The sequence below is a fragment of the Pyrus communis genome, chromosome 16 (genome assembly GCF_041283825.1).
Source record: "Pyrus communis isolate YQ-2024b chromosome 16, ASM4128382v1, whole genome shotgun sequence".
Lineage (NCBI taxonomy): Eukaryota > Viridiplantae > Streptophyta > Magnoliopsida > Rosales > Rosaceae > Pyrus > Pyrus communis.
Window position 1 is genome coordinate 10,914,945 of NC_142580.1, and position 262,176 is coordinate 11,177,120.

A 262,176-nucleotide genomic window follows, 5' to 3' on the forward strand; every position below is an offset into this window, starting at 1 on the left:
GCATTCGGCCGCACGCAATATTTCTTCGGAGAAGTGGTCTTCACCTGCAAACAAATTTTGCCAAATAGCAAACCAAAACATTAAGCACACCCAATTCATCTCCTTAATCCCAAATCAAACCCAAATTTTTCTCAATTTCGGCCACATTTTCATCAAAAGTGACTAAATCATATATGTTTCCATGCACACAACACACGATCTACAAAAAACAATAAGCAATTCAGAAAATTAAAAAAAATAAATAAATAAAAAAATAAAAAAACTGTGAAAGTTTGAAGCAACTACATTACCTTGAAAGCAACATAGTGATCGGACTTGTTGCCGAGTTGAATCGAGCACGTACTCTGCTTCTTAACCTCAACTGCAAAGGGGAAACAAAACAAGACACGATTAATAATAATAATTACACAAGAAAGTGCGATCGGTTGTTTCTTAGGTGTGATGAAATAATACTAATCAAAGTTAGGAACCAAAAAAAAAAAGTGGGAAATTAGCAAATTACATGTGAATGTGAGCTCGGGGGGATGAACATCCAGAAGCTCTGGCGCCGTCGTCATCGGCAGTTCTTGAGGGAATGCAGGCGGATGAGAAGAACCCAGACGAAGAAACTAGAGAGAGAGAGAGTGGGATTCTAGAGAGAGAAAGTGTGGGAATGGAGGAATGGGTGGTGGTGGTGCTCAGTTGCTGAAACAAAACCACTGACAGTGGCAATGGGTCTCTCTCAATTGTTGCACCGTACCCTCTTTCCCACTTTTATTTTCTTTCTTAGCAAGCACCCCATGCAAACCAAATTGACCCAATTGCCCCCAACATGGTGAGGTAAATAATTGTAGTTCTGGGTATGTGTTTGTTGTCTGTCTCTGTCAAAATCCAACTTCCAACTCAAATTATGTCTAATTTCACCCATATATTATACGTTTGAGAGAGGAGATATTTTAGCAAATGCATAGTTTAAGTAGCATCACCCATTCATTAAATATTTATTAGTTGTTTGAAAATTACTTCAATTACTCAATAGATGTTTTTTATGCAGCGCCACTTGTTACGTAAGAGTATTTTATATAAGCAAATATAACTTATGCGCTCGAGTGAGGATTTTTTCTATTCTCTCAATTTAGATTAGTTCAAAGTAGAATATCACTTAAATAAAAATAAATAAAAACTTGTTGGATCTTAAATTTAGACTTGAATCGACATTTTACACTTGAAAGTGAAGAATTGGATACCATTTGAATGGAAAGTTCGACACAGACTGGGACGAACAAAAAAATTAGGTCAGTGCTATCTACGCACCTATTTTCACTTCTTACACACTTCTCTTAATTTTCGATAATCAAATCAAATGAATTGAAAAAAAAAAATCAATAGATAAAAATTAACAAGAATGTGTGATAAGAAAAATAAATGTATAAATAAACGCTCCTCAAAATTTACCACACACGTTATTAAGAAAATTTTCACCACAAATGTTAACGTTGACATTCCATCCACGGTAATTTTGTGCAACTTAAGGCATGGAAGGGCAAAGGGAAAGTAGCAAGTAGCACAGCAAAGCCACCAAACGAGACAAGAACTGGCCACTGCGTTCCACATGGACATGGACGTGGACGTGCACACTTTCCTTTTTACTTTACCGAAAGTTAAAAGCTTAAAAAGGAGAAGCCAAAAAAAAAATAACAATGATTTTCTTCTTCTTTTTTCTGCCCTTTTTCGGTTTTTCCTCTTCTTTTTCAAAAGGAAATGGTGGGAAGTCAAAAATGAATCTAAAGAAATAATTGATTAATGTTATTTTTGAATGTGATGTTGTGTCACACGTGATTGCTATAATTATATGAAATGAAAATGTGAAGTTAGACTTTTAGGTTTGATTTTTCTTGTCAATATTGCACCCCGTGCTTAATTTAACTTTAGGCTTTTTTCTATATTTGGATTGTGTTTGTTGTGAAGAAATGTACAAGGATGAGACACATCTCACTTTAAAAGGTTTGTTCATGCATATGCATTTCACGTATACATTCATGCTTCATTCTGACTAGCTTAATTGTCTAGTCAGGCTTGCGTGCAAATTTTCAGCAAGCTGGGCACTCAAATTAAGACTTACCCACATGGGCTTCCTGACAACTTTCTGCCGATAGTTAGATCTTAGCCCTTAATCTTCTCTGATAAGTTTGTAAAACGACATGTGTTCTTGGTAGGTGAAAAACAAATTGAAGCTTTTGGAGTTACGATTCCTAGCTAGGGTTTCTTTCTTTTTGGGGTATTTCAGATTATATTTCTAGTGAGAAGTTAGCGTGAGAAAGGCATTAAGACTTTACCTGCCTCTTTGTTCTTCATTTATGAAAACCCTAGTTGCAAAACCTTCTTTCATGCATTGAACACCCAATCATTGAAGAATATGGTTGCATTGTCTTTGGTTTTGCATTAAATTAGTGGTCAAATGTTTCTAGTTTCAAATCTTTAAAATTAACCCACTTTAGGATTCTCGTCAGTTTCTTCCTTTAACTGTTTGACTGGAGAAACTGACTAGACATCTGAATCCAGATCTGCATATCATTGTCACATCATCATATGCATAGTTCGTGAGCTGGTCTCGGTGCCACAAGTTGAAGAGCTCAGGATGAGATGCCACTTCGTGAAGATCAAAGAAATCCATCTTGTGTAAGGCAATGTTGTACAAAGGTAAAACTACTCCATAGATAGGGATCTAGGAATTGAGCTTGTATGGTCTTTGTATGAACTTTTGTTTACACTAGTGGATTGGACTCAGTGGGGAGTCCTCGGTTTTTTAACCCAAAGGTGGGTTGTTCCGGCAAAAAATATCTTGTGTTCAAGTTCTATTTATTGTGTCACACATCCCACATACACATACATGGTACATATATTTGTTGAATATTTAAATGATATGTACTCACTATCATGCTCACTTGACACATTAATAACTTGCAACAATCTACAGCCTTGCTGACTAGGATAGTTTTTGGGAACTGAAATTGGTATTTGAATCTCATATTGATCGACTAACAAATCTATCTTACTTGACTAGTGAGCTTGACTAGTCAATCCAGCGGATTATAATTTTTATATATAGGATATTCCACTTGGTACCAATTTCAGTTTTTTTTTTAGGCAAAATGATTTGATAATGCAATAACCGTCAAATTACATTGTAACATGATATTACCCAAGAAAAATATATAATTTGCTTCCTTTTTCATTTTTCTTGTTGTCGTAAAATTTGCGATATTGAGTGAGAGAGGATTGCTTGAATACAAAAACCTTAGATGCAAAGATATAAGCTCTTGATTACTTGAGTTGCAAGTCTTTTGTTGTTTTGGAATGGGATGAAGTGGTGGTGGTACTCATTTGTGTAATCATCTGGCAATTTTGAAAGAGGTAAAAGGGATACCAAACTCGTGTTTTTGGACTTGTTTAAAAATGTTTTTTAAATGATTAAAAAACTCTTTTGATGAAAATATTTTTGAAGCCAATTCTTATTAAAAATCAAAGTGGATTTTAGAAAACACTTTAAGTGATTCTTGCAAGAATAACATATCTGGTGTTTTGTTAAAAAAATAACTTAAAATGTTTTTGAAATCCAAAATGAATTTCACCAAAAATGATTTAGGCATTTAGTACACTTCCAATCGAGCCCTTCATCTCTTTTGAAATCAAAACAAAAAGGGAAGCTGGATTTTTTCTCTGTCGACTTTTAGATTGCAAATCCAATGATTTTTCTGTGTAGTTCAACCACTTATACGTCAATAAATCAAATTAAAATTTGCAGAATAATATTTAAATTTGCCAAACAAAAGCTCAAATTATAAAGTTAATTAAGTAATGCTTTTACTAATAGACACTTAACACTTTAAGTGGACAAAAGAAGCAAATCGTTTTGGATCCCTTGCAATGATAAAGTATGCAAAAGACAGCAAATGTAGCAAGATCGCTAATTTTTTATTACCAGGCCCTTTATTTAAAAGGAATACTCATTTTCTTTATATGGAAATTGTGACTGATTACGAGGCTCACTTCTCAACAAACTTCAACGATCAAATCATGCACTTCATAGAATATTATTGCAAAATATTAGTCAAATAAAAAATGTTTGAGGTATCTAATTGAGTTTAAAGTAATTGAAAAATACTATGTTCTAAGAAATATTGAAATTTCATTAAGACAATTAAATGGGTATATGCGGATTGAATTGGCTTTTTGAAAGGGTGATCTATGAATGAAGACTCGAAAACTAAACGATTTAGATCGTTGCAATTCTATGTAAAGTGGCCCCACAACTAGTTCTTATTTTTATTTTTAAAAAAATAGCCTTTGGATAAAGACTTTGTTTTTATTACATCCTTTCATTTAACTAAATATTTTGCAAATAATAAAATTTACACATGCAAGATCAACCCACTTGCTGACACTTTTTAATCGAACTCGCAAACAAAAAGCATACCCCTTTGTATGAACACTAAAATTATATGACAAAGATTATAATTATAATTATATTAAAGAAATGCTAAGGAGACTAAAGTGGGACTTGCCATATACTCTCTGTCACCTCATAGTTTAATGTTAATTCTTATGCCAATATTATAAAACATTGTGCCAAAAGCATGGGGTGACAAAGAATCTATAGAGAGTCTCCTTAGCATTTCTCATTATATTATTCAGAACACAAAGCTTTATCAAAAGAATTGCATGTCTCTTAAGTTTAAAAGATGATTTTCACATGCTAATTTTGGCTTCTCACATAATTTTCTTTATTTATAACCATTAAATTGAATAAATCAAATAAAAGTAACGATCGTAACTAAATAAGGGTTTGTAAAAAGTTAAAAAAATGTGCGCGTTTATCATTTTCCTTAAGTTTTATATCTATTATCCTATGAGCTTGTCAGTTCATGCTTTCATCGAATTAAATTATGGATTTATGATTGATTATGTTTAGCAAATGGAAAATTAAGTTGGTTGGAAATTTGATGAAGCAACCAAAAAGCCAAGGTTAGCACTCCATATAATTCTTGTTTACCTAACTGGTTTTAATGGATGCCAGTTCTTCAAAAAAAAGAACTGCATTGTGCTCTAAAACAACAAATTACATGCAAGAATAAATGAACCCACAATTTGAATTAGAGAGTTTTAACGAAACACTCCTGGTACTGTTTACTTTTAATGAAAAATCACATTTTTACATTTTCTTGGTACTATTCACTACACTTTTATTTGTCATTTTTCATTAAAATTAAAGTTCTTTTGAACTTTTCGTTAGTTTTCATTTTGAATTAAGCAAACAAAATTATGTACGTTTATTGAAGATGTTTCAACAATTTATGTTCCTATTATGAATAGAGTATTGCTAGGGTTAGTAGAGCAGGTTTGCGTGGGATGATTTTGATCACTGAAGCATGTGGAGCTCATGATAAATAAGGGTCAAAATTAAATTACGTACGTGATATATGGGCTATTGCAAATGACGTGGGGATTGCTTCGTTCGAGTTAACTTGTAGGGAAGGTACACGAGCGGCGCATGTCGTGGCTTCATTTGTTCAAACCATGGTGGTTCGTTTAGCTGGTAGTGTATTGGTACAGAGTTTCTTTTTAATATTCTAGCTAATGATGTAAATCTTTCAACTCGTATTTAATAAAGATCTATCTTTCGACAAAAAGAAAAAAAAAATTATGTATGCACAAGCGATTGACCGTGACATCTTTAAATGTGAAAACCTAACGCACTGTCTCTCGTAACATTCCTAGTAGGGCTCAAGGCATTCAAATAAGTTGGTAGACTTTGGGAATCGGATCCCCTCCAGACCTAAAGGAACTGAGCCCACTCATTAAATGATTCAGACTATTGAAATTTGATTTAACGGCTACAAACAGGAACCCTCTAAAAGTTATAATAATTGTAGCAGTTAGATCAAGTTTCAATACTCCCAGATCATTTGATCATTGAGCTCAGTTCCTTTGGGTCTGATTATTTAATCTTTTAGTTGAGTTGACCTGCCCATAATTTTTTTTAATTGAACCTCAGAAAATTGGACCTAGACAATCTGCCATCCCCATCACATACTATTCTCATCCCCTCATATATTATGTGATCATGGTTAAACTACGTCAATATTTTATATTGATTTTTTTTATAGAAATAATAAGACAAAAGGCAATGGGAATATAGAATGTTGAAGTGACTTAATAGTGATCACATAAATGAGAAATGATGGAAAAGGTAAAAGATGAGAAGGGCAGAAAATCCAAGTCTGAGAAAATTATTCCTTTAAACTTCCGAAGTTGTTTGTATTTATTTAAATAAATGTAATTATTGAGAAATAAGAATTAAAGAAAAATAAAATCCCTCTCCTTCCCCTTTTCCTGGACTCCTTACTTTCTCTGTCAGCATTGGCATTTCAACGGTCACCATCGCTACATAGCCAGCCGACTTTAAATATATTTAAAGAAAATACGCATAAATAAAATCAATTACAAATTATTAGTCATAAATAGAACTCGATAGATATGGAAGTGTTTTTGGATCTTAAAAGTGCTTTTAATTTAGCTTCTTGTATAAAGTATTTAAAATATTTTTTCAATATTCATTTGCATTTTTAGTAAGGATTAGTTCTAAAAGCACTTTCATCAAAAAGCTATTTCAATTATTTTAAAAGCATTTTCAAATGAGTCGTAAAGCTAGGCTTTTGTGTTTGGTGGTCCCACTTGTTTCGCCTTTTATGTAATAATTTTATAAATTATGTATGCTTCTTTTGATGATTGTGTGTAATTCTCTCTACATCATGTCTGTTTTGCGCTTGAATTTTGTTGGAATATTAGGTTCAGTCATATTCTATGACATTTGCTATTTTGCGTTCTCTTCCGATTGAGTTTCTATTTCAATAATATTAAGTCACTTCTTCAAATTTCATCAAACTTCAAGTTCTAAACTAAAAGTTGCGCTCCCAATAGCACTATTTGCACTCTAACATTGGTATAGAAGACGGGAGTGTTGATAATGTTATTCATGGTTGAGATGAACTTGCCATTTAGTATAGATAATATCGTTTGTTCATAAAAAATAAAAAATAAAATAAAAAATCTAAACTTAGTCATAAATTGCAAGTGGTTGATTTCCCTAGACAATCTAAGTAGATAGATATTTTTTTGTACCTAGACTATAAATCTAAACTTGTTAAATTATAAATCGCGGTTGATTTTCCTAGTGACAGCCTTAATTCACTGCGTCCTGATTTTAAACATTTTCTCTTCTCTTGGTTTAGAATATCTCTTGTAATAAAAATTCAGATGTCAACTTGATCAAAGGTACAGATTAGTAGTGCAAGGAAGGAGCCAAACAGAAGATTTGATATCAACACAACCCTACTTGAATCCTGAGCCAGGAGCCAAACAGCAAGAAGGAAAACAGAAGGCCGAGGGCCAAACAGCCCCATATTTCGATGGAAACAATGCGAGTAAAATGCCCAACAAATCCCAACAAACACCAAGAAACAACCAATCCACGGCACTTATAAAACCCTTGTTTGAAGACTCTTTTCCTCCCATATCACACTCTCTCTCTCTACACACTCTTCGTGCTCTCCGCCGCCCTCTCTCTCCTCCATTTCTCACTTCTTTCGATACCAGATCTCTCCTCTGTCGACGCCAATGGCTTCCCTCGCCCAAGCTTCTGCTGCCCTTTCCACCTCCTTCAAGCCCGCTTTGGTAATTGGATAAAGTTTCCATCTTTCTTCTCTATGCTTGTTTGTTCTGTTTTTTCGGATTTGGGTTTCTGGGTGTAGATTTGGATCCTCATATTGTGTAGTTTGTGAATCTGGTTGGATTTTGAGCTGGGTATTGATTGTTTTGGTCAACTGTAAATCTAGAAGCTTTTGCTTCCATTTCTGATTGATTGAAAATTTACTTTTGATGATCATAAAGTATGAGCTTTGAATGATCTGAGAGTAGCTTGAGTATGACATATTTGATTGAATTGAGTTTTTAGAATAATTTGATCTGCTACTTTGAAGTTTGGAAATGGAAATTGATTGCATGCTACCAGTTGGGTTAGACATTTGATGAACCCATTGGGTGATTTGAAGCTATTTGGTCAGTTTTTTTATTTCATGGGGTGGCTTTTGAACCTCATGATTTTGTCTTAGTTCTAGCTTTTGGACACAACAGTAAATAACTCGGTTTCGATAGTCATTTATTGAATTGTGCTGGTTGCTTTGCTTTAGTTCTAGCTTTTGGACACAACAATAAATAGCTTGGTTTCAAAAATCGTGTATTGAATTGTGCTGGTTGCTGCACGTATTGAACTTAGATTAACCAAAACATCAAAAGAAAATTATGGTACAAGTACAACTGAAGGATGTGTTTTGTTTCTCGTGTTTTATGACTTTAAATAGTTCTAAAAAATCACTTGTACGGATTGTACTTGGAGAATCTTATGGTTCAAGTACAACTGAAGGGATACGATGAGAGTTCGGAGAGACAGGGAAGGTGGTAGTGAGTAGTGGATACATTGTTTTAGATCTTAGGAGATCCGAGGTCGTCTTCCCCTCCATCAGTTCTCTCCCTCTAGAAATTTGTTTTTAGTTAGTTTTCTGTTTCATATTTACAACATTTTTGTCGCTGCTTAAGAACAATTTATGAACTTTCAGTTTGACTTTCCTTTGATTCCCTTCGTATAATTTAAAGAGTGTTGGGTATTTGCCATGTGGGAGATTGGCTATTTTAGAAGGTTTATGATGAAGGGTGTTTATTCCATGATCTCTTTTTAGATAAGTGAACAATATTGGCTTGAAAATTTTCAATTCCTTAGATTCTGCTTTTTCTTCATGTTCATTTGATATATTTTCATTCATGACATTCAGTTTTTATGGTTGAATGTTGAAGCAGGCACCTGGCAGCAGGAGCTCTGGTTTCAAATCAGTTTCCTTTTCCGTCACTGGAAAGCGCTTTCCATCTCTCAGATCCCAACCTGGGCGCCTCCAAATTTCTTGTGCGGTAAGCTTGATTGATCATAATACTACCGTAATCTTTTCTTATATTGTCATCTGTCCCATACATAAATTTCTGCATTCTGAATATATCTTCACTTCTGGTGATGTGGCATTGGATTAATTTATTGTGTACATGTTCTTTTTGAATTGATAAAATATGATTACTGGTTGGACATGTTGGAAAATCCATTGTTCCCTTAACGTCTCACTCGACTTTTTAAAAGTTTCCTGTAATGAAAGAAATTATACTTTGAGGTCCTCTTAAGACACAGAGTGCTGTTTCCTCTAATACAGACCTCAGATTGTCTTCCTTATTTTGCTAAAAGAGGGCCTGATAACGAATAATGGTATCTCAGAAAGCCAGTGCTTTGTACCAATCTGCTCTTGGCTCGCTATGATACCTACACTCTTCCATAGTTTTCTTTAATCTATGAGACAACTTTTCCTTTGAGGACCTCTTAAGACACTGAGTGCTGTTTCCTCTAACGCAGACCTCAGTTTGTCTTCTTTATTTTGCTAAAAGAGGGCCTGATAACAAATAATGGTATCTCAGAAAGCCAGTGCTTTGTACCAACCTGCTCTTGGCTCGCTATGATGCTTACACTCTTCCATAGTTTTGTTTAATCTACGAAACAACTTTTCCTTTGTGGTCCTCTTAAGACACGGAGTGCTGTTTCCTTTAACACAGACCTCAGGTGTCTTCTTTGTTTGGCTAAAAGAGGGCCTGATAAAAAATTATGGCATCTCAGAAAGCCAGTGCTTTGTACCAATCTGCTCTTGGCTCGCTATGATGCCTACACTCTTCCATAGTTTTCTTTAAACTACGAAACAGCTTTTCCTTTGAGATCCTCTTAAGACACGCAGTGCTGTTTCCTTTAACACAGACCTCAGATGTCTTCTTTGTTTGGCTAAGAGGGCCTGATAAAAAAACTATAGGTCTCAGAAAGCCAGTTCTTTGTACCCATCTGCTCTTGGCTCACTATGATGCCTACACTCTTCCCTAGTTTTCTTTAATCTATGAAACAACTTTTCCTTTGAGGTCCTCTTAAGACACAGAGTGCTGTTTCCTTTAACACGAACCTCAGATGTCTTCTCTGTTTCGCCAAAAGAGGGCCTGATAAAAAATTATGGCTTCTCAGAAAGCCAGTGCTTTGTACCCATCTGCTCATGGCTCGCTATGATTCCTATACTCTTCCACAGTTTTCTTTAATCTACAAAACAAATTATCCTTTGAATATCATAACCATGTCATAGGATGCTTAGCCTTGTGTTGTCTAAGAAAGCATTTTTGTTCGTTGAAGGTACTAAAACTCTGTCGAATGTAAGTTAGGAAACAGTGATTATAGTAATATGGTATATATACTTTTTGCAGGCCAAACCGGAGACTATCACCAAGGTGTGTAGCATAGTGAAGAAGCAGCTGGCTTTAGCTGAAGACGTGGATGTGTCTGCTGGCTCAAAGTTTTCAGAACTTGGTGCCGATTCTCTTGACACAGTAATTACCAATTATCTTTTGTTGTTCCTATTTTCTACCTTGCCGATTAATCATTACCTTTCTATTATTTTTCCTTTCCTATAACACAAGTAGAATTTTAGAATGATAGGGGTTGCAACTTGGTATAGATGTTTGTTTTTCCGTGTTTAGTTGGTTATCGTGATTGATATATTCGCACCCATTGATACAGGTTGAGATTGTGATGGGGCTTGAGGAGGCATTTGGCATCACCGTGGAGGAAGAAAATGCCCAGACCATCGCCACTGTTCAAGATGCAGCTGATCTGATTGAGGATCTCGTTGCGAAGAGTGCTTAATGAAGTTTGAAGAAAACCAACACAAACATGAGGACCCTTTTTTCTCCCTTTTCTTTCTTTGTATGAGGTTTATATTTTATGATTTTGGGACTTTAATTATCTCTGGTTATGGATGTTTTAGCGCGCTTAATTGAAGATCGATCGTTAGTGGTGTTTCTAATGTTATGTATTTGTTTGCTTTTATCTCAAGAAAAATAATGAAAAGTTGTTTGCTAATGTGCGGAATTTTATTCTTATCATACTTGCATAGGCTGCAAATATCATGGACGACAATTCTCGAAAGAGAAGACAATCAATGTGACAAGCACTAGTAAGTGTTGCTTAATTACAAACACTACCAATAACCTTCAACCTTTGTAAGATGGGTGGCAAATGGCAATTCAGAACCCCTCTCACCAATTCAAATTCTTACTTGATTAGTTGTGGGGAAGGGGATTTGGGAGATTCGGAATTAGTCAAGAAGAGTTTGGGGAATTCAGACTTGGGGGGTGCAGAATGGCGGTCAATTGCCCTGGTAGTCGAGAAGAGTTGTGGAATTCAGACTTGAGTGCAGCGTGGCTGACGAACTGTCATGTTAGTCAGGAAGGGATTTGGGGAATTCAGACTCGAGTGCAGAATGACGGACAATCACCCTGCTAGTCACGAAGAGAATTTGGGAATTCAAACTCGGGTGCACAGTGCCATGTTGAGTAATTGGCCGTATAGTGTGGAAATGTAAAATGACGGATGATTATCATGTTGACTAACTGACTTAACTCACGTATCTACTTCACATCTTACACAAGAAAACTTGATCATTGGATGATTCAGGGCCCCATTACCCACCTCCAAGTTGGACATTTTCTTTGCTCAAATTCGTGCCCCCACCCACCCACTTGGTTGGCGTCTGACAAGCAAATTCACTAGAGACATTAAAATCCAGCTATCACTTTTTAGATCAACAAATCTTATACGAGACTTGGTGTTCAATGATCACGACAGCAGAAACAGACAGATTAGATTACCTAAAACGCCAAATTTATTCGTTCGGGTACATCTTAGGATGTCACATGCACTTACAAATAAATTTACTTTCAATTATTCGATTTCGATCCGGTTTAAACAATGTGCGATTTTACTTGGTATTGTAATTTTCGGTATTTTACCTATATCAATATTAAGTGATGAGTGTTGCAGACTCATAGTCTCTAGTGAGAGTAGCAAGACACCAAGCATTTCTTTCCTATACAAACGATGTCGAAAAAGAGGATAACTGAATGCAGCATCTCAAATGTAAAAATAAATGCTCTTCAACTATTCGAGCTACAAACTCTGAATATTACTCGAAATCAATTAAAAGTTCTCTAACCTATACAAAAAGTAATACTACACATATATATTGGACAAATTTTGACTACAATCAATGAGAATTGAATCTGTATCCCGCAAAAAGATGACTTACACCCTAAGAAACTGCATGAAGCAATACACATGCAGCTGAAATTGCAAAAGCAGCCAACTTCAAAGTCCAAAATAAGTCCGCAGATGCTGCTGAAGAAGTTGGCAGTGACCCAAATGGTGAAAGTGCAGAGTAAGGCAGTTCGTCGGGATTCGGAGGGCTCGGGTTGGAGGGAATGGTGGGTATGGAGGAATCAGTTGGAGTGGTAGGCACCTCCGGACCTGGAGATGGCAAAAGTGGAGCTATTTCTGGAGGCAGTCCTTGCAGATTAGAAGATGGAGGGGAGTTGGTGAAGAATGCTGGTGAAGCTGAGTTGCTTGAGGCTTTTGACTTGAAGGAAAGAAGAGGTGAGACAATGAGAGCCGTAATGAGGGCTATATTTAACCAAAAAGAGGCCATTTCTAATGATGAAGATATCAATTCCCACAAAATTTAGTGGAGTGTGGTTTATATATTTGTGTAGTGGAAGTGCTTTTGGAGCTTAACCAAGGGAAAAAATGCTTTTGATGGAAGTTATGATTGGGCTTTTTGAATTTCGTAGACGACTAATTTACCCTCTCACGTCTTATGTAAATATATTGTTTATATACATAGCGGAAAGGATGATTAAGTTTTTAATTTTTATATTGTTATACAAACAATATCTGTGAGAGGAATAATTGGACATAGAACTTCTTACGCAGGTAAATGCTTTTAATAACTTAGTAACTAGTACCAAGTAGATGATTAGAAGTTTTAGGTTGAGAGATTTTTTAATGTGTCGGGAATATAGTTCGGTACACTAAATGTAATAAGATAAATTGGTTAGAAATTATTTTTCAAAATTCTAACCAATTGTATTATTATTTTTTATATACCGAAACATGTTTTCGTCATACTGAAAAATTTCTTTTTAGATAGGACCGATGTGCCACATGGGTAGAGTGAAGTTTCGATGGATTTGAGCGAATACAGGTTGGCGTGTGCAGGGAAGAGACAAAGATCAATGATTGGAGATGACTTGACCATATTTTTTAATTGGAATATTGTTTTTTTGTTTTTGCTTTTGATCTGAGACCTTGCTGTCCCCTTGATTTACTGATAATCCGGAACCCTAAATCCTATTCTACTTGATTACTTAATGTTATAAACCCATCAATCAGCCTAATAAGGAGTAGGATTCTCTCTCCTCTTTTTTTCTCTCTCCTTCTCTGCCCTCCTATTTGAACGGTCACGGTTAAGTCATGTCAACATTTTATATTAATTTTTTATAACAAGAGAAAGACAAAATAAGAGAATGTGAGAGGAGGGGATGGAAAGAGGAGGGAAGAGAATCCTAATCCATACTCAGGGCCGACCCTGGTCAGGGGCGAAGAGTGCGACCGTCTAGGGTCACCGATTTGAAGTGTATCCAAAAATAAATTATCTTACCTGTTAAACATGTGTTAAAACATTATTGGACAAAATAAAAAAATGACTACTCACTAGTGAATATCACTAATAAGTACTCACATTAACCCAATAACTAAACTCCAATCAAGCAAATTAATTAATTAAGTTTGACTTTACCCAATTTGTATTTTCGGATGCTTAAAGTCCCAAAAAGAGCTCTAATATGCATTAACAAACAATTACTAACTACTACTACAACTTACTGTTATTGTTCTTCATTTGTAAGTGAGAGACCTCAAGTTCGACTCAAATGGATAATGAAGATATTATATTTATGTTGAGTTCTAACGCCATCAATTAAAAGAAATATTCAAATGATATGTTTTGGTGTGGCCTTTTTTTAACAAATGACAACATAATTTATACTAAATTCGTCTACACTATGAATAAGGAAGAATTTTTGAACCCAAGAAGCGGCGAGATTGAAGAATCGGAACAATCCACCACTTTGATGCAACCTAATTGCAAACTCAAATTAAAATAAAATATAAAAAATAAATATAAAATCATGAAAGAGTTGATTGATGTCATAATCTGTGAACCAATAATGCTCATGTCGAAAAATTTAACAGTAAATCTTTCATATAAAGATTTAATGAACCTTTCAACGCGTAGATCTTGCATAAAATTTTTAAAATGAGCAGAACGTAGTATAAAACAACTTATTAGTAGTCTCCAGTCATCATCCACATCCAAGTCAAAATTCAAGAATTCCAAATATTTGTCACACTAGGGTCAGTAAACAACTATTGTTACTTTAATATAAAGAAAATTTTAATGTGAAAGAAGAACAAACACCATGCTGCATCGGACATTATTGGCTCATAAAAAGGGCAAGAAGTAAAGGACAATTATATACACCCACTAATGATTAGTCCTACCTTTTAGGGTGCGAGATACCTCAAACTTCCGGAAAAAATGAAAGGAACAACTATATACCAACCCCCAACCCCTCCCTCCCTCCCTCCCCAAAAATCACGGGTCCAGCAAGAGCAGGTCAACAACTAGATTGATGATTGAATTGAACCATTCACCGACGAAGGATGTTCCAATCAAAGGAATTTCACAGGATCAAATCGAAACTTTGTAATGCTACACTAAAATTTTACTGGGGTCGGTAAACAACTACTGTTATTTTAACATAAAGAAAAATTTAATGTGAAAAAAGGAACAAAAACCATGCTACATCGGACATTATTGGCTCATAATGCAGAGATCTGAGATCAATGATGGATTAGAAAAGGGCAACAAGTCAAGGACAATTGTTCATACCAACTACGGATTGGTCCTATCTTTTAGGGTACGAGTTACCTCAAACTTCCGGAAAAAGAAGAAAGAAACAATTGTAATTTATATACCAACCCCCAACCCCCAACCCCTCCCCTCCCTCCCTCCCTCCCCCACCCAAAAATCACGGGTCCAGCATCAGCAGGTCAACAACTGGATTGAATCGAACCATTCACCGACGTAGGATGTTCCAATCGAAGGAATTTCGCAGGATCAAATCGAAACTTTGTAATGCTGTTAACTATTGCAGCATGCATGAACGTTGAATCCAAAAAATAAATAAATAAATAAAAATCCTTAATTTTAATTGGAAAATGATCAATTTTTTAGCAGGTCGTCGATATCTAATTATTAGGTTTTGATATTTTATTGTAATATTGTCACTATATTTTTGGCATTTGATTTTAGTTGGTTAGCAATTAAGATTTTCTTTTTTTTTTTTGGGTTCGTAGATGAAATCAAAGTTTGGTTTGTATTTGATTATTTCTTGAGAAATGTAACAGTCAGTTAGACACGCTTATAAACAGTAATTAACTGTTGATGCATGTGAGCCTATTATGCGTGCATCAAATATTTGCGTGAAATACAATAACCAGTGTCTAAGTGAAATATAATATTTACTATCTAATGGTATTCCTCTTCACTTGTTAGTGAAAGGTCTTAAGTTCGATTCTCGTCAAATGCAAATTTGAACCACATTATTCTGGCTAGCTTAAGGCTCGTTTGGATGTAATTTTAAAATGACTGAAAATGCTTTTAGAGAAAATGTTTTTAGATTCCAAAAGCATTTGAAATGCTTTCTACAAGAAGCACATCCAAACAAGCTCCTAGTGTAAGGTTTAACCCACTCCCCCACCCCCTTAGCGTAGATAATATCATTTGTTAAAAAAATAAAAAAAATGGGGTTGGGGCAGGATTCAGAACAAGCCTTGCCACAAAGGCCAGGAATTCACAACCTTTGTGTACCAATGTGGATTCGTTCATCCTTAATCGAACAGCTAAACAATTTCGCACCACAAATAATCAGCATTTTGGGATGATTAACATATGAAGTTTTGATCGAATTGCAGTGAAGCAAATTCCAGAAAATGATATATATCGAAAGAAATTGAAATCCAATGGAGATATAAGTCTGCAAAGATTATACAAGAAGCCAACCAGAGCTGGATTGGCCCTAACATAATGCAGAACAAATACTCACCTTCATGAGTTGTCGATTCTTTGTCAAGAACTCAGGAGAAGCCGATTGATTTGCATGCCAAAAGAGGAAATCGTTACACTCGAGAGATTATAATTGTGATGATACAAAAGAGGGAAAAGAAACGAGCGTCTTGCCTCCACGGTTTACAGGCAGCGAGGCAGCCGTTGCAACTCCACAGCCACATGGAAAGCAGCAGTGGCTAAAACAGGTACACCTGAACCTTTAAGCTCAGAAACAATGCCTTCAATTCTTGAGATCTCGGGTATAGATATCGACAGTATCATTGCGTGTAACAAATATTGCCTACAAGAATAACCGAGGGCATGCAGCACCCGCTGCACCAATAGGTGAGATGTGCCTCTACGCCAAGACTCGAGGACTGCAGTAATTTTTGGAAGATTAGTTAGCAGACCAGCAGTGGCCTCCCTTGGAGCTGCCTTGAGCAACAAGACAACGCATTCTGAAGCTAGATCTGCCACATTTACTCCGTGGGATCTACTCAACTCTAGTAAGACGCCAACATTGCTGCCGAAGTCCATGATATCTCTAATGCCTTGTTGCTGATCAGCACCGCTTGCCTCGGAAGATGCATCACCTAGAAGAGCAGGTTCTTTTGAATAGATGAAGCCTTTTCAACCATTCACTGACCGTAGAAGGAAAGCCCTGCATAAGCCAAGGGTTGGTTCCAGAAAATCTTCCATATCTTTTGCACACACAAACTCTAGAAGGTTTCCTGTTTTCCGAACTACCTTCAGTTGAGAAAGCAACTTGGTTTCCATTTCAGGTGCTGATGTCAGAGCCAGACATAGCATGACATTATTCACATTTGCACTTGAGAGATCGCCGAGCAAAAACTCAAAGCATTGCGAGACTATCTTAAGATCTAGAATGTCTGCAATTTTGATGTAATTAAGTTCAATAAGCATCACAAGAAGCTTTTGTGCGTACAAGGGAATCGGATCTTCATCTTCAATTAAGGACGGGTAAAGAGGAAGAAAATTCTTATTGGAAATGGATTCCAGTTCATTGGACCTTTGCTGATTTTCAGATTGTTCATTCAGAAAAATTACCATCACGTCAAACAAAATTTTCAAGCACAGACACCTGGCATCACCATCCTTGTTACCCTTATAAAGAACAGCCAAACTGGGGAGAACTTCATGAATAAAAACGTCAGGGCTTTCAAGAATTACATGTGACTCCTCTGAGACAGACTCAAGAATTCGAAGAAGGGTAATCTGGAAGTCGTCCCTGCCCTGGAAATCAATAGTAAATTATTTATCAGTATCAATGTCACCATATTACGTTTTCTTTCTGTTGATGTACAAAAGTGGACCAACTTAGATCTGACCGTTAAACCACACAAACACACAAGAAAACGTTAATCTGTTACCACTTCTCATCATAAGTTGGGACTATAACTGCCTTTCACTCCACATAGTATAAATCTACCAGAAGTCCAAGCTAATGCACTTTTATGCCTTAGCCCTCCGCATGTCAACTTAAAAGCTAAGGAGTCTATTACTAGTGATTTATTTAGAAAATAAATGGCATGTTGTGTAGCGGAAGTGATCAGGTTGTCACTTGCTCAAGCATTTTAACAACCTATAACAACCTGGGATCACTTGCCAAGACACAGTACCTAAGCACCGGGCAAGTTACATAACATCCCAAGTTCCAATAACTAACAGTTAGCTCATCTAATCACACAGAACCATTTAGTATTACTAATTTATCATATCATAATTATAAGCATCGTGATAGCAACGAGAAGACTAGCAATGACTATAAATAACACAGAATGGTTAGGCTGCCACCCACCTGAAATGGTGTCTCCACGAGTTTCATTAGATTTGCCAACTGCTGCAGGACCTGTTCACCCACCACCTTGCGCTTAAAAGACAAGCTCCGAAGAAGATGGAGAACTACAGGAAACATATAAACATTGGTCTTTGGTGCAGCTCTACCGTTAAGGGGAGATTGATACCCATGGCGCCTGCCTCCCATCGTTTTCTGAATATCTCCAGTAATCGTATCCAGTAAACTGGGTATAGTTGACGCCATAACAGACAAAGATGTCTCTAAACACTGCTGCACATAATGGTCCTTCTCTTTCACCAGCCTGTCCACCACAGAAAGCAACTTGGCATGGCAAAAAAAATGTGGCAGCCACCTCCTACTGCTCTTACAAAGAAGAGCAACGAAAACAAGTGTCTTTCCCTTCAAAACCTCACTTCCCTGATCAATAAGAGACACTAAACTTGGGACAAGATTCTTATCCTCCATCAGTGGGAGGAGATACCTACCAACATTAGTTAACATATGACTTCCAAGCATGGCCATGTTTAAGAGGTTTAAGCTTATTTGCTGCTCACGCAGACTGCCCTTCACAAGTGCTGATGCTATTTCCTTTAAAGAGAGCTTCTCTATTACTGGTTGAATGCTAGGTGGATTAAAACGAACCAGACGGACCAAGCATGATCCTGCTGTGAGCCTCATGCTCTCCTGTTTTCCAGCAGCCCTGTATAAATAGCATAGGTTATTAATCATGTCCTGGCTAGTCAAACGAGCTGCCCAGGGCCCTGCTTGACTGCAAATATTTTCTATCGTCCTCAATGCATATAATTGAGTTAGATCGTCCTCTCCTTTTCGTAAAATTGATGAAACCAATGAAAGCAATGCATTTGACACCTGCCCCAAGGAGAATAACTTATCAGTGACAAAAAGAAAGGGTAAGTACTCAAGGACATCCAGTAGTAACAGTTCTCTTGGTAGAACATATTTTTAAGTTCCAATTGATGAGGAAACAAAAAATGATAGTTTTACAAGAGCATATACATATATAATATACCACTAAACCTTTTACTCGGTTAAGAGTAAAAGTACAGACTATTAGAGTATAACAGTCAATCTTTCTATGAACAGGAGCATATGCAACAAGTTGCAATATTTATGACACTAACCTGCCACCCAGATGTGGACCGGCTTTCCTTTGATGGACATTCTACTGGATTGTTGTCTGCATGATCAATTTGGGTGGATATATAGAATAGTAACTCACCCAAAGCAGCAATAGAAAACCTCCTCACCTTTTCCTGCTTGTCTCTAAGGCCATCAGCAAGTGAACCCAAAATTCCCGAATCTGCCAAATCATCTTGAATAAAAGTAGAATGTCGAATCAACAAACCAACCAGTGAAGCAAGTTGGACACGTAAAGCCAAAGCCTTGGACAGCCGGAGCATTTTAACCAGCAGAAGCATGATAGGTCCATTGGTCAAGATATTTGCAGCATCGGCATTAATGCTTAACATCTCAAGGTATCTAATTACATTTTGCTTCTCACCAATGCTACTGTTCCCATTAAAAATGGCTATAATCTTATAACTGAGTGCATCCAACTGCTCTTTAGAGATCTTCACAAAGTCAGAGGCTTGCAGTGCCTCAAAGGGAAGAGAAGGAATTACCTCCGAGTTTTTATCAGATTTTCTGGTGGGCATCACGGGTCTGACTGAGAGATCTGATGGATGCCAAAGAACTTGTGAAAGGTTATTCGGAGATTTTGAAGAATCATAGTCAACTGCCGATCCTGAACCTTCCTTAAATCTCTGATTTTTAATTTGAGGACTGGCACTGGGTGGAATTGCAGCCATTTCAATATTCTGGGGAGATGGTTCCTGATTATGAACTTTGGATTCATCTGAGGCAGGTGTACTAACAACAGGCAGGGCATCCGAATGGTTCAAGTTGTTTTCCATCTCTTCCATATTATCCTGGTGCTGACTTGAAAATTTGTTATCAGGTGTACAACCTTGGATATCGGACCCATCAGATTCATCCTGTGTGTCTTCTTCTGCGTTCTCATTAAAGTCAAGTTCCATATCCGTGTTCTCAATTTTGACTTCAGAACTATTAGTAGACACCGGCCTGCGGTAGTTTTCCTTCTCATTTTCCCTCTGCAGGTTCTGTTTTGCGATTCTTGAGAGCCTCAAAAGATTCACACCCCTAGTGGCACAAGAAGGACCCTTTTGGTTTTCATCAACCCCTCTGCCAGAAACCTTTGCTTGAGTTCTGCGGCCTCCAGATGTCCCCTTTACTGGAGTCTCACGACCTTTTGCTCCTAAAACAGAATTCTCATCCTGCTTAAAAGTTCCTTTAACATCATTTTGGCGATATTTAGGAGTTCTGATTTGGGAAGATTTATCCCCATTGCGCTCTGACAGACATGGCTTAGCATATTGTTCTAGCATATTATCAAAAGCAGGCTGAGGAGGCAGAGGCACAACAGTTAACTTAGTCCTCCAGAAAGCATGACAACAAAGTTCAAGCCACTGTATTCTTTCTGCCGGATCCTTTATGAGTAAAGAATTTATGAGATTGACAAAAGGACGGCTAGGAGTGCCAGGTAGAGGCGGTGTTGGATCTGAGATAATGGATTTTACCAGCTGAGTAAACTCCCTACCAACAAAAGGAGGCCTCCCAGCATAGCACTCATACAGTACACAACCAAGGGCCCAGAAGTCAGATGCATACGAATGAACACCCCCTTCTTCAAACAGCTCAGGAGCCATATAACAAGGTGTTCCACGTTTTGCTTGCGGCAACTAAACATGTACAACAAGGGAAAGCTACATTAGTATTCTCATATTTTCTAATTACATTCAGATTACTTTATCCAAAAGATTTTCACATGTTAGGATAAGATAACCTACAGAAGAAGAAGGGATTTGTGATATGTCGCTCAATTTTCTCGCCAATCCAAAATCACATAGCTGCATTGTGCAAACATACAAGTTCAGATGAAGAGAAAAAACATAAAACAATCGAGAAAAATATGCAAGGAAAATATCCTTCCTTATACCTTTGTACGGCCATTCTCATCCAACAGGATATTTGATGGTTTCAAGTCACAGTATATGATTCCCTTTGAGTGTAAAAACCTAACACAAAGTGAACATTCCGAAAACATGAATTAAATGAAGTAAAGAAATAGAGACTTGTAAGAAGAACAAAAAAAATGAAGCAATTCAAGATTCTTACAGCAAAGCTCTAACAAGGTCACACCCAAGGTCATGAATCGACTCTTCAGGTAGCTGTTTATCCTACATTTCCATACATTATCAGTATTAGAGTTCTGAATCATCTTCAATAAAACATTAGCAGTTTAGCACCATTCTAAGACCAACCAAATTCGCAATAATTCCGTCTTACACAAAAAAGAAAAATCCCCAAGCTCTACACATTACTTTGATGTGAAGCGCAGACTAAGTGATCAATTACCTGGCTTAATAGTGTCATCAAATTACCCCCAACGCAATACTCCAAAACCAACCACAAGTGAGCAGAAGTTTCATACCTGCATTTAATAGCGGCACACAAAAAAGGAAATTCACAAATACACAACTCAATTGTTAGCTCAAATTAAATAAAAACAAGTATGGAAATTACACAAGCAAATATCGGACGAAAGAATTCTTACCACCAGTAAAACTTGAGGATATTTTGATGATCTAGAGTGTGAAGAATCTTCACCTGCACCAAATGCAGAACTCTATAACCTAAATCGTCTTCGAATTTGAATTAACCAAACCAAATTTAAACCCTACAATGCTAAATCCGAATTTTGTTTCTTAGTTTGCTTACTGAACTTAGTTACTTACTTCTTGCAGAAGCTTGCTCTTCTGCGATTTCTCGACGCTCTTAATCGCGAAGTACTCGATGGTCTTCTTCTTCCTCCCCTTGTACACAGTCTGCAAATCCAACAGCAATCCGATTAATTAAGCAACTAATTGAACTTAAAATCGTCGCATCGGAGAGTTCGGAGATGAAGACGCGAACGAGCTTGTGAATCAATCTTACCGAGCATTTTCCGCGGCCAATGGCTTCGTAGACGTGGTACTGGTTCATCTCTGAGCTTTGCTTCCTAGGGTTTGCAGATTTGAAATTTTAGAGAGAGAGAGAGAGAGAGAGAGAGAGGGATTAGGCTTTTGGATTGGGGACGAAAGGTCAAATGTTTGGTACAAGGGAATGAGCGGGAATGTGGATTTACATTGAAAATAAACGAGGATATTGTAGAGAGGCGAGAGAGTGCGCTCTCCGGGTTTAAGGTTTGAGTTGTATCCAAACAGTGTCTTTCCACCCTTTTCATTTTTAAATTTTGATGGGATGCAGTATGACTGCCACGTGTCCATCTTGACCGTTGGTAGTCATCCAAGGGCTAAAACTTGGCCACCTGTTTAATAGGTTAATTTGAACTATTTTTGGGTCGTGTAAATTTTTAGGAGTAATGTTATTCATATCATGTTTTTATATCATATTTCTATACCGCCTTAGGTGGCATCTACTGTGGACAGACACATCATTTGAAAAATTTGTAGACCCCAAGGAAAGGAAGGAGAAAGATTCTTCGTATACCACAATCATCATTTAATTAACTAGTTTTTCTTAATTATTAATTTATTAAATAATGAACTAAATTTAAAAATCTGATTAATTCAAATGATGTGGTTGTCTACATCAAATGCCACCTAAGGTGATGAAAATGTAGTACAAAAACATGGTATGAATAACATTACTCATTTTTTAGATTGTTGGTTCGTGTAATTTTATTTTATTTTTTCTCTTCACGCCCCACTCTCTTTCACAATGTATGGATATATTGTAGTATCCCACATCGGCGGGGTGAGGGTTGGTCCCTGGTCTTATATGTACATGTCCATCTCTTCCTAGCATGATGCGTTTTAGGTAGTGAGGTTCTCTTGCCCAAAAACAAATCCGTGAGACTGTGAAGCAAACAATATCACGTTAAGGCAGAGGCTGGGATGTGACATATATTGTAGTTTAATTTTATTTTTCGGTAACAATATTGTAGTTTACTTTTAATTTTTAAACTCTCATATTAGTTTCTTTAGTAACACCGCACTCTCTTTTAAAATCATGTGATTTGTTAATTGTTTAAGTCCAGCCACAGTTCGATCTTCTACCAAATTTGAAATTGCATTGCATTTTACAAGTTGCTAAAGTACTGGTTTGATACTAAGGTACTTTTATAAAAAGTGGGTATAAAAAAACGTTGAGCTCAAAAATGTGTATGGTAAACACTTAAAAACAACTTATTTTCACAGTTTTGGATGAAAAAAGTTGAAAACGTGAAGCAGCAAAAATGAGTTTTGAAAAATCAGCTTCTTTTCGCGAAAACACAGATGAATAGTGTTCATTAAATGAAACTTCCAAATTCCGAATGTCACGCCCCGATCCCGACAAACGTCGAAAATCGACATGTGGCCAAGGAAAAAAAATAACATTCGTTGAATAATATACCCCATACAGAATAAAATATTTTAACTGCAACCCAAAATAAAACGAAGGTGGCTACATTCTTCAGAATCTATTTACAAATATACATATCCCAAAAAGAAGCATAATCTTTGCTTTACTAAGAACAAGTTTGAGGTGCTCAAAAGAAGGTCCCAAAATAAGGTACAAGATAAGATATAGAGGTAACCTAGCACTCCAAATCTCTAATAACTATACTGCTACCCCACTTACGAGCCTCTCAAAGTCTACTCAGACTTGTTACCCGTAAGATCAGTGCCTACACCATCGGAATGGTGCACCGGCAAACAACAACCCGGATAAGTTACAAAACTTGTGTGAGCGACAAATAATACAAAGTATATGATACAATGATAATACCAGCTATCATTCACAATTTATAAACCTTGAATATAATTCATTCATAAGAAATCGCTACCAAACCTTACAAACTCCGAAGGAGTCACACATACATCCAAAGACTTTTCTAAATCAACACTCAAAAGTTCTCAAAGCCACAATGACGGTTACATTCAAACTAGAGTTAGAGAGACGTCGTTCGGCCGAAGCCTACGCAAGTAACCAAGTAGATAGTGACCCCCCAAAGCGGATTAACCAAGCAGAGTCACCCTTGAGAAAGTAACCAAGTAGGTAATGACCCCCTAAAGCAGATTAACCAAGCAGAGTCACCCTTTCAACTATTGAGAAGTGATCACCCAATGCAAATTAACCAAGCATGATCACCTCTAAATGTGTATGGCCATACCTAGGATATAAGGATCGCCCAACGCGGATTAACCAAGCGCGATCAATAAATAGTATGGACCCCTTACATGGATTAACCAAGCAGGACCATCCATGTACCATTACTACATGGTGCAGACTTAGTGTCGCCTAACCCCATGACACTAGGGTAACAGTCATTTACAATCCCTCATTGTTATCAAACCATCAAATATATAATCCAAAACACAATCCATCACGGTTCAAATATCCAATTCACATAATGTTTCATAAGTAGATCGATGGCAACTTAATAACAACAATTATTTAGCATAAGACCTATTTTAAGAATCCATGGTTTAATCACAAAGCTTATTAGTCCGAAAGATTTCAAAGTATTAATCATATCACATAGATTAAAATAACTCACATGAGATCTACACTAACGCACTCAAGCATGGAATTCAAGGCATCAAGCTCTGTCACCGCCTAAAACAAAGCACAAATCCACATTTAGGTTTCTCTCGATAAATTCACATACCCAAAACTCTCATAAGTCTCCCACAACGACATTTAATGAGGAATCGAACTGTTGTATTTTGGCGTTTCTCAGCTGTTCCTAGCTAATCAAGAGAAGTTTCATGCTGAGGTAGACAAGAAGTACTGGAAGGCAATTGTGGACCTCATCCCCAATGAGGTGCCATCAATAGAGAAGAGAGGGAAGAAAGATATGGAAAAGAAGCCATCCATTCTTGTTGTCCAAGGTCTAAAGCTTGGAAAGCCAATCGAGCTTTCGAGGATGAGGCATATACTTTTAAAATTGAAGCATAATGCACCTCCCCACCTTAAGCTTTCACCTCTAGCCCCATCTCCCACCAAGGATGCAAAATCGAGTACTTCTACTCCCCCGAAGGCTGCAGTTGTGGCGGCTATCCCCAAGGCTGTAATAGCTGCTTCGTAATTTGCTTGGCGTTCTTTGTTAGGCTTATTTTGTAGAAACCATGTACTTCCATTACAACATTGTGGAGTTTTTCTTCTTTAGTTGAACATTTCCTGATGGGTATATTCCGTTAGATTTTGTGTTTCATATGTACAAATGCGAGTCAGAAAATGCATAATAAACTCTATATTTTACGTTAATTTTTCATCTAATGGTTGAACTAATCATTTGAATCGGATTAAATTAATGTCACATCTAGTATTATACAATTTTGGTCATTTCAGACAGTCACATCTGTTTTACATAAAAGTTTACCAAACACTATAATACTGTTTTTTTTCTTTCTAAAAGCACTTTTACAAAAAAAAAGTTTACCAAACACTCTGCTGCTTTATTTCACGCAGCTGCTTATTCTCACAACACAACAGAAGCAGTTTTTTTTCAAAGCACAACAATACCAAACCAGCCCAAAAGTCCAACCATTTTCATTTTGTGTTTTTATAGTTCAAATTTCATTTTGATTTAAGTTTTAGATATTAATTCATAAGCTTTCATTTGTATTTAAGCTTCTTCTATTTTTTTTTCCTAAATTTTTAAATCAAAGTTCCTAAAATACTCTGGATTTAACAGCAACAACAACAAAAAAAAAAAAAAACAAAAAACAACAACGTTAGTGAAAAGGAGCAATGGTGTAACACATTGTTAAGTTCAATGACTAAATAAAATAATATGAGAGTTTAGGAACTAAAGTTAAACTATGACTAAAATTCAAAGACCATTACTATAATTAAGCATAGAAATTTAGGGAAAACTAATGAAAAGGGTTTGAAAACTTTGAGTTTTAACGAAAATGACAAAATAAAGGGTAAAGTGAATAGTATCAGGATTGACTTTTTAGTGTAAAAATGTGGTTTTTCGTTAAAGTGAACAATACAAAGAGTTTTTCATTAAAGTTCCCTATAATTTATATACTTGTTATTTTGTCTTTTTGTAAATTAGAGTTATTTATTTCATAAACTAGTACGTGTTTTGTTATAAGAATTGTTATTATTGCAGGATACGAAGATAACTGTAGATGGTAGGTTAGGTGTGCTTGTGGACAGGTTTTCCAATGTGCTGGGAATAAGGGCACATGCATCATATGTCATTATCCAAGTGAAGGGACACGTGAAATAAAAAACTTCCCTCCATTTTTATGATAACATATAGCGTACCGCCCCCTATTCCAAGCACGTTGAAAAATCTCTAGTGATTGTGGTTTTAACTTCTAACCAAAGAAGTGAAATTGTTCCGCTTTTGAGTAAAGAAAAAATAGTTGGTAGAGCTAACCTCATCAAGGAATTACCCAGTGTGGCCAAATGTTGCACTTTCAGTGGGATGTCGCCCTACATTTTCCCCTAATCTTTTGTACATGTATCCCCATTGTACACTAGTTTGAAACATGTTGAAAGGTTTTTATCTTGTCATCATGTAGCTGAGCCAAGCCCATTAACATTGAAAACAACCCGAAATAGTAATTTTATAGTCACAAATGAATGAAATGGAAAGGAATTCTGAGTGCCTCTTATGCGAAGTTTGACTGCTTATACACTTGAAAATGAATTTTATATGGAACTGATTTGCTGCGCAAGAAATGAAATGGAGAATTCAAAATTGTGATGGTGTCAAGATACGGAAAGACCTTAGGTGTTGAATGCTCATTTAATTAATTATATTGATGCTAATAACTTTTCCAATGAGGACTTTCCAATCTCTTCTTTCTTTCGTGATGGTTAGTCGGATGTCAATAAGCTAAGAACTGTTATTACAGAAAACTTGGTAAAAAAAATAATCAATTAGCATGCTGGGACTATTGGTGCTGGAGAGGACAAACTTATATGGGAATGCAATTCAAATGGAACTTTCAACGTAAAGACAACTTATAATGTGTTATATGATTGTGAAAGAAGGCTTGTTTTTTATTGGATTGGAATTTGGATTCTCAAAATTCCCCCAAAACTTAAGTTCTTTCTTTAGCTCATTGGTTAAGGCAAGTTACTTACCAATGAGCAAAGAACCAAAAGAAACCTAACTGTGGATTCCTCTCGCAATCTTTGTTCTTAGCCTTTGGAAACTATCTGCATATTCTAAAGGAATATAGCATAGCTCAATGCATTTGGGATATTTTGCGGGTTCCATGTCAGTTGCGCAATACTTTTAATTTGGACTTGAAAGCCTGGATGATGGCTAATGTGACGTCCAATGCAATGTAGTTTGACAAGATAGCATGGAATTGTTTGTTGTCTTTGCTTGTTGGTATATCTGGAAATGGAGGAATCATTAGATTTTTGATGTTGAAAAATCCCTCCCTAGTGATCCTAAAAAGATTATTCTTGGAGCTGCTTCTGAATCGTTGGATTCACTTTTAAAAATTAGAAAACCACTTTCTTGGATGCATGTTATGTTGAAGTGGGAGCCTTCTATTATTGGACGGCACAAGTTGAATGTGGATGGCTATAGAAAAATTGTTTTGAGCAAGATCAGTGCTAGAAGAATTCTCGTTGACCACAATGGTGATTGAATGGGAGGTTTCTCTATTAATCTAGGGCAATGGCAGATTATAGAAGCTGAAGTTTGGGGATTGTATTTCGGGCTCTAGCTTGTTATTGAAAAGCATATCTAAGTTAATCGTTGAGATGGACTCTTCCTCTGCTGTATTATTGTTGAACCAATTTGTGGAAGATAATTTTCACCCCTTGCTACCCCTTTGAAGAATTGTAGGGATTTGATGAGATGAATTGCGCACTGTGAGCTAAAACATATTTTTAGGGAATTGAACAATGTTACAGATCAGCTAGCCAAATGGAGTTATAATTTGGACCTTGGTTTGTATTCTTTTCAGCTTCCTCCCTAATGGCTTATGCAACATTTAACAGATGATCTTGTAGGTGTCCCTATGGGCCACTCAATTGTTATTAATATTATGTCTTAGTTTCGTCTGGGATGTCTTCACCCCCTTTATTCACAAAAAAATAGCCACAAAACAACTACAAGAAGTAGCAGACGCAGCCACAAAGCTTAGCATTACCACGATTATCACCAAAACAATTACCAAAACACAAGTCCAAAAATAGACCTATAGAGACCATGCGAAGATGGGGGCGAACCAGCACATACTTTATTGGTCAAACGATAAATCCAAAATAATCATCAACTCTGAATACCTTGCATCAGATATCCATCTATCATTGAAAATGTGATGGGGGGCGGGCAAAGGAAAAGAGGAAACAATGGTGAACTTAGTGGTTGAGGAGTAATATAGTAAACTTCTTTTTTTTTTTTTAGAATTATTTTTTTCTTTTTCTATTTTCGGTTTTGGTGAGTGAGTGTGCAACAGATGGAGAGAGAGAGAGAGAGAGAGAGAGAGAGAGTAAAAAAATAAAAGAAATTTGATATTAAATTTTTGCCTAAGAAAAATGTTTTAGTCTACGACATAATCTAACACTGCACCAAATATTTTGTTATTCTTAGAGTATCTCTAGTGGAGTTTCTAAACAGAGTCCTTACCACATTATACCACCATATGTCTTTAAATTTAGGAACTTTGTGTCTTCTAGTGGGGTGGAGCTCCAGTCCCTATAGTATAGGAATTGGCCGGAGTACTCGAAATTTCCTCACATTTAAGGACTATATAGAGGGACAACTTTGAGTGGGGATGGAGGCCCACCCAGGTGAAAGGTTGCATGCTTCTTCCAAATATTGGGTTTGAATGATATTGCAGCTCATCCACTTGCTCCAGCAGTGCGGGTGGATGCTAGTCGCCAGACAATTGTTGATGCATTTGCAGGCTGTATCCCACATATTTCTTTTCTTCTATTATAAATAAACGGTCCATTTTAACTTAGAGTTTTTAATTATATAGTCTTTAAATTTAGAGTTTATATTATCGAGACTTTTTCATTGGAGATAATATTCTTTTAAGGACTCAAAGATTCTCTTTGGTACCTAAATAAGTCTTCAAAGGTGGTGGTGAGAGTTCCTAAATAGGGACTTCCATTGTAGATGCTTTTATCCTGCTTAATCCAAACCAAGCTAGTCCAACTTAAATTTTGAATCTAGTTGAAAATAGTCCGGTACAATAAAAGCATTAAGTGGATGGAAAGGACTACATTCGTAATGGAGGTTTACAAAATGTACCGAATCAGCCAAATAATCGATAAGCACTAAGCACAAAGGGCTCTCCGTTAATTTAGACGGAGTTAAAGTCTCTCACACAATAACGGACGGAGAGCAGTCAAATTACATCTCTGAGGGCGAGGGCTTTCACAATTGCGTCTTCTCGCTCTCGCTCTGGTTCTTATTGATGAAGCTGTCCAGCTTGCAGCAGCGTCTCCGTCGAATTCCGGGTCGGATCTCCGATTAGGTAAACCTTTTTGCCTTTCAAGCTGCCGCTTCTTAGTATTTTATATTGCCGTCCACAATTTTTTACTGTTTCCGAACTCAGTCACCGAAAGTTGATGAATCGAATTCCAATACGGGTCAGTGTCAGTTTTTATTTTCGAGACCGAAATTTTACTTCTTAAATATCATTTTCTTGGGTTTTGGGACAGGAGTTGCCTGTGTTTTACTAATTTTCAGCTCAACTTTCCTGCAAAAGGACCAAGGTAGGGTTTTTTGTAAAAAATTAGGGGTTTTTTTGGTTCTAGTATATGAAAATTGACTTGGGTTTTTGTTTAAAGTGAATTTTGAATAGTGGGTTTAAATTGACAGTATCATTGCTTTAGCCAGTTTTGGAAATTAGTTAGAAAGGTATATGGGAAGTAGAAGTAGCAATCTAATTGATCCATTTCTCAAATAGAAAGTTTATATCGGCACCATTTGATGTTTTAATGAATTGTTTACTTTACCTAAATAAAATGCACTTATTTCGTCTGCAATCAATGCTTCTCTCTTTCCCTCTCAGTAGTTGAGGGGGAGAGTAGTTGTGTTTTTGTCTTGTAACACTTCTAGTCATGGGTGTTTATGAGATGTCGACAAGCGGCTGTAATTGCTAGGCGGTCTTTGTGGTATTTTCCCCCATTCGATGCTGAAAGCTATTGGTCACTACTGTACATCAAAACTGTAATTCTCAACCATAAATATGCATTGAGCATCTGATTCCAAAAGTTGAACCAGAAAATTGATTGATTGACTATGCTCTGATAGTTATACTGTCCTTTGATTTCACTAATTGCATGGCAGTTCGAATGAGATGGCATCTTCACATAATGTCGAGTTGGAAGCAGCCAAGTTTCTCCACAAACTCATTCAAGATTCTAAAGATGAGCCTGCCAAACTTGCTACGAAGCTTTATGTGGTTTGTGCAGTTTTCTCTTGACAATTGGTCTTTTTATCTCACCCCGCCCTCTGTTCGCTCCTATTTATTGACGCGCATGTACAAGTATTTATTTGCTTTGTGTTTGGGAAATGCAGATACTACAACACATGAAGTCAAGTGGCAAGGAACATTCCATGCCATATCAAGTGATATCAAGGTAAAGGTTAATCATTGGTCACCTTATTTGATGGTATTTTGTTAATTCCGGACTTATATTTAGGACACTCAGAAATTTTAAGATTGCATTAGTTATCTAGACATGTGAAAGAGTTTCAAAACTGTGCTAGCATTGTTATCATTTTACATGGTGAATCCTAAAGATAATTTACTTAATTATCTGGTACCATCGAGCTTGCAGTGTCCAAGAAAATAAGTTTTCTATACCTTATTAATCTGGAGGATGAATCTGCCTTTTCTTTTATTCGGGTATTTACCCCACATAGTGGGGGTAGTTGTACTATATCCAATAATATTGGTTAGGTAGTTAAATAGTTTACATAGTTTTGGCAAAAAATAAGCTTAGTTCAAGACTAAATTGCTTTAGTATGGAGATCATTTTACATTAAGCTATGTTTCTGTTTTTTTTGCGTTTAGCTTTTCTTATCACTACCTATTGTTTTAATTTTTTTTTCAACACTCCTATTTTTCATGGGTTTTCTTTCTGTTTTGGTATTTCAATTTTTTCTGCGTATATGTCGACTCATAACCTGAAAATTTTGATTTCTCATAGTCATAGCTGATTTGTGAATTGGGTCTTCCTTCATCATCTTCATTTATTTGGGGACTGGGAGAGAGAAAGGGGGAGAAGGGGGGGGGGGTCTTATACTTTTCTCTAACTTATCTTCCTTGATCCACTTAGGGCCATGGAGACTGTTATTAATCAGCATGGTCTTGATATTGAAGCTTTGAAGTCGTCACGCCTTTCTATGTCTGGTGGAACTCAAACAGGTAATTTTTCAGTCACATTGTGAGGTCAATCAGTCAATGTCGTTTTATTTCAATCAAATTGGCTCATTATACTATCTTGGCCAGCGTGAGGTAATTGGCAGCCATTTTTCTGCAGGTTCTTCTCATGCTGTTGGTGTTGCAAAAGATTCCAAAGCAGGCTTGACCGAAAACGAGATGTCTAATATGGACACATTTTCTTCAAGCAGACCACCTGTTGGTCCTAGCAGTACAGGGAATGATTATTATCAAGGATCTGCAACTCATCGGAGTAGTCAGTCTTTTGATCATGAAAGTCCATCTAGTTTAGACTCTAGGTCTACCAATTCACAGTCACAAGAAAGGCGTGACGCAAACAAACAGGTGAATCGAAAGGATGGTAAAAAACCCACCACTAAGAGGAAGAGGGAAGATACATCCATGCCTATGGAACCGCATCCTGAAAACCCTCAACATCTTGATACTGGAAACGCTGCAGTTACTACAAGGAAGGGAAAGATAAACAAGGTCGAACCACTGGCTGGTTTCTCAAGTAAAGGTGGTGAAAATGCTAATTTTAATATTGGTCTGAGTGGTGGTCAAATGGAACATTTTACATCGTTCTCTGGAAGCATGAGACCACTGCTCAGAGCCAAGCAAGAAGGTCAACCTTCAGAAAAGCAGTTGGATGTGACAAATACTAGCAACTCGGTGTCTCGGGCTCTGAGTTCAAATCACCCTGAAGAAATGGAAGTTTCCTCTACTCATAATGCGTTTGCACAGCAGCAAGCCACTTCTCTAACTCCTACACATGACACTAGGGGCATATGGAATCAAAGTAAAGCTGGGTTTCCATTTGAAAAATCTCAAGTTCCCAGATTTTCTTCTAATGTTGCCGTCCCAGGTAATATTTCAGCAGAGATTCCAATGCAGCCGTCAACATCTCCATCACCTGGATCAAGTAAGAACTTGGAAAGAAGTTGATATTATTGTGGAATTAACGCGTTGGAAATCAATGCATCTGAAATTTCAGCTTGCAAAATTGAAGAGTTTCCAAATATAACTGGTAAAAAATGGTATTAAAAAAACATGGACCCCTTGGACTGTGTCCTTAAACAGTATCCTCTCCGTGGGATTATTTGATTTGATATCAACTTCGGTTGAATTATTTTGAAACATGACTTATCTATATTTTGGAATGATATCTTCTCTGCTTTCTTTTGTATTGAATTAATATACGAACAAATAAATGATTCTTAAATGAGGTTAATCTTATTAAGGCTGAAACTCTTCTACTATATCCTGGGTTTTTGAGTAATTAAGGCTCACATGGTATTCTTGGAAATTCAGGCTCTTTTGGCAAGATTCAAGGAGGCGTGCCAGTTGCATCTGGTTCATTTCAAGTAGCAGAACCGGGATTCTCAAGTCCAATCCATTACAGCAGCACATTGGCCTCAACTGGAAAGGTCTCTGAGCATGATGGAGGAAATACTGATATACTAGCTGATGCAAATAAGACATCTCAGGTACTTAATCTATATCCATTCTGTTCTCCACTTATTGGAAAAACAAGGGTGTTGTACGTAGTCTTGTCCTTCATGCTGAATTAAGTTGTTTCTAGCATTCTTACTTGATATATGTGGAAAAGACATACTAAAAGAAAACATAGCTTGTACAATATACTTTCTATTTGTGTGTCTTTTAGATCTTATGGAAACATTTAGTTTTAAGAAGGGTTTTTATCGCAAATGGTCCCTGACATTGATCCAACTCCTCATTTTGGTCCTTGAGTTTCAAAATCGGTAAATTTGGTCCTTGACTTTCACAACTGCACATCAATTTAGTCCTTCTGTTAAAATTTTGTCAAATTTTCTATTAGTGTGCTGATGTGGCACATGATGGGTCCCATTAATCCAATCATATGGCGACGCGTGGATTAACTGTAAGCAACTATTTTTTTAAGATTTACAACCTAAAGTAAAATAAGAAACTAAAAACCAAAACTAAAAAAAGACATCATCGTCTTCAACTGGGTATGCTAAAAAAGAAAAAGGAAGGCACCATGACACCACTAAAGCACTTGGCCTCCCTAAACTCACTCCACATTGTCTCCAGTTTTTTATAATCCTATCAAATTTGAATTGAAGTTAGATTTGATTTTATCTAATTTAGATTGAATTTTTTCCCAATTGGGGTTGTGGGATGCTAGAGAAATGCCAGCACGGAATACTCATCATTTGGTTCCAACCAAATTGGACGTTCAGTCTTCAGCCGAGATGTAATCAGTTGGATTCAATGGAGAGCCACAACCAAGTAGTGGGTGGTGGTTGATTGGACCTCGATTCCTTCCAAACCCATGTCTTCAATTGCTTCGTCCACGGCCCACCTCTCTTCTTCCTCCAGGAACCTCCTCTCCCTCCAATGGCTCCAAGAACTCGTTGATTTATTCCTCTGCATTCACCGAGAGTTCGAAACCCTCCTCTTCTTCCTCCACCAAAACCCACATCTCCAAACCAATTGTATTCATCTGGGCTGTACCTTCCTTTTTTATTAGTGTTTATTTTGTTTTATTAATTTTAGTTTTAAATCTTATACAAAAATGGTTTTTATTGAATAATCCCCATGGCACAATATGATTGGATTAGTGGGACTCATTGTGTGCCACACCAGCACACAAACAAAAAATTTGCGGAATTCTAACGGAAGGACCAAATTGATGTGCGCTGGTGAAAGTCAGGGACGAAATTTATCGATTTTGAAATTGAGGGACCAAAATGAGGAGTTGGATCAATGCCAAGGACCATTTGTGATAAAAACCCATTTACGAATGTGTATATGGCATGTGGTTTGTCTGAGTTAGATCTTTTTTTTTTTTTTTTCATTTTAGCAGTCTGCTTAAATGGCATTGCTCATGTTTAGTTAATACCGTTATATTATCTGGAAATCTGTTCCGCACATGAAATTATTTGCTCCTTTGCTGTTTGAAAGCTTGTGCATGTGCTGTAATTTGCGTTTGACACATTTGTTCATAGGCTGGCAGGCAAAATAGTGCAGTAGAAATGAGTGTGCTGAGAAGTGCAGCTATGAGAGATACTGGTAAATCTCCAGTTCACTTGGCTTCTGGATCTCCTGGCACACCTTTCCAGGAACAGCAGTTGAAACAGCTCAGAGCGCAGTGCCTTGTCTTTTTAGCCTTCAGGTAGATAGTTATATTTTGGATCTGATGTTCTCCTATTTGGTCAAGATGCTATCCAGTTCAAATCTTTGTCTTAGTTGGGTTAAATTCTGGTGTTTTGCGTGCAGAAATGGTTTGATGCCAAAGAAGCTACATCTTGAAATTGCACTCGGTAACATTTTCCCTAAAGAAGGTAACTATTTTCATTTTTTTCTAAATCCTCAATTTTTACTGACTTGCTACCCCAGAGTTGAATAACTTTGTATTATCGGCCTTGATGTATTAATGTAAAAAATTTCAGGTGGCAATACAGATGGGCCTCATAAAGAGTTCATCGACCACAAAGGAAAAACACAGTTTTCAAATGAGCCAAATATCATTTCTGATGCTACTACACCATATGGAAGGCTTAACAATGAGAGGGACACTGATAAAATGCTGCCCAGTGCCTTGTCCACTGGAAAATTCCCTGAGACTAACTCTTTGTCCAAAGAAACCGAAAACCCAAAAATGGAAGAAAAGAATGGCCCACCTCCAGATCACTTTGTACTTGCAGAAGAAAGAAACCATCTTCTTGGTTTACAGAAACCAGAATCTGAGATACAGACCCAGGAGACCACAATCTCGCCGGCATGTTTAACTATTGCATCACAGCATCCCGAATCTTCAGGTGCAAGGAGTGGTTCAACTGTCATTAATCCTTTGAACAATGTGGAAAATGGACATTTGCAAGTTGCAAGGGCTAGCCAAACCTCTTCTTTTTCACTCAGAGATCCTTGGAAACCAATTTCTGGAATTGGAAATGACCAACACACAGCAGTTGCATCAAAGGATGCTCAGATCATGCCGAAACATATGTCTCAGGGTGAGAACAATATATTTAAATCAATCTGTCCTTTTTCTTTCGTGTGATCTTGCTACTTCTGGTAATTATGGTGTAGATGGTTCATAGGTATTTGTATTTCAAAAGAAATGCTTTTTGAGAGTAAGAAATCATTTATGAATCTCTGAAAAAGACCTTTTTCAACTGCAGGACAAGTAAAGAACGACAACCATACTGACTTGCCACCTTCACCAAATTACACTATGTCAGAGAAGTGGATTATGGATAAGCAGAAAAAGCAGCTTTTGGATGAACAAACTTGGATTCTAAAACAGCAAAAAGCGAAGCAAAAAATTGCGACATGTTTCCACAAGTTAAAGGTCTGTTATAAAAGCATTATGTGTCTTCAAATATTGGTTGTTCTTTTATTACCCCAAAACATAATTTTCTTAATTCTTGCCTGGTAATTGTTATGGTCTTAATTTGTAGTTACTGAGGTTTTTTTTTTTTTTTTTTTTTTTTTTTCTCGTGGGGAAAAGAAAGAGGGGTGGGCCGGGGGGGGGGTTGTTGGGGTTTGAGGGGTTGCTGTAAAGCTGAAATTCAGCGATACCTTAGTTCCTTAACTGGACTTTTGTGAAATACAAAAGGGATCATCTTCACACATTTCAAGTAGAATTATGCTGATGCAGATGTTGGTTAGGCCATTTGGCTCTCAAGTTTGAGCCCCTCTCTACCAAATTAGAGTAGTTTATACTATTTAGAAAAAGTATTATGCTGATGTGTACTTTAAAACTGATCCATCTGTGTTTGAAGTTTCATGGGGAATGATTGATTTTTGACTTAAAAGAATAATATATCTAACTTAAGTGGTTAATATGGAACAATGTCCAGAATGCCATGTGCCATGTATGTCTTCTATGAAAACAATGGAGCCATCCAGAAAAGTTAACCATGTATAGATTTTGTGGTTTTTTTCTTTGTTAGAGTAGCATTAAGAAGGTTTTGGGGGGTCGGGCTTAAAGGCTATAGCTCTAAAATTACTTGATCATGTTGTGAATCTTGCGCTTAAGAATGGGAAAAACAAAACAAACTCGGGAAATCAAAAACAAAATAACCAAGATAAGTAACACAAAGAATTAATGTGGTTCGGCTAGATGTGCCTATGTCCAAGGGACAACAACAACAATCTTTCACCATATCAATAATGAGTACAACCAATAATCTTGCCAAGTCTCTAGAATTAAGAACTTGACAATAAACCCGAGAGAACAAGAACAAGAAATACACTCTTTATCTCTTTTCTTTTCTCTCGCACACACTTTGCCCTTACAATATTCTCTCACTCTAATCCCTTGAGTGGTATACAACTTATTGTTTTGCTCCCATTCAAAACCAGTACAATAGCCCCTTTATATAGACATAATAAAGGTCTTCTTCAATAAGGATTACTATTCTTAATTTGAATCTAGTTATGAATCTTTCTCCAATTGAGAAACTAACTCCAATTGGATAAACAACTCCAATTGGGAAAGCCACTAAATCTTCTAAGTCTATAATTCCTAATAGACTTAGGACAACGCATCATGGGCTGGAAAAACCCAACAGATCATAGGTGCATCTCTCTGCTGGAAGAATAGAAGAATCAAATTATTTGGGCCAGTTTACTTATTCAGTAAGTTGGCACGTCATAGCTTGTATGAAGCACAGATCACGTAGTAAGAGATGCATAAAAGAGAACATAACCAACCATGCACTGCCGTGCTTGTTTTGTTATGAATTGCATCACAACTGTGTTTACATGGTGCTGTACAGAGTTCCACAAGAAACGGTTTGGGCACATCGTAATGTTCACATCGCTGAAGGGATAATTATTTTATTGTTATTTTTCATGTGCTTTCATTATTCCTATAACTCACCCTTCAAACAATACATCCGTTATGGAAAGGAGTTTACTCAACTACTTATCTTGTTTGCTCTGTATTCTTGAAGTTGTTAAATGATCTCCGTGTCATGTTTTGACCAAATGCTTATCCTATATTTACTCAATTCTCATCTATATGTGAAATTCATGAATATATCTTTGCAAAAAGATAAATTCAACTAGATGGCTGGTGTGATAGGTTCATTTATCCTATTTTTAATACTGTTTTTGCCTCATGTAGTGCGTTTTACTACTTGTAGGAAAATGTGAGCTCTTCTGAAGATATATCTGCAAAAACAAAAAGCGTCATAGAACTGAAAAAACTACAACTCTTGGGGCTCCAACGCCGTCTCCGGAGGTTATTGATTATCCTATACAGGCTTCCAAGTGAAGACCAATTACTCCTCTGTCCCTTTAAAAAATTATCTGTGCTGCAGAAACATAAAGTTTAAGTACCGCTTTAATGCTTTCTTACCAAACTATTTGGAAATGTTTTAATGCTTTTCTATAAAAATTTAAGTAACCATTTAATGCTTTCCTACTTCTCAGGTGTTTGCTTTCAATTGTTTATCTTATTTTTAAATCGAAAATTATGAAGTATTTCGTATCAAATTCATTTAAAGAGATGACAGTTTGTGGAAAAAGTGGAAAGAAATTATTCAAAATTTTCAGTGTGGGTAAAATTCTTTTGGATTCCTGAAAAGGAAGCGTGGACCATTAATTTGGGACAGAGGGAGTATATATTTATCTTTTCAGTCTAATTAGTGCAATTTTTTTTTTCTGTATAATTTGTTTTATTTCTCAGACACTTAAAAACCATGTTTTGACTCGTTTCGGCAGTGAATTTTTGGGTGATTTCTTCAAACCAATCAGTACTGAAATGGATCACTTGAGAAGTTGTAAGAAATATAGACATGGTAGGAGGATTAAACAACTTGAAAAGTTTGAGCAAAAGATGAAGGAAGAGCGACAAAAGAGAATTCGGGAGAGGCAAAAGGAGTTCTTTGGTGATATCGAGGTTCACAAGTACGTGTTTTATCTTTGTCCTGTGCGTGTCAACATTTTTAGCATTCTATGCTTTTGAGGAGCTGTAGTAGTCATTTATTCTATTTCTCATAGTCAATTCAGTTTCCAAAGTGTGCTGCGCAGTTTTCTCACTTGCTTTCTAATCTGGACTTCAGGGAAAGACTGGATGATGTGTTTAAACTTAAGAGAGAGCGCTGGAAGGTTTTCAATAAATATGTGAAGGAGTTCCATAAAAGGAAGGAACGTATCCATCGTGAGAAGATCGATAGGATCCAACGTGAGAAGATAAATTTATTGAAGATCAATGACGTGGAGGGATATCTGCGAATGGTGCAGGTATGTTCTAAAGTTTTATTGACTTCGGCATTGCATCTTAAGTTTACTCTTTTTTTTACATAACATTTTTGGAACTCATGCTAGGATGCCAAATCTGACCGTGTTAAGCAACTTCTCAAAGAGACTGAGAAATATCTTCAAAAGCTCGGTTCCAAACTACGAGATGCAAAGGCTTTGGCAAGCCGGTTTGAGCATGATATGGATGATAGTGGAACTGCAAGTGTTGTGGAGAAGAGTGAGCCTACTTTTGAAAATGAAGATGAAAGTGACCAGGCTAAGGCAAGTTTATTCTCTGTGCACTTCACTTCCTAGTTAAGTCCCCGCTAATTTTGTTATTGTTTTGCAGCATTACATGGAGAGCAATGAGAAGTACTATTTGATGGCTCATAGGTACTGATATGGCTTCTTTATCTTGGGTTTATTGTTTATTAAACTTTATTTGCTGCTTTGGAATAGCTATCCCTCACTACCTAACATTTATTTAGTGGTGGTTGAACTGAGCTAAGCTCTGGTTCCTTTTACTAATCCCTCTTTAAAAAATTTCCTTTCTGACCATAGCTCTTGGAACATTAATTCTTTATAGAAATAAAGTCTTGCTTTCTTGAGGCTGTCATGTGTACTGCTTTCTCCTTTACACGGTCTGCCAAAGTATCTTACAATCAACATTGACTTTTGCAGTATAAAAGAGACTGTCGCTGAGCAGCCATCTATTCTTAACGGTGGAAAATTGAGAGAGTGAGTAGAATGTGCTTTGTCATATTAATATATTTGTAAATATAATATATTTTTGGTGGTTGGGGATGGATAAACGTTTGAATTTTATTTTCCTCAACTTTAAAATGGTCTAATTTAAGAACAATTTTAGAATTGTCGTATCCATTGGAAAAAATTGAGGAAGTGTTTTGATCAATAACAGTATTTTTGATCTTCAGGTATCAAATGAATGGCTTAAGGTGGTTGGTGTCACTATACAACAATCATTTGAATGGTATTCTGGCTGATGAAATGGGACTAGGTAAAACTGTTCAGGTAGGGATTGATACTCGATCTACCTAGACTTATGGCATTTTGTTTCCTGTTTACACATGTAAACTCTGTAACATGTTTGTTTGTAGGTAATATCTTTAATTTGTTACCTGATGGAAACAAAAAATGACCGAGGACCTTTTCTAGTGGTTGTGCCATCTTCAGTTTTACCTGGATGGGAGACAGAAATTAACTTTTGGGCCCCTAGTATTCTTAGAATTGTCTATGCTGGCACCCCTGAGGAGAGACGTAGGCTATTCAAGTAATCACATAAAACCAAACAGCTACTTCATTTTGTGTTATACTTTTGGTATACAGTGGCTCAGGAGTTACTTTACATTGCAGGGAAAGAATAGTTCAACAGAAATTTAATGTTCTCCTTACGACATACGAGTATCTGATGAATAAGCATGACAGACCTAAACTAAGCAAAATACATTGGCATTATATAATAATCGATGAAGGTCACCGGATAAAGAATGCTTCCTGCAAGCTAAATGCTGAGTTGAAGCATTATCAGAGCTCTCACAGATTGCTGTTAACTGGAACCCCATTACAGGTTTCAGGCTTTTATTATCTTGTGCCCTTCTTTTGTTGTTGTTTGCACTCATTTTCCGTTATGGTGTAGTAAATGTGTATTGTCTTACCTCGGTTGGCGTACTAATGTGGTATCCTGATTACCTTGTATTTCTGTTTGATTAGAATAATCTCGAGGAGTTGTGGGCGCTATTAAACTTCTTGTTGCCAAATATTTTTAATTCATCAGATGATTTTTCTCAGTGGTTCAACAAACCATTTGAAAGTAGTGGTGATAACTCAGCTGAGCAAGTAAGCTTTGGAAGATTGTATGAGTCATTGACATTATCTTATGACTCCTGTTACATTAAAATCTAATAGTTACATGTTGTTGGCTTATGTTGACAAGGCCTTGCTGTCTGAGGAAGAGAATTTATTGATCATAAACCGTCTTCACCAAGTACTTCGACCATTTGTCCTCCGTAGGCTGAAGCATAAGGTACCGAAAATGTGTTTTTGGCTTATCAATAGCATTTGCCATTTGGAAAGTGCTTTTTTGGTACATATTGCCATATTGGATTCTTATGTCTTGTGTGGATTTAGTATCCCTATTATGATGTGTAGACATACAGGCATGCATCCGTGTTTGGGGTTCTACCATGCTTGTGGTTCTCTGGAGTTCCTTGTGTATCCATTTATGTTGGTTCTCCGGGCAGGGAAACTTTTGTGTCATCATAACTTTTGTAAATGACTTGGAATGCTAACATTGTGCCTTTTCAATGAGAATGTCATACATCCCAGTCATTTTAGAAACTAAGGGGCTCCTTAGTGGGCAGGACTAGACTGGACTGAACTATTATTTTGGGCTGGTCTGACCTTAATTGGACCCAATCTAGTATTTTCTTATGTTTGTTCAGTGTTGAACTAAGAAATTAGATAAATTTCTATATATTGTTATCTTGTATTTAGCATATGAACTGTACTGCTGTAGTTCTTTAAGACTTAAATGACCATATATATATATATATATCAACTATGATAATTTTCCAAATATATTGAAACATCTGAGGTAACAAAAATTAATTAATATGAATGAAATGTCTTAAGTAAACTGAACATCGATAAATAGTATAGATTTTGTTTCTTCAATGAACTCAGTTTTTATTTTTATTTTTTATTTTTATTTTTTTGAGGGAACAATGAACTCAGTTAAATAAGTTCGTTTATTTTATTCCAAGCCAACTTTTATCACCTGCATCCGGTTTTTATCCAGAAATTAATAATTCATAGCCCCAAGCCATACATTTCAACTGCAGCCAGCTTTGTTCTTTGGCTTCCTTCATTTGATAATAAAACTTACATAACGTAGTCTGAGTTTGATAAAAGCTGATAAAATGTATCCTGGCTTAACCCTACCAAAATAAGCAGACAGAATAAGCGGGTGGAACCCCCGCGTCTTCTCTTAAGTGGACCTGCCCATTGTAGTCTATGTAACTACCAAACATGTGACTAATTCTTAAATAAGCCAGTCCAGCCTCTTATCCAGGCTACGTGTGCTCGTAAAGGATTTAGCTAGTTCTATACTAGGAATGCCGAGATGGCTGCTGAACAACAAAATCCTTGTTAATTTCATTACTTTTGTGTAGAAGGCACGTCTAGACTTGGCTGCTTAAGTAGGATATGCAAATGTAAGTTGATCATATGATTGATGAGGGCCTCATCATGAGGCCCAATATGACTTGACTCCTGAATATTTTATTTGGGTTCTTAGTGCCTTTACTGGTTGTATTTGATTTGTTATGGTGTTTGTTACATCGAGAAATTTTGGTATAAAATATATTGCTTCTGGGGCCTTGCTGACGTTTTATCGAAGTTTCTGTTTTATCATTAACAAACCATTTATTTTCTTAAACTTGAGCATGGCAAGTCACTATGTTTAATGTTGTGGAATTTTATATTCTTTTTGGCAGGTTGAGAATCAACTACCTGAAAAGATTGAGAGACTTGTAAGATGTGAGGCTTCTGCTTATCAGAAGCTTCTAATGAAGAGGGTAGAAGACAATTTGGGTACAATTGGAAATTCCAAGGTATTTTAATTCCACTTTCATTAAGACAGGTGAATTACAATGCATCTGTTATTATAATATCTGCATATTGGTTGCAGGCGCGGTCAGTGCACAACTCTGTTATGGAGCTTCGAAATATATGTAATCATCCATATCTCAGCCAGCTTCATGCAGAGGAGGTATGTTCTTTACCTGTTCATTTTAAGTTCTTATTTGCTCTCCTAAAGATACTGAAAGGGAGGAGAAGCGTTGTTATCTTGTGCTCTCAAGGCTTTCCGTTGTTTTTCCTGAGTTCCCAATTAATATAAACTTCTTTATCTTATTGCTTCTTGTAGGTTGATAACTTCATACCAAAGCATTATCTACCCCCAGTTATAAGGCTTTGTGGGAAGCTTGAGATGCTAGATCGATTGCTTCCCAAGCTAAAAGAGACAGATCATAGGGTATGGAAGACTTTTTTTCCTGTCTCTAGCCACATGAATATTTTGTTTAACTATCCTCTCATTCTTTAATATGTATTCATGTCTCTTTCAAATATTTGAGTTTTTTGGTTTGACATTGGACTACAACTTAATGAAACTTGTCACTGTGTAGGTTCTTTTCTTTTCCACAATGACTAGGCTACTTGATGTTATGGAGGATTATCTTAACTATAAACAATATCGGTACCTTAGGCTGGATGGACATACATCTGGGGGTGATCGCGGTGCCCTCATTGATATGTTCAACAACCCGGATTCTCCCTTTTTTATATTTCTTCTCAGGTGATTCTTCATGTTTTGTATAAATATTTTTGTATGCTTTGACTAGGTGGTTCAATAGTTACTGGAACCTCGGGTTCTTGGAGGTTATAAGATAACCATCCCCCCTCCCCCTTTTTTCCACTTTTATATTTTTACCTGAGAAGTCAATAAGGGGTGAGATTTAGATTTACATATGAAGTGGAAGCAAAAAAGGGCGTGTTTGGTGGTGTCAAAACGACTTTCAGATAAGGGTGCCTTTTATTTCATTTGTCTGAAATAGACATAGGTTTTTGGGGTTGAGAGGAGCACTTTATTACTTTCTTAGGAAGCACCGCTAGGTGCAGATGGAGGATGCATTTCATTTTTTATGAAAGTTCTTATGTGCCTCTTAACAGATGCACCTTATACAGAAACACTCCCATATAGGGTCTAAAAATCCAGCATTAATTTTTTAATGTCACTGAGTTGTGCTACTGTCATGTTCTAGGCTGCTTTGTGCTTGATTCCACTTTTAGGGGTTGGCTAGAAATTAGAAAATGGAAACTATAAAAGCTTTGATGTGCTGTTCATATATCTTGATGTGTGTCTGCATTTGCTCTTGCCTGTTAATGGTACTGACATTCGTATGATTTTGATAGCATTCGGGCTGGTGGTGTAGGAGTAAATCTTCAAGCTGCAGATACAGTAATAATATTCGACACTGATTGGAATCCACAGGCAATTTACGAAATTACTGTTCATTAACTTAAATTTTGAGTTTATAACATACAATTCCAAGTCTAAAGTTTTTAGTTTTTTGGTTGGTAAATCTTCAGGTTGATTTGCAAGCACAGGCAAGGGCTCACAGAATTGGCCAGAAGAAGGATGTACTTGTGCTTCGATTTGAAACGGTAGGCACTTCCCCATTATTACTTCCCCTTTGTTTATTAGACAAAAGTACATCTATAAGCTATAACCACTCTTTCTCTTCTATTTACGTCTTGAAATTAAATTGTCCCTAATTTGGAGTCTTATATCTAACTGCTTGAGTTTTTATTTCTTTTGCACAAGGTTCAAACCGTTGAGGAACAAGTCAGAGCTGCAGCTGAGCACAAGCTGGGAGTTGCGAATCAGAGCATTACTGCTGGTTTCTTTGACAACAATACAAGGTTAGTTGCCTATATACTTGCTCTCTTGCATACTTCTAAAGCTGTTTCTAAGTTTTCTTGAAATTCTTTTTACCACAGTGCTGAAGATCGAAGAGAATATTTGGAGACCCTTTTGCGTGAGTGTAAGAAAGAGGAAGCTGCACCTGTATTAGATGATGATGCCTTAAATGATCTTTTAGCTCGCAGGTAGATAGTTTTATGCGACTGTTCATCTAAATAAGGTGGACTAGTTAGATGCATCATTCCTGTTCCAGCTTAAGCATGTCCATCATAATAAAGAAAAAAAAATCCATGCATGGGTTTCTTGAAAAGATGGAGCCACTGTAGACTATGGTACCTAATTGTTTTCTTTGATTTTGTTGATATTTAATGTTTGTCATAAGCAATGATGAGTTTACTGCCCTATTTTTTATATATTTATCCTCCGGGTAGAATTATCTACAAAATGAGGTCTGGAAATTTCACAATCAAAAGTCATTAGCGTGTTGGAATTTGTTGCTGATTAAATTGCAAAACCATTGGTCTCCTGCCTGATTTTGTTTGTCACCGGTTTAAATGTCATTATTACTTTCACTTGTTTGAAAAGCTACCCCCTTTCAAATGAAGCAAAATTTATTTACTTATTTATCTGCTTGTTTGTATTTTTTTTTTAATTTTTTTTTCCGCTTGATTTTTTATTTGGAGTAGAATATCAATGGTTGCCTCTTTTCTTGCAGTGAGCCAGAAATTGATGTCTTTGAATCAGTTGACAGAAGAAGGCGAGAACAAGAGATGGTATCTACTTAATCATTTGCAGTCAATGCTGTCTGTATCTTTGGTTTTACATTGTACAAGTAACCTTGTATATTATCGAAAGCTATTTACTTCTCTTAAGTGGCAGCTTTTTAAAAAATTTAATTTTGCAGGAAACATGGAGAAAGTTTGTATGTGTACAAGGCATGGATAGTTCTGAGACTCTGCCTCCCTTGCCTTCTCGCCTTGTTACAGATGATGACTTGAAGGAGTTCTGTGAAGCAATGAAGATATATGAGGTTCCAAAAACCGGTGAAAAGTCTAATGATGGGGTGAAGCGGAAGGGTGGGTCTATTGGGGGCCTTGATACTCAACGTTATGGCCGGGGAAAACGGGCAAGAGAGGTTTGTTTGTCATATTGGATTCTAGTAGCATAAATGTTTCCTCTCTATCCTTGTGTTTCTTATACCACAAACCTGCTAATTGATTATGAAACCTTTTCTTTGAATGCTTTTTAGGTGCGTTCATATGAAGAGCAATGGACAGAAGAGGAATTTGAAAAGTTATGTCAGGCTGAATCTCCGGATTCCCCCACAAAAACAAAAGAAGAAGTTAGAGAGTCAAACATGCCAAAAGGTGACAATGGGTCTGTGGTGGCTGTTTGTGAAACAGAACTTCCTGCTCCACTCCCACAACACATATCGTCACCCTCTGTGGACCTTTCCCAGATGCAACAAAGTAAAGAGGTTACCCCACCAGCTAAGCGAGGCCGTGGAAGGCCAAAAAGAGCAACATTAGTTCAATCACCAACTGCGATGGCTCTTACAGCACCTTCTGGAACCATTAAAGTGGATACTGGGTTGCAAAGAGGGATGACATCTAGCCCTGCCACAAACTTGGTCCCTGGTTCATCAACTAGTTCTGCTAACGCACAGAGTATTGGAGGAATTGTACAACATACTAGTATTGTGGCCTCACCTAGTTCTCAGCCAATTGGTCCTAAACCTTCTGTTACTCCTGATTCTCAGACGACCACTGTTGGCCCTTTTCCATCAGCACAATCAAGAGGAAGAGGTCGGAAGACTCAAAGTGGACCAGAAGCACCCAGGCGTAGGGGAAGGAAACAGGCTCCAATTTCACCTGGTGTTGGTGGAGTATCTGGTCCTGATCCAAAACAAAATGAAGCATCACAGAACACATCTGTGAATCCACTAGAAAATCAAGCCATTGGCATGAGTGGAACTGTTTCTAGTACTTCCGCAGTCCAACACCCTGATTCTTTTTCTGGTTCTGCTCCTTTACAAGTTGTGAGTGGGGCTGATCACCAAGTTGGTGATGCTGTAGCTTTGAGTTCGCAGCCAGCCCTTTCTTCTCCATCTGTTGCTCCTTTGTCTCAATCTTCTCCTTCCCCTTCTGTACCCCTGCAAACAAAAGGGCAAAACCGGAAGGCGCAAGGTGACGTAGGAGTACCGCGGCGTAGGGGAAGGAAACAGGCGCCAATATCACCTGCTGTTAGTGATGTGTTAGTTGGTCAAGATTTGAAACCCAATCTGCAACCACAGGATAAACCTGGGGATTCATCTGGAAGGAAAGACATTGCCATGCAAAGTAAGCAAGAGGCTGATGATTTAGCTGGTCAGGATCTGAACTTAACCGAAGAGTCAGTAAATTTTGCCCGAGCCAAGCAAATAACAAGCTCAACAATGATGCATGATACATCCGTCAGATCCCTTGGTAAATACTGTGCATTTATGCACGACTGAATTTTTATTTGTTTACAACTGAATTCATCATTATATTTTCCTCACATGAATTAATTTAACATTTGACAGGTCCTGCATTGGGAGAAAGTCAAAAGGTTGTCACATGCAATTCTACTGTTACAGTGAATAAAGGTGCTGCAGCACCTGCTATTCCAATTCCCGTAAATGCACCTCCAGCAGTGGAAAACACCAGTGAGGCAAACTATGATGTTGCTAAGACTGCTCCTAGCTCTCAGTCAATGCCTACCAACCCTTCTGCTCCTCTAGCTTCTCAATCTCTCACTCCTTGCCCTTCTGAAACAGTACAAGTCAAAAGACAAGGTCGAAAGACTTCAAACAGAGCCGAAGCACCCCGTCGTAGGGGAAGGAAGCAGGCTCCGGTGTTACCTTCTGTTTCTGATGGTCCAGCAGGTCAGGATCCAAACTTAAGGTTTGAATCACAGAATGCATCTGTTGATTCATTCGGGAGTAAGTCTGCTGCACTGAGAAGTAAGCAGGGTACTGATGGACAGGAGTTGACAAATGGTTCTCAGGCCCAAGCAAGTCAAGCACATTTAGCTAGCAGTTTAGTGAGTCATGATTCAAAGAGGAAAGAGGAGCCAGTCTTTTCAACCCACAGTAAGCAGCCTTCAAATTCTTCGTCAACACTTGACATTCCTCCAGGATTCTCTGATAAGAGTTCTGCTTTGGGCCGTATCCAGACTGCTGATGTAAGTGATGTTGCTCGTGTGATGAAGGAGGTCTTTTCTGGAACACGTTTGTCAAAAGCTAAAATTCCTGAGTCATCTGGGAGAGAAGGTAGGGTTGTCCCTTGTGTACCTGTATCAAGTAAGGCTCCTGTGGAATTAGCCAAAAACCAATGTTTGGAGGATAAAGCATCTCCAATTGTGTCAACTTTGGAAACAGCAGCCCATGTACTTGACCTTCCAGCGAATTACGAGAAGCAATCCGGGACTGGTGTTAGTGCAGAAGGGGAGAGGGACAAGCCACCTGCTTTGAATGAAACCCATGTTCCCATCACAAATATGGACCAACACGAGGGCAAGGCAGCTGTAGGCTCCACTAAAGAATTGGAAGACTCAAAACAACTCTGTGTTGATAGTTCGACTATGGTGAGTAAAACAGATACTGTTGTTCGGACATTGGCTCGAGATGTTGATGTGCCTGCTTCTAGTATAGGCTCCTCTGGTGGGGAGATGAATTCATCGTTAGTATTGGAAAGTAACATTGAGCATCCTGAGGTGATTGGGAGAGATTCTGGACAGAAAATTGAATCTTTTTCAGTAGAGTCTCATAAATCCTCTTCTGTTGAGCACCATTTAATTTCCAAGGATACTGATAATGCCAGTCTTCATCTTGGTGTTACGCCTCCTGTTCCTAGGGTCCCAATCGAGTCAAGCGAGGTGGGCCGTCCTGCCATGGTTGATTCTGAAAACAAAAAAGGGAGTTTTGCTAAAGAGAATCCAACATCCCCTTGTATTACTGAGGATGCTGGCTATCATTCTGAAGACCCTGCACCTATTACTTCAAGTCCAGATCATTCAGTTGCTGCTCCTGGTGTTACTGAAATGACCGAAATAAATTCAGCAGACAAATCAGAGCATTCTTCAAAAGAGTCCCGAGAATCTTCCCCTCATGATAGAAAAACCATTGTGCTCACGTCATCTGAAAATGTTTGTACTGGAGAAAGTGCACCCTCGTCTGTGGGTTTAGGGGATGTAGTGCCTCCTGTTATGGCTGAGAATAACCCTGGAAGAAAGAATGAACCTGCTTCAGAAGGTTGTACACAATATTCTCCTCTGAGCCATGAGAATTCCACAATTATTCCCTCAATGCTAAATATTGATTCTGGACGGGGTTCTCTTGACAAAGTTGACATGCCCTTTACAGAATCTGAAGTTGTTAATGATATTTGTTTAAATTCAGAAATTTCATCCAAGATTGTTGATTCTGAAACTTCTCATGAATCAGTTGGTGGTGCTTCAGGACGTAATACCACTGTGCATGTTATTCCTTCTGAAAAGGGCATCTTGGAACTTGGAACTGAATTGATTGGGGATGGTAGTATTGATGCTTGCAATAAGGAAGTGGTCCCTGCTGAGGGTGATCAAATGGATATTTCTCATGCTGTTAGTTGTTCACATGAAGAAGTATTGGAAACGGTTTTACCCGCATCTTCTTTGATAGTGGCAGGAAAAATTCATGAATCATCTGACAGAGCTCAAGTTTCCCAGGATGGTAAATTTGTATCAGAAGATAAATCAGAAGTCTTGCTGTCATCTACTGTAGGGGGAGAGGAAACAGTGGAGGACTCATCCATGAAATGCCAGAGTAGCAGCTCACAATCTCCAGTTGATCAGGATCACTGTGTCACTGAAATGGATGTTAAATCGCCACAACATATCTCTGAAAAAATTGATCTTCCTTCATCTTTAAATATGCAGGAAGAAAAGATTGAGGGTTCATCTGAGAAGAGGCCAAGTTGCAGCTCAGTACTACTGGAAGACGTCAAAGGTTCTGGAGCTGTAACAGTTCAAATGGATTTATCTCAGGTTCATGGACCTGTGCAAGAAAATATTTTATCAGAAGGTATGACTGAGGAGGGGATGACTAAGGATATATCCAAGACTTTTCAAGTTTGCAGCTCATTACCTGTGGAGGAACCAGAAGTTTCTAGAGCCGAAGGAGATGCTCTAATTAATTCATCTCAGATTGATGAGAATCTACCAGAAGGAGATAGTGACATATCTGGAAAGTGTCTACTCGGCAGTCCAGTACCAGTGGAAGAAGACAAGATTGATGGAACATCTATGGAACATTTAGGTGGGAGATCAGAGTTACTGGGAGAATCGAAAGGATCTGATACTGAAATGGATGTTTCTCTGGTTAGTGAGCTCCGACCCGAAAATATATCAGAAAATGTTATTGTGCCATCATCTACTGTTGCAGTTAAGGAAGGAAAGATTGAATGCTTATCTGAGAGCAGTCCAGCCAGATCAATAATGTTGGGGGACGCATCTGAAGCTTTAGTTTCTGATAAAATTGTTGTCTCTGAGGTTGACACGTTTGTGCCCGAAAGGATGTTAGAAAATCTGCCTTTATCTTCCTTGACAAAAGAGCAGGAAAATACTGAGGGCTCTTCTGAGAAGGGTCAAGATGGCAGCTCAGTACAACTTGAGGAATCAACTGGGAAGGAAGATGAGATGGGTCATCTAATGGAAACACCCAGATCTTCTGGGGATTTGCTTGTAAAAGAAAGTGTTGATTCAGAAGAGGAGGTTCAGCAGTTATCCAAGAAGCATCCTATAAGCAGTTCAGCGCCGCTGTTGGAATCATTGATTTCTGAACCTGAGACGAGTGATCATTCCGATGCATCCAAGGTTCGTTGCACTCATTAGGAACTAAGATAAACACTTTTTTGTCAATTGTATTTTTTTTCAAATAAATAGGTGTGTACCTTAATGCTGGAAGCTAGGCTTGTGTTTCAAAATTACAAGAGTGAACCTCACCACCACCACACCCACTCCTCTTTTCACCCAGCGAAACAAAACCTGTCTTATCTCAGAGCTTCCTACTAAACAGAATTATAAATTGTAATATCTCAAAGCATATAACAATTACTTGTGAAATTCAAATGCATACAAATGTCCACAGACAATCACAAAGTTGGTTTATTGCTCTTAATTTCATTAGTAATGTATATATCATGTGTACGACTCAGGTTGGCATGGTGCTGCTAGAAGATAGAATGGCGGAGGACGTTGACCTGCCTGCATCCTCCTTGGAGACAGAAGGAAGAGGTATAGATCATCCATCTGAGGTTCTAGATGGCAGCTCAGTGACGGAGGGTCCAAGAACAACTGTAGCTGACAAGGATACTCAGATGAATGCCCCTGATGCTTGTGAGAGGGAGCCAGAAGTTGTGTGTGAATCTGTGGATATGCCTCTGGTTACCTCGACCATGGTGGATGATGGTGTCAAGGGCTCGTCTGAAGCAGAGTTGGAATCTGAAGCTAAAACATTTGATGCTTCTCACGTTTGTGTGGAATTGCCAGAGAATGTGTCTGAAAGCATGGATCAAACTCCGGTTATCTTGATCAATCAGGGTGATGGTGTTGAAGGCTTATCTGAGGCAAGGCCTGTAGGCAGCACCGAATCACCAGAGTCATCAAGATCCGAAGCTAAAGTTGCTGATGCTTCTCAGGTTTCCGGGACAATCCCAGAAGTTGCATCTGAAAATGTGGATCAGCCTCCAGTTAACATGGCTGTGGAGGGTGACAACATCGAAGGCTTGTCGGAGGCAGGGCCTATGGGCAGCTTGGAAACACTAGAGGAGTCCAAATCTGAAGCTAAAGTGTGCGATACTTGTCAGGTTTCTGGGACAACGCCAGAAAATGCATCCGAAGACATGGATATTCAGCCATCATTAATGGCGGAGGAGGGTGAAAAGGTGGGGTTACCAGCTGAGGGATCTGTTGGTGGTAGCCCAATGGAACAGCCTTGAAGTTAATTAAGTGCCTGACAGGAGAGTTTTTGTACAGCTTCTTAGAGCATAAAAACACCTAAACCAACTATTCAGTAAATTATAGTTTGTCCCTTCAAAAGGGAATCAGGTTCCTAATTTGTATGTAGATAAAGTATTTTTTGGAAGTGTCTTCCATTAATTTAATCTGTCATGCCCTCCTTCTGGGTTTGCTGCCTTTTAGTTGGGTTTCGTACGCGCTCTTGTTGCTCGTTGAGAGTCTGTTCGGTAACGTTTTACAAAACGATTTTATTACAAAAGTGAGATGGACTGGGTTAGACTGGACTGGACTGGATCAATAAATTTAGAGCTTTAATAGAAATGTTGAGGTCACTTAGCATTACGGTTTTACTAAGTAAGTAGTCAACTCTTAGTATAGATAATATCGTTTGTTTAAGAAAAAAAATATGGGGTTTAAATAACCAACTTCCAGCATCACATGTGCATGTGTAGAAATTGCAAGGCAGCAAGTGTGGGTTTCTGGTTTTCACTCCATCCACCCTGGCGGCTCCACCTATAGCCGCCGTGGTTCATCGCCTTCCGTATTTCCTCCGTCGCCCTTACCATGCCAAGGGTGAGTCATCTTAATCCTATCGCTCCGCTACGAATAAGTGCATCCACCACCTCATACAACCTCATCCCCACCCCCTTTTTCACTGCCCGCTTTTCCTGATGAGAAAATTTGCAGTGTACCAGAAACATAGCCCGGTACACGTGTCATAATACAATTTGGTAGATTTTTTTTTCTTTTTTTTAGTTTCCAAACAATTATATTATGACACTTAGTGTATCGGGCAGTGTTCTCGGCAACATTGAAAAATCTCTTTTCCCCGACATTTCGGAATCACATCTCATTTGGTTTGTAATTTTGACTCTTTGATTTAGAGCATTACCATTGTTTTAATAATATCTTAAATAAAATATGAATTTATTGGTCCACAATTCTTAATTTCTTATGATTTCCTAAATTTGCGAGTATGGTTGAAATTTAGGGAGCTCTTAAAATGAATATTTTTAGCTAAATTTTGACTTAAAAATAGAGAGCTTGATTGAAAATGCTCTTAGTTTGTAACTTTTAACTTGTATCATGAATTTTGACGAATTGCTGCTTGGTATACCAAATGTGCGAATGATAAATGTTTATGGTAGGTAATAGGTATAGTAGATTACTAGAAGAAGTTTAGTTTTGCAAAACGTGTGTGAATGATGCCTTTGGAGTGGTCGTTCTCTCCCTCTGAGAGCTTTCTCTCCCCCAATGAGTCTTTCTCACCTACGTGTGAGTAGTTTTCGTTTTCATCGATTTGCGTTGACGCCAGCCCTAGCTTTGGCTAAAGATCGGGTGTTCGCATCACCACCCTTTTTGGCCCTTGTTAGTCCTTCCCGTTGTTTGCCCTTGTCGGCGATGTTACTCATGAGTTCTTTCTACCAGCGTGCTTCCTTGGTCTCGTGGCGACGATCCTTGTACTAGTCCTTGGAGGATGATGCGGCCTCTTTCTTCACCCAACTATTGGGTTCTTGCTTGCGTGATTCTAGATGTTTGTGGAGGGAGCCAGATCGAGATGATCGTCGTGTGGTTTTCTAGCATCGGCGACAACGTTTGCAACTTCAAGAAGCTTAGAGCCTATTTGGTATTTTACTTGAATCCAACTTTTTACACTCAAAAACAATTTTCAAGTTTTAGGCCTTAAAAACTTGTTTGGTAGGACTATTTTAAACTGAACTCAAGATTAACTCAAAAATATAGTCTATTCTCTAAAATCATAAGAAGTGAGTTTTTAGAGTTTTTAAACTTAAACTTACTCATTTCTTTGCTCTCACTCTTCCCCTCTCACTCCAAATCTATCTCTTCCTCTTTTCTTCTTTCTCTCTCATCTTTTTTTTATTTTATACCTTTTTCATCTCTCCTCCAATCCGTAGTCTTCATTCTCTAGGTTCTTTCTCTCACTCTTCTTCCTCTCTATCTCGTCCAATCCTCTCTCTTCTTTCTCTTTCCTTAAATCATTTCTTAGTTTATTTCCTCCTCCTTCCTCTTTCTCCCTCTCCTATGACCCCATCTTTTTAAGATCTCTTCGTCTAGTTTCAGCCATAAGATTTAAAATTTTTAAATCACAAACCAATCAAGTTTTTGAGTCTTAAAGAAAATTGTTTTCAAAAAATGTTCTTAAGAAATGTTTTAAGAAATGATTAAAATTTTCAAATAGAATACCAAACATGCCCTTAGCTTTCTAGCTTTTTTCATGTGGTTTGTTTGTGTGTGCTGGGTTTCAAGGTTGGCTTTGGAGCTTTGTTATCTGTGTGTTTGTGGTTCATCTTTTGGGCTGATGTTGTATTTTTTCTTGTTGGTAATGAATCTACCCTTCATTAAAATAAAAGTTAAAAAAAAAAGAAACCTTGATGCCTTTTTGGTTTGGTCCAAAAGTTGGATTCCTTTTTGGTGTCTTGTACGACTACGTCAAAGTTTAAAGATGGTGTTAACATCTTAATATGTGTACTATCATGTTTTATTACACTTTTTAAGGCCTTCACCAAAAAAAAAAAAAGTGTTTTCGGCTAGAAGAAAATAGTTATGAATCTTAAAACAAAAAATAAATTTTGGGTCCAAATGAAACAATCAAATACTAAATTAATTGACAGGACCAATATCAAACCTTACCAACCAACTCATTCGACAAACCAACTTTGCCGCACAACAATGGTAATATTAGCATATGGAAGGTTTGGTACGGTAATCAATATCCTATTATTGGTTTGGTAATCGTACCAAACTCAGTTATATTATTATGTATCTTATTTAAGCTATTTTTATTAGAAATTGTTTAACTTTAAAGTTAAACAGTAAAAAAATGTTTGATAAAAATAAAATATTCTAATTATTTCAAAAGTAATGGCCTCCAGACAATAACTTTTAAAAGTAGCTTGTAAGTTGCTTTCAAAAGCTGCTTTAATAAAAAACGGAGTTGAACCTTTAATAAACATTTTAAATTCATGTTATATACTCATTAATTTTTAAAGATGACATTATTTATTCTTCTATACACATGTTATCCTTAGAGAACAAAGTGACGACCACCATCTATCACTACAAACCCAATCCTCTTATACCACCATTTCCATTACTACCACCATTGTTACCACCACCACCACACCCCAATCGCACCACAACCACCACCACAACCATACCCGCCGCCACTACCACCATAACTACTACTACTACCATCGTTGCCGCCACTGCCACCACCGCCACCATAACCACAACTGTCACCATCACCGTTGTTGCTGCCTTTACCATCATTGTTACCTTTGCAGTCCAACCACCACACCCCTTTATTGGAATCACCACCACCACCATCACCATCACAACCATTGCCCTCGCCACCGTTGTCATCATCATTGTCCACACTATCATGTCTATTTTTGTCACTGCCTTGCATTAAAATTTACCAACGCTTTTATACTACTTTTTATACTCACAACACTTTTAAAAATACATTTTAACAAACGGTCAATCGCTTTATTTTGTAGCTGATTATATTTAATGCACAACAAAAGTAGTTAAAAAAAAAAAACACATCAATCCCAAACTTGCCCTTTATAATTTGCAAGAGAGTTGTAGCCTATAAGGTTAAAAGCATTCACCATTACACGCAAAGTAATGAATTCAAATTCCGTCTCTCCATATAAGCATATTTTCAGTATATGGGCTCACTTTGATTCATGTCAACGAATTTCAGGTAAGACCCGAAATATCTCTATTTCCAAAATGGTCCAACCCAAGTCGGGCTCGAGCCCAACTTTAAGAGTTGGGCCCGGCCCGCGCCATTGATAATTCCTATGCCCTAATTGATGAATGTCCTTTTTGGTAATTTCAGTGAGGGTGGAATTGTAATTTCAGTTCATTGTCAACGAAATCACAACGTTGCTCTTTCTCAGAACGAAGTACAGTTCTTTACTAAAGGGGCTGAACAAGGGACTAATCGAAAATTCACCAAACAAAAATGCCCCTGAATTTGAAATAAATTACAACTCTAATTACCAATAAACCCAAATGACAATATGAGTGGCATTAGAGAAATAAGCCGAAGTATCATAGGTCTTCTTCTTCCCCACTTCTGAAAACCCCAGGTCCCTCCAGAATCCTGTGTCTCCCAAATCGGGCTCTGTGATTTCTCAGCCAAAACAAACGAGTAAGTGCTTCTTTTCCAAAACCCTTTTGTTTTTTGTTTCTAAATTCGTTGCGACATTTTTATCACTTTTTGGCGTTTTCCCAAAGTTGTTCAAGCTTCCACCTTTAGCTTGAAGAACGATGTTTGACTCTGGTTGTTCGATGTATTAAATTACGCATGCTTTTGGGGGTCTGTTTTTGCGATTCAAATATGTCAACAAATTACAGTAGTTTTTCAAAATTTTCGAACTTTTCGAAATTATTTATTGAGTTTTGGGTAAAATTAGGGTTCTGCATCCCCATATTACTAATTTTTACAAGGGTTTTGCTTCCCGTTTTGGACTGTGATGTGATGGGTTCTTTTGGGTTTGGATTGCATGTGGGTTAAAGGCTTCGTTGTGGGAGCAATTGGTATAATGTTTTTGGTTTATAAAGTGAACTGTCATACTTTCCGGGACTAAATGGCAAAAAAAAAAAAAAAAACAAAATAATAAAAGTTTGGATTATTTGCAAATGAATTCATTTGTGAATGAAATTTAAATGTTTAGGACAGAGTTCAATGTTTATTATTGTCAAAATTAAACTTACAAGTCGTAATTGCTGCAGGTTAGTTTGGTAGTTTAGCATAGGACCAACCCTTGTAGTTGGACCAAATTTTCTGTATTGTTCGGGTTGAGGTAATTTACAATTGTCTCAGTTTGAGATGGTCTTTGAAAATTCTCACTATTCAAGAATTTGAGAATGGACTTTACACAGATTTAGCTTTTGAAGTATGAGGATAAATATTTGGAATTGAAATTCTATAAATTCAAGGATTTCATTTGGGTTCCAAAGAGACTGTTGAGTAGGGGACTGTGAGATAAGCGGTTATGTCTAGCTCCGGGAAATGGGATATATTTTGTTGTGTAGTTCGCGTTCTTATATCTTCCTTTGTTTTAATTCGTAATGTTTTATTATTCTATGGTTTTCCTGAGAAAGCAATTCATTGTATTGTGGGTTTTCTATATTTATTTTTCAGTTTTAGCTATGGTTTCCTGTTTTTCATTAATTATTTTGAATGTTGTTCTGGGTGGCTTACGGAGTTCGTTGAGTTGCTTTCTAATATGTGATGAAAATATTTGCGTGGTTTATTTGGTTATTACTCAGGATTTTGTTTTGTTTTTCATCTCCCACCTTTTTCAAGTTTCACTTCGTAAGTAGGTGCTTAGTGATTTACTATTAAACTGCAAAAAATGCATTTTACATTGCCTTTCTTTAATTTGAATATCAACTTAATAAGTAATACTGGGGGGGGTGAAACGTTGCACGCATGTAATTGCTTACACCTTGTTTATTTTTCTTTATGTTGATTAAAGGCTTTTAATTGGTCCTAACTCTTAAGTTGATGCAGAATTGGCAGGGTTCAACTGGATGTGACTTGTGATATTGAACGGAAATCAAACTTGGCTTTTTTTCAATAAAGAAGCATGCTTTTGGGGTTATAGTGTTTCCTGTTGCTTTATGCACTATTAAATCAGCTTAAGTGAACTCAGGTTCTCCAGATTAGTGATGGATTGCAATAAGGAGGAGGCCATTAGGGCCAAGTCGATTGCTGAGAAGAAGATGCAGAGCAAGGATTTCGTGGGGGCTCGTAAGATTGCTATAAAGGCGCAACAACTCTATTCTGATCTGGAGAATATATCTCAGATGCTTATGGTTTGTGATGTGCATTGCTCTGCTGAGAAATCATTTGGGACTGAGATGGACTGGTATGGCATTCTTCAGATTGATCAAACAGCGGATGAGATAACAATTAAGAAGCAGTACAGGAAGTTTGCTCTCCAACTTCATCCTGATAAAAATAAGTTTTCCGGTGCAGAAGCTGCTTTTAAGCTGATAGGTGAAGCTCAAAGAGTACTTTTGGACCGTGACAAACGGAGCATGCATGACCTGAAACGCAAGACTTCTGTGAGTAAAACAGGTGTACCACATTGGCCCCCGCAGAGGGCAAGTTGGAACTCAAATCCTGGAGTTCAAAACAACTCCAGAGGCAACTTTTCAGGCGTTAATCTCCAGAGCCAACAGCAACAGCAACCTTTTCCACCAGGGTATTCAGATGCCCGATCCACTTTTTGGACTGCCTGCCCATTTTGTTCAGTCAAGTACCAGTATTATAGAGAAGTTCTTCTTAGATCTCTTCGTTGTCAAGGCTGCAGTAAGCCCTTCATTGCCTATGACACAAATGTGCCAGGTGGAGCACCACCAGCACCACCACCAACTAACTTAAGTCAGCAGGCATTCCCCCCCAAAAAAGTGAATGTTAACATGTCTGAAGTGAGATTTCAGAGGAATGTTGGAGCTGAAAACTCCAAAGCTAAACCTTTCCAAAAGACAGAGAAAAAGGCAAGTAGCTCTTCAGGTGTTCGCTCCGAAAAGGTAAAGCGTAAGAGAGAAAGGAAACATGTAGTAGAATCCAGCGAAAGCAGTGTCTCTGAAAGCAGCAGTGATTCTGAAGAAGATATGGTCATCAATGATGCTGTTCTTCAGGCTGGTTTGAAATCCGGAATTTATGGAGAGCAGCAACCACGAAGGTCTTCACGGCATAAGCAGAACGTTTCTTATAAGGAACATCTAAGCGATGGTGAAGACACTCCTTTATCAAAAAGGGAGAAGAGGAGTGGTTCATCCTGTGCCACTGAAGAGGAAGATGAAGACACATTAAAAGAGGGGGAATCTAACATGAATAATAAATATGATCGTGCTGCTGACGCTACAGGAGATGAGGAAAAGGTGAAACAGAAAGAAAGTGCTTATTTTGAAGAGTGTTTGCCAAAGGGACTTGGTGAAAAGAAGTTTGGGGCTAAAGAAAGGGTTAAAGTTTTTGACTCGAAGAAAAGAAGTCTTGAGAATACTCCATTAGATAAAAACTCCAATGAGAAACAAGAACCAGAGCCCTTGTATTCTTTCCCTGATAGTGATTTCAACGACTTTGAGAGGTACCGGAAAGAAGAACTCTTTGAAGCTGGGCAGGTGTGGGCTATTTATGATACTCGAAATGGGATGCCAAGATTCTATGCTAGAATCAAGAAAGTTCACTCACCTGAGTTCAAGTTGCAGATAACCTGGCTAGAGCCGGACCCCGATGATGATAATGAAATGAAATGGGCCAAAGCTGACTTGCCATTTTCTTGTGGTAAATTCAGACAAGGTCACTCTGAAACCACGAAAGATCTTCCCATGTTCTCTCATTTGATGATTTGGGGGAAGATTAGAAGTGCTTACATGATATATCCAAGAAAGGGAGAGACTTGGGCCATTTTCAAGAACTGGGATATAAAGTGGTTCTCTGATCCGGACTCCAATCAGAAGCACTTTGAATATGAATTTGTTGATATTTTGTCAGACTATTCTGAGGATGTTGGAATACGTGTTGCACTCTTGGAGAAGGTGAAAAGCTTTGTGAGTGTTTTTCGAAAGGTTAAGGATGGGAAAGGCACATTTCAAGTTCCACCCGGAGAATTATTGAGGTTTTCCCACAGAGTTCCATCTTATACATTGACTGGTGACGAAGGAGTAGGAGTTCCATTAGGATCTGTTGAGCTTGATCCTGCCGCTTTGCCTTTTAATATTGAAGAAGTTCCTGTTTCTAGAGAACGGAAAATAGAGGCTAGTACTCGTACTAATGGTTTTTCTGCATCGCCGGATACAAGGAATGAAGATGGTAATGTTCCCAAAGGATCATCCCCAGAAGGTATCGATATTCCGGAATCTGAGTTCTACAACTTTGATGCTGATAAATCTTTGGAAAAGTTTGAGATTGGTCAGATCTGGGCATTGTATAGTGATGAGGATGGCTTGCCAAAATACTATGGCCAGATAACGAGCCTTGATAGTCACCGATCCAAATTGCATATTGCATGGCTTGCCAACTTACTACCGGACAGGGTGATCCGATGGCATGATGCGGAAATGCCCGTCAGCTGCGGGAGATTTAGGGTTAGAAGGGGTCCACTCCAGGACTATGATTCTACTCTCTCCTTTTCACACCGGTTAAATGCAGTTTCTATTGGTAAGAATGATTTTGAAATATATCCACACAGAGGTGAGGTTTGGGCTTTATATAAGAACTGGACAGCTGGTCTCTCGTGTTCCGACTTGGATACCTGCGAGTATGACATAGTGGTAGTGCAGACTGAAAATGATTTGCAGAGAGAGGTCTTGATTTTAGAGCGTGTGGATGGTTTCAACTCGGTTTTCAAGACTCGGGTGAAAGGAGGATCAGCTGAAACCATGACCGTCCGTGGGGTTGAACTACTGAGGTTTTCTCACATGATTCCTTCTTTCCGGCTAACAGACGAAAAAGGCGGCAGCCTCAGAGGATGCTGGGAACTTGACCCTGCTGCTTTGCCGCTTCGTTTCTTCAATCAGACTTGAGTTGGTAATCAGACTAGCCTTTTGCTTCATAGGCCTTTTCCCAGAATGCCGGTGTGGGAAATGAAGCCGTCTATTGATTGGAATTACGAGGCAGGCACATTTTGCAGCCGGCTTTTGGTTTTTGGTGAAGAAGGAGGCGGCTCTGCTGTTTTTGTGGTGCATATTCTGAATTTCTTGTTTATATACCCTTGAATTTTCACTGAACCCTGGGCTACCTATGCTGAAATGTTGGCCGACAGTGAAAGAAACTGATTTTTTTTTTCTTGCAACTGGAACCTCGTATTTGAATTCTCTGATGAACAAGAACAACCTCGTCTTCCTATATAAATGCTTCTGTTAGTTTTTTACTTTGGTGTTAAGTATTAGCTTTTCTACAAGTGGTTTTTACTTTGGTGTTAAGTATTAGCTTTTCTACAAGTGGCTCTCTGTCACAGTGGTTTGAAGGAGTGTTGTTCTTGCATCATGACGTGACTTCAAACCCTGTCGACTCCTAATATATCATCTAATCTTCAAATCTATGGTTTGTCAAAAAAAAAAAAAAAAAAAAAAAAAACACGAAGTATTAGCTTTTCCTTTGCTCTACCAGGCTATGTTTTGTAGTCGTTCTTCCGACTAGTTTGTTTGGGACAGCCTTATTGCTTCGTAGAATTTTGCAAGTCATTGGACAGTGAAGTTTTGGAGTGTGTACTTATTATGTTTGTTGTACTTGGGATTATATAGTCCCACAGTAGTATTGTGTATAAACGGTCGAAACTGGCTCTGATCAGAATATGTTCTGCATGCAAGTTTAGGCGTCATATTGATTTTTGGTTTTGGTTGCATGCAAGTTTATCTTTTTACTAAGACTTGTCAAATTACGCAAGACTTTTTTGACTTCATTTGTTGTTACGTTGGAGGAATCAAGCTCTAGACGATCTATTTTAATTCTAACTTATTTCCCTACTATCCTCTTGTGGCGTTGCCACTTGTGTTAGACTTAAAAGTTTTGAACTTCAAAAACTTGAACTTTTGCTTCTTCGATTGACAGTTTCTTCAGGATTTGAATATGAACGATAAGTAAAGATGAAAAGAAGTGATTGTTACCAATTTCTTGGTTGATTTCTAGAACCAACAACTTCCAATTAATCCCACACATCAGATCAATCTTCTTCCCCTTATAAAGATTAAAATTAAATGAAAAGAGAAAAAAAGAAACAAAAATAAAAAAGGGGGCCGTTCCGAGAATCGAACTCGGGACCTCTTGCACCCAAAGCAAGAATCATACCACTAGACCAAACGGCCGGTGATGGTATTCCATCATCATTTACTATACTCTACATTAGGAATTTAAGCTGATGATTTTCAGCCGTTGGATTTTGATTTGATCGTTTCCTGGTAAGTGGTGAAAGTTTCCGTGGTATTTTTATTTACAGTCGGAAAAGTAAAAGAGAAGAGAGAAACGTAGGTGAAGGAGAAGGAGAAGTTACCAACTTCGGTTCCGATTATAACAGACACTCACACGGTGTTCCACTCCTTCATTTTCCCTCCAAAATTTCCCACGACGCCCCCCACTATTTTCCCTCCACCTACAAAAACCCTAATCTTTCACTCTCTCGCTCCCTCTCTTTCCCCAATTGATCGTCCTTCGCTTCTCACTTCCGCATACTTCCTACCCCACTTTCGATCGTCGCCGTCAAATTTTTTTTAATTTTTTTTTCGTATTTTTTCCTTCTGAAATTTCGATGCTTTTTTCTAGGGTTCCGGTGGATTCTGATCTGGTTTCCGATAAGAGTTGAAATGGGTTCCCTCTGGGACGGCGACGATGAAATCAAGCCGATGGAGAAAAACTCACTCGTCGACTACGCCGATACCGAGCCCATTTATACTCAGATTTCAAGCCCTCCATTGTCCGGTAACTATTTTTTAGTTAAAGTTTTGTCCTTTATGGTAATTTTAATGTGAATATATAGACAAGGGTTCAAATTTGTTAAATTCATGTTCGTATGGTAAAATTTTCGATTCAACGATTTCTGTTGCGGTTTTTCTCTGATTTTTTCATGGAGAAGTAAGATTTTTATATGTTTGCGCATATGTTCTTTTGAAATTGTGCATATCACTGTGAGAATTTTTATTTGGCTGTGTTTTAGTATGATTTTCTCCCATTTTGGGATGTGAATGATGTTGTCTTTTGGTTTAGGATTACAATTGTTATTGAGATTTCTTTTCTTCATTTTGTTTTATTGAAAATTAGATGAGAAGGGCAAATCGAAGGATGCGGATGAGTTAGTGCGAGACATTGTGCCATGTGATGGTACTGTTCCAGTTGAAGATGCATTTGAAACCCAAATGGTAGATTTTAGTGATGAAACCCAATTAATGGATTTCGCAACTGAAACCCAAGTAATGGATTTCGGTGGTGAAACACAAGCGATGGATTTCGGTGGCGAAACACAAGCGATGGATTTCGGTGGTGAGACACAAGCAGTGGATTTCAGTGGTGAAACACAACTATTGGATGATATCAATTGCTTTGCAAACATGGAGGATACTCAGTTATTAGAGTTTGATGATGTAGTTGTCAGTGACAGTGAAGAGTCGGATGCAACTGAAGTTTTGGATGATAGTAAGGATCTAACTGACAATGAATCGGTACGGAGAGGTTCTGATCAATTAATGAATGGGGAGAATATTTGCCGCACTCCTTGCGAAAATAGTGAAAATGGGTTAACAGAGCAAGCCAATCATTTGGTCGACAAGCAACACAATGCAGGTTTGACCTCTTTAATCTAGACAAGAATGCTAGTCCTTACCTTATTTTATTTTTTGTAAAGAGACAATTTTGTTAAGAAAAAAGAAGTAAACAGAGAGGGTGGTCTAGCAGACCAGCCCAAACACCGCTACCACAACAAGGACCACAAAACCAATCAAACAAAAACAAATAACAGCCTAAAACAAAAACACAACCAGACTAACAAATAGCTGATTTCCAATCTAAATAAAGAAAGGAAAGCGATATTCCAGTGAACTCATTAGAAACCGAAGCCTGTAATCTTTAGCTTCATTTGCGGTCTAAAGCTTTACTATGCATAACTGCATAATTCTTTGCTTTATCTACTATTTCAATGATGAGCTTCTGGGAGAGTCTGAATTACATAATGGGCTCATGGATTGCAAATTAGAACATTTTCCTACTTATTGAATGAAATATCATTCCTTGGTTTTGGAATGTTTTATTTAATCTTCAATTCACATGAAGTTTCTTTTAATAAATTGTGCTTGTAAATTTATGTGCTAATTCATAAAAGTAAGTTGTGGTTTTATCTTTCAGGGCTCCATGTTTCTGCTGCAACACCTGTGGATGACGGCTCCCCGGAACTGGGACCAGGTATGAGCTATCCTGCTTCTTCATGGTTAGACAGTGCATTTTTGTTAATAAAAAATTTGGTAAAATTGTATGGAATATGGATGCTGGGATCTTGTGTATTAACTCCTTCAAATTGCATGGAATCCATATCAATTATATATTTCGCTAAACAGGTTTTGGTTTATGGTGCTGCCAGTTTGTTTGAGCATACAATTGATTTCTTATTTCAAAGCGCAAATATCTATCTGGGCCTAGTTTGTATTACGATTATGATTTTCTACAAAATAAAATAAATATGAAGGAAACATCGTCTGAATTTATTTTCCAGCTACTTACATCTGGAAGTCAGAGTTCATGATTGCTCAATCGAATAGTACAATACACTCCTAATATGAACTATTATGTCAATCTACCCATTTTGCTCAGGTTCTGTGCATATGCAATTTACCTCAGTCCGTGCAGCATCCTTACAGGCCTCTGGTCTAGCAGCTTGCAGTACAGCTTTGAATGGTACCAACAGTGAGTCTCGTTCTGTTCCAAGTAATAACCAATCTTTGAATCAACTTTCCGGGAAAGATAATGCAGTATCTCTTTTAGGGGGTTCGACCATAGATGGGGAAGAAGTCAATGAGGAGCATGATTCAAGGAATGAGAACAAATGGAGGACTGGTAGTTCAACAGCAAGAAAACTTTTTACTGAGGATTCAGATGCTGAAAACACGGAAATTTCTCATAACAGCGCTAGTGATGAAGAAGCTGAAGATTTGCTTCAGTTTCCTAGCAATTTTGCAGGGTTGAGCTATATTGACTCTCAAGAACCAGGTGAATTATCACAGGCTAATGCACTTGATTTTGTGGATAAATTCCTCCAAAATAATCTGGATGAGTCTAATAAAGAAGTTGGCCGTGGAAAGAGTGCAAGGGACATTTCAAAATTTGTCTCAAGTGCAAAAGGGCCACAAACTTTGGCCAAGAAAGCCAATGACAAAAGCATAGATAAAGGGATTTTCGATTGGGATGATAACCGTGAGGATGAAGAAGGAGGTGAATTTTTCCGCCGAAGAAAAGCAGACTTCTTCGACGGAGGTGAACTTTTCCACCGAAGAAAAGCAGACTTCTTCGACGGCGGAAGCCATGGGTGGAGATCTCTTCCCCAACCCCAGAAGTCCAAAGAGAAAAGACAGGATGTGGAGAAGGATTGCAAAAAACAATTACAAGGAAAAAACAAGAGAATAGGTGTAGTTCATTCTGATTCAAAACTATTGTTGCATAATTCAAAAGTCGACAAGAAGACAGCACATGAAGATGAAATGAAACATATAAAGAATCTCGTCAGTGAGTTTGACGAACAGTTTAACAATGACTCCCCTAGAGAGCAGTTGGATGCCAATATAAATAAGAACGATGCACCTGAAATGATGAATGTAGGCTTTGATACTCAAATGGCAGCTGAAGCTATGGAAGCCTTGTGTTATGGTGAAGGGATTTCCAATTGTGATGCTAGTGATGACCATCAAGATGCTCAAGGAAATCAGAGTTGTCCTGAAGGTTCGATGGGAGAAAAATCAAAGAATAGAACTTGTTCAACGAAACTGTCTTCTCGAAAAAGAGGGCGTTTAACTGATGCAGGGGTTTCCCGAGAAACTCGACAAGCAAAGAAATCGAGGGTTGGTAGGAAGGAGTGTGAAACAAAGGTGGTGATAGCAAAATCAAAGAAGGGGAAGTCCAATGCTAAAAAGCATCTTAACATCATTGGGAACAGAAACATGGAGAAAATGCCTTCTGTTGCTATTGGCCTAAGAGCAGAAGGATCTATAAAAAAGCATTTACAACAGGATGTTGGTACGTTTACGCTGATCGCACGTCGAACTAGACGGTCTATGGTGGTAAATCAGTTAAAGAAAGCTGACGATGCATCCAGTGATTGTGGAGAAGAGTCGAGCTCTCAAACAGAGGATGTTGCAACTAGAGAAAAAATAATTAGTTTCACAGGTGTTCAGGTGTCTAATGTGTTGAATGCAAAATCTTCAAAATCAGGTCCCAATCGATCCGGAGAAGTTGGAAATCATAAACCAAGCCAACATCATGGTTCAGATCTCAAGTTTGAAGCTATTTGCAATGGCATCAAATTGGATGATTTAAGCTTCCCCAAAGGAAAAAGATCTAGGAGAAAGTTATCTGATCAGGTTTATGGGCCTGATAACTTAAATGATCCACCGACCCCATCTGTTCACCCAGACAAAGTTGGACAACATGTCACTAGGCACACAAGATTGCAGGGTGCTGCTCAAAGCATTTATGTTGATGTAAAGTCAACAAGAAGAACCCGATCAGCTACACGTGGTGACAAGAATTGTGCTAGAAAACTTGCACATCAAAGTTTAAAAACTGATCCTTGGAAAGCTCCTCTTCGTTGTAATTCTTCTCATAAGGATGGGATAATGATATCAGAGATTACAACTGGTGGAGAGGCAGTTGGAATTCTTGACAGGATGAGGGATGAATCCCCGCTAGGGAAATGCAAACCACTGGATTCAGCTTGTGCTACTCCAGTTAACAGTAAGGTGCCTGTCAATGATGCATCTCCAGTTTGTATGGGTAATGAATATTTCAAACAGTCATGCAAGAAGACCCCTTCAAGGCCAAGTCTTTTGAAAGAAATCCGTGACTTAAGTGCAAATGGCCATATACCAACTTCAGCATCAAAGGATTTAAGGAAGAGGAGAGATATGACTGATGTTCGAGTATTGTATAGCCACCACTTGGATGACTATGTAATTAAGCATCAGAAAAAGGTATTTTGTAAGTGAGTTGAATCTTTTTTTAAACATGCAAGTTCTAAACTAATCTTATCTGCAAATCTTTTTTTGCAGATTTTGGCCCGACTAGGAGTTTCTGTAGCATCCTCTATGACAGATGCCACACACTTCATAGCAGATCAATTTGTGCGTACGAGGAATATGTTAGAAGCTATTGCTGCTGGAAAACCAGTGGTGACGCATTTATGGCTCGATAGCTGTGGACAAGCTAGTTGTTTCATTGATGAGAAAAACTATGTACTAAGGGATACCAAGAAGGAGAAGGAGTTTGGCTTTAACATGCCGACTTCGTTGGTACGTGCATGCCAGCATCCACTTCTGGAGGTAAATATTGTGTTTATCACATCATTTTGCAGATAGATTAGACTTATATTGCATTCCCATTAACACATGATTTTGCAGGGTCGTAAAGTCTTCATCACCCCAAATACGAAGCCTGGTAAAGAAATAATTTCTAGTCTGGTAAAAGCAGTCCATGGCCAGGTATGGTTTTCTTTCTCTCTTCATGCACGTATAAAGTTCATCCTGTTTTTATCTGAACTTTTGATTGCCATTAATTCCCGAAATGATTTTGATTTTGTTCGAAATGCTCATTAGGCAATAGAAAGAATTGGTAGATCTGTTTTGGAGGCTGATAAAATTCCAGATGATCTGTTGGTTCTATCTTGTGAAGAAGATTATGAAATTTGTGTGCCTTTACTCGAAAAAGGTTAGCAGACATTGCTTTTATTTACCAAGTATCTATAAGAAGTGGGGTTCTATTCACTCACCTATTTTTACTTCTCTCACATCCCTTGTTAATTTCTGTCCGTTGATCTTCTTCAATTCATCCGATCCGACGGTCGAAAATTAGAAGGGTGTGTGAGAAGTAAAAAGGGGTGTGTTAATATCACACCCCTATAAGAATACGAGGTTTTTTTTTTTTTTGACACTGCTTTATACTTTCAGGAGCTACAGTTTACAGCTCAGAGTTGCTTTTGAATGGGATTGTTACTCAGAAGCTGGAGTTTGAAAGGTTAGTTTTACTTCCAGGATTTCATCCTTATTGTTCGAAAGTAATCTCTCTTTCTTGTATATTCATCATTGTATTCAATTGGTTTTGTTCTCTTCAAAATAACGGAAGAAACTAAAGATTATGTGTATCGAGGATTCGTATCTTGGTTTTCCTAACACGCTTGCGCAAATGATGTGGCAGGCATCGCCTCTTCACAGATCAAGTTAAGAAAACCCGTTCGACCATATGGCTAAGGAAAGATGGCAGTAAGTTCCTCCCTGTGACAAAAAATAAATAAGGTCAATTATATCTGTTCATCTTTTTTTTTTTCAAATATCTTTCTTCCTTTATACGGTTAGGCATTTTCGTTGCGATAATGTGCATTACTAATTGAGTTTTCTTTTGTATATTTTCCCTGTAAATATCTCCATGTTGTATATAACCGTACTACTTGCAAATATGTGAGAAGGTTTCTTTGTTCTCCCTTTTTTACTGGTTGATGTAGCTAGTTACTGTTTACTGCATGTAAAGATTTGCTTACTGGAACGTAAATTATTTTTTTTACCATAAGAATATTCTTGATTACTCGGGAGGGACGATGATGCTATTAGATAGATCAACTTATGATTTTCGACGTTATAAATCTTGTACTTTTAGGCCTAGTTTGGTGCGTATTGGATTGGATTGGATTGGATTGGATTATGTTGAAGGAAGAAATGGATATCCACTTCCAATCGTATCCAAGTTTAAAGTAGAAGATGGACTAGTGAAGGAAACGTCGCACTTCCAATCCTACCAAGGAGGACGCAATAAGTTTTCTTCACGTCTAATTTATCTTCTACCTTTAGCTTGAACAAGGTTTCAAAGTCGACATCCATTTCTGGCATCAGTATACCTAGAATGCGGTGGCTTATCCAATCCAATCCAATCCAATAAAAGCAAACCGATAGTGCTTGCTTTAACTTGTACATGTTACGTCCTTTAACCAAACCAAGGTGGTTCAAGAGCATCTACCCTTGTACTCGAGGTCGTCTTCCTCCATTCCCCCGCCCTAATGGCGCAACATTGTTAACAAAACTTTAAGTAAAAAAATTATGAATATAAAGACAAAGGATGCCACATTTAGCAGTCGACTCTTTCGCTACAAGTCATATGGTGCAACTGTTAAATCCAGGAATCAGTCATACAGGGCTAGAGCTTTGAGATTGTGCAACTTGAACTCTCCAGGTGAAATATTTCATGTACAATGAGTTGAGGCTAATCGCTATTCCGAAACCCAACACCGCAGCAAGCAATATCGCGTAAATGGCCATCAGATGAAGCTGAAAGAAAGAACAAAAAAGATTTAGTTAATAAGGCAAATTGTGAAATAATCAAGCACACGTAGTCTGGCATTAGGCAGTTTGGTGCACCGTAGAAAAAACCGCAGTAAGCAACAGCAAAACACACGCAGATCATGGAGCATATTATGACAGGGTTTGGATAAAATCACGAATCGAAAGCATCACTCACTATGCTGTAGAACAGGTGGACGATGAGGGCGACAAGCGCAAACTCCAGAGCTGCATATGTCCATATGTACTCCCTGATTGCTGCAATTAAACAAGCAAATGGTTAGACGGTTATAAACTTACAGTGACAGAAGAGAACCAGAAATCTCAGATGCTCTGCTATACCAAGGATGATGGCGAATGTGGATGCCAAGAGACCCAATGTAAATGCAAACGGTGCTGTAATTACAATCGCTCTAGTTTTCAAGTCACGAATCTACACATTGGAAAAGAGGTAGAATTAGCATTGTTACGCCAACTATCAGTCACAACTTGAACCAGTTCTGTCCTTTCTTTCAATGCGTTCTTTTTGGGACCCTGTATGTGCTCAGATAGTTTGTAGACCATACAAATGAACAGATAATATTTCATGGCACCTGGAGCCGCATAATTTAGGCGTTCTTACACAATGTCTTGCATAGTGCTAGGTATGGTCTAATTACACACAATTAGATTGGATTATTTTGAATTTTATTGGAGGATATCGAACTCATCAGGAGACACAAACAAGTTCTAGTTTAGCGGAAATCAAATTCTTAGTTCTAAAAGTTTTTTTCACCAGAAGAATGACATACCAGTAGCTGCTCAAGGAAGAAGAAATAGCATATTGTGCTAATCAAGACCAGTACCACAAAGTCCTGCCAGGCACTGCATTAAATACGACTTCATTAGCTATAAAAGAGTAAAAAAGGAAGCATGATATCTATCATAAGTTGAATTCTACAAATAATGCACAGGTGTGACTTGATCAGAAAGAGAACCCTACAGTAGCACTGTCGCCTGCCAATGATGTGGCTATGATGGCTGAAATTTGTCTCTACAAGATAAGAAAATATGATTTGGATCCAATCGATATGACTTAGATCCTCTTCTGGCATTTAATGTTAGAGAATTCTAATTGGACATTCATGACTGAACCGAAATGGATGTTTCATGAAAAGGTTTCTACCTGTTTTTTCTTTCCCTTTACTAGTCATGATATCATGAGTCTCCAAATAATACCCTCTATCAAAGTCATAAATGGAAAGGATCTCAATACCGCATTATCTCACCTTATCGTTTCTGGATGCAAACCGTGTTGGTTGTGCTGCTGTCCACTACCCCTTTGAGCAGTGCTCTGCACCCGAAGCAATGTTACAGGTAAATTCTGAACTTCTTGACCACATACATCACATTTCTTGTTTCCTTTTGTGCTGAACCACTTAATGGCGCACTCTTCATGTAGAAGTCTAAGAGCACCTTTGCAAAAACATTCCATTTTGAGCGTATTTTGTTCATCACATGCATCAAGACATATCCTGCACACTGCTTCTTCTTCAGGAATTTCTTCATCATTGGCCTCCACTGGAACTGGAGTTATTTGATCTAATTTGCCGAAAATAAAGTTAGAGGGGAGAGAGAGAGAGAGAGGAATACATAAGCCAAAAGTAGTTGAAATGTAGTGAGTAAATTCATTCATTGTTACAAATATGTGAGTTGTATTTGCAGCATGAACAAAAAACCAGAATAATAGATTCACTACTTACCATCACTAGGATCTGCTTGAGTCTGCTCATTTCGAGTTGCAAAAGATACGGATCTTACAATGACTTTATTACATCCAGGCATAGAAAGGGACCTCAAAACTGTTGTAATTTCTTTCTGCACACAATTAATCACAACCATCTCTTTCAGTTGGATGACTTCCTGATTAACAAGCCATTTTTAGGAAGCATTAATGAGGAAAAAATTAGAAGCACAAAGATTCAGATTTAATTTTCTTTTTCATGGTACATACATAGTAGTTTAATGGAAAAATTGACCCGAATTATCATATAACACGGTTAAGAGGTAACTTGAGTGTCTAAACTGAAAACGTAAATCAGATTCCATTTTCGGGACAATGAATGCTCAGACATCATTCTTGGAAACAGCATTTAGGGGATAAAAAAACAATCTACAATGTCTCTAGGTAAATCATCAATCATAATTTTTGTTTGGAAGATTATGATCTTTTGTTGCATTACCAGTTTTATACCTCCAAATGCAAAGAAGTTCATGTGAAATCTCAAAAACTAGGGAAACTGTAGAATGCATGACCACTTACACGTGGCTTGTGCACTTCATTATACATCCTCGCAGAGCTGGGTGTAGCAACAGAGGCGGACAAATTTGATATCGGTGTAACAGGAAGAGAGGTACATCTTTCAGGATCTCTACTGGGGTCTGAATTAAGGAGGGAGCTTCTCTCACCATCCGGTTGATTGCCTTTTCTCTTGAAGCTTAAAGCCCGGAAAAGGCCCCCTGATAGCGAGCTGCCCTTAAAGGAACCTTGAGACTGCAGTAAACCCTTTCCGCTACAGCTACTGCCAAAACCCACAGGCCTTCGGGGTATCTGAAGTGATATGTCTGGGCGCCTCCCAGTAGGTTCCAGGTCGGTAGCTTCTTCATTTACTGTCTTCAGATTTTGGAAACCAGCCTTCACAAAACAAAATATCTAATGCTACATCTCATTTGGTCTATAAGCTTTCAGAAGATTTCTTATATCAATTAACAAAATGAAAAGACACAAACTTTTCATACAAAAACAACCCAAATGGCTATAAAGATTTGGGATTTTCTAGTATACTCCGGGTTTTTTAACCGTTACTAAAAAACAGATCATATCTGCAATAATCAGAAAAAAAAAGTAACAGAAAAGCAGTTTGCAGTACACAATCAAGATCTACAAAATACTAATAAAGGAGGGCAAAAGAGAATGTAACAGTTTGGGAGTAGTTTTAACTAGTAATGAAAAATAGCATTAAACCAGTGAAACCAGAAACTGGGCAAGGGGCACCCCTAAAGTTTCATGCTTAACTTTATCAGGTAACATTAGTTCTCGTCTGAAATCCAACCACCAGAGACAAAAATAACCAAAAATCCAGCTTCAATTAGGAGTTTAAAGATTATAAAAGAGTTTACAAATTCTTGTGTATTCAATCAAGAATTTAAATGAATCCATGAAAGTCCATAGATATTCAGTCAGGATTTTAAAAGAGCTTGTAGAACTCCACAGAATCTGAGTCTAATTTTGGATTTTAAAGCAGTTCATAAAACTCCATACGCATTCAATTAAGATTTGATTTTAAAGTATTTTAAAAGATGAAGATTTTAATGGATTTGGAGGGATTTTTATAGTGTTTCTAGGCTTTATAAAATCAGACCTCTCCCTTAAGACTCCACTCAAAATTCACATAAAGTCTATGGAGTCCATAGACTTACAACTCTTTTAATCTCAATTAAATACACCCCCTAATAAAGCAAGCAACACAGCAAATAAATCGACCCAGCAAAAAACTTCGTTTTACCCAGTTGATTTCTTGAGGTAAAAAATGATAAATCAAGTTCAAATCCTCCACTTTATCCACACAAAAAAGTTCAAACCTTGCGAGAGCAAAGCATAGGTTGCATCCAAAAAGTTGCAGAAACAGTAAATGCAAACATGGAAAACATACAAAAACAGGTGAGAGACGGGGAAGTTGAGATATAAACCTGAGGAGAAGGAGGAGGTTCTGCAGCTCCATTGGGGACTGATTCAGCAGCTAGCATTGTTATTACTGAGGACCCCAAGAATTTCTTTTGGGAAGGAAAAACAATAACCCAGCAAATATAAGAGTGAGAGAGTGAGAGACTGAAAGATTATTAAGGAATTGGAGAATTGTAGTGGTTTTAATTTAAATTAATTTATTAGAATAATGGAAAATGCTATTTAATTGGTGAGAAAATACATGGAATTATCTGGGAGGACGATCGTCTGGTCAGGTCGCGGAGGAAGATGACAAGAAGTTTTGTAACTTTTGTCTGAAGTTGAGCAGAGGTTTTCGTCTCGTTGCGCGTTCACTTACCCATTTGTTTCCCGAGAGGATTGAATGAGGATGCTCTCGGATTCTTTCGGGAATTTCAATCACTTCCGTTTATCGTATATATTGTCATCAGAAATTATTGTCGATTTTTTTATCTAAAATTGAATATAAACAGTATCTGACGAAAACTAACTCGCACAATATACGATGAACAGACGTGATTGAAGGATTATCTGAAAAGTAAATTTTATTGAAAATTGAATACAATACCTCCATCAACATCATTTTTTTTTTTTAACAAACGATATTATCTATACTAAGGGATGAGATAGTGAACTAAACTTCACATGGAATTAGTTATTTATATATAAAGTCAATGGAAAAGTGAATATTGATTTTGGTGTCACCAAGATTCAACAAAAATATTTGGACAAAAATACCCCTAAGACAAAACACTTTAAGGAAAATTTTATTTGAACTCATATAACCCTTCTTTACACCAACTTACTCTATTCACCAATATTGTTTTTTATTAAAGAAATAATCTCTCTTTAAACCTAAATTTATTACCTAAAATATCATCTCAAACCCAATTCAAAATATTAATTTATCTTTACACCCATTCCTTTATAAAATAACATCTGTAATTGAATTAAAAAAAAAAAAAAAAAAAAAAGAGGCATCCTTGCCCCCACCCTCTCTTCCCCACTAGTATTTCCGTGGCTACTTTTTTTATTTTTTTTTCTTTCTGCTACCAAACCTAGACATTTGTCTTTTTTCTTTCTACTGATGTGCATAAGCAACAAATCAAATAATTCATCCCCTTATATTTATCAACAAGCAAGGAAGTTTATAATTTAAGAACATTGGTAAGAAGTTTTTCCTTAGAATTTTCCAATTGCAAAAAGTTTTACAAACCATTCAGGATTGATGAAAAAAATTGAAACTCAAATACTCATCTTCTAAACTTTAAAAAAATTGAAATCAAACAAACAAAATATTCATAAATTGAGTCATACCATAGTTGGAGGATTCAAAACTTCAAAATCACCATCCATCAATAAAAAAAACTTGTTTTTTTTCTACAAGACCTATTAGGGTTTTAGTCAGAATGAATGTCTGATAAACAAGAAGTAATGGTAGGGTTTAATAGGTTAAATTTGAGTTTTATTATTAATTTCATTTTGTACTTAATAGTAATTATGCAATAGGGTAAAATAAATAATTAACAATTTAAATTTAAGTTGGGTGTTAGAGGTTACGTGGGTTCAAATAAAATTTCCCAAACTTCAAAGGCATCCCAAAATAATGCATCAAATAAGGCAGATGTATTTTTGTCATTTTAACAGTATTTTTTTAATAATTAATTTTTTTGTGCTATTTTTTTAATTAGTGCCTCACAATAGGCTAGTAATAATGTGATTCAATTTCTCTACTTTTAAACATATTCAAAACATCTTAAGAGTCGTGTGATACTAGTTATAAAAAAAGGGCTTTCGCGGATAATAATGTGATTAAATTAGTTATCAAATGATTTTTTTTTTTAACAAACAATATTATCTACACTAAGGGGGGGAGGAGGGTGGGCTTAGCCTCACAATGGGCTAGCAATAATGTGATTCAATAAGTTGTTTATTAAATATTATTTTCTCTATTTTTAAACACGCTCAAAACATCTTAAATGGTGTGTAATGCCGGTTATAAAAAAGGTATTTCGCATGCGGATAATAATGTGATTAAATAAGTTGTTAAATGATTGTTTTTTTTTATTTTAACAAACGATATTATTTACACTAAGAGGGAATGACGGTGGGCTTAGCCTCACAATGGGCTAGTAATAACGTGATTCAATCAATTGTTTATTAAATATTATTTTCTCTATTCTTAATTGAAATTCTATAGAGACCGATTTTATTATGTGAATTCAGTTGCTTTAATTGGTTTATGAGGGCTTTCTTTTAGCATGATCTAAGATTATTCATTTACTTCAAATATTTGATTTTCCTTTTGTCAATTTACGCTAAATACATTTAAAACATGTAAGTCACACGTAGCATGCTGTAATTCAAAAAATGCTTTATGTACGTGCGTGAGCACGTGCATGAAGGCTAGTAATAATGTAATTTAAATACGTATTATTAAGCTCAAGTTAATCACTAATAAGAAAGTAGACACACTAATATAGGACTAATGAAATTTACTTTTCAGACTAAGAAAAAGAATAGAGGGTTTGGTTAGGATTACTCCACGTATTGATCTGCTAGGGTTTCAACACAAATAAAATAACCCTAGAGTAGAAACCTAGAAGGAAGAGAGCCAATGGACAAGAAGCTTGGTTTGACCGAGACAAAGCATGCTACCATTCGTTCGTAAAATTTAACAATTTAACTCGCTAACGTTATTATTTATAATAAAAATAAAAAGTAAATTCCGTAAAAATCCTACACTAATTATATAATTAACAAATTACATTGTAATAATACATGTGATAACTAAACAGATGAGTACAAATTAAATTCTTTATCTGAAAAAAAAAGATATCAGTGTAATTACACAATTCTAGTAAGGGAAGTGTTATTGACACTCCAAAAATCTCATTCTACACTCCTCACAAGTATATTTTTCTTTCCTAATATAAAAAGTTTGGAGTGTATAGTAATTCTCAATAGAACATTTAAGCTCAAATTGGGAAAAGCAATTTGCAAGTAATTTTGTGTTGCACACCCGTTTTTGTTTCACCAAGCGGATTTTGTATGGTACTCAAAGGAAGGAAAAGGATTCTTTCCACCAAGTCCATCAAGGCACACAATCCGAGCTTTTGAAATTTGATTCAACAACTAAAGTTATTATAATTTTTAAAGTGATCCCCTGTTTGTAGCCGTTTGATTAAATTTTCAAAAACTCAGATTGTGTGTCTTGATGGATTTGATGAAAAGGATACACCAAATAATAGTTGAAAAAAAAAACTTATTATTGTGAAAGAATATATCACAAGTGTTCAAGCAAATAATACAAATTATGCGGTTCGGTTGTGTTTAGGTGGTTTCAAGGTCAATTCAAAGAAACTACGATTTGGTTAGTGTTAGTTTTACTGCAAACGATATCACTACTCTAATTTATATAAAAGAGGGAGAGAGTTTGAATGCTAAACGCAGTGAATTGAATAAGAATACTCTCTATCTACCAAGGTAATCTAGAATCTAGGATTAGGAGGAATGTTATAAAGCTGTCATGAAAACTTTATTCTTCTTTAATCTACTACGACACTCACAAGTAAGATTTTGATTTTCTGCTTATTTTATTTCTTTTAAGAAAGTTGTACAATTTTTAGGAGGTTTCAACTTTCAACACTAAATTGGAATTTTGAAGGCCAAAATAAGCCAAAATAGAATGCCCCCTCTCCTGTTGAAAGTGTATTTCTAAGGGGGAGTTTGGTGACCATTTCGCTTTTAGTTTTCATTTTTTTAGTTTGTGGTTTTCAGTTTTTAATGAAAATGAAAATTAAAAACTATAAAATTGAAAACCCAAGGCCATGTTTGAAAACTCAAAGAAGTAGTTTTCAATTTTCAAAAATAGTTACCAAACAAATTTGAATTTTCAATTTAAAAAAAAAAAGTAAAAATTGAATTGCAAATTAAAAACGAAATGTTTACCACATGGGCCTAAATTTTTCACAAAAGAAAATATCGGTGGGGATTTAGCTAGACATAAAAACCTGGAGCCCAAAACGCAGGCCCATCTCCGAAGTTATCCAGTCCAAACTCGAAAAAACGGAGAAACTCGTTACTCTCGCAGTCAGAGAATCTCAACCTCCCAGAGCTTCGCGTACTGTTCAGACATATAAATCTCGAGCTCTCGTTCTTACCTTGTAATTCTTTAAGTGAAAGCATGCCCTGATCATAATATACACTAAGGGATGAGATAATGAGCTAAGCTTCACATTGAGTTAGATATAATAATGTGGTTCAAATACGCCTAACGATCAAATTTTTATTAAGCTCAAGTTAATCACTAATAAGACAGTAGACACTAATATAGGACTAATGAAATTTACATTTCAGACCGAGAAAAAAAAAATAGACGGTTTGGCTAGGATTACTCCACGTATTGATCTGCTAGGGTTTCAACACAAGTAAAATAATTCTAGACTGGAAACCTAGAGGGATGATAGCTAATGGACAAGAAGCTTGGTTTGACCGAGACAAAGCATGCTAGTGTTTGTTTATAAAATTTAATAATTTAACTCGTTAACATTATTATTTATAATAATAAAAAAACTAAATTCAGTAAAAATCCTACATTAATTATAACTGAAAAATTACATTATTATAATACATGCTATAACTAAACAGATGATTACAAATCAAATTCTTTATCTAACATGTACTTTAAGATATCAGTGTAATTACACAATTCTAGTAATTCTCAATAGAACATTAAGCTCAAATTGGGAAAAGCAATTTGGAAATAATTTTGTGTTGCACATCCCTTTTTGTTTCACCAAGTGGATTTTGTATGGTACACGAGGAAAGCATGGAGCAATGCAATCTATCTGTATTTCATGAGATGGGACAATGAAAAGTGACCCACTTGAAGTTTTGTCGGGCCCATTTCATTTAATATTTGTGAGACTGGCTGTTTAGATTGAATTTTTGTAAATTACATAGTAGTTGTTGATAATTAAATTATTAATTAAATATTAATTAACTTGCTAATTTTTTATAAATAACACATCATATAATTTATATATGTAGTCTAAAAAATTAATGTACCTAGCATTACACTTGAATATTAAGCATTGTCATCATCTAAACGTTGGTCCACCAAAGACAAACCAAAAGAGAAGCACAAACGTCCGTCTACCGTCGGTTATTATGGCTGGTATCAGATTCTTTTTCGTTTCACAAAGGTATATGATAAGGTCATGCATAATTAAGTTCATGAGCCACGTGTCATGAAATAAATAAGTCAAACCACACATTTGGTTTGATCAGTTTGGGGTTGTTGTGTTGTGGAAAAAAAAAAAAAAAAAGCTGTTTTCAAAAGTAAGGATAGAGCTGTTTATGCTATCTGCTGTTTTGGACTCATGATTTTTGACAAAAGCATTATTTTTTTTCATTTACTAAACACAATTTAACCCCAATTAAAAAAAAAACTTTTAAAATAATTTCAGCAATGCCAAATTAGTCTTTCATTTCATCATAGTTTCATATCAAACTTCATATGCGTACACCAAATAGTAGTTGGAAAAAACTTATTATTGTCGAAGAATATATCACAAGTGTTCAAGCAAATAATACAAATTATGCGGTTCGGTTGAGTTTAGGTGGTTTCAAGGTCAATTCAAGGAAAAAGTATGATTTGGTTAGTGTAAGTTTTACTGCAAACGATATTACTACTCTAATTAATATAAAAGAGGGAGAGAGTTTGAATGCTAAACGCAGTGAATTGAATAAGAATACTCTCTATCTACCAAGGTAATGTAGAATTTAGGATTAGGAGCAATGTTATAAAGCTGACACAAAAACTTTAGAGTATTACTCTTTAATCTACCACGACACTCACAAGTAAGACTTTGATTTTCTGCTTATTTTATTTCTTTTAAGAAAGTTGTGCAATTTTTAGGAGGTTTCAACTTTCAACACTAAATTGGAATTTTGAAGGCCAAAATAAGCCAAAATAGAATGTCCCCTCTCCTATTGAAAGTGTATTTCTAAGGGGTAGTTGGATAACTATTTCGCTTTTAGTTTTCATTTTTTTAGTTTGTGGTTTTCAGTTTTTATGAAAATGAAAATTAAAAACTAAAACAAATGAAAACCTAAGGCCAAGTTTTAAAACTCAAGAGAGTAGTTTTCAATTTACAAAAATAGTTACCAAACAAATTTAAAATTTCAGTTAAAAAAAAAAAGTCAAAATTAAATTGAAAATTAAAAACCCACACAAGCCTAAATTTTTCACAAAAGAAAATATTGGTGGGGATTTCGTTAGACATAAAAACCTGGAGCCCAAAACGCAGGCCCATCTCCGAAGTTATCCAGTCCAAACTCGAAAAGACGGAGAAACTCGTCACTCTCGCGGTCGGAGAGTCTCAGCCTCCCAGAGCTCCGTCTACTGTTCAGACTTCAGCCATATAAATCTCGAGCTCTCGTTCTTACCTTGTAATTCTTTAAGCGAAAGCATGTCCTGATCATAATACACACACACACACACACACACACACACACACACATATACAGTTGCTGAAATTGAAGTTTTGATTTTTCTTTATGTGTAGTGGAAAATGAAGTTTCTGGATTGGTATTTGAAGATCGCATTCGGGTCGGCTCTGATTGGAGCCTCCATGGAGTTTTTCATGATCAAGACCGGCTTCTGTGTGAGAACTCTCCATTTCATCATTACCCTTTTCTTTCTTTTGATTATGTACCTGTTGTTTCATTTTATGACATAATTAATGGAGCAATATTGCAATAATTGTTCATAAATTGTTCCTGTAATTTTTGTTTTTTGTAAATTAAATTGTAGTTTGTGAAACCAAATATCAGAGTTGCAGTAGGGAAATTGTGAAAAGGGATTAGACAGAAATATCATTTGTTTTGGTTGAACTCAACTTAGATGAGGTTTCACATTCATATGGATTTTATTGAATTTAGAACCATTTCAATTGGAATTTGTGTGCAATGTAACCAATTACCAGTTGTGCTGGTTAATCCCAAATGGTTTCTGGGATTGAAAGATTTGGAGTTTGATCAACTAAATATTTCTTTTGATTTGTCTTGCTCCGCATTTGAGCCGTCATTGGGGTGCCCTTTGAGTTTGACTATGGTTGGGCCATCTAAGTTTTTCCTTTGCTCCCATCGCCCTCTAACCTCGGCTCTCCACTACTCTTAGCATTTTTTTGTTTTCTGCAAAAAGCCTCCACTCTGTATCGTCCCCTCTTTACAAGAGACTAGTTGCCTTCGCATGTTAATATTGTTTCTAAAACTGCTCTTTTGCTTGATTGTAAATCTGCAATTAGTTAGCTTAATGGAGTTTCTCTTCTCATAACTGTTTCAATTTTAGGGGATTTAGTTTGCTGATTTGCTGTGTGCTTTCTGTTTTTACTTGTGGTCTTCTTGTCCACTTTTTGTAATTTTATTGTCATTTCCGATAACATTTGGTTTCGTTGTTCTACAAAATAGATTCCTTTTTCTGTTTGGTATAATCGAGTTGAATTGTTCTGTACCACATTATCTGAAAGGGCGCCTGTTGCGTTCTCTCTTATGACTATATTTTGTTCTTGCATAATGTAATTCTTAACTGTCCTCTTTTCATACATGCAGATGACAAAGTAACTGTTCTGGAGTCAGAGAAAAGGGCTTATGAAAATTCACCGGAGGCCCAAGCTATCAGGGAAGCTCTCAATCCTTGGAGAAATCGTGATGCAGAAGCAAGCAAGGAATCCTAAGTTGGATGGCTGCATGTTCACAAGGTTTGTTTGACCACATCATAGTTGGGATCTAGAGATCGGCACATTACTATCCAATTGCTTGGTAGAATTTACGACTTCAAGAACTGATATTTTTTTAGCCCTTATACAATTCGACATTCACAGTTGCTAGCAGACTCTAATTCACTATCTTGTTTTCTTTATTTCCTATTCCCTCGCAACTTCTGGCTGGGGGTCACGATTCTAAGCCATTTTTATCGGGGGTGTTATCTGCCTTGTTTTGTTTCAAATATCCATTAGAGTTACATAACACAGATATTATTTATGAACTCGGCCATTTCTTTCCGTGATCGATTGATTTTGACTAACATATGTGTTTACAAAATTTTAATGATAGCTGATAGTATTAGATTCTGTTTATTGACTCAGCTTGAACTAAGCGTCGAAAGTATCATGTAACTGAATATATTCATTATCATGGTAAAACATCTGATTTACGAGAATGTTAACTCTCAAAACTGCACCTACGGTTTACTTGCTAGTTAGACGTTGTAACTGCTGAAGATTTTCTTTGTAAACAAGTTCGGTTTATTAAACACTAAACAGTTTTTTGTGTGGCTCTGCAGGAAGAAGATAACAATATTAGCAGGAGATCAATCTGAGAAATATTGTAAAAGATGACATCGTTTCTTCTAGTTGAACAACGTGAGAGGTGACCTTGATTATCCCGAAAATTATTTCATTCCTCTTATTTATGTAACGTATCGTTCTTGTCCTGGGGAACATGATCAACAGTTTTTGAATGTATGTAGCCATTTTGGTTGGTTCTTCCAGTACGCATCTATAGTTTGCGAAAAATTTATGTTACTCTTGCCTCAGTCTCTTCGCTCTTTATGCACCATGGCTACAAACTAAAACCTTGCTGCCTATGCATCAAGCATCCCATTACAGAAATCGGGGACTATATTATTACTACATCTTTGAATTGCAAATAGAAAATTCAGGGTGTTCTAGTGCACCAAAACTTGTCCCTTTTGTTCCGGTTGTATCATACCAGTCTGTCTCTCTCCTCGCGTGATTTAATTCTGAAGCATTGAATTAGAAAGGCAAGTGGCTAAAACTGTCTAACATTCCCTTTGGGGGTCAAGGGATTTGAATCCACACATGATCTCTTGGGGATGCAAGCAACAACACATCCTCAGCTAAAAAAAATAATTTCAACAATCACAAATTTGAAACACTGGATACTTGTCGGTAAAACCCCCATTAAAGGTTGGTGAAAGGGGTGAGTTCAAGATTTCAAGTATCCTTGCTTTGCTTGTGCGCTTTCAATAATTACAGTATTGCTTTTGTGCTAATGAAGATTAGCATTTGAGGAGTCGGTTCTAATCACAAAATGAACCATCGAACTTTGGGATTATCAAAACCCACTTTAGAATGATAATCAAGTACACGAGTGCTTCATTCCCTTCCTCTATTAGTGCTTTTACTCGTGTTGGTTAACCAATTTAGAGACTTTATACTGGTGTTACCCTAGCAGTGGATCGTACTTGCACCTGCAAGACAGATCAACTCATTACTAATCAACATCGATATTTTTCTTGACTTGCATATTACCACATATTACCACAACGTGCGTGAGGTTCTAGCACAAAAGCCATCAATATAATTAGTTATTGAAGATGTTATAGCTTATCAAACTTTTAATGTGAAATTCTTCCATTCCTCCTCGATATAATTAATCGTGAAGCCATTCATTACATTGTAACGCGTATAAGGCATATCTTCCCGACATGAAATTCGCACTGTCTAGCATTCTTGTGTGGAAGATGAATAGCAAGATACTTTGAAAGATGGAGTGGATGGATGACATAAAACCCACCACCAAATTGGAATGTCAAGCAAGAATTAACCTACCACATTTTGACCAAACAGGAGTGAAGAGTGCGCTTTGTCACTATTGCATCAACAAAAAGGAAGGTTTTAAACCACAGCCCTAGCTATAAAAAACAATGTTATAAACGAACTGTCAAGATCAAAACCCACCTAATTAAAACCATCACAAAGCTTATTAACTCGATGAAATAGTAGTGGTGAAGATTATGGCTTGCAAGGAGGGTAATTTTGTTGATGTTTCTTGTTTCTTTTTATTTGAAGGCACTGCAGATTCAGAGGCAGCAGACCATCACACTACTAAAGCAGCACTAGTACTACTTGAAGATGAGGACGCAGAATCATGTAGCTCTCATACATTTGGTGCTTGTGATCATAATTACTCTAAGGATCGTGTAGAAGATCAGCGTCGGGCGCGGAGTTGGTGTCATAGCAAGGTGTGGCTGCAGTACTCAGAAGGAGCAGCCTCTGGATATGAGGAAGAAGAAGTGGAATCAAAGCTGGTTGGTGTACTTAGCAACATGGATGAAATGGAGGATAGCCTCTTTTGGGAGAATTGCATTGCAGCAGGGTACCCATGAATTAATTATGAATTTTAAAGTCCTTTTGAAATCTTCATCTCGTCTACTTTCCTTCTTATTAGGATTTATTATAAACCTAATTTAAGTGTTGTTTTATAGATAGAGAAAATGTCATCGTACGTGTATATATACCACTTATTTTGATGCATGCCATAGCTAGAGTTGTGTTAATGTTTGTCGGTAGTAATACGGTGTAATGGTATTTTTCTTCATTTGTACATAAGAGGTTCAGATTCAACTCTCATAAGTGGCGAGTTCGATACCTCATTATAACTATAGCTCATTGTGTGACTTGGCTCAAATTACCCCACTAATATTGTTTTATCAGAAAGGGGAGAAAAGAGACAAAGATCGATGTGTATATTATGTGGTGGTTAGAGTGAGAGTCTTGATTCTTGCTGTCCTATCGCCCAAATAAGGTATGTGCGAGAAAGATTAATACTGGAAATGATAAAATTTTGCATTTGATTAAGTAGTATTGATATTAAAAGTTACATGCATATACAAATTGTTTTCAGGTTTAGGTGTCACGCCCCAGATTTGCGGTCAGGTCTGGAGCAAGAATAAAAGTAAAAATAAAAATAAAAACAAACTTCTCTAATATAAATAATCCGAAAACCTTTACAGTTGTACACAAATAATAAGGTTTAGTAACTAATATAACAGATGGGATGGCGAAAAGGCTTTAGGTCAAAAATGGACTGAAATAGTAACATGTAAACAAATTCCAAAAATACCTCACATTAGGCCTTCGAGCGCTTTTAGAGCGATTTATGGCTAGAGGTTACACATGACACTCAGGGCTCTATTTTTGTTGCTAGGTAATGCATTTGTGATAATATATGCTTCTTAGTTCAAGCAGAGTTATGTTACGGTTAATCGCTTAAGCATGTGTGGTTACATACTAATTAACATCCATTTACACTTTGTGTAACGACTAACCATAGCAAAATCTTGTCACAAAGTAATATTTATGTGTATTCATCTTCACTTCAGTGGCTTAGCTTTCTCTTCAAGGTGTTTCAGCATGACTTTAATGATGGTTTCTTGAGATATAAACTAAAAAGTTGATTAACATTATCATTAACATTAATTTAAATGTTATGAATATTATCGGATTATGGGACTCCAGTTCTACAAGAGCATAAAGATCGACGTGGCGAGATTAATATGTGGTTAATCAAGAATATCCAAAACGAATCTTTGATTTGAAGCTATCACCAAATCGAACAGCACATATATGATATATTATGCTTTGAATGAAAGAGATTTTAACTAGCATTTGTGATCAAAGTCCACCAACAGACGTACGTACATGGCTAGAAAACGAGCTGTTCTGACTTTTTTTTAATGGTCATGTGTGCTTTATGCCCGTAAAGCTTCACACACACACACACACACACACATACATTGCCAGATTGAAACTCTATATATTGCCAGCCATTACATATTTGTCATGTTTCTTAAGGAAAAAACAACAGCAGACAACTTAGATAATTGATCCTGGGACGTGCAAAATGATGCATTATATTAACAGAAAGTATATACCTTAGCTACCATCAAACATTGAATTTCTATCAGCTTCCAGACATTTGCTCGCATTGTATGTACCAAAATGTATGTACCGAAATATAGTATATTGAATTAATGTACCTATAAATCAATACTCAAATGTGTGTACCAAAATATACATACCGAAATGCATTATATTGAATTAATGTACCTATATGTTTGTATCGATGAATATACTGAAATATTCAAATGTGTTAAAGTACCTAAATGAAGCATACAAAATTATTATTGGAATATATATTATAAAAAAAAAATTAGTTGCCTAAATGTAGACATTAAAATATATTATGATAAATGAAATAAAAATTAAATTTAAATGTAATTAATACATTAAAATAAAAATAAAAAGATAAATAAAACATCAAAATATAACTAATAAATGAGATGATTAAATGTACTAGGGACTAAAATTGGATTTTAATCTTACACAAGGTTATAGTCTAACACTCATCTTTTTAAGAATTAAAATGAACTTTTCTATTTTATTTATTAATATGTAATTTAGATTATTATTAATTGGACAACCGTCATATGACTGAACGGGTTTAGATTTGGTTGATTTTTAGCAAGACTTGATCTTTGAAGGACGACTTAGAAAATAAATTGTTTGAATCATTCAGTTACATTGCAAATTGAAAAAAAAAAAAAAAGAATGAGAAAGTTAGAACGAAAAAAAAAAAAAAAAAAAAAAAAAAAAAGAGGAAGATTGCTAGCACTCTAGCCCTAAATCCTAGTATGTAAAGTAACGTCTACGTTCTTTCCCCAAGCTATTGTTCTTCTTTTTGTTTTTCATTTGGTCAATAGCGGCCATTATTCAACGAATAACGAGCGATGATTAGCTAGCAGCTACATGTACGTTGCAATTAAACAAGTAGTTGACCAAACGAATCATATACTTCAATTACATAGCAAAATGTATCATGAAGAACATCGAATGTTATACAATTGATAATCGAGATCACTTAAAAAGTATTTAATTGATTAATTTATAGCTCAAGGAAACCAGAATAGCTACTTCGAAACTAGGTTTTCCAAGGCTATATATACTCCTAGAGTCCTGGTGCATTTCATATTACGTGTTCAGAAAACAAACTCATACTCAAAAGTTGGGTTTTTGGATAAATATCTTTGATCATGAGGCCTAGCATAAATGTGGTGTTAATTTCTCTTATTGTGCTCGTTGACGTTGTTAGCGTTTGTAATGGCGGCCGCGGTCGTGGTCGCGGTGGGCTGAGTCCGGTGTTCTATCACAAGAGTTGCCCTGAAATGGGAAGAATAGTGAAGAATATCACATGGAGCAAGGTTGCAGAAAATCCTACCATGGCAGCAAAGCTTCTAAGGATGCACTACCATGACTGTTTTGTTAGGGTACGTATGAGCACCAATTCCTTCCCATTTCAGTTTATCACCACATGCATGGATCATGTAGCAAAACCTTTAAGATACACCTTAATTACCTTATTATATGTATGTGCACACATACACGATCACACGTTATGCATCGTTAAGAGTATGTTTCCTAATATCCTAAAATTGATTTTGGGTTGAATACTCAGAGCGTCTACCGGCCTTTTTTCTTGTTATCAAAGCCTCATCACCTGTACAACGTTTATATATTCTAATGTGTGTGTGTGTGTCTTGCTGTAGGGATGTGATGCATCACTATTGCTAGATTCAACCAGCGACAACACGGCGGAGAAGGAAGCAATACAAAACAGGAATATTAGAGGTTATGAGGTTATTGATGAAATTAAAGCCAGATTAGAGGAAGAGTGTCCCGGCATCGTCTCATGTGCTGATATTGTTGCCTTGGCAGCCCGAGATGCTGTCTCTTATCAAGTACGTGCCATATATATATACACTCAAATCATTCCTATATATATTATTATTATATCAAATAAAATCATTGATATATATATTAAATTTGTTTGTGATATTTAATTATTATCGATCATTGGACAGTTTGGAAGGCCGATGTGGCAGGTTTTAACCGGGAGAAAAGATGGAAAAGTCTCCCTTTCGTCAGAGGCTTCAGCAAACTTACCCTCCGCAGGTGCAAACTTCACCACACTCTACCAGCACTTTATTGGTTTGGGGCTGAACGTCATAGATCTTGTGGCATTATCAGGTATGTATCAAGTTTTCTCTTCCCGGTCGATAATTAAACGATCATGTCATATTACGTCTTTAGACTATCAATTTGAATTACACGTTCAAATAATCACTTTATCTAATCAATGGTTTACTTCAATTGATTAAATTATTGACCGTCTAATAAAAGAACATTTTTCAATGTGTAGGGGCACATACAATTGGAGTGGCACATTGCTCTGTATTTCAAAGGAGACTGAACGTAACCGGAAAAGGTGACATAGACCCTACACTTGATCCAGAATACGCAGAGTTTTTGAGAACACAATGCACCACTCCGGCCGTCGCGGTGGCGCTGGACGCCAACAGCTCAGTTTCCTTTGACAGTCATTACTTTGCGGGGTTGAGGCAAAACAAGGGCCTCTTGACATCAGATGCTGCCCTACTCACTGACCGGCGTTCGGCTTGGATTGTTAGACGTTTGGAGAGGTTCCATGTTTTCATGACCTACTTTGGGAATTCAATGAAGAAAATGGGTGCCATTGGAATCAAAACACGAGAGCAGGACGGTGGAGAGATTAGAAAGAATTGCAGGGTTGTTAATGCTAATTAAGTATTAAATTCCAGTTTCTGTAATGTCATAGTTGCTGTAATTTTTTTATATATTTTCCAATGGAATCAATAAATAAGCAGGGCTTTGGTTGCAACATCCAAACGCTGTACTGCGAATCTTTTATGAAATGACTGATTTTTTGTTTTTGTCAATAGGATAATTTATATTAAATTCTTTTAAATTATGAGCAAAAGAAGATTTGAATTCAGAATGTAATGGGTTGAAGATGAATGAATTATTCACTAAAACAATTCATCACTTACAACTCTCTTTTATTTTTATTTTTTAAATTGTTATGATCTCGATGGGCCATATATTCATTATCAACTAACTCTTAATTTAGTAGCATCTAGTCTCAACTTTGTTATCATTGAGTCAAAATCTCATGTACGACAGTTGTTGAAACAAAAAAAGTTTGGTAAATAGTATGTTAACTTACATTCTTAAAGTCAAGTGCTTAAAGCCAACGAGAGGTTGACCCAGTTGGTAATTAAGGTTCCTGTCTTATGTATCGTCCCACTAAGGTTCGAGTCTCACTGCTAGTGATCCTAAATATTGGTGTGAGATTTGTAAATTCCTGCGTAAATCCATACTGGTAAAAGCTGTCAATTAAGCGTTACGCATAAGTCCTTCTGAATCGATGTTATGAGTATAATCTGAAAAAGTTGAGATTCCACCATAAAACCAATTAGTAATATGGGGAGTAGCTCAACCTCTTATAAGTCCATGCAAGGTCCCTTCTCCCATAAATGTGGGACTCATTCTCAACACGCCCCCTCACATGTGACAAATTTTCAAACCTAACAGGTGGACAACACAACGGGGTGACGTGGAGCACATATAGCCGTTTGGCTTCACACGTGGGACAACCTACTCTAATACCATGAAGAAAGTTGAGGTTTCATCATAAAACCAATTGGCAATATAGGGAGTAGCCACCCTCATGTAAGCTCATGCAAGGTCCCTCCTCCCTTCATTAATGTAGGACTCATTATCAACATAGTCTAATGTTGGTGATAAGAGTAACCCTAAACATTTTGTTCACCAAAAAAAAAGTCAATTGCATAAACTAAGTTGGGTAAGATTGATGTGTTGAAGTGGCAAAAGAGAAACTCAGCAGTTGGAAACGTTGGAACATCTTTCAGAAAATCGCGGGGAAAAAAAAAGGGGACAAAAAAAAAAAAAAAAAAAAAACTGACAAACTGTTAATTCGTTTTCCGACCAAGGAAAGGGGCATGTCCGTAATTTGACTACTCGATTTAATAACCGCTCTTACCAAACACATGCAAATATTTACCGAACCGCCTTTTTGTCTCTTCAACTTCCATCCCTGCATGGTTAATTTGCATGTTTTGCCTTCTCGTCGTCAACACTCAACAGTGTCAATGGGAAAGAGTAAGAAGAAAAATGACCAGGAACTCAAAGTAAGATTCCACGTTTTAATCCACATTTACCTTTTATCATAAAAAATGACGGACTCAAAATTACATAACTAAATTTCATTTTCGTTCATCCATAGGTTGTATCAATACAATTCAAGATCTCAATGCACTGTAATGCATGCGAAAGAACCGTCGTCAAAACCCTTCGCAAACTCAAAGGTTAACTTCTTTCACAGTTTTATCTTAATTTAGTTTTAATTCTAATTTAGTTTTTGGGTTAATTTAATTATTAGGGGTGGAGAAATTTACGATAGAAATGAGGAAACACAAAGTTGTGGTGACTGGGAAAATCGACCCGCAAAAGGTGTTGAAGAAACTGAGGAAAAAGACGGGCAAAAAAGTGGAGATTGTGGTTGACAAGGAAGAAAATACAAAAGATGCGTCCGGTGAGGGAAATCTGACAAAACCAAATGTTTATCCACCATTTTTTGATTGCTGTAAAGAGAGTGAAATTCTTTTCATGTTCAGTGATGAGAATCCAAATGCTTGTTGCATAATGTAGTAGGGACGAGGGAGTAACAAAGTTTGTGTTTAAAGAGAGTGAAATTCTTTCACGTAAATGGTTACGGGTTTCACAACTACAATTTTTTTTTTTTTTTTTGGGTATTTAGTACACAAATCAATTTATTTGTTTCATATTAATTATAGGTGAATTTAATGCAATATTGTTCATCTTGGTGTATTTTGGGTTCTTCCCAAATAATCAATTCGAGACTCAATTTTACAGTTAAAAACACTTAAAAAACGATTTTGAAGAAGAAAAAGAATCTTTTAATTCAACTGTTATTTCATCGACTGTCATTTCATAATTGGTGAGGAATTTTCTTTTTCTTTCTATAGCTTGATTCTTTAAGTAATTGGGGAACTAATTAAGTATATATTTGTTTTGTATATTTTATTTCATGATCAATAGGGCAAAGTGGCCTAACTTTTCAATTTAAGGGAAGGTTTTGGAGATTTGACATTCATGAGATATGATTGGAGGATTGAGAGATGTGGGTTTATCACTTGGGAATATTTTTATGTGCACCATCCAATTGTTGTTGGTTGTTTTTCTTTAGGAAGAGATGACATGACATTTCATGACATATACTTTGTATAATGTGATTTCGAATCAATCACCACTAACTAATTTCCTGCCTACACATATATGGAATGTTCTCTTGGCCAAATCCTCCCAGAAACGCCACAACCCCAATTGCTCTCTCTGCTAAAACATGTCAACAAGCCCTTAACAATGCATTATTAAAATTCTTTCTACAACTATGCATTATTGAATCAGAACGCTATTGTGACGTTGAAACCAAACTTGGATGGGATGGGTTAAGCAACTAAGTTAAAAACCCAAAAGACACCATGCAAAAGACTTGAAAAGAGTTTTCTTCTTGTCACAAATCAGTTGCATTTGTAGGCCATGTTACAATCTCAGGTGCCTCAACTAGTTGGAGCTCCTAATTGATGAACTGGATTGTTTAGGTTTCCTTCAGCTACCTAATGCAACACCTTGCTCAAATATGGGACTTTTTTATACAGATGGAAATAGAGAGCGTCACAGTTTCGGTTTTGTATACAGCGAAAAAATGGCGCTGCTTTGTAAATTTCTGTCTTCATGACATTATCTCCAGGGCCTCTCTTGTTTGTCCAAGCATATTGAATACGGTTGCTGCAATGTGAGAAGGGGTGAGTCCGGCCTCAGCCAATTGATCAGCAGGGGAACCGTGGTCAATGTACCGGTCAGGAAGAACAATCGGTCTCCACTACAAGATATTGAGCATCAATGTGAGTTTTTAAGGAATTTGAGGAGTATAATGTTTATGCAAGAGTCATCGAAACATCATACGTAGAATATCGTAACAAAAATCAAATGCGTACCTTGAGTTTTCCATCAAGAAGGCCATCAAGGGCCAGGAAATGAGCAACGTGAGAACCAAACCCTCCGATGGATCCTTCTTCCACAGTTATCAGAAACTCATGTGACTTCGCAAGGCTGCGAATGAGAGCTCGGTCCAGTGGTTTGCAAAATCGTGCATCAGCAACTGTAAGGCGAAAACCATGGGATTCCACCAAAGAGGAGGCAGCCAAACAGCTCTGTACTGCTGCTCCATAACCCAAAAGTGCAACTCTTTCCCCTTCGATCAATATTCTTCCTTTTCCTACCTGTAGGCAAATTGCCAACGTTCAATCATCTTGTAATTATTGAAATTTATGGTTACTATAGATAGATATACAGTAGTAGATACTGCTGAAAGTCACCTCGAGAGGAGTGCCTTTATTCCCTAGTGGCAGCTCAACACCAACCCCATTTCCTCTTGGGTATCGGAAACAACTTGGTCGGTCATCTATGGCAGCAGCAGTGGCTACCATATCGAAAAGCTCTGCCTCATCAGAAGGGGCCATCACCACCATGTTAGGAAGGCATGCCATGAAAGTGACATCAAAAGACCCGGAATGCGTAGGACCATCAGCTCCGACCAGCCCAGCTCTGTCCATAGCAAATCTAACCGGAAGCTTTTGCAAATCTACGTCATGTACTACCTGAGGCTCAAACATGGAAGCCAATATTTGAGTTTATATACTCTTTCAGTAATATTCTGACCATCTAAGAGTAGCACCATATCAGTTTTTGAAAGAAGATAACAATGATGGATGAAGTTAAAGATGAAAGAAGCTATTAGCTTGCCTGGTCATAAGCTCTCTGCAAGAAAGATGAATAAATTGCACAGAAAGGTTTTAGGCCTTCACAGGCCAAACCAGCAGCAAAAGTAACCGCATGCTGTTCTGCTATTCCAACATCAAAGCATCTTGTTGGAAACCGGCGGAGGAAGAGATTCATCCCTGTTCCACCTCCCATTGCAGCATGGATAGCAACAATATCTTTGTCCGCTTCAGCTTCTGCAATCAAAGCCTCTGCAAAGTATGTTGTGTAAGATTGTGTACTAGCACTTGCTTTGAATTGCTTTCCAGTTGCCGGATCAAATTTGGCCACTCCTGCAGTAGCAAACGAAAAACTACTTTATTCGCATTTCATTGACTATATCTAGATTACGCACATGCAGACCACATGAATGAGATCTTTTAACGGCATTAAAGACGTTCAGTTTTCCTTTTAAAGAATCATCAGCGAATAAATTGTTTACGTACAATAATGGATTTAATTTCAGAACCAATTCAATAAATAATAATGCACTTGTTGCTTATTTGTCTCTTCGGAAAGAAATGTATATACCATGGTACTTGTCTGCCGCTTTTTCTGCATACGGATATCCCCTGCCTTTCTCAGTGATAAGGTGGATCAGGACAGGACCCGTTGTTTTGGTAATTTTAACCTCTTTGAGAATGGAAATAAGATCATCTAGGTTGTGACCATCAACCGGACCTATATAATATAGTCCAAGCTCTTCAAATAGTGATGAACCAGTACCACTGATCATTCCTCGAGCATACTCGTCAACTTTCGCTGCCAGATTATGCACAGGGCCACCAATTTGTTTAGTAACTCCCTGCAACAATCGCAAATCAAAGTTGAACCATAATCAGAATCTCCACATTTTTGGAAATGCAAGTGTTTTCTGTATGCTGAATTATGTTCGGACTTAATTATTACTTACTTTGGCGACCTCTCTTAATTCTCTGAGCGGCCTGTTTGATTGCAACCTACTGAGAGCACTACTCAAAGCTCCTACCGGCGGGATGGGTCCGTCAAGACTAGCGGTAGGTAAAGAAACCTGTTTATTGTCATTAAGAATAATAATCATGTCAGAATCGAGGTACCCCGCATTGTTCATGGCTTCATACGCTTGCCCTGCTGTCATGGCACCATCACCTATTACAGCAACTACATGATTGTTTCCTCCCTTTAGATCCCTGCCTACTGCCATCCCTGCATTTTCATTAACATCCTAGATTATAAACCAAAATGAGGATTTGACCTTTAAAATCGAAAAATGTAATTGGGATTGAAATTGTAGAAACTAAATAGAAGAAAAAAAACTGGCGTGAGGATAAATATAACATTTTTCCGTAACATTAGATGCATGATGCAAGTATATCAAATCGTAACTAGTTACACGAGAGTTTAGTAAAAGGAATCAGATTTTCTTCACTTAGAATTATAGAAATATTGTTAAAAAATAGGTTTTTAATCTACAATACGATAAACTATCTTATAATTACAATTGTGTGCAACTTCCTAAGGGACGTTCATGTTTTGATCCCGACTGTTAAACGGAAACCTTTTACCTCGGATCATCAGTTAATATTCTAATCTTAAATTCAATTCCTAACCACAAAGGAACACTTATAAGTTCAATACACTTGAGTTCTCAACATTTATCAGAAGAGGAAATTACCCAAGCCTGCAGAGATAGTGGTAGAACTGTGACCAGTGCCAAAGCAATCGTATTCGCTCTCAGAGCGCTTAGTGAAGCCGGCTAATCCATTTGTCTGTCTCATGGTGTGCATCTTTTCTCTCCTCCCAGTCAAGATTTTGTGTGGGTAAGACTACACAAAACAAAACTCACAATTTGCAATCAAAACACGGAAAAATTTGAAGTTATTGAATCACTGCTTTTTCGATATCAGAAAAGGAGAGCAACCAAAGAAAGAAGGTGAGAAACCTGATGGCCAACATCCCACAAGATTCTGTCCTGAGGAGCATTGAAGACATAGTGAAGAGCCACAGTGAGCTCCACAACACCAAGGCTTGAACCGAGGTGGCCTCCAGTTTTTGAAACATTGAAGATCACATCAGACCTCAGCTCATCTGCTAGTTGTTGAAGCTCCTGAATTAACAATTAATTAGCACAAGCAAGATCAATTAAAACCAATGCAAATATATCAAAAATTTAAAATTTAAAAAAAAAAAAATTATATACCTTGACAGAAAGATTTTTCATGTGAATTGGATAGTTGATGGTGTCCAAGAGAGGAGTGGGAGGTCTCTGTGAGTGATACTCCCCTCTCTCTGACAGTGATGCACAAATCCCACTTGGCCGTTTTCTCATCACCTGCTCCGAATGACAACAAAAAACAACTAAATTTTTGTTCTGAATTATAAAATTGACATTTCGAACAAAACCCATTTCTCCAAAACTCAAATCATCCATGCAGTGGGTGCCCTTTGTGAAATTCACAAGAAAGATGCAAACTTTTCTGACCTTATTGAGCTTCTGCTGAGATGGGCATGGAAGAGGTGTTCCCACAGAGAAGTGGGATTTCTGAGCATCTGCAGATGCTACTGGTTTGCTGATATGTGCAGGAAATGAGAATGCGCAGAGAGCCATTGCATATACAAGAAGAAGAAGAAGAAGAAATGGATCTCAAGAGCTTCAAATTTGCAATCAGAGTTGAAATGGAGAGGAACCCAGAGAAGGGTATCAAGAAACTAAGGTCTCTGGGAGGCTCAGAGTTTTCCCCACTGAAATGGTGATAGTGTCGGTGGGAGTTACTGAATAAAATAAGGGAGGGATGGAGAGAGAGAGAGAGAGAGAATGAGTGGATGAGCAGTGTATTGGAAATTAAGAGCCTTTTTTGAAAGACCAAAAATGGTGACTTTGTATATGTGATTACTCCCATTCCATAGCTGTGTTTTTAGCAGCAGTGTGTTTCTGGGTGATTGTTTTGCATGTGCATTCATTGGGCCACGTCATCAGAAATCACAAGAGGATAGAGTGGATGATAGCTATGAATCCAACAAGCAAATACACCAAAACATTTTTCAAATTGTGTGGAGTGACTGACGTGTCTAGACCAGGATTTGCCACATCAGCAATTTTAATTAGTTAACAAGTCTGGCATTGTATTGTGTCGGAGATCCACTATCCACCAATGCAAAAATGCATGTACTGAAAATGAAGTGAAACGAAATGATGTTGATGCTGTATTTGTCAATGCCAAAATAGTTGAAGGCAATTATTATATTAGCATTATTTACACAATTTATCTTTCTTACGCGGTTAAAACTAAACGACAGAATCACTTTTTTTTTTTTTTTGGGTTTTCGCAATTAAAATCAATCAAATGACGACACAATTGCGTATTCTTTTCATCGTGGTTAAAACCAAGGGGATTACACTAAAGCCGTATTTTCCTTAAGTTGTTCTGTTAAAAACTAATAGGATCACGACAGAGTCGTCTTTTCATTGACTTTTATGGTTAAAACCAAATGATCACAACAAAGCTGTCTTTTTCTTGATTTATACGGTTAAAACTAAACTAATTGGATCACGATAGAGTCGTCATTTCCTTTAAAACTAAATGGATCATGACAGAGCCGTCTTTTCCTTAATTTATGCGGTTAAAACTAAACAGATCATGAAAGAGCCATCTTTTCCTTGATTATACAGTTAAAACTAAACGGATCACGACAGAGCCGTCTTTTCCTTGATTTAAGCAGTTGAAACTAAACGGGTCATGACAGAGCTGCCTTTTTCTTGATTTATGTGGTTAAAACTAAACGGGTTACTACAGAACCGCATTTTCCTTGATTTATGCTGTTAAAACTAAATGGATCACAATAAAGCCGCCTTTTCCTTGTTTATGCGGTTAAAACTTAAAACCAAACGAATTAGGACAAACCTACCCTTTTCTTTTAACTACAAACGAATAACGAAATAGACACATTTTCTTTTTCTTTGCAATTAACGACAGAGCCGCCTTCTTTTTTTTTTTTCTTTTTTTTTGGAATTAAAACCAACATAATCACAACAGAACCGTTGTCACCCGTTTTCTTACCTTACTCTAATGTTTATTTCTTAGCATTTTGGTCTCATGGATGTCGGAAGATGTCTAATTCGGACCTACGGCATCCCCCAACAAGATGTCAAATTTGAACTCAGTGCTAATAGAGTTGTTTCATGCATTTCTGCAATGAGTTCTTACCTTGATTAGTTAATAGACAAGAATCTTTGTCGGTTGCTTAATTCTCAAGCAAATTAGGATTTGGTTTTGATAATTAGTTAATTGTCTAATAACTTTACTGAAAAAGTTGGGATTTATTGTGTTATTATTTTGAAAATTGGAACAAAAGGGAAATAATAATAAAAATAAATAAATAGCTATTATTTTCTGAAGAGATTGGATTTCAAGGTAGGAACGTCTCTGTTGAATGCATTGGAGGGGTTTGCAACTTTGCATACATGCCCTTTTACATGCAATGGATTTGGATGGGGATAATAAGGTAAGGTTTTTTGAATTCAGAAATGCTGCTTTGGCTGCTTCTTCAACATGCATTAAAATATGAATGAATGGATAAGATGTGTTGCAATCTTTGTTCCATGCTCATGAAAACCTTAAGAGTTAAGAAACTTATGACAAAATACTTGAAGAAACCATAAATTATAATACATGGAACTTTAGATACGGTTTCTAACTACCAATGTTTTTCGATTGAAACCTTTGAAGTTTTCAGTTTTTTTATCGAAGCCCCCCTGATATTAATGCAATAATGTATTTCTATATATGTTACTATATTTTTAAATTAAAAATAAAATTTGTAGTTATTTATATTAATGAGATTTTAAATAAAATCCGTAATTTATGGGATTAAAAATATTAAAGATAAGTTATACTCTCCAATATATTGTATATGTGTGTGTGTGTGTATATATACATGGTATGTTCATCAAAACTAACCAAAAAATTATTGTACCAAAACATAGGTACATTTTTCAAAAACACAAAAAAAGAAAGATATTAGGCTTAATAACATTACCAAATTTCTTCTATTAAATTTGACATGAATACATTATCAAATCAATGAAATAGATTGTACCATATAAGTTTAAAAAATGGATTAGAAAAAAGATTGAATGAATTTTATATAAAAAAATGGGTACATTTTACTTACTTTTTATATTAAAAAAGAGTACATTTTACATATAACAAATTGGTATATTTAAGATTGTGTACATTTAAGATTAGAAAAAATTGAAAAATTATATGAATGGGGTACATATATAAATTAATGGGTACAAATTTATTCTAATTTTATTTTTCTTGTTTTGGAAATGTTTTGAATTGAAAATGAATTAGGAGTAATATGGGCGTGAGTATTAAAACCCTAAATCAATTACTAATTTTTATTTTAAAAAATTATGCAACTGACATGTAATCCACTAATACATGAATGCTAGAGACTTTGAACAAAATCTAAAAACTGATAAGGTCTCAGTCAATGCACATTTTGATAGAATTTGCACGAAACTATGCCATCATTTTTGCTTGAGAAACGTACAAGAAAATGGTAAAATTTGTTGGTTGAAAAGCAATCCCCTGCTTGTTCTCGTCTTTGAATTGACACACCCTAACCAGAGTCAAGGCATGCTAGCCGACACCTGAAAGTGACGTAACCAAAAAGGAAAGTGAAGCATAAAAAATATGGATAAATTTAAACCAAAGCTAACATTTATTTAATCTAAAGTAGAGTGCACAGTAGTGGGAAGAACCCATAAAACACAAGTGTTCAAAGCATGGATGACAATACGACATAAATAGAGCAGTTGAATCTAGTTAAGGTACTTATTACACCACCGGAAATAAACTCCTACATTTATTTGTGGAAATGTCAGAACCGCCAGAGATCGCTCGTACGCCACAGAGAATTCAGCTAAAGGCGAAAAACAGAAGGGTGAGTGGGCAAAAACAAAGGTTTATAAAACACATTTATTTTTCTCAACATACTAACCCCTCGCCGTAAAACATGTATAGTTTCCAGAAAATCATACTACATATAAGTATGAAATCAAATGTAAATCAACAATAAATCCAGAAATGTGCCATTCATAATATCTCAAGCTTAGTATAAGAAAATCAAGTTCTCATCAACCTATGCTAACGCACAAGCTCATGCAAATAAGTTCTACCATGAACAGGACTGGGTGTAATTATATTATACGTTCCAGTACTACAATCATGTGAAGACTGGCGCTAGGTGCATCACATACGAGTTCTAGTTGCCTATTGCAACCTAGGACAGGATTGGCACCTTCAATGGATCCAAGGTGAGCGTGCAATGTGAACATACACGTGAAGCCTGGCCCTGGCCCAGGCGAGTACTACACCGGTGCAAGCATGCATGATGAGCAAGTATAATATATATGTAGGGCTGGAAAAAATTCCCGAAAATCCCAAACCAAACCGAAAAAATCCCAAACCCAAACCGAAAAATCCCAAACCGAAACTATCCCAAATTTTGGTAATCCCATACCGAAATATTCGGTATGGAATTGGTTCCCAGATTTCTTTTCTTCGGTATTCCCGAAGTCCCGAAATCTTTTCTTGTTTTTGGTTCCTACTTTCCAAACAATGAAAAAATAAAACAAAAAGCAGAGCCTTTCGGTTCCACTAGCAAAGGAACAAAAATAAAATAATATGAACAAGGCATGTGATGGTGATGCCTTGTCGGTTTGGGATAAAATAGCTATCTGTCTTCTTCACCTTTTTCTTTTTTTATTTCTTGATAGTATCATTGTCTGCCATCTTCCCACTCCCACTGACAGCCATCCTCTACCTCTTCTCTCCCTCCACCGACTCCCTCAAATGAACAGAAGGAAGAAAGCCCAAGGCACTCTGTAGCTTCTCTTTTTTCTTTTTCTTTTTTCTTGTTTCAGATCTAGAAAGCTTCACGAATTCAGGATTTGGAAACAACCATACATTGATGTCATGGCATCAGAATTCTACGAAGCAGTGCCATCGCTGCAAAGCAGAGTAGCCCTCCGATGGCGATTTCGTTCGGCAAAACATGGAAAAGCTCACACATCGACGAGGATGGGTACCTAATTATGTTCGGTGCACGTCACAAAGCTCTCCGACTCCCGAAGGCAGCAAAGACAAACCCAGGAATGAGAGGGATGGAGATAGGGGTGGGTAGGTCGACAAATCTGGGACGAGGTGTGGCCGTGTGGGCTGGTAGGGGAGTGGGAGGTCCATGAATCTTTGATTTTAAATTGGGGTTTTAAATTTTGATGCAGGTTCGGTTCGGTTTCGGAAAATCCCGAAATACCGAAAATATTTCGGGAATCCCGAACTTCGGGAATACTGAAATTTTGGTTTGGGATCGGTCCTTAGATTTTCATCCCGAAAATAAACGGTTTGGGACTGGATGTGCCGTTTTCAGTTCGGTATCCCATACCGAACCAGCCCTATATATATGAACATGCCATGACAATATATAAATCTCAACAATATAATGGAATTTTTAAAATTAAATAAAACATGGCATGATAGGCATAAAATCAATCCAAAAGCATTTGTGGAAACTATAAAACTTTATATATAATATATAAAAACAAATGCCCACTCACTGATACATAGTCGGATCGTAGCCTCCTGGCCTTAGTTGCCCTCGTACCTCCTCGGGGTAATTATCTCCTATATGTGAAACAATTATACGAAAACATTCTACACGACGTCACAGACTCGTACACGACAACCGTTCGCCACCATGAGGCTGGACCTGCCCTCAGCGCCGCCAGCTCACGGCCACACGTGCACCCAAGTGCAGGCCACGCGCCTGCATGAGCTAGGAGATTCCTAGGGAATATTTCATCAGATTTGACGGAATATTCCGTTAAGTCTAACAGCGTTACTTAACGACGTCAGAATATTCTGTTAACTTTAACAAAATATTCCCATTCTTCTTTGGATTTTTGGAAAATTTTTAAAGCTTTATTCTTCAAGTGTTGATAATAGCCAATAAGACCAAGAAAACTCCGTACTTCAGTGATAGTTTGAGGTTGCTCCCAATTTTCCACTGCTGCTACTTTCTGAGGATCCACGAGAACACCCTGAATTGATATCACATGTCCCAAGAATGATACTTGATCTAGCCAGAGCTGGCATTTACTAAATTTAGCGTATAATTGATTCTCCCTTAGTTTCTTCAAAACCAGACGTAAATGTCTAGCATGGTTAGCCTTGTTCTTAGAATACACCAGAATGTCAGCAATGAAGACAATTACGAACTTGTCAAGCTATGGACGGAATACCCGATTCATCAAGTCTATAAAAGCTATTGGAGCATTAGCTAACTCGAATGACATCACAAGAAACTTATAATGACCATATCAAGTTTAGATGGCTGTTTTCGAAACATCAGCACTTCTAGTCTTCAACTGGTAATAACTGGACCTTATATCGATTTTCGAGAAATACAAGCACCACGAAGTTGATAAAAAAGATCATCGATACGAGGCAACGGATAACGGTTTTTAATTGTCACCCGATTCAACTATCTGTAATCGATACATAGCCTTAACGTTTCGTCTTTATTTCTCACAAACAAGAATGAAGCTCTCCAATGGGAAATGCTCAGCTGAATAAACCCATTATCAACAAGTTCTTGCAATTGGGTTTTTAATTCCCTCAACTCCGTAGGAGCCATACGATAAAGAGTTAAAGAAATAGGGTTGGTACCTGGAATTAGGTCGATGGTGAACTTCACTTCATGATCTGGTGGTAGGTTAGGTAAATCATCAGGAAAAACATCAAGAAAGTGTCTAACTACCCAAATGTCTTCCACACACATATGAGTGTCTTCAGTCATCACTACATGAGCTAAGTAGCCTTTACAACCCTTTCTCAACATTCGTTTCACCCTTATGGCAGAGATAACTTCGTGTTTTAGACCACTACGTTTGCTGACAAAAATCACAATAGGCATACCTGGTCATTGAAAAGCAACAATTTTCTAGCAACAATTCAACATGGCATAATTGTAATCTAACCAATCCATGCCCAAGATAACATCGAAGTCAACGATGTCTAAGGGAACAAGATTAACTGACATTACCACATCCTTGATAAGAACGGGACATCCTCGATATTCCCAACTCACATAACAAATTTCACCCCTAAGCATCGAGAACTCTAAATCATAACCGAGTGGAGTGGGGTGAGGTTGGGAAATAACCAAATAAGTAGCACCCGAGTCAATTAAAATTCTAGCAAAGTGGCCTGGAACATTCAACGTACCCATAATCAAGTTGGGATTACTTTGAGCATCCTGCATGGTGATGTTGTTGACGCAACCTTGCACTTGTTGTCTGTTTCCATGACCTCTGTTCACCTGATTCTGATTGTCACGTCCTTGATTACCTCGACCCTGATTGGTTTGATTAGTCTGCATGCCCGAACCGCCACTGTTAGAAGCTACATTAAGATTCTGGTGTTGTTCTCCAGCATACCACTGTGCTTCACCACCCTGATATGGTGTATAACATCCCTGGTACTGCTGATAGCCGCCTTGGTAATATGGAACGTCAGGTGGGTACTGATACGCTTATTCTGGATAATAGGGTATGTTGCCTTGGTAGTGGAAAACAACATCATAACTTGTCTGCTGTAGGTACCAGGTCCTGGAATCTGCTGTAGAGGAACTGTAGGTGGTAGTGTAAGAGGCTGATTTTTCTGATTTAGAAGACATTGATTAGATATATGCCCCATCTGACCACATGTTTAGCATCCACTACTTCCCCTCTTACATTCACTATAGTGACGATTATTGCACCTATGGCAAAACTGAGCACCATAATTGTTGGGGTTCCTTTGATTTTGAAAACGGAAACTGCCAGTGGATTTGCCGTCCCTTTAAGGTATATTGGAACTTGAACCACATCTAGACAATCCAGAACTGTTACCGTTTTTCTTGAAATTTTGAGTCTTTCAAGGACCAACAGATGACTGCCCTCTGTTATTATTTTTTTGAGTATTACTATTATCCTCATCATCATCATCATCATCATCATGGCCATTCTCAAAATCTTCAACACGAAGCAGAATCTCAAAGAATTCTTGGTAGGTGGAGCATAAAGTAGAAGCCGCCAAAGAATGCAGTCCCTTACAAGTCCCATTCTTGTACTGACGAAGCATCTTTCTGGGATTCTCAGCAATAACTGGACAATATCGAGATAAATCAAAGAACCTTCGGTGATACTCTGTGGCTGACATTTTACCTTGCTTCAATTATGTGAACTCCCTTGCTTCAATTATGTGAACTCGTCTCTCTTTCGATCTTGGTATTCAGGAGGTGTGAATCTAGCCTCAAATAAGCACCTGAAAACAACCCAGTTCATGACATCCTGAGCGGACAATGGGCATGACTCTTGAGCCCACCATGACTCAACTCCCAGACGAAAGAACCATGTCGTTGTTTCGACCCATCGTTCCGCTGGAAGATTCCCTTGTCGCTGCATAACGCGAAAAGTCTTTTCAACATAGTCGATCCAAGCTTCAGATTTCTTGGGTCCCTCGTTGCCAAAGAAATTATTTATCTGAAGATGAGATATAGTCTCTAAGGTAGTCCGTGAGAGAGGACGAAGTGTTGACTGAATAAAGCTGGCAATAGCCTCACTGAGTTGCCCAAAATCATGAAAGTTTGTTTCAAAAGGGATAGGTGGCGCTTTACGAGGTGGCATGATTCTGACATAAGAGATCAAGAATTATTAGGACTTATAGCACATATGAGGAATGCAGGACTGCCAAACCTATGTTATGATACCAAACTGACACACCCCAACTGAAGTCGAGGCATGCTGGCCAATACCCAAAAGTGACGCAACCAAAAAGGAAAGTGAAGCATAAAAAATATGGATAAATTTAAACCAAAGCTAACATTTATTTAATCTAAAGTAGAGAATGCACAGTAGTGGGAAAACCCCATAAAACACAAGTGTGCAGAGCATGGATGACAGTACGACATAAATAGAGCAGTAGAATCTAGTTAAATACTTATTACACCACCGGAAATAAACTCCTACATTTATTTATGGAAATGTCAGAACCGCCAGAGATCCCTCGTACGCCACAGAGAATTCAACTAAAGGCGAAAAACAGAAGGGTGAGTGGGCAAAAACAAAGGTTTATAAAACACATTTATTTTTCTCAACATACTAACCCCTCGCCGTAAAACATGTATAGTTTCCAGAAAATCATACTATATATAAGTATGAAATCAAATGTAAATCAACAATAAATCCAGAAATACGCCAATCATAATATCTCAACCATATCATAAGAAAATCATATGCTCATCAACCTATACTAACACACGAGCTTATGCAGATAAGTTCTGCCATGAACAGGACTGGGTGTAATTATATTGTACGTTCTAGTACTACAATCACGTGAAGACTGGCGCTAGGTGCATCACATACGAGTCCTAGCTACCTATTGTAACCTAGGACAGGATTGGCAACTTCAATGGATCCAAGGTGAGCGTGCAATGTGAACATACACGTGAAGTCTAGCCCTGGCCCAGGGGAGTACTACACCTGTGCAAGCATGCATGATGAGCAAGTATAATATATATGAACATGCCATGACAATATATAAATCTCAACAATATAATGGCATTTTTTAAATTAAATAAAACATGGCATGATAGACATAAAATCAATCCAAAAGTATTTACGGAAACTATAAAACTTTATATATAATATATAAACTATAAAACTTTATATATAATATATAAAAACAAATGCCCGCTCACTAATACGTAGTCGGATCATAGCCTCCTAGCCTTACTTTTCCTCGTACCTCCTCGGGGTAATTCTCTCCCATATGTGAAACAACTATACTAATTAATTATATAAAAACAAATGCCCGCTCACTAATACGTAGTCGGATCATAGCCTCCTAGCCTTGCTTTTCCTTGTACCTCCTCGGGGTAATTCTCTCCCATATGTGAAACAACTATACTAATTAATTAATTAATTAATTACGACATACACTAAAAGGTTAGGAAAATCCCCCATAGTTTGCTTAAACGGAGGGTTTAAATATACGAAAACATTCTACACGACGTCACAGACTCGTACGCAACAACCACTCACCGCCACAAGGTCGGACGCACTGCTAGCTCGCAACCACACGCGCGCCTATGCGAAGGCCATGTGCCTGCATACGCTGGCAGATTCCTAAGGAATATTTCGTCAGATTTGACGAAATATTCTGTTAAGTCTAACGACGCTACCTAACAGCGTCAAAATATTCCGTTAACTTTAACGAAATATTATCGTTCTTCTCCGGTTGTCCTCCGCCGTTTGCCGCCGTTGTCTGGTTAGCTGGATCGCCGGATTTCTAGAAAATTTTTAAAACTTTATATCTTCTTCATTTCTTAACCATTTTTTATGTACTTTATATGGAAATGAAGCTTATGAAAAGTAGAACAGGTCTATACCTTTTGGAAGTCCAAAAAGTGGATGGAAATGGACTTAAATTAGCTCGAAGCTCTCGGACCTATTTTCAACTCCTTGAAACTATGTGTTTTGACGTTACCTTAGCTTCAAGCTTGAACTAGAGACCTCGAAGATTTGTGTGGATGCTTCCAAATCTTCCAAAATCTTGTAACACAAACGGGAAGTCGTCGGAGAACTCACACCCGAATCAAAGCTTCAAGTTACTTTGAGTTGGAAGCTTAAAACTCAACCATTTTAGAATCAGTTCGTACAGATGGACTCGTGGGGGTGAGATGAGTACGATGGTGGTGGCTTGAAGTTTGATTTGTGAGGTTTGATGATGGTGTATGGTTGTTGCATATAGAAGAGATAAGGCGTGAAGGAGAGAAAGAGAAGAGAGAGAGAGAGGGAGAGAGAGAGAGAAGATAGTTTCTGATTGGTCAAAAAGAGAAGGTGTCTGATTTGGGGAGAAAACATGAGAAGTAAAATTCTACCCGTTGTTAATGCACTTTAACTAAACGTAATTTCTTCGTTACAAATCCGACTCGGGTCTAACTCACACTCACGCGTTTGTAACAACGAGTACTATTTAATTACGATAATGGGAAAAATAAATTAAAATCCAAATAATTGCGTCCAGTCAGGTTCCACCTTGCCAAAAAGGGCATAAACGTCATTTTACACACTCGGGAAGGAAATTACATGGAAAATCAGGGACGGGTTGTCACATTTATATTTAAGAATGGGTACATTTAAGATTAGAAAAAATTGAAAAATTATATGAACCCCATATAAATTAATGGGTACAAATTTATTCTAATTTTATTTTTCTTGTTTTGCAAAATGTTTTGAATTGAAAATGAATTCGGAGTAAAATAAGGGTGTGAGTATTAAAACCCTAAATCAATTACTAATTTTTATTTTAAAAAATTATGCAACTGACATGTAATCCACTAATACATAATGCTAGGGACTTTAATCAAAATCTAAAAACTAATAAGATCTCGGTTAATGCATATTTTGATAGACTTCGCACGAAACTATGCCATCAGTTTTGCCTGAGAAATGTACAAGAAAATGGTAAAATTTGTTGGTCGAAAAGCAATCCCTTGCTTGTTCTCGTCTCTTGATTCAACGTTGATTTATTCAATCATGTGGCTACAACAGAGAGAGAAAAAGGCAAGGCGATAAAGAGAGTGGATACCATTTTCCTTGTCCAACTATTGAATTCAAGGGGAATAGCTTCAACGAACAAAATCTAGAGGAATCTAGAGGAACGGGATATAAACATGGAGTGCATGTTTAAATGCTCATAACACTTAGGCTACATGCCTGTTGTGAATATCGCGTTCAAGAATGAGATAAATAGAACAAACTTGAAATCGGAACAAAATAACCAAGATAAATAACACCAAGAACTAACCTGGTTCGGCTATATGTGCCTATGTCCACAGGGCAGCAACAACAATCTTTCACTATATCAATAATGAGTACAATGAATAATCTTGCCAAGCCTCTAGGATTAAGACTTGACTAAAAACCTGAAAGAACAAGAAATACACTCTTTATCTCTTTTCTTTTCTCTCGCACACACTTTGCCCTTACAATATTCTCTCACTCCGACTTCTTGAGTGGTATACAATTTTTTGTTCTGCTCCAATTCAAAACTAGCACAATAGCCCCTTTATATAGACATGATAAAGATCTTCTTCAATAAGGAGTACTAACCCTAATTGGAATCTAGTTATAAAGCCTTCCCCAATTGAGCAACTAACTCCAATTGGGTAAACAATTTAAATTGGGTAAACAATTTAAATTGGATAAACAACTTCAATTGGTAAACAACTTCGATTGGGAAAAAAACTTCAATTGAGAAAACAACTCCAATTGGGTAAACAATTTAATCATCTAATGTTAGGACAACTCATCATGGGATGGAAAGAACCTAACAAAGCCCTTGTGAATCTGTGATAACAAGTGACTTTACTGTTGCACTTTCAAATATTCTATCTAATTACGTACCAAACATCAGAGACCTTACTCCAACTCATTCTTCCTAATTTATTTGATCAATCTTAAAGGAAATCACAACATATCATATAGGTAAGCAGCTTTCATTCATGGTGAAATGACTGGCTCCAGTAACTGTACTTTTTGCCTTATTAGACGGGGCATAAAAACCTAATCAAACTTTGGTGGATGAAACTCCAAATCCCAACTCTGGTGATTCGGGTGGATTCTTGGGTACAACCGGGGTTGTATCCCCAGTTAATATCTCTCACATCACGTGTACATCCTAGATTTTCTGAGTGACTAGACCCAGTAAACAACTAAGCGAACAGCTAGGAACTTAAGACTGAGAAAAGCAAAACATCACATGGCCAAGACACAGAGCCAAAGAAGACATAGCAACGCTATGATAGCATGATGGTCTTCCAAAAAAGAAACCACAACACATTAACTCTTAATAAAGCTCTTCGATATTTCAATCACCCATGTTTTAGAACATCATGAGAGTGGTAGATTAGCAATCGAAATTTGAGTTTATTATACTTCAGCTAGAGATAGTGTGTGAACTTTCATCAAGATACAACAGAAAACACCAATAATTAACCCAAGTTCTTAAGAGTTAGGTCTACCTTTAAACAGAGTGCAAGGATTAAAAACGAAGGTGGACAATAATGGAAACATCCACAGTGCAGTGGAAACTTGCTCATTTCATCTTTGCCTCAGTAAATAGAACATGACGATTTACCCGAGGGTCAAATTTCCGAAACTCAAGCTTCTCTTGCACCCTACTCGGCTTCTTCTTGACATAGAAAAATCCAGTCCCAGCTGCTGAGATAAGTCGGATGAACAAGGTAGCCTTCTTCTTCTTTTCACCCATTCCTTAAACAACAGAAGAGAAAGCCAATCAAAAGTGACAGAAAACGCACGTTTCACAACACAAACAAGGGAACATGTGCACAACTAAAGTTGTGCATCAGCAGTAAAAAACGAAATTCCTACATAGCCTTAAACATCACCCCCCCCCCCCCCCCCCCAACAACAAGGAGAATTTAATCAAGAGGAACAACAACTATCTGTAATTCAAATCAATTAAACTAGTTCTCAGAACAGAAAAACAAGTTTACAGTACCACCTCCTCCTTTCAGATTTCTGCAACCCAACTAAAATTACCCAAATTTTATAGGAACCCCAGTTGAATTCTAAGTCACATTGGGAAAAATATTAACTGGGTTTGGAGAATCCAAGTGGGTTTTGAACTGCGTCGGATTGGTTTGGTTCTGGGTCTGATTCTATCTTCCACCAAATCACATAAATACAACAATGGTTTAATCCCTCTCCCTCTATCTTCCATAACTACTACAACCATTCCCATTGCAGAAAAAACAAAATCAGTAAGAAAAACAAAAAAAAAAAATCAGAAGAAAAAGAAAAGCAGAAAGATGGAGTATTTGTAGCCAGAAATGATGAGAAGAATTTCGGACTTACTGTTCAACTTTTGTAAGCTGCAATCGCCTGAGAAGTGAGAGGTGCAAAGCCGAAATGGAGTCTGAAGTTGGAGAGTGAAAACCCGCAGCCGCAGTGTCTTCAAGGACAAGGCCCAAGGGTTTAGGATGGAAAGACCAAACTGCCCTTTCAATCTCGAACTACAAAGTCGCCTTGTGCGTGTGGACTTTTAACCATTTCCGAGCTTTGTTTTTCAATTGGATTTCTCCGAATTAAAATTTTATTTTTTTTGCTTCAAAGTTTGGATCTTTTTTTTTTTATCGGAATCGATCGGAGGAGGAGCCGGATATGGCGAGCGCGGTGGACCCAGCGGGAGAACCAATCCCAACGTCGGCGGTGCTAACGGCGGCGGCGAAGCACATTCAGTTCAACTGCCAGGCCGAGAACGTGGCGTTTCTGAAGTGCAAGAAGAAGGACCCGAACCCCGAGAAGTGTCTCGACAAAGGTCGGCAGGTCACCCGATGCGTGCTCACCCTGTAAGCCAATCTCAAATCCGCTTCCTATTTTTCGTTTCACTTTTCTGAGTTTCTTATGAATTGTTACTCGTTTCTATGTGGACCCTTTTGAATCGAAACGTTTCGATGCTGTCATTTTTTTGTGAATTGTGGCTTCGTTTGGTTAAATGAGCTCAATGTGGTTCAAGGGGTATGCAATTGTTCAAAGTTTGTGGGAAATATGCAGAAATAGAACCGATTAATCGAAAAAATACAACTGAGGGACGCTAAACAAACAATAAGTCGTATATAAACCACGGTTTGATGTAGAATTCGGAGATGGAATACCAAAATTTGTTAGGTCTAGCTGATACACTTTGTATTTGAGCACTTTTCGGTGCCAAGTGAGTGTTGATCCTCGTTGTTAGAGTCGGTTTAATCCCAATGCTTATTTGACAGGTCAGTTTTAGAACTTGTGTTAAATGCCATGAATTTTGAAATCATTAGTCTTGCTGCTATGGAGAATTATCAGGATTAATCTTTTCTTTTTCATATATATCAACTTAATAAGTTTTGTGGGGAGCAGATTTCAGGAACTTTGTTTCAAACCTTGTTGATTGTAGCAAGCAATGTGACCTTTTGTCCGTGTTTCCCTTGAGTTAAAGAAGAGCTTGTTTGGTAACTTTTTTCGTTTTTAGGTTTCATATTTCATTTTCCTTGTATGAACAAGGGAGGAAGAATGGTGGTGGGAAGGAGTTGGAAGAAATGTGTACCGAACGGCACATAATATGGGAACCAGAAATGATTTTGAGCTGTTTTTTCCCGTACGCTCTCTTTCATTTCCCCTTCCTCGCTCCACCCTTCTTCATCCATACTATCTATACGCTCCCTGATTTTCTTTTTATCTCTATAAAAAAACTAAAAAAAAGACATCTGAACCGAAAAATGAAAGGGTTATGAAACGGACCTGAAGATACAAAACCCCTACACTGATGATGAAGGATAAATACTGTATATTTTCCTCTGTTGTAACTTGTATCTATTACAAAGTATTCAGCTCAAATAGTATATTGAACTTGGGTTTTATGACAGTATAGTGTTCCTTTGTTCAATTGCTTTCCTGTTTTTCTTTTATATTCTGAACTGTGTCTTGATTTTTTTGTTTCCCGCTTAACATATCTTCGTTGTTCAGTGATGTTTGTAGCCATCGGTCATCATTCGCCTACATATGAACGATTTGCATGACTTATCCAATGGCCTAGAACGCCTAGAGAGTATATCCCTAAACAGGAAAAATGAAAAACCCTACTTGTCTTGTACTTGTATGCGACGCTCTAGGATTTGATTAGGATAAAAGATGTTCTGTAGACACTCCCTAACAGCCTTTGAATTGGATCAGTTCACAAGTATCATCATTCCCTTTACGTTCTCTTCTCGCAAGTTGTTAAAATCTGCATCACATTTTCATATGTTCACTACTTCATATTTGGAATTTGTTGTGATTTGGTCATCCAGTTAGTTTCGTGATGTCTATGCCAACGCACGCGCCATCACATGCCTACACTGCCCGAAAGAGGTCTGCATTGCGAGTTAAGAGTGGTACGTCTTGTTACACTTCTAAACACAAAGGCACTTGTTCGTGCAGGCTGAAAGATCTTCATCGGAGGTGCACAACGGAGATGGATGGTTACGTTGGATGCATGTATTACAATACAAACGAGTTTGATTTATGTCGCAAAGAGCAGGAGGAATTCGAGAAGAAGTGCCCGTTGGCATGAGAGCTTCACCCTTATCCCGCCATCATCCCAATAATACGGGCAGTGTCAAATGAGCAAATATTGTCGCCTACATTTTCTACACCTTGTTTGTGGAGCTGAACTAATTTTTGCATACAGGAAAATTTGCACCGTTTTAGAGCATGATTGATTCTCTTACCTGTGTTGCAGTTGCAGGTGCACTTGAGGAATAATTGGTTGTCATGAAAAAAAGACTCGTTGTTCGGTCTCCTTTAAATTTTAGTATTACGAAAAAATGAGACCTGCAACTCAAGACAATATTCTATCCTTTTGTTGTCTTGTCGCGGGACTTAATAAATCAAAGAAAAATCAATTAACAAAAGCAAGGAGAGTGCGGAAGGAGAAACTAAAGTGCGAATTACCCGCCCTTTGCATAACAAACTACGCACGCATGGAAAAGCAAAATTGATTTTCCAACAATTGTTCAAGTCGCATTAAGCTCCATAGAGCTTACGTCCATTTGATTCGACTAACATACGAATAGTTTTAAATCCACAGGACAAACTGATATGGTCCCAGACTCATATTTACCAAACATTCATGATCTTGGAGAATACCAAAGCATATCATCTAGTGAACCACGCTCAGAGTACACTTTGAAGCAGCAACCAACGTACCCGACAGGCATCAGCGAGGACTGCACAGCAATAAATTATAGAGATTACCACCACAGCACTTAATCGACAAGCTAGTGTAATGAAACAGATAGGATGTGAAGATGACCGTACAGCAATAGTTGTAGAAATTATCACCACTATTACCTATTTGGTTAGACAATTTAAGTAAATAGGGTCATATCCCCACATAACTTCAGGGGACCTTTATCACCAACTACACTGAGACCAGGCTATTACCATCCGTCCTAGTAGGGACTTGGAACGTAAACTGTTTTTCATTGGTCTAACATTCAGAATTTTGGTTAGGACATTCAGCATTAAAAGAAAGGTAAACAGGCAAAACTTTCATCCTCGCCTAATCACTAGAACCAAGCCCAAAATAATTAACAGCAGCACTCAAATTATACAACTAAATCCAACCGAAAAATAAAAGAAAACGATTTGGAAGTAGATATTGTTTTCAAAATGAAGTTCACAAAAATAATTAAGCTCCACGTCCATAAGGGTATCTCTCATGTAATATGAAACTATATTCCGCAAAATTAAGACCATACCACACTCCACTTCCATAAGGGTACCTCTCAAACATAATATGAAATTATATTATGCAAAATTAAGACCATACTAAACTCCTTCCATAAGGGTACCTCTCACATATAATATGAAACTATACTCAGCAAATTTAAGACCATATTCTGTGGCCTCAACAAAGCTTATTATGATTACACTAGAAATTATTTACATGAGTACAAAGTGGAAGAGGCATCTACCTGTAGGATCGTGAACAAGACCTTGGCGGACTGCAACTGTTACCCCTAGGACTCCTTGATCTGCTGGCTGCATACTCCCTCACATCACGAATACTCCGACCATTCTCCCTGGGACTTGGGGACTTCCTGTAGTCTCTACCATCACGAGGACTTCGACCATTCTCTCTAGGACTTGGGGACCTCCTGTAGTCTCTTCCATTCCGTGGTGAGGGAGATCGTGAAATTGATCTAGATCGCACTGGCGAGCGATAATCATCCCTAGCACGACGGTCCCTTCCAATGGAAAAAACACCTAATTATGTATTGAAAAAAAATGGAGATGCAGCAAGAGAATCAAATAGAAATATTCCAAATGAATAAGAGATGCACTAAACCCATCTCCATTTTTCACAAGAACAAAACTTCCCCGATTAATAATCTAATACATGTGCACAAGCAAAAGTAAGTTGGGCACAGATCAACAATTCAGAACCAATTATCTGTTTCAAGATAACAGAACAACTACTTACATCCTCTTCAAATCTAATTGATCAAGATATAACCTTTACCTGAACCTTTACAGGGTTCTGAACAAAAAATATGACACTTGGTCCAAACACTCAAGAGTTAGGCTAGTACTGGTTTGATCAGCATCTGACAACTTCATAGCTCACTTTGCCCCAACTTTCTAAAACCAGATAATATCTTTTCCTTCAACATGTCACCATACTCTACCGGTAAAAACTTTGAATGGCTTCGTTTCTTTGTAGATGAATTCTTTCTTTGGCCAACTATAAGCTTTATATTCTTTCTTTACTGGATGGTATATGCAAAACAAGATATCAAACTTAACAAATTTCTCGTTAAAAACTTACTTAGCTAATATAAGAAGGAAAAATAAATAAATATTAGTAAAAATTCCGATATCTCTAACACCCAGTTAGCTTGTCAGTTCAGTCAATCGTAGAAAGTCTCACAAACCGAAGTCATAACAATAGGAACCCAATGCCATTTGTGGATGAAAGTTGATGGTGGATACAGATAGTACTTATGGAGACCATTGGTGGAAGGTAAAGAAGTTGCCCGTCACTTTTATGATCTCTTTTCTCATTAAACTTTACTAATCCAAAAGTCTTTAAATTATATCTGCATAAACAAGGCCACCAGAAAATATTATACAATTCATTCTCTCTACCTATAAGAGTTCTCATTCTGTAATTTCACCAGAAACACAGGTATGTGAACATAAAAGGTGGATTTAGATATATTTCAATGAAAATATGATCACTCTAATGTACTCATCCATGAAAACAAGCATTGAAAAACTATACCCATTGATCAATTTTGGAAAATATTATATCACCACGTGAATGTACCACTGATGAATCTACCACACCTTTGAAAGGGGTAACCACCCTACCATGCAGATTACAACAGTATTATAGAAATGAAACAGTGTTAATGAATAAAAGAAGCATCTAGAGATAATATACAGACCTTGAGTAACGCCTAACAGGTGATGGTGACGGCGAGTAAGCTGTGACCAAAAACATTTGATGATGACTTAGAAGAAGGTAGGAGCAAATCATTTCACAAAGGACTTCAGAAAAAATAAAAATAAAATCTTGCATGTCATTCAGAAGAAGCCAAGTGAAAGTTAAAACCGACAATGATATTGCCGTCTTGGGGACCTCAGTGGAGTTCTCCTTCTGGAGCTTCCTCCATGTCGACTACTGCAGATAAATAGAAAATAAAATAAAAATCACATTTATAAAATGAATATCTAATTATATTTAAGAAGGCATGCCAAACACAACATACCTTACGCGAGTAGTTGTGCGCATTTCTTGAGGAGTTTTTCTATTCTCCTCAGCAAACACAATTCTTATCTCACGCCCACCAATAACTGTATGATTCAACTGTTGCTTTGCTTCCGCTGCATCCTCACCAAAACGGTACTTCACAAACCCAAAACCCCGTGGCTCCCTACGAATTGAAAGTAAAAACAGTGAGTCAAAATAACTTAAAATTTTGTTATCCAGAAAATTCACAAATATGTCCACTTTCACAGACGTATCTATTCCAGAGTGCAAGTTTTACACCATTGAACCACAGCAGAAAAGAAGAATCACATTACAAATTTAGCATAATTAACACTATAACAATCAAGAATCGCATACCCCGTGTAGTAATTCTTTGGAAGATACACATCCTTTACCGGGCCAAATCGCTCAAATGGGATCCTAAGATCTTCTGGCCTGCATAAAACAGATAAACAATGAATAAGCCTAGATGTTCAGTAATGGAAATTATCATGAATCCGTGCTTTGGGGTTAAAAGACTTGTCGTAATCAACTCAATTAGCCGAAGGATTAAGTCTATAACCATGGAAAATCAAGTTATTCTTCGATAATATACTTGTATTAACCAGAGATTAACACAAAATTGTAGATTTAGAAAAGTAAAGCACAAAAAAAACAAAAAAGAAAATCATTACCACCCAATTTGAGTCACGCATTTGAAGAATAACCACAAACAACATGATTAAAAATCTTGACTGACAAAAACCAAAATATACATATAAATACAAACATATAATACATGCAGACAGAGAGATAGATACCTAGCGTCGAGAGGGAGATTGCGAACGAGCAAGCCAGAAGGGGCGGGTGAGCTACGGTCTCTGTGAGACCTACTGTCACGGTGTCGATCACGCGGCTCGTCGTCGTATCGCTTGCGTCCACGCGGCGGAGTCCGGCTGCGCCGACGAGGGCTGTAGCTTCTGCTTCGGCTTCTGTACCTGGCCATTGTTGCAGCTAGGGTTTGAACCCTGGGCGCGAAAAACCCTAACCCTAAGTCCCTAGTATGACAGTGGAGAAGAATAGAGTGCGGGTGCAGATATCGATTTAGGGAGTGTACTGAATTAGATTTTAATAGATTTAATTGTTATATTAACACTTCACTAATTGTTGAATACATTTCACATATTTACTACACCTCATATTTGTTTTTTCAATTAAAATTTATCATAATACACTTCATCATACTTTCTCATAATACCCTCACATCTTACACTATCAATATACACTTTGTATTTTCTTCACCCAATATTTTCTATATACGCTTCGCACTCTTCGCACCTAGGTGCAAGTGAAAGATCATGGAAGTATCCTTCTTGTTTCAAGATCATGATGTGTGCAGAGAGACCTATGGAGAGAACCATAAGGTATGTCTAGCTCTTGGGTGCCTCCATTGCTTTAATAAACAACTCACAAGAGACCAATGGAGCAGAACTTATTCGGTATTGTACAAGGTGGCTTCGCTGCTAAGAGTGCTCATTTGTCACATAATTCAATGGTCCTCCCTGGAAACATTTGAGTTAAACGGAATTTATGTTTGCCTTCTACTCAAGTAGCTGAGAGGTGTTTCTTGAAAGATGAAACTTCAAACAAACAGGGTAATCAAACTGATCAAAGGACATTGAAGGTTCGAATCAAAATGAACCATGATAACACAGCTCGAAAGAATGTAGCAATATATAGTGGTCTTGGACTTGGCTCTCCATCTTCATATATGGAGCCCTGATGAAAGTAAGGAGATGATACCTCCATCTCAAGTGATTGTGGAAGCCTCTCCCACTAACATTAAAGTAAGAGAGTATATTTTAGTGCAATTTCTATTGCTGCAAATGAACCTAAAATGATCTGTTGCATTGATGGGCGTTGTTTATGTTTTGTAACAAGTTATGACTTCCTTCCATAGTCCTGGAGATGCATTGATATCACCACTTCATGAAAGTTTTATTTGGTTAATAAGAGAGTGAAAGTTTTATCAACAAAAAACAGTGCCTTCATCTAAGGGTCATCAAGAACATTCATCTTTTTCTGAGAGTAGAAGAAGATAAATAATCTTGGGAGATATAAGTTAAAACGATTTCGGGTGTACTTAGAAATTTTTATTTTTTAAGGTTGAAAATTGGTGTTGCAAATCAATGTGTCATTCCGTTACAATTTTGTCAAAATTCTGTTATGTGTTGATGTGAGTTTAACAATTAATTAAAGAAGTTGTAAAAAAAACTTCTATGCACAATGAGATTATTTCAAGGCAAATCTCGCCATTCTTTGCATCACCAAGATCACCAAGGGAGCGCCTAACAAGCTCTCCAAGGTTAAGGTTGTAAAGTTTTCAAGCGTCCAAATATTGACAGTAGAGTCACAAAAATCGTCACCAATCCAAGCTGTCACCAAAGGTGGTCTCGATCCTGGTCAAATTCGATGAATGGTATGAAAATGAGTGTCTTAAGATTTTTTTTTTCTAGAGAAAAGGGACGAATGCTACCATAGATGGAGGTAGACGAGTATAGGTTGGGATAAGAGGTGATTGTGGGATTGAGTTTATGGGTTGATAACTTTTTTAATTAATTATTAGACATATTTCTAATTTATTTTTTATTTAGTTAGACTTGTGGGCCCATTTATGTTATACATCAACACATAACAAAAATTTTATTTTGGTACGTTTGATTTTGGGAAAAATATTTTAAACTATTTTGGAAAGAAAATATCTTAAATCATATCGTAGATAATTATTGCTAAATTGTAGCATTATTGTGAAAATAAATTGAATCTAACCATTTTTATTTTTTTTACAATTATCTCTAACGGAGGAGAATGTAATCAAAATGCTAGATTGTAGGAAATTTGTTACAATATAATGTGCATATAGCGCCAAAATTATGACAAAAAAAGTTTAATCAAATCACTAAAAGACATAGATGTTTGATTTAGAAAATTCAAAATTGAGATGCCTATATCAAAAGATTCCTTTTATTTATTTATTTATTTATAAATATCTAACCATGTTTTTTTACCTTACACCACATTTCAATATTTTTAAATACTTTCAACAGATATTTTATTATCATATGAAATTAAAAGTAAAATGATCTTTTATTATTTTATAAAAAAAATTAATAATATTTTAATACAAATTACTTGAACTATTCGGTTTAATAGTGAAGATTGAGTAATTGATTGAATTGCTTAGTGTTTGGATGGGCTTTTTAAGTGTGGAAATGCTGTTAAAGGGGATATTTAGTAATAAATTGCCCCATGATGCAAGCTTTTGGACTACCGACGACCCGGAACTATGATGACGTTGACATCAGTTGTAATAAAAACACACAAAGTTGCGGTATCAAGTTTATATTTAAGAATGATTGAAAATAAAATTTGATAATTATTCACTCTCTAAGAAAACAAAGCAGTAAAAATGAATTACTGTGGTCTTACCCTTTTTCTGCGCCGGTGGATGGGGAATCTTGACGTCTAAGGTAGGAAGGTAGGAGACGTTAGGTGAGCTGCCTCTGCCAATTTTCGGTAATTTTGACCACAAAAGCGCTGCAAAGCCCGCCCCCTTTCTTTCCAACGCAACCGCAACTGCAACGGCAGCGTTTAGACGAACCGCGTAGGGTTTCACCGATGGAAATTCAACCGCCGCCGCCCTTCGACGACACCTCCACCGTCTGGGAATGGGGAGATCTCTTCGACTTCACCGTCGACGACGACTTGTCGATCTCGTGGGGCTCCGCCGAGAAACCGGACCACGAGGTCGGCCCGGCCCCGGAGGACCTGCTGGACGATCCGAATTCCAATTTGAGTCGGATAAGGAAGCGGGACCCGAGGCTGGCTTGCCCCAACTTCTTGGCGGGTCATATCCCCTGTGCGTGCCCCGAGATCGACGCGAAGATGATGGAGCTGGAGGAGGAGGAAGCCGGGCACGGGAAGAAGCGGGTCAAGACGGGTCGGGCCCCGAACGGGACGGCCCGGTGTCAGGTCCCATCTTGCGGCGTCGATATCAAGGAGCTGAAGGGGTATCATCGGAGGCACAGAGTGTGCCTGGCCTGTGCAAATGCTAGCACTGTCGATATCGACTGTGAGACCAAGCGCTATTGTCAGCAATGTGGCAAGTAAGCTGAAGTTTTTTTTTTTTGGTTAATTTCCGAAATTAGTGTTCTTGATTGTATTGTTTCAGTTATGGCAGTTTCGTTTTTAGTAGTTTGGAAGTGTTTTACTGAGTGATGTTTTCGGATAAATTGGTTTTCGAGCTTCTCAATTTGGGAGCTGTGATTGTAATCTTACTTAATCTCTAAGTGCTAATGACGAGGACAGCTTGCAAAAGTCGTTTTGGCTTCGAATTGATTATCAATTTGAAGGCTTTACCTTGGGGAAGAGGGGTTTCTTTGGACTTGTTAGCTCCGAAAAATGCGGAGTAGTGACTGTTTAAAAGCAATGGCAACAGTTTCAGCCCTGCCACTGTTAGAATGGCATGAAGTCTCTTTGTGTTCCCGAGCGAACACAGTAGAGGAATTTAGTTACTAAAGGCTTAGATTGAGATATATTAGTACTAATATGCCAATTCAGTTGTGTAAAAGCACATGATTTTTCTTATCTGAGATATCATTTGAATTTGTCTTTGGATCTGTTTCCATGGTTGACTTCTTGTTCTTAGGTGAAGGGAATCAGAGAAATTTTCTTAGGAACAAGACAAGCATCACTTTATAAAAAAAAAAGATATGCCTTCTAATATTGTAGAACTGTCACTATTCTGTTTTATTGAGGAACTGCATGTATTATTTTAAAATTGTTGTAATGTGCTAGTTTTATGTTAATATTGTTTTTGTAATTTCGTTTCTGCATGTGTGCCCATTCTTTGGCAGGTTCCATGTCTTATCAGACTTTGATGAAGGTAAGCGGAGCTGTCGAAGAAAATTAGAGCGTCATAATAATAGACGGCGAAGGAAACCTAGTGATTCTAAAGGAGTGAGTGGAAAGGAATCACAAAAGGAAAATCAAACGGAAGAGACCAATTTTGATGGTGGAGCAACAGAAGGTATTTGATGTTTGTTTTGATGCAAACAGCTTGTAAAAGAGTACTAAAGCTGCAACACTGCTTTGGAAAAAGAACCTATGTCTAATTGTATGTACAATGTACAGATTGTTTACAGTTAAGCAGTCAGTTAAATGAGAAGGAAGAATTGCTGGAGTCTCAAGGTGGGCAAACTCCTATCCTCTGTTCAGTGCCTGAATCCCAGAATATCCATAGTGACAGCGGTGTATCATTTATGGCTTCTGGTGAAACCCAAATGGATGCAAGAAAACATGATTCTAACAACTCTCTTTCTCCGTCAAATTGTGACAACAAAAGCTACTCTTCTATGGTAGGTCATTGCTGAATGTCATTGCTTTTGCATGGCTAACATTGATTGTAATACGAGGAGCTCTATTTGAGGCGTACTGATTGGATACATTCTTGTAGTGTCCGACAGGTCGTATATCATTCAAGCTCTATGATTGGAATCCAGCAGAATTTCCTAGAAGACTTCGGCACCAAGTACTATTAAAAGATTGTCATTACAGTTTAGTATACATAGGGAGAACTGTTTTTTAATGGAAAATATCAGGGAGCAATAAACAAGTGGGCTTATGTGTTTTCAGATATTCGAATGGTTGGCCCGTATGCCGGTTGAGTTGGAGGGATATATCCGCCCCGGATGTACCATCTTGACTATTTTTATTGCAATGCCTAAGTTTATGTGGATGAAGGTAATGGTGTTGCCAATCTTATTTGTAAGATTGAGTTTGTCACAGCTTTTCTCTTACCTTCACCCTATATTTTTTTGTTCTACCACTTTGGTTTTGATCTTTTATTTTTTTTCCAGTTGCTTGAAGATCCTGTATCATATCTACATGAATTTCTTATTGTACCTGAGAAAATGCTATCCGGGAGAGGCAATATTCTGATTTATCTAAACGACATGATTTTCCGTTTTGTAAAAGGTAATCTGATGCTTCATATCGGTGTTATGTTTCTAGTAGATTATTGTGTTTTAGGGTGGGAAAGTATTTGGTCCTTACTAGTAGTTTGAACTACTAACTTACGTCTTTTTATTTTGATATGCACAGATGGGACTTCTGTAATAAAAACGAAAGTGGAGGTGCGGGCCCCAAGGCTTCATTACGTTCATCCTACATTTTTTGAGGCTGGCAAGCCCATGGAGTTTGTTGCCTGTGGAAGTAATTTATTACAGCCCAAATTTCGGTAGGGCTTTCAATCAGGGTTTTCCACATGTTTTTAGTAGTTTATTGTGCTTTACTTTTGATTCACTCCTTTTGGCTGTGTCGTGTAGCTTGTTATGCACACACTGTTCCCTATAAACTGTAATTTGTTTGAATAGTTAATAAACTTGATGGAGAGAGGGGAATCTACTTGATGGACACTCTATATAGACTTGTCACTATTTGATAGTAAGTAATGTAATTGCTAGTCTTCTCTGTTGCTTCTAAACTTCAACACTCATAGTGATCTTTAGATGTGTATCAAATATGGAAAATATTTCTAGTTGTCTGATGGCATCGACTGATTAGTCTTCTACTTTTGAAGCTTAATACCAAACAAAATAATTCTCATTTGTTTGAAGCTTTGCATTTTGGTATGTAATATTCTGTTAGCTGTTTCATGCATGCAGAGAGCAAAACTGCTGTCACGTAAGCTTCCTAATAAAGATCATTATGGTTACAGGTTTCTAGTATCCTTCTCTGGGAAGTATCTGGAACATGATTATTCTCCTCCATCTTCCCATAGTCAGATTGATGGGGACACTACTAGTAATTTAGACCATCAATTCTTCCAGATACAGGTCCCTCCGACTGAATCAGATTGTTTTGGTCCTGCATTTATTGAGGTAAACATTCTGATTTATTTTCTCTTCTTACATTTCCTTTTACACCACGTTCAACTATCAGTAGGGACATTCTGTCTATCTATATGGTTGTTGGTCATATGTAAATATTTCTGGTACATATTTAGCCTCGTTGTGTATCTTGTCTATTCATATTTCCAGACTCCAGTGATCATAAGAGTGTTATGACCAGGGATTTTTAGTGGTTAGTTTATTTCGCTGGTTGTGCATTGATGAGAGTGCTCGCTCTTCAAACTGTCTCGTATGGTATCTGGCACAATTGCGTAGGTTTGCTGAAAACATTAGCGACAAGATTTAACTCTGGACCAGAATCTGCTGTATCTGTACTGTACCAGATTCATGTAGATAAAATTAGAACTTTAACACTCATGTAGATATAAACATACTTTACAATAGCATCTTAAAGCATGATACTTGTTTTGGACTTACCAGGATTTTCTTTTGTTACATGATTTAATATTGATGGAAGGAATCTGTGTTGCAGATTGAGAATGAATCTGGCTTGTCCAACTTTATACCGGTACTCATTGGGGACAAAGAGGTTTGTGCAGAAATGATAACTCTTCAGAAGAGATTTGATGAATCTCTCTCTTTGCAAGGATTACACTTTTCTTCGAGGGTTTCCCTTTCAAACTCTTGTGAAGCATCTTCAATGAGGCACACAGCATTTTCTGACGTTATTTTAGATATAGCATGGTTACTAAAAAAACCCTTGTTGGAAAACTTCCAACAGATCATGACTGCTTCACAGATTCAAAGATTCAACTATCTATTGAACTTTTTGATATCTATCAAGTCAACAACCATATTGGATAAAGTTTTACAAAATCTGAAGAGTCTAATGGCTAACAAGGAGTTAAACAGTGCAAATAATGACAGCATTGACGCAGATATGAGGCTATTACAGAATTACATGAAATATGCCCGTGATCTTCTTTGTAAAAAATTCGAAAGCTCTGGGGTTTCAGTCAGAGAGTCTGGAAGGTTGGTGAAAAAAGAGGATCTTGTTTCTCAAAGTCAAACCTGCTTTCAGAATGATGGAAAATCGGTTGCTCCATTCCACTATCAGGTGAGTGCTTCAGTTTTCATATTTTGTATCCTCTGATAAGTCAGCTTTTCACTTTACACTTGACTCATTATCAATTAGCACTTGTTCTGATCTGGTGCTACAAGCCCCTTGCACTAGTCAAGGAAATATTGATTATACAGTTTGGCTAGGTTATGGTTGGGCTTACAATCCTGGGTTTTTTCCTCCCTTTTAATTTTGAGATTACAGCTTTACTTTGGCCGTCTATGATCTTATAATAGCTATTTTGAGTAGTTCACCATTAAATTTATCTGTAAAATGTTTTCGAACTTCTAGCCTGTAAGAGGTCTTCATTGGGAGTATGGTTGTTTTGTTGAGCACTATCAATGACTATATGTATAAAATTTCTGTGCTTGATATTTTTCTCTTGTCGTAGTTAGCTTATTTATTTTGTAAACTGATACGTGTTTTGTTCCATAAATTGTTACGTAAAGCAGGATACGGAGATAACTGTAGATGGTAGGCTGGGTGTAACTGTGGGTTCAACTTCTAACGAGAGAAGTGAAACTGTTCCGCTGTTGAGTAAAAAAGCAGTTGGTAAAGCTAACTTCATCAAGGAATTGCCTAGTGTGGCGAAGTGTTGCACTTCCAGGGAGATCTTAAGGTTTCGCTCTAGTGGGATGTTCTTGAGATTTCGCCCTGCACTTTTTGTAATTTCTGTTACAGCTATCTGTGCAGGGTTATGTGCAGTCCTCATCCATCCTCACAAGGTTGGCGAGTTTGCAGTATCAATACGCAGATGTTTATTCGACAAAGTTTAGATGTTAAGGCTCTTTTTTTCCTTCTCCCTCCAATGTATTTCGCAACCCCTTAATCTTCTGTTCATATGTCTCCGTTGTACACAACTTTCTAACACTAGGTTAAGACAAGCGGCTAAAACGCTTTATCTTGTCACCGTGTAGTTCTTCCGGGTGTGCCTCTGGGCGATGTTTGCCCACGGCGTTTAAGGTAGGAAGATTTTTTTTTCTAAATTTTTGTTGTAATGTCTATGGACAGGTTGCCTGTTGTGCTTAGTTAATAAGAAGCCATGGTTTTCCAATGGGATTGCTTCCAAATTGTAAAATTGTAATGATCTGAAATAAAGGGTCTCCTGCTTTTTAAAATTTAGTTTTCAAATTTTTTATTATTATTATTTTATTTATTTAATATAATTATTATTTGACGGTCAAGTATAACTCATGTCAATATATGTATGTAATACAATCATTATCTGACCGTTGAGATGATAATTAAATTAAATACATATAAATATTGTAACTAAATTTCTTGAAAGACTAGCTACAATAGTATTGTAGCTAAACTTCGAATTACTCGTAAGAACACAAATGATTGGAAAAACTATTGTATGGTATTGGAACACTGGACCCAAAAAATTTGAGCTTAAGGATCAAATAATCCGAACTGTTGAAATTTGATCAAACGGTTTTAAATAGGGGATCCTCTAAAAGTCAGAATAATTGTAACCATTGAGTTAAATTTCAAAGGTCCGGATCATTTGATCCTTAAACTAAGATTTCTTGGGTCCGGAAAGAATCTGGATTCTTGGAGCACCATCACATGTTCATATTTAAAGTATAGTTAATATAATCATTTCATGTATTATATTAGGAGTGGAGGTGAGTGTGATTGTGTTTAGATTGTTTGATTGATGACGATGCTTGACGATGGACTGATCGATCAATTTCAATCCACTTTGGTTCAAATGGAACCCCACATCGAAAATTAATTTCACCCTCAAACAATAACTGATCAGTAGTTAATCGGTTTTTATATGATCGAAATTTGAAATTGGAGGAATCAGACATCTCTAACAAGTAAGCAAGGAAACTATTTTTTCATAATTAATTAAGTACAGTAATCTTGATAAATAATTAACAACAATCAAATAAGAAATGAAAACTTCTTGAAGATGCGAGTGAGATTTGGCGGTTATAATATTGTTTATATATTTTGGCTCAACTTTGAATCTTCGGATCACAAATTATAAGAAGTTTTAGAAGTGTTATTTTTATCATTTATTTACATTTTTTTTAAATAAAGATGAGGCTCATAATGGGTCCTACTTCTATTAAAAATATAATACAAATTGTAGAAACCAATAATATGCTCGTTGATGATTTAATTTTTAATTAAATATTATTCACTATATGGGAGCGTTTGTTTGCCCTCACTAAGTTGGACTGAACTGGACTGGACTAGCTATTAGTCCAATACTGTGTTTGTTCCATGCTGGAACTAACATTAATGAGATTAAAGGGGACTAGCATGGACAAAACCCTTCACTAAGAGGTCTTAGCGAGACCCCCCAATAACCATGGGACTAGCTAAGACTATCCTCTCTTTCTCGTCCTCGTCATGCTCAACGACCACTCCCGACATATTCCTCGTCATCTCCGGTCACCTAGATCAATCATTAATTTTCCGACTCTCTTTCAGATCCATTTCACAACCAACTTTCATATAAAATATATCAAATTGAAGCTGGGAGTGACAAGATTACCATTTTACCTGAATCGAGGCTAAAATGTGGTTGAATGTGGCCGGAAAATGGCCTAGAAGTCTCGGCCTGTATGGGCTTTTTCAAATCCATGACAGATTCGAGCATTCAAAGCTAAGATCTCGGTCCAGGGATGGTGATGAATTTTTTGGCAGTGCTAACTTCATCCAATTTAACGAGGGTTGGCCGGAAAACACATCGGGAAACCTGCAACTCGTTGGGAAAATTGAAGCTGTGAGGTTCCGTTCGAACAACGCATAGCTAGAGAGGGAGGGAGGACAGAGAAATAAAGACTGGAATCAATAAGGAGTTTGACCAGGAATGAGAAAGAGACATGAATTGAGAGGTCTAAGAGGAAAAAAAAAGGGGAAAGGGTGGGACGATGAGAGAAGAGGAAAAGAGTGGGACGGAAATGGTAGGAAAAGATGGAGAAAAAGATAAGATCATAATAAAATATTAATAATTTATATATTAAATAATATAATATTAGAATTTGTTATTATCCAGCTTCTTAGTTCAATACTGCACCAAACGCTTCACTAAGTTAGTCCAGTTTAGTCTAGTCTAAGCCAGTCTAGCTTAGTCCTTGAAACTAATCCAGTCCGAGATAATCCGGCGCAACAAACGTCCCCTATAATTTAATTTGCAAATTTAAGGTGGGCTTAAAATATCTTTTTTATTTTGTTTGTATGTTGGGTGAGAAATCCGATGGTCAGCAAATCAGCCGGCAAGGGTCCCACTCTTTTGAGTCTGGGACCTTCTAGACTCATCATCGTTTGTTTCAGCATGACGACGCCCTGCATTCAAACACGTATGCAAATGAGCCGGCAAGTTCCACGTGAACGATCTCTCCTTCCATCCAACTTCCATTCACGGCGGCGATTGCTCGACTCTCCGGCCCTGTCCAAATTCACGTCCCAATTCGTAGGGATCGAAGCTCGGTTCGTGCAGGTAAGTAACTGTAGCTCTGGTTATCCTTCAACGGTTAAATTTGTAATCTTTTGCCTGCAAATGTTGAATGGGAACTCAAAGTTCGAATCTTTTGTTTGAAATTGTATGGGTTTGGTTAAATTTTCGGATTAATCTGAGCTCTGTTTTTACTCTGTGTGAAGTGTGAAGTGTGAACTGTGAGGAAGATGATTCAGGTTTAAACTTTGAAGTTGGGGACTTTTTAGTTCTGAGCTCTGAATTATACACTTTTACTGTGCAGGTTTTACCCTAATCAGAACTAAATTCCATTGATAACTTGATATGAAGGTCCATTGAGTAGTGGGTATTGAGTAAAATTTAGAAAAAATGAGTTACATAGCGACGTTTGGTAAAGATAATAGCGCCTGTGATGGCGGAAATTCTGCTGAAGGTTCGGGTTCAAGTAAAGGACCTGATGAAGTATCCAATGATTTTGATCATGAAATTGTTCAACTTACTAAGCATAAATCAAGACCCCATCAACTTTTGAGCGGGGATATGCCTGGGAAGTTGAGGTTACCGGTTTCAACGATGAAAATGCTGGTCGGTCGCGAAATTCAGGGCGGGGGAGGTTCTCATCGGCAGATTGTTGCCATGTTTTGAGCCAGTATCTGCCCGTAAATGGTCCTTGGGGGGTGGACCAGTCCAGAAGCCCTGCTTATGTTTCTCAATTTTCCAATGATGGTTTGTTTTTTGTTGCTGGATTTCAGGTATTGTAATTTATTAGCTTAATGTTATAATTCATTTTTATTGTTGTGATTTTGAATTGTTGTACTTAAAATTCAATTTCCTATTATGCATGAACACAAGTGCAGTTTTGAAGTCCTAATTTTCTTCTTCTTTTAACAAAACAGGGAGGCCATATTAGAATATATAACGTCTCTATCACCGGACCAACGCTATCTTGTGAGTTTCTGATGTTTTGTTGAATAAGAAGAAGCTTGTCTATATAACTACGACTTTACAATCTGAACTTATTCTTCCTTGATGTTATACACATAAATGTAAATACTGCATGGTCCGGATAGTTCCGAACCCATATTTATCTTAATGCGTGTTTTGACTGCCAATGGAGCTTCATTTATAATTGTCATCTTTTGTAGTGATTTTACTTTTTCTGAGTTTCTTAATTTAATCAGTCACACTTCTAATTTGATAAAAATACAGGTTTATGCTAGCATGACACCTGTTGTCAATATTGTGAATGTGGAATCTTCTAAGACAGAGTCACTTGCAAACGTTACGGTATGTGAAACTAATGGTCCTTTTAGTGCTACTAGCTTTGAGTATCATATGAAATAGCTCGTAGATACGAGTTTAATTGGTTCATCTACAGCTTTGGTAATCAACAATGTTCCTGGGGATTCTTTTTTAATTAACCTATATTGTTTTTCAGCATAATCTTGTATGAATCCTTGTTATCATCTTTTAAAGTAGATATCTATATCAATGTTACAAGATCTGGAAGATGTTTATCCGAAATTAGCTAGGGATAATTGTCTTGGATGATCTGTTAAGGGTGATGGTATCTGAATTGTAGTATATGCTACCATCTGTCGAATCTCAAGGTGGAGATCTTCTGGTAAAGGAAAAAGGAAGTATCCAATTTGATGATGTTTTTGTTTCTAAATTATTGTTTTTTCTGGATAATCTATTGTGGCATATTGATGGCTTCAGAAGATGTTACAGCTCACCCTATAATGCTCATTATAACTTGAATTCGTACTTTTTGGAGTTTACATTTTTACTAATCAAGTGATTATTCACTTCTAAGTCGGTTGCTTTTCTATTATGATTGCTACAAAGAGTCACTTTCAAGTTCGTACTGTTTTTTTACATAAAAAATTGCCTTTTATTCAGGAAATTCATGAAGGTCTAGATTTTTCTATTGAAGACGATGAGGATGAGTTTGGAAATTTCTCAGTTAAATTTTCAACGGATGGGCGAGAGCTTGTAGCTGCAAGTAGTGATGCTTCAATATATGTTTATGATCTACAATAAAATAAAGTTAGCCTCCGAATACCAGCACACCAGGTAAAGGATCTAACAAAAGAATATACTCAAATTACTTCTTGATGGTGGTTTTGAAGAAGATTTTCATTTATGTATAATTTTGAAGACACAGATTCTCCCGTACTGGTTCCTTCCTCTGGAGACTCTGGATGGCACTTAAAAGCATCATTTGGTTATTTTATTTATCCGCTGTTGCAGTCTGATGTAAACACTGTATGCTTTGCTGATGAGAGTGGTCATCTCATATATTCTGGCAGTGACGACAACCTCCGTAAGGTAAGGTTCATCTCTGGTCTTTATATGGTGTAAGATGGAGAAACCATGATTGCTTCATTGTTTGGTACTCTTTTTTTCATTTTTTAAACTCTGGTTATGAACGATTTGTTATTGTAGTCGCTGAAATGTCACTATTAAAAACTGTGACGTTATGAACGATTTGTTCTTTGCTAGAGTTGCTCAAATCTTAAGATTCAGTACAGCCTCAAATCCTAGTAATGGGATGCTTTTCTTTTTTATGTTGTCATATCTCTCTCGTGGGTTGGGGTTAAGTGCCTCATAAGTTCTTTACTATTGAGCTATGAAGTCCCCATGAAGTTTAGGCCTATCTATTTCTTGCACAGGTGTGGGATAGACGCTGCTTAATGACGAAAGGAAAAGCAGCTGGGGTCCTGATGGGACATCTTGAAGGTGTTACATTTATTGATAGTCGGGGAGATGGGCATTACTTGATATCAAACGGGAAGGACCAGACTACCAAACTCTGGGATATAAGAAAGATGTCCTCTAGAGCCGTTTAGTACGTCTGCGTTACTTGTTTCCCTTTTCTGCTCATGTTAACTTATTGGCTTTCCGTTTTGCTGTAGAAATATGAAATTTACTGCTGTCAGCATGTGACAAGTTGACTTAATTTTACTTATTGTCCTCCCATTATTTTGACTCTATACTATTTTCTAGTGTGGAAAATAGTTTTGTGGTATTTGGGTTTAGAATAGTGTGGTTAAATTGATGTTTCATGCTTCAAGTTTATATGGTCTAAAATACCGGGGAACAGAGGACTATTTGGGTTTAATCTCAACGTCAATTATAGTAACCATTTATCATATTAAAGCAGCTTTGTGACATCAAGCGAGTACAGCAGCTTCTATTATTAGGGCATGCTGGGATATCTCTTATTTTTGTTGAACCATTCTATTTGTACCATATTAAAGCATGCAGTTCATGGATCTTAATTTGAATTTTGAACCCATTTGCTCGAGCTTGTCTGTGTTCACATTCTTGTCGAATGACTTTTGTTATTTAGGTACTGGCTCAGAGCCTAAAGTCTAGACCTTTTCTTGGTTCAACGTAATATTTTTTTGGCCACTGATTTTCAACTTTCCAACCAGCAGCCCAAGGCGTACATATCGTGACTGGGATTACAGGTGGATGGAGTACCCAGCTCATGCAACAACTTTGAAACATCCCAATGATCAATCCTTGTCTACATATAGAGGCCATGCAGTCCTGCACACTTTAATTCGCTGTTACTTTTCTCCAGGATATAGGTAATTTTTATTTCTTTCTTCTAATCTTGTATTTAGGAGCTAACGGAAGACTTGATGCAAAACTGACCGCAGTGGTATTCTAGGATTCATACAGCCAACCCCACTTAGTGGGATAAGGCTCTGTTGTTGTTGTTGTATTCTAATCCTGTATTTAGAATTTGTCTTTAAAACATTGTGCGAATTCAAAGATGCTGGAGTACATGTTTGTTTCAATTCCTGCTTTCACAGTTATGTTCTGGTCTTGGTTCTTCATTATGTTTGATTCCAGAGTTCTGCCAAGTCCATATATTAGATTATGTTAGCCCTAGGGAAGTTGGTCGAGTAAAACAGCTGGAATGGATTCAACCCGCAATCTTGTTAGCTATTGTTTTGGTTTTAAGGCTTCTGGTTTTTCTGATAATATCATATAATCAGTAGGCTGTGTTGACCGTTGTTTAGGTGTATTGTATATGTTTCTAATTTCTATCCTGCTTATTGCAGTACCGGACAGAAGTACATCTACACTGGCTCAAGTGATCATTCTGTCTATATATATGATCTGGTACGTAACTGACCTTTTATGTTTCTCGTCATCAAGACCATGTTTTTCTCATGTCATTCTGTTAAGGAAAACGTAATGGGATGATTCCGCCATCTTGTTTCATATTCATTTCTACCAACCGTAAAAAGGACGTTGATACATAATTGGTTCGTCTTTCCGATTAGTTAGGAAAAAAATAAAGATGCTTTGAAAAGTAAATGATGGTACGAGGTTTCTTGTAGGAAAGCAAGAATCGTGGTTGGCAGTCCTTAATGAAATTAACACTCTCGTTAAAAAGTTTCGTAACTTTGGCCTGTAGGCTTGTTATTACTACGAAGGCCAGTAAAACTGGCCATCATGCTCGCTTCAAAATGCTATATCTTGAGAATGTGGTATTCGACCTCTAGTAATTTGTTTGTTTTGTTCTATAAAGGTGATTGGTGCTCAAGTTGCGAAACTAGACCATCATGAAGGACCTGTAAGGGACTCTAGTTGGCATCCTCTATATCCCATTTTGGTCAGCTCTTCTTGGGATGGGACCGTTGCCCGATGGGAATTTCCTGGTGATGACCAAGTTCCCACCCTGATGAGGCCAAAATTACGCCGGAGGAGAGTCTTCTACTGAGGAAGGCTCATTGTTTTGCGCTTCACAAGATGATTAAGTATTCAAACTGGTTTTTCATACATTCTGTAACGTTATACTGCATTTTTTAAAGAAAGTTTGCAGTAAGTAGAGAGAAATTATAGGTTCTTGGCAGCTTTTAACGCATGTAAATTATGTAATCTTATGTATTCAGAATCGAAACATTGTATAAAGTTTCACTCATATGGAAACGTTATCTGAAAACGTAATCTTTTTACATTTTTACAACTTAACGCAATTGGTTAACGATATTCGGTACTATGACATGCATGAATTTCGGTTTCACTACAAGTTATTCTGCCAAACAGAATGTTCATGACGCAGCTAACCCCTTCTCCAGTTCGTCCTTTCAGAACCTCACCCACAGCCTCCTCGTCCGGCACAAATCCCTTGGTTTTCATTACCTGTAAAAACTCATTCCCGTCCTCTACCGCCCTGTCCCCTTGCCTCGCGAAGCCCTCAAAAACTGTGGTGTAGGTAGCAGCATTGGGATGCATCCCCTTCTCCATCATCTCCAGCAAATACTTCTTGGCATCCCCAAAGAAGTTGGGGTCAGTAGCAAGTGCCTTGATGAAGACACTATAAGTGTAGCAGTTCGGCATAACCCCAACCGCCGACATGCGTTGATAAGCCTCAAGAGCACCCTTAATCTTGCCGGCAGTGGCATAGGCTTCAATGACAGCGGTGTGGGTGACAATGGCGGGTAGTACGCCTGTGTCAAAGAACGGCTCAAAGAGCTCCTTGACCTCATCCTTAAAGCCGTCATCTACCATACCTTCGACCATATCCATTATATGTTTCCTGAAGAAGGTTTTTCGCATCTCCTCATCAGTTGTTTTGGTGGCATAGTCGGACATCCTATATGCATCGAATGCCTCTTCAAGGTGTTTGTGGTATTCAAAGTACTTTTGATTTTCAAGATCAAACCCCTCATGTTTAATTTGCTTCACAAACTCCCTGCCCTCCGCCACCACCTTCTCCTTATCGTCCATCTGGCAGGCAATGGCCTCCATCACGAAGGTGTAGGCAGGGGGATCAGGCTCCATTCCTTTGTCAAGCATTTGCAGAAAGTACTTCTTGGCACACTTAATGGCAACGGGGTCTGGTTTCTGGAAAGCGAGTCTCTTGATGACCATATTGTATGTTTCAGCCTTAACGGGTATCCCACATTCTAATCTGTGCAAGATTTCTTGTATGTCTTCCGGGTCTTCTTCTTCTTTGCCTGATAATGTAATGGAAGGAGAAAAAAAAAACTTCAGTGCTTCAACTATATTCTCTCGAAGTATCAAAATCGATTGCTAACTACCGAGCATGGCAATGAATCAATATTGCAAGAAAACTAAACAAACATTTGGTGTACTTACCAGTATTCTTGTAGCAGATTTGTGACCCCCTAGCGCTCACAGCCTTAGCAAACTCCATGTACTCATTGTCCTCTGAATCAGCTCCCTTGGTCACGGCTTTGAGAGTATCGTCATTGGGCCATGTTCCGTTATCCATCATCACAAGAAAGTATTTCCTGGCATCCTGAATGAAATCCGGTTCAGCAGCCAGTGCCTGGATGAGAATGCTGTAAGAATATAAATTGGGTTTGATCCCATTGGCCAACATGTGCTTGTAAGCCTTGAGAGCACCCTCAGCCTTCCCGGCATTGGTGTAGGCCTCAATCACGACAGTGTGGATGGCCACGTCGGGCAATATGCCCTTCTCCCTGGTTTGTTTGAAGATCTGATTGGCTTAATCAACCTGGCCGTCCTTTACCAGACCATGGTACATCCTCAATGCATCTTTCCTAATCGAAGTGGAGTGCATCTTTTTGAACATTTGTTGCATTTCCTTGTCACTGGTGTTCTTGGTTGCATCTTCAAGCACCTTCCTTTGACGAAAATCAGCTTCGGTTGGCATGAACCCCTTAGCTTTAACCAGCTCCACAAACTCCTCCCTGTCTCTGCCCTCATCAATTCTCTCAACCAAGGCAAAGTAGGTCCCGGGAGTGGGCCGTAATCCCTTGTCCAACATCTCCACGAAGTACTTCTTCGCAAACTCAACGAAAAAGGAGAAATTGAGGTTGCTTGGGGAGCAAGCAGCAAGTGCCTTGATGGTTACAGTATACGTGTATTCATTAGGGTTCACCCCGGTTTCTAACATGTACAAGAACACTTTGAAAGCATCATTGGTTCTTCCGGCATTGGCGTAGTGCTCTATGACTGCGGTGAGCGGGATGACATAGGGAAAACTGCCAGTATCTTGGTCCTGGGCCTTGATTTCAGCCACCATGTTACCGGATATGGCCACTTCGGAAGCCATCTTCACTGAATTCTCCAACATGGTTTTGTGCACCAACATCTTCTGGTAGGTTTGGTCGAAATCCGCCCGTTGGTGTTGCATATCGTCCAAATGAGAAGGCGCTGACATTGTCGGGCACAAAGGAGAAGGCGGAGGAGGAGCTCCACCTCCTATGGAATTGATGACAACATTGATGATGTCTGTTAAAGTCTCGGTTGGCCGCCGCAGCAGAAGCTATAGGGGCTCTGAAAACACGCTACTTACTTGTAACGAGTCGAAAAGCCCGAGATAGCATCGCCATTGTTGATAAAGGTGAGAGCTTTGAGCAAGAAACAAAGAAAAAGGAGAGAACTTGTCAGCAAAAACAAAGAAAAACGAGAGAAATTGTGGCCAAAAACGAGGAAAAAGAAACACACCTGATGGTTTACGAATGGATTTTCTTCTGCTGCTGCTCAGAGAAGAGAAGGCTGAGAGTTAAGAAAGAAAGAGAACTGGATACGAAATTATGGTTTTGATTAATTCTGGGTTCAAACATTTGTAAGCCGGCCATAATCCCATAATTTTGATATTTGCCTCTTTAGACATTAAATATAATATGTCAAAATTAAAATATATAAACTTGATTTTAGTGGGCCCCATAGTTACATTAACTATCGAAAATAATTGTACTTGATTTTAGTTTTGGATGGAGATCATCTCCGGGTCCCTACTTTCGGGGTCCTCTAATTCTGAGCGTTCAAGTTCAACGCACCATGAACGGTCACGATTCAAGTATGTGGCTGAAGAAGAAGCGGATTGTCGGTGCTGGTGCAGTAGGTGCAGAGCTTCTATCTGGGAGGGGGTTCGAGAAGGTGTAATGGGTTGTTGATATCGACGGACGGTGAATGCAGGCGAATTTGGTGTTGCGGCGATGTGGGGGCAACATATGGACGCAACAGGTCAGATTAGTAGGTGGATGTTGCGACGATGTGAGGCAGCAGGTGGATGCAGGCGAGTCTGTTGCTGCAGCGACGTGGGTTTCCGACAAGTCAACGGCCAAGTCCAAGCATGATGGCGGTCGTGGGATTACGGGCTGCGCGCAAAATAACGATTTTTTTTTTCTTTCAAATCTTGACCATTCATCGTATATTGAACGCTTAGGATTAGCGGATCTTGAGGATCCTTAAGGAAAGGATCCGGATATGATCTCCGTCATTTACTTTTTATCCTATTATTAATGGCATCGGTGTATTAAAATTTAATATATTTGACTTCATCTTTGTTTGCTGTACAAAAAACAGTTTGAAAGCAATGAGTCAAATAGCTACAGCGTCATATATGACATCTCTATTGAGAACACCTGATGTCTTTTAATTCTATTTTGTGTATTTGACATCTCCTTTAGGGATGGTTTTAAGGTTAATGTTTTGAGTTAGCTTTTATGAGGAATAATATTTAGGTTTCTTGCTCCTTCTCATTCTAGGGTTGCTTGTTCAATTAGAATTAATTTATTTCATGTGCCACTTAGTATTACGGTCTAATGGTATTCCTCTTCACTTGTAAATGAGAGGTCTTAAGTTCGATTAGCTCATTCTTCCACTTACAAATAACATATTTTCATAGTTGAAATTTATAATTGGAGCCGTTTAATTTATTAATCATCATTCAAAGATCATCCTCACAAAAATAGTTCAAACTCAAAATCGTATGGTCATCAAAATGGATCAAATAAATATTCAATGTACATATCAAATAATATATTAATGATGAACTGTCTATTTATTTGATGCATTTGGTTGAGTAAGCGATCTTCGATTTGAAAGATTTTTTTTATAGTGATGATCTTTAAATGATGATTAAAACTTTGAATGGTTCTGATTATAAAATTTTTGCAGTGAAAATACGTTATTTGTTAGTGGGGTGTGGGACTATGAATTTTACTAGGCTAGAATAAGGCGGATCGAAATACAAGTGTCTTAGAAGTTCGGTCACGGACTTAACGGCTCTGAATCGAACTAAGCCACCTAAATAGACTAACGATGCCATCACACCCAGTTGAGCTCCAAAATGATAGGCAAAGCCCGTAAGCCTTGCTGATATCGACCATGCTTGTTCTGCAAAGCCTGATTCGACAAGAGATCATATTGGTTTTCTATATTCTTGGACAATCCTACAAACTAGGAATTGGCATGTGCAACAAGTAATCACAATATAAAACAAAGAAGCAATATCTTATGTTAAATATCTTTTGAAATTCTTCCTGTTTAACTGGATTTTATATCTTAAAAGGGTTATCCCTCCACTAGTATAAATGACCCCATCTAGGGCTCATCTATTGTAATCCCTTCATAACTCATAATTTGCTGTAGCCCACTTCTTGAATTAGAAGTTTAGAACTTTACAAACATAATTAAATTTTTCTGATAATCGCTCACAAAAGCATCAGCAACGGGCTTCGAACTTAAGACCTTCAATTTTTATTTTTAAAAAACCTCGTAATCCGTCATTTACCACTGGATCACCAACTTGTGTTATAGCTGATCATCTCTAGTTATATACCAAAAGAACCATTTTTGATAGCAATCCAATTGCGGAATAACGTAACCTTGCCTACACGGACTTGACTATACTTGGAAACCCCCACCCTCCTCACACACCAAAACAACAAAATCTACTTTCCCCTCCAACGCCAAAGCCAACGCCCTACTGACATAACAAAACACCCAAGCAACGGAGGGCTTGAAAAGCAGACGAAAATGGCGTCGTCGGCAGCAAGGATCACCTTCCGCATAGTAATCATAGCTCTGGTTGTTCTCGTCCTTTTCTACATCGGCCGCCCTCTCTACTGGAAAATCTCCGCCACCATCCACGAGATCCGCCAAAACAGACAGACCGTTAAACAAGGTACCATTTTTTTCACTTCTTTTTTTTTTTTTTTTTTAATTGCGATTTTTTTCTTCTAATTTTGTGTTTTGGGGGGCCGAATTCTGTTCAGGTATATCGCAGATTGTTCTGGAAGCTCAGAAATCGGTCGGTTGGTACCACGACGAGTCGGACTCGGGTGCCCGCGACTATCGGGCCGCGAAGAATGTTGGGTTGGCCACGAACCGGAGGCTGCTGCTCCGCCAGGTTTCGTGAAAACGCTTGATTTTTCCAAAATTTACTGCTTTGTAATAGTGAGGTTACGGTGGGTCTGTTCAGATCTGGTCACATTTCGAATGAATCGGTTAAATTCTGTTGAATTAATGTGTTTGGGGGGATGAAATGCTTCTTCCTGAAACTACTAAATGTTAGAAAAGTTTGTACAACTGCAATGCTGAATTATGTATCGTTCTCGGAAAATATATAGAGTTCTACCCAGTTTAATTATATAGCTATATTGTTTTGATTAAGTTTGGTGTTGCCTTTGTGTTTTGAATTTCGGTATGCTTTCGAATCTGAAGGTAAAGGCGATGAATTTGATTATTCGTATGCCCTGGATTGACTGTTTGTGCATATCATTCATGAATGTTTCTCTGCAAGTTGTTATGTTAGTTATTTTTCATCGTAGTCTTCAATGCCCAATAACTTTTGGTTTATGATCCAACAGATGATAATTATTCGAAACATAAAGACAATAGTTCGCTTTTGAGTATTAGTTGTTGCATTTTGATCCAATAGCGTGAATAAGAATGAGTTTTGTGTTCCTTGATCAGTTAGAGTATTTAGGATTCTATGAATACGTCATTTCCCTAGTTGGTTTGGGTGCGAAGACTAATTTTCTAAAACAAGTACCCTTTTGGTCCAGAGGGCGAGCCTTAATGCAACGGAAACGTTGCTCCTTTGTGACTGTGGAAATAGCCTTTTTGCAAAACAAGCCCACCCCCCCCTCCCCCCCTTTTTTTTCCCGGTGCAACCCTAAGCGGGAGCCTTGTTGGCTTGGGGTTGCCCCTTAAGTACATTTGTGGTCCTTAAGGGACCTCAACAAGCACTAGGTGTTAATATAACTACTATCATCAAAGTTTAGCAAGAAGGTCTATATCTTTCTTCAGGTTATTATGAGTCATGGACCATGCTTAATGATGTAAAGCATCTCTAAAGGTTAAGCATACCTCAAAACTCCCTTGGTTTGGACTAGGCACCTTTTTGTTAACGGTTGCATTCAACCATTTTGTTTGCTAAACCGCGATTAGAAGCCTTCACTTCCAGCAGTAGACAAGTCCTAGTGTTGTTTCCTTCATGTGGGTTGCATGTGTAAACCAGGGAGGGAAAATGAGAATCGCATAGCAACGTTGATATCGGATGTTAGAACTTGTAAGAAATTTTTTTGCAAGAATTCTTGTACATAGATGTAGATTTGTTGTGTAGAAACTGAGGAAGCCAGCAAGAACTTCCTAGTGTAGGTTGATTTTGATTAGGTAGCTGTTCTACCTGTATGGGCCACTACAGTATGCTGCATTACAATATCTGTAGATTGTGGCCCAACCAAAGCTCTGGTTCTTCCAACTTCCTTTCAAATTCAACAACCAAGGTGGCGTGTTCTTGCAAAGAATGGAACTGATTACTTCTTGGGGTTGGGGGGCTTGTTGGGGGGCATGCTGCCAGTAGTCTTAGAACTTGGCTAAGGTCAGCCGTCCAAGCGCGGTTTGATCATCGATCAAGCGCGGTTTGATCATCGATCAAATTGGGTTCCACAGCTCAATGGGTAATGATTATAGGATAATAGAGTTACGATGTCAGCGTGAGAGCGGGAGCCATGAGATGATCCAAGACTAATAAAATGGGCCAGACAGAGAAAGAGAGATTGGGAGTAATGGGACCTTGATTTTTTTCAACACATGGCTTGGCTTTTTCTCATCATTTGAACATTTATGATTAATTTGACTGCCAAAGTTCATTAGGTCCCGATTGGGATTGCTTTCGTAAGAAATACTTTTGCTAATAAGTACCTATGACAAATTACTTGCATTACAAACTCTGTTGATATTGTTTATAAATTAAGTGTTTTCCCAAAAAATCACTTAGAAGAGCTTCTTGAAGCATTTGAAATGTACTTTCTGAAAAGCTTTTATATGACCTATGACTTGTATGGAACTGTTTCTTTAAAAAGAACTTCTGTTCGGAAGTACTCCAGTAAAAGCACCCATTAGAAGCACATTGAACTGTTTTAATAAAGATGCAAATGCTTCCTGAAAGCACTTAAGTCTTTCCTAAAAAAACATGAAGTGCTTTTTATTAATGCTTTTTAGCTAAAATAGTCCATGAGATTTGTATAATTCCTCACTTTGGTCCTTGAGATTCAAAATCAATAGAAGTGGTCCTTGAGATTGTTCACCATCAATCATTTTGGTCATTCGGTGAAAAATTATGTTAAATAAAAAACAAAATGACAAAATTACCCTCAAGTTAATAAACAATAGGCCAAAATAATGATTGATTGTGGACAAACTCAGAGGCCAATTCTATCGATTTCAAATCTCAGGGACCAAAGTGAGAATTTATTCAAATCTTAGGAATCATTTTGGCTAAAAAGCCTTTTATTAAAGCACTTGAGGTGCTTCCTAAGAAACACACAACATGTGTGCTTCTTCCAAAAAGAAAATGTTTTTTTAACCCAAAAATACTTCTACCAAGCATGGTGAGAAAAGCTTCAAGTAATTTTAAAAAGTACTTCCAAATTAACACGCCTTTATAAGTATTTTAAATTTTCTGTCAAACATAGTTGAAAGTGTTTTAGTTGTTATAAAGCGCTATTAGCCTTTCCATAAGCAACCCCAAAACATGCCTAATAATCTTCGACTTCAACTACCTGCATCACAACCCTTAAGCTTTAACCCTTTATTATTTTTTTGATACAAATGATGTAACTACTTTAATTTACACTATAGGGAGAAGGGACGGTTTTTAAACGCAGTTTGTTGAAAAGAAGCTGATATACATCCTATTGTGAATATTAAGACACATTAATGTGAGCATCACACTCTTACAAATCAGACGATTTTCTTGAGTGAAATTGAATCATCTTCCTTAGATTAAGCTTGTTTTTTCCAATGGTCTAGTTGTGAGAATTTAATGCTCACGTTACTTTCTATTGGTATGTATTTAATAACTCAAGGTTACCTACACACACATCGGTGGGCCGACCAATCTTATTAAAATTCATTCCTTTTGAACAATTCGTATCCATTGATTTTTTAATTTTTTTAATTTATTTTTTTTCAAATTTGTTTATTTTTTTTAATAAAACGAAACTGACATGCATGTTTTGGAGAGAGGATCCGGCGACCTTGGTGAGGATCCCTGAGATCCTTTAATCACATTCATTTATTGTATATCGTACGTTTAGTTTTTGTCAGGTATTGTTTATGTTCAATTTTAAATAAAAAAATTACAATGATTTTTTATCATACGATATAGGATGAACGGATATGATTAAAAGAAACTTATGATCCTCACAAAAAGGATTTGACGAGGATCCTCTTGCCATGTTTTAGATAGATTATACATGCCCCTGTTATCACGATTACATTTTCCCCTAGCTTGTTGACTATTCTGCACAGATCTTATGTATCTTCAAGGTCATAGCCTTCCATTTCGCGTTCATACACACATGCCTGCACCATATTTGTCCCCTTCTTTACATAAAAAGAAATGAAAACAAAATTGAATGGTCATGGAGAAACCCATAATCCATGCATTGACTTTGAGTTTTCTTAGTTTTATATTAAATTCCAACCATCGAGGGTTTAAGTGTACACGTGATCCAACTATTTTAAATCATTTCTTTAATATCAACGATCTAACGATAAAATATTGTCAAAAACAACAATTAAATATTGGCAATATAACAATCATATAGGATGATATACTAAAAACTAATCATCTTAGCAAATGATATTGAAAATTAATCATTTTAGTCAATTGTCCGAATCAAATTTCCATGTGCAGATGAAACCATCATTGCTCACCACTTTCTTTGATGAGCAGTATTTAATTTGATTTTCTACATCAATGGAATGGATTAATTTGCGATCAATCTAGAAGAGTTGAAGTGGATTGGTTAAGTGTTATAATGTTTTAGGGTTATCTATTAGTAGAAATTGCAGTGAACACCTCGAGGTTATGGAGCATGAGCTATATGAACACTAGCATGTGTTCTTGCTTTTACATGTGTGGGTTTGACTTTGTATTCTCACCTTAATTAAACTACCCATTGAAAAATTCATTTGAATATATATATATCCTTAATTGATCTATCCTTGAATCCTACAACTTGGCCTCTAAAATTTTCCAGATTAAATTTGAGATGTTGGGAAATAAGATCTTTAGAGGATCCTCAACCTTTATCTTCCAATAGCATTCACTAACTTGACAATTCAGTTGACTTGTGTATAGTGGCGAAGCCACTTGAGGACTAGGAGAGATCCGGGCCTATCCCGAAGTTTCTTCATTTTTAGTTTTTGTTTGTGTGTTTTTGGTTGGATACTTTGTATTTTTTGATTTATGTACTTTTCCTCCCAGCTAACTTTATTATATTTCTCTAGTTGACCAAAAAAATGTGTTTTACAATAGTATTGTTATGAAACCAAATCCTTATATCAACTAGCCTTCTTTAGTTAGTCACCCTTTTGCATGATTTGTTGAACAGTGAAACCACGCATATATGGCATAGAGGAAGAAATTTTTATCAGTTCGGTGTAGTAATTTTTCTTCAATTTCAATGTAGGAACTTATAAAGAAGTTCGGTGCTTATGATATAATTATCTCAATCTTATCTTTTTTTCACGACTCCATTCCTCTCTTTTGATTAAAATTTTCCATTCCACTACAAAAATGAACTTTTCTCGCATTCGTTATATTATTTTTTGTCCAATTTCTTTCCTATGGCTTAGAGGCCCCTACTAGCTTCGATTTCTAGCTTCGCCACAGCTTGTGTATAAAACCTTAGATGATTGTTATTTAGACTTTCTCAAAAACAAGTTTAAGTGAAATTTGTTATAGGAAAACTTTGATTCTGGTCCCTGATTGACGAAAATCATACATTGAAATTTTATCAATTTAAATACTTTTTTAAGAGAAATTTAAATACTTTATTTAAGGACAAAAATGTTAAATTTCAGTATTAATTAAGAAATCTAATAAAAAAAAATTACTAATCCTTCCTAAAATCATGCAAAGATTAATACCAAAAAGGTTTTTTTTTTCTTCTTAAATTTGAATTGTGTGAAATTTGATCAGATTTTTTATTTTTTCAAAATTAAAATGTTTTATTTGTTTTTCAATATTGGTACTTTTTAAATTAAAAACGTACATTTGATTATAAAATATAGGTACATTATAAATAGAAGGCCTAATTGGATAAATGGTCCCTGTGATGATAAGGTAATCGGAAGATAGCCCTCGTGGTAAAATAATTAGGATTTAAACCCTTATGGTATAGTTTGTTAGCAAATTTAGTCCAAAAGTTAGATTTTCAGTTTAATGCAGGGATAAAAATGTATTTTAACTCATTCTTTCTTTCTATTCACATTTTCTCTTCAAGTGTGGCGAGTTTGGACACATGGCGAGGAACTGCTATCAAGAGGTGGAAGCTATGGTGGCGGAGGCGGCTATGGAGGTGGTGGTCGTAGCGGTGGTGGAGGCGGTGGTGCTTCTGGAGGCTTCTACCAGTGCGCTGAGTCCGACCATTTCGCGAGGGAGTGCCTTAACAAGGGTTAAACCAGTCATTTCCACTTCACTGTCTCTCTGCATATGCTGCTGGTCTGTTTGGTTTTTGCTTAATTAAGTCTTGGTTTCTATGCATCAAAAACTTATTTTGAGTGTTTCGAGTAGTCGTAGTTGTCGGTTTTGTGATCATCTCTCATGATTTCAATCTATGGAAATCATGAAGTAAATGATTCATTTTGGTATAGTAATTTTTCTTTCTTTTTTTTTTGTTAAAGTTTTTAAGTGAGGATTTAGTGTTATTCTGGCAGAAAATGTGGATCTATGTTTAGTGGTTGGATTTTGATTCATACACATTAATATTAATGATAAAAAGAAAAACAATTTGTTTCTACGAGTTCGATTTCAATTTCGAACTTCCAGAGCAACCTTTGAGTTCTTTGTGCACATCAAAGTAATTGGAAAGCAAGCAAGCGGAAGCATCAAAGCCATTAAATCCATCATAAATCCCTACGAAAACCCAGTCATGTTCCTTCGAAACAACCACATGAACTCAATCCTTGCCGGCTTCTCCTTGAGCTGATTCAAGATTTTGGCTTCCCATCGAGTAATGTCCACTCCCACCATTCTCATTCTCATTCTCATCGCTCAAACTCACATGGCTGCTCAAACACAAATTACAGAGATAGCAGAGAGATAAGAAAAAAGAAGGCACACGTCAAAGTACATTTTTATCCTTGCATTTAACTGACATTTAACGGAAAATTCACTTTTGGATTAATTTGGATAACAGATTACACCACGAGGGTTTAAATCCTAATTTTTTTTACCACGAGGGTTATCTTTCGATTACCTTATCACCACAGGGACCATTTATCCGATTAGGCCTAAATAGAAAAAGTGAATAGATTTTACATAAAAAAATTGGTACATTTTCAATGAAAAATGGGTATCATTATAAATAAATTATGGGTACAAAATTTAAACTACCAAAAAATTACAGACAATAATGTAATTTCATACAACCAAATTTTGCTATTTTTTATTTAAGCCTCACCTACATGTGATTTTAGCATATATCTAATATTAAAAATTAAAAAATTAAATACAAAAACCTCTCTCTCCACTCCCAGTCCCACTCCCTCTCTCTCCCTCTCCTTCCCAATTTAAAAACAAAAATAAAAAAGTTTACACACAAAGTGTGTAGGCATATATGCTCGTAAAAGATTAAAAAAAATTATGGGTCCAAATAAAAGTTTTAAAATATGGTCATAAAAAAATTTTATGTGGTACATGTCACATCCTGGCCCGGGGCGGATCACTTTCCGGCCCTACTCCACCACCGTAGCACGATATTGTCCGTTTTGGGCTTACCATTCCCTCACGGTTTTGTTTTTGGGAACTCACGAGCAACTTCCCAGTGGGTCACCCATCATGGGATTGCTCTAACCCCCTTCTCGCTTAACTTCAGAGTTCCAACGGAACCTGAAGCCAATGAGCTCCCAAAAGGCCTCGTGCTAGGTAGAGATGGAAATATACATATAAGGATCACTCCCCTGGGCGATGTGGGATGTCACAATCCACCCCCCTTAGGGGCCCGACGTCCTCATCGGCACACGACGATCAGGGTTAGGCTCTGATATCAAATTGTCACATCCTGACCCGGGCGAGACCACTTCCCGGGCCCGCTCCACCACCGTAACACGATATTGTCCGCTTTGGGCTCCCATCACACCCTCACGGTTTTGTTTCTGGGAACTCATATGAGAACTTCCTAGTGGGTCATCCATCCTGGGAATGCTCTCGCGCGCTACTCGCTTAACTTCGGAGTTCCCATGGAACCCGAAGCCAGTGAGCTCCCAAAAGGTCTCGCGCTAGGTAGAGATGAGAATATACATATAAGGATCACTCCCCTGAGTGATGTGGGACATTGCCCAGGGGAGTGATCCTTAAATGTATATTCTCATCTCTACCTAGCACGAGGCCTTCCCACATCACCCAGGGGAGTGATCCTTATATGTATATTCCCATCTCTACCTAGCGCAGGCCTTTTGGGAGCCTATTGGCTTTGGGTTCTATCAGAACTCCGAAGTTAAGCGAGAAGCGGGCTAGAGCAATCCCATGATGGGTGACCCACTGGGAAGTTGCTCGTGAGTTTTCAAAACAAAACCGTGAGGGAATGGTAAGCCCAAAGCGGATAAAATCGTGTTACGGTGGTGGAGTGGGCCCGGGAAGTGATCCAGCCCAGGCCAGGATGTGACAGTACAAATTAAAAAAAAAAAAAAAACTGGTTGCAAATTAAAAATGGGCACAAATAATAAAAAAAAGAAATTTATGATACAAAATTCAGCCATAAATGTAAATGTATCAAATGTACGTAAAATGGTTAAATAATTTTTAGTTATAAAATGACATGTAAATATTTTATTTATTGAAATAATAATATGGATAAAAATCAAGGGACCTTAATAAAAAAAAAAAATTCAATCAATGAAATAAAAAAATCGGAAATGGGAATCTAAATTCTCCAATGTATCACCTACATTCCTTATCTTAAAACTTGTGTTCTAGTTTGAACCCATTATAACACAGTAAAAACGAACTATTTGTAGATGTCGATAATTCTCACTTGAACTTGCTTTTCAAAGAGCCTAAATAGAATTCATCAAAGAAATTGATAAATGATCTTAACACTTAAGCTACAACTATTGTACTTGATATTTGATCCCAATGTTTTTTCTTATCCGGTGTAGAATACATCAATCAATCTACAATTTCTAACAATATTCACGTGAAAAAAATTATGACATACCCTATTATTTAAGGCTTTGGATCACATGGATAATAAGGTGGGAGTCAACTCCATCATGGGTTACATAGTCTTTCTTCCCCACATATGATGTAAACTGACTTTAAACTTTGCAATCATAACCATCCCATCATTCATCATATATATATGTAATAAATTGTGTCAAAACATGTGTCCTTGAATCCTAACCCCTCTCTCTCTCTCTCTCTCTCTCTCTCTCTCTCTCTCTCTCTCTCTCTCTCTCTCTCTCTCTCTCTCTCTATATATATATATATATATATATATATATATCACTCACTTATTAAGAGTCAGAAGAGGATCGACAGACGTCCATCTTAAAACGTTATTATAGTCAACTTAACGATTTTGGCAGAAATCAATGACGGCAGCTAGATTCATGCTTCCTATACCACCTTCAAATTCAATTAGGGTTGGTCGAGGAGTATGATGACATACAATTTGTCCAAAATCGCTCAAACGCCGTGCACCCTACCACCCCGCAACTGCCATGAATTTTAAAAGTTAAAAACCCCTCCTCTATTGTTAAGGGCCATCCTCTCAATTGAGATAGAATAAAAGGATCACTTTAGAATAATATATATCAAATATATGTGTGTATATAGGATATGCTAAGACTAATGAGACCCCTTTAAAGCATACATAAACCAGTTGTATTGCGCATGCTCAAAAGAATCTGTTTTCACTATATATTGTCTATAGTTTCAACGATAACGTCGGTCGATTCATCTTAGCACTACTTTTCTTCACTAGATGTGAGATCTTTCACTATTACTTAGAGAATAATTAATCACTTGAGTATATGATTTGTATATGATTTTATATTAATTATAAAATGATAAGAAACTTATAAGGTGAGATGATATAAATACTAATATTATCAATTAATTACTATATATTAGAGTAAATTACATTCTCTCTTTAGCATATATATGCAATGATTGTTAATATTGCACGGGACCAACGACCAACTAATTCCCATATAATATATAAACTTTGATTTGTAGTGCGATATTGGGACGTCCAACGACTAGCCCTCACACCTCATAATCATATTATCCTTATGATGACAACTAGAGGTAGCTTAATTAGGCAGCAAATTAAGTAAATTGCTAACTCTAATTTAATTACGTGTGTAACATGAGTAGTTTGTCTAGGCTCTAGAATTTGAAATTTTCTTATTGTTTTGTTCCTTGGTTCACAAACAATCATAGGTGGCACAACCTGATTAAATCCACGAATGGTACAAAATAAATCTTGTTAAATCCACGAATGGTTGAGAAGGACTTACCTGGCATTGTTGAATTCGACTTTATGTTATGATATGAATGGACAAATATTTGAAATATACAAATTACACAGTGGAATTATAGGATAAAGGATCACAAGCGGTCACCCTAGAAATCCTAGGAATCCAAATAGGAAAGGAATCAAACAAGTAACAAATATAAAAAAGATCTTACAATATTAAAACCCGAATTAAACACATTAAACGACATAATTCACCCAAAATCCAACTGGGCTTGTTGCAAGTCTTGTAAATATCTCATCGATCGGTTTCTTCGAATCCATATATTAAGGGTCCAAATTTTACATGTACAACAAAAGTAACGTTAATCCGAACAGCCTAAAAAATCCAAAACATCCACTTTCGATATATTTGCAAATGATTTGTTAACTCATGAACTATTCTCCAATCACTTTTCTCACTTCCTTCTTTTAACTTTCCCACGTCTAATATAATACCAATTCCGTCCTCTTTAAAAGAAATAGGAAACTAAATCAAGGTGATTTTATTTTCGTGTCCAAACACCACATTGATTAATTCATTTGACCAAAACAAATGATATATTTGTCCTAGTCGTAGAAAGTAAAGCACCATTAGTTTCCTCTTCTTTTTTGATAGAGATGTGTATATATGAAGAATCATCATGTACAAAGATATCTACAATATATTAGAGAACTTATTTTGTGGGTGTAATATTGATCATATTGTGAAAAAGCATCTTACACCCCGATAGTGAATTTGATGTATTATTTGTAAAATTGTCTTGCACCCCGATAGTGAATTTGATGTATTATTTTTGTAAACTTGTCTTGCACCCCAAACTGTTTAAATTTCATCGTAATTTTAGATTTCTTGTGTATTAAGTAGAGTATGAAATGTCTTGTACAAATGTTTTATTATTGATCAATGAAAAATTGGCTTGGAACTGGTGTAGAAGCCAGACTTGTGATCAGGGAGAGGCTAAAATGCATATGTGAGTCTTTCCAGCCCTCAGAAAGAGTAGATAATCGTAGCTTGTCACCAGTTGCCCCCCTTTTTAAAAGAAAAAAAAATTGACTCGAAAATTCATCTCATTCTATATCTCCTTCTCATTATTCTTTCACACTTTTTTTCTCATCATTCCTTCACTTTATTGCCCATTAACTAATATGAATATTGGCCCAAATGGGGTATCTTTAATTTCATCCCAAATATTCTTTATCTTAATTAAGCTGAAACTTAATGTGGAGCCAAAAATATTCATTAGGCGACACGTGGATTTTTGGACAAAAGATGACAAAAATATCCTTGAGGCATAACGGGATTCCTACGCGCAAGGAGCGGGCAATCATCCCTCAACAAAGTCGAAAGTGCCCAAAATAGGTAACAATTCAAAACCTATTTCATCAAATCCCATCTACAAGGTAATTCCCAAAACCTATCTCATTCCATATATTTTCTACTTCATTATTTAGCTAATCAATTAGTTAAATAATTTATTCACTCCATAATTCCTAAAACATTCCTTCTAAAAACATAATAATTGACTAATTAATGGGTTAATTGCCTAATTAATCCCTTAATTGTCAATTAGGTCATCCATTTTACCCAAAAAGCACAATAAGGCCGGTTATCCTCCACCCCAAAGAAATCAACCATGCTTTCTTCCTTTTCTATCACATCTTTCCTTTTTATGATAATAATTAGCTAAGTTAATTAGGGAATTATTTTGATTAATTAGCTAATTATTTCATAACTCCCTATTTGAAACAAATAAAAAACCTAGCCCACAAAAGGAGCTAGGTGGCCGGTCCTCTCTCACCCAAAGAGGCTGGCCATTCACCTATAAAAAGTTCTCCATTCTCTCCCAAAGGGGACTTCCAATTCTCTTGCTAAAAGTCTCTAAAATTCTCAAACACTTTCTCTCTAAATTCTAACTTTGGCATCAGAGGATCTTCGGCCAAAGCCCGCCCCCCAATTCATCGTGGGCGCGTGAGGCTCTTGGCCTTAACCAAATGTGTTAATTGTTTTGTACGTGCAATTTTGTCCAAGATCAAGGAGGAAAAAATTTGTATCCACACTTAACCTTTCATTCTTAGCACGTAGAAATATCAATAAATTATTGGAAATTGATATGACCATGGAGTATGGACACCTAATTAATTAGTACTGTTGACTGTAGTCCTCCATCTTCAAGTGCACAAGAACAAGATAGCTTTTAGCCTTTTAGATATTGCTTCTAAAATCTTCTAATCACTTCTTTGCTATGCGCCTAATTATGCTTAATAGTCAATATATTCAGTTTAGCAACTAATCCAATATATAATAAGTTGAAATATCTTTTACTGGATTGCCATCATTGTCAAAAAATCAATAAATAATGGCAATGCGTGCAAGATATATAATATATAAGTGTGTGTGTATATATATATTATTATATATCCTTCAACCATAAAGTTCATGCTCATTCAATGGCTGCAAAATAGGGATCTTTACGTGGTGGGGCTTTCCTCAGCATATAGGAGTGCATGTATTGTCTTGGAGAACAATCAATCATACAAAATTTAGGGTTCATAAATGATTTGAAGATGAATACGTGATATATCTTCAACTTATAATGTGAACATTCGATCCAAAACCAAAAGTTAATGAGTGGAGAAGTTCAACATCTTTTTGAGCATTTTATACAAGACTTTATAAATATTAATAGTCTCCGACTTTTCTAATGTAAGATATTCTCAGCAACACATACGTTTAGTGATGTATCATCTTATATAGATATTACTATTGATTTTGGAGAAGTGCTTGATCAATATTAAACGTAATTAGCACTTATATTAAAAACATCTTAGTATTATTTTGTATTGATAATGACCCTTAATTTGGATCTTAGTATAGAGTAGGGATAGGGATGCTACTTAATTTGCAACCCTAGTTGTCAAATTTTCAGTAATTGTAATTAATTTATGGGTCTGATTTCCAGATTGTTCATTTGGTGAGTTCTTTCCTCGTTCCTAAGGGTAATGCTAGAGAGATTAAATTTGTAAACTAAATTATGTGTCCCTAATAAGAATTAGCATGTTTATCAACGCATAAGTAATAATCCAATCATCAACTTCCATATCAAATTTTTGTCTACAATTTTAGTTTCTCTAGCATTACCCCGTTCCTAATTAGTGGATATTAAGATTGATTATATATTAATGGAAAGTTTAAATAATGGATTATAGAATAAAAAGCAAAGTGAAAGAATCAAATGTATTCCAACCGCCAGAACTGAAAATGGATGCTAGAATTTGGAACCAAAAATGTGTCGTGGGAAGCTGGGAATCCCCATAACGACGATAATAGAAAGTTAGAATGGTGACTTGTGAGGTGTATATAGAGTCCCACAAATGAGAAAGCAATCGGTTCAAATCAAAATAGAATTGCTTGTAACACGTTGGCAGATGCCATTGGACAGTTTGGAAAGTTGGAGTTTTCTCTTGGAGGCGATATAGGATGAAGTATTATGTTGAATTGTACGACATGCACATATAAATCAAGATTCAATGTTCGGTCAATAATTTAATGATCAACAGTCAACAAAACATAATTACGGTGGAAGGAGAAACCCAAAATTATTTAAACAACTAAGCCAAAACTTTCTTTATGAAAAGACCTAATAGAATAGTAGTGATGATGAGAAAAATAGAAATTGAACATTGAAAACAGAAAATATTACCAAGCTCTCAACAATGGAAGAGAATCCTCTCCTGATTAATTCTATCCAGATCCAAGGGATCAACAAATCCTGATCGTTAGAAATAGATCTTACGGTCAAAAATTCCCTTTACTATTTCCCCCACAACACTTCTTTCACATCTCTCTCCTTCTCGCATGCACTAGATTCCAGAAAGAGGATAGCCACCATCATCCCAACATGTAATCGCCAATACTTGTTGCAGCAATTTTTTAGTGACAGATTAGTATGGATGGTGTTTGTAGTTTTCGTACATGTGGTAGCTGTTTAGAGTTTTATTACAGTTGTCTGTTTAAGGAAATTCACTCTAGATCATTGTCTTGATCACTGGAGTTATGTACTTAATTGGGACAAATGTATTTGTTTCGATTGATCAATGAAATATCAACCATCATTTCTTGTAAAAAATTTATGTTATTCTCTATTAATTTTATTTCTACTCTATTTTATCTGTTACTTGAGCGTTTAGAATTTGTAAACTCTTGATTGGTTCTTCCTATTGAGTTTAATAATTCTTTCAGCTAGTATAGACAACAAGGTTATCATGCAATATAATTATGAATAAGGTGAACATATAAAAATATCGATACATATGTTGTTTTGGATTTTGGATTAATGTGGATAGATATATTATCATATTTTGGTTAATAATTTTATAAATTGTTGGTGTGGAATCCAGACTTGTGGTCAGGGAGAGGCTGCAATGCCTTTGTGAGTCTTTCCGGCCCCCGAAAGAGACAGAAAACCGTAACTTGCCACCAGTTGTCTCATTTTTCAAAGAAAAAATAATAATTTTATAAATAATTATCCGATTTTCTTTCACATTTGTGAGAAGTACGACTCCACACAATTCTGCCATTGAATATTATAAAATAAATAAATACCCCCAAACTCATACTATCCGCTTTACTCGGTAACAAAATTCTCTTCGACAAAACAAAAGTGAAAACTGAAAACAGATAATATATCTTAAGAAACTCATATTTCAAAGTAAAAATTATTTGTGTGCTATTTTTGGATCACTGATATCTCTGTAGGTCCCATTATTTCCCTTCCCTTTGTTTGTTATGGTCTCTTAATAATTATTATGTGTTCCTTGTTGAGGCTTGTCCTCCTCTTTGGTTGATATATTATATATTTAAAATTAAAAAAAAAAAACCTTCAGCTGGGGATATTGTTTAAATTTTAACACTAATTGACATACAACTGATTAAATGAGATAGAGTTTATAAAGGTTTTTCAGTATGTTCGAAACATAGGGTAATACACAAATAATGAGATACTTGTGTTAAAAAATTAATTACTTAAAAAATAAAACTTTCTACCACTTATCCAATAATACATGGTACACAACCCGTGTTTCGAACATTGAGAAAATTTCCTACTCTACATTAGCCACACTTCTTAGTGTTTCTGGAGTATTTTGCTCGCATTTACCGGAAAAAAAAATATATATATAACATCCCACATTGTCCAGAGAAGTGGATCCTGTAAGCCTTATATATATTCCCATCTCTACCTAGCACAAGGCATTTTGGGAGCTCACTAGCTTCGGGTTCCGTAGGAACTCCAAAGTTAAGCGAGTTCACATGAGAGCAATCTCAGGATGGGTGACCCACTAGAAAGTTCTCGTGTGAGTTCCCAGAAACAAAACCGTGAGGGTGTGGTTGGGGCCCGAAGTAGACAATATCATGCTACGGTGGAGTCGAGCTCGGGATGTGGTGAGGGCCCAGGCCGGGATGTGACAATTTGGTATCAGAGCCAATCCCTGGCCGGAAGTGTGCCGATTAAAACGTCGGGCCCCTAAAGGGGGTGGATTGTAACATTCCACATCGCTCAGGGGAGTGGATCTTGTAAGCCTTATATGTATATTCTCATCTCTACCTAGCACGAGGCCTTTTGGGAGCTCACTGGCTTCTGGTTCCGTAAGAACTCCGAAGTTAAGTGAGTTCACACGAGAGCAAATCCCAGGATGCATGGGTGACCCACTAGGAAGTTCTCGTGTGAGTTCCCAGAAACAAAATTGTGAGGGTGTGGTCGGGGCTCAAAGCGGACAATATCGTGCTACGATGGAGTCGAGCCTGAAATGTGGTAGGAACCCAGGCCGGACGTGACAATATATGTATATATATACACACACACACAGTATCAAACATGTGTAATATGTATACACACACACATACACAGTATCGGATATGTGTAATGCAATCTTACAAAAAGAAGTATAGTTCTATACAATGCCATGGATTGTCAAGTAAAAAGTTTACTTCTTTCAAAGAAAAGATCTCTGAGTTATGTTATGATGATTGATGGACCTTTCTATTGTGATATTTCTTTTGACAAATATGCAATTGACATGGAAGTATTTTTATTCTTTATAAACACGTATAAGATCTCCTTTTTTTGGGACGTGAGATTTATAGTCTCAACACATGCTTTTATGTGTGATGAATTTTCAAGTTTAACACGTGAGAACATAAATCATGTGAAGTGAAGTATGTGTAGAGGTTGCGCTTCACAAATAGGCAAACATGCTCTATATCATGAAGGAAGTCGATGTGTCACTATAAAATCAATTGGCAATATAAGTAGTAACTCAATTCCTTATAGAGAATGTTTTATAAGGAATTAGGTTGGGGTTTTGGTGCCGAAATTAGGTTGGGGTTTTTTTCCTTGTTGAGGGTTGAAAAGTTTTATGCAGTGCTACCTTCGTCGAAATCAAGGTGGTGTTGGTTTTCTTAGGGCAGCTTCTCTTGTGACTGTCGGCGAAGTGATTGTTGTGGTGGTGGCATTTTGCCGGATAGGGATTTGGGTTAAGATTTTTCTTTTCAATTTTTGTTCTTGTTGAATGGACTTTTTGGCTATCCTTTGTCGAATTCAATGTGTGTTGGTTTTCTTAGGGTGGCTGCTCTTGTGACTATCAGCGAAGTGGTTACGGTGGTGGTGGCATTTTGCTGGATAGGGATTTGGGTTATGATTTTTCTTTTCAATTTTTGTTCTTGTTGAATGGACATTTTGGCTATCCTCAATTTGCATTGGATTGTTTGATGTAACTTGTATTGGGTCTTTTCCCATTTAATGAATTTCTATTTCCTTGAAAAATAAAAAGAATTATATAGTTTATAAAGAGAGGTAATTTATCAATGTCAAGGGTCCCTTGTAAAAGAGTAAAGTGAAATGTAAAAAAAATAAAAAAATAAAAAAAATAAAAAAAAATAAAAAAAACTGGAGGAGGGATTTGTTGGCAACTCGAATTTCGAACTCATCGGTTGGACATCCATTGTCTACACTCTTTATGTCTCTCTATAATTGACCAAGAAAAACAAAAATGAATGCAATATTATAGTGTATAAAGAGGGAGTATATTCATTTTAATTGACTTGGTTACACTTGTATGAGTTATGTTTACCGCTTCAATTTTATTTATTTTAACATGACTAAATAAGATACTAACAAGTCACTGTATTTGAGCATTAAAATCCTTCTCTTGCCCCAACTCGTCAGAAAAGTGGGAAACATATTGAGTAAGCAAATTTGGGACGAACAATGTTGATGAAATAAAATTGTTCTTGAGTAAGCAAATAATTCTCTTATGTGCATATATTTTTGTTATTTACTAAACTCGCGTTATTTGGTTAACAAATTTGATGGTTCTACCTTTGTTGATGAAGTTATAACCTTCTCACCAATCTAAAACTATGGTTTCTATAGAGTCCAATTAGACAATTATATATATCCTTAATAATTCCCTCAACTAAAAATCGTGGACAGGGAGAAAATGAACCCAAACCCATGTTGAATTTGAAAGGGTAGAAATGTGAAGTAGGACTATAGTGGTTGGAGGTGGCTTTGAAAAAGGAACTAAAAACTTAAGTAATAAAATTCGATTGGTGCGATTCATGCGCCTTCTCGTTCGTCACGTGCCTCCGGCGTGAGTGACGTGTGTTCCTTCCCATACATACCTTCATCATAAATATTTCTAAAACTCTCTCGACCAATATCTCTCTAATTCTATAAATCTCTTCCCATGGTTAAGTTGCAGGCTTAGCTCCAACCAGTATTAAAGCATCATATCTTTGTAGTCTGGAGGGAAAAGATTTCTGGGTTTTGGTTGAAATTAAGAAATAGAAATGTTGTGGCAGAAGAAGCAGCGTTTTAATTGGGTAGTGCAGATGCTAGTTGCTGTGGGATTAGTACTAGTTGTGATTGGAGCTGGTAATTTGCAGACTGTGGAAGGAAGGCCTCACAGGATTCTTGTCGATACAGATGTCGATACCGATGATTTCTTTGCTCTCTTGTACCTCTTGAAGCTTAACAGATCAGAGTTTGAGTTGGAGGTGAGTTCATCATCCATCATCATCAATTGTTTGTGTTCATCCAGAAAGTAAAGGCTATAAGTTGGGTTTGTCAAAGCTAAGCTTTCCAAATCTGCAAATGCTTAGAGCTCTCAAAATTTACATGTCTATTCGATGTACATCTTTCCAACAATCGTATATGTATGCATATATATATATATGCATGCATGCATGTATATATACACACGCATATATGTAAATATATATTATATTCATTTCTTGCGTTAGGAATCTAAGCAAGTGATAATCACCAGAAAAACTCATCGAATTAGTTTTGGTTGATTTAAATTTTAATTGATATTTGGCTTTGAAGGTGCAGAACCCTTTTTTTTTTTTTTTTTTTTAATGCCTTGAGGACCGAGTCAAATGATTCATACAGTTGAATGGATTCTATATTTGGGAAAAGGTGTAATTTAATAAAATATCAAGACAGTGTTCTTGGAGTTTTAATATTTTCTCAAGCTAAACCTTGTTTAACTAATTAAAAATTAATCTTTTTGGTCAAACGACATGTAAAAAGTAAAACAACTTTTATTTCCTTTATGCAAAAGTGAATCATTGTTTTTACCTTAAACATGTTTTCTTGCAAAGTAGAAAAATAAATTCCAACTATAGTTTTCTTCCGTTGTACCCAAATTCTTGTCTCCTTCTACAGTTTTCATCTCTTGCAAAGTAGAAAAATATATTTCGACTACAATTTTCATCTCTTGCATCCAAGTTCGTGTTTTCTTCTACGACAATTGGAAAAGCGTTTTATTTTAAAAAAGTAAAAATAAATAAATCATTATTGTTTCCTTAAACCTTGGTAATTATAGAACTGTAAATTTGTTTTACCACAGGCAGTGACTGTGAATGCAAATGCTTGGACCAATTCTGGGCATGCTGTGCATCAAATCTATGACATTTTGTACATGATGGGGCGTGATGACGTGAGAGTTGGAGTGGGTGGTGAAGGTGGGATCAAAGAAGATGGTACAATTTTGCCAAATGTTGGAGGATATCTTCCAATTATCGAACAGGCATGAACGGATTATATATCTCAACTCATGAATCATAATTATGCTTACTTAATCATGTTAAATTCATATTTACGGACACTAATTTATATTACTTTAAAAAACAATTAACTTCAGAGGACTACAACAGCAGGAGGATGCAGATATAGACAAGCCATTCCTGTAGGTGCTGGAGGTCGATTGGATATTGATTCTAATTTTGGCCTCAGAAAATCATTTCTCCCCCAGGTAAAAATAATGTACACACAGTAATTTTAAGCTGTATTTCTTATATACTCTCTGGTTATTTTTTTCTTCACTTTGAGTCTGCCAAAGTTTTGCATACATTTTTTCTCCTTCTGCATATAACTATTATAAAATGTATCTTATTAAAGAACGATGTGAATGAGAAGAAAAAGGGCGTGTAGAAATCTTTTTTCAAAATTAAATCTTTGACTTGAAATATGGTGAACCAAATGGCTCTACGTTGAAAGCTGATAGGAAGAAATTATAATTAGCACTATTACTGTAGTAAATCGACATCATTGACTAAGGTTCTAAAAAACGATAAGCGCTAGTCAGGCGGCGAGCAGGGATCTAATGCTTAGGCAAATTAGGCAGAATTAATTAAATTTAGTATATAAAATATAAATAAGTGCCTACTTACACTCTAAAAATTAATAATATAGTTGTATTGAGAATTTAGAAAACTTAAAACTTAAAACTTAAGCCATATTGTCACCATAACTGACAAATGCAACCAAAAAAAAAAAAAACCAAAAACCAAAATTGAAAATTCACTAATTAAGTAGGTTATTTAGAAAAACCTTTAACTTAATTAAAAAAAATTAAGAACAATGAAACCGCCTAGCCCCCCTAACTCGCCTAACCAGCCTAGCCCACCTAACCCGTCTAGCCATTGCCTAGCATGCCTCGCCCTTACTTGATTTTTTTCCATGTTTCGACCTAAATCGCATCGGTCCTCCACCATCTAACTACCTAGACTGATTTTTAGAACACAGATATCGACCCATACTAGTACTTAATTTATGTTATATAACGACTCTTTAAAGCTATTAATTAAGTTATAACCATACCAATATATATCAACAACATATAAAAACGATATCAATATAATAAGACAATATCGACAACATATAAAGATGATATATGTTGCAGGCATAATTTACTGAACAACTATGGAGGCCATAAAGAGAAAGAAATGTGCGGCAATAGCAGAGAAAGAGAGATATGTGTAATTGTGGGTGTGTGTTATTCCACCTCATTGTGCCTTTATTTATAGTAGTAGGGAATGTTAATTCCTTACCCTTTAGGATTAAAACATTTAACAGGTAATCTATTCCTAATAGGAATATAAGATACATTCTCATATCTACTAGGATTTACACAATCACATTCCTATTCCAATAGGATTGCAACACTCCCCCTTGAGTGTGTAAATACTCAAGTAAATGACACATCAAGTCTTCAGTGATGAAGCAAGTACATTTGATGAAGTCGTTGGCACAATGAGCGAATGCGAGTCTTAAATCAACGGAAGAATGCATAAAAAGTAAAACTCACAGAACCTTTGCTATGGTAAGACCCAAGGTGGGAGAAAAACCCATAGACTAAGGAGAAAAGTGAGAAGTTTCATTAAGTCAAAATTATATGTCTTTTGGACACAAGTAGAAGAGCTTTCAAGGGTATGATCAGCCCAGGATGGGTGCCTCATTAAAACCTAGTTAGGTAGCAACAACCTAGTGGGAAAAATGCTCCTAATTGTAGGGAAAAAGAGTACATTAAGATTAACTGAGTATACTTCTCCTGAGTTTGACATAACTTCCAAATGAGAACTACAAGCATTGCATATGACAGTTAGGCATACCAATTCCTAGGACAAGCTTCTGGAAGGTTGACTTCGGCAGTGATATCGTGTAGAGGTCAGTAAGCTTGTCTGGGATCGGCTTGCATGACTTTAATCTCCCGATGCTCTGCTGATGTAGATGTAGACGTAATATGTCTTGGCGTTGACTTTGTTGATGTATCATGTCATGGTCGGGTGGATACATGCGGTATAGTCTTCATAGATCGTCGTTGGGACTCAATGATAGATGAAAACACAACAAATACTTCAAATATGCTCAACAAGAACTCCTAACCTTGTCTCACTTGTGGCGTAGTGAAGTGAGGTGAGTCTTGGAACGATTCGAAGATTTCGTAACTAAGGTCATATCGTGGACCTCCAAGATATTGCGATATCCCTAACGGTAAAGACATAACCATTTAGGGATTTTACCTTGTGCCGGTTTAATAAGTAACCTGTGTTAGCATAACAAGAAGGCAATCATCATTTCGAGGATCAGGGGGTTGGATCCGCTTGAGATGCGTTGGGATTTGCCCTCGTAGTACCTTCAGGGTATGTCTTTAATACAAATTCAGTGGTTGCGTGTAGATGTAATGCTGTATCTTTACCAAGATCAACAGCGAAGAAGATGTCCTGTCTAAATACAATGAGCTAAGTACAACGAAGCGTAAAGTTGAACTTTAGATATGGAATTTCGGATTCCATAACCTCTTCAAGGGTTTTATTTGCATATAATGTATGGACGATCAAAGGTATACTCAAAAGTGACACATTCAGAGTGTAGTTTGACTGGTAGACCAAGGTACCGTCAGAACAATGCTTGAACTTCAGGTCAAGGCATAAACAAGTTTTGCTATGATCCTTCATCTCAAATTTCATCTTCAGGTGCGAGGCAGTTTTCTCAAGCTCTTCCGGAGTCTTAGTGAGATTTGTGTTACCGACATAAACTGTAACTCTAGCAATTCGGAATAAGACTTCATAGTTTAACATGCAAAGGCATAATTTATATCCCTAACTGATCAAATAATCACTTAGACGAGTATACCACATCCGTCGAATTGTAAGTGAACGCCTTAAAACGAGTTAACAGGGTGTTCCGTGGTTTTGGAACTATTTGAACTAATCCATGTAATTCTTCAGGAACTTACATGTAAATCTCCATATCTATATCCCCATGGAGAAAACACTAACCACATTTCATAATGCTGCTATCAATCACATGACATTTTGAGAGATACCTTACGCCATAAGGCATGCATCATATCGCACTATTTCATTCATCTCATAACGCTTCCTTTCCCACTTGTAACACAACAGGGTTACCTTGGGCAGTGTAGGAACAGCAGGTCCAATACACACTTTGGTAAGAAATTTGACCTGGATTGTAATTTCAGTTGTCCAATTAGTTTTATGTTGCCACTTAATCAACGAAACACGGTTCGATATCGTCGCTTTTCATTTATGTCGGTAGCTACCATATAAGTGAAAATATCATCGATGATAATCTCATTTCAAGTCTCGGGAGTAATCCGGATTAATCTCATGAGATGGAAATGATTTGAGACAACGATCGAGTTTAGATTCATTGTTGTGCTGTGTTTTCCTCTTTTAGGGAAGTGAATCCTACGAACCGAATGATCTGTCGTGCTCCAGGCCAAGATAGATTGATTGGCTATCCGCTAGTGTACCAGACCGTCCAACAGGGGGCGTTTAAACAGTCCAACAGAGGCGGCATATCCTCCAGAGATGTTGACTCGACGCCCGTTAAGTAAGTCTATCCTTGCAGGTATGTCTGCAGCTGGTATATGATCTCGTCACTTTAGTTAGATTAGAGAAATGCGTCTGGAGCAACATTCTGAAAACTAGAATTCATCGCACTTGCTTATTACATTTGTGCGGTATGAGGATTGAGATGAGATATAATGGGCAACGTCCATGCAAATTCATGTTGTTCTTCAAGAACGTTAACGTTCTTATCTCCCCCTAATGACGGGAAGGCTATCTCATTAAAGTGACAACCCGCAAATAAGCGGTAAAGAGACCGCGTGCAAGGGCTATAAGAGAGCTAGTGTGAAGGAGAATCATGATCGACAAAAGATACACATCCTTCTTTAAGGACCCATGTTGGTATATTGCGGCAACACAACTTGACACATGGAATGCACACCCAAATGCATAAATACAAAAATCATTAGGTTCGTACCCAGTAACTAACTGTAACGTCATATAGGTTAGGTGGTAATGGGCCTCAAGGCGGACCAACATAACTATGTACAAGGATTGCATAACCCTAGGTAGAAACCCAAAACTTGGTACTTTTACCAAAATTCAGGCGATCATTTAAATTTGCACTTTATGATCGCTGGGCGAGGCTATTTGGGGTGAACATGGGAATTCAATGTTCAATTATAAACCCAAAATACATGCAATACATTATCGAAAACCATCGATATAAACTCTCTGGCATTATCCAGTCTCCCGGACCTTAAGGGATAAGTAGGGTGGTGAACCCTTAATCAGCCAGTAGATTTAGCAGTAATGTGTGTGGACAAACATGTGACCAGTTTGTTAACTCATCAACCAAAACCATAAGTATTTATATGGTCCGCATTTTGGTTGGATTAGTCCACATTTATTCCCTTGAATCCACTGTGAAAAGAGAGTCGTGTTGTATCTTTGCGAGGAATGATATAGAAAATCAATTTCCTTAATGAGCATGCTTGGCAAAGTGTGCTTGTAGGCACAATATCCTTACTTCAGATAAGGAGACGCGTTGTAGCATCATTGTTCGACCTAAGTGTCCCAAAAGGTCGTGCCAAAGCAAGTAAACTGCTCAATCACCAGGCTCCAGGCCGGCCATATATGGTGTATTCCCAGTTGGAAGACAACCCATTGGCCCCAAATCAAAGCTTCAGGCTCATTTTTGGAGGTGGTGCAAAGATATTTACTCTATTTTCTTCAATGGTTTCATTTATGATCATTGTCATCTCGAATATCCTTAAAAACTCAACGTCAGGGAGAATTTAAGGTCCCTTAAATGGTGATGCAATACCATTCATACAACAAGGAGCGTGCCAATGTTCTTAATTAGGTTGGATAGACCTGAAGTCGTTGTTAGAGATATGATTTATGTGTAAAGTTAGTGTGCGTAGTACGCATTCATCGAGACAACTAACTTTCCCACATTCCTACCTAATCACGTGTTTAATTGAATTGGTCACATGTATTAAGAAACATGATTCAATTAACTCATATTCGAGGACAATATCAATAAGATTATCCATAAGTAAAACACACACCAAACTTGAATCCAAGAACATGGAAAAATGTTCACAAAGTAAACCAAAGTTACTAGGGTGGATTCGGCCAACAAGGCCATCCATGTCAAAATTCTGCTCTTCCAACGATGTTTGGTGGAGCAAAATTAGTCTTACATATTGACTACTAGAATGGTACTCCTTAACAACACTGGTAGGGGCACGAACATGTGCATAACCAATGATCTATTTCATCAAGACGGAAGTAGATTTTGCAAGGTTAAGGTTTGGGAATACTATCCCTTATTCTTGAAGTTTTAGGTCTTAGGTGTCAAGGATCACGCTTCGGGCATGATGCCACATCTTGGCAGGCCTTGATTTTACCATATGTTTTTAAAAAAAAAACTCCAAATTGGATTTTGAGAGAGTATGTCATTCGGTGTATCCCTGCCAAAGCAATGCATCACCATTCGGTTAGGCTTTGACCGAACTGGGTTGAGCCATTCGGTAGACTCCGGCCGAACTGGGTCTATACCTTTCTCTCACATTTGTCTGAGAATTTGGTAAACTTCCTCTTTCTACATTGCTGCTTCAGAGGCGAGTTAGAAACATGAAGGACGAGAAAAGTATTCTTTAGTTAAAATTTGATCGGATTTATAAACTTCAGAATTGTACTTATTATAGACGTAATCATGGTGTGCTTCAGGCAATGTCTTTCATGATTAAACGGTCCATGGAAGCCAGCCAAAGAGCCATGGAATCCTCGTTCATGAGGTATTTCCATTTGTAATGCTTCAGATACAAGTCTTCAAATGAAGATCATAGCGGAGATTTGAGGTTCCTGCAAGTGTGAGAGGATTTGAGGATTTGAGGTTCCTGCAAGAAACAAAGAATGCAATATACAACTAAGTGTAGGGGATTTGAGGTTCTTCGGGAACTCAAGTGTGAGAGCTTCGTTACTACGAAAGTATGTCAACGGTTCAAAGTATAAAAATAAATTATTGAATCGTTAATGTCAAAAAGTGATCTTCAAGTCAATAATTTTGGAGTCATTATCAGATTAATGAACTGCAAGTCACTTTTAATTAATTCAATAGATCGGAGCCAAACAGGGTCTCGATTGTAGAAGCTAAATAATATTAACATACGGGTTAATACTATTTAGAATGCTAAAATAATAGCATGTGGGTCGAAAAAATTGCCCCAAAAGATAATTGGGCTTGGGTTGGGTACCTTGAGTAAAAGGCATGGCCCCAAAAAAGGGCAACGGGTGTGAACTTTCAGGTCACACGGTGAGGGAGAAACCTCAGCCGCAGCTGGGTTTCAAGGTTGGGCCTCGGGGATGGCACAGGACAAAGCCCAGCAGATTTGTTGGCATGTTAATGCACGGCAGCCCAGCGACAGTGGGCTGGCGTCATGCAAGGACCAAACCCATGTATATAGGTTGATACCGGAGCAGGCTATAAGCCTTAGTGTGCGTGGGACAGTAGCCCAGCAAGCATGACAGCTTGCTGGCATGGGCCGAGAGTAGAGGGAGGTTTAAAAAGGAAAGCTACAGGCTTCCTTGATGAATGGGGACTACGGGCCCGAGACAACCCAACCAGGCCAAAGGCCTAGGGTGTGTATAAGCTCGCATCAAAGCTGCAGTCAAGGTCCATGTGGGTGCAGCAAAGCCTAGAGGGCTGCTGCCCAGTTTGTGCCACAAGGGGTGGTGCCATACCATTCCCAAAAAAAATTTCGACATATGTAGGGTTTAAGAAACCCTAGAATTGCTTCTAATTTAATTTGATACTTTGACTCACATATTCCACATAACAATTTAATTGTGCGATGCAGGAAACAAATATATGAACATATACAATATATTTATCGGAAGGAAAATATAAACATAGGGGGTATCATGGGGAATGTTTTCATGCTTCATGGTTGTTTCAAATATCTTACTTTATTTTAAGTGTACCTGATTAGCAAAAAACAACAATAGCCTTTGAATTTGTAGAAGATCCTTCTCGGAAAGCTGGAATTGCGTCTCCAATGCGTTGTATCACGTTCAACAAAGAAAAAATAAATTGAATCAATAGCATGTCGATCAATTCAAAATAATAAATTAATCATAAAAAGAATGATTAAAACGTAATACTCTCCTGATTGAAGAATAAACTCTCTTTAGCGTAGCGTCAAGAGCGTGCTGATAACGTATTGTAGGTATAATTTACTGAACAATTATGGAGGCCATAGAGAGAGAGAAAGGTGCGGCAATAGTAGAGAGAAAGAGAGAGATGTGTAATTGAGGTGTGTGTTATTCCACCCCATTGTACCTTTATTTATAGTAGTAGGGAAGGTTAATTCCTTACCCTTTAGGATTACAACATTTAATAGGTAATCTATTCCTAATAGGAATATAAGATACATTCGCCTATCTATTAGGATTTACACAATCACATTTCTATTCCAATAAGACTGCAACAATATCGATATAATACGACTATTTGATAACAATTATAGTGTTATGGAAGAACACTGCTATAGTGATAATGTTATATGATTATGATAGCCTGTCTGATAAATTCATACATGAACTAGTGAAGAACTGTTTTCTTTATTCATTTTTTGGTGTTACATTAATTCTATATCTTGCTCAGGAATTTTTCTTTTCTTTTCTTAAATGAAATTAGGGCAGCAGGAGATATACTCCCCTTCGACAACCTACTGCTCAGCAAGTGATGATTGACAAAATATCTGGAGGTCCCATTACTGTATTTCTGATAGGAGCACACACAAACTTTGCCCTTTTCCTTATGAGCAATCCACACCTAAAGAAGAATGTTGAGCACATTTATGTCATGGGTGGTGGTGTGAGATCGAAAAACCCTACTGGTTGTTGCGCGGAAAATTCCACGTCGTGTGTTCCTCGGCAGTGTGGTGATCCTGGCAATGTCTTCACAGACTACACTAGTAATCCTTACGCAGAGTTCAATTTCCTTGGTGATCCCTTTGCTGCGTACCAGGTAGTACTACAGTTCAATATATATTTTTCGGCCGTGAATCATTGCTAGACGGTGAATTTTGACATCACATTTTGACAATAGCCGTCAACTGAATCAATGGTTCAAATTTACAGTTTGACGACATAAACATCTTATGTTGCCAAGCAGTGACAACAGAACATTATATAGTTTTATGGAAAACGAATTATTATGTCATCAAATTCATACATTCGGGCAAGAATCAACTTGGTTAATGGTTCATATTCACAGTAGGTCTAGTCTAGCAAATACGTCGTCCAATAGTTTGAGAAGAGAAAATTTTCCGGTTTTATAAATGGTCGCGTTGGTGATAATGAAATTGATATATTTCAGGTTATACATTCTGGGATTCCAGTCACCCTTGTTCCTCTGGATGCAACAAATACCATTCCCATTAGTCAAAACTTCTTTGATGCCTTTGAGAAGAGCCAGAACACATATGAGGCACAATATATCTTCCAGTCCTTGAAAATGGCTCGTGATACTTGGTTTGATGATCAATTCTACACGGTACATCCACGATTATTCGATTTTTCTGTGTTTATTAGACTTTGCATACCTTTCTTAAGGATCAAATAATCTGATATGATACAATGTGACTATTTTCAGAGCTATTTCATGTGGGACTCATTCACAGTTGGTGTGGCGGTATCAATCATGCGAAACAACTCGAATAATCCTAATGGAGAAAATGAGTTTGCGGAAATGGAGTATATGAATATAACTGTGATTACTTCAAATGAACCTTATGGGGTAACTGATGGCTCTAATCCTTTCTTTGATGGCCTCAAAGTTCCAAAGTTCAACCTAGACAAAAATGGTGTGCATAGTGGTCATGTTCAAAAGGGACTTAGAGATCCATTTTGCGTTGGGGAGAATGGCAAAGGGAAATGCAAGGTAACTAACTTGCTTTCTAGTTTACAACTTCCAAAATATAATCTCGTAAGCCTCGTTTGGAGTCTGGTATTGAATTGGAAGGGATAACTCACTAGATTTAATGTTTGTTGAAAAAAGAAATGGATGTTAAATTCTAAATTTTTGTCCAAGGTAGAAGATGGATTAGCCATGAAGGAAACTTATCCTTCCAAGTCCTATCATTTTGTGGGGATTGGAAGAAATGTGTTTTCTTTATGACTAATCCATCTTCTACTTTTGACTTGGACAAGATTCGAAATTTGTCATCGGTTTCTTCATCCAATCCCAATTATAGAAACCAAAAGAGGATTTAGTGGTTGTAAGCTTAACTTACACGAATTCTCATTTAAGGCAAAGTGCAATCAAGTTTATCGATAACATATGCACATTCTGAAAAAGTGCGGATAACTACACTACACAAAACTTTGCTTGCTTATGTTATAATCTTTGTAAACTCGATTTTGTTTTAAAATCTTAGAAGTGCTTAAAATAAGGGTAAGCTTGATTTAATGAACAAGAATGCTAATGTTTAAACATGATCTTCAAATGTTGAAGAATTTCCTATTTTGATACAGGATGGTTATACAGAAGAAGTAAGAGGATCAGAGGCAGTGTCTGTGCTTGTTGCTACAAAAGCCAAACCAAATCAGGACCCTCAAAGCCCACTTGACAGAGAATTCTTCATAAGTTTCTTGGATGTATGTAATTAAGCTCACTTAAATCTTTTTTCCATTTAAGTTTTGCAGGTTTGAATAAATTTTTTTACTCTTTTCCAATTTTTTTTTCTTGCAGGTTCTGAACAACTCTCAACAAAAAGGGAGATTCAATTTAACAACCCAATTTCCATTTTACAAGGAAGTTACATACAAACCAGAATTTGGAAACAGAAAACTTGGAAAACCTGTTGTCTTTGACATGGATATGAGTGCTGGAGACTTTGCAGCTCTCTTCTACCTCCTCAAAGTACCTATTGAAGTGATTAATCTCAAGGTAGAATTTTTGTTGCTTCTTTTTTCTAACTTAACTTGGTTAGTCCCCCGAAAACTGATAATGTTAGCGAGAAACTCTTAAACAATCAAATTATATGTATAGAAAATCACTCACCAATAGCACAATAACAGTTGGGTTCAGGGTCTTTTCTTCGAAATGGAGCTTTAAACCCTGAAGATGCTTATTTGCGAAGAATTCCTATTTTTCAAGAAAATAGATTGGCGAAAAAACTTAAGAGAGTAGCTTAATTTGTCATTGATTTCCATATATGAGAAAAATCTGTTTGTGTTGGTTTCAGGCAATCATAGTAAGCCCAACCGGGTGGGCAGATGCTGCAACAATAGATGTGATTTATGACTTGCTGCATATGATGGGCCGTGATGACATCCCAGTAGGTCTTGGAGATGTATTTGCTACAAACCAGTCTGATTCAATCTTCTCTGCTGTTGGAGACTGCAAATACCTGCAGGCCATCCCTCATGGCAATGGTGGATTGCTGGACTCGGACACTCTCTACGGCCTTGCTCGCGATTTGCCACGAAGTCCACGAAGGTATTACTTTTCCGTCACTCACCAAATGATGTGTCAGATACATGTCAGTATCTAATGAGGTTAACGGCGAACCAGATTTGAATAAACGAAACACTACCATATTATTTAGTGAACTTAGTAAACGAATTTGGTGAGCTTAGCGATACTCTATGCAAAATCGTATGTTCCTTTAGATGGACCGAGAGTGAATTCTTAAGTCCTTTTTACCAGGTATACAGCAGAAAATTCTTTAGAATTTGGAGCCATTCGGGATACAGATCACCCTGAACTGAGGCAACCACTGGCATTGGAGGTTTGGAAAGCTGTGGTGAAAACACTGGATCCAGGATCCAAGATTACCATACTGACCAATGGACCCTTGACTAATTTAGCAAAGATCATTTCGTCGGAAAAGAATACCACCTCTCTAATACAGGTGAGTTCATTGAGCTTAATTCGTATATTCTCACATCAAGTATTTGCAGCAATGATGCCAATGTTGCTCATTGCAGGATGTATATATTGTTGGAGGGCATCTCAGGAGCAATGACAGGGACAAAGGAAATGTGTTTACAATTCCTTCCAATGACTATGCAGAGTTCAATATATTTCTTGACCCTTTGGCTGCAAAAACAGTCTTTGAGTCCTCACTTAACATCACACTCATTCCCCTCGGCATCCAGCGCGAAGTTAGTTCGTTCTCGAAAATCTTAGAAAGGATGCGCTGGAAGAAGAAGACACCTGAGGCCAATTTCACCCGGCGTTTGCTGTCAAGGCTCTACCGTTTGCAGCAATTGCACCATAGATATCATCACATGGTAAAATAGCTTCTTATCTAAGAATATATGCATGAAACACTCTTAATCCATGGTAGGGAGTCTATTCCAACACTACTTCACATATCTGACCGGTTTATTGTCAGACTCACACAATCGGGCAACCATCCACGTGATTAATGGTCTAGATTTACGGTCTAACATCTTACGTTCTCACTTCTCATATGTTATATTATGCTGCAGCAAACTTTTTTGGGGGAAATTCTTGGAGCAGTTCTCATAGCTGGTGATTCCCATCTGAATGAAACCTTCCAAGTGAAGCCCATCAAAGTTTATGCTGAAGGTGTTGAATCCAGTGATGGACAGCTTATGATCGACGAAAATCAATGGAAACTGGTCAGATTATTGGACAGTGTAGATCCTGAGGCCTATTACGATCTTTTTGCAGACCGGCTTGGCGATTCAAACCAGTCTGCTGTATTAGCTAGTTTCGAAGAGCAAGTAAACTTCTGGCGGAAGCCTCCAAATCAGTCCGGCACTGCTCCGTAACATGTAGAAATTTGAATGAACAAAGTAGAGATTCTGCTTCAAATATAGCACAAATGGCAAAAACAAAGAAAGGAATACGAAACGGAAAATGCCATTGGAATTGTTCGTTGGCTTATTTGTTTAACAAGGTAAATTGTTCTTTGATGATTCACTGTACTTGCACAGAGGGGAACCTGCTACATCATATTTTTATAATGCACAAGTTGCCACTAATAAAAGTAGTTATAACAATAATTGATCTCATCTCAACAGATTAAGCTTTCGGGAACATGATCATAACCATGTCATTGTCACTAATCATTATTATAATCTCACCACCCCAAGCCTGCCAACTTTCCATGCTTTATCCCTTGTTGCACCATTGTTCGATTTAGCCACCCGTTGCAGGGAGTGACAGACAGCTCTCTGCAACAAAGGTATATCGCTTTTCTTTGCTTCTCACACATCATGCGACGTGTGAAAATGTAAAAAAAAGGTGTATATCGATGTGTGAGAAAGAAAATGAAGCGGTATAACCCCGGGTAAGTTATAATGCATAACAAAAAACCTTTAACATGGATCATTTTCCTTTTTCTATTTTATTCTGAGTAAACAAAGAAAGATAATATTGTTAAAAGGAACAAAATGTTATTGTCCGGTTGTGGTGATCATTGACCCTTCTCATTGATTCTCCTTTCCTAAAAGAAAAAATTTGACGAGAAAAACACGTTTGAGCAGCAAACAAATGGCCAGCAAAGCAGATCAAGATTGATAATTAGCTTCAAAGAATCAAATCTTTCACATCTATTTTATAATATGGATTTATTAAACAAGACTTCATGAGTCATTTGTTTAATCTCTGCTGGCACCGATGACAACTAAGGATTGATACGAATGGTAAGCATGTAGTTCTACTAATAATACATGGGAAATGATTTTCGCACTCTTTTTTCCTCCCGCACTTACCTGGTTGTTTCTGTCCTTGATTCACCGTTTGATTTATACAATCCTGTGGCCAGAAATAAGAGGGGGAGTGCAAGAGGATAAAGAGCGAGTGTGAAATCATTTCCCTAACACAACAATACCAACAACGAGGAACAGCCAACACAAAACTTGAGCCATGTCAAAGTTTCCACAAAAGCAGAAACTGCGGGCTGGAGATTTCTCACGATCAAAACCCTAGTTGAATACAAAAACTTGGGATCGGTTTGCGCAGCCGCAGTTTCAATCACAACGACCCAAAGACATGAATAGGTAAAGTAATTAAGCAATAAAGCATATCACCAGCTAGTATTGGAAGGGAAACTCCTTTTCATAATAACAAGGTTAAAGGTTCATCAAGAAGTGGCACCAGATGGAAAAACTACTACTCATAACATTCATACAAGCACAAATTCAACAGTGAAGAGGAATTTCAATCAATTAAGAGAGGTGTTATACAATACTCGTGTGATGAGATCTCTCCAACCACCCTAACCTTCTTGTTTCTTTTCACAATTGTCGGCTTAGAAATTCAATTCCAACATAGGAATCGACCCGCCAGCTGCCATAATTTGTTGCTCCATCTGAAACCAACAATATTTAAATTTGGAAAAAAAGAATAAGTAAATGGAACAATAATAAGTTAAACATAATAAGCAACATCAAGCGTCTATACAATTCTACTCACCGCGAAGAGAGTTTCAAGCTTGCTCTTGACGAGGTAGTACTCATGCTTTACTTGTTGAACACATCTAACACACCTGCTAACGAAAAGTCTTTCAGTTTTCATGGTTCAAGACCTCAAAACTTCGAGAGCTGATTAAGAAAGAATTAAATGCAAAAGAAAAACACTATATAGGAATGCTTAGAGTAAAGTAAAATCACCCTTCAGTGTTCTGTTCCTCGCAGAAGTTGCGGAAAGCAATGCAGGCATTTTTAACTCTTTGCGCACCAATACTGTTGAGCACAAAAACTCTCATCAAACACATTCAATTAAACATGAACAGAAATTTGCTCTCAAACCTATGTCCCTATATCTGAACTAGATTAAGTTTAGGGTAATGAATAATTATCACACTCCCATTTTCTCCTTCTGTACTCGTTGATTCTCTTTGAACTATTCAATCCAAAGACTAGAGAAGAGGGAGTGCAGAGGGAGAAAGGGGCGTGTGAAAATCATTTCCCGAAGTTTAATCTATCCAAGCATGTACTGTCAGGTTGAACAAAATGCAAAACTGTCCAACAGACTATACAACTAGGAGTTCGAAACGGTAAAACGAGCAGTTCCAACTATAAAATCAACTAAGAAATTCAAAAAAGGACCAACTTTTGCTACTTCATTTCATGTTTCTTTTTCATAGGCAAAAGAATAAGAAAAATTGAAGTGTACCTGGAGCTACTACCCTTGAACTGGTGAACATGGGCATCAACCCTTTTGAAGTCTACGGTTGGTTGTTCTCTGTGCAAACAAAAAACACAAAAAAAAAAAAGGGAAAATCATGCACTCCTCAAAGTATCCAAAGCAAACTATGAGCACCGCACAAATCAACCCAGTCCTATCTAATCCTAGAGAAGAAACGATAGTGAAAAGGTAAGATCTTGGATTCTTACAGAGCTCTGGTGAGATCATTGAGAAGCTTCTCGGAATCTTCAAAGAAAAGGGACACCACTTCGACAACAAAATCTGGGTTGCTCTCATCCTGCAGCTGTTGGAGCTGCAAAAACTGACCATCCAGAAAGCCCTTCTCTCACCCAAACCAAAAAAAACCCAAAAAAACAAAAAATCAGGAACAGAACAAGCAAATACAACGAAAACAAAACAAACCCATCTGTGATTTTTCATAAATTTCACACTTCTCTGTTGCGTTTACCTCCAGGAACAGGGATTTTGTGTAGTCAACCCACTGTCTCTGCATTTGCCCCACCTCCATGTCTTTGCTTTTGTTCCTTACCGCACAGACAGAGTAAGCGAAAGAGAGCCAGCCAGCTGAGAAAAGCTTGTGCCTTGAATTGCAGATCTTGAGGAATTATTGCACAAATCAGAGAGCATAAAAGTATAAAAACCTAGAAAAAGGGTTTGGTGAATTCAACGTGAAAAAACAAAATCCAAAAGCTGCTTGCTTTAGGGTATTTGTCTACTGTCTAGTACAGGTAGAGTCTGACCTCCCCTTCTACTTCTTTATGCGGATGTGCTCTGGTTTTTACTTTTTTTCCCACAGAATCACAGACCCCACCACTTGCCCTCCTTTATATATAATAATTAGTAATAATTATTTATTATTACCATTTAACCTCCTGCACAATACACTCTCTCTCTACCTTTGTTTTTCTTGTAATTTTGTACATTTTTCAAGTCTTTGGGCTTTTTCTCAAGGAATAAACCCTAGGGTTGGAGAAGGACACGTAGACTAGAATGTTACGGTGGTGGTAAAGTGGGTCTATGTGTTGCTATCATTTGGGAATTGGAAGGTTCTGCTCAATTCATACACGAATCAAAGTTTTTACACAGTTCATTAGCTTATTTTATGAATATAAATTACCAAGAAAAACAAGATCAACCCAGTTCTAACCATGTTCTAGTTTGGTTCGATTGGGTGCCAGTTCTATTTGGTTTCGGCCTTAACCCATTTCATTTGAAGGGCTTTAAAGATCCCTAAGCCCTAATTAAAAAAATTGGTTGCAAATTTTTAATTAAAATAAGACGTCGGGTGAAACTTAAATGAGTTGGAAGGTGAACTTAGGCTTCACAATCTGGACTCAAGCTTGAGTTTGGGATCATTTGGCATCGTTAGGGCTTGAGTTCACTCGGGTTGTAGGCTCATATTGCTCAACTTTATATTCAACACAGCTCGTTCTGGGTTGATTATTGGCGCTGGTGAATTACACGATAGTGGCCAAGGAAGATTGAAATGTCTCTGTAGGTCTTTCTAACCATCAAAATGATGATAATCTGTCGTGACTTCACTACCAGCTGTTCCCTTTTTTAAAGAAAAAAAAAAAACTATCTTTTCACTATCAACTGTTTATTTCGTACCGCCCAATGCTAAGAATTATTAAAGAGAATTGTATCACCCAAGAAAATAAAATCCGATTAAAATCTTAGCTAACTTTCTACAACTTATTTGCAAAAAAAAAAAAAAAAAAGTCGTGGTCTATGCTCCACATATAGAGGGACCAGGACTTGTGATTTACAAGCTGTTAGCGGTTTTGCTGGTTGGAACTAAACCCCAGCCAGCTTGTTAGGGATTTTAGGGTTACTAAAATTAAAGATAATTATTAGAATAATCCCCAACTAATCAAATGCCACCCCATCCCAATATCCCATGTGGCAGAATTATCATTCGCCAAAATCGCGAATTAAGCAAGTTTGGTAAGACGTGTTGAGATCTCTCCTGATTGGAGCTCAATGACTAAGAATCTGCACCATTCAAATTAATCATATGGTCCTTATTAACACATTTTATTAGCCCTTCTCACACCAAATAAGGGTTCGGATTTCTCTTGAACAATCCAAATTTTTTAATCCTTGAGCTTTGAACAATGGGATCTGAAAAGGATGTACCTTCCAATCTTCATGCCATATTTGGTGAATGTTTGTTTTATTTATCGAGACTTATAATTCAAGTAATTCAAAGCATTCACATATTCGATACCTATCCTAGAATGCCGCTCTTGAATCTAAATAAAAAATTGTTTGTTTATTTCTTGGTCGAACAAGCAATCCCCAAATATAAGAGAATCTTGAAATCTCTCTTACAGCTGTTGCTGTAGTAATCAACTGTCGATTGTGTTTTGCCAACCAAAAACACAAAGGGCCAGTTGTGTTTGTCGAAGCCCTCCTCCTTAACCTAAATCTTTTTCAATTCAGGAAATTTGCTCCGTTGGGTGAGCTTTGGACGGTTCGGAAATGTCAAAACTGTTGAGAGAGAATCCTCCTCTATATTTTCTCTTTGTTTTTTTCTCAAAAGACAAAGTAAGGTGTCTTGTTATATTCTAATTTTTTTTTTTTTTTTCATAAATTGTGATGAAAATTGTAGGATTTGGGTGGAAACATATTCTTATATTCCTATAGATAAATGGAACATATTCTTATTTAGTTGTTTAATGCTTCAAAGGTTGTAGCTATTTGTGCTCCATTCATATAGTTGGATATTGCCAAACTCAAAATGTTAGTTGTCCACGTGTGAATGGATGGCTTTTAGCCGTTGATGCATTGTTCGACATACATCAGCATCTAGAAACTTGACCATCCCAAGTAAAATTCAAGTTACAGACTCATGGTTGATAAAACACGATAAGGAATCATTGGCGTCACCTTAATTCTACAAGTAGCAATTTAGCATCTTCCTTCCTTTCTTCATATTCAAATATCCTGTTAGTGGTGCCCAAAATCTATTACTAATACTTCTACTATGCCCCAATGTACATACCAATTAGATTAATGTAGCGTTGAATGTGTAGCTAATGATTCAACAGTGAATGATCCAATGACTACAGACGTCAGTGTATAATACACACGGTACATACTAGAAAATCTCTTTGTTTACAACCTCAATTCTCGCATAAGGGAGCACTAGAGGGGGTTGACCCAGCTTGAACACAGTATTGACGTGTGTCCCATGCTGTTTCTACGAGTTACCAAATCATAGCATGCATCGGATGTGCCAAATGACCTAATGGTAGGACAGACATGCAAGGGAATAAGGACCACTACTCCTACTTGGGGGAGGAGCCTCCCTCCCTTCTAATCATGGTGGTGGGAATCTAAGAGCTGGTTTGGTATTACTGTATTTTGAAAAAAAAAACTACTTTTGTTGTGTTGTGAGAATAAGCAGCAGAATGTTTGGTAAACATTTTTGTAAAAGTGCTTTTGAAAAAAAAAAACAGTATTATAGTGTTTGGTAAACTTTTATGTAAAACAGATATGAAAAAAGCCGGTTTTTCAAAGCTGGGTTTTGCAGCTTCTTGTTTTTAGCTTTTTTTTCATCCAAAACTGTGAAAAAAAACTGAAGCTGAATGTTTACCAAACACAAAAACAGCTCCCAGTTTTTTTTTTATACTAATTTTTTTCAGAATCACCTTAGTACCAAACCTGCAGATATTACGGCATGGCACGACTATTTCAACCCCCAATCAAACAGATATAAGAAAGTACATACTTTAATTTATGTGGCTAACAAAATTATAAGAAAATCTATGTGTGACACCACTAAAAATCGAGACAAATTGAACTTTGCAAATATTCTACTATGATCCGGTGTATAAGCATATCAAAAACTTGCATCTCTCTTTCTCATGATGCGCAATAACACACGTAAATGGCAGTGCGCACGTGCAAACGTCTCAGCTCTCAAACTTCAAGCATGTGAAATGCGAGTTGCAACATGGATAATATTACAACTCCTCCTTCTAATGGAGAACAAAATGGTCGAATAGTGTGAAATTATAAACATACACATAGCGTAATACTCCAAGCAATCAGCTAGATCTTTAAACGTAGTGTAAAACTTCAAGTCGTTATTTCAGGTCTCAAGTATATACATGGACACGTTTCTTTTGGTGGTTTCTATCGCTGAATTTCGTTTCAAAATGTAACAGTACAGTTATAACCGATACAATTAACAAAGATAAAGGGTCTATTCAGCTATATACGTCTGTAAAAGTGCTTGTAATGAAAAATAAAATTACAATCCACCAAAAAATTAGTGAATGACCGCAACAGGAACAGGAAGCCTCCAACTGATGCTCCGCGTGGAAATCACGAAGTGAATTCTAACATACCTTACAACTCCTCCTACAGTAGCCAGGAAGGTCGGGAGTTCCAACCATATACTCTCGGTTCTTGGTGCATTCCCCAAGGGCAGCCCATCTCTCACAACTCTCATTCAGATCTCCACAGTTCCCGCCAGCATCCAAGTTCTTGTCAAATGAGTCAACATGAATCCACTTCGTTGCTGACCATTTCTCACCTTCAATCACTGGGCAACCCGCATGGAGACTGTTCGGGTCTGGAACAGCATGTGGGGTGAGACTGAAGAAAAGAAGGGCATCTCCTCGTCGTGGTTTCACTGAATATTTCCAAGGTGAAGAGAGAAGCAACAGAATACATCAACTTTTCTGCAACAATTTCTATATTTTGATAAAAGCTGTATTAATTTATAATTTTATATAGAGCTTACCTGCAATTCCTTTCTTTGCACACTCAGAGAGACTGTGATCTATTTCTGCAGCCTTACGGCGTGAAGGTATCTGCAGCCAGAGTGGTTTACAAAAATAATTATTAACAACATTAACTAAAGCATACAATCAAGCTGGTAAAAACTTCTTTATTCTCTACCACCCAACCCCGTCTCAAGACTCCCAACCAATTAACAGAACTAGTAATTTTTTTTATCTTACTTTCTATGCCTCCGTATCCTTTTAGTTTTTCATAATTTTTATAATAGACAATTGTTGAAAGAACTATAACCATTACCAACATTTTTGCTAATTCAAATGCAAAATAGAACAACGTAATGCAGATTCACGAGCACGTCAGTCATGCTAATATTACCAATCCAAGAGCAGCCAGGGGTGGCTTATGAAAATAAATCTTCCAGGATACAGATTAGATGATCCCTATGTTGTTAGGCAACTATCACGTAGAAATTCTGGTAACACTAATCTGTTCAATGGTGCTCGAGTTAGCTCAATAAAAATTACAGAATCCAGGAGGTGAATAATGCAGCTAACCTCTGCTTCAGGGAACACAGTTTCACCACCTTTGGCCACATCAGTGAGATACATCAGTACAGTTGCTACGCGGTGTCCACCCCTAGCAATATTGACCTTGTCGACAAAGTAATCATAGTGTGGTGCATATTTCTGCCCAGGTTCATATCTCAATACTTGTATGTCTTCACCATTTTCTGAAAGTCAAGAAACAGATATCACATGTAAGATTGCCCCAGCAATGAACATGAAAACGTTTTTTAAATTTTCATCACATCATTCTTTCTTTCTCAATCCAATATTTGCAATGCTCGGTTTTTTATGTCGGAAGAATAGATAACCTCTGAAATCTTACAAACATGGCTCTCCAAACATTCAATCTAGTATCTGTTTTTCCCATGTTCACCCAATTCAGTAGCAGTAACAATATTACCAAAAATTATGCTTGTCGTATTTTGATTATATTCCCTTATTTATACTCGGTTTTCACTTCAATCTTCTTCATCAAAACATCTAAACACCAATTATAAGCAAAGAAGGAAAAGAAACATGTCGTATTGCTAAAATCTAAATACATGGCCCTGTCAATGCAACATACGAGGACCTCAATAAAAGGATAACAATTTTGATCCATGATTCGACAAGGTATGGCTGCGAATATTAATTGTATTATTCAAAGTTAACTACCTGTTAAAGGTTATAAGAAAAGAACAATACAAACAGTATTCTTCGGCAAATGGTTTACCTTTTGGAAGAAATGTCCATGTTGCAAGCTTGGCCTCAATACCAGCAACAATAGGATCCTACATAACAAATTTAAATTGTTAAAAAACACATTTGATATACATCCATACGTTGGTAACTTGCAATCCAATTCATGACCGATGATCATCCCGTCAACAATCAAACATCCACGGCGTGTCTATACATACACATTTATAATGTAATCAATGCACTTCGGGCTAAAAACGTAAAATTGAATGGCAATTGGCAATTAGCAAAGCCTAACAAAAGTAGTATATATAGTTAAGGAACACATAATTATGATATAAAAATGATGAGAAATGGAAAAGGGAAGGAGAAAAGAAGCAGAGACCTTGGCCTTGGGAATGAACATTCCGGAGCTGGTCCGGACCTCGCTGAGCTTGCTCTGACCGGACAAGTTATCGGCGACGGCGGATCTCTTCAGCTCCGATTTCGCCTATTCACAATGAAATCAAACACATTGATAAAAGCGTGAGAGAAAAAAAAAATCAGAATTGAATAAATTAAAAGATTGTAATGCGAGTAAACTCACGATGGAGATCAAGTGATCGCACTCGGCGTCCGTCAGCAGACCTTCGTAGACGAAAGCTCTGCAAATTGATCATCCAATCCAATCACATCAATCCAATTCCAATCGAAAAATTAAAAACAAAACACTGTTAGTTAAGAGAGAGACCTAGGGTTCCATGAGATCTGTTTGACTTTGGACGGATTGACGGTGAAGGTGGAAGCAGAAGAGGGGGTGGAGCAGATTGAGAGCAGGAAGAAGAAGAGGAGGAGGAGGTGAAGGCAAACCCTAGTCATCAGTGCTCGGTCGGATTCTCAATCTCTGAGATGGAGAGAGACAGACTGTGTCAATGTCATTTGAATTTCTAATCCCGATCCTAAATTCCTAACCCATATCTCAGTGCAGTGCTGCTGTGAACCACCTGTGGCTGCCGCCATGTATTTTTCATCTTAGTTTTAAGTTCACTGTTTTTCACATCTATTTTTATTTTTCACACGCTATCTTGTTAATTTTCTTATCATAATTTTTTTAATTTATTCGATTCGACTGTCACGTGATTTTCCATTTTAAAATCGTTATCCACTAGGGCAATATTTATTTACTTACAATTGTTCTGCTTTTTCTTACGTTAACTAAACACATACAAAATAAAAAAAATGTGTAATTTCGTATTACAAGAAGTCAAAAATTAGTTTCGTTAAGAGAGTAGTTAATCATATTCTCACTTCTATACATGACATTTTTTTCTCCATCTACATAAGCATGTTATAACGAGCGATGTCATTAATTACACGTTTACCTATTTAAAATGCAGAACTCATGAAATCGAAGTGAATATGATCGACTATTTTCCTTGGTCAATCTAATTCTTATGATCAACCATTTTCCTTAGTCAATCTAATTCCTCGTTTTTCGAATATCAAATAAGGATTTGTGTTATTAAATACACAAGAAACCAAGAATCATACATCAATTCTCATTTCAAGTAAATAAATATTTCATAAGTTCAATTACAACGAAAATTCTAACTTGAGATTTCTTAAAGAACTTGAATCATTTTCTTTTATGGCTAATGTTTCATGTTTGTTAAACTTTTGTGTTGGTTAGATAAATCATATTTTTGCGATCTCATTTTATGATAGGTGATAAATTTATGAACAATTGAAGATAATGATTAAGCTTGAAACTAAATTGATTCGCCAAATGAGTGTTTCATTAATTCAAATATAGATTTGTTGTGTGACATAGCAAAGCATAGTGCATAACCACTTCAAAGTTATATAACTCGTCACTTTAGTATCTGAAATTTAAAATCAATGGAAACTGTTTCAGAGATTGTCCATTGTCAATTATTTTGGTCTTCTATGAAAAATCTCTGTAAAATTAAAGAAACCACCAGTTCAAGTGAAGATGTTGATTTGACAAAAATACCCTCAAATTAATGTAGATTTTTTCACAGAATGATTAAAATGATCGATGATATAAAAGATCACTTATATTTGTTTTAAATCTCAAGACCAAAGTTAGGAATTATATCAATTTCAAAAACTATTTTGACTTAAAAAAACCCAATAGAAAACATTGTTCGTTTAATTGTGTTTTGACGGTTTTACCCTATTTTTAATGCTCTTTCCTCTTTAATCTTTTTCCTCGAGGGTTTTTTGATTCGAATGAGAGATTCTTCAACGTGATCGGCACACGAGGTGGTACATCACGTGTTATTGTACAAATAATAATGTGTGTTAAAAAGTTAATAACTTAAAAAATAAAATTTTTCACCACTTACATAAAAACGCGTGATGTACCACCTGTGTTTCTATTGCAATAAAAAAATTTCTCGATTCGAAGACGTTCCCCTTCACGAGAAATCACCTACTCACTTGTTCCAGCAGCTGTACATACATGCTCACTAAAACCACTCACCCTCTCCCTTCAAGCTTTTCTCTCATTCAGTCGTCGTTTCGATTACATTCATTGTACAGACGATGAGTAATTAACAAAGCACATATAACATTAACATCTCCAACAAACGTCCTTTGCTCTTCTCTTCCTTCTCTTGCATGCTCATCGTTTTCTGCTTCTGAAACTGTCTAGCGTTTTTGGTCCGTGGACGGATTTCAGCGCAATGTGAATCTGGCCTTAAGAAACAAATTCAACTACCCCAACACCCCATACATAGAAAGTTTAGGCCTCATTAGAAGTGCCCAAGATAAACTCCAGTTGTTTCTCTCTATCACTTAAACACTTGGTTGAGTTGTAGTCATCTGCATCCAAGAGCTCCTCCGAATACGTCCTTTGAAGTTTAGACTTTTGACGTTTTGTAGCGTACTCCAAACTGCCTTCATCGCCTTCTAAAATTTCGACGATCTGCAGCGGATTTAAAACAAAATTAAAACAAAACGCAACACAAACTTCTTAGTTAAGTTATGACCAAAAAAAAAACTTGTTAGTTAGGTCATCACATATATTGGCACTGTAAAATCAAACTTGTGAGCAGTCGTTGCTAGAAATAATTACATGCCTGGCTCATTTGCGGTCGATTCACTGAAGACTGGTGTACACAAAACGAAGCAGTTAACGCAAGACGTTTCATTTCTTTCAAATCATAGGCATCGCCAAGGCATGGATCAACTAGCTCATTCATATTATTCATAGAGAGCAAAGGTTTGGCCTGGAAAGTAATGTTTCAGTGAGATCGAATTTGTCAACAAGTATTCCAGTATAATTCTTACCTACCTACAAAAATTAAACAAGAAACCGAGTTACACAGAAGCGAACGTACCCACATGACAAGGCTTTTATGTGAACTATCCAAAGCTTGCCTGCCTGTGATGAGCTCTAATATTAGCACCCCGTAAGCATAGACATCGGTTTTTTCATCTACTATGCCGTGCATGAAAAACTCGGGAGGAAGATATCTGTCATGATTGGGGAACGGAATGATGTCAACTGATCTAGAAAACAAAACTAGCTTAGTACAAAAGCAAAAATCTAAAGATTTTGGATTAACAAACCCAAATGTGCCTTCGAATTTCGATACAACATGGTGAGTCCATGAATCTGGTAGCCATTTTGCAAGCCCAAAATCAGATATCTGGATTCAAATTGGAGTAACAGAGAATTATTAGCGCAATGCAGCTTTTTGACAATCCTTTATAGCAATTGATCAAAGAGGGTGTACCAGAGGCTCAAAATCCTCTGCCAGCAAAATATTAGAAGCCTTAATATCTTTGTGAATAATTCTCCTCTGGCACCCCTCATGAAGATACAGAAGGCCCTTAGCTGTCCCTAAAGCGACTTTATATCTGATGCCCCAATCCAGATTCTCTCTAGGTCCTAGAAAACACGCGACGAAGAAACAAAACCAACGAGTCACTTGTTTGTGAAATTGGAAGAAATTCTGCTGTGCAAAAGATGAATTCACAATGATAAACAAACCGTAAAGTATAGACGATAGGCTTCCATGGGGAGACAAATGTAGAACAAGATGCATCCCTCCATCAACCCCATAGCCAATCAATTTCGCAATATTGGGATGGTCAACATGAACTATGACACCAAGCTCAGATAAGAAGTCTGCAGTCATTTCTTCTTGAGTACCGCGAGTCAGGCATTTGATCGCGACAATCTGCCCATCTTCCAATGTTCCCTTGTAGACGTCAGCATAGCCTCCCTCCCCGATCAAGTTCTCTTCAAGAAGACAAATCTAAAAGTTCTATGAGCATAAAGTGACAACCTTTCTAGAAGATCATGATTCTAGCGATATACGACTAATGCAATGTAATTGCTCCAAAGAAATGTGAGTACAAACCGTGGCTGAAGTTGTTGGTTGCGGCTTGGAGCTCTAAGAGTGAGTAATTCTTCCAGGAAGATTTGAAGCAGCAAAAGTCAGCATCGAAAGACCTAGGAGCAGGAGAGTTGGGCTGTGGAATGAATTCCTCTCTTATTCTTTTGGTTTTCTTTCTGGTGAGTTTTGGTTTTTGAGCACCTTTAGGAGGGAAGGTTGGGAAGGGATTCTGGGGTCCTTTTTTCAACATGCCAAAAAAACTGCGCCCGTGTTGGTTGGCTCTTGGATCCGAGTCGGAAGTATTACTGCTGCCTCTTCCATCCGAGTCTGAAGTGCTGGCCTTGGGAGAAGATGTTTCGGATCCTAAGCTTCTCGGGCAGTATTCATCCTCGGAAACTCCTCTTGAAGAGGGCTCATCTATTGAGACATCCTCATCCAAATTTAATGATCTCAAGTCTATCATGACAAATCCCAAAAGAATTAGTACCACATTGCTATATATCTGCAATATTAGTAAAAGAATACGAAACAAATTTGTTACCTTGACTTGAAAAAGAGTCGGAGAATCCAGCTCGCGCTCTTCTTGATCCTCCGAGAGCAGAAGGCTTTGTTGTAGCCTGAGCTTCTTCATTGTACTTGGCCGTTTCGCGGGAACCATTGCTGCCCATACGAAGCAATATGTCAGCAAAGAACAGAAAATATGCCAAAATCTAACAGATTAAGTAACCTAAAGAGCAAATTCAGCCAAACCATGGTAGTATTACTAGTACCGACCATCCAAGTGGGGAGGGGAATAGAAAGAGAAGGGCCACAGAATATGACACATGCATAAATAAATATCTCTAGATATATAGAATCAAATAAATGATTTGTGTATGGATTATAGAAGAACCGTTGAAACATCATCTCTTGAGGAACAGGGAAATTATTCAAGCAAAAAAAAAACAAAAAACAAAAAACCCGAAAACAAAAACAAAAAATTCGAAAGTGACATTTTTAACCAACAAAACCATGTGCAAATGAATAACGTAACAACAAAACCATAATGCTTAGCTCCTCGCATATAAGAAACAAACCATAGTCAGACATTATACAAAGATATAAACCACAAAATAAACAATCAGACGTAGGCGTAGTCACATTGGCTAGAATGGATGTGCTATCTTACGCAATTTAAGTTGGCTTAAAGCAAAATGTCACTTGTATAAAAAAAAGGTCAAGAAATTTTTCCACACGCAAGTGGCATTTTGATTTGTTTGCAAGGAGGAATGACTCATATTTTTACCCTAATGAACGCAATATGACAAGTAAATGCGACCTCCTAGGCTAGACATTCATATTACTAAGAGGAAACGAAAATTTTACCATTGCAGGATGAGAGTTTGAAAAGCTTACTACTTAGAGACAAAAGCCGCCAAACCCGAAGCTATGATCTGAAAAGCAGGCACGGAGGCGATTACCATGAAGAAGTTTCTGGTTCAGGTTCTGGGGCATCTTCCATGAATTCTCAGAGGCTGCCACCAACCAAAGAGAACCGCTGAAGGTTTCAGAAGCCAAAGGAAACGACACACCACACACACAGAAACCTAGAGAGAGAAAATCAAGAGAGAGAAAGCAAGAGAGAAAGCAAGAGAGAGAGAGAGAAATGGAAAATAGTGCCTGCCATGATTTTTCCGTTTTTTCCCTCTAAATATTCCTGCATTTTTGGACAATCAGCGACTATTAAAGCCCAAAATCGGCTTTTAATTGTTATTGGCACAGCGTTAATTAGCTTCTTAATCCAGTCGATGTGATCTGTCTTAAACTCTTAAATAAATAGAAATAACAACGTGTAATTTTTGCATGTTTGTGAAAAGGTTTTGCAAGCAAGCAAGCACGTATAGTTATGGAGATTCCCAAACTCCTACAGTTTACACGTCTTCTGGGTCTTTGACACGTGGCAATAATTAACAATCAACGGTCTGAAACGAGGGAGGGGGTATTCAGTAGAATGTGTTGTGCGCGGGGGAAAAAGACTTGTATGACACGGGTATATCGTCACAATAGTGTTCCGTTCTAATAATATAAGGACATATGTTAGTTTATTTTTACGTATCATTATTTTATTGAACGTCAACGGTATACTCGTGTCATACAAATTGCTCTCATGCGTAGAACGGACAAGTCATGTGGTCTAGAACTTGGATGCATGTAGCAAAGTTTTTCTCTCCATGTATCTTATTGGCCTAAAAGCTTATTAAGACTTGTCTTAATTTGACATAAGCATGAGATGATAATGTATCTCTCGTCTACTAAATTTATCCCTCGTATTGTTTAGTATTGACAAAGAAATCACCTCTTAATAATGCCCTATCCTATCAATTCGTCACGTTGTTAATTTTATATGAATAAACCATAGTACACTCAAAAGGATGCACTACGTTAATTGCCGAAAGTACAATTTCAAAAGCATTTCTTGACGTGAACTTGTGAAAAGCCAATCTTCAGGGAAACAACACCACTTACCTCATGGATGGACTCGAACGTAAGTCATATCAGGTCGTTTAACGTACCACTGAGTGATACGAGATACGCAAGATTTAACCAATAGTACTACTCAATAGTACGTAATTTCGCAAAGTTGCTAGTCATACAGTTAAGTAGCAGGAGTTCAAAGAATGGTTTCAGACTTCCGGTACACGTTGAATTTGCATTTAATTACAGCCAAAAAACAGATTAAAGTGGTAAAACTGGCTTTTACAAGATTCAAATTGTCAATTTAATGGACATTGCGGCTGATTAATCCTTCAAAAATAGCATATAGGTCCTTGTTATCTGGCCCAAATATCTCATCCGCCTTCTGTAGCGTCTCCTGAAATTTTGCACAACAGTCACTCAAGTGGTAATGGAAAACTTAAAAATGAACATACGCTGAGCAGAGGGAGAGAGCGAGGATGGAAGGAAGGACATACCTCTTTTGTTTGCTTGTTTCCCGTTTAGTACCTTAACATTTGCCAGTAATGCACCAAACTGCTCGCAAGACAGACAACTCCTTGGGGGAAAAGAAATAAAAGATCAACGGTGAGAATAAACTTCCTCAACAATAATAGTTTGAATAGCAAAGTAAAAATAGTTTGTAAACTGGATGCAGGCCAAGCCCGAAATTTTGGATTGTGGTACTGGTAGTGAATTTTCGGTATTTGAGACTCAAGAACCGATTCCATACTTTATGACCGTATCAATTAGTAACTAAGAAAATTGAGATGGCAACCCATCAGGCTTATTCCTTGCGCAGCTCATAAGCATTCATGGCCAGTTACTTGGAAGTTACTTAGAACGACTTGAAATATTCGTAGTAAGCTGCTAATTTTGGCAGTGAATGAATTGTAAACCTGGTTCAATTGAATTAAACCTCGTAAAACAACCTAAGCGATGTGGGGTTGTTCTGCGTTATTACTTACGAAGTGCATGCAACTGGAGATACCTAGTCAGAATTAAATTTTTGACTATGTCAATATTCTTCAGACAAATTTCTGTAACTTATTCTTTCCCACCAGATTCAAATTCAAGATTTAATCAGCGACTTTACCTGACTTGACAGAAAAACTCTTTCCCATCCACCCTAGTTCTTGCTGAAACAGATTAAGAGAGAATCAAATAACCATACGTACATTAACTATGACCAAATTATTTAACATTGTTGCAGGGTGACACCGCATGCATCCTACCTAAAAAATTATTTGAACCGTGATTAAACATTTTCTACAGAAGTTTCTCGAGCTAACCGCGTTCCGAGCTGTGATGGCTTGAGGGCGCAGACGATCTGTTATCAAACATGCCTCTTGAAGTGGCAAAGGACATGGAGTGTCGCTTTGGAGACACAGGTTTCGATGTTCTTGTTGGTGATGCGGATGCAGAATAGATAGGAGGAGAACCAGGGGGAGTGAGCCGAGGTGTGCTAGTTTGGGATGCTAACATGACACTGTGTGCTATGCGAGCTCTTGAGGCTGCCATTGCAACAAGAAAACGCAAGAAAATTAAATTTGACATGTTAAAAAGTTCTTCACTATAAGCATAACTGAAAGCAATTTTTTCGTGACCAAGATCTTAATTCAAACCGTACCATCTGTGTCGCGATCCTCATGAAACGTACTTCCTGCTTCAGAAAACGTGCTTTGGACTGAAAATGTGACATCACCTTCTGAAATTACTGTCAAGTTAGGGTTTTGTTGTACATTGCCATTTAAGCAGAGAACCAAAAGATAGAGCAAATGAAGTTGGCCCAAAAAAAATAAAAAAGATATAATAAGTAACAAACAAAAAATGTAGTCACATTCTAATGGTTAATTTTTTTCCATAATTTACGGTCTAACAACATAATATATAACTGTTTTATGACAATGAATTGCATGTACGGTTCATTTTTTTTCCTATGATTTACAATCAAACAGCATAACATAACTATTTTACGACAATGAATTGCACATACGATTAAAACAAAAACTAGGACGAAAATTTTTAAATTGAGATTTTGGGATAACAAACCTCCATGTCCAACATGTGGTTTAGAAGACAAGTTCTCTTCGGCTTGTACAGTATTAGAAGGCTTGGCAACAACCTCTGAAGCTCCACTCTGTGTCACAAAATCCAATCCAACATGTCAAATTAATTAAAATAATTAAAAACAGAAACGTAATTAAATAAAATTGAAAAATAAAATTTGCCACAGGATTTTCTTCATCCTCTGCAAGTGATCGCATAAGCGCCTTTCTGAACACCTGCAGCTGCGCACATTAGCAAACTAAGCTCAGTCTAAGCAGAAAACGGCGCCGTTTCAACCTCGGCAAAAATTCAGTTACCTTCGATACATCTTTGTTCAGCTTCCTCACTGTGTTTGAGAGTACGGCCCTCTCCTTCACCAATCCCTCCTGCAATTTCGGAACCGAAGTCAAATTTAGTCAACGCATTCACTGAAACTGAAGCGGTTTAAGATTCGTGGGTCGGGTTGGGGCGGGTAGGACCTTCTCCTGGTCGCGAGGGCGAGTTTGTCGGCGGTCTCGGGGAGAGAGGCGTCGAGGGACTGCACCTGGGATTGGAGGTCGGCTATGATCTGGTCCTTCTCGGCGAGCTTCTTGAGCAGAGCGGACGACTCTGATTCCAGGGCCGAGACACGTGTCGAGATAGCGAGGGACTTGATTTTGCGGGCCACATCGAGCTGTTTTAAAGGATCCGACGGCAGTAATTCCAACACTTCCACGGGAAGGTCGAATTCCGAACTGCCCGATTCCTTCGCAAGCATCTCGCCTTTTCCTTTGTTTTTTTGTTTTTTTGTTTTTTCGATTTTTTTTCAACTTTTTTGTTTTTTAATTAGATATTGGTTGATTTGATTGGAGGGAAACGTGTGGTTTGGTGATTGGATAGGGTTTTGAGAACAAGAGACAAACGTGTACACTTGTACAGTTTAAGGAAATAGGATTCTCGGATCTTCTTTGTCTTTGTGAGGATTTCGAAAATCCTCTAATTACATCCGTTCATCGTATATCGTACGGTCATTTTTTGTCAGATACTCTTTATATTCAATTTTAAATAAAACAATTTGCAATAATTTATTATCACACGATGTACGATGAACATATGTGATTGAAAGATCCCAGAATCCTCTTGGCAGTTTGAGAACGCATGTAAATCAACTTTAAGTTCAATTTGCTATCCCTGCTAACAGAATATTTTCAATGTGTCGAGAACATATATCGTTACACCAAATATTATAAATTATAATACAAGTTGTTGAATATTTGAAAAAAAAAAATTGTCAACCACTTGCATTGATAACACTTAAGGTACCAAGCTGTGTTACTGCCACACTGAAAAATTTCTCCTAAAAATATATTTTAAGTTAAATTTACATATAAGTTTTAGTGCTAATACATTTTAAACATGTTTTTTTTTTCTTGGTAAAAACCCATTTTAAACATGTTAATGAATTTTTATCACTAACACAATGATCTAATGGTATTCTGCGCTAATTGTAAATGGGAGGTTTCAGTTTCGACTTTCATAATAATGAGTTAGATAACTAATTACTCATCCAAAAATTGCCCCTTCCACTCCCCAATATTATTGCATCACAAAACAAACAAACAAAAAGGATCGGACAATTAAAGATTGGGAATGTCACTAGCATTGTGAGTACAACCACCGAGATAGGCATTTTTAGGAATAGTTATATCCCACAAATTTGTCACAAAAAGGAATATTTCTTTAATACTACATAACATTTAATGATATGAGAAATAAATAATTGAGATTGAAAATAATTTTTAACTAATTGTGAAAATAAAATCTAATGACTAAAACATCCATAATAAAGCAGCAACAAAACTGAACTAAAAGATTTTTCAAGATGTGGAGCGTCCGTACACAATGCAATCAATCACTAACTTCGTGATACAAAAATACAATAACGCATACACACTTGTCTCATTAAGGCAGGCTCACGAGGGTACGCAGCTGGGATCGGGAATAACTTGCCATCCTCCAGCTGCTGCTAGGTCGTTTTGTGTGGTTGGAATTGCAATTTGTTACGTTGAATACAGGCCAACCAAATTCATCCTTACTAGGGAGGTTGATGACATTCGGAGTTCCACGTATGGCTAAAGCTAGAAGAATAGACTGTTGTGATTGATTTATGGACTCCTTTTTGTGATGACCCATCCCTATTTCTCACTGTAATTTCTTTTCCATTGGTGTAATCTGAAGATTATAACCTTCTTTGGACAAAAGTGGAATTTGACATGGACGTAGTTTTTCAACTGTTGTTTCTTTTTCTAGGTTTTGTACTTATAAAGTACTTGTCGTTACGAATGCGTGAGCGCGCATTAGACTCGAATCGGATCTGGAACGAAAAAGTTATGCATAGTTAAAGTACATTAATCACGGATCGCGAGTACAAATTTACAATGTCGGAAACACTGTCAAAGAGGCAAATTTAGTACATTAAAAATTGTGTAAAATCCATCCCTTCCCTAATTGGTGGATCCAGTCCCCCTATCTTCAACAACCAATCAAATTATTCAATTTGATTTTTCCACCAATCCCTCGCAACCATTCCTTTTTCCCTAATTTTCTTCTTCACCAATCAATTGTTTTCCCTCTCTCACTCACGTTCAATCAGAAAACAAGTTCCATTTCTGTTCCACCAATCAGAAATTGAGCAAACCTCTCTTTCTCCCCCGAAGACCCTTACACACCCTCACTCTGCAACTCACTTAAACAGACACCAAAACACACAAACGTGTCTTGAGAACCACACCCTTGAACTCATCTCACCACCATGAACACAACCGTGCCCTTCGATTGTGGTTTGACCGAGTTTTGGACGTCGAACTCGGAAAGTCCGACTCGGCTCAACCGTTCCTCAATGAGTTGCGATTGAGTTACAGGTTTTCAAGAAGTCTAAAGGCCTCCACTCAATTCCCCAAGGTCTTTAGTGAAGGTTTGAGGAAGAGTTGACGTGAAACTACCTAGTTTTGAGAAATCGAGTTTTTGGCCTAACTTTTCGATGCTTTTTCAGGCCATGTTCCATCCATTTTTGAACTCCCAAGAGGTACAATCTTGTTCTCCTCTTCTCTAGCTTCATTTCTATATAAATTTCATCAAAAATGGTTGAGAAATGAGCAAGTTATGAAGCTTTGAAATTCTACCCAGAAACCAACGAAGATTTCCAGATTTCCGGCGAGTTCAGACAGCGGTAAACGACAGAAGACGACGGAGACTGGCAAGGACTACCGGAGAAGACAACGGAATATTCCATCAACTCTGACAGAATATCCTAATGGCGTCAGGTAACTTCGTTACCATTTAACGAAATATTCTTAATGGCCGTTAGGCCTCTGTCAGTCTCTGCCCATGCGTGGTGGCGAGTAAGGCTGTGCCCTAGGCAGCGCGTCTGGCCTCCGATTAGCTTTCTGTCAATTTGTGTAGGTCCATGACGTCGAGTATATCGTTTCATATATTTAAACCCTATGTTTGAACAAACTATGAGGGTTTTATTTAAGTTTCCGTATATGTGTTGTTAAACTAATTAAATTAGTAATTTCATGTATAGGGGAAACGTATCCCGAGGACGTATTACGTATCTGTGAGTGGGCACTTTGTTTTCGCGAGCGTGTGTGTGTGTGTATAGACACACACACGCACACACATACCTTATAGTTTCCACAAATGCCTTTAAATCGATTTATGCATTTTATGCCATGATTTATTTAATTTTCGAAAATGTTGTTATGTGGTTGAGATTTACATATTGTCGTGGCATATTCATATGCATTTTACTTGCTCGTAAATGTTGCACTATTATGAGATGCTAAAACAATCCAACAGGATACACATGTAAGTTCAAGTAAGTTATTATATTGTTGCAATCATAGAATCATTATGGCCTGCATATATTCATGTAGTGCTCATCATTGTTGCACCCGATGTTAGTGTTTCCGCCTCGAGCCAGAGCCAATCTTTCACGTGATGTTCACCTCTGCACCGCATGCTTGCATTGGATCCAAGTAGGTGTTAGCCCTGTCGTACAAGTCGCATTAGGTGACTTCGACTCATAGGTGACCGCGCATAGCGCTACCCTTCACGTGATCATAGCACTAGAGCATATATTATTACACCTAACCTTGTCGGGCAATACAGTATGTAGCACTAGAGCATATATACCAAACAAACACTGAAGAAACTGGACTTCTTGCTTGAGTAGAAAGAGAAAGCAGAATCAAAAGGACATGACCAGCCACTTTTGACTAAAACTCGTTCCTACCTTTACTAAACTCTTATTAATACATAGCCACCAAATAATTAAATAATCACGGTTATGATGAAATATTTATTTTATAAATTTCAAGTCATTAAGTGGAGAAGCACTTTCGTTGCACGAATACATTATTACTCTGACATTTTAGGTTAATAATGTAATATTATTATATGTAAATTTCATTCTATCTAACGTTATAACGCTAGCACAAAATGTCATGTCCGGATAGTCATCAATCACCGAAAGTGACCATAAAAAAAAAAAAAAAAAAAAAAAAAAAAAAAAAGACCCCAAGGTGACATAGTTTGCTCAACAAGAAGTTAGGTCAACTGTTCAACTCCCATGGAGGAAAGGCACCAGACCAAGTGGTAGGTATCAGTTCCATCCTTCAGGTGTGACCAAAACATCTCCACAAGCATTAGAAAATGAAGACAATATAAATCTTCCATGATTCTTCAGGTAACTTTAACTTTAGTTGAGCTAAAGAAACAAAAGAAGAAAAATTAAACAAAGCTTTAGCTTTAGTTGTATAAATTATTTGCATTTTGGGAGGATGGTTCCTCCACAACTTCCCAAGAAAATGTATGAATATAGGAAACATCAGACAATATAGTATGATTGCTTCCTTGCAGTTCACTTCTTTATGAAAAGGGTGTTCAACCCCGAAGCTAAAAGCTTCCCTTCTTTTCTTTCATTGGTCTCGTTTTTAAAATTTGAAGAATTATTATTAGACCAGAAAAAAATTGGGTTAGTACACTTGTTGGAAATAGATTGCTTACATATCACTCAAACAATTATGTTGAGTCAATTCAGTGTTTAGAATATCCACGAAATTAGCAATATTTTTATTGAAGTATCCGAAAAATCAAGAATCGATATGGAAACAGGGGTGAAATGTAAACTTTACCATATACCGGCTTGATATAGGAAAATCAATGAATATTGATAATATTTACCAATTCATTGCAGAAAATTTGTCGGTTTTTTTGAGAAATTTTTAAACATTGGTTCAATCATCCATTCACAAATGGGTGATTGTAATATGTTAGTGCATATGAATCTCACATACATACATACATACATACATACATACATACATACATATATATATATAAACAACTTGCAAGCACTCATGACAACTCAAATAAATCAAGCATGCAAATTAGCCTTGCATTTTCATCATTTAAATTGCATTTTGTACGTAATTATTTCGAGCATTCTTAAAAATAAACAAATTAGTGAGCTCCTGCTTTTTGATGCCGCATACTTGAGTTTACTGATTGGAAGGGGAAAAAGGGAAAGGCATAAAACCAAAAGTAGATAAAGTCATGGGAAAAAAGCTTGATGGGATGGTAAAGTTTCATGAATCCAGTAATGGAATTAGATATTGCAGGCAGAGATAAAGGGATAGATAAAGAGTGCTTTATTTTTGTTTGACCAAAAAAAAAGAGATAATGTTGTATTTTGTTGGCAGGCACTGAAACTAAGAATCTAAAATTAAGAAACACCATTCAAATCTAACCTCAAGATTTCCTAATTATTATATGTATTATTTTTCAATATAATTTAGTAGTAAATAAACACAAACTGATTACATGCCTCATTTGGAGTAGCAAGACAGGGATGTGTTACACAAACTCATATATATATTTAAAGGGAGCGGATTCCACAATTTTATACATACATTCTTCTAGGGCTATCTACAAAAAAACCCTAAACTCTTAATCCAATGATCATATGATTTCATATTTGAGTATCTTTGACAGACATGATATTTGAAAGAAGATCTAAAAGATAAACCAATCCCATCATTAAAATATATTACTAAATAGGCTCCATCAAAACATGTGGCAAAAATTATGTAACAAAAGCGGTGTTACGGATTATTTCTCATACATAAAATAAGAGAAAGAAGTCTATAATAATTTATAACATTTTTTTAAGATCATGCAGAGTCATCTCTAATGATTTATCACTTTAAAAAGAAATGATACCTTTATTTAAATTACTGATTAAAATAGCTTTATGCACGTTAGTGGGTTTTTTAATAATCATGTAGTGGCAAGGAAGTTCATTTATTTATTGATTAGGGTGGCGATGAAATTGTTGTTTACGATGTTCTAGAGGAATTAAAAAGAAAATATTTATCATAATACGAGAACAATGACATGGCATTCTAATTATTGTCCATTGTAGAGTACAAACTTATAAGGGCATCTTCAAACGAGTTAGCAAAAATTGAAACCATAGTAATTCCACAAAATGTTGTTTTCCGAATATAGATTAAAGTAATAACAAAGCAAGAGATTATGATGTGAATATGGATTAGAGTAACAAAGCAAAATATTATGATGTTTCCTTCAAAGATTATCCACGTACTATATATTTATATTTTTTACAAGACGATATATATTTTAAGTTACTCTAATAGTCTAACTTATGAGAAGAGAGATTCAAACTTTAGTTGCGAAGATATAACACACTTTGTCTTGATTCTGCCCGATTTACGTAATCAACACGTGCCAATTTAACAAGAAATTATGGTAAGGGGTTCTAAGGCATTCGTCTAAACCTACAAACTTAGCAAGGTTTCCTTTTACATTTTAAATTTTTGCCAATACATGTTTATTTTCTTCTTATAAAAAGAGTAAAACATTCGAGGCATTTGTTTAATTTTTTTTCCTTTGGGGGCTAATTTTACTTACTATTTATAAAATTTTTAAATAGTGGGTATTCTGGCAATATTTTACATGTTATAATAAAATACAAGTGAAGAAAATATATTTTTTTTATGTTCTTTTATTTTTTTATGATACGTGAAATATCTGCTTAAATACTAAACACTTTAAATAAAAATTCCACCGCATATGAAGATTCGACAGCTTGGAGACTTCGCTTGTTGACCAAAAGAAAAAAATGCTTGGAGACTTTGCTGACTCACGTTTCATTGTCATCGTATGAACAAAAGGTTTAAATTCATATTCTTTTCTTATGGAAAGAGATCCGGAAATGATCTCTTCTACTAAAATTACCTGATCAAGTGATCCAGACCTTCCAAATTTCATTCAACGGCCCACTTATTTTGATTCCTTAAAAACTATGATAATTTTTTTTTATTGTTGGATGAAATTTGGAAGACCCAAATTACTTGATCCGGTGACCTTAGTGTAAGAGATCATGATCTCTTTCCTTTTCTTATTTTCCTTTCCTTCCATTCAAATTTAAGCAACATGTTAAAATAATTTGGTCCACAAATATCTTTTGTTCTTGAATTAAAAAAACTGAGTAATTTTATAGATAATAAATTAAAGGGTACAAACATGCGTGGAATTGATATAATTTGGTCAACGATGGCAAACATGCTTCTTGAATCTTCAAATTCATTACCTTCCCAGCTCTTTCCTGTCAAACAAGGATGCTAATCAAAACTCTTTGAATGATTACTTCTTTTTAAATGTCCCAAATTAACGCAAAACTCAAATAAAATTAGTCAGTTGCAACACACTTACCTGCGTTGTAATTGGCTTTTTATTGTCTTATAGTTTTTTTTTAATTTTGCTTATTTTTAAAAATAAATAAAATATATTTTGAAAAATAATAAATGTAACCACCCACAGTTCATCAAGTGAATTCTTTTTCTTTTTTTTTTTTGGATTAATATCAATTTATTACCCTTAAGTTTCTTGATTTTCAACATTTAGTACATCAAGTTTTTTTCATCCTAGAGTGATACCTTAAGTCAAAATTTTGGAACAGTTTCATACATCCGTTAAGGTTGTTGTTAAGTCAGCCGTTAACTGATGACGTGGCGTCTGCGTGGACAATGACTGGGCGGTTGAGGCAAGCCATTCAAATCTGAGGCTAGGATTTCGATAGGAGGAGGGGATTGAAATCGTAGGAGGGTAGGGTTTCGGAAGGAGGGGGATGAGGATCTAGGATTCGATTAGAGGAGGAGGGTTAGGGTTTGATGGAAGAGCAGCCTTTATGGATTTGAGATTGGGAGAAGCTTCGAGTGCCAGAGGTCCAGGGAGAGATATGTGTTTGCTCCCTTAGACGAAAATTTTTGGGGAGGAAGGGAAGGTCCAATAATTTTTTTTTTTTTTTTTTTTGAAAAAAAAAAATTCTACGTGGCGCTCAGTCATTGTTCACATAGGCGTCACATCATCAGTTAACGAGAGACTTAACAGCTAGACTAACAGATGTATGAGACTGTCCCAAAATTAACATTTTAGGTATGACTCTGGGATAAAAAAAAACTTTATGTACAAAATGTTGAAAACCACGAAACTTGAAGGTAGTAAACTGAGATTTACCCTTCTTTTTTTCTTTTTGTTTTTTTTTTGTTTTTGAAATCCTAGTGAGAGAAGAATAGTACTATGAAAGCTTCACACTTTTTGCAAAAGCTTCTCCCATGTAAATAGAAACATAACTAATTATAAACCTAAACAACACTATAAAATCTGATAATAAGAAAAATATTTGAGATAATTCTGCACGTAGTGCGATCTATTGTGTGCGTAAACTGATTCTACCTATACATATTCACAAATAATTTCGCATATAATTCTCTCTTATATGTAAAATTATTTACGAATATGAATAGTTAGAATTAGGTGACGCGCACGCGCCTGATAAATCACACTACTAATAATTTATAAACACAACATGCCAATATCCCCAGAGTCCAAAACAAGACATTTTTTGTCTTCCACTCCACACAATATTATTTTTTATTTGTTATTTTGTTGCATATGGTAATAAAGTAGTAACATTTCTCTTGTATGACATTCACCAGGCAACCGCAACACCAACTTGGCCCGTCTACTTGACGCCGTTACAGATGACCGATACCAATGGCCAAGGGCCAGGAGTCAAGACCCCAACGACTCCGTTAAAACGGACTTCAAGTAGAGCCGACTGGTGCGAAAGACCCAGTCAGGTTCGGCCGGATTGTCTTTGAAAATAAAAAACCTGGCGGGCCCCTCACGCGTCAAGCAGCGAAGGTGGGTAGAAACGTCATTCTCCTGATTCCTTATCTATAAATCCCTCATTTTCTCCTCCATCACACAAAACGGATTTGCAGGGAAAGATCCAACAGAGCGAAAAAATCCTCCTTCTTCCCCTTCATGTGAGGAAGAAGAAGAGGCCACAAAAAAAATCAAAAACAAAAAAATCTAGAATTTTTTTAATTTCTTCTGGTTTTTTTTCCATTTTTTGGTATTTTTAGGTGTTTTGTTTTGGATTTTAGGGTTTGATATCATGGGGACTGAGATCTTACGGCCTCGGGATTGTCTGATCGAAAGGATCAGAGTCCCTCCGGCGTCGTTTTCGCGCCGGAAGAGCAGCTACTATGGGAACCCCGTTGTTAACCAGAATTACGTTTCTAACCCTAGATCTAGGAAGCCGGCGGTGCGATATGAACAAAGGAGAATCGAGGCGCAGCCGCCGCCCGGGGTGGTCGCGAAGAGATCCAGCTCCGACGATGAACGTCAGGGCTTCAAGATGGAGAAAGTCACAATCTTGAGGCGCGGAGAGTCGCTGGACTCGAAGATGAATGAAAAGGGCGGTTTGGCTGGTACTGGGACCGAGAGGCCGCGGCCCGGCCCGGAAACGGTACAGAAGCAGGTGCGGATAGTGGATCTGAGGTCTCCGGTAGGTGGTAAGACCAACGTGTACGCCGGATCGTCGTTCGTGGTGTCGCCGGAGCCGATCGCCCTCCCGTTGCCGTCGTTTTCGAGGAAGAAGCAGGTGTCAAAGGTCGTTGACGACGACTCGGCGACCCGAGACCTGAGGCGGTTGCTCCGGCTCGGTTGAAAATGGAAGATCCGGATCCGAGGACCCGAGAAGGACCGTGAATGGATCCGGACCCGATACGGTTCTGTCCTTCGTCGTCTGCTCGGTTTTTCGGGTCGAATCTGTCCGTGATTTTTTTAAACGGAGGTTGATCTGGAATTCCGGGAAAGACGGGGGCGAATTAGTAATTACCTACTGTTTGGGTACTTGGTAGCTAAATCTTATCACGTTGTTGTGGGAGAAGGGAAATATTTTGGTGTTTGTTGATGAATTTGGGGTTTATGGGTAAATTAAAAGTTAGGATGGGGTGAAAATGGGAGGTAGAAGAGGAGAAAAATGTGGGAAGTGTTGGGGTTGATTCGTAATATGTGGAAAATTAATTAGTGAGAGTAATTATGTGGTTTGTGGGTGGGCTGTGGAATTGTGTTTATGCTCTGTTGGGAAATTGTAGTTTGTATCCATAATAATGGATTATTGTAAAAAGAAAGATGAAATTTATATTTTATTTTAAATTAATTCTGTCTTGTTTTATGTTGCGGGTTTGATTTTCACTTATTTTTCTTTCCCTTAACGATGACAACTAACATTTATTAAAAATAAGATTTTGTGTAACTAAAAAATGTCCCATGAAAGCTATAAAAAGTAGGGAGAGTCGAGCGTTTGGAAAAAACAACTTATGTGTGACATTATATTATAATACGCGTGACATCATATCATTGACTCATGGATGCTACAATGAATTGGTACCTCTGTTTTTTATTTTATTTATTGAAGTGCACTAGTAACATGAAAGTTGCTCGACTCAATAGGGCTGTATGTGTATTTATTTGTTCAGGGGAGAAGAAACCGCATTGGTGGTCAATCCGTTACAAAGAAGGCTTTCTGATACAAGGAGCTCTGGGTACGTATCAAATGTAAATCCAATTCTCCTCAATTTCATTTCATGTTCCTCTCGTATTTAAGTAATCAAGTATCTTTCTCATTCATATCTTTTACCACACCAAGTAAGACAACATGCCCTAGATGAAGGCCTGATGATTCTTATAGGTCAGAACGATCCGGCCCGAAAAGTCGAAGCCTTGAGCTTTGAACACCTTGCGGTATGCATTGTGCTATAACAATTCGTAGAAAAGATACAATCTTGTTAAACAAGGAAATAGTAAAAACATACTAAGAAATGATTTCCGCACTCTACTTTTCTTCCGCCGCACTCCTCCCCTTTTTCCCGAGTCCGTAGAATCAACAAGAGGAGTGCGGGAGATGAAAATCACTACCCATACACATTTACACCTCCATAAATCAACGGTATCAGGATTCAAGAATGGGCAATATTAGAGGTAGAAAATCTTTACATCAAGTAGCAATGCTGGAAACAAATCGAATTTCGCTGAAAAAACATCGACCCGAAATTCGAGAATTTCATAGAGAACAATGACCAAAAAGTAAACAGCGCAACCTTCAGCTGCCTGTTGAATGTAACATAAATATCTTTAGAATCAGTATAAAGTTCTCAGAGTTCAAATAAAACAATTGCTGGGATCCAAGGAAAAGGAAACACAAATGGAATGTCAAGAAGGTGGCAAGGCTACACAGCCAGTCAGATTAGATTAGATTAGATTAACATACAAGAAGAATTTTCAGCCGAATGAGAAAAACACGATGAGAAAAAAGAATAAAAATGTCTTCTATAACCGAACGAAGAAGGTAAGTCGGGTCTGTTTTCGCTATTTTTTTTCTCAATTTGAAATGGAGGGGATGGCCGAGCAACATTTCCGAGAATCAGAATCTGAAGTCAGGCTCCACTCGCATTGCCCAAGAAAACTTTGCGAGGAGCGACTTGTTGAATATCTGTATCATTGGCAAATGGTCAAGCATATAGCAGCTTAGACAAAGAACTAGCCAACATTTTATCGAAATGAAAAGTATCTATTGATCGGCTGAACTACTGTCGATAGTAATATTTATTTCAAAAATAAACTCACGAGAAGACGTTACCTTCTCAATGGGAACTTCATGTCGCTTGCACCAAGCAACGGTGATCCTAGGGTCAAGATAGTTGATTTTCGACGTTCCCAATGCCACTGTTTTCAGATCCTCTTTAATTCTCATATCCAGTTCCATTTTTTCTATCTTTGCATTTGTTTGAGCTATCTTCCTCTCCAAACTGTGTCAATCCAAAAGTTACTTCGCAAGGCAATATCCGGACGTGATGGAAACTTGGTCCAAATAAGCAAAAAAGTAAACTTACGCTTCCGGGGTCAAATTTTTCTTTTGTTTTCCATCAGCATCTTTCAGTGGGGGCTTTCCTTTTTTGGCCCTGTCCAAATCTACTTTCAGCTCTTTCAGGTTGCCCTACCGCCAAAAAAAAAAGAATTAGTTCCACAGCAAGAAATAAACATGCATTTCAAATTAATTTTCAATGACGTAAGTCTATTAAACCCACTCAGACAAAGAGGTTTCTGTTCTCGAACTTTATTCTCGTACTTTTTAGCTACGTGATAGAGAAAGGGTGGTTGGTCTAACACTCTAACTTCCAGATCATCAACCAAGACTTTTTCCCAAAGCGCAAGTTACACCATCACCCTACTTTTTACTGACTTTCAGTTTACAAACGCAGCCACCTAAAATTTCAGTTAAGTCCCAGATAAGGTCATTACCTGAAGTTCAGCAATCTTCTCAGTTAACTTAGACATTTGTGCACTGTGAGACTTTGAGACGGTACGCTGATGATTACAAATAATGGCAACCTGCAATGAAATGCCAAAAATTGTAGATGCTGCTGAGTAAAAGTAACAGTGCTATTAGCTCAGTACAAATTCTCAAGGGATTGACTGCCACACCTCTTTGTTTGCATGCTGATAAACAACGAGTTTCTCTGAAAGATCTCCGTCTTTGGTTTCCTTGTTCAACTGCCACCAGGCCAAGGCAAGGAAGAAAAACAAGAAGAATCGTCATAACAGGAAACTAAATTAGAGAGGGGAAGGAGAACAAAAAAGGGGAACCGCACAAAACTAGAAATTTGGTAGAAATCAAGAGCAAGCTAAGAAATCCCTTAGTATCCTTGTTAATGCTGTATATCATACAAATGAGTCCCATAATCTAAGCAACGAGGATTCAGGATTTGACAAAGGAGGAGCCTCTCATCTCAACCATACTGAATATTTGACAATAACAGTGTCATCAAATATATACAAAAACTATTTAGTCAACAAAGCATTTACAAATCATCAAAAAATTTACGAGACGAAACTAAATTTAGGGAGCTTCCCTCAATTTCTACCAAATGACACTGTATAATGCACCCCATTTTGGTTATCGCTCCGTTTCAATAATGCTTGCATGTAGATCAACTTTAATTTGCTTTGACAACAAATAAAAGAAAATTTTCTAAAATTTTCCCAAACCAAATGTCATTAAGTATAACTGCACCGGGTTTGTATATGTAAGAACCGTAATTTTTCTAATCTGCACAAAAGCTCCTCATGATTCATGATTAGGATTTTCTCCCATCCTGAGGTGAGACTCAGAATTTTCTTCTGAATCATTAACTCTTATTCTTATATTATATTATAGAGGATATAAAACATATAAGAGCAGTACAAGGTTCAAAGACAGTGAAAGCCGGTATCAGCTTACTATGTTATCCAATGTGATAGATGCATTGTAGGTACGAAACACTTTCGCTGTAAGGCCATCCATTTTTTCCTTTAGATGAGCATTCAATCTACTGGTATCCAACAAGTCAAAGAGATCATCACTGCCACTTTTCCCTGGAGCAAATAGAAAAAGAAAGTTGAGCACATTCATGGGCTTCAATTACCACAAATAAAAAAAAATAAAAATAAAAAAAAATAAAAATAAAAAAAATAAAAGGAAATATCAAAATTAGAAAGCCACCTACTCACCAGACTGGAACTGCATAATTGCCTTGTAAACAGGAATCTCAACTTCAACAGTATTTTCATATCTGATTGAATCTTTACCAAGGAAGTTGAACTGAAATTATAAAAACAAAAGTTGACTGGTTATTTAATGGTGATAATACGGCGGAAAACTACCTACAATGATTTTAAATTTAAGCAGTAGCATCACCTCCAACGAGTTAGGGGGGATTGCTTTTACATTCTCTACTTTTAAAGTGCAGCAACCAACAGTATCGGCTTCATCATCATCCTGCAAGAGAACCAGTAAATTGAGGCATAAAAAAATTCTGTCCACTTCTTTGTGGACAAATGGTTTGAAACTATGATTCTTAAGCTTGCTCTAGCTAAGAGATCATATTACTGTAATCATAGCACTCTGTCAATACCGGAGAGCTTTTCCATGGCCTCACTAATGTTTATATCACTTGTTTGCCTAAATTACCTCATTCAATTAAAATGGCATAAACAAATAACGGCCAATTGCTTCTATGTACAGCTGAAGTAAGGTTCACAAACTATACCTTCTCATTGCCCGCCCTGAGGGCAAGTTTATCAATGAGATAGGTAGCAACCGCAATCTGCCGCTTAGACACATCTTTACTAGTAAAATCCTTGGTGTATGAAGCCCTGATTTTTCCTATGCAGTCCTGCACTCAAAATAGCAGGGTTTCGTCAATATGAAGACAAGCATCTTCTCTGTTATCCAAAGAAACTACTAAAAGCTCATGGGCATATCTCCATCTACGCACTGTCAATCTCCTTGCTTTATCATATTTCAGCTCGTCACTTTTCCCCTTCAAGGAACTACTAGGTGCCAGAAATACGTATTTGAATTCCTTTTGATTAATTGGATCATTCCAGAAAGCTAACCATGTAACTGTATTGTCATGTCTTACTTCTTTCCAGCTGTAGCACATGTTAATTTAAATCAAAATTAATTAATATGGAAAGCACACAAAAATAAATATAGTACAAAAGCATCATCCTTTGAATATCTGAAAGTAAATGAGTTGTTTTGCTTTCTAATTGGAGATCATGAAGAACAAAACCTTTCACCAGGGATGGGACATTCTGGAATTGGGGCATCCTTTCCTATATTAATTGTAACATCACTTGGACGAATCCGTCTTTTCAGCTTTCCCGACTGATACCATACATAGAAAGCATTAACAACGACATATACAATTGACCAGATAGCCACCACATATCAAACTATCTTCTCATGGACAACTCTGAAATATGTATCACAGAGAAAATAATATCAAACCTTTGGATGCTCTCCACGGCCTCGAAATAACCCAGGTGGTTCAACTCTGAAGTTTCCAACCTATATTAATATTGCAATCACACAAATCACTAATGTAAACTTTTCATGTAATGATAAAAGGCAAAGAAAAGAGGTATGCTACTATCTTCTTATTATAACAAGGAAACCTAATTCATATAATCAAATAGGAAGGAATGACAGAAAAGCACCATAAATTTTGTAGATATATTACGGATGGGATAATCAGATTGAAACTTAGGCTACAGGAGAAAAGCAAGTAAGAGATAACCTTCTCCTTATCACCATCAACCTCGGCCCACATATACTTCTCCTCTTGTTTCAGTTTCTCCTCCTTCAAGGCCTTCTTCTCCTGAATCAACAGAAATGCCTTAACAATTTAAGGAGGCATAAGGAAAATCTTCCGCAGACCACATGACAGAAGATTACCTATAAATTTTGACTTAAATATATAAAACAACTAGCATAGCATATGAAGCCCTGGAGGACAATCAATGTATAATATATACAATAGTCAAGTGATACTTAAAGAATCTTTCATATGTAAATGATCGAGTATCAGGAAAGGAAAGCACTGGTAATTCTTGTTATTCCATCTTGACTTAACAACATATTGTGGCTTTTTATGACAAGTGACAACTGATGTTGATTGCAAGCATGCTTGGGAAAGATGCAATTGGACAAAGACTTTCAATCCTATCTTGTGATTTAAATTAATGTTTTGAATTGTAATCAAACTCAAAATGTTAGCTTTATTTGATTTGATTATGGATATATGTTAGAGCCACCAACTTACTTCCGTGCTCATTTGTTTCTTCTTTTCCTTTTCATTCTGATACCAGTCATATATTGGCGTAAAATCACAAGCATCCAATTTCTGAATTACATGGTTCTTCCCAAGAAACTTATGCCAATCAGCCCAGAAATTGTTTCTGAATGTTTCTTTTTGTACATAATCAGTATCTTTCATCACTGCATACATTGTTGCAACCTGCACTTAAAAAATTTCAAGCGTAAGTATAGTAACTTGCACAAACTACGAGGAAAGTAATCTAAATTAAAGAGAACTGAATTCATTAAGGTACTAGAATATACAAAGCAGAAATAAAGGTGAGTGAGACAGACACCTCCTCTTGTTCAGGAGTCAAGGTGACTGGCTTCCCATTATAGAGCATCTTTACCCCATGAGGGTTGTATGGAGGCGGGAAAATGACACCATTGTGTTTTAAAGTAGTCCATTTTATCTGCCCATCGTTAGAGCCCGGTGGCTTTGTTGTCGACTTAGAATACTTTGAAATTTTTGAAGCTTTTTGGCCCTTCTTGATCGTTTTCTTGATTGAGGATGAACCAACTTTGGTTACCTTTAGCTTTGTCAGAGATGGTTTACTATCCGATGCAACTTTCTTACTCCTCTGGGAAATTGGAATGAAGTCATCATCATCATCATCATCTTCTTCCTTTGGTTCTTGTTTGGCTGATACCTGCTTATTCTTTGCAGATGTAGAAGAATCTGAAACTTTTGGCCTTTTAGCTGAACAGTTCTCAGAAGAATTGACCTTATCTAGAGGCCTCTTACTAGAGACCACAGATGAAGCTTTGCCTTTATCCATTGTGCTGGAACCATTCTTCTGAACTTTTGAAACAATGGGCTTCCTTTCATTAGAATCATAAGGCCGACTGCCTGATGTTCCCAACTTGGACCTCGGTGCAATCCTTGATGATAAAGGTTTATCATCATCCGAATCTTCAGAAGGTTTCACTTTCCCCAGTCTGGCACCTATCGGTTTTTCATCTTCAGAATCACTATTTCCTTGAGCAAGATGTTCAATAGAATTAATTTCCTCCTTAATTGTGGTAGACTTATTCTGTTCTGACAACCGCTTTGACTGACCATTTAATGTAGTCAACGGTGGTGATTTGGATACTGGTGATGCCCTAGATGAAGTTGAAGCTTTTGAATTTGATACTGGTGATGCCCCAGCAGATGAAGCTGAAGCTTTTGGGCTTGCTAGCGGAGATTTTACTGGTGGTGATTTGGTTGATGGAACCATCTTACCCTTTTGAACACTCGAGTTTAGACCATTGGAAGAACGTTGCTCAGATACCTCCTTCCCTGGTTGTCCAACTTGCCTCTCAGCTGATAATTTCTTTGCTTCAGCGTTTAATTGATTCGGTTTAGATTTTGTGCTGTACCGTTTGAATACTAAAGGTTCATCATCCTCGTCTTCACATAAATTCAGTTTAGTAGAAGTCTGAACAGCCATTATCCAACTATATACTCAGGTGGCATGTAAATCACCTAAATTTGTTCAAAACACAACTTATCTTTCAAGATGGATACAATACCCCAACAACAATTATATCGAAACCCCAAATCTGAGGCTAAATCATTAACTATCGACAACGAAAGAAATATTCTCATCGTGATAATCAAATACATCCAATTATATGATGACACCAGAACATAAACTCTTGCACAGACTGTACAAAATTCGAAACATGATGATATTTTCAGATTCTCTGCTACTTGAATTTGTTTCCCTATTGATATTCCAATTCAAACTTTAGCATTTAATCAATTACCCAGTTATTTAAAGTGATCAAAACTACAAAATCAATACAAATTGCACAGCCAAGTAACTGAAAAAACTTAGCTGACCTAATTCCTAAACTTCTAGGGCAGCCTAAACAATGGACATAAGGGGTAAAAGAAAGCCCTAAAAAATTAAGAGTTTGCCTACAAAATGAATTAAGGACTGGAAATATTGGCTGGGAATCTAATAGAACAAACCCTAAATTTGAAATCACCGTGATCGCAATCAGAGAGGATATCGTATGCACATGATGACATGCAGAGAAAACAAACCCTAATGGGGCAAAAATCAAAAGAAAGAGATTAAGGCGTACTTGTTCGTCAAAGAATAAATTGAGTTTGCAGCTTCTGATCTCTTAAATTAGGGCAAATTCGAAAGTCTTATTGAACTGATTGAATTGATATTTGGGAAAAGATGGCCACCACAGTTACCGTTCTAAGTGAGAGAGAGAGAGAGAGGGCGAGCTTCGGTTTTGTGATATCGGATTTGTGGAATGTAGGTGAATGAAAATTGGTTTCGGCCTTAGGCCTCAGGGAAAGGCTTTTACAGAGGTAACAATGACAAACCAGATAATGTGCAGCGTTTACAATATCAGTATTGTTACAAAATTGTATTTAAGTGTGATTGTGTAAATTTTAACAGAACTGTTATTAGCACTTCAAAAATTTCATTCTACACTCCTCGTTTATTTTTTTTTCTAATTATAGAAATTTTGGGATGTCAAATGAGACTTTTTTAGTGCTAATAACAATTCCCAATTTTAAATTAAATTTGATACTAGTTATTCTTATTTATTAGAACTTGTATTCTTTGGAGTAGAAAGATTCTTTCCTTCCTTATTACCATAAATAAAGGTAAGGAAATAACACATCATCTACACAACCCTACAAACACATCTCTCTCTCATGCTCCCTTTCTCCCCTATAAAATAAGCCACAACACGCTCATACCGTTGCGCTTAGGAATCTAACGTGGAAGTTTTCTACATCAAACAAGTTCATCAATATCATCACACAATCAAGTTCTTTCAAAACAACGGTTTTTATCTTGATATTTTGGCAGTCCTAATAGCATGAACATTCATCATAATGCATGACCCAACATTACATTTTTTTGAATTTTAGATTCTACATAAATTGTTTATGTGAATTGATATTGCCATGAATTGCATCATGTATATGTCAATGCATTGAATTATATGATGGATATGCATGAAATTGAATTAATTTACAGTCTAGAAATTGAAAAATTAAAAATAAAATAAAATTCTAGGGTTAACTGAAAACCCAACCCACGAGCAAGCCGAGACCACGGAGCCTTTTGGGCTTTAAACCCAGAACCAAAAACAATGGCACGCCATTCTTGGTGACTTACAGTCACCACCAACGTGGCCTTGGCCGAGATTCTTCAAAATGTCACTAGAATTTGAAGCCCCGTTTTTTCGAATTCATGGATTCTTGGTTCGCAGGACGTTGAGACTAGTTTCTCCATCACAATCGAGGTTCCCTGTTAAAATCCGATTAGCATCGACGTTGTTCCGACCCAAAACATGGCCGCCAACAACAGCGTCGCTGGGCTCACCTTCAGTGACATCGCCTAACAACGCTAGGATATTCTTTGGTCCTTACCCAAGCCCATCTGAGCTTGGCTAAACCTCGGTTCAAACACCAGCCCTTTGGGCTCTGGTGTTTCTCTAGGCCCACTGGAGAGATTTGTTTCTCTGTGCGCACATATTGCAGCCCTTAAGTAGTTGCTCAACCCAAGCGTGACACCAGCCCGAGGGCTATGGTGTTTTCCCTGCCCGCGTCACCTTGAATCCCAACTTTTGGTTGGTGCATCCGTATACCTATACACGCATGATCCCAGCTCGCTATTGGAGAGTTGGTGCACCACATCGTGTCACACTCGAACCACACCCATTTGGGCCTCTGGTATATTCGGCCTGCAGCCCACACTTTAATTTTGGTTTGAAGTCCAAATAATTAATCCTATTATTATAATAGACCTTGAAGATCTATTTGCATATTTCTGTATATATATTTGTGTTTGTCTGCAGGAACATATGAACCTGAAGTTCATAATTCTTTCGAAACCTGAAGTCGTGCCGTGTGTTGAAAACATGAAGTTTTCATTAAAAACATCACCCATGAAAACCCGAAACTTTTTCATGTAACTTTAAACCAATCATTGCCTATTAGAACTTGAATGTTCTACTCCTATGTGAATGGATTGATTTTTTTTTTCTCCATTACACTAACCACATTCTTGTCCATTTATTTTGCGATAAGGACATGTCGAATTTGAACAAACTCGACCTCACCGCTTTAGAGGTCTCTAAAAGAAACTACCTCAAGCGGGTCTAAGATGTGAAGCTCTACCTCATCGCAAAGAATGTGCATGCCGCCATTGAAGATGAGATGGATAACCCGATTAGCAAAGCTGAAAAAGCTACTGCCATGATCTTCATTTGAAGACACATTCATGATGCACTATACACTGAGTACCTTGCAAGATCCACGAGCACTTTGGGTCGCTTTGGGTGATCGTTTTGATCACCAAAAGGACATCTTCTTGCCTAATGCAAGACATGACTGGCAACATCTATGCTTACAAGACTTTAAATCTGTGAATGAATATAATGTTGAAGTTTGTCGAATCCAATCACTTCTCAAGTTCTGTAACGAGAACTTGAATGAAGATGATCTCCTGGAGAAGATCTATTTGACCTTTTTTGCTGCCAATATTATCCTACAACAAAAATATAGGGCTCAGAAGTTCACTAAGTTTTCGGATTTGATCTCTGTTTTACTTTTTGCTGAAAAAACAGAATCAGTTGTTGATGAAAAATCATCAAGCTCGACCTCCTTGGGCAATTGTTGTGCTTGAAGCACACTATAGCACACACCAACGCCCAAAACGCCAACATAGGCGTGGTAGGGACGGCCAAAAGCCATCCGGTCAAGGTCAACAGAGACAATGCTCATGTAAGAGAGGAAATGTAATATCCCGTATTTAAGAAGAAAAAAAAGTATATATATGTACATGTGTATGTATACGTGATTAGTATTTCTATGTTACCAAATTTTTTGTAATATTTTTTTTAATGAAAATCTATTCTTATGTACTTGTGTTTCTCTATTTTGGTTTAAAATCACTTTACATAAATACCTAACTACTGATAGAATGGGAGGTGTTGTCAAAGCTTGGAAACATGTCTTTGTGCCTACTAGTGTACTTGTACGTAGTTTTTAGTGAAGTTTTATGAGAGAAATTGGAGCTTTTACCAAACTCCATTTGCATGCCTATTGATTGTAGACTTACCCATGTATTTTGATCTAGGAATAAAACTTAAGCCGAAGCTCAAAGTGGCCTTAGATGCTTGTATCCACCTTGCATGATATTGATTAACTTAACACATTTTCTGTCTAATGATTGGCACCACACTTGGTTTCTTTCCAACGGAAGGGACATGGAGAAAATAAAGAGGAAGAAGAAGAAAAAAGAAAGAAAAAGAACAACTCCAACAAAAAGCCATTCTCCCTTTCATATTACCTCTTATTTTTCATTTACATATTGTTGAGGCTTTAAGCCATCTTTCATTGTATTTGTAAGTCTTTCATATATAGTGAAATACAATGAAAGCAAACCCTAGTGGATGTAGTTGATTTGGCGAACCACTTAAATCTTGTGTTGTTTATGCATTTATATTTTGGCGATCATTGCCATAAGAAGCACTCCCACCACACCATCGAAAATATCCATTTAATTCCCTTGAGAATGCTGTAAAATAAGAGAGACAAATCCCAGAAAATGCATGAGAGCTTACCCAACATAATTGCTCTATGGAACTCAAATGGGTTTATGCATCAATATCACCTAGAGAGAGATGGAGTAAAATGGTAAAGTAATATTTCTCAATTAGATTGTTGTATCCATACTATATATTATTGATAAGATAATATGATTTTGTCTACAAACAATTTGATTGGTGTTGCAGATATAATACAATTTTGGCTACTAACAATTTGATTAGTGTTGTAGATGTTATAGAGCATGTGGTTATTGATATCCTTGTTACATGGCATATATATAAGCATTCTTGTAAAGTAAGAAAAGAGTTAAGTTGTGTTTGAGTTGTGAGGATATTCAAGGGCTGAAGTTTACCTTGAATATAAAAATAATGAACCTTGTATATGTCAGGCGTCGGGTGCAAGACTTGAGTATACAAATTGGTTGATTATAAAAATAATGAAATCTTGTATATGTCAGGAATCGGGGGAAGAGCTTAAATATACAATTGGGCATCGGGGGAAGTGCCTGTATAATAAAGTGGAATCTGAGAATTTAATTATAAAAATTGGGTTTAAGGGATGAATAGGAGTTAACTCATATTCTAAGGTATTCGGAGCCAAGTGGTATAAGTATGGTATGGGACGTGCAGGCTTTGATGCCTTAGGTATGTGTTAGCGGGATGAGAAGGGAGTGAGTACATTTATGCATCTCATTTGAGTATATTTTATGTATTTACAAGAATTGTCACATTTTAATTATTATTTTGCTAGTAGTTTCGGTTATAAAGTAATTTGTACACTATTTTATTCCGATGCGTATTCAATAAACTTTATGTATGTAAAATTTTATTTTTATTTTCCACCATATCTTGGTTGTAGAATTTATTTCTATAGCTAAGATATGACTCACACCCTAACTCGTGAATAGTCTTTATTCACGGGTTAGGTGTGACAGCGTTTTGGACCGGCTTCTGGGTCTGTCTGAAATGGGCTGGCCTGCTGCCTGGCATGGGCTGGCCTGCTGCCTGGCATGGGCTGGGTGCCAGGCTATTTCACGGGCTGGAGTTTTTGGACAAGGTGCCTGGCTGTTAATTGGACAGGGTGTTGGGCAAAAAAACCTCCGGGGGATTTGCTCTTAGGATTACAATTTTTTTCCTAATTCCTGACTTCATTTTTACGTAAGTGACCATGTCACAAGGTAGACGAAAAGATCAAACTCATGACTAGGCTCCATTAGGTTAAGGTTCGAGGGAACCCTTATTTTTTTTAGCAATACTTGATGTTAAATAAAAATGTATCCAATTACAAAGCTAATGGTATTTTTTCATACAATATAAGTATTAAGGGTTAAACTAATTTATACAGTGAACAAAGCCCTCCTGTAATCATCTCTTTTAACACACCAAAACAATTAATTTTTGGCAGGGCCATGAAGTAATCTCGACATTCACATGCCTCTTAATCTACGTTATAGTGAGATTCTTTATTAGTAAGTGAGAGGTTTAGGTTCAAATTTCATGAATAACGAGTTTAAAACCAATTTATTCCTTCAATTCTTATAAATATATTGTTGTTCAAAAAAAAAAAAAAAAAAAAAAAACTCAACATTCACGAGTGTCTCAGGTACGTGTAGGAATGTTATAGTTGTGGCCACATAATTAACCACGCCTAATTAGAGCTTGTCGTGTGAATTATGAATTCAATATGACAAAATATCTTTGAAGGCATGGGCAGACCATTGTCTCAATCCTATTGGACTAAGTAGAAGAACTCATTGAAAATTTGTGAAAGCCCAAAAACTATCATGTCCCAAGGCCCAAATCTTGCCGAGCACTCAGGTAGATAGCTTGGCCCACATGCAGACATTGTGTCCTACTTCGTAAGACATGGTCGTCGACCTCTCGCTAAATTCGACCTTTCGGGCAGTTGAGAATTAGCAAGGGAAGGTTATACTAAACCTATATTAAGATGCCCTCTGCCAAGGCATCTCCCAAAGGAATACTCCCTCTACCCGATCAGGGAGACTAATCCATCAATCGGTCTGCCAAGCACTGCCCTATTGATAGACAATTAAAGAACTTTATACTCTATAAATAGCTAAGTCGCACAAAAAACTGATAATAGCAAACTAAACATAGAACTATCTACTTCTATTCAATTCTCTCAAACTTAAGACTTAGGCATCGGAGGTCATTTGACAAACATTCTCCATAATTTTTCAATTGATCTTACGCGATAATTGTTTTATAGGTTTTCTAGTTAATTCTTACTTGACTGAAATTGCACCCACAATAGTCATTTTGTGTCCCATCTCACGTGATGTGGAACTTGTACGTGGCCAATTATCGCGTTCCAAATCCAACAGATCTACTGTGTAAATCTTCAACTTGCGTCAGTACATTAAACTCTTACTTCGATTTTCTATTATAATTGAGAATTCAACGCAAAATCAATTTATCAACTGGAAGGGATGTATTACTGCACAAATGCTAAATAGACCTTAGCAGCAAGTGTCCATCTGATTAGTGAAAAAAGGTCAAAAAAGTTGTCATTGATACCAGTGGCGGTGCCAGGATTTCGGGTTAGGAAGGACCCCTCACAAATATTTAAAAAAAAAAAAAATTTTAAATTAATAGTAGTTACAAAACTGTTAACCAAAACATCATAGTATATATATGAAAAGTAACCAAAATTCAAAATAACATAGCATTGATAATATTACATATCCTCAATAATTAAAATAATTGTCCTCGATGAGTTTTATTTGGAAACCATTGCATAGTATATATATGTTAATTTTACAAACTCAAACAAATTAGGCAAAAGTTAAGAGAAATTGCAAGACATCAATTTAATCATAATTTATAAACAAAAAATTGTAAGAGAAATTGAGAGTAAATTACATACTTTGGGTTGTTAACCAATTAACCAAACTTCTATGTCTTTTCTTTGATGGAATGATGGAATAATGGAAATCTTTAATCTGCAAAACAAATATTATTTGTTAAATTAATTTACAATGGTAGATGACAACATATATGAATTAGCAAATTGCCAAAAAATTGAAAATGACAACTTTGGAGATTCGAAGTTCATACCCTTGAGGATCATGGAAATTGAAGACTGATCAAAAAGCAATACACATATATTAACCCTAACCCAGACTGGTAGACTGCTGTCGGCTAGATACTTGGAGAATAATAAAATACTAATTTTTAGTATTGGGAAAATGAATAGAAGTGTTGGAAGTTGGAATAGGTATGTTTTAGGGTTAGACTAGATTACATAAATATCCTTAAAATATTTAAAGAGAGCCGGATCTTTTGTCTAGGAAATTGGAATGGTTTAAGTGAAAAAGTTGTGGAAAAATGATAAAAAAAATAAGTAGTACGAATTTTTTTTTTTTATAAACAAAAGCAGGGTGGGCCTAAGACTACTTTGGTCCTATGATCCATCCGTAAGAAATCTTAGATTTGATTTTCATATATGACGAGTTCAATACTAAATTATTTTGATTATCTAATTGTGTAACTAAGCCTAAATCTCACTAACACTTAATATAGAATATCGTTGTGTTTCAAAAAAGTTTCCTAACTACATTTAACAGCAGGTAGATTGTTGCCAACTCTCTTCTCTGTCTTAAGCTATTGTCAGCTATTTTCGAAGGGTACTGGAAAGCTAGCACAAAACAAAACTTCTGTAACCTGCAACCCTAAAGCCGAGGGTCTTTCTTCTTTTACGAGGGTTTTGGGGGTGGAGTAGGGCAAAGTAAAACTGGACCGCAACAAGTACGTGTTCTGACGAAAGAATGCCATCAATGATTGATATCATCTATACTCTTTCCTTTCGGAAAATATTAAGGAGATTACATTTTATACATATTTATGTATTATCTGATATGATAAGTAATGTGTACATGTCACGTCAATTAATTAAGTTATCTCGTTGAATGTTGTTAGATCACTTACCACATAAAATGATATACCAATGTAGTATATATAAATATGTGGTTTTTTAGCATTACTCTTTGGTTTATGAGAAAACAGTGCCTTCCAAGTCTCTGTGTCTGTGCATATATATATACACGTACACACACACACACACATATACACAATTGTACATGCTTTCAATTTCAGCACGAACACAAAAACAATACTAATTCTTGTTTCTGATAACGTGCAAAACTTAGAAACAGTGCTCATGCGCCCTAGTATAATGAGTAATTTTATAGAGTTCGTTCGTTGCAATTCACTTATGTACTTATGTTATAATGCATGTTTTACATATTTTTATTTTTCCATGTTATAACATATATATGGACTAGTTATAGTAAGTGGGGATAATATAGTACATGCGCAATTTAAGTTCACAGCGTGCAAGCAAGTTGGTACTCGTTTTTCTTGTACAAGCGATAGTGTTATTAGGAATAAAACAGTGGGGGAAGAATTGTGAACCTAAGTTTTCGGGTACATGAGTAAATGCTCTTAACTAACACTTAAGTTATAAGCTCCTATTGTAACCGTTTTTTCATTTGCTTCTTGCTTACTCCAAAATATATGCAAGGAGTTTGCAAGTCGAACGAGCAAAAACCTGGGTCGATCGAGCATTACATGCACTGTCAACAAAAGGATAACAAATTATAAAAAATAACAACTGAATTGACCATACACGTAAGCCTAGAAATTCCTGAAATCATGAGTATATAAGTTCATACAAGTCTCTAGCGACATCGTGTACGGCATTGACCCCAAAAAAGAGAAGAGCCTCCATAGCACGTCAAGACATTGCAATTCCCAAACATGTATGCATGCATGTGTAATTGCTCCTTGCCCAAACAAACGAAACCTAATTTTCCTTGCAATATCAGACTGTTTAAGACTAGTAGATATATTTTGTCATGGTTGTTCAACTTTTTTTCATTGGTTGTAGATATATGATAGAAATATGTACATCACTTCACCTGAGTTGGCAAATCGCTAAGAAAAGTTGTCCAAGTGCGTGCTCATGCATGAGTGATTATCAGTTGTAGATTCATATGATTTCATACTGAATTAACAGCTACCAGTCGCTCACGAGTACCCCCATACAAACAACTAACAATTTGCACATATCTGAGGAATGGATGTAGTATAGTTAAACCTACTAGTCAATTAACACTACCAAAGAGTTTGAATTGTTCTTCATTTCTACAGTTGATTAGTGAGCTGATGAAGATCATTTGTATGACCTAACTAGTCAAAAACTGCACTTGGCACGGATGCTCTTAATATTAATTATATTGGTTTATATCTTTGACACGCACGCTCCATTCTGCATTCAACATACTTTAAATTTAATTAAGTCATTTAAAACAAACATTTGTATTATCGTCAATAACACATGCATTAGAATCCAAATTTTGATTGTTTTATTTTAATCCTCAATATTGCACCTCGGTCAGGATCGATCAAATCACTTAACAAGGTTCATGCACGTTTTATATTGTAAGAGTTCCTTAAAAAGTATATGTCATTGGGTAGAATACGATTAGTAGGATTGAAACAGGTTTTCGTATGCGGCAAAATGAAAGCAGATAAGAGTCGCACCAAACAAAACCAGTGGAAATGCCATGATTTGCAAGAGTATTAACGACTCGATTACTATATATATATATATATATATATATATATGAAAGACGCAAAATGCATTAGAGTTTATCATAACTGTATTGGAGGGCTTCTATCTATTTATATACTTAGTGCTTCACATTAATATATAGGAAATTAAATGGTTTACACTTACTCTTAAGAAAAATCATGTCATTGCAGATCAAGGGTCGAGGTTGCAGGGCTAATTTTGGTTATTCAGAGAATAGCATGTAATTTTATATGCTAGAGTTGTCTAATTCAATAGTACAAGCCTATTTTTCTTTGGTAAAATTAGTCTGCCTCAAACAAAAATATAAAAAAATAGCGTACCCCTACAAGCGTATAAAATATACTCATATCACACGTGTTTGTTGCATATCCAATGATAATAATCATGATACTCATATTTCACACGCTTTAAACATATTTACATACAAACATACAAGTAATTTTTTACTTACATAATATTGTCGCGTATATTTTATTTATATTGACCAAAGAAAGATGTTCTTGTGGTGGAGCTTTGGATTCTTCTCTTTTTGTGCAGAAAGGTTTGAGTCAAACACAATTTAGTTGGGTTGTTGTATTCTGGAGAGGACAGGTCAAGATATATAATGCTGCACCGATTCATGAACTTTTGTAAAATAACAGTGGGCTTGAATCTCCTTAAAGAGAGCGAGATACTAGCGCCTTAGCCTAATTGTCTATGTTTTTAGAAGAATATTACAACTTTTATTGTAATTTTCCCAACACTAACTTATCCTGTTTTTGATTTATTCAATCTTCTTTTATGCATCCTTATCTTGGGGGCACAGAAAATTCAAAAATATTAATTCTTAAACTTGGATTAGAAATGAAGCCCGCCCTTCCTAAAAGTAAAAACTACCTTTCCATCTCAACACGACAACGCCAAACGTGGAAGCAATTGCACTTCCATTCCATCAATGAAACAAACCAATGCCCATCTCCAAAGAGTCAGCAAAATTAAATTTGCTACCTAATTGTTACCTCCCTGGGAAATGTCTAATATTTCTCTATAAATACGCACCAAATCTTTGTCACAAAAACCACAATTTAGAACACACACACAAAGTCACAAACAACACTTCTAACTCCCTCGAAGAATACGTTAGTTCGAAAAAATGGGGGGTTCTTCCTCTAAATCCAAGACAACCACCACCACAAACAAAAGCGCCAAAGACAGAACATTCACAGGCGCAGGCAACCTCATCAAGCTCCTCCCGACCGGCACGGTCTTCTTGTTCCAGTTCCTGAACCCTGTCTTAACCAACAACGGCAACTGCACGGCCCTCAACAAATACCTAAGCGCCATTTTCATCTTCCTTTGCGGCTTCTCTTGCTGCTTTGCTTCCTTCACAGACAGTTACACTGGGAGTGATGGAAAAACACACTATGGGGTGGCAACATGCAAGGGTCTTTGGCCATCAACAAACTCCAATTCTGTAGACTTGTCTGCTTATAAGCTTAGGATTGGGGACTTTGTGCATGCCTTCTTTTCCGTGATTGTGTTTGCAGTTCTATCACTTTTGGATACCAACACTGTGAGGTGCTATTATCCAGGGTTTGAGTCCACTGAGAAGACTTTGCTGCTGGTGTTGCCTCCGATTATTGGTACAATTGCCGGTACTGTTTTCGTTGTGTTCCCTAACAACCGCCATGGAATCGGGTACCCCGCGTCAAGTTCTGATTCATCACAAGACTCAGAGTCGGCGGCTTCCTAAGCCTCTTGAATTATCGCTTGATTCACAAGACTCGAGTGCTAAATATAGCATAAGTGTTTGCTCATGCAAGTTTGTGCTTTTCATTGTTTGTTTAGTAGTCGTTTGCCTAAGTCTGATTAATTCTTTTTCCTTCTCTATCCCTTTGGAGTGAATGTAACAAACTATTATACCATTGGATAAAATTTGGATGCTAAAATTAATGACAAAGGCCACTTAGTATTACGTCTAGTGGTATTTTTTTTCATTTGTGAGTAAAAGTTGAGAGGTCTTAGTTCGATTTTCGTTAAAGACAAATTTAAACCACATTATTTTTAGCTCATATAAAGCTTAGTTCATTCATCAATCTTCTTAATGTAACTAATATCGTTTGTTAAAAAAAAAAAATTAATGACAAAGACTTAGTGCACATAACTAATTGAAACACACTCTCACAGTACACATTCCTCCAAACTCTGATGGCCTGATTACGAAAACGGAATGAAATGGGAAGAAACGGCATTGCACTTCTCCCAAAGCATTCCAGCGTTTACCAAGCCTGCGGGGAATCAGAAAATAGGTGGGGTCCACCTAATATCAGTAATCAAATTGGATTACCTAGATGGGAGGGACATCACCACTCTTCTTTTGCTGGGTTTTGTTCTCTCAGCCAAAAATAAATAAAAATTAAAACATTTCTTACAAAGTTAAAAATTTATTAAAATAACTTGCTGCAATACTTACATATATTTAATAAAATTAACTATCTAACAGTTATATATAATTCATGTGAATATATGTATTTAATATAATTATCATTTGACCATCAAGATAATGATTGTATTAAATACATGTAAGTATTGTAGCCAAATCCTAAAGTTTTATCCAAAAAAATAAATGAATTAAAAAGAATTAGCATATAAAATAGATTACTAGAATATGAGCAGTTTAGAAATCAAATTGATTTTCTTTCCGATTCATGTGAATTAGTAAATAGCTTATATGGTTTAGTATCTTTCTTGCTCTGATTCCAAAAATTTTAATAAACAGTTTCAACATGAATCTAATATTGACTCCATCTCATTCCAACTCCTCAATTCAATTCCTCCTTCGTTCAATTCCTCTCATTCCGAGTACGAATTAATAAACAACCCATAATAGTAACTTTGAACAAAACCCATGGCACTAACATTATAAACTACGAAACTAGATCTTCTGCACATTGCAGATGATACATAAAACTCATAAACTGTTCCTTTTGTTAATCGGTCACAACAGTTGAGGAATGTGTACTAACAATCTAAACGATTTTCACCATATATGATACCTAAGATATTATATTCTTACATCAGCAAACAATCCATCTAGAAGGTTAGAAGATGAATTTTCATTTCCACTCTCATCAAAGAAACCATTAGCAGCAAATTCTTTTCTGCATTTTCGCTCTTTAATGACGGAATCTGCTGTTTCTGCACAAAAACTTCGTCTTGTCTGCTTTTCAGGTTTCTCTGCCACAATAAACTTGCTCCCTTCACGAGTTCTCTCAGGGAAGCCAGCCCAAACTGAAGAGAACCGTGGGTGGGAAATTTCATAAGTTGTGCACAAGAAGAATCATTAGTAGTGTAAAATTATACCTACATGCTATTGGCATGGTTCAAAAGAAAAGATTTTCTTATTCTGATCTGTGTTGGTTTCAAACGTAAACTCACTTTCAATTCAACAGTGAAACAATCAAGTCAGAAAGAAAGGAATCGTTAGCGTGGGCACTACAAACTAAGATTGGTACAGTGGTACCAGTCAAAGTTCAAACAATTTTGGTCATTGAGAAAAGTAATCTTATCGACAGATCTTGTTCTATTTAGTCTGCTTAGTTAGGTCTAAAAACTAAATGCCTACCTAACACCCCCCTCCAAGAATTCGACTAGTGGATGCCAAGTGACAGAATAAGACTCCAAGAATTTATATTGGGTGATGTAGAAAATTCGCCATCATAAGTTCAATAATGGTAGGAAGGACCGGCGAGACAAGGGACGACCAGCATATTATATTTAAGATGAATTCTGGAGGAGGATAGATGAGGTTTAGTGATTGAACATAATGATATGGGAACGTAGAAAATGATATTAGGGCACTGATTGGATTCTAGGAAGATAATCTAAACAATACATTATCCCAGTGACGGTAAATTTTTTGCTTATGCAGTGAACCATCACATAAAAGTGCATAAACCACAAGGCCGTAAAAGAAGAGAAGAAAAACAAAAGGGATGAATACAGGCCATGTTTTTATAGTTACCTCCAAAGTGATGCAGCACGATAGAAGTTGCTACGGTCACATTCAAGGAAGCAGTACCACCTCCATACTGCGGAATATACACAAAGAAGTCGCATATTTCCAATTCTTTAGCAGAAAGGCCCGTTCCCTACAAACAACACAAAGAAAAATATAAAGGGATTATCACCTAATCCTAATGCACAGTGAAGTTTAACTCAAACACCATCAGATTGTTAAATTGCAGTGGAAAAACCTTCTCAAACTATCGAATCATATCGAACGAAATCCCAACCAACATTTACCCAAAACCGATGATCAAAAGTATATTACTTGACAAGCCAAAATGCCAACAACAAAGTTACTGATCAAAACTCCCAACCGAGCCAATAGTTACAGAGCAAACAACCCACATGGGTAATTGTAAAAAATGATAATTACCTCATTGCCAAGAAGAAAAGCAGTGCTCTTGGTGAAAGGATGATGATTTACGGGCAGAGCATTATCAGTTATCTCAACGCCGCATATATCACAATCTCTCTCCTAAAACCCACATACACAAAATCGAATACTCATTATTCAGTGAGATTTATACCCAAAATCAAAGAAATCAATGAGAGAGAGAGAGAGAAAGGACCTTGAGATAGAGTTGGGCGTCTTGAAGGGAGTGGAAGTGGCGAAAGCGAAGGTGTGTGGTGGAGCCATGGCTACCGAAGGCGTTGAATTCTCGGCGGCCGACCAGAATCAGCTCAGAGACGCCGAAGGCGGTGGCGCTCCGGGCGAGCGTGCCCACGTTGTGCCTCTTCGCTATGTTGTGCACCACCACATAGCACTCTACCTCCATTTTTCCCTCTCGCTGATTTCAGTTCAGGCTCAGTCGCCGCCAAGTCCTACCGTAAGAAAGTTACAAAACCAACCCAACAAACTACCGACGCCGTTTAGTTATTTTTACTTTTTATTTCGAGTAAAATTCAGAATTAGTCCTCAACTCCCACATAACATAATTTTAGAATTTGTCCAATTCATAGCTCTATTTTCTTTTTTATGCAGTACTACGTTTATTATTTATTTGTATCATCTATTTAATAATGTAGAATTCATCGATACATACACGTAGTTCTATTTCTATTAGAAGGTAAAAATGATAATATAACAGATAGTGAAGATAACATTTTACTTTGTTGGTTTTTTTTTTTTTTTTTTTTGGGTTTGAGAAAATAGATGTTAGTAGTATTGTTGTGGCAGAGTTGAAGGAATTACGTCACCATTTCAGGACTAGGTGTAGCTATTGGCTGTCGAGCACAATTCTCATCAAAGAACCATTAGGGGGTTGAAAGTTCCAACAAAGTTTTGAACTGAGACCCACTTTGTTGTATCCCTATATGATCGATCTTTCATATCTATGAATATTGTACCTTTCTTATATAAAAAAAAAAGGGTTTTGAATGAGCAACTCTTAGCTTGTCCACCCTTCCACGTCAATTTGCTAAGTCGAGGGTCCTTATAAATAAAGATTTTTCAGTGTATTCAGAATATAGCCGAAACACCACATTTTATTATACAATTAGAGAAAAATTTATTTTGTTCAATTGTTCTTCCAATTGGAGTAATGACATGTGGTGTTTCGCTTAATGTTCCGAGCACACTGAAAAATTTCTCCTCTATAGCAAAAGTCGGCTCTCTTGAGTTGCACTTGGAACCAAAAATCACAAAGAAAAAGACTTTTTGGAAACTGTTGAAACAACAATAAGCTACCAAAATTCCTCACCTGCGTGGCACGTGGTCTTCTTGCATTAACAGAAATTCAGTTCAAGGACGAATTCTAAACTTGAGTACGAGTTTAGGGACCAATTCTAAATTTTACTCTTTTTATTTCTAAAAGTGCTAAGAAAGAGGCTAGTGTTTTGTTTATTCAAAATTTATTGTGTTTTCACCATACACCCTTTTTTTTTTTTTCAAGTAAATTCTGGTTTTAAATTTTTTTTTTAAATCATAATTTGTTGTAGGCATAATTTACTGAACAATTATAGAGGTCATAAAGAGAGAAGGGGTAGGACACATGGAGAGAAGAGAGCGATGTGCAATTGTGAGGTGTGTTCTATTCCACCCCATTGTGCCTTTATTTATAGTAGTAAGGAAGGTTAATTCCTTACCCTTTTAGTATTACAACTCTAATAGGATAATATCTAGTCTAATGGATATGGTAGAATCCCATAAGGATATCCTAAATATGTTAGGATTTACACAATCACATTCCTAATCTAATAGAACTGCAACACTCCCCCTTGAGTGTGTAAATACTTAAACAAATGGCGCATCAGGTATTCAACGATGAAGCAAGTACAGTTTATGAAGTCGTTGGCACAAGAAGTGAATGCGAGATCAACTGAAGAATGCATAAAAGGTAAAACTCACAAAACATTGTTATGGTAAAACCCAAGGTGGGAGAAAAACTCATAGACTAAGGAGAAAAGTGAGAAGTTGCATTAAGTCAAAACCATACATCTTCTGGATGGAAATAGAAGAGCTCACAAGGGTATGACCATCCCAGGATGGGTGCCTCGTCGAAACCTAGTTAGGTAGAAAAAAACCCAGTGTGAAAAATGCTCCTAATCGTAGGAAAAAAAATACATTAAGACAAATTCCTCCAACAAGCTTTTGGAAGGTTAACTTCAGTAGTGACGTCGTGTAGAGGTCGGCAAGGTTGTCTGGGATCAGCTTGATGTAGACGCAATATTGTGGAGGCAAAAATAATCAAGAGATGACACGTGAGTTTTCAAGTGAAGAGGACAAAATTACGCTCGAGACACACCGGGTTTCCTACGCGCAAGCAGTGGAGAATCATCCATCAACCGAGTCAAGAGTGCCCAAAATAGGTAACAAGTTCAAATTTATCTCATCCATCTTTACTTTATATCCTCTACAAGGAAATCATTCCATAACCTTCAAAACCTTCCTTATAAATTAAATTAATTAGGCTAATTAATGGATTAATTCGTAATTAATCCATTAATCACCCAATTAATCACCAAATTAATCACCATGACACCACCCAATTAAACATCTAAGGGCCGACCACTCTCTCTTCCAAAGAGGGCAAGCCATGCTCTATAAATAGGACTCCATTTTCTTTGAAAGACTAGTTCCACACTCTTGCAAAACTCCCAAAAACTCTCAAACACTTTTCTCTCTAAATTCTAACTTTGGCATCGGAGGTTCTTCGGCCAAAGCCCCCCCATTCATCGTGGGCGCTGAGGCTCTTGGCCTTGACCTAAGGTGTTATTTGTTTTGTAGGTGCAATTTTGTCCAAGATCAAGGAGGAAGAAATTTACATCCACAAATTGGTGCTTTCATTAAGAGTTGAAATTTACACTCGTAGAAGACTCTCGCATAAAAAAGGTTTTTTTCTCTATTTTCTAGTCCACTTATATTTTTCGTACATTCTTATTATTAGAATTTTTTATTTGCAAAGATTCTTTGATAAAACGAAAAAGAGAAATACAATGGCTAGAAATTTAGAAAACTCCATGAGTGAAAATTCCAATATTCAGAAAAAAAATGGGACTGCGACAATCCACGAGACTAAATGTGATCATAGGGGGATCGGCACCACCACCACAAGGTTCCATCATGGGAACCATCGCGATGGCCACCTGCGGCGAGGTCCATGACATTATTACCATGGCCCAGAGCCGTGCCATCCAAGGCTCATGGCACCATGGCCATGACCCAAGCTATGTCACTCCAAGCCCACTACAAGCCCAACGCGTTGCCAAGCTGAGCCCTAGCTTCGCACCCACGTGTGCCACATGCCGAGTAGCCCACTCTCGTGGCCCAGCCTACTCTCGCTGAGCAGTCTGCTCTCGTGGCCTAGCCTGCTCCCGTGGTTCAACCTACTCCCACCGAGCAACCTGCTCCCGTGGATCAGCCTGCTCCCGCAGCCCAGTTTGCTCCTGTGGCCTTCCAAGCAGCCCAAATCAGTCTAAGACTAGTTCAACTGTCTCGTCTCCAAATTTCTGGACCGATGATCAAACCGAGAGCATTTTCACCATATTTTTCTGTGGATTTGACATTTCCCATCTCAAATCTCGCTCCCGGAGTCTACCACACTTCCACTGCTCAAGGAGAAACATTCCTTCCAAGCTCTTCCAATCCAAATGGCGAACAACACTTATCTTGACAAGTTATAGAGTTGACGAATGCCTTAGCACAGCAGACGACCTTGGTGAACTAGCTTTTGCAGCGCACCAAGATGCAACGTGTTCCAAACGAGGTGTCCCGAAGAAGGACAAGGGCAGACGAAAAACCTCTCTAGTAGCGTCCCGACAAGCAGCCACTCGACCAACCATGAACCGAGCGTTTAGGCAGTGTACACTCCCGATTAGGCCCCCGAGATAACGTATACTCCTGTCTTAGCATGCGGAGAAGCATGCACTCTCGGCTAGGCCCACAGAAGATCATACATTCACGGTTGGGGTCACACTCCGATAGTCAACATGAGCAACCTTTCAAGCGAATTGTTCATTCACGGCTAAGCCCGCAAATAGCATCATCTACTTCACATTGGAGTAGGCAGTATGATGGACGGAGAGAAACAGTCACTCAAGTTCAACCGGCAGCCTGCGAAGAACTTGCTTGCCTGCTAGGAACGCAACACAAACATCGCATCCGCAGCATAGATGAGCCAAACACATGGAAAAACATCCTAGAACAACAAGTCACAATTGAGGGCAGTCGAAGGCTCTGCCACCCTAACAAAGGCAAATTCAGGAAGAAGTAGAAATACTCTTGAATGAGCGATTGCCCAATTTTCCGCGCAACGAAGTTATTGACAAGGCGCTTCGATAAGTTATGACCAACATGAGCATGTCATCTTTCAATGACAAGATCGAATAGACGAGACTACCCCATATAGATTGCTGGATATAAAGACTACTTCTATTTCGACAAATGTAGCAACTCAGCCTAATGACACGTCGGGGGTGGACAAGTACCAAAATGACACACCAAGCCCAACTACCAAGAACTGGGGGCAGGCTAAGGATTATTTTGATTGTCCCAGCAGTCCAGTTTTCCTCAGCTGCACTCACAACAATAATTTCCATGCTCTCCAATGCGAGAGGGTAAACTAATTCCCCGACACCCATATGGGTCTGCTTTCCAGTGCGAGAGGATAAACTAATTGCTCTCTAGTGCGAGAGGGTAAACCAATTCCCCGACACCCGTATGGGTCTGCTCTCCAGTGTGAGAGGATAAACTAATTGCTCTCCAGTACGAGAGGGTAAACCAATTCCTCGACACCAGTATAGGTTTACTCTCCAGTGTGAGAAGATAAACTAATTGCTCTCCAATGCGAGAGGGTAAACTAATTGCTCTCCAGTACGAGAGGGTAAACTAATTCCCCGACACCCATATGGGTTTACTCTCCAGTGCGAGAGGATAAACTAATTGCTCTTCAGTGCAAGAGGGTAAACTAATTGCTCTCCAGTACGAGAGGGTAAACTAATTTCCCGACACCCATATGGGTCTGCTCTCCAGTGCAAGAGGATAAACTAATTGCTCTTCAATGCGAGAAGGTAAACCAATTCCCCGACATTCGTATGGGTCTGCTCTCTAGTGCGAGAGGATAAACTAATTGCTCTACAGTGGAAGAGGGTAAACCAATTCCTCGACACCCGTATGGGTTTGCTCTCCAATGCGAGAGGATAAACTAATTGCTCTCTAGTGCGAGAAGGTAAACCAATTCCCCGACATCTATATGGATTTACTCTCCAGTGCAAGAGGGTAAACTAATTGCTCTCTAGTGCGAGAGGGTAAACTAATTGCTCTCCAGTGGGAGAGGGTAAATTAATTGCTCTCCAGTGTGAGAGGGTAAACTAATTGCTCTCCAGTGCGAGAGGGTAAATTAATTTCCTGACACCCATTTGGGTAAGTTCTCCAGTGCGAGAAGGCCACATAGCTTAAAAGATCGAATGCTTGAAGATTAACTAGGCAATAAATGGTCAGGGGGCATCAACCACTTTTGCACTTAACAATTTACTCATCCGACACTTCATCTTCAGCAGCTCCGATCTTGGCAACTTTATCCTTGACTGTTCTATCTACGGCAGCTGAGAAATTAAACTCAAGCAGTTTCCTCATTTTTGGCGAAGCAGCCCAGACATGGCAGCCCAAACCATTGCCCATGCCATGTCACTTCCTTGGCCTATGCTAAGCCAATCCTTGGCTTCAATCAAGCCGGGCAGCACAAACAATGGCCCTTGTTACATCACATCCTAAGCCCATGACAAGCTGACTCTTAGCCCCTGCCAGCCGACGTGCTACACCACCCCGACGACTGCCCTGTGGCAACACCTCCCAAGAAGAAGACAAGGAGAATTAAGTTTTCCTTACATCGGTGCGGCGCGAAGAAGACGAAGAAAGCAATGAAAGACGGTCATTTGCACGGGCAAATGTAGAAAATTGCTAGGGGAGGGAGAACAAATATCCTCTAAGCTTTTTCTCTCTTGTACGGTAGAATAAATCGTTCTCCAAAGTTGATTTACACAAACCACTTAAGGTGGACTTAAATAGGGCATTGAGAGAAATTTATTTCCTTTTCCTAGAAGGATCTAATTTCATATTAAAGAGGTAATTTACATCAAAATAGGAAACAGTCCTAGAGCAAGAAGATCTCTACACTTGTTGTCATTTCTTATGAACAGCCCAGCAAGTGTGGGGGCATTTGTGGAGCCAAAAATAATTAAGAGGTGACACGTCGATTTTCAGGTGAAGAGGACAAAATTACCCTCGAGACACACCGGGTTTCCTACACGCAAGCAGTGGAGCATCATCCATGAACCAAGTCAAGAGTGCCCAAAATAGGTAACAAGTTCAAATTTATCTCATCCATCTTTACTCCATATCCTCTACATGGAAATCATTCCATAACCTTCTAAACCTTCCTTATAAATTAAATTAATTAAGCTAATTAATGGATTAATTCCTAATTAATCCGTTAATCACCCAATTAATCACCCATTAATCACCATTACACCACCCAAAAAACATCTAAGGGCCGACCACTCTCTCTTCCAAAGAGGGTCGGCCATGCTCTATAAATAGGACTCCATTTTCTTTGAAAGACTAGTTCCACACTCTTGCAAAACTCCCAAAAACTCTTAAACACTTTTCTCTCTAAATTTTAACTTTGGCATCGAAGGTTCTTCGGCCAAAGTCCCCCCTCATTCATCATGGGCGCGTAAGGCTCTTGGCCTTGACCTAAGGTGTTATTTGTTTTGTAGGTGCAATTTTATCCAAGATCAAGGAGGAAGAAATTTGCATCCACAAATATGTCTTGGTGTCGAATTCGTTGATGTATCATGTCTTGGTCGGGTTGATACATGTGGCATAATCTTCATGGATCGTTGTTGGGACTCAACGATAGATGAAAACAGCAAGTATTTCGAATATGCTCAATAAGAACTCCTAACCATGTCTCACGTGTGGTGTAGTGAAGTGAGGTGAGTCTTGGAATGTTTCGAAGATTTCGCAATTAAGGTCATATAGTGGACCTTCAAGATATTGCAATATCCCTTAATGGTAAAGACATAACCATTCGGGGATTTTGCCTTGTTCGGGTTTGATAAGTAACCAACGTCAATATAACAACAAGGCAAGCATCATTTCGAAGATCAGGGGGGTCGGATCTGCTTGAGATGCATTAGGATTTGCCCAAATCCGTAGTACCTTCAGGGTACGTCTTTAATACCAATTCAATGGTTGCGTGTAGGGGCAGTGCTGCATCTTTACCAACAGATCAACAGCGAATGAGATGTCATGTATATAACGTCTTCAATGAGCTAAGTACAACGAAGCGCAAAGTTGAACTCATATATGGAATTTCAGATTCCATAACCTCTTCAAAGGTCTCATTTGTATATAACGTATGGAAGATCGCAGGTATACTCAAAGGTAACACATTCAGGGTGTAGTTCGTCTAGTAGACCAAAATACTGTCAGAACAATACTTCAACTTCAGGTCAAGGCATAAACTAGTTTTCTCAAGATCCTTCATCTTAAATTTCATCTTCAGGTATGGAGAGTTTTCTCAAGCTATTCTAGAGTCTTAGTGAGATCCATATCAACGACATAAACTGTAACTCTAGCAATTCAGAATAAGACTTCATAGTTTAATACGCAAGGGCATTCATTCATATCCCTGACTAATTAAATAATCACTTAGACGGGTATACAACATCCGTCGGATTGTTTCAATTTGTAAGTGAATGCCTCAAACAAGTTAATAGGGTGTTCCGTGGTTTGAAACTAATTGAACCAGCCCATGTAATTCTTCAGAAACTTACATGTAAATCTCCATATCTATATCCCTATGGAGAAACACTAACCACATTTCATAATGCTACTATCAATCACAAGGCATTTGAGAGAAATCTTATGCCGTAAGATGTGCATTATATCGTATTATTTCATTCATCTCATTACGCTTCCTTTCCCACTTGTAACACAACAGGTTTACCTTGGGCAATGTAGGAACAATATGTCCAAAACACACTTTGGTAAGGAATTTGACCTAGATTGTAATTCGATTGTCCAATCAATTATACGTTGTCACTTAATCAACAAAACACAGTTCGATATCGTCGCTTTTCATTTATGTCGGTAGCTACCATATAAGTGAAAACACCATTGATGGTAATCTTATTTCAATTCCATTAACTCATCCAAACTAGTATACTGGACCAAGAACTTCAAGTCTCGAGAGTAATCCGGATTAATCTTATGAGATGGAGATGATTTGAGACAACAATTAGTATAGATCATTCTGTGATGTGTCTTCCTCTTCTAGGGAAGTGAATCCTATAAACCAAGTGATTTGTCGTGCTTTAGGCCAAGATAGATTGATTAGCTATCTGTCGGTGTACCAGGTCATCCAAAAGAGGCGGCCAAACTATCTAACAAGGGCGACACACCCTTTGGGGATGTTGACTCGACGTCCGTTAAATACATCTATCTTTACAGGCATGTTTGCAGCTGGTATATGATTTTGTCACTTTACCTAGATCAGAGGAATAAGTCTAGAGCAACATTCTGAAAACTAGAATTCATTGCACTTGCTTATCACACTTGTGCGATATGAGGATCGGGATGACACATAGTGGGCAATGTCCACACAAATTCGTGCCGTTCTCTAAGAATGTTGACGTTATTTTCTCTCCCTAACGGCGGGATGACTGTTTCATTGAAGTGATAATTCGCAAATGAGCAGTAAAGAGATCGCATGCAAGGGCTCTATGAGAGCTAGTGTGAAGGAGAATTATGATCGACAAAGATTCACATCCTTCTTTTGAGGACCCATATTAGTTCATTGCGGCGGCGCAACTTGGCACATGGAATGCACACCCAAATGCGTAAGTATGAAACTTTAGGTTTATACCTAGTAACCAACTGTAACGTCAAATTAGTTAGGTGAGACACCTCGATCCCGATGTCCAGAGAACAGCAGGATGGCCACGTGTTGGCCGACACCCGAGGGTGACGCAAGCCATTTAATGAATGCATATGTCGAGAACATGTGAAACATGCATATAAATTTCTTTGTCCTGAGGGGGTGCAAAGCAAAACATGAGTGAACCAAGTTTATATATGAGTAATACTAAAACAGTTATTCGTCAATGTGCTAACCTCCAGCTTAGAAAACTCATATAGCTAATACGTAATAGGTTTCTCCGAAAACCCTAGCATGCCATAAAACTTCATAAAACAAAAATCATATATAGTGTGCTTAATAGTGGTATCACAATCGCATGTAGGCACTACATCTCCCGGCCGAAGCCAATATAAGTATCTTCCACTCGTAGGCACTACATCTCCCGACAAAAGCCAATATAATTATCTTCCGCCAATAGGCATTGCATCTTCCGGCCAAAGCCAATATATAAGTATCATTCGCCCGTAGGCACATAGTATAAGTAACCACTAAATAAGCACAGAAAAATATGAATATAATATTTCCAAAATATATCTCATCAGAGCTCAATAGTTCAAAACATCATATCATGAATCATATTCGTAAATATCTAAGTAAAGTATGATATTTCATAAAACGTAAATCCAATTTACTCATAAACGTTTCATAAAATGTACCCTTAATCATGTTTTTCATATATGCATTTCTAATAGTAAAAATCATGCATTTTGGAGGGGGGTCCACTCACAGATACTCCGTCATCGAAAAGCCATGCGAACTAGGGAGAATGGAAACGCCACTAACCAATGCACCTAAGTACATAAATGGACCAATTAATAAAACCTTACTGAAACGGTTGAATTTCAGAAAACAGACATCATAAATAGATTCAGAACATCGAAAAACATAAGGAGGGGCCTCGGGTACCCCCATGCGCCTCAACGGGGCAACGACCCAGATGGCCATGCGCCAAGTTGGGTCACCAAAAAGTTGGCCGAAAAAGTTTTCAACGCTGCTGTGGACGACGGAGGAGCACAATACCTATGGTGGAGGCGCGTGTGGTACATGTGCCGACCAAGAAAAACGCCGCACGCGTGCCCATGTGCAAGCCCATGCGCAAACGCACACACTGACTAGGATCTGGAATCTAATTAGGTCGGGTCAGATCTGGGTTTTGGGTTGGGCTTGGTTCTGGGTTTGGGCCTGAGATTCTAGGCTGGGTTTAGTGAGTCACAAATATGGATTTGGGCTGGATAGTTGTACCGAGTATTAACTTGGGTTTGAAATTGGGTTTAAGGTTATCGGGTTGGGTCGACCAAGTTTCAGACTGTGGGTCGGCCAGTTTCTGGGCAAACCTTCAAACGCTTATAACTTCTTCCATACTCAACCAAATCAAGTGATTCAAAAACAAAAATCATAGTTCTCAACGAGACGAAGAGAATGGTACATTTCATGATGGCTAACTTGTCATGGTTTGGTTGGAAAATGGCCTGGAAGTCACGAGTTCGCGCTGGAATCTAGGGAAAGCTCACTTCGAGCTAAAACTGCTTTTAACAAGGGTGTACAACTTAAAACAAGCATCAATCTAACCTTAAAACATGTCCCAAGGGTTTCAAGAAGCTTACCTATGTCGAAAAAGTCTCAAAAGCCACTGGAGCTCATTGGGGAAGGTGTGCATCATGGCTATCACAGTGGGGTTCCCAGTTTTGGTCTGATGTTCTTGAAGCCTCTCAGTCTAGGTGATGAGCTTAAGGTTGATGTTGCTGAGCTCAGAGAGGAGAGTGAGAGTTTGAAGAGAGGTGAGAGCTCAGTGAGGTTTAAGGGAGAAAGAAAGAAAGTAAGGGGGAGAAAAAGATAAAGAGAGTGTTATAAAAGGAAATAAGAAAATCTGAAAAAGGGGGGAAGGTATCCGGATAGGGTAAGGCTAAGGGGACAAGAATCCAAAGTGGGTCCCCTTGGTTCGCAATTTAAGAATGTATAGAACAAAACACAAATATCCAAAAACGTTCAACGGTTCGAACGTAGAACCTTCGTTATACGTCCTATTTGGAATTCGTTTGCACCTATGCATTCGTGTCGATGAGTATGATACGAATAAATTAATTAACTTAAGACTACGAGTTTTGACGATATGCTCAACGACAGTTAACTCAAGGGTAATTTGGTAATTTCATAAGTCCAACAATATGAAAATACAACAAGTTAAGGACAGGGTTTCACATTGGGTGGCAATGGGCCTCAAGTTGGACCAACATAGCTGCGTACAAGATTGCATAGCCCTAGGCAAAAACCAAAAACTCGGTACATTCACCAAGGTTCGGGCGATCATTTAAATTGCGCTTTATGATCACTATGCGAGGCTATTTGGGGTTAACATGGGAATTCGATGTTCGATTATAAACCCAAAAGACATGTAATACTTTATCGAAAACCGTCGATATAAACTCTCCAGCATTATCCAGTTTCCCAGACTTTAAAGGATAAATATGGTGGTGAACCCTTAAAATTGGCCAGGAGGTTTAGCATCAATGTGTGTGGACAAACATATGACCAGATTCATCAACCAAAACCATAATTATTTATGCGGTCTGCATTTTGGTTGGATTAGTCCACAAATATTCCATTGAATCCACTGTGAAAAAAAAAGTCATTACGTATCTTTGCAAGGAATGATATAAAAATCAAATTTCTCAAACGAGCAGGTTTGGGCCAAGGGCGTGAGGACAGGGCCTAGCATGTGGCTGCAGGGCGTGCTGGAGGTGGGCTAGGTTGTAAGCTTAATTGAAAACTTGCCCAAGCTAGAAGCCTAGTCAGTCTCGCACGCAACAAGCCAAAAAGGCTGCTGCCTTGGTTCAGACGTCAAACGACGTCGTCTTGGTGGTTGCTTAATACGGCTGCGCTTCAGGCCAGCCAACGTGTTTTGGCTTGGCTTAAGGTCGTGGCTCATGTCACAAAAAAAAAAAAAAAAAAAAAAATCTCAATTTTTAACTTTTTTTTTTTTCGACACTAGGGTTTGACAAAACCCTAATTGCTTCTAATTTATTTTGATGCTTTGGTTCACAAATTCCACATAGCAAAAAATGCGTAATGCATCAAACATACATACATACATATATATATATATATATATGTATTGACAAATATATGAAACATATACAATATATATATATATATATATATATATATATATATATATATATATATATATCGGAATGTATTATAAATGTAAGGGGTTCATGCATCATAGGGAATGTTTTCATGCTTTATGGTCATTTCAAATATCTTCCTTTATTTTAAGCCTACCTGAATGACAGAAAACAATAAAAGCCTTTGAATTTGTAGAAGATCAGTCTCGGAAAGCCGAAATTGCATCTCCAATGCGTTATATCACGTTCAACACAAAAAAAATTAAATTGAATCAATAGCATGTAGATCAATTCAATAAAATAATAAATTAATCATAAAAAGAATGATTAAAATGTAATACTCCCCTGATTGAAGAATAAACTTTCTTTAGCGCAACTTCAAGAGCGTGCTGATAACGTGTTGTAGGCATAATTTACTAAACAGTTATGGAGGCCATAGGGAGAGGGGTTGCGACACATGGAGAGAAGAGAGAGATGTTTAATTGTGAGGTGTGTTCTATTCCACCCCATTGTGCCTTTATTTATAGTAGTAAGGAAGGTTAATTCCTTACCCTTTTAGGATTACAACTCTAATAGGATAATATCTAGTTCAAGAGATATGGTAGAATCCCATAAGGATATCCTAGATATGTTAAAATTTACACAATCACATTCCTAATCTAATAGGACTGCAACATAATTTAGATTATTGTTCACTTGATATTTATACTTTCGATTATGATGCTTTATTTGACCCTCAAATAAAACTTAAAGTCTCATTTTAATTATGTACTTGAATATTCGAAAACATTAAAAAAAACTTGTAAAATATATGACTGTTTAAATTATGTTATGAGATTTTTTTTAAGGGTACTATGATTTTGAAACTTCTAAGTAACTCGAAAGTTTCAAGTTTGAAAACTTTTTCTAATCCAAACTTTTTGGAATGAAAATTGAAAACTTTGTTCTTGGTTCGATCTATTTGAAAATCATCTCTAGTGTTTATCTTTAGTATTTTTTTAATAAGTAATATTATCTACACTAAGAGGATGAGAAAGTGGGCTAAGTCTCACAATAGGCAAGTCATAAGTTTGTCATTTTGTTTCAAATTCACTTTAGGTTTGCAATCTTGGTCATGTTGTCACTATATTCAAATTGGAAAATAATCATTACTTCATATAAAAGTACAACAATATTTATTTTAAAATACAAAAATTATTTATAAAAAGAATTAAAATTCAAAAGTAATAATTATAAGTAGGCATTTTAGGCTTGAAGTGATTTCAAAATGGGCCACAAAGTTTTAATTTTCTCATCTTGCAGCTCAAGATATTGAAATTATACCAATTTGTGCACTTTGTCTAATTGATTGTATGATAATTCATTAAATTGATGATGTGGTGAGCTTGAAGCTCCCATATGGACTAATTGTAAAGGATCAAGATTGTCTGCCCTCCTACTTTCCATCCCCTTCCATCCCCTTCCATCCCTTCCTACTTCTCTAACCATTGATTTCATGTTAAGTTAATTTAATGTTCCAGATTTTGCCACCTCAGCAACTCCTCCAAAGCATCTTTAAAGCCCAATTTTTCAGATTTTTTCTACTGCCTTTCCCGCCTCACTCTTTCCCCCCCCCCTCTCTCTCTCTCTCTCTCTTTCTCTCTCTCTCTCTCTCTCTCTCTCTCCACTCCTCCACTCTCTCCTCCTCTGAGACCCATAAACCAAAACAATGTATGAACTTTGAATCCCCAGAAATCCACATCCCCACCCAATTCACCAAAAACACCATCTGGGTTTCCACCAAAATACATTCCCCAAGCCAAAGGCTTTCCCTTTCCCTTTTGTCCCTGTTGATTTTGCTCCTTCTTGTAAAACCAGATCTGGCTTCTGACCACGCTGCTCTGCTAGCCTTGGGCTCATCCGTCGGCGGCCGAACTCTGATTTGGAGTAGAAAAAGTCTAGAAAATTGGGCTTTAAAGATGCTTTGGAGGAGTTGGTGAGGTGGCAAAATCTGGAGCATTAAATTAACTTAATATGAAATTAATGGTTAAAAAAGTAGGAGGGGATGGAAGGAGATGGAAACTAGGAGGGCAAGCAATCTTAGTCCAATTGTAAAAGCACATTTCTATCATATTGACAAAAAACTCGTTAATTTAATGGATGATTAGACATCCAAAAAGACAAATCGTTGCATTGACACAATTTTAAATTCTCAGTGTAATGTATGAAAATTAAAAGGGTAATGCTAGGAGGACTAAATTTATAAACCAAATTTGCAAACGAAATAATGTGCCACCAATAAGAAACTAGCACGTTAATCTAAATTTATAAACAAAATTTGCAAATGAAATGATGTGTCATCAATAAGAAACAAGCACGTTAATCAACACTTAATTAGTAATCCAATCATCTACAGCTACATCATTTAGTTTGCAAATTTGATTTAAAAAATTTGATCTCTTTAGCATTATCCAAATTAAAAACTCATGACCCATTTTGAAAGCACCTCAAACGAATAATTATTATAATTTTCTTGTCATTGACAAATGTAAATGTAAGGGAGGAACAAAGAAATTCAAATTTTGTTCTCAAAAACATTTAAATAAGGTTTGGGTAAGAAATAAGCACGTAAATTAATATTTAAATAATAATTCAATCATCAATTTTCATATCATTTAGTTTGCAAATTTAGTCTCTCTGACATTACTCATACTTTTTATTTTTCTCTTTGAATAGAAAGATATATTTACACTATAATAAGAATTTAATTTGAATTCGTTTTCGATGAGAGTTGAACCTAAAACTTCATATTTTTTTCATTTTTGAGGAACTTATATCTCGCACTTACAAATGAATAGAAATTGGTAGACTAAAATTTGTAAACTATAATTGCAGACTAAATTTTGTAAACTAAATGATATAGAAGTTGACGACTGGATTATTACTTAAGTATTGATTAATGTTCTTATTTTTTGTTACTGATACATTATATGGTTTATAAATTTAGCCTACCTAACATTACACAACATTATTTATTATGAAAGTTAAAAGATACGAATCATCCATGTTAATTATTAATTAAAAAGTTGTTTGAAGAATGATCCGACATTCTCTTTTGGATAAATTACATAAAACTACCTCAACTATTGGATCATTAACAGTTTCATACCTCATCTTTAAAAAGTTTCAATGTCATACCTTATCTTCGAATTTTATTGCAATGTCATATCTTCCTTCAGTTGTCTGTCAATTCCTCTATTAAATGCTGACATGGCTTGTGACGTGGCACACTTTATATTAAAAAATCAATAAAATATTATTAAAAAATTAATTAAATATAAAAAAACTTAAAAAAAATCATTTAATTTTTTTTTTTTTTGCACAGGGACCCACCCCGTACCCTTTCTTCCCCTTCCCTTTCCTCCCCTACTTCTCTCTCTCACCGTGCCTAGAACCCGATCCATCATCCCCATCCGTCCCCCCCCCCCGCCCCGCGTCATCTTCCCCATCCATCGTCCCTCCCTACACCCATCCTCTACCTCCTCTGCGCACCCACTTCCCATCTTCCTCCCCCCCCCCAACCAGAGCCTAACCTGCAACCCAGAAAAAAAAAAAAAAAAAAAAAAATCTTCATCCCCCCTTTCTTTGCAACCCAGATCCTGTGTTCTCCAATGGATGTGGATTTAAGGAGTGGAGTGTGTAGAGGAGGGAAGAGGGTGGGTGCGTTTTTTTTTTTTTTTTTCTTCTTCTTCTTTTGGGTTACAAGTTGGGTTTGGCAGAGGGAAAGGGAGGGGAGGACGAACTGGGTTTGCTTTTTTTTTTTTTTTTTTTTTTTAATTTTCTTCTCATCATCTTCTTCTCATCTTCTTTTTCTGGGTTGTAGGTTGGGTGAGGGGGGGGGGATGAATTGGGTTTGTTTTTTTTTTGTTTTTTTTCCTTCTCTTCTTCTTCTTCTTCTTCTGGGTTGTAGGTTGGGTGGTGGGGGGAGGGGACGAATTGGGTTTGCATCTTTATTTATTTATTTTTTTCCTCCTCTTCTTCTGGGTTGCAAGTTGGGGTGGGGGAGGGGGGACAAATTGCGTTTGCTTCTTTTTTTTATTTTATTTTTTTCCTTCTTCTTCTTATTCTTCTTTCTTCTTGTTCTTCTAGGTTGCAGGTTGGTTGGGGGAAAACGGGATGGGGTTTCGGGGGGTGGGGTTGGGCGGGCAGGTGATGAGATACGGGTTTAGTTTTTTTTATTTTTTTATTTTTATTTTTTAAAATTAATTTTAATTTTAATTTTTTAATATTAGTTAATATTTTTTTAAGTCTTAATAATTTTTTAATATAAAGTGTGCCACGTCACAAGCCACGTCAACATTTAACAAAGGAATTGACAGACAACTGACGGAAGGTATGATATTGCAACAAAATTCAAAGATAAGGTATGACATTGAAACTTTTTAAAGACGAGGTATGAAACTGTTAATGACCCAATAGTTGAGGTAGTTTTTTGTAATTTACCTTCTCTTTTTCTCTAGCACTAGGATTATCATAAGGAGATATTTTTTAGTTTGAGCGGCACACAAGATGGTACACCACATGTCATTATACAAATGGTAGAATATATGTGTTAAAAAGTTAATAACTTAACAAACAAAATTTTCCACCACTTACATCAAAACATGTGGTGTACCACCCGTATTCCTGTCATAATAAAAAATTTCTCTAAAATAAGAGGAGCACGTAGAGAAATCCACCAATACCACAAATTCGGGCTTTTAAAATTTGATTCAACGGCTAAAATTATTATAAATTTTAAAGTAGACTTATGTATGTATCCGTTATATCAAATTTTAAAGATCGGGTTAGTGTATTCCCGAATGCCTTTCCCAAGTAGAGCGTGGAATGCATCATTTGGGTTCTGTTGACTTGATTTCTCCTACATCTCTGGTCTTCTTCTCTGCAAACTGCAATCTATCTGTCTCCCCTTTGCTGATTGCTTCTTCACAAACAGCAAACAAAACAAAGATGGTAGAAGCAGTTCCATTTGGCATCGCCACCCACTTACTGGTGAAGCTTGGTTCTTCCACTTTCCAAGAACTTGGCCTCATCTACGGCGTCGACAAGGAGCTGACCAAGCTCGAAAGCACACTTTCCACCATCAGAGCTGTTCTTTCCGACGCCGAGGAGAAACAAGAGACGAGCCATTTGGTGCAAGAATGGATGAGGAAGCTCAAAGATGTTGTGTACCGTGCTGATAACGTGTTCGATGTTTTCGAAACCAAAGCTAATGACGGCAAAGATCAGCTGCTGCTGCTGCAGGTACGCGGGTTTTTTTCACCTTCAAACCATCTCGCTTTTCGTCACAAGATGGGGCGCGAGATCAAAGAGATTAGAGAGAGTCTAGATGAGATTGCTGCTGATATTTCCAAGTTCAACTTCAGGGCGGGATCGGTGACAGTTTATGCAGATATTGGGCTCCAAAATGGTTACGAGAAGGAAGAGACACACTCTTTTGTGTTGCCTTCGACTGTAATTGGAAGAGACAAAGATAAAGAGGAGATGGTGAGATCTTTGATGTGGGAATGCGACCGAGAGAATGTGTCTATCGCGGCCATTGTTGGTATTGGGGGACTGGGGAAGACTACTCTTGCGAAAATGTTGTACAATGACGAGAGGGTAGTGAGCTATTTTCAGCTTAAGATGTGGTTGTGGCCTTATGGAAACTTCGATGTGCGATCAATTGCTTCGAAGATTTTGAGTACTGGCACTGCAGATGAATTACAAGAGTCGGAATTTTCTCATCTGCGAAATGGTCCGCAGAAAAAAATGGTCATGGAATTGGAGGAATTGCAGATTCTGCTTCGAAAGAAATTGGATGGGAAACGCTACCTACTTGTTCTTGACGATGTATGGAATGAAAATCGTAATAGTTGGCTTCAGCTGAATGATTTGTTAAGTGGTGGTGCCAAGGGAAGCAAGATTGTGGTAACAACTCGTAGCACCAAGGTTACCTCGGTTATGGATATAGATTCACCTTATGTGCTGCAAGGTCTACGAGAGGAAGAGTGTTGGACATTGTTCAAGAAAATGGCATTCAGAAAAGGAAAGGAGGATGAGAACCCGATGTTGGTGCCAATTGGAAGAAGAATTGCAGACAAGTGCCAAGGCGCTCCTCTTGCAATAAGGACTCTCGGAAGCTTGATGAGATACAAAACTAGCGAAAGCGAGTGGCTGGCAATTCAAAATAAAGAAATTTGGGAGTTTCCGAAGGAGGAGAACAACATTTTAGCAGTACTGAAGCTAAGCTATGACCACATGCCAGTTTATTTGAAACAATGCTTCTCCTACTGTGCCTTGTTCCCCAAGGGATATGAAATCGATAAAAAGTTGTTGATCCAGCTGTGGATAGCTCAAGGTTACATTCACCCACCAAGTAAAGACAGCAACTTAGAAGATATCGGTGATACATATTTCAAAGAATTGTTATGGAGGTCATTGCTTCAAGAGGTTAAGAAAGACGTTGATGGAAATGTAATTAGTTGCAATATGCATGACCTTATACAGGATCTTGCACGAGCAGTTGCAGGATCCGAATGCTCAATTTGCAATGTTGATTCAGGAAATGTATCTGAAAGAGTTCATCATGTTTCATTTAGTCAATATCTGCCTTCCTCATGGGAAGTTCCAACAACGTTGCCCAAAGCAAGGAAGGTAAGGACATTTGTTTTACCACTTCAGTATCAAACACATAAGATCTCCACCAGCCACAGTACAATCATTTCAAGTTTGAGGTGTCTGCGCGGATTGGATCTACATAACCTAAGAACTAAGGAGCTTCCGGATGTCATAGGCAAGTTGACTCATCTTAGGTATCTTGATCTCTCTGGTAATGTTTGTCTGGTGGTACTGCCTGGTTCGACATGCAATCTGCAGAATCTGCAGACACTTAAACTCAATCGGTGCTACAGGCTTAAGCACCTCCCTAGAACTCTCGGGAAGATGATCAGCCTCAGACATCTGGAGATCAATGGTTGCTGCAACTTGACCCACATGCCGCCTGGGCTGGGAAAATTGATCTCTCTTCAGACATTACCAATATTCGTCTTGTGCAAGAAGTCTCTTTCTTCTAGTGGACTAGATGAGTTGAGTGGCCTGAACTGTCTCAGAGGGATGCTTCATATTGTTCATTTAGAACATGTCAAAAACGTTACAAGAGGGTCGAACAGATCAATCTTGAGCCAAAAGCAATGTCTTCAGTCGTTAAAGTTATCCTGGTGCAGAGAGGAGGACAACGGTAGTAATGGAGATGACATATTGTTGGAAGGCCTCCGACCCCATCAGAATTTGAAGGCACTGCACATAGCTGGGTATTGCAGCATTCAATTCCCTAACTACTTGATGACCAACACTGCATTGTCATTGCCAAGTCTAGTTGAAATCACTATTGAGGGTTGGAGCAGATGCCAACATCTTCCGCCATTCGACCAACTGCCTTCTCTGAAATTTCTCAAAATCTACTCTTTAAGTAGTGTTGAGTACATCAACAATGGCGCCAACTGTTCTTCCACTACTCGTTTGGTTGATGGGAAAAGAGAAGCATTGTTTTTTCCCTCCTTGAAAGAGCTCGTACTTTATGACTTGCCACTCTTGAAGGAATGGCAAGCACAGATAGTAAAAACCGACACCATGGGAACAGGAAGTACGCTGAGACATCAGTCGCTATCATTTCCTTCGCTCACCAAATTAACTATTGTGGACACCCCCAGTTTGCTGTCCATGCCAATGCTTCCACAAGTCGAAGAACTGATTATGGTCAATGTCACTGAGAAGCTGCTCAAGTCAATGGAAAGCCCAACAACCTCTTCCTCATCCTCCTCCACGTCCCCCTCCTCCCTTTCTATGTAAGTTTCTGAGAATCCAACCCTGCAACGATCTCATGTCTTTGCCTGATCACGGGATGCATAACCTCACTTCTCTTGAGCTCCTAGAGTTGTAGATTGTGAAAATTTGAAATCTCTACCTAAAGAAATGCATTGCAAGTGCACTTGCTCAGGAGTTAAGAATGCAGAACTCTGCATCGTCTAGTGACAAAATGCTAAGGCATCAGCTTCAGAGACGGTTGGGGAGGTTTATACGACATTGTTTTTTGAATACATTGCTGAGTGATTCATCATAAATATTTTATACGTTTTATACGTCTTATACTTCTATGTATAACTACTAGTTATACATAGAAGTATGGAATTGTTCGAAAGATCCAATGTTATATATAACACATATGTGATCAGCGCAATGACAGGAACGGAAATGCAACTTGTACTGAAAGCCACAAAAATTTATTTCGAAGATCGAAGCTGAAGAATTATACACATTACCTACTTTATTTTCCTCAGTTCTTGAAAAATAACATGAAAAAAAAAAAAAAAAGAACTACATAATTCTCCTTTATTTTGGTTTCTAAGATAAAGGACTTGAATGAATACTGATAAACTGCATTTATTTACAAGCGAAGAGTCACCGGTTATGTAGATCTTTCTGAGACAGCAACTTGAGCTGCTGCTAGCCTAGCAATAGGTACCCTGTCAAAGAATTTGGATCAGTAATCGATGTGGTTATAGACATAGTCTATGCAACTTAAGTGGACAGGTGAAAGAAAAAGAAAACCTGAATGGAGAACATGAAACATAGTCTAGTCCGGCCTCTGCGAAAAATGCAACAGAAGAAGGCTCTCCACCATGCTCTCCGCATATTCCAACCTGTTTGTTTATAATCACGTGGGAAATTATCAGAAGAAGAGAAAAATGGAAGAAGAAAAATCTTGTTACCATATGACGCATCATTCATATCAAGTTGACACCCCAATTTCTCATACAATGCTTGTGCATTGCTGGTTACCTTTAAGCTAGGCCTAGCTGCACGACCCTTTTCCGTTGCCATCTTGACGAGCTGCCCAACACCTTGTTGATCAAGTACCTGCAGAAAGCCTTGTGAGACGATTCTGGTAATATCGAAGAAAACCTATTCGTGATGAAGCCTGCATGGACTTGCATAATATGTGACTAACCTGGAAGGGATCGTTCTGAAGAAGGCCTTTGGAGAGGTAAATAGGTAGAAACTTGCCCACATCATCTCTACTGTACCCGAATGTCATTTGTGTGAGATCATTGGTCCCGAAGGAGAAGAACTCAGCTTCCTTTGCAATCTATCATCGTAGATCAAAGAAAAAAAAGATATTATTCAGCAGAATATGAATAATTCTTCAATCTACATTGAAATAACAAAGTCAGCCTATCAATTTACTCTTACCTCATCTGCAACCAGAGCAGCTCTAGGGATCTCGATCATAGTTCCAACCTTATAGCTCACGGTGGTACCCATCTCAGAGAACACGTTAACCGCGACACTGTGAATGAGCTTCACTTGATGTCCCAGTTCCTGAAGGCAAAAATTTCATTTAGGATGAAATCTCTATCACTTTGCATTTCTCACAACTCCATACGAATGAATTATGAAGTCAGTATGTTTACCAAAAAAATGAAAAATTATGAATCCAATATCGTAAATAAATAATGAGAAATGAGAAAGTGAAGAAAACGAATGCAGGATCATGCCTGAGGTATTCCGACAAGGGGAACCATTATCTCAGGGAAAACTTTGACACCCTGGTTGCTCATTGAGACTGCAGCTTGAAAGATTGCGCGTGCCTGCATTTTGGTGAGCTCTGGGTAGGATATCCCTAGCCTGTTGACACATTAGAAGTTCTTCATTTAAATTTTATCAACTCATTTATGCATAGAAGCATTCGTGCAGCAAAAACATGTGACGCTGAGATATGAAACTTTTGCCAGAGTTGCAAATAACATAGATCCAACGTGATAGGCAACCAAGTTTATGATGCATATGAACTATGAAGTTACTAAATCAAGTGAATGAAGTTCATCAGTTAGAGAACGTTTTCCGGAACAATTAAAATTGGAGTGAATATTTAGATTGGAGAGCCCATGTGAAGAATGAAGAGCCACGAAACCTGCAGCCGCGGAAACCAAGCATGGGGTTCACTTCTGATAATTTTTCAACTCTGGAGAAAACTTCGTCCTCAGTCATGCCAGTCTGTGCAGTTAGTTGGCCGACAATCTGCTCCAAGTTACCTTCTGGAAGAAATTCATGAAGTGGAGGGTCTAACAGGCGGATTGTTACCGGAAGACCTGAAATTTCATAAATTTATGTGATAAATAAGCTAATAAAACTACAAAGTTAAAGCAAAATATTGATAAAATCTTAAATACATATACTACGGTCCTAACAATCACAGGGAATTTTGTCAATGAGGTAAACATACTAACAAATTTCAAATTTATAAATCAAATTTGTGAAAAATACCATCCATTGCACGGAAAATTCCTTCAAAGTCAGATCTCTGATATGGTAGTAAGAGGTCCATTGCCACCTTCCTCTGTTCAGGTGTAGCCGCCATGATCATTTTTCTTACTGCCTTTATTCTATCATCCGAAGCAAAGAACTGAAACATAAAAAACATGTGAAATATCAAAAGAGATCTACAACCTGACATTATTTGTTAACAGCCAAACATTTTAGCAATGACAAATAATTACCATGTGTTCTGTCCTGCAAAGTCCAATCCCTTGTGCACCGTTATTTCTTGCTGTTATCGCATCTTCAGGCGTGTCAGCATTTGCCATCACCTGTTGCAACATTACCATGAACATTGTTAGAGAAATCGGTACTCGTACCAGTGAAAAGGAAAAAAGGGAAGGAAATAAGTCACCTTGAGACGCCTGACTTTATCAGCCCAAGACATAAAGGTTTCCAAATCGCCACTCAAAGCCGGAGGAGAAAGTGGCTGTTTTCCCAATATGACTTCACCAGTCGATCCATTGAGTGAAAGCCATTCTCCTTCATTGACCACCGTTTTCCCGATCAAAACCAGCTGTACAATCAATGAATAACCCTCATTTAATACCATTCTCTTGATACTTCACAGAAAAAATATATTGTTTACAAAGGAAAGCTGTTACTACCACCTTCTCTCTGTCATTTACTCGGATGTCAGCGCAGCCAGAAACACAACATTTACCCCACCCACGGGCTACAACAGCTGCATGAGATGTCATGCCACCTCTAGCTGTCAAGATTCCAGCAGCGGCATGCATACCCCCAACATCTTCGGGGCTAGTTTCAGTCCTTACCTGTAATAGTGCACAACAACGATTCTCAATGATGAAATAGGGCCATGGCTCAACATATTCCGGAAGATAAATATGATTATTTAGCTTACCAGGATAACTTTCTTTCCTTGTGCATGCCATGATTCAGCATCTTCTGCATTGAACACGACTTGTCCTACTGCTGCTCCTGGAGATGCAGGTAACCCAGTGGCGAGCACCTTGTCTTTGTAAGCGGTTGGATTCTCAAACTAATCAGACAAAATTATACATAAGGAAGTTATAAATTCATCTGTACATTACACAAATTGGCCTATTGATATGTAAACTTAGAAATGAGTATAAATACCTGTGGATGAAGAAGTTGGTCAAGGTGCTGTGGTTCCACCATCTTGATTGCAGCATGCTTATTCACAAGCCCTTCGTTAGCCATGTCTACGGCTATCTTAACAGCACCTTTACCAGTACGCTTTCCAACACGGCATTGCAACATCCACAACCTATTTTCTTGGACTGTGAACTCAATGTCCTGTAATTGTTCCCCATGCTTATAAAAAACTGTATGTTCCGATAAACCAAATAGATGTGAATGTAATACTGATAGGAATATATCATATATGGAAATGATAACTCTTACCATCATATCTTTGTAATGCTTTTCCAGAATTTCACAGTTCTCTACAAGCTCCTTGTAAGCTTCGGGCATGCAATTTTTCATAGCATCCACATCTTCTGGCGTCCTGATCCCGGCAACTACATCTTCTCCCTATTCATTCCAATTTTTGAGCTATAAACAGTATACTACTATTGACTTAGAAAAAGAAGTTTGGTATATATAGCAGTATCAAAAACCTGAGCATTGACTAGAAACTCGCCATAAAGCTTCCTTTCACCCGTGCTTGGATTTCTAGTGAACAGAACACCTGTCCCTGAAGTACTTCCCATGTTCCCGAAAACCATGCACTGAATGTTAACTGCGGTTCCCTTCAAACCTGTTATCTGATTGATGCTCCGGTATTTAATGGCCCTTGAGCTGTCCCAAGAATCGAAAACTGCTTTAACAGCCAAGAGAAGCTGTTGTTTTGCATCTGCAAATATACATGGGAACAAGGACATGTAAACGCAGAGTTGTGCCACGAAAAAGTGGAAAATATGAAGTTGTTGTCGTTTTACTTTGTACCTGAAGGGAACTTTTCACCAGTTGTTTCAAGATAAACATTTTTGTATTGGTCTACCAGCTCTTTAAGATCAGAAGCTGTTAGCTTTGTATCAAGCTCAACTCCTTTTTTACCTTTTAGTTTTTCCAATTTCTCCTCGAACGATGAGTGTGGAATTCCCATAACCTTCAAACATAAAATGGATGAATTCATAATACATCTTGACAAAAAAATATCATCAATTTTCACATATGAACATTGCTAGATGTATCAATTAAGACTTACAACATCTCCAAACATGTCTAGGAAACGTCTATACGAGTCATAAGCAAAGCGCTCTCCGCTTTTTGCGGCCAAACCAGCAACCACCTTGTCATTGAGTCCAAGGTTGAGGACAGTGTCCATCATGCCAGGCATGGAAATCTAGGCGCAATGGGCAAAAATCAGTTGGTGCACGACATAAACTAATTCTTATTAAACAGACTGTTGTCCTTTTGCCATTGCTAAGATAAATACAGAAGCCATAAAGGCTGTAAATTCGAAGAATTGAAAAACTCTTACAGCGGCACCAGAGCGAACAGAGACAAGAAGAGGCTTGGAAGGATCACCAAGAATAGCACCAATATCCTTCTGCACAATCTCCAAGCCCTCTAATATCTCCTCCCACAAACCTTGTGGTAAGTCTTTGCCATTGAGTTGATACTCTTGGCATGCTTCTGTTGATATAGTAAGTCCAGGCGGGACGGATAGGCCAATGCTAGCCATTTCTGCCAGGTTTGCACCTTTCCCTCCCAACTACAATGCAAAGGCATGATGAACAAAATTCAGATTCTATGACTAAATCGAACATGTAAATCAATGGACAAGTACAAACTGAACAATTATGTTATGTAGCATAAACATATGTTCGATTGAGTTAACTGTAAAACTCCTCGTGCAAAACCGGGCTGTACAAATGCTAGCATTTCACTTTCTCGCACTGGTAGCATGTCAAAAGTGAAGTAAAACTTACCAATGACTTCATGCCCTTGTTGCCTTCACTGTTTCCTTTTCCGAAAGTAAATACTCGCTGTGGACACAAAAGAGAAGCCTTTTAGTAACTACAGGCATCTTGAACAAAATGCTTAGACAAAGTTCATAACCAGTCAAAATGATCATGATAATTAGTAATGAAACCGCTCAATATAAGTTCGATTTGCATTTTTTTCAGGTTTCCAATGTGAAACTTTACAACGGATGTAGAGGTCCAAGATGTCCAAAGGATTAGAATAATCCGAGGCGGGCTTTTTATCTTTTCAACAGAGGATACAATATGAGTACCTTTTTGATTGTTGCTGCATTTTGATCTGCAACTGGGGACAGAACGGATTTTGCTTGGCTTTGTCCAGGCTCATTCTTCTTCAGGTTTGGGTTCGTGGTCCCGTTTACTTTCACAGTGGACGGCATTTTTTTCTACTCTCCCTGCTTGAGAAACCCAAGCAAATATTATCAATGTACACAAATCATACAACAATGTTTAATTGATGAGTACTAATACACTTCTAAGCAATATAAAATAATTTTAATTGAAATCATAAAAATTGGATTTGAAAATGGAATTGTTATAAGCACTGCAAAATAGTCATCGTGCACTCATGCGGCCTTGATATTTTTCGTTATGGAGGAATGCATGATTGATTATTTTGGAGGGCCGATAATAGCTCCGCACAGAGAATTATTGTAAAATCTTAATAGAAATCATACTAATTAGATTAAAAAGGAGAATTGTTATAAACACTCCACAGTATTCGTCCTGCACTCCTCCACCCTAGTTAAAATTCATTATGGACGAGTGCATGATTGACTGTTTTAAAGTGCCAATAACAACTCATGTACATACTTGCTGAATATTGAACTGAGCAGAAGAAGAGTGAGAACGGCTGCAAAAGTTGCTAAGTGATCTTGAATCCAACTCTTTGCTTTGTTTGTAAGTGTAATGGTGTGATGAATTGTAGCGCTAACTCCTCCTTTTAAAGGCATAGCCACCTGGCGGAGATGATGAAATGTAAGAAGCCAAATATTATTTTTTTACCACTACGTTTAAGTAATATTAAGAGCTTTTTTAGTTGGTGATGAGTTGAAAACGGAGATCTAGATCCGGGCACAGTCAAGTTGACTAAATCAGTTATTGTTTAGATAACTCTTTGTTAAATATTAATACCTTTATAAATAAATAAATAAAAGTTATTATTACCGTGGACGGTGTCTGATGATGACTTGGCAAACTCTCAAGTCCAAAGTTGCGCACACCAAACCTAATCAATGAGTGAGGATCCTTACCAAATCCTCTTTGAGAATTTAGAGGATCTTCAAATCACATCCGTTTATGGTACATTATGCGATCAAAAATCATTGTAAACTTTTTTTATTTAAAATTTAATTTAAACAGTACCTGATGAAAACTGACCGTATGATCTACGATGAACGGATGTGATTGAAGGATCTCCGGAATCCTCAAAAAGAGAACCCTAATGATCAATAACCACGTCATTTTAGAAATAATTGTTTTTCTTGTTTGTTTATTTACTTTCTAAATTACCCAAAACCCAAAACCCTACCTATTTATCTTTTTTACAAAAAAGGAAACTACGAATTTAATACTAATTTAGATTCCTCTTATTTTGATGCTTATAATTTTGATTTTGCCGCAAAATATCTTATTGGTTCGACTTTTGTATTGTTATTAAAGTTGGAAGATGTTCTATGTTCGAATCACCTTTTGAACATTCAATGTCTTTCCTATTAATGTGAAATTCAAACTCAACACCTTCTTGGATTGTAGTTTTGCATCGACTCTCTGAAGAGGAAGCTTGTTAGGGAGCCATTGCTAATAAACTCACACTACTAGAAATCATGGCAAAACACCGCCAGAAATGCCATTTAGTCACGTTTTAAATAAATGTGCGCAAAGTGGTTTAGGCTCCAAATGGACACACTACCTTCACTTCAACTGAAGAAACCATACAGAAAAAAACCCCAATAGAAACATAAAGGAGCTTTGAAGTTCATTCAGGTTTTGAATTATTTCCACATTTTGTGATTTTGAGTGTGAGCAAAATTGTATTTTCGCACCACTTTTGTGAATTTCGCGAATACACATATCATTAACATGATAGTGGATTATAAGGAAAATAAACTCTGGTTTCTAGCTAACATTTAATGGGAAGCGTATGAATTGAATTGAACAAAGCTTCACTAATTTTGTGAGGAAGACTAATATCATTTAACTCCGTAATTGTCATTCAAGATTTAATTTACAACATAAATAATTTTAGATGAGATATTTGAGAAAATTAAAATCAAGAATATCATTTTCATTTTTGGAAAATCTTTTTTACTTTTTGTTAAGCTGAACGAGGTTGTAATCACTCTTATCATTTTAATTTTTTTTTTCATCAAATATGCACATATATACATGCTGAGGATTGAATTGCTTTCTGATCAGAAGAAGAGTCAAGAACTGCTTGCATAAGTTGCAAATAGATTTTGATCTCCTAACTCTTGCTTTGTTTGTGACTGTAATAGTGTGATATATACAGCGCTAAATTCTTCCTTTCAAACAGATAGTTTATCTACTACAACGTGACACATAGCGTAACTAATAACATGTCACATGTCTAATGGCTTACTATTGTAATTAATTAGCTTTTTTTTTCATTGAACAACCTAAAAGTTTGGAACTTATCTACTACTAATTTGTTGTAAAATGCAAAAGTTTTTTTAGTTCACGATAAGTTGAAAAATGAAAATCTAAATACGAGTGCGGTCAAGTTGACTAAACCAGTTTAATATTAATATTAATACCGTTTTTAAATGAAAAAATGTTATTATTGTTGACACTGTCCAGTGATAGACCTGGCAAACTCCCGAGTCCAAGGCTGTTATGATATAATTTATGACCAAAGAGTTGTTACGATGGCACCGGCTCCTCCTCTTCCTTTGTAGAAAATCTGAAACCAAAGAGCTCATGCCACGTAGATATGGATATAGGTGGAGCCATGCTGCCGAAGGAGAGTGAAAAAGTTTGCATTGTTCTTGGTCTAAAACTTCTTTGAAATCTTCATGTAGAACTAGGTGTTGAATTCTCAGTTAGTTTCTTCTTTCCAAATACTTGATTGAAGAAATTGACTTGTCAATGTTTGAATCCGTAGCTGAATATCATCCGTTCGTGTCTTCATATCATTTGCATGGTTCATATTTTATTTCGGTGCCACAAGGAGATAAGCTAAAGAAGTGAAGTTGCCTCTTTGTGAAGAAAGACTACTACATCTAGTGCAACATGAAGTTGCACAAAGGTACAAGCTGCTCCACAGAATAGATCTAGGAATTGAGTTTGTTATTGTTATCCTTGTATGAACCTTATTTCCACTAGTAGACCAGACTCCATAGAGTCTCCCAATTTTTTTATCTAGTTATGTATTTTCCAGGCACAAAATTGATGTGTGTATTTTGGTCCATGTTGTCTACATTTATGGTTGTGGTCAGAATACTTGCATAATGAACTGCTAAGTTAATTGTCTAATCATTTCAATTAAAAAATTATGCCGAATTTAAGTTATCCGTTCCAATCCAATCTTTTATACCAAATGATAGCTATATGAATCCAAGCGAAGTGATATGCAATCTCCAAAATTTGCCCAACTTGACAAAAGAATTTTTGAATATCATGGAAAATAAGAAGAAATTTCATGGCCGTCCAATTCATTCTTGTTGACTGTGATTTTGATATGTAAATAGAAAAAGAAAAATCGTTAGGCTTCACACATATAATATGCTCTAGTACCATGAAGAAAGTTGAAGTTCCATCATAAAATCATTGGTAATCTGAGGAGTATCCCAATTACTTCTAAGCACATGAAAGTCTGTTATCTTATCAATGTGTGATTCATTCTCACACACCTTCTTCGATAGTTTGACATCGACTCTTTAGGCACCAAACAAACACACTACCTTCAACTCAAGAAACCATAAAACTACACGGCTCAGTTCTACCAGACCAAATCTAACAGCAACGAAAAGACAATAAACAAAAAGGCAAAAGAAAATAAAATAAACCATAGCCCAGTAGAGACACATAAGGAGGTTTTAAATTCTTTCAGGTTTTGAATTATTTTTCCACATTTAATTTGTGAATTTGAGTGTGAACAAAATTGTATCATCACACCACTTTTGTGAACATGATAGTGAATTATAAGGAGAAGAAACTTTGGTTTCTAACTAGTATTCACGAGGAAGCGTATGGATATTGGATTGAACAAAATTTCCATAATTTTGTGACGAACATGAATTTCATTTAACTCCTCTATTTTGAATAGTTTATATTCAGATGAAAGTAGTTTTAGATGAGATATTTGAGAATACTAAAAATGATCAATATCATGTTTCATTTTTGGTTAATAAGCAAGCAAGGTTGTAACCACTCTATAACCATAATTAGTCTCATATTTGTTTTATTTACCCAAATTTCTATATACTAAAATCCAGTCGGAAAAATAATGTTAACCAACAGTGTTACACTGTTTATTTTCCTTTTTATTTTTCAATTTGCACAATAAAATTACTAGAATGCCCTTTAGTCATCTTACTGTTTCATTCCTTTTCTTTTCTCCTTTTCTCTCTCTTGACTCTTTCTCTCCTCACGACTCCGACTAGTTTCCTTCGAATCTGGGCATGGCATGGGTCGGGATCACCACCAAATGATTTCAATTGAACTCAGGTACATGGTAGAACAATTGCATGTGAAGTTTTATCTCGATTCAGTGTTGATTTGAATGAGCGTTTACCGACTTCTTTTTTTGGCGAGTTGTAGGGGTTTGGCGAAGCTTTCCCAACCAAATCTTTGGATTGCAGTTGGTTATGTTTGCTTTCACCATTTCCCATTTCTTCAGCTCTATATTTTCTTTTACGTCGGCATATTTTCACTCTTTCACAATGTGATCCAATATCTCTCAATCCCACTTTAGGGTTTCGAAAATTTCCAAACTAAAACGTTCTTTTCAAATTTCAAACCCCAGCTTGGAGATCAGCTAAGGCTCCGAATTCAAGAAGCGTATGCTGTTGGCTGTTAAGATTCTGATTTATGACGTGTCCCAGAGCAGGTACCATTTAGGTTTTTTAAATTTATTTATTTATTTTAATTTTTTGTTTGGGTTATGGGTTTCTGATATTTATGTGCATGCGCGGATCCAGAATTTTGATATAGGCTGGTTTCAATATAAAAGTTTCAAAACTAAAGAGTGTGATATTGGTGGAGAAAGGTGGTGGAGATCAGAATAATTGATAACGTTCTTGTTTCTTAAGGATTTTGACTCTGCAATCACTCACGTCGCCGACTTTGGCAATTTCGACTGTCTTGCAACCGTTTTACCGTTCTAGGTTTCGACTCTCTTGCAACCTTTTTGCATGTTCTAGGAGAACAATACTCTATTTATACAACAACTGTTAATTTTAAGTGTGCCGATTCTGTAGATTGCTATATAAATATCATGCATGTGATCAATGCAAACACAGGAATGCAACTTGTACTGTTGTATCAAGTCACGAGTTTAACATTAAAGATAATTTATTCGCAAAGATCCCACTTTATTTTCCCTGTTCTTATAAATTAATATGAAAAATAAATAAAAATTTACAAGTGCAGATTCGCTGTTATGCAGTATTTCTCACACAGCAACTTGAGCTGCTGCTAGCCTAGCAATAGGTACCCTGTCAAAGAATTTAGGATCAGGAATTTGATCTGGATGCAACTTTAAGTTGATAGAGGAAAGAAAAAGATAACCTGAATGGAGAGCACGAAACATAGTCTAGTCCGGCCTCTGCAAAAAAGGCAATAGAAGAAGGCTCTCCACCATGCTCTCCACATATTCCAACCTGTTCATTTATAATCACAGTGCGAAAATATCAGAAGAAGAAAATAATGGAAGAAGAAAAATCTTGTAACCATATGGAGCATCATCAATATTAAGTTCACACCCAAATTTGTGATAGGATGCTTAAAATCACTGCAATGCCAGTTACCTTTAAGCTAGGCCTAGCTGCACGTCCCTTTTCCGTGGCCATCTTGATGAGCTGCCCGACACCTCCTTGATCCAGTACCTGCAGTCAACAAATCAGTTTGAATTATTTTAATGTTCCCTTATAAAACGATTCTGGTGCCATTGGAAAACCCCTATCTGCAATTATGACTAACCTGGAATGGATCGCTTTGAAGAAGGCCTTTGGACAGGTAAACAGGTAGAAACTTGCCCACATCATCTCTACTGTATCCAAAGGTCATTTGGGTGAGATCATTGGTCCCGAAGGAGAAGAAGTCAGCTTCTTTCGCAATCTGTAATAGTTGATAGAAGATAAACATCATATAATTTAGTAGAAAATATGAACATCATCTTCCTCCTACGGAGGGAAGTTTCAAAAAGTAAAAAATAAAAGGGAAAACATATCAATTTAGCCTTACCTCATCTGCAACAAGAGCAGCTCTAGGGATCTCAATCATGGTTCCAACCTTATAGCTCAAGGTGGTACCCATCTCGGAGAACACTTTAACTGCAACACTGTGAATGACCTTCACTTGATGTCCTAGTTCCTGAAAGACGAATATTCAATCAGGATTGAATTTGCATCTCATTTTTTTTCACAAATAAATTAAGAGAAAGAAGAAAGGGAGGAAAAAGAATTGCAGGATCATGCCTGAGGTATTCCGACAAGGGGAACCATTATCTCGGGGAAAACTTTGACACCCTGGTTGCTCATTGAGACTGCAGCCTGAAAGATTGCACGGGCCTGCATTTCAGTGAGTTCTGGGTACGATATGCCTAGCCTGTTGATTACATCATTAGAACCCTTTCATCAATAACAAAGAGATCAACTATTTATCAACTATTTAAGCATATAACATTCATGTAGCGAAAACATGCGACACCAAGATATCAAACTTGTGCCATATTTCCATATAACATTATTATGGATACAAAGCGACAGGTAACTAATTTTATGGTTTTTCGCTGATTGAAGTTCATCTGTTAAAAGAGCTTTGTTAGAGAAATTTTGAGAAAATTATTTGTGAGTTTGTGCGGAGATTGAAGAGCCAACAACCTGCAGCCACGGAAACCAAGCATCGGGTTTACTTCTGATAATTTATCAACTCTCGAAAAAACTTCGTCCTCAGTCATGCCAGTCTCTGCAGTTAGTTGGCCAACAATCTGTTCCATGTTACCTTCTGGAAGAAATTCATGAAGTGGAGGGTCTAACAGGCGGATTGTAACAGGAAGACCTGGAAATTCATAAAATTATGTGATAAATAAGCTACTACAACAACAAATATACAGCAAAATATTGACAAAATGATAAACAAGTAGATTTAGATCCAAGACTTCCGGATAGTTTTGTCGCAGTCAATGAGGTAAGAATAAGAAAATTTCAAATTCATAAATTAACATTTGTGAAAAATACCATCCATTGCACGGAAAATTCCTTCAAAGTCAGATCTTTGATATGGCAGTAAGAGGTCCAATGCCACCTTCCTCTGTTCAGGTGTAGCCGCCATGATCATTTTTCTTACCGCCTTTATTCTATCATCCGAAGCAAAGAACTGTAGCACAAAAACAAGAGAAATAACAAAAGAGCTCTATAACACAAAATTGCAATGAAACAAGGCTACAACATTGATAGAACATTACAAATCCAGCCAAACATTTTTAGCAACGGAAAAATAGTTACCATGTGCTCTGTCCTGCAAAGTCCAATCCCTTGTGCACCGTTATTTCTTGCAGTTAGCGCGTCTTCAGGTGTGTCAGCATTCGCCATAACCTGTTTCAGCATTGCCACAAGTTTTTATGGAGATGTTGGAAATGGGACACGTGAAAAAAAATAAGGCAAGAAAATATGGTACCTTGAGACGCCGGACATTGTCAGCCCAAGACATAAAGGTTTCCAAATCGCCACTAAAAGCCGGAGGAGAAAGTGGCTGTTTTCCTAATATGACTTCACCAGTGGATCCATTGAGCGAAATCCATTCTCCTTCTTTGATCGCCGTGTTCCCGATCACAACCAGCTGTTTCATCAATGAACAAAACCCAGTTATGCCATTTTCACTTTCGGTTTTACTGCGGGAGATTGTTTATAAAGAGTAAACAATGGAAACAACCTTCTCAGCGTCATTTACTCGGATATCAGCGCAGCCAGAAACACAACATTTGCCCCACCCACGGGCTACAACAGCTGCATGAGATGTCATGCCTCCTCTGGCTGTCAGGATCCCTGCAGCTGCATGCATACCCCCAACATCTTCGGGGCTAGTTTCAGTCCTTACCTATATATGCACAACTCAAAGTGTGTCGGAAAGAGAAAAAAGTTAACAGTGAATAAGACGAACATGGATAAAATTTTACCAAGATGACACTCTTTCCTTGTGCCTGCCATGTTTCGGCATCCTCAGCACTGAACACGACTGTCCCTACAGCTGCTCCTGGAGATGCAGGCAATCCAGTGGCGATGACTTTGTTTTTGTAAGCGGTTGGATTCTCAAACTGATCGGACAAATATATACAGAAGAAGTTAAAAATCCTTAGTGTGTTTATTCATGGATGCATTGATAACGCATATGCATGTCTGGCCTAAATACCTGTGGGTGAAGAAGTTGGTCAAGGTGCTGTGGTTCCACCATCTTGATTGCTGTGCGCTTGTCCACGAGCCCCTCATTAGCCAAGTCTACAGCTATCTTAATCGCTCCTTTACCAGTACGCTTTCCAACGCGGCATTGCAACATCCACAACCTATTTTCTTGGACTGTAAACTCGATGTCCTGCAAATTTTTCCCCATGCTTTATTTTCCTAAAACCATATGTTCTGATAACCGAAAAACTGTGAATGAAATACTAAAAGGAATAAAATACATGGAAATGAAAAATCTTACCATCATATCTTTGTAATGTTTTTCTAGAATTTCACAGTTCTCCACAAGCTCCTTGTAAGCTTCTGGCATGCAATTTTTCATAGCATCCACGTCTTCTGGCGTCCTGATCCCGGCAACTACATCTTCTCCCTGTTCAATTCCAATTTTGGAGCTACTCATTAAACCCTAACAAAAGAGTCTATATTGTTGTCGACTTAGAAGGAGAAGTTAGGTATATATAGTGGTGTCAAAAACCTGAGCATTGACTAGAAACTCGCCATAAAGCTTCCTTTCACCGGTGCTTGGATTCCTAGTGAACAGAACACCTGTCCCTGAAGTATTTCCCATGTTCCCAAAAACCATGCATTGAATGTTAACCGCGGTTCCCTTCAAACCAGTTATCTGATTGATGCTCCGGTATTTAATGGCCCTTTGGCTGTCCCAAGAATCAAAAACTGCTTTAACAGCCAAGAGAAGCTGTTGTTTTGGATCTGCAGATATTCACGGGGACAAGGACATGTAAACATACAGAGTTGTGCTACGCAGAAGTGGAAAATACGAAGAAGTTTTTGGCGGTTTGATTTGTACCTGGAGGGAACTTTTTACCCGTTGTTTCGAGATAAACATTTTTGTATTGTTCTACCAGCTCTTTAAGATCAGAAGCTGTTAGCTTTGTATCAAGCTCAACTCCTTTTTTACGTTTTAGTTTTTCCAATTTCTCCTCGAATGATGAGTGTGGAATTTCCATAACCTTCAAATGTATAATTGATTAATTCAGATTGCATCTTGAAACAGAAAAGATAAGGTTGAATTTATTAAGCCAAAGTTTAGATAAAAATATCTAGTTTAGACACATAAACATTGTGAAATGCATCAATAAAACCACTTACAACATCGCCAAACATGTCCAGGAACCGTCTGTAAGAGTCATAAGCAAAGCGCTCTCCACTTTTTGCGGCCAAACCAGCAACCACCTCGTCATTGAGCCCAAGGTTGAGGACAGTGTCCATCATGCCAGGCATGGAAATCTAGGTACATAGCTCACAAATCAGTTGGTGCAAGACATAGATTAGTTATTGTTAAACAGACCGTTGTCAAAGGTGCCATTCTAAAGTACTACATAAGACATTACGGCTGTAAATAGTAATTGAAAGAACTCTTACCGCGGCACCAGAGCGAACAGAGACGAGAAGAGGCTTGGAAGGATCTCCAAGAACAGCACCAATGTCCTCTTGCACAATCTCCAAGCCCTCTAATATCTCCTCCCACAAACCTAGAGGTAAGTCTTTGCCATTGAGCTGATACTCTTGGCATGCTTCTGTTGATATAGTAAGTCCAGGCGGGACGGATAGGCCAATGCTAGCCATTTCTGCCAGGTTTGCACCTTTCCCTCCCAACTACAAGGCATAGCCATGATGAACACGGAATTCAGATTCTATGATTAAATCGAACATGTAGATCAATGGACAAGTACGAATTGGACAATTCTGTTATGTTACATAAACATATGTCCGATTGGTATCAAATTTAAACTCCTCTTGCCAAATCGGGAAAGTGAAGTAAAACTTACCAATGACTTCATGCCTTTGTTTCCTTCACTCTTTCCTTTTCCGAAAGTAAATACTCGCTGTAGAAACAAAGGAGAAGCCCTTCAGGAACTAGAGGCACCATGAACAATATGTTTGCACGTAGTTCATAACTAGCCTAAATTGATCGTGATATAGTACCTTTTTGGTTGGTGGTGCACTTGGAACTGCAACTGGGGACAGAACGGCTCCGGGCTCATACTTCTTCAGGATTGGATTCGTGATCCCGTTTACTTCTTCGGGGTTGGCTTTCACAGTGGGCGGCATTTTTATACTTTCTCTGCTTTAGAAACCCAAGTCAATATTACAATGAATGTTTCATTAATCAGTAATAATCAACTTCCAAGAAATATGAAATACTTAAATCTTAATAGAAATCATACTAATTAGATTCGAAAATGAAATTGTTACAAGCACTGCAAAATAGTCATTACGCACTCCCGATCTTGATATTTTTCATTAGGACGGAGCACATAATTGACTGTTTTAGAATGCTAATAACAGCTTTCGAAAATGAATTTTCTATGGGTCAAGGAGTGAAACAGAATTCAAAGTCATATGATCAAATATGCAAATATACAAACCAGTTGAAGATTGAAGTGCTTTTTTTTTTCTTCAGAAGAACAGTCGAGAACTACTTGCAAAAGTTGTAAAGAGATCCTGAGCTCCAATTCTTAATTCGTTGTGACTTTAATGGTGTGATATTATATATAGTACATGTCTAATGGCTACTACATAGTTGCCCTTTCAGCTGGGAAACATTATCTACTGCATCGTGACACGTGCCCGATGACATGTCACATCTAATGGCTAACTATGGTAATTATCTTCTTCCTTTTTTTTTTTTTTTTTTTTTCATTAAACACTCTAAAAGTTTGGAACTTATCTATTACTCATTTGTTGTAAAATGCAATATTAAAAGCTTTTTTTATTTCACTAAAAGCTGAAAACGAGATCTAAATCAGAGTGCAGTCAAGTTGACTACATCAGCTCTTATCGTTTAGAAATGACTAATTTTTTTTCTTTTAATATTAATACATTTTGTACTATGAATTTCGTTCTTAGTTGCAAGGCTTGGAATTTTCGGCGTTGAAACTTTATTGGTTGCTGACAAGCTAATACAAACACATAAAAACCTTAAGCACCACTCTGTCAATTTGAATTCAGAAATCTGAATAACAAGCTACGCTGCCTTTCGATATGCTTCTATAGGAAGCGCCTCTGCTTGCAAGTGCTTCAAACTTTGTGGTGTTGGGGGCCATCTAACAAACAACATGTCATATATATTACTACCATTGTCCTCCGCACCAAGTTAACTTTAATTACTGAAGATATTGCTCATGGCTCAAGTTTGATCTGTTCGAATCTCATGTAACATTTTCGACGTGTTCTAGAAACAATATGAAGCAGCCCTCTAGGGATGTTTGAGTCTACAGCAATTCTTGAGTTCTAAGTGTCTGTAGATTATGCAGATTGCTCTATATACATCATAAATGTGATCAATCCAAATACATATGCAACTTGTACAGTTGTACCAAGTGACACGTCTAACATTAGAGATAATTTATTCCCAAAAGATCGAAGCCGAACAAGTATTCACATTTCTAATTTGTTTTTATCCTTGTTCTTTATCAAGTAATATGAACATATATATGTATATATTATTTCCCCTGTATTTTGGTTTCTATATAATGACAAAGGATTTGTATAAACAACAGAAAAACTCCATTTATTTACAAGTGCAGAGTCGCTGGTTATGCAATCTTTCTCACACAGCAACTTGAGCAGCTGCTAGCCTAGCAATAGGTACCCTGTCAAAGAATTTAGGATCAGGAATTTGATCTGGTTATAAAAGTAGTTTATGCAGCCTAAATAAGATAGATAAAAGCAAACGAACCTGAACGGAGAACACGAAACATAGTCTAGTCCAGCCTCTGCAAAGAATGCAACAGAAGAAGGCTCCCCACCATGCTCTCCGCATATTCCAACCTGTTAGTATAATTACCATGTGAAAATATCAGAACAGAAAAAACAAAAATCTTGTGACTGTATGACACATCGTCGATATAAATTGACACCCCAATTTGTGATAGAATGCTCATAATCTATGCATTTCCGGTCACCTTTAAGCTAGGCTTAGATGCGCGCCCCTTTTCCGTGGCCATCTTGATGAGCTGCCCAACACCTCTTTGATCAAGTACCTGAAAGCAGTGCATTTTGACTGTTAGTGTCCTTTTCCTTTTTGTTCTTTTTTTTAATTCCCTTGTAAGATGATTCTGGTGCTATTCGGGAAAAACCTATCTACAACGAAGCCTGCGTGGACTTGCATAAATGTGACTAACCTCAAATGGATCACTTTGAAGAAGGCCTTTCGCAAGGTAGATAGGTAGAAACTTGCCCACATCATCTCTACTGTAGCCAAATGTCATTTGTGTGAGATCATTGGTCCCGAAGGAGAAGAACTCAGCTTCCTTCGCAATCTATCATTGTCGATAAAAGAAAAAATAGGACGATGAATATTGTTTTATTCAGTTTAGTTTTAAATAACGAAGTCAGCCTATCAATTTAACCTTACCTCATCTGCAACCAGAGCAGCTCTAGGGATCTCAATCATAGTCCCAACCTTATAACTCAAGGTAGTATCCATCTCGGAGAACACCTTGACCGCAACACTGTGAATGAGTCTCACTTGATGTCCTAGTTCCTGAAAGGGAAAATTTTCATTCAGGATTCACTTTCCATCACTTCACATTTATTTTGCAAATAAATAATCAGAACGAAGAAAGGGAGGAACAAGAATTGGAGGATCATGCCTGAGGTGTTCCGACAAGGGGAACCATTATCTCGGGGAAAACTTTGACACCCTGGTTGCTCATTGAGACTGCGGCTTGAAAGATTGCACGCGTCTGCATTTCGGTGAGTTCTGGATATGATATCCCCAACCTGTTAAAACATCAGAACAAACTTTTCATCAATAACAAAGAGATCATATTTGTGCATCTTTGAACTTCTTGACTTGAAGTTTATGACATTAAGCATATAAGCATTCGCGCAGCGAAACATGTGATATTTGAAAGAAATAGTAAACATATTTTGTGAGTGAATAAAACATGTTTACTATTTCTTTCACTGATGAACTTCATTCACTTTAGAGAGCCCATGTGAAGAATGGAGAGCCACCAAACCTGCAGCCGCGGAAACCAAGCATGGGGTTTACTTCTGATAATTTCTCAATTCTTGAGAATACTTCATCCTCAGTCATGCCAGTCTCTGCAGATAGTTCGCCGACAATCTGTTCTAAGTCACCTTCTGGAAGAAATTCATGAAGTGGAGGGTCTAACAGGCGGATTGTTACTGGAAGACCTGACATTATGATAGATAGCCAACAATTACAAATCTAAAGAAAAATGTAGATTAATTTTTAAACGCATAGCCTCAGAGCCTAACAATCCTTGAGAATTTTGTTGTATTAGTGGTCCATGAGGTGAAAATACTAGCAAACTTCAAAGCGTTTACCATCCATTGCCCGGAAAATTCCTTCAAAATCAGATCTTTGATACGGTAGTAAGAGGTTCAGTGTCGCCTTCCTCTGTTCAGTTGTAACTGCCATGATCATTTTTCTTACCGCCTTTATTCTATCATCCGAAGCGAAAAACTAGAAAATAAAAAACACAGAAATATCAGAAGAGATCTCTAACATGACACGATTTGTTAAGCAAACAGAAGTACGACAGTGATGGAACTTGCAGCAAACCATAAAACATTACACATCCAACTAAACACTTTAGTAAGTAAAAGTAGTTACCATGTGCTCTGTCCTGCAAAGTCCAATCCCTTCCGCACCGTTATTTCTTGCTGTTAGAGCATCTTCAGGTGTGTCCGCGTTTGCCATAACCTATAATAGCATTACCACACAACTTTTTATAGAGAAATGCTAGTGGTAACAATGAAAACCATAATACACAAACAATATGGTACCTTGAGACGCCGGACTTTATCAGCCCAAGACATGAAGGTCTCCAAATCGCCACTTAAAGCGGGAGGAGAAAGTGGCTGTTTTCCTAATATGACTTCGCCAGTGGATCCGTTGAGTGAAAGCCATTCTCCTTCATTGACCACTGTATTCCCGATCACAACCAGCTGTAAATCATCAATGAACGAACCAAATTATGTCATTTTCTCTTTAGACTTTACAACAATAGATAATGTTCATAAAGAGAAAACAATGTAAACCACCTTCTCAGCGTCATTTACTCGGATGTCAGCGCAGCCAGAAACACAACATTTGCCCCACCCACGGGCTACAACGGCTGCATGAGATGTCATGCCACCTCTAGCTGTCAAGATCCCTGCAGCAGCATGCATACCTCCAACATCTTCGGGGCTAGTCTCTGTTCTTACCTATGAATATGTACAACAACAATTCGTAATGATGAAACAGGGCCATGGCTCCACATATTCCAGGACAAAAAGAACATTTAGCTTACCAGGATGACACTCTTTCCTTGTGCATGCCATGCTTCAGCATCATCAGCACTGAATACGACTGTCCCTACGGCTGCTCCTGGAGATGCTGGTAATCCAGTGGCGATCACTTTGTCTTTGTAAGCGGTTGGATTCTCAAACTAGTTAGACAAAATTATACATAAGGAAGTCATAAATCCATCGGTACATTATACAAATGGGCCTATGATATGTGAACTTAGAAATGAGCATAAATACCTGTGGGTGAAGAAGTTGGTCCAGGTGCTGTGGTTCCACCATCTTGATTGCAGCACGCTTATCCACAAGCCCTTCGTTCACCATGTCTACAGCTATCTTAACCGCACCTTTACCAGTACGCTTTCCAGCGCGGCATTGTAACATCCACAACCTATTTTCTTGGACTGTGAACTCAATGTCCTGCAAATGTACAAAAACATGCGTTCCCATGAACCGGAAAATGTGAATGTAATGCTGATAGGAATATCATATATGGAAATGATAACTCTTACCATCATATCTTTGTAATGCTTTTCTAGAATTTCACAGTTCTCCACAAGCTCCTCATAAGCTTCTGGCATACAATTTTTCATAGTATCCAAGTCTTCTGGCGTCCTAATGCCGGCAACTACATCTTCTCCCTGTTCAATTCCGTTATGGAGTTACTTTCACAAAACCATAGGAAAAATAGTGTCTATTACTATCGACTTAGAAGCAGAAGTTTTGTATAGTTGTATCAAATACCTGAGCATTGATTAAAAATTCGCCATAAAGCTTCCTTTCTCCGGTGCTTGGATTCCTAGTGAACAAAACACCTGTCCCTGAAGTATTTCCCATGTTCCCAAAAACCATGCATTGAATGTTAACTGCGGTTCCCTTCAAACCGGTTATCTGATTGATGCTCCGGTATTTATTGGCCCTTGGACTGTCCCATGAATCAAAAACTGCTTTGATAGCCAACAGTAGCTGTTGTTTTGGATCTGCAGATATCCATGGGGACAAGTACAAATTAACATAAAGAGGTGAGCTATGAAAATGTGGAAAAACATGAAGAAGTTGTCCGCGTTTTACTTTGTACCTGAAGGGAACTTTTCACCCGTGGTTTCGAGATACACATTTTTGTATTGTTCTACCAGTTCTTTAAGATCAGAGGCTGTTAGCTTTGTGTCAAGCTCAACTCCTTTCGTACCTTTTAGTTTTTCCAACTGCTCCTCGAATGATGAGTGTGGAATTCCCATAACCTTCAAACGTAAAACTTTTGAATTCAGAATATGTCTTGAAAGAGAAAAGATAAGGTTGAAATTATTATGCCAAAATTGAGAAAATTTTCAATATTTAGACACATGAACATTGTGAAATGCCTCAATAAAACCACTTACAACATCTCCAAACATGTCTAGAAAACGTCTGTACGAGTCATAAGCAAAGCGCTCTCCACTTTTTGCGGCCAAACCAGCAACCACCTCATCATTCAGTCCAAGGTTGAGGACAGTGTCCATCATACCGGGCATGGAAATCTAGGTATATAGAGTGAAAATCAGTTGGTGTACGTCATAAACTAATTATTATTAAACAGATTGTAGTAAATGCGCCATTGCTTAAAATTACATAAATGCGTCTCCATATGTGCCCTTGTGAACTATTGCTACAACGGCTGTGATTGGAACTGAAAGAACTGAGAATAATTGGAACTGAAAGAACTCTTACCGCAGCACCAGAGCGAACGGAGAGGAGTAGAGGCTTGGCAGGGTCACCGAGAATAGCACCCATGTCCTTCTGCACACTCTCTAAGCCCTCTAATATCTCCTCCCACAAACCTTGTGGTAAATCTTTGCCATTGACCTGATACTCTTGGCATGCTTCTGTTGAAATAGTAAGTCCAGGTGGGACGGATAGCCCAATGCTAGCCATTTCCGCCAGGTTTGCACCTTTCCCTCCCAACTACAATGCATAGGCATGATGAACACAGAATTCAAATTCTATGACTAAATCGAACATTTAGATTAATGAAAATGTACAAATTGAAAAAAATTCTAAGACTAAATCAAACATGTAGATCGATGGATAAGTGCAAATTGAACAATTCCGTTATGTAGTATAAACTTATGTTCGACTGAGATGAAAGTAAAACTCCTCATCCAAAACCGGGCCATACTATGCTAGAATTTCCATTTCTTGTACTGGTAGCATGTCGAAAGTGAAGTAAAAGTTACCAATGACTTCATGGCCTTGTTGCCTTCACTCTTTCCTTTTCCAAAAGTAAATACTCGCTGCAGAAACAAAACAGAAACCGTTCAGGAACTAGAAGCACCATGAACAAAATGCTTGTACATAGTTCAGATTGCCAGTCAAATTGATCATGATATTGTTATGAGTTTAGAGTGCGCAATCCGATAGTTGTGAGGTTTTACACAAAAGGCCTCGATGAAATTATTAGTAGAAGTGAAACGGAACCACTTAGTATAAGCTCTATTTAAATTTTGTCAGGTTTCCGACGCTGGATTTTACAACCCTTAACGTCACAAACTATTCTAATACCAAGTCGAAACTAAAGCATCCGACTGAAAACTAATTAGAAAGGGATGGAGAAATCCAAGGTCTTGCAAGGATTAGAATAATCTGAAGCGGGATTTTTATCTTTTGAATAAAAGGATGCAATATAACTACCTTTCTGGTTGTTGGTGCAGTCTGATCTGCGACTGGGGACAGAACATCTTTTGCTTCGATGTGTCCTGGCTCGTTCCTCTTCGGGTTTGGATTTGTGATAGTGTTTATAATTTGCATCTGCTGCGGGTGACAGCGCTTGAGGACAACTCGACCCGACGAGTTGAGACCATGGAAGGAAGCGTTTTCTCTAACAAGATCAAATTGATCCACATATTTTCCCTTGAACAATCTCTGCCTATAAACCTCAGCTGGAGTCCTTATGAGCATGCCTTTCACAGTGGATGACATTTTTATACTCTCTCTGCTTGAGAAACCCAAGTAAATATTACCAATGGATACAAATCATACTACTATCTTTAACTGATCAGTACTAATTTAGTTCCAAGCAATATAAAATAATCTTAAAAAAAAATTCGAAAAGAGAACCGTTATTATCACTGCAAAATAATCATCCTACACTCCTCTGTCTCTTGTGTTAACACTTGTCTCAATGCATGATCAGCGGCTATTTTAGAGTGCCAATAACAGCTTGTAGAAATAACTTGTTATGGATCAAACAGTGAAACAGAATCCGAAATCATTTGATCAAATATGCACACACACATACCTGCTGAAGACAGAAGTGCTTTTCTGATCAGAAGAAGATGAGAGTTTCTACTTGCAAAAGTTGCAAAGAGATGTTGAGGTCTAGAGCTTCTTCAGACAAGAAAAAATGGCGGTTGGTGTTGTCTTTGTTTTGTTACTGGTGTGATGGGCGACATGAGTGGACCAAATTCTAGCGCTAAATCAGCTTTCAAAACTGCCCATTCACAATTATTTGTGCCAATAAAATTGTGGAAAATAATTGACTACCAATCATTTTGTTTTGAAAAGTAATATTAAGACATTTTTTTTAGTTTACGATTGGTTGAAAACGGAGATCTAGATCCCGCCGCAATTAAGTTGTTCTTGTGGTTTGGATAATGATCAACTTATTTGATAATGTTAATACTTGAAAAAAAAATAAAAATAAAAAACAAGAAACTTGTTTGATAATAAATAGCAGCAAATACCAGGAAGAGTTGTTTAGGGAAAAGTGAGCAAAGATTTAGAATTCTCAACTCAAATTTCAACTCTATAAATACATTTTTTGATGCGACTGATTTTATTTTTGTCATCGTTTGATTTGAATGCTAAAACATACTATCATCTTACGTGATATAGACACTTCGTTAAAAAGAGATTAGTTTGTTTGTGCCAAAATATCTTTTACATTTAAAAAAACAAATAATATCGAAATGATGCTGTCTAAAATGATAAAATGAAAATATGGCACACATTTCGACGACCACATCTTAAGGAAGAGATGATATGAGGGGTATTTTAAGCATTTCAAGTTGCTAAGGAAAAAAAAAAAACAAACAAACAAAAAAAGAGGGAGTCAGGTATTATGGTTGACGCCCAGATGATGACTTGGCAAACTCCCGAGCCCAAGGCTGTCAATATAATTGCAGACCAAAATAGATTGTTACTGTAAAAAAAATTTTCATTGTAACTGAAAAACATGAGGTATATCACATGTTTTATATAAGTGGTGAAAAAATTTATTTTTTAAGTTATTAAGTTTTTAACATACATATCATATCATTTATATAATAACACATAATGTACCATCCCGTGTACCGGTCACATTGAAAAATTTCTTATTATTATGGGGCCCTTTTCCTCCTCCACAAGAGATTTTATACCATTTCATTTCTTCTACTGATGGAGTTCGAAACAAGAGACGAAATATCATATGTGATTATAAAGATGTTAGGAAAAAAAATTAATTGTATAATGACATATAGTGTTATTATATATTCCTGATATTAAAAAAAATGAAATCTCTCTTTTAAAAGATGTTTTTTAATGTGGTCGGAATACAGGATGATACATCACGTGTTACTATTTAAATTGTGAGATTTGTGTGTTAAAAAGTTAATAACTTAAAAAATAAAATTTTTTACCACTCATAGAAAAACATATGGTATACCATTCATGTTTCGATCATAATAAAAAATTTCTTTTTCTCCACCTCCGAAGAAAACTTGAATCCAAAGATCTCATGCCAGGTGGCTCGCTGGTGGACAATCGTCACCATGGAATCCTGCTCTCTCTTTCCTTATCCTCATGGCAGTCCCCTGACAAGCAATATTTTAATGATTAAAATTACAAAGGAAAAAAGGCATTCTTTCTTCAAAATATAGAATAAGTCATGTGGTTTTGTGTTCTGATGTTGGTCTGCTAAGTGTTGTGTTTGTGTTAATCAAGTTTTGTATTCGTGTCGTTTTATTAAAACGAGAAGAATAAAAAAAATACAATTAAAATATAAGAGCACACAAAGTTAAAAAAGTGCAAAAAGTGAAAAAAATTGTTATAAACTTCTTGTTTAATTGTGATTATGTAAATCCTAGATTATATTTTATTTTAGTTATTCTTTCCTATATGGACTTGTATTCCTTGGAAGAGGAGAATGATTTCTTCTCTCTCTTATTACTATAAATAAAGACATTGCGTAGGAGGAATAACATATCATCTTCCCCTGTCAGATAAAATAGGTTACAATACGTTATCAACACACTCCTACCGTTGCGCTTAGAAATCAGACATGGAAGCTTTTTGCATCAAACCAGTTCACCAATATTATCACTCAATCAGGTTCTTCCAAAACAACAATTTTCATCTTGATATTTTTGCAGCCTTGATAGCATGAACATTCACCATAATGCATGACCCAACTTTACATTTTTCAAATGTTAGATTATACATAAAGTGTGTATGCATTATATCCATAATTGTTGAATTATGTGAATTTGATATTGCCATGAATTGCATCAAATATATGTTCATTCATTAAATTATATATTGAATATGAATTGAATTAATTGAAAAAAAAAAAAAAAAAAAAACTCGAAAATTGCTAGGGTTCTTTGAACCCATGACCCGAGCCGTTAACCCAGGCCTATAGCCTGTCACCGAGTTGCGAGACCATAGAGCCGTAGCCATTGGCTCCTGGTTTTGAAACTCAGAAAACCCGATGCCTTTAGCGGCGCTTCCACCATCACAGGTGGCCCTGCAGCCCAACCTTGACCTTAGGTCACCATCCCGACGGCCTAAAGCTTGTGCACCGACATAGATTGACCAAGATTCCTTCGAATCTCGTCGAATTTTTCAATTTTCCGATTTGAATTTTTTGGGTTTTGGTTGAAACGTTGAGATTACTTTATCTCTGTTCATATTCGTGATCCACGTCGCCTCATGAACTCGCCCCAAGAATTTTTATCCCAAAACACGGCTGCCTAAATCGGTGGCCCTGGCCTTCTTCCTCGACGAGCGCACCCAGCTATGATTGGGGTGTTTTTGGTTTCATCCCAAGCCCAATTGGGCCTCGATTTCTCAGCTTGCAATTTTTCCCTTTCTTTTGGGCTCGCTTGCAACGGCCCAAACCATTAGCTTGGCCTGCGAATAGCACCTATCCAAGCCGGTCTTGGAGTCCCCTCTTGCTCCGCGTTGTACCAGATCCCAGGCCAGGTGTTGGTATATTTGTGTCCATGTCGCACCGGATCCCAGCCTATGCACTGGTGCATCCGTGTCCGCGAATCATCATATCAGAGCCTGTTTGGGCCTCTGCCCTTGGGCTTGCACTTGCAGCCCATTTTTCTATGATACTTAGTCCACCTACATGATATGTCGTAACCAACCCAGCCCAATTTCTTTGGGCCTGGACCTCACAGTACAAATTTACTCAGCCCACCCGTGGGCTTTGGACCAAGTTTTTGGGCCCCGAGTTTACTTGCCTATTTTTTTAGGCCCAATGGGTTTTATAATTTTTCACCCATACTTTAAATTTGGCCCAAAGTCCAAATAATTAATTAAATTATAATTATAGACCTGAAGTTGTATTTGCATATTTTCTTGTTGCATATTTCTGTGTGTGTGTGTGTGTGTGTGTGTATTTGAGTTTGTCTGCAAGAACATATGAACCTGAAGTTCATAATTATTTCGAAACTTAAAGTTTCTAGAAACATGCCTGGTTTGAAAACCTAAAGTTTTCCTTAAAAACATCACCCATGCAAACCCGAAGCTTTTTTCATGTGAATTTAAACCCATAATGTCTATTATAACCTAAATGTTCTACTCCTATGTGAATTGATTGATTTTCTTTCTCCATTATACTAATCACATCTTGTCATTTATTTTGTGATAGGAACATGCCAAATTTGAACAAACTCGACTTTACTGCCTTGGAGGTCTCTGGAAGGAACTACCTCAAGTGGGTCTAAGATGTGAAGTTCCACCTCACTGCAAAAAATTTGCATCCCGTCATTGAAGATGAGATGGAAAACCCGGTTGGTGAAGCTGAGAAAACCACTGCCATGATCTTCATCTGAAGACATATTCATGATGCATTGCAAACTGAGTGCCTTATTGAGAAGGATCCACGAGCACTATGGGTCGTTTTGGCTGATCGTTTTGATCACCAAAAGGACATCTTCTTGCCTGAAGCAAGACATAACTGGCAGCATTTGCGCTTCCAAGACTTTAAGTCTGTGAATGAATATAAGTTTGTCGAATCCGATCACTTCTCAAGTTTTGCAACGAAACTTTGACCGAAGAGGATCTCCTAGAGAAGACTTATTCAACCTTCTCTGCTGCTAATGTTGTTCTGCAGCAACAATATAAAGCTCTGAAGTTCACTAAGTTCTCGGATTTGATCTTTGTTTTACTTCTCGCTGAAAAGCAAAATCAGCTGTTGATGAAGAATCATCAAGCTCGACCTACTGGGGAGACTGTTGTGCCTGAAGCACACTATAGCACAAACCAACGCCCAAAACATCAAAAGAGGCGTGGTAGAGGCGGCCAGAAGCCACCCCGCCAAGGTCAATAGAGCCAAGGCCCATCTAAGGGAGGAAACAAAGCCCGAAAGCGCCCTAACCTTGCTCCTAAGGCCCCAAACTTCAAGAATAAGGGCAAAGCACTCGAAACCATGGATGCAGACATGTGTTATCGTTGTGGTTCAAATGACTATTGGTCCCGTGTTTGCCAAGCTCCCTAGAAGGTTGTAGCTGAATATCATTCTTGTTGTAAGAAGTTTGAATCAAACTTTGTGCAAGTGGACGAACCAAAAAGTACCAAGATGGAGGTTTCTGACTTTCAGGAGAATACCACCCCTATGGAAGATTAGAATCTTAGACATAAACTATTTTTCTAGTTGAAATTTAGACAATGGGGCTGAATTCCACCTAGTGGCCGAACCCCCTTGTGTTGTTTGGTTAATTTTGAACAATTTTTCCTTATGTTTGGATTATTTGTTGGTGATTTGTTTTTGGATATTAAGTTTTTAACTAATTACCATCCTTGAATACTTAAATTATTTTGAATGGTTATTTGTTTTAAGAACTTTTATGCTTGTGGCTGATTCAAATTAAATTTTATTCTAGGTATGACTAATGAGAAAGTTAGTTGTCTGGCAAATAGTGCAACCAGGCACCCCGTTTTGCGTGAATGCGTCTATTTCACTAACTTCATACCTAAGAATGCACCTTTAATAACCTTGTCAGGCTCATCCAACCTGATCGAAGGATACGGTAAGACACGTATAATGTTGTCCAATGGTACAATTTTGACCATTGATGAGGCACTTTATTCTCCGCGTTCCCGAAGAACGTTGTTGAGTTTCAAGGAAATTAAAGATAATAATTATCACGCTAAAACCTATGTAGAAAATGGAGTTGAATTTATGTGCATAACTACCTACGAATATGGCCAGAAACATATTCTAGAGAAGAT

The 262,176-nt window shown here is 37.3% G+C and overlaps 31 protein-coding genes, 1 long non-coding RNA gene, 1 other non-coding gene and 5 pseudogenes across 55 annotated transcripts in view; 19 read left to right on the forward strand and 19 right to left on the reverse strand.

Annotated features, from left to right (window-relative positions):
* Positions 1-742, reverse strand: part of LOC137731684 (vesicle-associated protein 2-2) — a 3,406-nt gene extending 2,664 nt beyond the window's left edge. For both annotated transcript variants that reach the window (XM_068470865.2, XM_068470866.2), the window contains exons 1-3: positions 503-742; positions 291-361; positions 1-44 (exon numbers count right to left, since the gene is read on the reverse strand). The exon at positions 1-44 is cut by the window's left edge and continues 38 nt beyond it. In XM_068470865.2, the coding sequence (XP_068326966.2) occupies positions 1-44; positions 291-361; positions 503-557 (170 nt within the window). In that variant the 5' untranslated portion in view covers positions 558-742. The remainder of the gene's footprint in view (positions 45-290; positions 362-502) is intronic.
* A 6,752-nt stretch (positions 743-7,494) lies between these two features.
* Positions 7,495-11,023, forward strand: LOC137730459 (acyl carrier protein 1, chloroplastic). 2 transcript variants are annotated; one of them, XM_068469449.2, is made up of 4 exons: positions 7,495-7,713; positions 8,893-9,000; positions 10,369-10,491; positions 10,682-11,023. In XM_068469449.2, the coding sequence occupies exons 1-4, from the start codon at positions 7,657-7,659 to the stop codon at positions 10,805-10,807; spliced, it is 414 nt and encodes a 137-aa protein (XP_068325550.2). In that variant the 5' UTR covers positions 7,495-7,656; the 3' UTR covers positions 10,808-11,023. The 2 variants fall into 2 exon arrangements, with proteins under 2 accessions (XP_068325550.2, XP_068325549.2); XM_068469448.2 differs by having other exon boundaries at positions 7,524-7,713; positions 8,890-9,000.
* A 1,033-nt stretch (positions 11,024-12,056) lies between these two features.
* On the reverse strand, positions 12,057-12,792 carry LOC137732675 (uncharacterized). The gene has a single exon (XM_068471970.2). The coding sequence runs from the start codon at positions 12,642-12,644 to the stop codon at positions 12,252-12,254; it is 393 nt and encodes a 130-aa protein (XP_068328071.2). The 5' UTR covers positions 12,645-12,792; the 3' UTR covers positions 12,057-12,251.
* A 3,224-nt stretch (positions 12,793-16,016) lies between these two features.
* Positions 16,017-22,203, reverse strand: LOC137732220 (serine/threonine-protein kinase RUNKEL). Its single transcript, XM_068471520.2, has 10 exons — positions 22,021-22,203; positions 21,822-21,911; positions 21,641-21,693; positions 21,442-21,517; positions 21,202-21,263; positions 21,023-21,101; positions 20,874-20,933; positions 19,128-20,765; positions 17,986-18,855; positions 16,017-17,420 (listed from the first exon to the last, which is right to left on the reverse strand). Exons 1-10 carry the CDS (start codon positions 22,066-22,068, stop codon positions 16,797-16,799), a joined length of 3,600 nt encoding a protein of 1,199 aa, XP_068327621.2. The 5' UTR covers positions 22,069-22,203; the 3' UTR covers positions 16,017-16,796.
* A 1,792-nt stretch (positions 22,204-23,995) lies between these two features.
* LOC137732676 (clathrin light chain 1-like) lies at positions 23,996-25,159 on the forward strand. The gene is made up of 2 exons (XM_088687147.1): positions 23,996-24,001; positions 24,812-25,159. The coding sequence occupies exons 1-2, from the start codon at positions 23,996-23,998 to the stop codon at positions 25,157-25,159; spliced, it is 354 nt and encodes a 117-aa protein (XP_088543273.1).
* A 4,204-nt stretch (positions 25,160-29,363) lies between these two features.
* Positions 29,364-51,398, forward strand: LOC137731033 (uncharacterized). The gene is made up of 34 exons (XM_068470086.2): positions 29,364-29,540; positions 30,359-30,473; positions 30,590-30,651; positions 31,354-31,442; positions 31,558-32,379; positions 32,769-32,944; positions 34,451-34,617; positions 34,722-34,786; positions 34,895-35,458; positions 35,627-35,796; positions 37,598-37,695; positions 38,178-38,363; positions 38,519-38,699; positions 38,784-38,978; positions 39,046-39,089; positions 39,378-39,434; positions 39,632-39,728; positions 39,815-39,987; positions 40,071-40,284; positions 40,428-40,553; positions 40,651-40,740; positions 42,212-42,328; positions 42,406-42,486; positions 42,643-42,750; positions 42,902-43,071; positions 43,689-43,767; positions 43,866-43,940; positions 44,101-44,198; positions 44,277-44,384; positions 44,915-44,972; positions 45,104-45,334; positions 45,449-46,664; positions 46,763-50,073; positions 50,415-51,398. Exons 2-34 carry the CDS (start codon positions 30,369-30,371, stop codon positions 51,195-51,197), a joined length of 10,116 nt encoding a protein of 3,371 aa, XP_068326187.2. The 5' UTR covers positions 29,364-29,540; positions 30,359-30,368; the 3' UTR covers positions 51,198-51,398.
* A 3,781-nt stretch (positions 51,399-55,179) lies between these two features.
* LOC137731778 (uncharacterized) lies at positions 55,180-60,137 on the forward strand. Its single transcript, XM_068470990.2, has 2 exons — positions 55,180-55,399; positions 56,768-60,137. Exon 2 carries the CDS (start codon positions 56,926-56,928, stop codon positions 59,788-59,790), a length of 2,865 nt encoding a protein of 954 aa, XP_068327091.2. The 5' UTR covers positions 55,180-55,399; positions 56,768-56,925; the 3' UTR covers positions 59,791-60,137.
* An 862-nt stretch (positions 60,138-60,999) lies between these two features.
* On the reverse strand, positions 61,000-61,071 carry TRNAP-UGG (transfer RNA proline (anticodon UGG)). The gene has a single exon. It is a non-coding gene; the product is annotated as a tRNA-Pro (tRNA).
* A 147-nt stretch (positions 61,072-61,218) lies between these two features.
* On the forward strand, positions 61,219-67,432 carry LOC137731360 (BRCT domain-containing DNA repair protein). 6 transcript variants are annotated; one of them, XM_088687713.1, is made up of 11 exons: positions 61,222-61,681; positions 62,021-62,539; positions 63,098-63,154; positions 63,560-63,643; positions 63,731-64,177; positions 64,220-65,928; positions 66,007-66,276; positions 66,355-66,435; positions 66,550-66,661; positions 66,901-66,967; positions 67,148-67,432. In XM_088687713.1, the coding sequence occupies exons 1-11, from the start codon at positions 61,567-61,569 to the stop codon at positions 67,242-67,244; spliced, it is 3,558 nt and encodes a 1,185-aa protein (XP_088543839.1). In that variant the 5' UTR covers positions 61,222-61,566; the 3' UTR covers positions 67,245-67,432. The 6 variants fall into 6 exon arrangements, with proteins under 6 accessions (XP_068326561.2, XP_088543839.1, XP_068326563.2 ...); XM_088687712.1 differs by having other exon boundaries at positions 61,415-61,681; positions 63,560-63,652; XM_068470462.2 differs by having other exon boundaries at positions 61,255-61,681; positions 63,731-65,928.
* A 510-nt stretch (positions 67,433-67,942) lies between these two features.
* On the reverse strand, positions 67,943-72,413 carry LOC137731361 (uncharacterized). Of its 4 annotated transcripts, none has more exons than XM_068470466.2 (9): positions 72,246-72,413; positions 72,010-72,093; positions 70,583-70,954; positions 70,023-70,137; positions 69,549-69,861; positions 69,072-69,144; positions 68,623-68,713; positions 68,459-68,538; positions 67,943-68,268 (listed from the first exon to the last, which is right to left on the reverse strand). In XM_068470466.2, exons 2-9 carry the CDS (start codon positions 72,064-72,066, stop codon positions 68,128-68,130), a joined length of 1,242 nt encoding a protein of 413 aa, XP_068326567.2. In that variant the 5' UTR covers positions 72,067-72,093; positions 72,246-72,413; the 3' UTR covers positions 67,943-68,127. The 4 variants fall into 4 exon arrangements, with proteins under 4 accessions (XP_068326567.2, XP_068326565.2, XP_068326566.2 ...); XM_068470464.2 differs by having other exon boundaries at positions 70,023-70,182; XM_068470465.2 differs by lacking the exon at positions 72,246-72,413 and having other exon boundaries at positions 70,023-70,182; positions 72,010-72,198.
* Positions 72,414-78,320: 5,907 nt separating this feature from the next.
* Positions 78,321-80,613, forward strand: LOC137732450 (uncharacterized). 2 transcript variants are annotated; one of them, XM_068471758.2, is made up of 4 exons: positions 78,321-78,478; positions 78,595-78,691; positions 79,640-79,788; positions 80,373-80,613. In XM_068471758.2, exons 2-3 carry the CDS (start codon positions 78,601-78,603, stop codon positions 79,762-79,764), a joined length of 216 nt encoding a protein of 71 aa, XP_068327859.1. In that variant the 5' UTR covers positions 78,321-78,478; positions 78,595-78,600; the 3' UTR covers positions 79,765-79,788; positions 80,373-80,613. The 2 variants fall into 2 exon arrangements, with proteins under 2 accessions (XP_068327859.1, XP_068327860.1); XM_068471759.2 differs by having other exon boundaries at positions 78,321-78,448.
* A 1,150-nt stretch (positions 80,614-81,763) lies between these two features.
* On the forward strand, positions 81,764-86,754 carry LOC137732677 (peroxidase 24-like). Of its 2 annotated transcripts, XM_088687775.1 has the most exons (6): positions 81,764-82,210; positions 82,447-82,639; positions 84,986-85,160; positions 85,440-85,631; positions 85,755-85,920; positions 86,093-86,754. In XM_088687775.1, exons 3-6 carry the CDS (start codon positions 85,059-85,061, stop codon positions 86,494-86,496), a joined length of 864 nt encoding a protein of 287 aa, XP_088543901.1. In that variant the 5' UTR covers positions 81,764-82,210; positions 82,447-82,639; positions 84,986-85,058; the 3' UTR covers positions 86,497-86,754. The 2 variants fall into 2 exon arrangements, with proteins under 2 accessions (XP_088543901.1, XP_068328074.2); XM_068471973.2 differs by lacking the exons at positions 81,764-82,210; positions 82,447-82,639 and having other exon boundaries at positions 84,905-85,160; positions 86,093-86,648.
* A 1,127-nt stretch (positions 86,755-87,881) lies between these two features.
* Positions 87,882-88,452, forward strand: LOC148689956 (Heavy metal transport/detoxification superfamily protein). The gene is made up of 3 exons (XM_088687776.1): positions 87,882-87,920; positions 88,016-88,097; positions 88,172-88,452. Exons 1-3 carry the CDS (start codon positions 87,882-87,884, stop codon positions 88,438-88,440), a joined length of 390 nt encoding a protein of 129 aa, XP_088543902.1. The 3' UTR covers positions 88,441-88,452.
* An 850-nt stretch (positions 88,453-89,302) lies between these two features.
* On the reverse strand, positions 89,303-93,628 carry LOC137730857 (putative 1-deoxy-D-xylulose-5-phosphate synthase, chloroplastic). The gene is made up of 10 exons (XM_068469848.2): positions 93,095-93,628; positions 92,813-92,944; positions 92,555-92,719; positions 92,288-92,438; positions 91,547-91,818; positions 91,165-91,438; positions 90,619-90,926; positions 90,192-90,473; positions 89,811-90,095; positions 89,303-89,695 (listed from the first exon to the last, which is right to left on the reverse strand). Exons 1-10 carry the CDS (start codon positions 93,218-93,220, stop codon positions 89,546-89,548), a joined length of 2,145 nt encoding a protein of 714 aa, XP_068325949.2. The 5' UTR covers positions 93,221-93,628; the 3' UTR covers positions 89,303-89,545.
* Positions 93,629-99,624: 5,996 nt separating this feature from the next.
* Positions 99,625-101,350, reverse strand: LOC148689957 (uncharacterized; annotated as a pseudogene).
* A 4,285-nt stretch (positions 101,351-105,635) lies between these two features.
* On the reverse strand, positions 105,636-106,740 carry LOC137730781 (uncharacterized). Its single transcript, XM_068469741.2, has 2 exons — positions 106,607-106,740; positions 105,636-106,000 (listed from the first exon to the last, which is right to left on the reverse strand). Exon 2 carries the CDS (start codon positions 105,996-105,998, stop codon positions 105,825-105,827), a length of 174 nt encoding a protein of 57 aa, XP_068325842.1. The 5' UTR covers positions 105,999-106,000; positions 106,607-106,740; the 3' UTR covers positions 105,636-105,824.
* Positions 106,741-106,912: 172 nt separating this feature from the next.
* LOC137730779 (NADH dehydrogenase [ubiquinone] 1 alpha subcomplex subunit 8-B) lies at positions 106,913-108,972 on the forward strand. The gene is made up of 2 exons (XM_068469740.2): positions 106,913-107,100; positions 108,704-108,972. The coding sequence occupies exons 1-2, from the start codon at positions 106,913-106,915 to the stop codon at positions 108,834-108,836; spliced, it is 321 nt and encodes a 106-aa protein (XP_068325841.2). The 3' UTR covers positions 108,837-108,972.
* Positions 108,973-109,190: 218 nt separating this feature from the next.
* LOC137730778 (serine/arginine-rich SC35-like splicing factor SCL28) lies at positions 109,191-113,397 on the reverse strand. 5 transcript variants are annotated; one of them, XR_015957758.1, is made up of 8 exons: positions 112,844-113,397; positions 112,401-112,478; positions 112,042-112,206; positions 111,889-111,953; positions 111,718-111,757; positions 110,860-111,366; positions 110,242-110,514; positions 109,191-109,491 (listed from the first exon to the last, which is right to left on the reverse strand). XR_015957758.1 is itself a non-coding variant. In XM_068469738.2 (7 exons), the coding sequence occupies exons 1-7, from the start codon at positions 113,026-113,028 to the stop codon at positions 109,482-109,484; spliced, it is 816 nt and encodes a 271-aa protein (XP_068325839.2). In that variant the 5' UTR covers positions 113,029-113,397; the 3' UTR covers positions 109,191-109,481. The 5 variants fall into 5 exon arrangements, 2 of the variants coding, with proteins under 2 accessions (XP_068325839.2, XP_068325840.2); XR_015957757.1 differs by having other exon boundaries at positions 110,790-111,366; XR_015957759.1 differs by having other exon boundaries at positions 110,790-111,366; positions 111,889-111,950; positions 112,844-113,179.
* A 2,027-nt stretch (positions 113,398-115,424) lies between these two features.
* On the forward strand, positions 115,425-121,171 carry LOC137730999 (squamosa promoter-binding-like protein 7). The gene is made up of 10 exons (XM_088687525.1): positions 115,425-116,188; positions 116,939-117,111; positions 117,216-117,439; positions 117,538-117,612; positions 117,717-117,824; positions 117,941-118,058; positions 118,185-118,320; positions 118,801-118,963; positions 119,466-120,050; positions 120,506-121,171. The coding sequence occupies exons 1-10, from the start codon at positions 115,701-115,703 to the stop codon at positions 120,827-120,829; spliced, it is 2,394 nt and encodes a 797-aa protein (XP_088543651.1). The 5' UTR covers positions 115,425-115,700; the 3' UTR covers positions 120,830-121,171.
* A 2,207-nt stretch (positions 121,172-123,378) lies between these two features.
* On the forward strand, positions 123,379-126,471 carry LOC137732550 (LEC14B homolog; annotated as a pseudogene). Its single transcript, XR_015957872.1, has 7 exons — positions 123,379-123,516; positions 123,776-124,244; positions 124,389-124,440; positions 124,702-124,779; positions 125,395-125,568; positions 125,746-125,823; positions 126,168-126,471. The product of XR_015957872.1 is annotated as an LEC14B homolog (transcript).
* Positions 126,472-126,827: 356 nt separating this feature from the next.
* LOC148689958 (LEC14B homolog) lies at positions 126,828-128,458 on the forward strand. Its single transcript, XM_088687922.1, has 3 exons — positions 126,828-127,091; positions 127,572-127,632; positions 128,045-128,458. Exons 1-3 carry the CDS (start codon positions 126,973-126,975, stop codon positions 128,234-128,236), a joined length of 372 nt encoding a protein of 123 aa, XP_088544048.1. The 5' UTR covers positions 126,828-126,972; the 3' UTR covers positions 128,237-128,458.
* Positions 128,393-130,841, reverse strand: LOC148689959 (uncharacterized; annotated as a pseudogene).
* A 2,313-nt stretch (positions 130,842-133,154) lies between these two features.
* LOC148689960 (uncharacterized) lies at positions 133,155-133,888 on the forward strand. Its single transcript, XM_088687923.1, has 2 exons — positions 133,155-133,423; positions 133,515-133,888. Exons 1-2 carry the CDS (start codon positions 133,276-133,278, stop codon positions 133,655-133,657), a joined length of 291 nt encoding a protein of 96 aa, XP_088544049.1. The 5' UTR covers positions 133,155-133,275; the 3' UTR covers positions 133,658-133,888.
* A 17,095-nt stretch (positions 133,889-150,983) lies between these two features.
* LOC137732296 (nucleoside hydrolase 3) lies at positions 150,984-164,502 on the forward strand. Its single transcript, XM_088687307.1, has 12 exons — positions 150,984-151,335; positions 152,193-152,372; positions 152,487-152,597; positions 160,148-160,480; positions 160,832-161,008; positions 161,108-161,395; positions 161,989-162,111; positions 162,206-162,403; positions 162,702-162,955; positions 163,166-163,370; positions 163,447-163,752; positions 163,954-164,502. Exons 1-12 carry the CDS (start codon positions 151,129-151,131, stop codon positions 164,257-164,259), a joined length of 2,688 nt encoding a protein of 895 aa, XP_088543433.1. The 5' UTR covers positions 150,984-151,128; the 3' UTR covers positions 164,260-164,502.
* A 1,029-nt stretch (positions 164,503-165,531) lies between these two features.
* On the reverse strand, positions 165,532-167,436 carry LOC137731479 (histidine-containing phosphotransfer protein 1). Its single transcript, XM_068470595.2, has 6 exons — positions 167,091-167,436; positions 166,831-166,961; positions 166,610-166,678; positions 166,105-166,176; positions 165,908-165,980; positions 165,532-165,803 (listed from the first exon to the last, which is right to left on the reverse strand). The coding sequence occupies exons 1-6, from the start codon at positions 167,148-167,150 to the stop codon at positions 165,744-165,746; spliced, it is 465 nt and encodes a 154-aa protein (XP_068326696.1). The 5' UTR covers positions 167,151-167,436; the 3' UTR covers positions 165,532-165,743.
* A 3,280-nt stretch (positions 167,437-170,716) lies between these two features.
* Positions 170,717-173,710, reverse strand: LOC137731158 (putative prolyl 4-hydroxylase 4). The gene is made up of 7 exons (XM_068470268.2): positions 173,372-173,710; positions 173,228-173,285; positions 173,027-173,131; positions 172,676-172,733; positions 171,952-172,127; positions 171,399-171,468; positions 170,717-171,287 (listed from the first exon to the last, which is right to left on the reverse strand). Exons 1-7 carry the CDS (start codon positions 173,497-173,499, stop codon positions 170,992-170,994), a joined length of 891 nt encoding a protein of 296 aa, XP_068326369.1. The 5' UTR covers positions 173,500-173,710; the 3' UTR covers positions 170,717-170,991.
* Positions 173,711-174,985: 1,275 nt separating this feature from the next.
* On the reverse strand, positions 174,986-178,648 carry LOC137732290 (receptor-like cytosolic serine/threonine-protein kinase RBK2). Its single transcript, XM_068471598.2, has 9 exons — positions 178,386-178,648; positions 177,532-177,650; positions 177,015-177,446; positions 176,642-176,893; positions 176,385-176,539; positions 176,218-176,297; positions 175,986-176,121; positions 175,725-175,874; positions 174,986-175,570 (listed from the first exon to the last, which is right to left on the reverse strand). Exons 1-9 carry the CDS (start codon positions 178,451-178,453, stop codon positions 175,388-175,390), a joined length of 1,575 nt encoding a protein of 524 aa, XP_068327699.2. The 5' UTR covers positions 178,454-178,648; the 3' UTR covers positions 174,986-175,387.
* Positions 178,649-179,639: 991 nt separating this feature from the next.
* On the reverse strand, positions 179,640-182,300 carry LOC137732678 (uncharacterized protein At4g15545-like; annotated as a pseudogene). Its single transcript, XR_015957567.1, has 9 exons — positions 181,992-182,300; positions 181,829-181,899; positions 181,697-181,753; positions 181,515-181,602; positions 181,093-181,170; positions 180,755-180,976; positions 180,559-180,601; positions 179,942-180,021; positions 179,640-179,841 (listed from the first exon to the last, which is right to left on the reverse strand). The product of XR_015957567.1 is annotated as an uncharacterized protein At4g15545-like (transcript).
* An 8,548-nt stretch (positions 182,301-190,848) lies between these two features.
* LOC137732249 (uncharacterized) lies at positions 190,849-192,090 on the forward strand. The gene has a single exon (XM_068471552.2). The coding sequence runs from the start codon at positions 191,041-191,043 to the stop codon at positions 191,593-191,595; it is 555 nt and encodes a 184-aa protein (XP_068327653.2). The 5' UTR covers positions 190,849-191,040; the 3' UTR covers positions 191,596-192,090.
* Positions 192,091-193,006: 916 nt separating this feature from the next.
* LOC137732248 (DNA topoisomerase 1 beta) lies at positions 193,007-200,130 on the reverse strand. Of its 4 annotated transcripts, none has more exons than XM_068471549.2 (16): positions 199,690-200,130; positions 197,910-199,081; positions 197,579-197,773; positions 197,054-197,134; positions 196,765-196,824; positions 196,547-196,641; positions 196,247-196,403; positions 196,019-196,144; positions 195,667-195,747; positions 195,480-195,570; positions 195,211-195,344; positions 194,415-194,483; positions 194,232-194,321; positions 193,823-193,926; positions 193,570-193,738; positions 193,007-193,422 (listed from the first exon to the last, which is right to left on the reverse strand). In XM_068471549.2, exons 2-16 carry the CDS (start codon positions 199,044-199,046, stop codon positions 193,354-193,356), a joined length of 2,658 nt encoding a protein of 885 aa, XP_068327650.2. In that variant the 5' UTR covers positions 199,047-199,081; positions 199,690-200,130; the 3' UTR covers positions 193,007-193,353. The 4 variants fall into 4 exon arrangements, with proteins under 4 accessions (XP_068327650.2, XP_088544403.1, XP_068327652.1 ...); XM_088688277.1 differs by having other exon boundaries at positions 197,910-199,034; positions 199,690-199,966; XM_088688278.1 differs by lacking the exons at positions 193,007-193,422; positions 193,570-193,738; positions 193,823-193,926; positions 194,232-194,321; positions 194,415-194,483 and adding an exon at positions 194,585-194,728 and having other exon boundaries at positions 199,690-199,966.
* Positions 200,131-209,844: 9,714 nt separating this feature from the next.
* LOC137732216 (protein DMP2) lies at positions 209,845-210,780 on the forward strand. Its single transcript, XM_068471517.2, has one exon. It carries the CDS (start codon positions 209,937-209,939, stop codon positions 210,534-210,536), a length of 600 nt encoding a protein of 199 aa, XP_068327618.2. The 5' UTR covers positions 209,845-209,936; the 3' UTR covers positions 210,537-210,780.
* Positions 210,781-211,595: 815 nt separating this feature from the next.
* Positions 211,596-214,015, reverse strand: LOC137732510 (uncharacterized). The gene is made up of 4 exons (XM_068471829.2): positions 213,421-214,015; positions 213,225-213,326; positions 212,808-212,934; positions 211,596-212,074 (listed from the first exon to the last, which is right to left on the reverse strand). Exons 1-4 carry the CDS (start codon positions 213,625-213,627, stop codon positions 211,848-211,850), a joined length of 663 nt encoding a protein of 220 aa, XP_068327930.2. The 5' UTR covers positions 213,628-214,015; the 3' UTR covers positions 211,596-211,847.
* A 16,232-nt stretch (positions 214,016-230,247) lies between these two features.
* On the forward strand, positions 230,248-233,733 carry LOC137732679 (putative disease resistance protein RGA4). The gene has a single exon (XM_068471974.2). It carries the CDS (start codon positions 230,265-230,267, stop codon positions 233,265-233,267), a length of 3,003 nt encoding a protein of 1,000 aa, XP_068328075.2. The 5' UTR covers positions 230,248-230,264; the 3' UTR covers positions 233,268-233,733.
* Positions 230,255-239,148, reverse strand: LOC137731515 (pyruvate, phosphate dikinase, chloroplastic-like). Its single transcript, XM_068470637.2, has 20 exons — positions 239,023-239,148; positions 238,715-238,771; positions 238,264-238,497; positions 237,988-238,125; positions 237,726-237,888; positions 237,398-237,633; positions 237,183-237,311; positions 236,895-237,074; positions 236,659-236,796; positions 236,405-236,569; positions 236,149-236,310; positions 235,976-236,065; positions 235,743-235,881; positions 235,390-235,567; positions 234,974-235,103; positions 234,669-234,797; positions 234,427-234,564; positions 234,258-234,335; positions 234,027-234,118; positions 230,255-233,941 (listed from the first exon to the last, which is right to left on the reverse strand). Exons 1-20 carry the CDS (start codon positions 239,146-239,148, stop codon positions 233,884-233,886), a joined length of 2,760 nt encoding a protein of 919 aa, XP_068326738.2. The 3' UTR covers positions 230,255-233,883.
* Positions 239,149-243,352: 4,204 nt separating this feature from the next.
* On the forward strand, positions 243,353-244,189 carry LOC148689961 (uncharacterized). The gene is made up of 3 exons (XR_015958027.1): positions 243,353-243,457; positions 243,551-243,839; positions 243,931-244,189. It is a non-coding gene; the product is annotated as an uncharacterized LOC148689961 (long non-coding RNA).
* Positions 244,190-244,266: 77 nt separating this feature from the next.
* Positions 244,267-249,940, reverse strand: LOC137730966 (pyruvate, phosphate dikinase, chloroplastic). Of its 2 annotated transcripts, none has more exons than XM_068469985.2 (21): positions 249,801-249,940; positions 249,358-249,496; positions 249,201-249,257; positions 248,794-249,027; positions 248,521-248,658; positions 248,219-248,381; positions 247,886-248,121; positions 247,652-247,780; positions 247,361-247,540; positions 247,128-247,265; positions 246,884-247,048; positions 246,629-246,790; positions 246,457-246,546; positions 246,190-246,328; positions 245,833-246,010; positions 245,428-245,557; positions 245,195-245,323; positions 244,931-245,068; positions 244,759-244,836; positions 244,520-244,611; positions 244,267-244,446 (listed from the first exon to the last, which is right to left on the reverse strand). In XM_068469985.2, exons 2-21 carry the CDS (start codon positions 249,481-249,483, stop codon positions 244,404-244,406), a joined length of 2,745 nt encoding a protein of 914 aa, XP_068326086.2. In that variant the 5' UTR covers positions 249,484-249,496; positions 249,801-249,940; the 3' UTR covers positions 244,267-244,403. The 2 variants fall into 2 exon arrangements, with proteins under 2 accessions (XP_068326086.2, XP_068326087.2); XM_068469986.2 differs by having other exon boundaries at positions 249,358-249,499; positions 249,801-249,916.
* Positions 249,941-250,755: 815 nt separating this feature from the next.
* On the reverse strand, positions 250,756-257,133 carry LOC137731184 (pyruvate, phosphate dikinase, chloroplastic). Its single transcript, XM_068470290.2, has 21 exons — positions 256,973-257,133; positions 256,366-256,666; positions 255,912-255,968; positions 255,406-255,639; positions 255,078-255,215; positions 254,777-254,939; positions 254,443-254,678; positions 254,211-254,339; positions 253,939-254,118; positions 253,704-253,841; positions 253,453-253,617; positions 253,195-253,356; positions 253,022-253,111; positions 252,733-252,871; positions 252,402-252,579; positions 252,030-252,159; positions 251,792-251,920; positions 251,559-251,696; positions 251,340-251,417; positions 251,114-251,205; positions 250,756-251,027 (listed from the first exon to the last, which is right to left on the reverse strand). The coding sequence occupies exons 2-21, from the start codon at positions 256,651-256,653 to the stop codon at positions 250,985-250,987; spliced, it is 2,907 nt and encodes a 968-aa protein (XP_068326391.2). The 5' UTR covers positions 256,654-256,666; positions 256,973-257,133; the 3' UTR covers positions 250,756-250,984.
* Positions 257,134-260,597: 3,464 nt separating this feature from the next.
* On the forward strand, positions 260,598-261,571 carry LOC148689962 (uncharacterized; annotated as a pseudogene).
* The last annotated feature ends 605 nt before the right edge of the window (positions 261,572-262,176 follow it).

Coding starts and splice junctions, on each gene's coding strand:
- LOC137730459 (XM_068469448.2), top strand. CDS start 7,657: ATGGCTTCCCTCGCCCAAGCTTCTGCTGCCCTTTCCACCTCCTTCAAG. Junction 7,714..8,889: donor CCTCCTTCAAGCCCGCTTTG/GTAATTGGATAA, acceptor TGAATGTTGAAG/CAGGCACCTGGCAGCAGGAG. Junction 9,001..10,368: donor GCCTCCAAATTTCTTGTGCG/GTAAGCTTGATT, acceptor TACTTTTTGCAG/GCCAAACCGGAGACTATCAC.
- LOC137732675 (XM_068471970.2), bottom strand. CDS start 12,644: ATGGCCTCTTTTTGGTTAAATATAGCCCTCATTACGGCTCTCATTGTC.
- LOC137732220 (XM_068471520.2), bottom strand. CDS start 22,068: ATGAACCAGTACCACGTCTACGAAGCCATTGGCCGCGGAAAATGCTCG. Junction 21,264..21,441: donor TGATGACACTATTAAGCCAG/GTAATTGATCAC, acceptor ATGGAAATGTAG/GATAAACAGCTACCTGAAGA. Junction 18,856..19,127: donor GGTCCACATCTGGGTGGCAG/GTTAGTGTCATA, acceptor TCCTTGGGGCAG/GTGTCAAATGCATTGCTTTC.
- LOC137731033 (XM_068470086.2), top strand. CDS start 30,369: ATGGCATCTTCACATAATGTCGAGTTGGAAGCAGCCAAGTTTCTCCAC. Junction 45,335..45,448: donor GGGGAAAACGGGCAAGAGAG/GTTTGTTTGTCA, acceptor AATGCTTTTTAG/GTGCGTTCATATGAAGAGCA. Junction 50,074..50,414: donor ATCATTCCGATGCATCCAAG/GTTCGTTGCACT, acceptor TGTACGACTCAG/GTTGGCATGGTGCTGCTAGA.
- LOC137731778 (XM_068470990.2), top strand. CDS start 56,926: ATGGATTGCAATAAGGAGGAGGCCATTAGGGCCAAGTCGATTGCTGAG.
- LOC137731360 (XM_068470460.2), top strand. CDS start 61,567: ATGGGTTCCCTCTGGGACGGCGACGATGAAATCAAGCCGATGGAGAAA. Junction 66,436..66,549: donor TAAAAGCAGTCCATGGCCAG/GTATGGTTTTCT, acceptor AATGCTCATTAG/GCAATAGAAAGAATTGGTAG. Junction 66,662..66,900: donor TGTGCCTTTACTCGAAAAAG/GTTAGCAGACAT, acceptor TTATACTTTCAG/GAGCTACAGTTTACAGCTCA.
- LOC137731361 (XM_068470464.2), bottom strand. CDS start 72,066: ATGCTAGCTGCTGAATCAGTCCCCAATGGAGCTGCAGAACCTCCTCCT. Junction 70,955..72,009: donor AACCTCCTCCTTCTCCTCAG/GTTTATATCTCA, acceptor TGTTTTGTGAAG/GCTGGTTTCCAAAATCTGAA. Junction 68,714..69,071: donor TCTTCCTTGAGCAGCTACTG/GTATGTCATTCT, acceptor TCCAATGTGTAG/ATTCGTGACTTGAAAACTAG.
- LOC137732450 (XM_068471758.2), top strand. CDS start 78,601: ATGAAGTTTCTGGATTGGTATTTGAAGATCGCATTCGGGTCGGCTCTG. Junction 78,692..79,639: donor CATGATCAAGACCGGCTTCT/GTGTGAGAACTC, acceptor TCATACATGCAG/ATGACAAAGTAACTGTTCTG.
- LOC137732677 (XM_068471973.2), top strand. CDS start 84,927: ATGAGGCCTAGCATAAATGTGGTGTTAATTTCTCTTATTGTGCTCGTT. Junction 85,632..85,754: donor GAGATGCTGTCTCTTATCAA/GTACGTGCCATA, acceptor ATCATTGGACAG/TTTGGAAGGCCGATGTGGCA. Junction 85,921..86,092: donor AGATCTTGTGGCATTATCAG/GTATGTATCAAG, acceptor TTCAATGTGTAG/GGGCACATACAATTGGAGTG.
- LOC148689956 (XM_088687776.1), top strand. CDS start 87,882: ATGGGAAAGAGTAAGAAGAAAAATGACCAGGAACTCAAA. Junction 87,921..88,015: donor AAAATGACCAGGAACTCAAA/GTAAGATTCCAC, acceptor GTTCATCCATAG/GTTGTATCAATACAATTCAA. Junction 88,098..88,171: donor AACCCTTCGCAAACTCAAAG/GTTAACTTCTTT, acceptor TTTAATTATTAG/GGGTGGAGAAATTTACGATA.
- LOC137730857 (XM_068469848.2), bottom strand. CDS start 93,220: ATGGCTCTCTGCGCATTCTCATTTCCTGCACATATCAGCAAACCAGTA. Junction 90,927..91,164: donor AGCGGCAGACAAGTACCATG/GTATATACATTT, acceptor TTGCTACTGCAG/GAGTGGCCAAATTTGATCCG. Junction 90,096..90,191: donor ATAAAGGCACTCCTCTCGAG/GTGACTTTCAGC, acceptor ATTTGCCTACAG/GTAGGAAAAGGAAGAATATT.
- LOC137730781 (XM_068469741.2), bottom strand. CDS start 105,998: ATGGGTGAAAAGAAGAAGAAGGCTACCTTGTTCATCCGACTTATCTCA.
- LOC137730779 (XM_068469740.2), top strand. CDS start 106,913: ATGGCGAGCGCGGTGGACCCAGCGGGAGAACCAATCCCAACGTCGGCG. Junction 107,101..108,703: donor ACCCGATGCGTGCTCACCCT/GTAAGCCAATCT, acceptor TTGTTCGTGCAG/GCTGAAAGATCTTCATCGGA.
- LOC137730778 (XM_068469738.2), bottom strand. CDS start 113,028: ATGGCCAGGTACAGAAGCCGAAGCAGAAGCTACAGCCCTCGTCGGCGC. Junction 112,207..112,400: donor CCAAAGAATTACTACACGGG/GTATGCGATTCT, acceptor TTCAATTCGTAG/GGAGCCACGGGGTTTTGGGT. Junction 110,515..111,717: donor CCTGTTAGGCGTTACTCAAG/GTCTGTATATTA, acceptor TTCCATTGGAAG/GGACCGTCGTGCTAGGGATG.
- LOC137730999 (XM_088687525.1), top strand. CDS start 115,701: ATGGAAATTCAACCGCCGCCGCCCTTCGACGACACCTCCACCGTCTGG. Junction 116,189..116,938: donor TATTGTCAGCAATGTGGCAA/GTAAGCTGAAGT, acceptor ATTCTTTGGCAG/GTTCCATGTCTTATCAGACT. Junction 117,825..117,940: donor CTAAGTTTATGTGGATGAAG/GTAATGGTGTTG, acceptor TTTTTTTTCCAG/TTGCTTGAAGATCCTGTATC.
- LOC148689958 (XM_088687922.1), top strand. CDS start 126,973: ATGGAGTACCCAGCTCATGCAACAACTTTGAAACATCCCAATGATCAA. Junction 127,092..127,571: donor TACTTTTCTCCAGGATATAG/GTAATTTTTATT, acceptor TGCTTATTGCAG/TACCGGACAGAAGTACATCT. Junction 127,633..128,044: donor CTGTCTATATATATGATCTG/GTACGTAACTGA, acceptor TGTTCTATAAAG/GTGATTGGTGCTCAAGTTGC.
- LOC148689960 (XM_088687923.1), top strand. CDS start 133,276: ATGGCGTCGTCGGCAGCAAGGATCACCTTCCGCATAGTAATCATAGCT. Junction 133,424..133,514: donor CAGACAGACCGTTAAACAAG/GTACCATTTTTT, acceptor AATTCTGTTCAG/GTATATCGCAGATTGTTCTG.
- LOC137732296 (XM_088687307.1), top strand. CDS start 151,129: ATGTTGTGGCAGAAGAAGCAGCGTTTTAATTGGGTAGTGCAGATGCTA. Junction 160,481..160,831: donor ATCCCTTTGCTGCGTACCAG/GTAGTACTACAG, acceptor GATATATTTCAG/GTTATACATTCTGGGATTCC. Junction 161,009..161,107: donor TTGATGATCAATTCTACACG/GTACATCCACGA, acceptor GACTATTTTCAG/AGCTATTTCATGTGGGACTC.
- LOC137731479 (XM_068470595.2), bottom strand. CDS start 167,150: ATGGAGGTGGGGCAAATGCAGAGACAGTGGGTTGACTACACAAAATCC. Junction 166,679..166,830: donor AATGATCTCACCAGAGCTCT/GTAAGAATCCAA, acceptor TTGTTTGCACAG/AGAACAACCAACCGTAGACT. Junction 165,981..166,104: donor GAGGAACAGAACACTGAAGG/GTGATTTTACTT, acceptor TTTCGTTAGCAG/GTGTGTTAGATGTGTTCAAC.
- LOC137731158 (XM_068470268.2), bottom strand. CDS start 173,499: ATGACTAGGGTTTGCCTTCACCTCCTCCTCCTCTTCTTCTTCCTGCTC. Junction 173,132..173,227: donor GCGATCACTTGATCTCCATC/GTGAGTTTACTC, acceptor CATTGTGAATAG/GCGAAATCGGAGCTGAAGAG. Junction 172,734..173,026: donor TGTTCATTCCCAAGGCCAAG/GTCTCTGCTTCT, acceptor TTTGTTATGTAG/GATCCTATTGTTGCTGGTAT.
- LOC137732290 (XM_068471598.2), bottom strand. CDS start 178,453: ATGGTAATCGCCTCCGTGCCTGCTTTTCAGATCATAGCTTCGGGTTTG. Junction 177,447..177,531: donor CGACTCTTTTTCAAGTCAAG/GTAACAAATTTG, acceptor TTGTCATGATAG/ACTTGAGATCATTAAATTTG. Junction 175,875..175,985: donor ATAAAAGCCTTGTCATGTGG/GTACGTTCGCTT, acceptor ATTACTTTCCAG/GCCAAACCTTTGCTCTCTAT.
- LOC137732249 (XM_068471552.2), top strand. CDS start 191,041: ATGGGGACTGAGATCTTACGGCCTCGGGATTGTCTGATCGAAAGGATC.
- LOC137732248 (XM_068471549.2), bottom strand. CDS start 199,046: ATGGCTGTTCAGACTTCTACTAAACTGAATTTATGTGAAGACGAGGAT. Junction 195,748..196,018: donor TCAGGGCGGGCAATGAGAAG/GTATAGTTTGTG, acceptor GTTCTCTTGCAG/GATGATGATGAAGCCGATAC. Junction 193,927..194,231: donor AGAAGATTGCTGAACTTCAG/GTAATGACCTTA, acceptor TTTTGGCGGTAG/GGCAACCTGAAAGAGCTGAA.
- LOC137732216 (XM_068471517.2), top strand. CDS start 209,937: ATGGGGGGTTCTTCCTCTAAATCCAAGACAACCACCACCACAAACAAA.
- LOC137732510 (XM_068471829.2), bottom strand. CDS start 213,627: ATGGAGGTAGAGTGCTATGTGGTGGTGCACAACATAGCGAAGAGGCAC. Junction 213,327..213,420: donor ACGCCCAACTCTATCTCAAG/GTCCTTTCTCTC, acceptor TGTGGGTTTTAG/GAGAGAGATTGTGATATATG. Junction 212,935..213,224: donor CTTTTCTTCTTGGCAATGAG/GTAATTATCATT, acceptor TGTTGTTTGTAG/GGAACGGGCCTTTCTGCTAA.
- LOC137732679 (XM_068471974.2), top strand. CDS start 230,265: ATGCATCATTTGGGTTCTGTTGACTTGATTTCTCCTACATCTCTGGTC.
- LOC137731515 (XM_068470637.2), bottom strand. CDS start 239,148: ATGCCGTCCACTGTGAAAGTAAACGGGACCACGAACCCAAACCTGAAG. Junction 238,772..239,022: donor ATGCAGCAACAATCAAAAAG/GTACTCATATTG, acceptor TTGTGTCCACAG/CGAGTATTTACTTTCGGAAA. Junction 237,075..237,182: donor AGCATTACAAAGATATGATG/GTAAGAGTTATC, acceptor GAACAATTACAG/GACATTGAGTTCACAGTCCA.
- LOC137730966 (XM_068469985.2), bottom strand. CDS start 249,483: ATGCCGCCCACTGTGAAAGCCAACCCCGAAGAAGTAAACGGGATCACG. Junction 245,558..245,832: donor CTTGGTTTCCGTGGCTGCAG/GTTGTTGGCTCT, acceptor TGTAATCAACAG/GCTAGGCATATCGTACCCAG. Junction 244,612..244,758: donor CAGCTAGGCCTAGCTTAAAG/GTAACTGGCATT, acceptor ATAAATGAACAG/GTTGGAATATGTGGAGAGCA.
- LOC137731184 (XM_068470290.2), bottom strand. CDS start 256,653: ATGTCATCCACTGTGAAAGGCATGCTCATAAGGACTCCAGCTGAGGTT. Junction 254,119..254,210: donor AGCATTACAAAGATATGATG/GTAAGAGTTATC, acceptor GTACATTTGCAG/GACATTGAGTTCACAGTCCA. Junction 252,580..252,732: donor AATTTTCCGGGCAATGGATG/GTAAACGCTTTG, acceptor TCATAATGTCAG/GTCTTCCAGTAACAATCCGC.